Genomic DNA, 288,358 nt, shown 5'->3' with positions numbered 1-288,358 from the left:
GGTATTTTTATATTCTCTTCTTTTCTGATAATTTAGACCTCCCTCTGCCGCCTCCCAACCTTGCTGTATGATAACCTTTGTAAGGATTGGAAATTTGTATAAAAATTTTGACTGAATGGCATGAAATGGATTGTCACAATGTTCAAACATAAAGAAGAATGGCTTCAAAGTGACAGAAAGCAGGTTTAGATCAGATATTAGGAAGGAATTGTTCCCTGGCAGGGTGGGCAGGCCCTGGCACAGGGTGCCCAGAGAAGCTGTGGCTGCCCCTGGATCCCTGGCAGTGTCCAAGGGCAGCTTGGCCATTGGGGCTTGGAGCAGCCTGGGACAGTGCAAGGTGTCCCTGCCAGGGCTGGGGTGGCACTGCATGGGATTTCAGGTCCTTTCCAGCCCAGGACATTCTGTGATTCTCTGAATTAAGATTGTGTTCAGAACCACCACACATATCATACTGATTCTCTTTATTTGAAAAGTTTGGTATTTAAAATTTTCCAAAGTGTGCTTTATTTAAAGTTATGATGAGGGGATGGAGAATTTTATCGAGCAGACTGTGATCTTCACAGTCTTATCCTGCAAAGAAATCCAATAGATCTGAAAGGGTCTGTGCTGGGGTGGTTTAGATGGAAGTAGCTGCAGAATCAGATCCCCAGAGTGGGGAACTCTCAGTCTGTGCACTGCCTGGCAGTTCAGTGTGCATGCTAAGAAAATGAAGAGCAGGCTGGAATGCCTGAAAGGAACAAATATTTTCTGAGGTTTTTGTTAGTGCATTCATCTAAAGCAAAGGAATTTGTCCATGACTGCAAAAACCTCTCTGTTTTCTTGTCTGCTCTCTGAACGTTGGGTTTTGTTCCCATCATCTCCTAAGGCGTCAAGAAAAATCAGGAAATGCTGCTGTATTTGAATGTGCTCTGAAATGCTGGTGTTCAGTGAGTGATACAATCACAACTAAATGAGGTGCCTGTAGGATAAAGAACTCAGATGTCTGTCAGTGCAAGTGACCCGATTTGTATTGAGTTTTAGGAAGATAAAATTGAATTGCTGGCATAATTTAATATGATTTGCTCCAAAAATCAATGTGTAAAATCATTTAAGCCTATTCTTTGGCTAGCAGCAAACAAACAGTATTAAACTGTTGTAGCAGCAAGGTGTGATGTGCAGATTTTCCTACAGGCAGCTCTCCCCTTGGAGCTGAGTGTGAGAGCCAGGGAATTCCTAAAGCTGGGAAATGCAATGGTGGGGAAGCTGAGTGCCTTCAGGGGAGGAGCAGGTCACAGCTCTTGCTTTGACTTCCCAATCAGTGCCACTTGGCTTCTCCCTAGTTTAGGTTGGGTAATTAATTTTGGCTTGATTAGCTGTGAATGCTGTGTAGGCACAGGTGCTGCTCGTGGTACAGGGGTGTCACCTGCCAGTCACCATGTGCCACCCTGACTGGCATCCCATTCCTCCTAGTGCAGAAAGAAATATGGAGAAGCAATGTAATCAAGGATTCTTTCATGGGGAAGCCACCATGTTTCACTCAGCAGCATGATTTCATGCTCAGCTGGCAGTGATTGTAGTGAAACCCGAGGGCAATCACAGGAGCTACAGAACTGTCATTTGAAGGAAAATTTTTTTCCCTTTCCCCAAATACAGATGAGATTGAGCACAAGGGGAGATAACTTCAGCAAAAACAAATGTCAGTTGAAGATAATGAGGCATAAATATGCTTTATAGAGGGAAAAAACTCATAGAGAAATTATTAAATATCTTTTCAAAATATAAATGCTTATAAAACTTCTCCTGGAGTTAAGAAAGCAGTGGCAAAACCCCAGTGACTTTTCCTGCAGTGGGAATGCTGTGCAATAATTGCATCTCAAAAAATTCTAAAGGAGTATTCACATCCAGAACAGAACAACCAGCTGGTTGCAAACACACATTCTGTAAATCCAGTAGCTCACATTTTGGCATTGAGGGAACTGAGGACTTTCTGTTCAATAACACACTGCTGACCACCCTGAGAAAGTTTTGATAACTTGGGTTTTCTGGTTTGCAACTCCCTTTTGTGGAACACAGCACTGAGGACAGTCAAATCCCCTGTTCCAACTATCAAATCACTGAAAAATACAAACAAAATTGAGTACTTTGATCCACTGATGACTAAATATTATTTCCCCCCTACAGAATGGTGGCTGGTGCAATATTCCAACAGCAGCCTGGAAGTAAGGAGTCCTTTATCTGGATGAAAATAAGGAGTGTGTCTTTCCACTCAGAGAACAGCAAATTAATGGTTTGTTGAGAACTTTTAAGAGTAAGAAAACAGGCTGGGGAAGGAAAATCCAATAACCTATTAGGAGCATGAGAAGAAACATTTGCTAACTGGGACAAGAAGCAGAGTAGGATTTTTAACATTTTAACGTTTGTATGTTCATCCTAGAAGACAATCGCAAAACCTTTCATACAAATTTCATACAAATTATATATATATAAAGTATATGAATTTAAAGTGAATGAACTTCAGGGCTGATATCAAGCTGATACCATATGTTGGCTTTTGGGAGCATAAAAATGAGTCTACCTCAAATCAAAATCTCTTTTTGTGTCCTGTTTGTAGTTCTGGCCAATAGCACATCGACTCCATAGGGAAGGTGAAATATGATCTTTGCTTTTGTAAAGGTTTATAATTTCTAAAAGTCTGTGTTTAAAAACCTCTAGAACTGGTTGCACCTTCAGAACCATTGGGCTTCTTACCAGATGCTGAAGAATTCTGATTTTAATTTTGTTCTGCTGTACATTTTTGCTCCTTGAGAATTCAGTGATTACTCCTGCAATCCTTTGTGTTATAATAGATTTTTAAAAATACCCATTTTGTGATAAATACTTATCACAGACCCTTCAGGGGATTTCTGCTCCCATCTGAAGAGGTTTAGTCTCGCTTCTCTATTTAATTTCTTGTATAGATGCTGTCTCGTTGCTCTTATCAGTGGTGTCAGCCTCTTTATACCTTTTTGGGTTCTACTTTATATTTTAAGCTGAAGTGATCAAAATTGTTGGATTGTGACTAATTAATGTAGTGGCATAGTCATGTTTTTTCTCTTCAGTAATTTTTAATGCTCTACTTCCCTCTTTGAACAGTTCTGTTCTCATTTGAACATACCTAAAGAACAATCCAAAGTGAAATGAAGTTCTGTCTCCCAGGTGACAATAGTAGCAAAAATACTTACCTGGATGCTGATTCTTTCCCACTGGCATTTCTTTGCATTTAACATTATTTAATTTTATTTTTTCTTTAATTGCATTTAGTATTGGGAAGTTCTTCACTAGCTTTTCATGTAACTCTTTTATTTCATTATACAGAGTAATTCTGTATCATCAGCAGACTTTTTTTACCTCAGCATTCTTTTGTCCTTCTGGATCCCAGATGTTGGATAACCTATGTCTTAACAAAAATCCTTCTCTAATTCCCTTGCCAACTTTCCATTGTGGCAACAGGTCTTTCTCCTTATCTATTATATCCAATCTTTTAAACTGTCAATAGTCCTTAAGAGAAGCTTCTCCTTTATCTATTGCCATATCTGTTCTCTGCTGAGCCTTTGGAAATGGATCACGTGGAAAAAAAAAATTAAAATAATCCTCTGGATCTGCCTGGCCCTGCAGTTGCTTAACAAAAATCAAATGGATCCTTAAGCTTGGGTTCCCTCTCTACAAATGTATCAGGTTCATCAATCTGCTTAAAAATTTGGTTCTTTATTGAAATTTACTTAGTAAAGAGGTCAGCATTGCTCCTTCATACAAAGAAATCATCCCTGGGCCCCATTTTAGACACAGATGTTGCACTGACCATCCTCTGCTCATTTCTTGAAGATTATCCAGTAGATAACACAGCATCCTTGGAGTCCAGCAATGGCATATTTAATTGCATTTGAACTTTTAGGTGAATAATTTCTTCTACTCTCAACTTTTGATGACTTGATACTAATTTTTTTTTCCTAAAACCTTTTTTATTGACACTTAAAATCGAGGCAGATCCATAACTCACAATTCTTCAAGAATGGCTCTGATGTCATGAATCTCCCAAACCTTCACAGTAAGCACTGCTGGAAAGAGTCTCTTTGGCTTTTTTGTTGTGGTCCTAATTTCCTTGAGTATTTTTTTCATTTCTTGATCATCCCTACCAGTTCTGGCAGAGCTTTAAGGTCCCTTCCAACCCAAACCATTGTATGATTCTGATTCTCTGGTTGCTTATAGGATCTTTTCCAGCTTATGGCTGCTGAGATGCAGTCACTGTTTTTTATTCTGCTTGCAGATGTTCTATGGGGACTTGAAAGCATTCATATGATAATTAAGTAAGTTGAGATTGTTGGAATATGAATAAACAAGTTTGTAAATACCAATTATATGCATTTATTGAGGGTGAGCTGAACAAGTGTTTCTAAATGCTGTATTTGAGAAAGGAAGTTCAGTTACAAATCAAGACTTAAAAACCTCTGCCTTGGGACTTCATGAGTAAAAGAGAAAGAAATCATTCACCCATCACATCCACACAATCTCCTTTTCTCATAGCCTTCTGTATCCCAAAAATCCCATTTGGAGTGCCACTATTGCAGAGATACAGCTCTTTTTGCCTGCAATAAGCTCTCATGCATCAGAGCAGCAGCAAAACTAAAATTTGATTTTTTCCAGATACATTTTTCATGATGTGTCAAGCACTGCTGAAAACTTTGGGGATGCTTCCTGTGACAAGGTGAACTGTAACATCAAAATATTCCGAGCTTTCAAGGCGAACCTCACAGTCCTTTGTACCTAGCTCAGTTCAGAGCTGCACATCTGTGCCTCTTGTCACTCCCAGCAACACAACCTGGAGCTGCTAGGGCTTGGGGAAATGGAAATATCCAGCCTGCTGAGCTGATTGTTACTCTGCAGGGATGGCTCTCCATCACTCATTCAGCACTTCTCCTCTCCCAGTTCTTCATGTGCTTCCAAACCCATTTGTATTCATGCAAGAGGAGGAGTCAGGAAATGTAAGGCACTGTCAGATTTGTGTGCAGTCCCCCTTGGACCTTTTAATGTCCTGGTGTGTTTCTTTGCAGTTCTTAATCATGAAACAAGCAGCTGTTGTCTTCTTCAGATCTTTAGAACTGATCCTTTGGTCTGACGGGTTTGGGAATTTCTTGGAGAAGTTCTGTGAAAGAAAACTTCCAGGCAAAAGTACTTGCATCACACATTTTCTGCATTTAGATTAGGCATCAAGTTTATTTCTGACTAAAAAGTTTATATAAAAGAATTCCTGGCATCTAGAAATAATTAAGGAAATCACACCAAGCACATTCTTACTATAGCAGTTCCAATGTGAGGTATTTTAATTTTGAACTCTTATTACTTCATATGTATAAATTCCAGTTCCTCATATGAAGTCAATCATTCACGGACCATTTTCCTTACAGGGATTCCCATACTGGAATCCCATATTTTGTGAGTATTTCAGAAGTCACTGTGCTTCACTGGCTTTTACTGGAAACTGAGTTGGAAGGGTTTATTAGTACTGAATAAGTAGTTAAGACATCTACACAGTGAAGCTGAACACTTGATCCAGCAGCCAATCTTGTGTTCTAGACCAGATCTTTTTAGTTATGAAAAACAAGCATAAATAACTTTTAAAAACAAACAAAGCCCTTCAAAACCAAACAAACGTAAGCAAAAAAACTCCAACCCCAAGCCTGTGCAGTTGACACTGCAGTTTTCTAATCTGCTGAAAAGAGCAGAGCAAAAAGTATATAAATTTCAGATTGTGCTTCATTTGCTTGGTTTAGGGCCCTAATTGTCAGGTCACAAAGTTTAAGAGAAGCTGAAAAATTATCTTTTTGGATGATTCAGAAGCATATTGGGTTAATCCCCTTTATCTTCCAATTTCTGAAAAAATATGTAGGCGTAGAAGATTATTAACAAAGAAATTTGATTTTTATCAAAAGGGTGATTATTAATGAAGAGAGTAATAGTTTCGCAGTTAATGAAGAGAATAATAGTTTCACATTTTCTGTGAAAAAGAAGAAAATCCACATAACTTCTTTTACTTCAGTCTGGTTATATAGAGATATAACAGCATCTAACATAAGAAAAATGGGGGGGCAATTTCTGTATTTATGAATGCTGCCATTTTTAGGATACTTTTTTTCTCAAAAGTGGCAGAAAAGCTATTTCAAGAACCTGGAAGTGAGAACATAGATCTCTGCTGGGAGAAAAACACAAACAGCATCTTAGAAGATATTGCAAAAGTTTCATTTCTGAGACAGTATATCTAAAACCCCAAATTGTTTGAATTTCACTCAGTTGTCTTTTCTTCCCTCCCTCCCTCTTTCAAAAAGATTTTGGCCGCTTTTGATTAGATCATAAAATAAAGCTTAGATCACAAAGTAGGTTTTTAAACCTAAACCTACTTCAGGCTGTCATTGCAGTGCGGCTGGCATCTTCAAATCTCTTCCGGAAGGCAGGGGACATTCATCCTCCAGTCCTGCTTCCCAAGTTGGGGACTTTTCGGAGGGCCTGAGGCAAACACATGTGCCCAGTCACTGAAGGATTCGCCAACGCTCCTGCAGAGCAGCGAGTCTCTACCCCAGCAGCTGTTGTTTAGTGATAGATCACTGAAGCAAAAAATTATGCCGGTATAAAAAATAGATCTTGAAGCGCAGCTCTCATTCTTATGCCTTTGTTGTGCGTTAGTGGCAAACCTCTGGGATTCATTTAGCTGTAATCATTTGTTACTGAGGGGCAGAGTGTCTTTCAGACGCTGCTGCTGCTGGAGTCACCTTTGAAACAAGTGCAAATGAGTCCAAATCACTCAGCAATCCGTCCTGCCCAGGTCCCATTTTAGACCTGGCACATCCTTCAGAGCCTGTTCAGAATGTAGAACCCAAAGAGAAATACAAAGAAAGACATTTCGCTTTTTTATCCTATATTTCTGAGACAGTTTAATTAGTTTTCCATCTGGATTTGTGCTCCTTTATTGAACAATGACAGATATACAAAGCAAGCACCAGGAAGCAAATTCTGCTCCAGTTTACACTGAGGGTGAAAAAGGCCTGTGAGGTGTCTGATCAGAGCTCAGTGGAGCCAATAATAGTGGTCAGTGGCTTTGGATGACCTGCAGCAGTACTGCCACAGGACACTCAGGACTGCTTGGGGTGGAGTTCTTACTTCAACAGCCTTTTCATGCTCATTCATTTCCAAAATCAAGGGGAAAAATGTAAGTTTTGACTGACTTGACATGGAATTTAGTGTGCAGATCATAGGTGGGGATGAGAAAGCTTGTAAGACAGCTACAAGAGCACTTGAGGCATTACCTGTCCCAAATTTCTGATCAGAGTGGGAAATTCAATGTTTTAGGTTTTGCAGTTTTCATACTGAATAAAAACATTTCAATTTAGGTATAAAAAAAATTACACCCATCCCCAAAAAGTTGTTTGTTTTGGTTTTATGTTCTTGGGTTTTTGTTTTCAGAAAGCTATTTGACCCACTCTGAATGATTCAGACATTGTCTGTGGTTTGGGAATGAGAACTAATAGAAGAATCCTTGCAATTACCAATCTCATACTATAGTTACTGATACAAAAAAAAAAACCCCAAAAAACAAAAACCAAAAAACCAACAAAAAAACCTCAACCAACAAACAAAAAAACCCTAAATTCCAGATTTAAAACAGATTCAAAGAGAGCTTCTGTATCCAAGCAAAAATTGTCAATTGCAATCCTTCCACATCCCAATTTTTTCGCTTTTGGTCCGATTGAGCTGATTCTGGGTGCACATTAAGTGCAATTGGAAAGGAGCTGACTGCTTCAATCACATAGGAATTTCTGGTTCCATTTTTCTCCTTGGATCATTTTTCCCAGTAGCAATTTCAAATCAAATACAGAGTTAGTAGGAAGTGGGAAAGAATCTTTTATATTCTCACTTAACATGTAACTTAACTAAACTGAGCTTAACAATTATAACTCTGTCACTCTCAGATATATATATAATTGTTATATATATAGTATCTTCCTCAAGCTTAAATATATCAGCACTTTGCATAATTATCATAATAGACAACTCACATTTAGTCTATCATTTGACACAAAATAACCTAGCAAAATTTGTGAACACTGAGTTCTATTGATTGTCAGTAATTCCCCCAGAACTGCTGCAGTTGAAAAACCAGAGCTGCTCGTTTGTGTCTAAATAACAAAGTTTGGGTTGGAGGGACCTCAAAGCCCATGCAGTGCCACCCCAGCCCTGGCAGGGACACCTTGCACTGTCCCAGGCTGCTCCAAGCCCCAGTGTCCAAGCTGCCCTTGGACACTGCCAGGGATGGAAGTTTTCCCACTTTTCCATGTCAATTCTATCCTCTGTGTTGGCATGGGGGAGTGAGGCAGTGGTTTTGTGGGGTTTGGTTCCCACCTGGGGTTAAACCATGATACCAAGTCATGGACTTTCAGCCCATTTTTCTCTTTCTGCAACTCTCTTCAATTCAGTCCTGGGCAGTTTATAGCAGTTAGTTATTGTGAAAACTGCAAGCTTGCCAAGGAAGTAGTTTAAATTTATTTTTTTGTTTTCCTTGTAGATGTAGTGTAGCAGATTTTTAATGAGTTGCTAGAGGTTTTAAGTGAAGGGTTTAGCACTGCATTTATGAAGCTGCCTCCTTTCCAAACATGCCTGCTAATGAAGCAGACAAGGTAGGAAACAACAAATAACTGGAACATGTCATGGAATCAAGCTTTGCTGTTTGACTGTATGATTCTTCCTGGAAAGAAACTCGCTTTTCATCTCTTAAAAATATAATTATGGAGAGAGTAAATTTAATTCTACCAAGAACATGAATAGAGACTTGGAATAACATTAATGCTTTATATGAAACTTACTATTACTCATTATGTAGTACTGAAAAGATTGCTAATAATCAAATTATAGACAAATACACCAGCAGCAGTAACTGTTAGTGTGTGAATACAGATAATCTTCTAGCTCCTGGGGTTTCTTTTAGTACCTGGACTAAATTAAATAATGACTTAGATAATTCTAGCTTCTCTTCTTCCTGTAGTATAGCAGTCTGGTGTTTCAGCTTTTCAGAAATATTGTTTCACCAGGAAGCACCAAGCCTTGGAAAAAGTGTCACCTGGCTCCTTTCTCCAACTTAGCTCTTGTATCATGGGACAAAGCACTGTCTTAAAAATTCTCTTTCTAAACTTGGAGAAGTGGGGAAAAATCTCAAATATATTCTAGGAATTTCCCATCTTCTGCTTAAAAGCAGTGAAGGAGGGAGAGAACACAAAGCATTTATGTAATGCCATGTTTTACCTTCAGACGTGGGACACAGTACTTTTTATATAGCATTAAATATTTTATATATAGAACAATAAAACATCACATTTCACTGAACATTTATAATAGTCAACATACTATTTTCTCAGGTGTGTAGTTCAAAATACTCAGCAACATTTTCAAGTGTGCAGAATTTATGGCAGTTTTATTTCCTAAGAGTATCAACTGCTATATATATTTTGTTGTTGAAATAGAAAGAAAATTGTGAATATAATTCCTTGTTTTGCATGGTTATTTGATTTCTTAGTCTAAGTGAGAAAATCCATCCATGTTCTGTTAATCTTGTTGAAGTTTTTTTTTACTCTTTGCATTAATGCTCAATTATAATATTTTGTGTTTCATCTGACTCTTTGCTGTCTAGTACGGAATCAAAAAACCACTATTAATAGTGGGTTCAATCAATTTCTAAGTGCATACATTTCCTCCAGGTACTGATCTAATTGCAATCATAGAAGACATTAAAGAAACACGCTCTAAAAATGGGAAAATTGTCTAAGTAGGAATGCTGTATACAATGAGTAAACATGCAGCTGATTCTTCTAAGTTCTCCTCGAGGGAAACTTCATTAATTCACATCAATAATCAAATGCATATTGATTATTGATTGTCGAGGAGGCTTCCTGGCTCCCTCCCCATCCCTTGGGGAGCAGCTGGCCCTGGCTGCTTCCTGCCATGGCAAATTCTGTCCATCTCACATGATGGAGTTTATCATCCTGGGAAAACCACTGCCTCTCCCCAGAAGCAATCTCAGCTGGGCAATAACAGAAACAAAAGGCAAGTGTGGAGCACACAAATTACAGCTCTTGGAAGTGAAATGGCAGGTGAATACTATTTCATCTCCAGCTAAAACAGACTTGAACTTCTGAGCTGGAAACTCTTGCATTTTTCCCTGTCACACAAGAGCTCTGCATTTCAGTTTTGATTCTAGTGCAGGAGGAAAGTAAACACTGCAAGACATCATTTTCTACTGAAAAAGAAATATAACATGAAATAGTTTAGACTTCTTTTCTGAACAGCCTTGATCTCAGGATTATGAACTGTATCCTAACCAAACAACTTGGTACTGAAGAGATCTAATTTTTTGCAAGTTTAAATCACTATCTGATTCATAAGCCCAGTGCACATTAAAATTGGGAACATGATACTCTTTCCTCACCACCTGTCTGCTCTCCATGTGATACAGGGCTGGGAGAAATATTCCAGTCAAAAAGAGAACAGCAATTTTTGCTAGAGAATAAGTAATATTTAGATGAAATAGTATTCTTCAGCTCTGGCATAATTTTCTAGATCACAGTGTTTATGTATACAGTCCATAGATTGTTACATTATGTAGGATTGCTCAAGTGCTGAAACAAAATATTCCATGTAAAATAAAGAAATGCAGGGGGAGGAGATTTGTTCTCTATGATCCCAGATTTTAGTGCTCTAATTGAAAAGATCCAACTGCATTTCTAGATAAATATAAAATGAAATTATCCTAATGCTTACTTTTAAACTGGTAGAAAAGAGCTTTGGTGTTTGATGGGATCTGACGAATGCAGCTGAAGTAGAAATAGTAAATTTTCATAGAAGATTTTTCTTCCTGTGAGCCATTTTCCATGGTTTTAACCTCAGTCAAAGTACCCTGATGCTCATTTTCAAGGTCTGTGAAGTAGCTGTTGAATGTATTATTCTACCAAATGATACTTGGGTTTTGTACTGGGTTTATCAAATGTATTATTAGACATTTAGGCATGTACTTTTAGTTTTGCTCTTTTAAGCTTGCTCAGGGCAAAATATTTTTCTGTAAGACAGGAGTGAATTGTAGCTTCCAGTCTGGGATGAGCTCCACATGTAGGAAACAGAGGTGTTGATGTGTTTTGTGAAACAAATGCTGTGGAGGCAAAGTGTCAGTGTCAGCTAAAGTCACAGTCCATCCAGACACAGGCCAGAAGGGAAAAAGGTCCATATCCACCGAATCACACCTTTTTTAGGATTGGAAAGATCTGGAGATCCTCCAGTCACCTGGAGCAGTGACCCAGGAGTGTGTCCAGGTGGCTTTGGGATGTCTCCAGAGATGGGAACTCCAGGCCCTCCCTGGGCAGCTGTTCCAGGGCTCTGCCCCCTTCATGGGAAGAACTTCTTCCTCTGGTTGAGGTGGGACTTCTCCTGGTTTGGTGTGTGGCCATTAGTCGCTGTCCTGTCCCTGAGCACTGCTGGAAGGAGTCTGGCACCATCCCCTGACAGCCCTGGAGAGATCTGTGTGGATTGATGGATCTCCTCTCAGGCTGCTCTCCTCCAGACTGCCCAGGCCCAGCTCCTGCAGTCTCTGCTCAGCACAGAGATGTTCAGACTCCTCATCATCTCTGTGGCCTCTGCTGGACTCTCTCCAGCAGCTCCTGGTTTTTCCTGAGCTGAGGAGCCCAGATATGAGCACAGCACTGCTGAGGTGCCTCCTGGGGCTGGGCAGAGGGGCAGGATCCTCTCCCTAACCTGCTGGGAATGCTCTTCCTGATGTCCCCAGGATCCCATTGGCCCTGCTGGCTGCAAGGACCATGAGTGACCCACCAGCATCCCCAGGTCCTGCTCCAGCAGGTTCCCCCAGGCTGAGCTGGTGCTGGGGCAGTTCTGCCCAGCTTCACTGCTGGCTCTGGGCAGCCTCTCCTCCCTCTGCTTCAGCCACAGCACTGTGGGGTTTGCAGCTCTGAGCTGGGATTTCCTTCTCCCAGATCTCCTGCCCAGCAGAATCGATGGCCAAGAGGAGGATAATTCAGTCCTCACACATTTAATCCCATAGCACTCCCATGAAAGCCAAGGGCTCTGGGTTCCAGTTGTGTGGATTTATCAGAGCAGGGAGCCCTTGGGCAAAGCTGGACTGAGCAACTCTTTCCAAAATGGGATATGGCTGATATTGAAACTCCTGTCAGTCCTTATCTACGTGGAACAACTGCTCATTGTGGGAAAAATAGACATGACATATGCCTGGAAATAATTTTAATTCTTAAAATATTATTCCTCAATTCCACACCTTCCTTTTCTTCTATTTTTCTTTTTTCCACAACAAAGCTCTGTAAAGCTTTGTTTTCTTGGATTATTTACCCACTACCAGTTATACCAAAATTATGAGATTTAAACAGACCAGTTCTTCATGGTAGTTGTCAGTATTTTACATACAATCTTAGCAGGATTAGTCAGCAACAGGATAAAACAAGCCTCTGGTGTCAGAACTGTGCTAATGTCCATGGTGATGCTACTGTTGATGGAAAAATATTGGAAATTATTTGGCAGAGAAATAATAACAATTTGGTCTCTTCAGAATAATATTGCAAAACTGAAGAAAATTAAAATGGTTTAACATGGTTTTAAAGGCCACTTTATATAATAATATATAACTTGTGTATGAACAGAATGTATTAATGTAGTTCTGCATTTGTTTTATTTTAAAAAAGATAGTTCTACTACCAAAAATAAAAAAATTGCTTATTATACATTTGAATGCATATGTAACTCTCTACTGGCTAGAAACAAGTTTACAGAAACCCCCACAAAATTCTCTGAAATGACCTTTCTGAATAATTGAAGAGAGCTTTGCATTTTTACCAGCACCTCCATAAACTCAGCATGGCATCAGTGACAGTTCACCACAACCTCAGCCATAGAGGAGCATTTACAAACATATTTAGAGAGCTTTACTGTAAGTAATGGAATTATTAGAGAGCAACCAGGACAAAAATATCTGAATGTTAAAATGTGCTTTATGAGCTCAGTAATTCTCATGGTAAACATATTTTTTTTTCCTGAAACCCTGGTGGCTAAGAGCTTAGACTTTGTGCAATTCTGAAGTGGGTGGGTAACGAAATTGCTGTTTTCCTGGTTTCTTCCTGCATGAGACTATAGCTCACATACAGAAAAACTGATGCTGTATTTCTGGGGGATGTTTTAGTTGTGGATATTTTTATTTTAATAGAATCATAGACACCTTGTCTTCACTCACTGAACTGCTGCATTTTCCTCAACTGTTGTTCCTATCAATACTGAAAAGCATTTTCATTGTCTGAACCTGATCTAGCAGAGGAGGAGCAAACTCTCAGAGCTGGAAATATGTGGCTCAATGGAGAACATCCATTTTTATGAGTTCCTTGGGGGCTGAGGCAGATCCAAGGCAAAACTACTACAAGATTTTCATTTGTGAGTCAACCCTTTGGATTTTTCGTTTAATTTCTTTGTTGTTCTCACACCCATCCTCAAAAAAAACCACAAACCCCACAGAAAACCAAAAACACCAAAAACCAACCAACCAAACAAAAAACCAAACAGAAAAACAAACAAAAAAACCAACTAAAACCCCAGATACAACATTTCTAAATTTAATTTTGCTGCTACCAGAGGAGAAATAACAACAAAATTTGCCCTTTCACCTCCTCAGCTTGAAGTGATGTAGTCACCTTTCCTCTTGGAAGAGAACCTAAGTTCTATGTGTGAAAAAGCATTTGTGATGTTGAAATTTGTTAGTTAATCACAGTCTTTTTTTTTGGGAACAGGACTGAACATAATGAGGATAAGTATCAATAGGGGTCAAGCTAAAAAAGGAATGTCAGCAATCAGTGCCAGCAGCTGAACTGTTACAGGACTAGAGCAATTAGCAGCTAGGTTAGTTGTCTCCAAGTACTCCTAAGTGCTTCATTTGGGAAAACCACCACACTCCTTGTGGTTTAGGCTTTTTATCTTCACATATAATCCCCATTTTTTCAGCATTTAAATTCCCGAGCTCCTGAAATTTGATATTCATCGACGTAGGATGAGCTGCTTGGAAAATCTCCTGTGATCCCTGACTGTAGAGAGGTGTCTGTATGTCACAGCACCTAAAAATGTCCAGGTTGCTCTCATGACTGGGGTTAGATTGGAATGAACTCTGCATTTCTGGCTGTCCAGCACCGCGTGTGAGTGGATATTATATGGATGCTGATTATGGCATTTTCACCATTCTTTATCACAAATGTGGTGCAGATGTTCTCATTCTCGTGGAAGTGTCAGCACCTGCTTAGCTCCTCCATGTGGAGAAATAATTATTGCCTTAGACAATTAACAAAGTGTTTGGGGTGCTTTCCTTGCTGCCAGGGCAGTGGCACAAGACTGGAGAAGAGGAGATATTACACTCAAGGTTCAATTTCAAGTACCTGATTATCCTGCCTCTGTAAAGATACTATCTGTTTAAAGTCAGAATTATATCTTCCCCTCGGTTTTTTTTTCATTCTTCTCCCACATTCCTGAAGAAACATTCTCTCAATTAAAACGTTTAGGGCTTGGAGCACACAAAGAAGCCTTCAAGCGTTGTGTTGGTTTTACAGTAGGAGTGTGTAAAGGAGTAGCAGGATAAGGTTATTTAAAACACCCACTGTCCTTGATTTCTTCAATGGCCAGAATTTAAACAGTCCAAGTGGAACTTCTAAATTGTATCCAAAATCTCAAATTACTTGAATGTTTAGGCAACTGATTTATATTTTTTGATTCTGGTTGTTATGTAACAGCAAAGTTGGACCACAGACCACATGTAGATATGGGAGGCTGTGCTTTACTCAGGGAGAGTAAACTGTTTACAAAATAGAGTAAAATTAATTCTTTCAAGTTTCATCTCTTTTTGTATTCATTGACAAATTGCATCAATTCAAGGTACCAAAAGATTTCTGAATCTTACTGCAGTAGTTTAATTTTTACTTTTATTTTTTCTATCTGTAGAAGAAAAAAAATTACCATTTACAACTATGACGTCAGATGAAACATTTTTAGGCTGCAAACTTTTCTACCTTAAATTTAGTTTGAATTTGAGGGTGAAAAATTCTTTTCACCTATTGTTACAGTGCAAAGCAGGCAATACCTTTCTGATTAAGCCCTTTGAAATGAGCACATGGAGATGAATCCCTGTGGTTTGTCTCAGTAACGTGCTCTTTATTCCATACGTAATGGCTTCCAATAATCATTCCTCTGGAACACAGAAACCTTTTGTTCCCCTTTCAAATGTGCTTATCTTTCTTTCTTAGAAAACTGTGGAACAGAAGTGATGAAGGGAGAGTATTGATTCCAGAGAGAGAGATTTGAACCCAAACTGGGACACCATAAAGGGATAGGAGGATTTTTGTGCTTGTTTCCGTGGGCCATGGGAACGGATTGTGACGTTTATTTCACATTCCCAAAAGGTGGATGAAGAGAACATTGTTCTAGGAATGGAAGTAGTGAGAGCCAACAGAGGGACATTTCCTTTGATGGAATGATGCCTTTGTGGGGCACAGAGTCAGCTCCCAATACCAATAGAGCAGGAACCTGCTGTATATCCCATACTTACATGGGTTCAGCCTATGGAATAGGGAAGTGTGATTCCCTCCTGGGGGATTTGTCCTGTTGCCAAAGGAGGTGACACTGCCTGTCAGTCAGGGGTGTGGCAAGAAAGCTGTAGGGAAAAGAGTCTCTAATTTTCCCCGCTGGTGTGTGGCCATGACTTGTAAATGCATTCTTTATAATTGTGGAACCTTTTGGTGCCTAAAGGAGCTGCAGGAAAGCTGAAGAGAGACAATTGCCAAGGGCTGCAGGGCCAGGAGACAGGGAATGGCTTCCCAGTGCCAGAGGGCAGGGAGAGATGGGATCTTGGGCAGGAATTGTTCCCTGGCAGGGTGGGCAGGCCCTGGCACAGGGTGCCCAGAGAAGCTGTGGCTGCCCCTGGATCCCTGGCAGTGTCCAAGGGCAGCTTGGCCATTGGGGCTTGGAGCAGCCTGGGACAGTGCAAGGTGTCCCTGCCAGGGCTGGGGGGGAACACGATAAGCTTTAAGGTCCTTTCCAACCCAAACCATTCCATGAAGCTGTGACACAGAAAGGCTTGGAAACACAGGAATGTTTTCCCTCCTCTATTTCAAGACCTGGGAATAAGTGTTCTACTGCAAAACTAGGAGTGTGGAGAAAAATAAAAGGCACTAAAATAGTCTGGGCCATTGTTTCATCTCACATGAGCTGACTGCAATCTATGTCCCTAAAACTTTCAAGACTGCAGAATCTAAGGCAAGCCCTGTCTTTCTAAAATGATATCAATACCTCCAAATACTTTAAAAATAATTGCTTTTATAGATCCCCTGCACTGTTTCACCCCCTTTTAAGGCTCTGCATTATTGTGGATGCTGTGAGGACATATTTTCTCGTGCACTCCGTAGCCAGAATGTGTGAAGTCTTGCAGAATTTCCTTGGTGGGCTCTGCCATCTGCTGTGGAGCAAAGGTCAGCAAGTGTCTGAATAGTAAATACCACACAGCAAAATTTCATAGAAAGAAGCTTCAAATTAAATTAGCTTGAAGATTTAATTTAAATACATTAATGAAATAAGCAAAAACATGTCTGTCACAACAGTTCTGAATGCCAGCTCTGCAGCCTACAAAGAGTTCTTTCTTACCAAGCTTCAAAGAAAATGTTATCTCTGAGTTACTCCATTGTTAAAAAGTTAAAAGTTCACACAGCTAGAATCCTCAGGTCAGATTTGTATCATCTTCCTGCCACATTCATGCATTCAGCAGTAATTCGATAAACAGCTTAATTTTTTGCTCATAAGCTGGGATTCCAGTTAGAAGATTTAATTACAAATCCTATTTTGGGCACTTTGTTTCAATACTGTGGTGTGGTGGCAGCACACTAATGTGATGTTTTATGATTCAACACGTGCAAAATAAAGTGTGTCTTTTCTGTAGGAGGAGGATATTAATCACAAGGAATGAGGAAAAAATACATAATTATTTTGTACTTTATGGCAATGAAAAATTGTGCTGCATTGCAAACATATAAAAAGGCAAGGATGCAGACTTGTTTAATGCAGTTTATCCAAGTATACTCTTTTCACCTCTCTAAACAGGAAATTAAAATTTTCAGGAATGTGATTTCTCTGTTTTGAAATGTATTCTTTCTAAAGGAAAGCAGACTGTCAGTGTATGTAGCTGTATATTGGTTTTTAGGCTTTGGTTGAGAAGCCAAAATAAAAGTATAAAAGGCATAACTTTATATTATGATAAAGAAAAATGAATTTTGCATCCTATGCAGAACAGACCAGGAGTGTCTGTCAGTTCTGTGCCTCCTGTGCTGAAATCTCATCACGAAGCAAAGATTTCAATTGGAGAAACATTTTCAAAGTATATTCTGATCAAGCAGAGTTTACTGGAACTGATATTATTGAGCATCCTGGTACTACCTATAAAAACTGGAGACACTTGGTTCCAACTCTTCCCATGATCAGCTGGAAGATGGAAAGATATTTCATGGTCTGATTGAAAAAATAGCTGCAGTTTAATTGGAGAAGTCTGTAAATTTAGCCTCACAGGACTGGTTCCCCTGATGCAGGAGAATATACAGGTGAGATCATTTTGTTTCCTTCTAAAGTGTTTCTGGGTGATAGAATTTCAAAAGAGCCCAGCAACATGTCCATAACTGCAGGTTAACTTCACCTGTGTCAGACCCAGGAGCTGAATTTAATACCTGTGGTAGCAATTAAGCAAATCCCTATTTTTAGCCTCTGTTACATCAGTGTGGTTTGGTGGTTTGCCATTACTAAATCTTTGTCTTGTGTGTGAAAGGATCATTTTTCCTCCTCTGTCAAAATATTATTGTAAGAATTACATGACATTGACTACTGTGATCACAAGAGCTTTCTTCCATATTTTCCTGCTTCAGAAATCAGTAAAATAACAGAATTATGACAATTTTCAGACAAAGACAGCTTTCCTTTCAAAACGATGATGAATCCTATTATAATCATCAAGGCTACCTTATCTTCAGTGCCCTCTGAACACTTCTGACCTTTTCCCTTGGGCTCAGAAGATGTTGTGCAAATGAGTCAAAGAATGTGAAAGATCATCAGAGTAGCTGGAATAATATTGTATTTATTTGTGTGCTTTTTGCTGCCTAGTGAACCTTTCCATCATTTAATGCAGGCAAATGAAAACCTGACAGAGTCAGGATCTGATTTCAGTGTCACCTGCTGGAGCAGGGAGGTGGCACCTGGTGAGCATTGCTGTCCCTTCCTGCCTGACCCATTCTGGGATTCTACAACTCTGTGATTTTTCTGTGATTAATTCAATTTTCCATTCTGCTGTGTTCCATTCATTGTGTTCTGCTGCTGCTCCAGGCAAGCACTATGATTCTTGGCATAATCAAGCTTTTATTGAATTCATTTCAGAAAGTTGTGACCAGTGTGTTCCTCATTGGACAAATTTGGGTCAATAGCTACTGCGATGCAGGAAATACTTAATTAGAGAATGCTGCAAAATGTTCATTTCTGTTAAAAAACAGTACCAGAGATGTTGTATTTCTTTTCACATTAAGATAGGATTATCCTTAATTTAGGTGACTGTGTTTGTCGTCTCATATTTGGTCTCTGCAATAGCTGTACTGATTTCTCTGAGATTTTTATTTTCCACTTTTTGGAACTCTTTCTTTTCCACTAAATGAGCTCTTTTAGTTCATTTTTCCACAGTCTTGCTCTCTTTGAGAATTTATGTCCAGGCACCAAGAAATGTCCAGGTATCAAACTCTTTTTTATCATTTCCTCTGTCTTTCTGCTTTAAAGAAAATGTATCACTCAACTTCATTAATGATTTAAGGAGTTTTTTAAAATTTTTTTTATTAATTTATCAGAGTAAATCTGTGTCATTTTCTTCATGATTCTCCTCTTTGAAGCAATAGTGCCATTTGCAAAATCAATATAATTTGAAAGCTAAAAGAACTCTTTCCAAATGAATGCTTTCAGAAATTTTTCTCCGTGGGATTTCAGAAAATGCATTTTAGGGGTTTTCTATTTCATCCTTTCAGAATTTATCTGTGTTTCATCTCTCCAGCTTTGGGGAGAGATGGACTCCAATCTTAATTATAAGCAGGTAGAGGCAGAGGATATTCTTGCAGTTCCTAACACACTGGGCCTGGTGCCGAAACTTAAAATTAAAATGTTGTTTGTTTCAATATCTGATCTCAGATTTTCAGGAATCCTTGTTAAAAAAACAAAGTAAATCTTTTCACAGCTACAGATCATCAGCTATTCACTGCAAAATGCGCAGAAATTATTTGTGTGAGAAAAGTTTTCATTATTTATGTTCATTTGTTGTGTGAACAAAAGAGTTCACAGAAGAACGCCGAGCTGGCAAAGCTGTTCCTAGAGTCTGTTTCACAGAAATACCATTTTAGTGCTCTTAGTTTATATCATTTAATTCAAACTTTGTGTTCTGCTGTCTGGGGGAGAAAGGAAGTTAAAGAGCCACATTCAAAGTGAATGTTGGGATATTTTCACTTGTTATATTTGAGAGGTGCACCACTGCTGGCTTTTATGATTCTTCTTAAATTACTGTACATGCATTTTAAACACAGATTGCTTTCTCTGCTCGTGAATATCTTTGCTTACCATTAAAATCAGCTCAGCAATGGTTATAAAACTAATGTGGCACCAACAATGCAATGCTGTGTCCTTGATTCTTTTAGTGCTTCATTTGTAGACATTTCACTTTCCCACTGAAATAGTTTTGTTCTGTGCTTCCTGTACATTTTCTTTCCTGCAATTATCAGCTATTATTCCCAACTAACAGAAAATAGTACTTTAAAACAAACTTCTATGGGGAAGAGCAGAGAAAAAGTAAGTGAAGCAGAGCAGCTTGACATGACAGTAGAAGGCAAATAGGAATAGACAGACTGATTAACTCTTCCTTTGAGCAACAGCGGAAGCACTGAGGAGATTAAGAGCCACTTGGAGAAAAGGGATGAGTTTGGATTCAGAGAAGAGAAATGTTAGATAACCCCCACCTCTCTCCTGGATTTGAATCAGTAGAGATTACATGAAATTTCTTGTGGCTGAAACACTATTGCAGAGTGGCTGTGCTCACTTTACCCAGACTGCAGAGGTGAGGGGGAAAAAGTAATATCCAGCTTCATGAGCAGAATTAGGATAAGATAGAAACAGCAGAACTACTAAAAAATACCAGGTGCCATGAACCCGAATTACTTTTCATTTAATTGTTTCTAGAGTTTGTCTCTGTGTGTGTATATATATACATATATATTTAATTGGTTATTTTCAGAAATTAATACAAGATTTAGGCAAAATCCTTGTTTTCTTCTCAGAGCTACCTGAAAGAACTTTTAGCCTCCAAAAACACAAGCATTCTCACAGAAATTATGGCAAACTTACAGGTTCAGTGGTCAGCATGGTAGAAGAGGACAGTTTGATTTTGGTAAGTGATAACTGAAAAAGTGTAAAATAAACCTAGAACCTGGGAACAAGAATCCAAACTAATAAAAGTTTGAAAAGACATGAGGAAAGGAACGGAAATTAATGTGAAAGGAAAGAATGAATAGCTGGGTTTATACTGTCTCTATCTATCTTCTTTCCATTCTCTTAATACTATTAATTTAACTCATTTTAGTACATGTATATTTTCATGGAATTGTAAGTCAAGGTCAATGAGCAGGTCTGAATGGAGAAGTGTCCCTGAATGCTAACTTGGATTTTAAGGCTTTGTTAAGCTTCAGAAAGTGCTGTAAAATTTTTGAAGTTCCCTCCTAGGATATGGTAATTCAGTTCCCCCAGCAATGCTTTCTGAGCCTTCATTACCAGGAAGCTCAGCTGAATTCAGAGGCAAGATAAAGAAACACTTTTTGGATACAACATTCCATGGCTTCTGCAGCCCTTCAGGGATCTCCTCCTGTTTCCCCTATCTACCTTTTCAGGCTTGCCTTTGGAGCAGGGTCAAACCATGGAAATTCCAGCCTCCAATGCCAGCCATTTCACATTTCTGTCATCATAAGAGGCTGTGTAGCATCGTGAGAGAAATCACTGTTTCATGGACAATTGCAGAGGTTAGAACAACTCTGGCACTGCAGGCTGGAAACTGAGGATATGAGAAACTCTCAGGAGCTGTGGTGACCAAAGCAGGACAGGAGGTTATATATATAGGAGCTCTGCAGCCCTGCATTGCTCCTTAAAGAAAACTTGGGACATAACATTCCTGATGGGGTTTGCAGCCACTGGAAAGATGCAGGGAATGACTGGAAAGATGCAGGGAATGACTGGAGGTGAAGAATGATGCATCCAGCAGCTCCAGCTGAGTGCAAAGGACAAAGCAGAGGGAAAGAGGAGACAGTCAAAGCTTAACAAGTGAAGCGCTTCTTAATTAATTAATTTTTTTAAAAAATCAAACAAACAAAAAAAAAAACTATTGGGCATCTCAACTGCTTGTAAAATTGCCAGGAAAAAGTGGCTGTTAATAGCCACAAAATGGATGATATTTTAGCACTTCTGTTTATCTTCAGGATATTACACAGGAGCATCATAAGTTATGGGAATGCAGATTGTTTAGTGCTGCTGACATCTGTTCCAAACCAACAATGAATCTCCCTGTGAGAGAGATGAATGGAAGAAGTGGAGTGGGAACATGAGACAGGGCATTAGTGATCAGGATCAGGTTACTCACATTGATTTTTACCTACAATTTACTTTGTAGTGAGGGGAGGTTTGGAAATTTCTCCTGCATGAAAAATTATTTGATTCATTCACTGTGGAGTGAGTAAAACAAACCATTGATTTCCAGATGACAAAAATTAAAATAATCTCTACCACCGTATTTAGTGTGAAGATATTCCAACCAGTATTGACTTAAGAACTTACTTTAGCAGATGCAAGAGTTGCTTCCTAGAAGAAAAGATATGCTGATATTCCTTTCATTTTCATTATGATAATCACTATTAAAAATCACTGATATTCCAGTGCTTGGTATTTACACAATGCTCTTCCCATATATATTTTTAAAAGCATTAACTAACAGATGTTTTAAATCAGAAGTAAATGCTGTAAAGTTTCAGATTCAGCTGCAGGGATTCCCTTAAATTAGAGATTCCAAAGTACTTGCTGCAATTTGACAATTTTACATCCTTGGCTGATAACTGCTTGGACTGGAACCTCAGTGAGTTAATCAGATCCTCCCTAACTCCTGCACATTTGCTTTAATTACCCTGGTTAGATAATGTACAGATTGTATAGATGTGTATGGCCCAATGAACCATCCCAGAGCAGCCATTTGGGGTGGGAAACGACAGAGAGCAAACCCTGCAGTTAGCAGTCCTGGATTTGGGAGGAAATCAATCTCTGACTGCACTCAGGCACTTGCAGGATTCCCCCTCTTCTCCACCTTCCGTGCTTCCAGCTTTGGGAACACACAGCAGAGCAATAAAAAAAACCACAATACGAACAGTGGGGAGATTTTTCTGACCAAAAAGACCTTCACAGCACTATCCTTTCCCTGCTGGCACAATCCCAGCTGGCACAGATTGCCTGGCCAGACTGCCCCTGATGCACCAGACTGGGAGCCACCGAGAGAAACGTCACCTCTTGCCTTGAAAACCTTCCAGCAATTCCACATATCCTGGTGTATTTATTTCTGTAGGAAAATCCCCCATCCCAGAAGCACTGGGAGTGCTATGGTTTGCAGAGATAGCCACGTGAAATACAGAGTGTGCAGAGAACAAATGAATAAGCAGCTCCTTCCAGCAAGGGATTGTTGTATTTTTGTTGCCACACTTCTGCCTCAGGACTTCTATTTACATATATATTAATACATATATATACACACACACATACTCATATATACATATATATTAATGTCTATACACACATAAAATATATTTTAATAAACATTTAAAACATAAAATATGCATCAATATGTATGCACTTATATGCATGTATATTTATATGCATATTAGCTACTCGGGTAGACCAGCTGTAGAAAATACAAAATAACTACTTTTTTTTCCCCAAAATGCCTTCGTACCTGCAGGTTCCCTCTCTGAAAATCTGAGTTCCCTATTTGAGAACATAAAAGAAGTACTGGCTCCCCTCAATCCTAAAAAGTCATGTTTTAATTTAAATTCTACCTCCTAGTGAGCCTGAGGAGGGTTTACCCAAGTTTGGTAAAATTGTGGGAAGGCTGAGTGTTGGTGGAGAATTACAGCAACTACAGCTGAGGGGGAAAATCAGTGTACAGCATGGTTAACCTGGTGTGCACCTGGGGGAGAGTAATTGGTGCTACAACAAAGAGAATTTGAACCTACTCATGGTGGGGAGATGATGAATATTCCATCTCAACATTCGTGACCACAGTCAGAATTAACAGAACAATAATTAGAGCAACCACAGAAGGAATCCAGACTGCAGGGAAGGTGTATTTCCAGCACCCCAAAGCCTCTGCACTCCTCCTTTTCCAAAGGAATGTGAGTTGGGCTGAGCTGGCTTGGCTGAGCCTTGGATGTTTCTCCCTGGCAGAAACATACCCATTACTGCCACCCTACAGAAGGAGTGCTTCATTCTGCTCCTTCTGCCATTAAGCAGCACTTGAACACCATTTTCTGTCACAATCACACTGCTCAGTCAAGCTCATGCTTGCAAAGTGTCAGTGTTTGCAATAACTCTGGTTTTGCTAATTAATCTTACCCTGGTGAGGAAATTAGGACAAAGATTCGAGTTAAAATTATGTGACACTATTATTTGCAGTTTTGTTATCCCACTTCACTATTTTTCTGGAGTTTAATACAACACTCAGACTGTTGTTGGGTTTTTTTCCCCAAAAACCTCAGAATCCAATTTCCCAACATGACAAGCAGAAGTTTTATTCAGGAAAAGAAATAGTCAGCAGCAAGATACCTTCCTGTTCCTAAAAATACCTCTATGCAAAAGCACCCAATATCAGACAAACCTGTGGGCTTTTAATGTATTTCTGACCATGAATTAAATTTTTGTGCTTTATTTTTTTTCCTATTAGTTTGTTACCTGAATTATAATACAAGATACTATGTTACTGGTTTATATGGTGTGATTGAATAGGTCAATCGCTTTGTCCACCAAATCACGTTTAGAAAGGATTTTAGCTGTGATAAAACTAAAGAAGTGCCATTCTCTCAACCTGTTTAAAACTTGCTGTTTGAGGGAAGGTGGAAACAAATGCAAATGCTACTTGAATTTTGGCTGCTATCGCATCTGATCCCATCTGATCTTCATTTCAGGAAGGTTTCATACAGGAAAGAAAGTGACTGATGGCTGTTTATGCTGTCACTTTGTACTCAGGGCTGCATGATGATGAGCCAAACTGTGAACATTCACACTCAGGTGTAACAGGTGTAATATTACACTGTTCAGTAGAATTCATGACACTTAAGAAAAATACGATACTTAAGGAATTGCTATTTTTCATATTTTTCTTTTTTTTCCTGTTACTCTCACAGAATTAGAACAAAAAGTTTTAAATTGCAGTAGCAGCTTCTAACTAGCTTTCTAATACAAGAATGTTTCACATACCTCCTCCTTGGAAGAAAATATTTAATAATAAGGAAAATTAGAATTAATTTTCACTTCTGGTCTGACCTGTTCTGTACTTACCCAGCACTTTACACTGAAAGAACACATTTATTGAGAAAGAAGCAATTAGAGAGGAGACCTGGGAAAACAAAGAGAAGTGCTGGTTGGAGCATACCAGACTGCAGAGACACAAACCAGATATCTAGTGTCCAACAGTTAAACAGTTTGCTAGTCATACTCTATGTTGAACAAAAAATTATCTCCACCACTTTTGGATCTCATTTGTTCAGAGATAGTAACTTTAAGAACAGGTTTTCTTCTCCATTTCTTCTCTGGGGAATATCTCTGCTTTAGAACACTTTCTGAAGGAATAAGACAAAGTTTATTTGAACATGAGAAGTAAACAGATTCCTGGTTTCCTTGCAATCAGGAGCTCCTGGTGTGTTGTTAAATACCTGATGTAAACCAAAGTGTTTATGACCAAGATGTTCACTGACAAGTTTATAGAAATAGTGTCAGCTGTATTGCAGCTCCCCTGGCTTTAATAAATTAGTCAGGGAGTGGAGATTTATCTGTTGCATCTTTTTCAGTGAAAAAATTAAAGAGTTTTTTCACTTGCTGTTAAACCACCCAAAGCCAGGGGAGGGTGAATAAAACTCACCAATAAAGCAAGTTTGGGGGCATCTGAGGCACCTCACATTTTTGTAAAAGTGTCACACCATGGGGCTTAGGAATTTTCCAATCACCTGGCAACTTACAAACAGATGTAAGAAATTCCACTTAAGTCTTTTGAAGTTCCCTTTCCTCCTGGCAGCATGTCCTCACCATCTGCCAATTCTGCTGTCACAGCCTTTGGGCAAATCGTTCCTGCTCTGTTCTGCTCATTCCATGTCTCCAAGTGACACATTGGCTCCATCACCTGGTGCTTGGGACAACTTCCTTGGAACGGGGATCAAGTGAAAGGGTTTTGCTTCCAATCTGCTCTTTCCCTGATTCAAACCAGAATTTTTAGAAGGATGGTTTATATACATGGGTTAGAGTAAATATTCTATACAGGTGATTGGGGAAGAAAAATATTACTGCAGCATTTTATCTAGGAGATTTTCTTGTACCAAAACAAAGCACACCCTTTCGAATCCGTGTTCATTAGACTTGAAACAAATGTACTGATGGAAAAAACCCAAGATTCATTGGCCTAACTTGGTCCAACTAATTTACTTTTTGTTCCCTTTATTCAGCTCTCAAACTAAAGAGCAGTGTTCATTCAGCTTTGAAAACCATTGTGTTTTGACAAAGTCCAAAAGTTTTCTTTTATGCTTCCGATTGACTACAGTTTCTTCTTTTGCAACAGCTGGAAGTAATTATGTTTTATCATTTAGCTGGATAAATGGTTATTGTTCAAGAAGTCTCTAAAGGAAGTAAAGTTTTAATGGAACAAACTAAAAGACCTAACAACATATGAATATATATAAGGTTTAACTTGTTCCCAGGGTTGGCATAGGCAAGCAAGGAAGTAGGAAAAATTGAGGATATCTCATTTCCATGATACAATAGTGTTTGATGTTTCATTTCCTTTGAGCTTGGAGAGGGCTGATCTTAATTGCTTCAGTTAAAGTCAGTGTTCAAGGATTTAGGAACATACAAAGAAAGGCAGCATAAAGCTCATCCAGTCCAACCCCACACCTTGCACTGTCCCAGGCTGCTCCAAGCCCCAATGGCCAAGCTGCCCTTGGACACTGCCAGGGATCCAGGGGCAGCCACAGCTTCTCTGGGCACCCTGTGCCAGGGCCTGCCCACCCTGCCAGGGAACAATTCCTGCCCAAGATCCCATCCAGCCCTGCCCTCTGCCACTGGGAAGCCATTCCCTGTCTCCTGGCCCTGCAGCTCCTGAGGAATTGTCCCTCTCTGGTTTCCCTGCAGCCCTGGAAGGAGCTGTGAGGTCTCCACACAACCTTCTCTCTCCTCTCCAGGCTGAGCAGCCCCAGCTCTCTCACCAACTCCAGCAGAAGGCCACTATATAAAGTAGCATTAAAAAGTGAGTCATTTACCTTTTTTCTCCTAATGAGATGAATCATGAGGAAAAAGCCAGGGTAATGTTGCAAGGAGCTTAATTAGAATCAGGTGAGAGCCTGAAAAGGCAGCTAAGGTGCTTTCAGCCAGTGCTTCTATGAAAAGCCTTAATTAAGAAGACTGATGGCCTTTTACTTAAGTCTCTTCAAGAGCGTAGAGAGTCTTGTTTAACTCCTCTGGATCCAGCAGCAAACCAGATTTGAAATTCCATCCTTTTTCTCAGTGAGTAAAACCAAACTGCATCCTTCTGCAGCAGCCTCTTTTCTCTGGTACTCACAGGAGTGCAGCATCATGAGGGGCACAGGAGAAAACACAATTAAATAGAAATTCAATAAAAAGTTTACTGGTAATTGAAGCATTCATAAAATTGCAAATATTTCAGTACAACTGCAGTGCAAACAATCGAATGGTAGATTACAAAAGTATTTTATAGCCGAGACTGCTGTGATTTTTTTTTATTTGCTCGCAATACACAAATCTCACACGGAATTCATTTAGCCATCTTAAAACCCACATAAGCTTTAAATTTATCACTTTAGTCAAGGGTTTTTTCCCTTCCTTTTTTTTTTAATTTTTTTTTTTTTTACCCTGTAAGAACAATAAGGTATATGAGGTATTTTAGCTGCAGGGTGCATATTTGGAGAAAGTGCTTCCTGCAGAGTTCCTCTGCCTTTCTTGTAAATTAACTGCAGAAACCCCGGTCATGTTACAGTATGACATTTAGTTTTCTAATCTGTTTAATGCCATGGTTTGCACATGATGTGTTCTGATGTGCTTTTATGTTTTTGATACTAAAAAACCACATTAGAGTTGCAGTAGGGATCCTTTCCACAGACAATATAACTTGAAACAAATTGCATATTTCAGAAGAAATATAACAAAAAGGCCCAACCTTTCATCATGTTCATTATTCTAGAAATACAGCCCATTTTATCTGTCTGTTTCTTGATATAATTTATGAGCACCACGTTGGGCACCTATCAATGCTGCATCCATATCAGTTACATTCATTCATGCATATTTCAGTGACTTCAGGTTGAGAAAAACCCCAACTTAGCATTTGGCTGGGCTCAAGTAGTCACTTGAGATATTTTGTGATCCGTAATTACATTTATTTGTGTATCTGTGAGTATTTGTGTACCTGTTTATATGTAAACACACTGCAACTCTTGTTTTCCAGGGTGGAAGTATTGCCTTGTATTTCAGCTGTATTGAGATACAAGTTAATCATCATCTTTTTTCAGTTATTCATACAAAGACTTCATTAAAGGAAAATAATGACTTGTTTTATTCTCCATATTCTTCTAGCCTTGGCACTGCTCTTACTCCAGTTTGCTTGAAGCTGCACTAGTATTTCAGAACTAGTGCTAAAGGTTTTTTTCCCAAAGGAAACAGGCATTTTTGCTGCAAAGATTGTTACCTTCTTTCCTCTTACTTAGCAGAACTTCAAAATATAAATATATGTAATGGGAAAGAGTCTGGGGTTAAGAGGGGAGCAAGATAGGAGAACTGAAAGATTTTAAATTATTCAGAACAAAAGCTAAAGGCTTTTTTTTTTTTAATATGACCTTCACCTCCTCTCTTTCACCCCCACTTTTGGTTTCAATCTATTTCTGTCATCACAGCCTTGGAAATTCTCATCTCTACAACTTTAGTGAGTCTTGTTGTAAGCAGAAGGAAAAAATAGTAATCCAGATGAATGTGCAGGAGGATTCAATCCCAGCAACATGTAGGGAAAATGAGTTACAACAGTACTGTCATCATTAAATGAATTATTCACTGGAGAATACTCAGTTGGCAGTTCTACTTTTGTGTTCCTATCCAGAACAAAAGATTTCAGTTCATGATTTCAGTTCCCCAAATTTCCATGCACAACAAACCACCATCATCTTGACACCTACTAATTACTCTGCACAACAGTTGCACCTAATTGCATGTTCACCAGTGGATGATGAAGAGCTAAACCTAAATTCCAAGGTTTGTTTGTCTACTTGAGGCTCTGTAAATTAATGTGTTCTGCTTGAGGTGGATGGGATTTGTCAAAAAGCTGCGGGAAGCTACAGATGTGGACTGTTCATTTTTATGTCCTGTGTTGAACAAAATAGGCAGTGAAAGGTTATTTCTACAGATCAGTGTTAGAAACAAAAACAATGTTAGGTTTCCTTAGTACTCTGTCTACTGCACATTCTTTGCTTCCCTATCAGTTGCTTTTCATGTGCCTGGAGTATTCAAGGTAAATTCTCCGGTGTTTTTGCAATCTACTTTCTCAAGATAAAAAAAATATCTCCTCAATATATAGCTTCCACAACTGTAACTTGAGCCAGTGTGGGACAATTCCAGGACAGCAGCCTAAATTCGAAGCAGTGGACTAAACTGAGAGGTGTTAGCCAGCAGAATTGCTAGTTCAGGGGCAAGTCAAGCCCTGGCTGTGTGGCTGAGATGCTGAGCCCTGCAGAGATCCTTGCTCAGGCACTGCTGGGCTGCACAGTGCTCTGGCAGCTCAGCCAGGTGTCAGCAGCCTCTTCCCACCATCTCCTCTGCAAGTCTCACTGCATTCGTTTGTCCTGTGGTGTTTCAAAGAAATGCAGAAAGTATAGTGCTTGGAGAACCTTGTTTTGGGGAAAGGAAGTTTTCATTCTGATGCTTTTCCTCTGCTATGATAGAAAATTGTGGAAGTGGAATAGCAACAGAAATAAAATCTGAGCTGTTGGGGGAAAGCACTATATGTGTGAGCTCTCCCAAAATTCCTGACAGGAAAAACAACTTAAATCCAGCAGTTCCAAGTGGGAAGCACAGACCCCTTCTAATGAGCAGAATTGCAATGTAAAGAGCCCTGACATTAAAAGTGAAAAGCATGTTGAGGCAGCTAACGTTTAACTTAATTATTATTCACTGAGCTAATTTTGACTGACTATATAAGACACTGTGGATTAAAGCACATAATACGTGAAATGGTCCCTTTGCATATATATTTTCTTCTATCCTTAAAGAATTTTCCGTAACTTTTCAGTTCCTAAATCACTACTCAGCAAAACTCTTTCTCCAACAGTCCCCCTAAATCCAGATAAATATTAGTCAGCTCTCACTTAATGTAAAAAGCCTATTCTGTTTGTGCCTTTTCAAGTCTGTCATGGCTGTGTCTTACCTTGGCACTGCCCTTTTCCAAGGGGTTGGCCAAAGTGCTGTTTGTGCCAGAGGCACAGCCTTATCCAGACTAATTTTGGATAACTGAAAGGTCACAGCCACAAAGAAACAGCAGCTGCAATTACTGCCACGATGGAAGGGTGCAGCAAATCCGTCTGAACACCCAGCAGAGTTCACTGCTGTCTCTTGAGCTGCTGAACACAGAGTCCTGATCTTGGGAACAGAATGGAAAGCAATAATTAAGGCCTTTAATTTATCCCTGAAGTGTGAAAAGAAGTCTGACAGAGTAAACATCAGTTGTGACAAAAAGAGCAGGAGTCATGTGTTTATGGAAAAGGTGGAGGTTTGTGGAAAAGAGGGAGGTTTACAGGGAGTTATTCTTCCACTGCTGGGCAGAAGTCCCATTGACTACTCCAAGGGATATTATTATTTCCTCACTTTTTGACTCAGACTTGTGGGAGAAATAAACACACATACTTTGGGTGAGTGATTCTGGTAATTAGCAGAGAACCTGAGCCCGCTAATAAAGCATTAGCAGAATGTGATATTTTTTCCAGCAGTTTCATTATTAATTCTCTATGAAGAAACACAACTGGCTGTACTAATTTAATTCAGAGAGCTTCTTTCTTTTCCTGACCTGCCATGTCACACAGGGTGTAAAAATGTGCCCAAAGAAAATGTAATGCTGGGATGCAGAACAAGGTTTTTCTTCAAACATAAAGTTTCAAAACCTCAGAAGTGGAAAAATTTATGCTTGTACCATTAATGCCTTTTCTTTTTGAAATACATCATCACCATCTTGTTAGAGTGAAAATAACCTCCTCCCTTTAGCAGCAGAGTTCAGAGAGTAATTCAATTTAGCAGAAGCTTTTGAAATTTTGCCATTGTTTCTTTTTCCATGTAATACAAAACCTTTGGATTGTTTTTGCAAAAACAAAATTGCCAAAATGTCAAGTGTTCTGCTTGCAGCCTGATTTTTTTTAGTTGAGAAGGTTTTTCGTATTTGAAAATGGTGACAGTAGGACACAGTGTAAAACTGGGGCTGTTGTGAGTAATTCCCATCTGTGGAAAAGTGAGGAATGGGATCCAGGTTTTTCCATCCATTCCAGTGGGACTTCACTACTTCTTGCACAGAACTTCCTCTGGGATGTTAATTTCGCATTCTGTTGACTCCATTCACCTTACTAAAGGGTAAATCAGATTCCTTAATTTCTTTACACATTAAGCACAATGACATTGAGAAAGTCAATTATCTCTGTTCCGTGTTTCCTTAACAAGGATTTGCTCTTGTCTCCTTGATCAGGACAGGCTGCAGCTTTGTCCTGTGTTTGCAGTGAGTTTGGGCTGCACAGCTCTGCTTGGCACAGATCAGCCCCTGGGCTCTCCCTGCTCAGTGCTTGCAGGGCAGTGGCTCTGCAGGGGTCAGGATGGACTTTGGGACTTTTTCACCTCTGGGAGGACCTTGAGGGGCTGGAGAGTGTCCAGGGAAGGGGACAGAGCTGGGAAAGGCTGGAGAATTCCTGAGGGAGCTGGGAAAGGAGCTGAGCCTGGAGCAAAGGAGGCTCAGGGGAACCTTGTGGCTCTGCAGAGCTGCTGCCAGGAGGGGACAGCCGGGGGGTCAGGCTGTGCTCCAGGGAACAGGGACAGCAGGAGAGGGAACAGCCTCAGGCTGGCCAGGGGAGGCTCAGCTTGGCCAGCAGCAGGAATTTCTCCATGGAAAGGGTGCTCAGCCTTGGCAGGAGCTGCCCAGGGAGGTTTGCAGTCCCCATCCCTGCAGGTGTCCCAGGAAGGCCTGGCTGTGGCACTCAGGGCTCTGGGCTGGGGACAAGGTGGCCATTGGGCACAGCTGGCACTCCATGGGCTGGCAGGGATTTTCCAACCCCAGTGATTCTGGGATTCTGTGATATTAATGCTGTTATACTCAGTGCCTGAGTCATAATAAAGTCTTCCTTAGAAAACAGAACTATGAGTGCTATAAGAAACCACATGAAAATCCAAGGAAAGCTGAACTTGTAAAACAGTAAATTCACTGGTTTTTCCTTGCTTTTCATTCCAAGTGTGCAGGTTTCCTTAATATATAAAAATATGAGGAAAAGCAATCTAAATTTTTAGGGATGTTGATCTATTTTTTTTTCAACTGCATGTTTGGAAAATTACTAACAATTTATGATTTTTTCTTTCCTTTACCTCAGTGTAAGAGGGAAGAAGGAGCTGAAAGGAACCTTTCAAGATTAAGTGTTTGTTGTTTAAAATTTAAAGAGCAAACAAAAAATGATCAGAAGTGCTCCTTGACAAATCCTGTTAAATTAAATGGTCGTTTGGATCTTCTTAATGTTGTTTTTTGTTGTAATTGGCTTACAAAAAACCCCCCAAAAACATAAACAAGAAAACCTTTCTGTAATAAACTTCAGGAAAAGAAAATTTTTTACCTCTCCTTGTCTGTAGCAACTTGGTTGAAATGACAGAATAATTAGAATTAATTCGTTAAGGTTGATGTAACAAACAATATATAATCCCTAATTGTGAGAGAAAAGTGGCTACTTGTGACACTTAATGTTTTCCAGGCACCTAAAGTGGAGCTGTAATGGTTCTTGTTAATGTTGCTGTGTTTTCACTGTGCTGGATATGTCACTTTACAGCTTCCTTGTAGTTTCAGCCAATAAAATCCCAGTGTTGATGCAGCCAGCAGCCTTGCAGCCGAGTTCAGTTCACTGTGCAGTTGTTGGTGTTAATGTGACCTCAGAGAAGGTGCCAGTTGAGAGCTGCCCACCTGCAGGGCCAGCCAAAGGAAAAGGCTGCCATTTACACATTTCGCAGACCTGCACTTCCCAAACTTGCTGCAGTGGCTTTCCTAGGTGAAAAGGAACAAAATACTACAAATGAAAGCATTGTTTAGAAATTAGGTCACAAAAAATGGAATTAAACCATCCAGGAGATTGGTGCTTTCTCCCAGCTCCTGCCCTGTGGGATGGATCTGACTGCCAGCAATGTATTTGTTAATTGCTGCTGCTGTGATCCAAGGAGCTTCTCAGAGCCTGACACTAATATTGAACATCTAAATTAAATTCCCTCTTGATGATGCAAAGGTACCTCAGAACAGCTTTCTGCATTACCTCATGAAAATTTTCCATTCCAAAGGTCTGCAGCAAGTTTTCTCCTCCTGCCATTAATCCTTTTGCAATGTACTGTCTATTCAGCTAGTGATAACATTTTACAAACTATCAAACTGCTTTCCAAATTCATTTCTGTCATTATTAGAATGTGGTGGTTTATAAATTTGTCTGTTAGTATAGAATGAATCAATTTTTATTCACTTAAAAAACATCAAGGTGAATGTTAAGGTATATTTTGGATATCAATAAGTTAACTTCCATCCAGGTTTTTATTTCAGCTGAATGAGATAATATTTTCCTTTAATATTTAATTTTGTAAGCTGTGTGAAAACTCACTAGATCTCTCTGGACATTGCTTAATAAATTACACAAGTCTGAGATTAGTGAACTACAAACATGACCTAGCAGAGGTTGCTTGGAGTCACAGCGCCTGCTTCTTCCCCATTGTGCTAATGTGTGTTTATTACTGTGTTTAAGGCCACGAGGTGAAGGTAAAACATCTAGAGAAGGGTCCAGATTGAATTTCTGCCAGATATATAAGCTTTGCAACAGACAGAAATCTGCCTTTTCTATTGCACATCCATGTCAGGGCATTGGATGGGGTCAGCTTCAGGTGACAGCACTTGAGTACAGTGTCACTCTGTGGTGCCTGGAGAGAAAATGCCTGGAGCTGGTGTCATCTAGACTCTGTAGGAACATCCTAAATTTCAGTTACAGTGCTGTATTCCTCCAGTACAAATGGGGTATGCTTGTAGAGTTGATAAGAAATGTCACTTTCGGGAGCTGCCTGTCCACAGATATCAAGATGACATGGGCATGTGGTAATGGCTCACATTTCCTCACACAAAAGGTACCACAAATCCAGCTTTCCTCCTGGATTTGCCTCAAACCATTCACCAGTGTGGGTTTATCTTTTAGGAAGAAAATCTTTACTTAGGAAGAACACGTTGCCTGTCAGGGTGCTGAGGCCCCAGCATGGAGAAGCTGTGATTGCTCCTCAGCTCAGACACGATGTCCTAGGTTGCAATATAGATGTAGTTAAGTATTCTATTACCACCAGCTGTGGGCCGTTAGCTGCTATCACCTGCTAATGACCCACTCCGGATGACAGGCAATGGGCCATCAGGGACCCACCGTGTGACTCATGGACTTATCTCATCCCATTGTGAGATGCTCTGCCCAGGAGGGAGGAGCCAGGTGTTCCCACCTGGATATAACCTGGCCTTGGAACTGCCTGAGCTAGCCCTGTCTACTGGGTTCCCAGAGGACCAGAGCTACACTGGATCTTCAGCTGGAGACTAGACCTTCACAGGATCACTGCTTCAACTGGACTACTTCAGTTGGACTGCTACTACCACCCTAACAGGGTGTTAGGTTGTATCTGACTTTGTCAGTGCTTTTTTCCTTGTATTATTTCACTTATTTTTAATTTCAATCTTGACTTGTGATCTCCCACTGTTTTGTTTTCAAACCAATACACATGAACATCTGGATTTCACAGCTTTCCTAACACAGCCTCACTTTCTCCAGAGCTCCAGTCCTAGACTGAGCAGCACTGGTTCTGGAGACAGGTAGTGAACATTCTCCTTGGGAGAAGGTGTTGCAGAATCCCCACAGCTCCTTCAAAGCCCTGCCAGCCATGGCTGTGGACACTAATGAGGATCCAGGTGTGCTCAGTGCAATCTAATCACAACGTTTATGTGTCATTGAGACTGTTGGCTGCAGGTGCAGTCATTTTCAAGCTTTTGTGAGAGAGGCTGTCACCTTATCTGGCAGAAGGTAGTTTTAGTTTCTTATTTTTCAGAGGTAAAAAAAAAATCCTTTCCTTCAAAGTGGTTATTTTAACCTCCAATTTCAATCTACTGCTTTTGAAGTAATGAACGCTAGGAAACTTGTGAGGACTCAAAATGAGTGTCTGTTGCTCAATAATAAACGCAATTAGTTTTCTTAAGATTTTCGATTGCTATATAAAATTTTACTATCAAGTTATCATGGAAGTGTGAATTCAAAGTTTTCTAGGGAAATGAAGTTTGCTAAAAGTTTACTGATATAAAAGGCTTTTACAAAAAATAAAAATCTAGTCGGCTGCTATATCTATCAAACTGATGGTGATTCTCCAACAACTTAAGGGGGAGAAAGTACATTTTGTATCCTGTTCTCTCCTTATTTATACACCTTTTTCTCCTCTTTATAACAGGCTTTCCACTCAGATCAGACAAGTGGAAAAGTATTTAATCACATCTTAATTTTTGTTACTCTTCTCAAGTTTTACCATATCAAGTGAATTAGTTATTTATGTAAATTATTTAAATGTGTGACTGGACTTTGTCATCATGGCTCAGATCTGTCATGTGAGAACTGAAATTCTTCGTTTTCACGATCTTTAAAATTGGCTTCCATTTCTGGCATAGTCCCATTTCTGAGCCTTTGTGTGTTTTCTGAACCTGTGTGTGAATGTCTTCAGATAAGTAGGAGTAGTACAGAGAAAAATAATTATCTTATCCATCAAAATTATGCTGGGAAAAGTTTGCTGCTTTCCATTCTTTTCACTGTCACCCGAAATGCCAAATTTTCAGTGAAATTTGGAGATTACTTTCTTGAATGAGTCACAGAGAACTCTAACGTCACAAGTCAAATAAATAGGAAAATCAATTCTTTTAACTGAGGCAAATGCTATGAACAAGTAATCGTAATAGCATTTTTTTCTTGCAACCTCACATCAACATATTGTACACTGACATAAAAATAGATTACAGTATCTCTGAAATTAAAAATGGATCTGTATATCTATATTTCCCAAGACGTTATCATATTGTACAGCATTTGATCAATTCTCACCCTCTTATATAACTATTGATGGAACAACAAATTATTCAGAAATAACTGATCAGTGTTGGAATCTGTTCCCAGACTTCTTATTGTATCCATGAATTATTTTCTAATTTATGATTGTGTTTTCTTATTTATTGTTTCCAAGCACAGGCATGTTTATATCTCAAACTCATCAAGAAGATCTTTAGAAACTATTATTCTCTAACACCCTGCATAACCTCCAATAAATGTGTGCTCTGTTGCAACAAAGGTGCTGCAACCTCTCCATTCTCATCCAGTCATTTAAAGAAATAAGAAATTTCTTATTGGGTGTTTTCAGCAGTATATTTAAAAGATACAATGAAGTAGTCCCAAACATCTGCATTAGAAGGTGGGAAATAATTAGTCTGGCAGAAAATATCTTTTCATTCTCTTAATCAGTGGGTGTGAAGATAAGCATTTACTTCTCTCCCATGTGAGTTATCAGTGGAAGGCTGTAGGGAGAAACAGAAAAGGTGTTTCTAAGCACAATGCCAGTGTTACCCCTCAGTGGAAGAGTGGGCTCTGCTATTTATTTCCATCGTGCAGACACCAGCTCATCTGTACACCATTTTTAAAAATAGGGCAAGTGTGTTTATGGGATATAAAACCACCAGCTGTTTACTGTGAAACCCTGCAACAAGTGCATTAAAGAGATTTTTGGAAATGTGCATCCACAATTGCAGCTCTTTTATTATAATGGCTGTTTCTAAGTAGAATATGGCTTAGCACAGCACTTTCCGTATTAAAGTTTTTAGAACAAGAGTGTGCCATTACAGATATTAATCCATTTGTGCTCAAAGTAGGATTTTCCTAGAATATTATTAATTATTGGCACTAGAGATGCAGGAGTTAATGTTTTCTGTAGTCCACTTCCAGTTTTAGATTTAATACTTTGTGATGTAAAAAAAATCCTGCTTCGATGAAAAGAAGGTATAAAGGCTAGACTGGCTTAGCTTTTCTTCAGCCTTGCCTTCCAAAGGCTAAATTCCCAGGTAAATGGTATTTATTCCTTCTCCCTCATGCCTCACTCCAAGATCCTCATGTCCCAAAGCTTGTGCAGTTCGCACTTGTTCTGATTCTCCTAAATTACTCAATAAACGATTCTTCATTCTGAGCAAATTGTTGGTGTGAGCTGTGCAGGCATCAGTGCAGGAAGAAAGGTGGGATGGTTTACATGCATTGTTTCTCCTGTAGGAAGCACTGCCCTGTCCCACTGGGCTGGAAAGAACAGAAGGTTACAAAGAGAGTTCTAAAGTGCTGGATTTAAACTTACCTGAAATTACATTAATAGAAAGCTGAGTGTTTGGATTAAAAATTTTCACGGAATCACAGAAACATTCAGGTTGGAAAAGACCTCTCCAAGATATGAATATGAGTTGCACAGAGAGCATGATTGTCCAAGAATGCGAGTTGCACAGAGCTGTATGGAGGATTTTGACCCAGGGCTATGATACACCATGTATGTACAGTTATATGTATTTCTAGATAAAATAACACCAATAAATTTATAATACAGAGGTTTCTTTGCAGGGCGCTGTGCATTTCTGATATATTTTCCAAACAGTCACCTTTCCTAGAATTTCCTGATTAGCTTCTGTCTCCCAACAGTACATTAATCCACTGAATCAAAGCTTCCTCCCCAGCAGGTACTTCTGCAGTAGCTTTTCATTGCTGGCTCAGTGGTTTCTCTGCATAAACCAGTAAGAGTTATTCATCTTCTGAAAACAGTTGAAAAAAAAAAGTCTAAAACTGCCAGTTTAACCTAATCTTTTATTTTTTTAATTGAAAAAATCCACAATTGTTCAGCTGTGTTTCAGAATTACAACCTCTCTGTTCTGCTTCTCCCAGTAAAAGCAGATGTGACATCAGGAACCCAAATGTGACATGCATGTGGTTCATGCCTTAAAGCAAATAACTGAGCAGAATTGCACAGAAAATAAAATAGCTCAATTCTAAGGGAATGTTCCAGTTTAACCAATGTTTAAGGAATTTTGTGGAGAGGCAGCTGAACAGGAAACAAATCTATTTCGGTTCCTCTTGTCTGGGAAAGCATTTCAAGAGGTCTTCACCATGCTGGTGACAGACAGGTTACCTCCAATGTCAACACATTCATCCTTACAAACTCAGTGAAATTTACTTGTTGACATTCAACTATAGATATGAGAGTATTTAACAAATTCAGAAAGTGAAAATACCTAATGTACTGAAAAACTCCAACACAAGAACTGCATCTGCAGTTCATCATCTCAGATGTGATGCTGCAGCAGCAATAAAATCTGATTTTAGTATCTGCTTAAGGTTGAGAAGGATCTTTTCTTATTTGAGTCAAGTCAAATACCAGAAACTATTTTTTTAAAATAAATCTTATATACAGTGAGAGAAAAAAAAAACAATTTTGTATATGTTCTTCTTAGTTCTCTTAAACGACAGCTGTTCCCACAACAGCCAAATAAAGTGCACATTATGTTGTCATGTCATGTGTTTTTAAAGTGAATAGTAGCAATCATCTTCAAGGATGTGCTGGTATAATTGTATTTCTATTTTTAATACATTTTTAATACATGATCTAATTTACATTTGTCTATAGATATGCAAATTTACATTCCATACGCAAATATCACTAAGGCTAACTATAGTGCTGTAGGAATTGATCTGTGTAAGTGCTGAAAGAACCATGACCCTGTCTGTAAGAGCCTGAATGTTAGAGCTGAAATATTCCCTATACAATAAGGAACTCAAGCAAATGGAAGAAAAACTTCTGTTTTGATGAGATATTTAAAAGCTAAGAGTCTCTAAAATTCTTGTGTGGAATTCTCACAGATTGTGCATCTGCATGTGCTGTGATTAGAACCCCCAGAAAAGGGCAAACACATTCTCCTTACATTTTGAAGAAAATGGGCAGGGATACAGTCCATAGTCTCTGTAATTCTATGTAATTCTCAGGCAAAACTGCAGTTTGAACATGAAAGCACAATGCAATATCAAAACCAGTTAATGAAGAATACAAACAGTGAATAAACTGAGCAAATGGTGGCAGAGAGATGGAATCTCAGAGTGCTGCACTTTGTTTTTTTACCTTCCACTGAGGGCCTATTGCAGATCATGAAATCAGATCCTCATTTGAAGAACCTCTGCTTTCTGCTGCCTTTGGAATTGTGAATCTCTAATGTGAAAGTCACCTCAAATCAGGGACAGTTTTAGCAGAGCCGTGGATGGGAGCTCAGAGCTGCTCCTTTGGGCACTGAATGGATTCAGCTCTGCCTCAAGGGCTGTGGGAGAAGAATCTCCTTGTTTGCCACTCAGCCAGAGACAGACTTGAGGAAACACACCTCCATCCCAAATTTATTAAAGGTAATTTGATAGGTTATTTTCACTGAAATGCAACTGAATGGTTTGGCATGGGATTTGTAGAGCAAGGCTGTGTTGGAGAAGGTTCTGTGTCCTCTGTAAATGTGTGCCCTGCTGGAGTCTTGTGCTTTTCAAAAGGTTAGTTTATCTCTTTTAAAGTAAATAAAAATTCTGTTTCTCAGTAGACCACAGATGTTTTTTGCAGGCTCAACAAACTTTACCTTCAAATCTCAGTAATTGCTAGATGGACCTAAAGCAGGTAGTCTAAGCTCCTGCAAACTGGTCTGGAGAGCAGAATAGACAAGATATTGCCATTATTCCAATCACTGAGATGTGTTCAGAACTGCAGATGGTTTTTCTGACAAAGAGACACTACCATGAGTTTTTGCAGTATAGAAAATATTTTGCAACTTTGAGTTCTTTGGGCTATGCTGCATCAATACTTCCTCTGAATTCCTAGTTACTACACCAAAGCAGTCTCCAGGCTGATGAATTAACGTGTGTTAGATCTAGGTCAAAATTCTGGCTTGGTATTCATCTTCATATAGATTCACTTGCCTGATTTTTTACACAGTCCTGCAACAGTTTGAATCCAAAATATTTATGAAAGCAACGCTGATTAATTGAACAGAAAAGGTATAGCTATCTTGGGAAGAGTTAAGGTGAGACCAAAATTTACAGTTTATTATGTCAGTTTATGATGCCAGACCAAGGGGCAAGGCCATAATGAAATTGCTCCAAAAGAAATAAAATAGAAGAATAAACAAGGGATGAAAGAACCACAAACCACAGCAGAAAAATTACCAAAAGCATGAAACAATGACTTTGTGATAAGACAATATCAGTACAAGTATTACATTATCAGTCAGAGATTGGGATAGAGTTTATTTAGATATTCAGGACCTCCTGCATTGAAAATGTCAATCAGAGTTACTAACTCTGTGCTTTGCAGTAAATTTCCTGAAAAACTGACAGGGGGGTCTCTGAATAGTACAGCAGAAAGGGTAGGAGCAGATGAAAAACTGGAATACAGATGGCTCTGTTTAGCAAGAGCAGAAAAATCAGAGTAATCCATATTAGAGAGCATCATACATGTGCTACAGAGGGCTGGGAAACACTGGGAAATTTAATTCAACTCGTTTTTGCTTCAGTACAGAAATGGTGATTCATTACATTAATTCCAGTGACATATTAGGTTTAGGAGGTGAGATTCAATGTCTGTAGGTACTGCAGGGAGGGTTGTTGGGGTTCAGGTGTGGGGTGGAGGATCCCAGAGATGCTGCCAGGCACTGATCACACCTCCCACCCTTCCTGTGGGGTGCAGCAGCATTTCTGCTGAGCCAGAGGCTTTGGGGGCTCTTGGAGTGCAGAGAACAAACCATATTTAACTACAGGAACACAGGGAAATCCAGCTTTGCATGGGAATTGCAGGTATTACAGACAGACATGCTAAAATCATTAAGTGATCAAGAAGCAAAGCATGCTAAATTACAATGGCTTATTACCAAATATTTAGAGGCAAATCCATTATTCATATAAATTTTAAACTGGGCAAGACTGTCAGCTTTAAATGACACAATGATTTCAGAAATAGAGTAGTCCATTGTTTATACAAGCACTTTGAAAGACAAGACTGAGCTTTTTAATTACCTTCAGAGACGTTTTCTATTATGCTTATTAAAATTTTAATCTATACCTTGCTAGCTCATCATATTCATTGATTTAATTAATTATGACTACATGGTATTTACTTACAGTCCACAAAAAAGTTACAATTGTACCTATGTTATTTTTATCCATTTTAAAGATCACTTACTTTAAACTTTGAGATCTTTTTACCACACTGTCACCCTCAGCCTCATGAAAGGTTTTCTAGCAAAAAAATGCAGAAGCATCACTGGTGATCTCGAGTCACCATTCACAGTTGAGACTTGTCTTGGGTAGAAACCATCTCTTTGTTCTTTAAAATTAATTCTCAGCAGTGGTTTATGATCCTCTGCTTTTAGTTCTGTGCCAGACAGAAGAGCTTTTCCGTCATAAGGAGGAAAGAGAAGTCTTTCCAAGATTTTTCGCTGTGATCTACATCAACAAAGAGATTCTATCACTTGAGCTGTACTCAGATTGTTTGCCTAATTTCATCAGTAGAGCTCTGGTTTTGCCCACCTTGTGTCGGGATTTTTGGAAATGTAGCAGTGAATGGAGCATCATAAATATTGAAAAATATTTTTCATAAAGATTTATCCATTTTCCAGTGGAATTCTACTTCAAAATGGATTGTTAATATCATTATTCATGTTTTCCTTGGGTTTATACTAAAGAAAATCCATTAATTTGAATATTGACCAAAACAGGCTTTTGCTGTAATTACAGCAGAGTCATGGGAAAAAAATTGCTTTGGGCATCACAAAAATGAATCTGGGGTTAAATTCCTTAAATTATCAAGTCATTTAATAAGTCTCAAGATAAAAGAATGCAGTGTGACTCAGCTGCTCACAAAACTCAGTTTGAATTGTGAACTGTGAATATTCTCTGTGAAGATATTTGAGTCAGCTGGGATGGAAGTTATGTCTACAAAAGATTCCTCACATGATAAACAAAATCCTTCAGTAAAAACCTGGAATATGTCTACAAACAGAACTCTAAAAATCCTCCTCTGCTGAATACACTTTTCCCATCAGTATTTAGTCCATATCTGCCCGTGAGCAGCTTGAGCTCCTAAATTCCAATGCAGTCATTAGGCTCTAGGGGTAGAAGTTATGTTTGAGCAGACAAATTTGGATATTCTGCACTGAAATCAATTTGACCCAGGCTTGTAGGTGCCTCATATTTTGTATTATTTTCTGTTGTCTTAGTTACATGGTGAGAGAGAAGAGCAAAAGGACAGATAAACATGCCAATAAAAGGAGACAAGTAAGCTATTATCCATCCTTTGACTGTTTACACTGGATAAAATGGGAATTAGTATTCCAGGCTTGTGGTTCTACCTCTTGGCTCTTAGACTTTTAAATGCAGTTGCTAATAATCCCCATGCATTCCTGCTGCTGACAGATATGCCACAATACTTTAATCAGCACTGGCTACAAGGCTAATAAAGGTTACTAATAAAATAAAATTCTGTAGGGGCTCCCTCTTTACAGGCAATATCAAGCCCTATGAACTTTTAATGCCTCCTCTCTCCACTTAGATAGTCATGGCTCAAAGCCTGTATTAAAAATAGCAAGGAATGCTTATTCTGAAGTGTTTGAAAATATTGCAAATTACACTGTAGTATTGGCTTACTCCAAACTAATCTTATCCCTTACTGACCTTTGCAGAAACACTTCTCTTTCATTTGGCAGCTTCATTTCCCTCCTTTCCTTCTGTCTTATTCCCCTGTCCTTTTACCTGTGGTTTATTTAGTCATCAGGAATTGGGGAGATGGGGCTGCTGATTTTAACTGTGTAGCTGATAGGTTTGTTGCGCTCACCCAGAAGCAAATACCTATTTCTCATTCCATTTCCATTGCAGCTTCATTTTCATCTCAATATTGTATTCCACAGCAGCTGCACAATACATTTCTTTTGAGGAAAGCAATGAATGTATTTACTCTTTTCTTTGCCTCTGAATGGGGTTCTGTCCTTTATAGTCCTGCTCCTTTTATAAAAAAAAAATTATAAATTCATCAGGAAGCTAAAAATAAATGCAACAGAAATGAACATTTTCAAGAAAGGTCTTTTTTTACTATTGTTTATTAAAAATTAAGTAGAATGCAATACAAAAAGTGCAAAAATTAATAAGCCCAGTGAAAAGCTAGAATCTTCTTACAATGAAAGATGGATATATCTTGTATTTTTTAAGATCACCAAGCTTCTATCAGGTCTAATTCTACCCTGATAGTTGATATAATTTTCCAGACTTCATAGTAGAAATTGGATCTTTTTACAGTCATGAAGGAAAAATTGAAGCTGGAGTGGTCTTGACAGAATGAGTGCATTTAACTACAGAGCCCCTATTTCATTTCCAGCCACATAAAATAAAATCCCCAGACATTGATCTGCACCACGGACTTGTTTCAGCTCACAGTCTCCGCTCACAGGACCAGGAGATATTGGATTTTTGTTTCCAGGCTCCATCCCAATCCAGCAGTCAATGGGCTTCCCAGACTGCCATAAATCTGTGGCCCAAGCAGTCTGGCACAGACATGCCCTGCTGTGGAGGTGTTCATAGACCATCAGGATTGGCATCATGAGCACTGAACATGACATCCCAGCTGGCCAGAGCCACTGACAGCACCCTGAGCTGTCCCCAGTGCTCCTCAGAGGGAATCTCCTGCTCCTGTTTAAAGCAGCATTCCTTGGTGCTCCAGGCAGCTTCTAGGGATGAGATGTCTCTTCTAGGCAGTCTTGGCTCTGTCGAGCCCCAGAGTGTTGGGGAGCTCCTGCTTTGCCTGGACTGGGCTCAGCAGGGTGCTTTAGGGAGCTGGGGCTCACTGATGTTCTCATCCATGCCCACAGCTTGCCTGGGTCATCCTCCGTGCTCAGGGGTGACATTTGGGATGCCTGGGCAGGGAGTGACCCCAGTGGCTCTGCAGCACAGGTGTCACTCAGGGGTCAGAGGAGGGATCTATAGGGAATGGCTGATCTGTTCCTGCCCAGGAGTTGAGCATGGCAAAGGGCCCAGGGTTATCCAGGAGCTCCGTTTCAGGAGTCCTGTTGGCCAGGTCTCAAGTGAGGTTTTATGTCACTGTGAATGTCACTCAGGCCCAGGGAGGATTCTGCACCCACCTGGAAGGTCTGGCAAAGCCTCTTCTCCTCCTGACGAGATCTCTCTTCCCTCACAGGACCCAAAATGCAGTGCAGGGCAGTGCTGATAGTCTGGTTCCTGGATAGGAGCTGCTCCACACATCTTCTCCAGACTTTTCCACCAGACCCTGAGCTTTACCCTTGCCCTTTCAGCTGAGGTTTTCTCAATGTGCCAGCAATGCTCTGGGGGTCAGGGAGCCTGGAGCACTCTGGGCTGAGCATCCTGCAGGGCTGAGCTGAAAAACTAGACATTAAAAAAAAAATATTATAAAACCGAAACAAAACCTGCAGTAAACAATACAAATCAGGTCTTAATTTTGTTGTTTTTTTTTTAAATTTGGGATCTACTTCTTGCTGTTACTGCATGAAGTTCGATTTTCACTGCTTCAGCCACTGTGCTCTCCAGCAGACCAGAGGTAATGGATAATCACATCTAAGCAATATATCTCAAAATCCTAAAGCCAAAACAAGACTAACAAGCCCCAAACTAAATGCTTATGTTAAATAAGCCATCAAGATGCTTTAAAGTTTAAATCTATGTTCTATTCAAGGATTTCTGCGAGAGAATGAAGACCAAAATTCTTGATTACAGTATTTGTTCCAACTTTGTGTAAGTTAAGAAATAATTCTCTTCCTTTCATTTAAGATTAAGAAAAAAAAATTGGATTAAGTGATTTTCTGTGAGGAGGACCAGCAAAGTGACTGTTCTGCTTATGTCCTATTTGCAGGCCTCAAGAAGGAATCAAATGATATTTAAGGTTCTGTAAAATTCGTTAACAAAGGTATGAGATTTTTCAGCACAATAGCACAATTTAAAAGAAAGTTTTTTCCCTATCCATGTATTACAAATGTTTTAAGATGTTTCTAGAAGGACTACTTGCAAAAACAAGGTTATATCCTTTTTCCCCCTTTCTTCTTGTTTTTAAAATGCTTTATTTTTTTCTAATGGCTTTTACACTCTGTTCATAAAAGAAAATCACATACCATCAGTTAGCTGTACAGAGCAAGCCTTATGTTTTGTAATAATATGCCCAATTTGCTGTACTATTTTTGTAATCCTGCCAGTGTTTAAGACTTCCCTATTCATCACAAAGTCAAACCCAATTTTTTCACCGCTTGATTTCTTCACTAGCACTGCAATTAGCATGTCCTCAGTCCTGTTCTTCCTTTTTATCAACAACTGGCAAGCCTACAGCATTTGTGCTACTCCAGAGCTACAAATATTTACAGTGAAGGAATTCAGGCCCATCCAGGTGAAAATTCTGGATGCAGAAATAGAACAATTCCTCCTCACTGCAGCACTGTCCTTTTTTTCTTACTTGACTTCAACATGGTTCTTTCCACTGAGGAATCCTGTTTGGAATTCCTGCTTTCCCATCTGCTGGTGCAGAATTGATGTGCAGTGCAAGAGTTCTGCTTGGGCCTCTTTGGAAGTGATCTGGGAGGTTTTCAGTGTCAATACAAAACTGGACTATATCAATCCTGGAATGCACTATTTGTTCAATAACAAAGCTATCATTTTTCCATGGTTGTATGGATGCATGCTGGTCTTAGAGTTGTGAGGCAGACACAGTTAAAGGGATAAAAGAGTTTTACTTTGGTATTTTAATAAGATTTTAGGTGCACAGCTCCTCAAAGGTGGAACACACCCAGATGCACACACTGTATGATGTGTATACAGTTTTCATAGACTTTGCAAATTAGCATATCTGGCTAGAATCCCCAATAAGAAGTTTAACAAATGATGTAGTGTCTCCCTACTCTAAAGAATGTCTCCCCAAGTGAGGCTAGAGCCCAGTTTACAAAATATACTCCAGAGAGAAGATTTCAACCAAGGTTGAAACCTCAAGTTTTGAGAAAGCAAAGAGCTCTCTGGCCTCCTACTGGGGATGTTTGGTCTTTCTGCCTTGCAGAACCCCAAAACTAAGCTAGAATATCAGACTACAAAAATCACAAGCATGTCGTCTAAGGGTACAGAAATATATAAAAGGGTATATAAAATATATAAAAGGGTATACGAAAAAGAAAAGGCAAAAATCATCAGGCACCACCCTGAACAGCCACAGAGATCCCTAAAGAGTCTGCGAGGTCCATTCCTCCATGGATCCCTTCCTCCTGGCAGGAAGGATCAGTCACCACAGGACAGGCTGTGCCAGGTTGGTGGCACCAGGGCAGAGGCTCCACGCTGTGTCTCGTGCAGATAAACTCGAGAGAGGCCGAAGGAAAGGCAACAGCAATCCTGTCAGCCTGTCAGAGCCCAGCTTGCACATAAAACAATGAGATCCAACATGGTCAAAGCTGAGTGACCCAAAAAACTCTGCCTGAAATTGTTGTGCAGAGCCTGACAGTTATGGACAAGGCCTGCTTTAATGGAATAAAGCCACTGGCAGAGGGGAGAATGAAATGAAGAGAAAATTACCATGTGAAGAATTTCTATCTGATTCTGACACTTTCTTTTTCCATGTAATTATTAACGTGTTTTTTAAAAGTCCATTAAAATTCCATTCAGATTAAGATGAACTGTAAGAACAGGAATAAGGGTAATGCATTGCAAGATCCTGTGTTGACAATCAGTTTTAGGCAGTAACCTTAATCAAGGTTAATGTCATTTCAGTGCCTCATCTCAGGTCCTCATTTTGTGTCTTAGGCAAGCCTGGCATTTTTATTCTTGGTTTGTTTTGGGTTTTTTTTCCCCCAAGTAATCTGTTTTATTCGTGGTATGTGCTGCAGACTAATTATTCAGGCTTATCACATGTTTAAATAACTTCTGTGATGAAACTTCATAAAATATTTATTGATAATGTAAAGTACCCAAGATCTAAAAATATTTCTGCATGGTTTATTTCAAAGCAACTATTCTTTATGTGGGCCTTCAGACCAAATTCTCAGTAATTTAAACGCTTGATTGTTTTACTCTTGCTATAGAAAAGTCATGGGGAAGTTAATTCTATTTCTAGGAATCACAACAAATAGTACTTTTTTTATCTCTGCAAGATGCCATTATGCTGTGCATGTCTGCATTACCCTGTATCAATTCTGCCTCATTAGATGGGGTTTATTACAGCATGGTTTCCACTACAAGCCCCCTGCTTCAGCTCCATAATACATCCTGCTTAGATAATCTATTTGCCTGCACCACTGCTTTGCCCTCCTGACATTTTTTAGCCTCATATCTTTAGTACCTTTAGCTGGCCACTGATACTCCCCAATTGCAGACATAACCCAAATATGCGTGTTTTAATCTTTTGTGTAAGGAGAGGGGGAAGTCCTCAAAGTTTGGAGTCGTTGGAGATCAGGGTGGGAAATTTGCAGACTCCTTTTCTGGCAAAAATTCAAACCCTGCCTTGGAAATGCTGATCTGACAAACCTGGTGAGATGAGTCATCCTAATTTATGCAAGTGACCTCACTGGCTGTGTCACATTGCTCTGCAATTTAAGGAAAGATTAAGAGATTTGGTCATTAGGAGGGGGGATAAAAATGGCTGCAACTTAATTGAAAATGCAGGGAACACCGGAATGACAGAATGGAGTAGTTTTGTGTCTGAAGCTGACTATAGGAAAATTGATATGTTATTCACCAAAATTTCTAGGAGTAAAGCTATGGATTTCATTGACTCGTGTTCACAATGTGTGTGTTTTGGGAACAGCACCATCAAGTGGATGGAAATACAGAGTTAGGTCATTTTTAGCTCCATTTTCAGAGCAAATAAATATAGAATAATAAAAATAAAGACAAAATAAAATAAACATCCATTTTTGCTTTAATGTGTACAAAAATTTATTCTCAGCCAGAACAGAAAACCAATGAATCTTCTGTACCAATGCAATGAATATTATACTCACTTTTCACTCTGAATTGCACAGGTATTTACCATGCTCTGTGTTGGATAGGAAGGTCTGAGGGCTGGCCAGAGCAGAGGCACAGGTGCAATATTGGTAACTGGAGGGAAGTTTCACCTCGTGCAAAAGAGCATTTTCCAAGGTGATGTGCTGTGGGTGAAAGGCACCTTCCACCTCCCTCCAGTAATTCCATTTTTGCCTGGCTATTAATATTGCTCAGCCTCCTTGGAGCTGCGTGGTTTGGGGAATGGAAGTCACCCCAAAGGCTGAAAGGGGATGTGTTCCTAGGCAGATATGTTGGGAATGAGATCTTTGGGGGCCTCAAGCCAGTGTGGCAGTGATGTGTGAGGCAAAAATATACAGATGGTCATAATCTCCTATATCCATCTGATTTATTCTTTTTTTAATCACAGTACATTCTGATTATAGCTTTGACTTTGCTCTGCCTTTGCTACTGTTTTCCACTGCATTTCAAAAAAACTTTTCTCTGTTCTAAAAAATATTAAGCAATGGTCTAAGCTGCTCATCTGCTAAAAGCTACCCATATTTATTCACCTCTGTTGTTTACTGTCATTAATAGCAATTGCATTTCACAATCTGACCTTGAAATGACAGTTTATGTGCATAAATTCTCTCTCCCTCTAACACACATAAACACATAGTATTCATGAACACAAACATTGCATCAAAAATCTCTCATTTAATACTAGAAAAATGCAAGTGTGAAGAAAGAATACTTAACGGTATTGGAAATGTTAATGCATTTTTTTCATTAAATATATATTTTTAATTTTAATTTTTTTAACGTCTGCATCCTTTCATTTCCCCCCAGCATAAAAAAACATCAAAAGCAACTGCACAGTTAGAACAGAGGCGTTGTGTGGTTGTGGTGCTGTTCCAGAAAAGAATAATAGCATAAACACCAGGAATCCTGTTTTCTAATAAAAGCAAATATGCACTTGGTTCCCTATAAAGAATTATTTGATGTACCTATAGGAGGTATCTGGAGACCATTTGATGCAAAACTGTTTTGCCTCCCACTTGGTAGTTAATTTTAGGAATATGTTCTGTGTTCAGCTGAGGACCTGCTTTCTGTTTTCCTTCTCCCCTGTGAGCATGAAGAGAGTTACAGCACTGAAGATGGGGAAAGGATGCCCTGTCCATCCCACAGCTTTTTGGGACGAGTGAATGTTGCCCAGGGACATTATTCACTAAAGCATCTAGGAATCCTTCAAGGGAAAAGGCACCACAGATTAACTTCTGTTCGAATTCCACACCACATCTCAGTGCTCCTTTTCCGAGGAGGATTGATAGTGTTTCTCATTACAGTAATCACATTAGATCTCCTCGCCTTATATTCAGGCACTGATGGAAAGGAAACAGAGCTCAGAAGTGCTTAGAACCTCTTTTGGCAGCTCTCTCTGGGGGGACATGCATTTTCCTTTCCATAATGAGGACCATAAAGAAGAGAAATGATGTGGCCTGGTATAGGTAGGGAGTCACATTACAGTAACTTTTCACCAGAATTAGAGTAGTTAGAGACTACTATATTACAGCAGGGCTTGGCAACTCTTCTACTGTTAAGAGCCAACTGTCAACGTTTCTGTTATAAACCCCATTTTTCAGGAGTTTATAACTCCTCTGGAAATTCCACTCAGGGTGAAGCTTACTTTAGAAAGACTAAGTAAGGGAATGATCCTTTGAAAATGAAATAGAAAGGAAAATAAGAAGAAACCTGAAATCCATGCATTTCCCATTTTGTTTCCTTTCCCTTAGTACAGTTGCTTTGGGTTTAGGATAAGGGACTTACAAATAGAGATTTCAAAAGCAGTTCAGTGCTGATACAGAAGTTATTACTGTATAGTGAGAATCCCCACTCTGCTCCAATGAGCAGCTGCCAAAGAGCCACTAAATGGATTCAGAAGAGGCTGATTCCTCTGGGACAGTCTGGTAACAAGAGAGAAAACCCAACAAAATACAATCAAAGGAGCGCAAAATGACGTGATGGAGGTGATTCCTCCCTGGCAGGGTGGGCAGGCCCTGGCACAGGGTGCCCAGAGAAGCTGTGGCTGCCCCTGGATCCCTGGCAGTGTCCAAGGGCAGCTTGGCCATTGGGGCTTGGAGCAGCCTGGGACAGTGCAAGGTGTCCCTGCCAGGGCTAGGGTGGCACTGGAATAAGAAGATCTTTAAGGTCCATTCCAACCCAAATGATTCTGTGATTCAGTGGTTTTGAAGTCTGAAGAGAGTCTCACCCTGGCAGTGGTGGGCAGTGAAGGTGCTGCTTTTCCAACAGGATGTTAAACTGATAACCTCCTTTAGGCACTGGAGATTTTGTTGAACTCTTCCAAGACCCTGACAGTAGCCTTAGTGCCACAGCCTAATTTCCCACGTGCTTGTTAGTACCAACACTGAGTGAACAGTGCAAAATAAAGCTGTGAGTTTTCATCCAAATTTCCAAGCAAGTTTATGGCTGTTTTTCATGACCTTTTTGAATAAATCTCTAAAATCATCCTTGTATTCAAACTTTATTAGAATGCCTGTTAAATGTCAAACTTTAATGTTTTGCAAGGTTTAATTTCTGTTTGCAGTGTATCTTCTGGCACAATTTGCAGAATCCCAGAATGGTTTGGGTTGGAAAGGATCTTAAAGATCATCTAGTTCCAACCCTCTGCCATGGGCAGTGAAAATGATCTGTTATTGATGATAACTCGATGATCTTAGAGGTCTTTTCCATAATTTTATGGTTCTGTGATTCAAGGGTGTTGTAATGCAATATGACATATTTAAGTAATCAGCAGTGTAATTATGTGACAAATACAGAAATAAAGAAATGTAGAAAAGAATGGCTACATATTTTATTCATGTGCAAAATTCCAATGGTGAGAAAGGGATCTCCAAGCTGTCCAGCTCTCTTGTGCTGTTGAACATTCCTGATCCATTGCTGCTGCATTTTGGCTTTCTGCCTTCCAAGTAGTAACACTTCTTCCTTACCAGCAGTGCTGGTGAATGTTGGGGTTATCTGGGACTCACTGAGTCAAGCAGCTGCTGCCTTTGCACTGAGGCTGAAAAGGCTGATTGGATTTTGTGTTTGCACCTCTGACTCCTGCCCATCAGAGCTTCCACTGAAGGATGATCCACCTCCCTGACAGAAGGTGGTGGCCAGGCAGGGGTCAGGCTCTTTGCCCAAATAACAAGTGATGGGGCAAGAGGAAATGGTCTCAGGTTGGCCAGGAGAGGTTTAGTTTGGATATCTGGAAAAAATTCTTCACCAAAAGTGTGGTCCAGGATTGGCACAGGCTGCCCAGGGAAGTGCTGGAGTCCCTGGAGGGATTCAAAGATGTGTAGATGTGGCACTTAGGGACATGGGGCAGTGGTGGCCTCAGCAGTGGTGGGAGAATGGTTGAACTTGAAGACCTCAGAGGTCTTTTCCAACCTATAGGATTCTACGATTCCTTGATGTAATACCTGTGTATGTATATAAATAAATATATATTAAAAATATATATGTATTTTTTTTAATATATGTACCAAGAATAGTGAGGTCTCATAGAAGATTTCCACTTCTTTTACAATCTTCCCTCTTCTGGAACATGATGATGATGTTCCTGGTTTCCCACAATTTCTGTCCCATTTGCCTGTGGGCCCATTTGTTTCTCTGGGTGTAAAACCCAAACATTCAACACCTTCCTTTTGCTGAACACAATTTTCTCTGCCATTCCTGCAGCTGAACTTCCATCATTCCACTGGATCAAGCAGATAATTTTTCTGCATTTTCTATTTAATTAAATTACAGTGAAAATTAATGCAAGGTAAAAAAAGAACACGCAGCAACAAGATGAACAATAATTCTCATTGTGCAGTTTTACTCATATTTTATATTGTTGCTTGGCATTCATTGATTGTGCCTTGAGTCAAGAAACAGATGAATCCTCATCTCACATTTTCCCTCCCCTTATTTTTTATGATTCTCTGTTCTTTCCAGGCCAGTAAGTGGGAATAATTAATTGCCCAATTTCTTTGCTGGGTATTCAAATAATTACTCACTGTATAAGTGGCAGAACAAATACCTCATCCTTAATACATTTTTTTTGGGGGGGGGATGTGTGCACATTGTCAAGATAGACATAAAAGGTCATAGGGTTTATTTTATTTTATTTTTTACCTCCATCCTGACTTTCACACAAAAAAATTAAGGCTGTGAAATGCAAGGGCAAATTATTTCCTCTGAGAGTTAGGGAGCTAAGGATATTTTACGATTTTCAAAATCAAATTTTCTTGCTTCCATGGTGTTATGACAGCACAAGATAATGGTTACTTGTTATTCAAGGGTCAGAATGTACTTACAATCTCTTCCCTAGATTTTCTCCATAAACTGAAACTTTTCTTCTTCTCTGAAACAGCCACTTAGGAATTTTCATTATTGCTGATACCTTACCAATTGAACCAGAATAAAAATAGAAATTGCCATTAGCAAAGTAATTTCAGCCTCTATTTTGATAAGCATTTTTTAGTGCTCCAGTTCTGACAAATAAAAACAACAGTACAGGTGGGGGAAAAAAAGCTTTTGATAAAACTCTTCTCACAAAGGGAGATGTTTTTGAACACACTTTTAATCAAATCGGAATCAACAATAATTTTTTAAATGACTTTGTGGTTTGAGCGATATATCAGAGTATGTAAAACAGTAGTAATCTCTGTCATGAGTAATAACAATCGCTTTAGGAAGGATAATTTCCATTCTTCTGGGGAGTGTGTAAATCCACGTGGAAAAATCTACAGAAAAATTAACCGAACAGGTTGTTCTAGCATGTCAGATAATCTGTATGAATGAAGTGCCTGCTTTCAAAGATAATTGCATCTATAAAGAAAAAATAATTACCTTTTTTTTTTATTCATAACAGAATTACACTCCTTGTTGAATGCCATGAGCAGACTTATGTCTGTGAGAATATGTTCAAATACATACTACAATTCTAGGCTGAAACCTTATATTTTTGTGTTGGGCGCCTGAGAGAGTGGCAAACAAAAGGAGTGAAATCGGTTTTCTTTTCCTATTTCTGCCACTCCTGAATGGGTTAACGTTATCAGCAGAGATAATAGCACCCTTAAATGACTTGGAATTTATTTGGTTCACCAAATCCCACGGGCAGATTGACAGCACCTCCAAGGGCAGCAGGCAGGGAGGATGTGGCTGCGCTATTGACTGAAGTGATTTCTCAAGTAACGAGGAAGGTTGTGTGATGAAGTTCCCTGAAGCACACCCTGCCTGCCGTGGGCACTTGCTGGATATTGTCACCCTTCCGTGGCACACAAGAGCTTCCCTTTTTCCAGCAGCAGGATCAATAGGATTAGGGGATTTGCGCTCAAAGCTTGCCTGTGGCTCCTTGTTAAGCATGTCGTGTGCTTTAGAGCTGCCTTTGACTGCCTTCCTGCACTGTTACGTGGTATTAATCACCTCAATAATATTCCTCCAGCCTGCTGGCTTGGGCAGGGTTTGGGTTTTGTTTTTTTTTTTCTATTAGTAGTGTAAAAAATCTTGCATTTAAAAAAGAGTCAGAAGTCAGACTCTGAAACTCATGTTTAGAATTTTAAGCAGCCTGCTCCTCAGGATTTCTGAGTTTTCCTCTTCAGCTTTCCTAGAAGCTGGTGATGCTCACAATTATTTATTTTCTTATTAGGAATAAATTGACTGTAGGAATTCTGCAGAGGACCTGGAGCTGGACAAACCAGGACACCCCATCCCTGCAGAAAGCAAAAGTGGGAGAAAAGGGGATTTTCTTCCTTGTGTGGTAAATTTTTCAAAGGTTTCCTATTCAGGAGCTTAGAAAAAAAAAAGATGCAGCTTACCTGCAGCTTTGCAACTGAGTAGTTCATTACAGAGCTAATTAGATGAAGTGCTTGATCAGTGATGGGTAAAATATGTCAGAACTTATCTGAGCACTGGTTTAAGAACAGGCTTATCCTTCTCCTTTGGTGGAACAGAAATACACTCCAAAGCAGAACGAGCTGTTCCTCAGGAGAATTTGGCTTAAGAAGTTCACTGTTAAAGAAAGAAATTTAACTCAGGTTTATTGTTTTGGAGCTGCATTAGTGGTCAGGAGTGAAGCTTTGTCATATTATCCATGGAAAGGAAAAACACATAAAGGAGTCCAGGAGGATAAGGACTGCATAGGACAGTTTTGTTGGAACTCAGTACGTGTAGATTTGAATATTTGGTACTTGAACAGAGACAGGTAATAGTGGCTGAAATTGCAATAGGAATGGACATTGGTGCTAGCTCAGTGAAAATAAATGTACTGGAAAAAGTGGGCATGAGAGAAATCCTGGGTATATATACATCCTCAGCTATTTTATAGAGGACAAAAGGACAGAGGAGCCATTGAGAGGAGTGAGTTATCTGTCTGCTAAAGGATTAAACTTTCCCTGATGTTCCTAGTCTAGCAAACTGGAATGACTTTTGCAATGATACTGCACAACTGCAAAAATGGTCAGCTAAAGAGAGGAAAAAACATTTTTCCTAGAATTGTCATACAGACATGTAACGAGAATTTTTAAGGTTACTTTTTAAAGGACACAATCAACTATTTTGGAAATGCAAGACCATTTGTGAAAAAAATAAAAGAATTATATTCACATTTGAGTACAGATATTCATTGAGGGAATTACACAGAATAGATTACAGACAGCAGATACTTCTCTGATTTATTCTGTGTTAGCTACTTGATGCCCAAGTTGAATGGATTACTTCAGTTGTGCTACAACAGCTGCAGGGATGGTCAAATTAGAGTTTAGCACCATGAGAAAAGTAGAATTGATTGGAAGGTGTAAACAGGCAGTAGCGTTGATAACAATGAGATATTTTTAAAATTATTATAATTTTTCCTGGGGAAAAAAAATTGTTTTAAATATTGGAGAAAAAACAGAACTGATGGAGTATATGTATGGCTCAACCATACATGATTCAAAATGTGTTCCTGGTTTCAGATGTGTATAAGCAGAGATAAAAAAAAAATCACAATAGAAATTAGGAGGAAAAATAAGGAGAATATTAATTTTTGTATATTTAAGAGTACTAGCTAAGAAAGTGTGAATACAAAAGGTTGTAGCCAAGTTTATCAGCTATTATAATAAGAAAACCTATGGAGTTTATTATTTGATTATGGATCATCTAGATGCATTTACAAAGAGAAATCACTGCAAAACATTTTATAAATTCTTCTTTTGAAGAGCATTGTGTAGAAAATCTCTCACTGTAATTTACCAGGGCATTTAAGAAATTATATATACAATGAAAATAGTCAAAAGATTGTCTAATTCAAGCCAAAACCACAAAGGACTGATCAGTGAGATCAGTCAGTTGCAAATGATGAGCAGCTCCAGGATGCAGCACTGGCTCCCAGTGACAGAGGGCAAATAGGGATGGGAAGACTTTGGGAATTAGAGATCTAAATGCAGGTGCACCAAAGATCAGATTCCCTGATTTCCATTACGAACCATTGGGAAGAAGAAATGTGTAGGAAGGCAAAGAAATACGGTGAGGAAACAAATCCCAGGCAGGGTGGTCAATACAAAGGGCAGGAAAGTAACAACAACCTACTAGAGAGGAGTTTTGTCCTACATTGTTAATGGATATTAATGTTGAAAAAGTTGATGCTGTAGTTGAGAGAAGCCTGGAAAAGTTCAGGTGACACTGCAAAAAATAACTTAAATATGAATCTCTGCGAAACTTCACTGGAAATATAAAAAAAACTAACCTTCCTGTGAAGTTAATGGGCATCTTTATTTTCTACCGTAACAGGTTTTTTTAGCTCATAACCAGAAAAGAACTCTTCATTGTGAACTGAGTATCCACCTAAAATAGGAAAATGTTTGAAGGGTGTGAATCAAAACCAGTGATTTTTATTCTTTAAACTTGAAAATCCGTTCTCTGAGTTATGGTTGCTGCACTACAGTATAAGTAACAAAACTAATGCAGTAAAGAAAAATAGATCTCATCTGAGTATAGATTTCTGCCTATCATTAATCTTTATTTAGTTTATTAATATGTTTTACAGAAATAAACACCATTATACTTCTGAGAAATACTATTTATGTTATTCTGGAAAGGGAGTTAAAAGTAATAAATCAATAGAAGATAAACTAAGGTAAAAAATGAAAAATTCTTCTCCAAGTGAAGGCAAAACATAGTAGCACCAACCCTCTTTGTTCTTAGATATTTTCTGTGAGTTGAAGTCAGTAATCATTACACACATAACAAAAGGGAGAGATGGAGTTCAAATGCCCATTTGAAGCCAATAATTTCTAGAAGTATTCAGTGCCACTTCTTGGCAAATCCAAACACAAAGGGCACGATGGAATGTTATTATTGATTTGCCATTCATTGTTCTCAGATTAACTTCCTCGGTCTTTCCTTGGACAGTCCTGTTCCTGATGCAGTTTGCTTTTGGGTTAACTAGAAATTCTTTCCTATAGTGTCCTGACAGATGTGTAATGGAGCAAAAAAGAAATTTAATCTGAGACACTTCTGTCTCCTGTGTTGAGGAACAGAAACACAGCCCTGAATAGGTTCTTCCCCATTGTTGGAGCATTTATTGAAAACTTTCATATATAAACAGAGAGATAATAAAAAGAACAGACCCTGTGATTAATCTTCTTAGAGTAATTACCTTCTGAGTTTCCAGGTCTTTCCTGTTTAACATTTGAGCAGGAACACTCCAAATTGATTTTTGGTACTTCTCTACACTTTGATATTTATTTTCTGTAGCTGTCACCATTTTCCCACCAATTCTGCTACAGTCTAACATTTGTTAATGCTTGCATCCATGTAAATTACTGTAAAATGTTTGCTAAAAGGTGGTTTTCTCCTAACAAAATAGGATCATATTTTTTCTTTAAAGAATATTGTCTCTCTGTCCATTTCATTTACTTATCTTAACGACTCCAGGATGTTCTAAAATCTCAGGCACCATTTCATATTGCAAAAGCAATTTGTGCTCCTAAGAGACCAGCCTGAATGAGCATGAGGAATGGAAAACAACCAACTTAAACATTAATTCAGTGCCTTCAAAATCCAATCTTGAAATTCCGGATATTTCTCTCCATCCCTGCATTAGCAGACAGTTAGTTCACACAGCAGTTGAGTAGGCAGCTTTTGCCTATAGCCATTTTACAGCTTTAAATCTTCATGTTACTAAAAGCTCCTTAAATTAATTAATATAGAAATTAATTAATTTATAGGATGTTCAAGCTGCATTTCAGTACCCAAGTAAATGATGAGCCTTTTCATCCACTTCCACTTAAAATGTTTTAAAATCTAGGACTTGTCAGCTTTGTCCCCAGTCATTTTACTGAAGCTCCTTATCTAATTCTTATCATTACTATTTGCAGGGTTGTTTTCTGTCATCCTAAATGCATTTTCTCTCCCTTTTTTCAGCATTCCTGGGATAGATCTTACGAGCTGAGGACATAGCAATGAAGGTTTTGTTCACATTTTCAGGGGAAGTTGTGCTCAACATCAAACAGGAAAGAAAATATCTATAATTACCAAGGAAGAGTTGTAGGTACTTTGCTTATAAATCATAATTCCATGCTTGTAAGGACTTCTGGTTCTAGGTGAGGATGTGAGCCTTAGAACTTTTAAGATCTTAATTATACTAGAAATTCTGAAAGCAACTTCTGCTTAATAAGACACTTTCATATTGGATTTGAAGTGCTTTTTGTGAAGATTAGTACTAAACATATGCAAACAAACAAGCAATATCTCCTACCCTTTCATTTTATTTTATAATTATTTTTGGAGCAACAACCAAAAACAAGCTTTTTTTTTCCCCTTACACAAAAAACCATTGCATGAATCATGGTGTAGAAATTCCTACAAGGTGTGACACCTGTGAGGAAGGTGGGAAATGCAGCAGCAGCTGTGCACAAACCCCCAAAGCCTGTAGAAATTAAGTCTTCTGTTATAAAACACCTAAATCTGTAAGTACACAAACACCAATTATTCTCAGAAAGAGGCATTTCTGCGATCCTGCACTTGCCATACACCTGAGTTTCAGTGAAAGAGGAGAAATAAATCACCACAATAACCTTTGGCTGAGACAATTAGCAGGCTGGGCATGACTCATTGAACAGTGGGAGATAATTAATTTTTATTAGAGGCAGGGGATTTCATACAAAACAAGAATAACATTGCAGCTGAATGGATGGACTCAGGGTGTTTCTACGATTAGTACAAAAGTTCTAATGTAGGCAATGATTTTTAAATACTTTTTTTTAAGGTATGTGTATAAGGAAAAGGAGCACAGGCAGAGGGAAGAACACAGTAATGGAATTATGGAATGGTGTGGGTCCTTCCAATCCAGGGACAACTTTCGCTGGATCAGGTTGCTCAGAGCTCCATCCAATCTTTCCTTGGACACTTCCAGGAGTCCATGGCACTCCTTCATTTTATACACACGCTCCTGTATATATATTTATTTATATATATTTATACACAGACACACAAACATAAACAGATAGATATGGAATGAAAGATCCCAGGGCTCGTGGTTTCACTGACCCCAGGCAGAAATCCCATAAGCTTTTTGGAGCTATAGGATTTCACTCCACAAACAGAAATCTTCCAATCTGTATTTAATTTTTACTTGCATGTTTTGCCTCATTACTGAAGGGTGGAACACTGCAAGGATGAAACACCAAAAATCACCTTTTGTTCTGACGTCAGAGAGCCAGAGATTTTGTTCAGATGTGTCCCAAAGAGCAACACAAATTCCATGCCCTCCCAGATCTCAGAGACAGTTCTGGAAGAGCACATAAAATGCCTTCCCACACTTTCCAAGCTGAGCTGGCCCTGGTAAAATAAATACACAGCATGAAGAATTTCAGTTTGAAGCAGACTCCATTAATGTTCTCTGCTTGGTGGAAATATATGTTGTTAGTCTTACCGTCAAGTGCTGTACCCAAGTATTTTTGTATTTCTACCAGGGAAAATGTTATTATCATAGTAATTATGGCATAAAACCTTTAAAATTTATGTACTTTTGCAACTTTTATAATCATCTAAAAGGGCATTTTCTTCGAGCGAAAGCAGAGTCAAATCTTACCAATGTTATATTCTGGGATAGACCTTTATGTTCCAGGGCTTTTTTTTTTTTTTTCCCCATAGTTACTTTAATATTAAAAAAAATATTTAAAATAATGCTCTTTGGGATATGTCCACCTCAATCCCACCCACACATCCAGCAGAAGCTCCAAACAAATTACATTCACATTTAAAAAAAAAAAATACTTTAAAAGCCCTACTGGAATCTAACACAGTTATAGAATAATTTATGGAGAAGGCAGTAGTTACCAGGCTCTTATGCATTTAAGTAGCTAATTATTAGTTATCTGTAAAAGTGGGAAACACTTTTTCGATTTGAAATTATTTAACTTCATGAAGTTATGTTCTTAAATAACATCAAAAGTAGAAGTTGTCCATTTTTTCTTGTCAGTATTTAATATCTGCATTTGTGTGCACAGATCAGAGCTCCAGATAAGACTTTCCTGTAGGGAATTAATGCAGTTTCACTAACAGACATTTATCTATACCATATGTTAGACAAATAGTAAAATGCTGCTGTATTTCTATTTCTTTCCCAAGGGTAGCCATTTTAAAGATTTATTATCTACCACCTACTTCTTTTATTGTGTTCATACTGAAAAATACTTCTTACTTCTTCTTCCTAATGAGTTCAACCCGGTGTCAATACACCCAGACCATCAGATCTCAAACACTGTATAGGATGGACAGAATACCTATTGTATCTCAATTAATAGTAAATCTTAAGTAATCAAGCATTAATATCAAGCCTTAATTATTTCGAGGAAGAAGTTTGAAGAAGTAACCTCTTTACTTCCATCCTAATATTCACCCCTGAAGAAAAAAGAAGGGATTCTAAAAGCTTTATAAATAGTAACAAAGAGCTTTTCAGGGAAATTGGATAAATAGGAGTTGTGCATTGTTTCCACATGCTAATTGCTGCAGCTAATTAATGACATTAGTAGGACAGTTGCTTGTTTTCCTCTCAGAGTTGTGGTGAGTGTTCCCCTGGTTCCATAAGTGCATTTGCCATGGCCCACAGCAGCCAGGAGTATTGCACTTGTCCCAGTTCATCCCTCATTAAACTGGGGCTGGCTGACCTGGGGAGGTTGGTTGTCCTGTGCCCTCCCAGCTGCTCTCAATTGCCTCAACGAGACAAACATCCCCCAGAGCTTGCAGGGAAGGCTAGAGACAGATCACTTACAATTCCCTTCACAGGCAAAACAGCCTCCTGGACAATTCATTTGTTATTAATTAAAGCAGATTTGGATGCTGAGAAAAGAGGTAAACTCAAAATTGCCTCCCCTGCACCGCCTTCTCCAGGCTCTATTTCAGTCCTTCAGTCCCAGCTCCTCCAGTGCCCCCAAAGGATGGCCAAGAGGGACTCTGCTCACTCCAGAGTGGCTGCTGCTTCCTCCTCGTGTTTTTCCCTGCTCTAGCACGGATCCTGCTGTGTGCTGCACTCCTTCAGGATGAAGCTGCTCAGATTTGGGCTCTCCAGGACACATCCCTGCTGCAGGTAAGCATTGTGCCACAATCATCTCCTGCCCAGGCTGCAGGGAATGGCCACTCCAGCACAGGGGACATTCCCTCCTGCACCTGATTGCCACCTCAGTGCCATCTAGACTGTTCATTTCCTCATTTTTTAGTGCTTTTTTTGCTTTTCTTAGATGCATTTTCCTAGAGACAGGACTGCTTACTGTCCCAGCTGTGACACCTCCATGGTATCACCATGGATGGTGTTATTTCTCCTGAAAATACATGGGTAGTTTAAATATTTTGGGGAAGTTTAAAATTCTTCTGGTACATCAAATCAAATCATCTGGAGCTTAGAGGTTTTTGAAGGCTATAACTTGTGGTTTAACAAGGAAGAAAAAATGTCTTTCATCCTCGTGTAATCGTAGTGATTTCAGTCTGTGTTGGTGCTGCTCTTTCCTGCTGTAGATTTGATTAATAGGACAAAGTAGGGTTTGTTTTGTAAGTGGTACTTCATGATTTTATGAATGCACATATTTTCAGTTTCAAAAGGACTTGAAAGCAACACTGTATTGTGGTGTTTTATTAAATTCTAGTCCCTTAGCAATGCTTATACATGAATTCTGATTTCACCTGGTATCTCAAGGCAGGACTGGTGACCAGGAATCAGTAGTGAGCAGTTCCAGGTGTGGGAAAGTTTTGTTAGGCAGTTTGTCACCAGAGGAGGGGCCTGGGCTGCCAGAGAACCTTGTGGCTGAAGTATTTGCTTGTTTGCTTTCAGGAGAAAAGATACTTTGTTGGGACCAAAATAATCTTTTTTTTGTTCTTTCCATTGACTGTTTTCAGTAATAATGCTGCTTTCCATGTAACATTTGCCTTGTTATTCTCCTCCCCTCTCACAAAATTTCTCAGCAGTGTCCTTAATTGCCTGCTGACATTACTGGTGTGGCCCTTCACACACTCCTATAGGCAGCATGGCTCATGGAGCTTAATGAGACTAAGTTCATTAAATTAATCCTGGTAATTAACAAACTTGCTGCTTACTTCTCAGTTGTCTAATTTGTGACATTCTTTCACTGGAAGTGGAATTGCATCTGAAAAGCCCATAAAAGTGAAAAATAAATTCATCTTCATTAGAATTACAGTGTTGAATTTAAAACCTCTTGCTGATGCCTATTGATTTGGAAATGTGGGGGGTTTTCCCCCCAAGGAAAAGAAATGAGTAAACAGAGAGTTCACTACAGGAGCTTTTCTTTTTATACACCTGTGTCTGAAATAGGTTTTGGATAAAATACAATTCCCTGAGTACTGATCCATTAGAATACAACTTTGGACTCTATGGGAAGACCAAGTGGAGAGGGTGGGAGGCAATCCTTAACTCCATTAGCAACAGATCACCACTAAAGGTAGCAGCAAATCTCAATCCTATCATGTCTGGATCTTAGACTAAACTTGTACCAGATCTGCAGCTTTCTCCTAAAAGTAAATGCTGGAAAAACACCTGGAAAATAATCACCATTTTCTTTCTCTTCTCATCATACATGTAATATTTCAGTGGTTTTTTCCAAAGTTTAGGTTCTACATGTAAGGTGTTTATCCATATTCCTGGTCCCAAAATAAAATACAGCTTTAACTGCAGAATAAGCAAGGCTAAGGAGATTTGTCTGATTATACAATGCCAGAGAAGTTAGGGTGATATCTACTCTTGCAGATGTGAATTTGTTTATAATTTTCCTGTTGGGTGAGTGATTAACTATTTTGACTGTCCTAGCATTATTATAATTAGTATTTGTCCATGGAATAGATTTCTGGTGCTTTTAGGCAGGTGATGTAAATCACCTGACCTACAATCTTTAGAAGTGGCCATATCTGCCTGGATTTTCAACTCCATGGGTTTGCAAATCAACAGTCTGCATGTGGAAGGGAAGAGTGGTTTTCTTTCTTGAACCTGATTTAATTCAGCTTTCCCAAGGGGATTCTGCTAATGATGACTAATTCAAACGAGGATGCCTGGCTTAAGGCTGTTCTTCTGTTTAAAGACCCACAGGGGGGAAGGCTCTAAGGCAGAGAGAGGCTGAGAGCAACATAGATCAAACTGAAAAGAGAAAAGTTCTGTGAGTGTGGCATTAAACACAGGATCTCTACAATGGTGTGGTGAAGACACTTTATTGCAACAATCCAGGTTCTTAAGCTGTTAGTTTGTTCTGAGTTTCCATACTTGTGAGGCACAACAAATGTGCTAAACCAACACCACAGACCAGATAGGAACAGCATCAGGTGTGACCAACCACAGCCCCACTGTGAACACTGATGGGTTCTGGTAATTGTTTTACAGTTATGGAACTTGTTTGTCATCTCTAGTTTAGCTGAGTCATTCCCAGAATGCTTTTCTAGTTAGCCAAAGGAACAGAAGTGAGCAAGGATTTTACAAGGGCAGCAAGGCCCTCCCTTTGCAAGGCCTTTCTGCTTCACAACATGTGAGGAAACATTTATTCCTAAAACCACTGAAAAAGTATATTTAGTCACAGAATAAATAATGGAATCATCATCTCTTCAACCCAATCACTGGGGTTGGAAAATCCCTACCAGCCCATGGAGTGCCAGCTGTGCCCAATGGCCACCTTGTCCCCAGCCCAGAGCCCTGAGTGCCACAGCCAGGCCTTCCTGGGACACCTGCAGGGATGGGGACTGCAAACCTCCCTGGGCAGCTCCTGCCAAGGCTGAGCACCCTTTCCATGGAGAAATTCCTGCTGAAATGAAAAAAAAAATCCGCCAAAACTGAAACATGTAACCAACTGCCTCTTTTTTCTCAAGCACACTCTGTAAAACTCCACAGCCTGCCTTGCTCGTGCTGCCTGGAACTGTTGGTCTGCAAGAGCCCAAAATATGGTGCAAACTGTTGTATTACGGGATCTTCTGCTTCCATCTGCTTTTTATGGCTTTTGATTTCGCTAGTTGAGAGGCATCACACCTTTCCAATTTCCTTGATTAGCTGCAGTTAGAAGGTTCTGAATGTGTGTCTGTTTGTGATCTTATACGATTGACTTGAGGCAAAATGTTTATTTTTAGTGTTTGAGTAACTGAGATCAAAATTATTCTTCCATTGTTAGCACTCATCCAGGTGCTTTCTTTCATTTAAAATAATGAAGTGGTTCCAAAAAAACCCTCAAACTCTTTGTGTGTGAACATGTTCTGCATTTCTGATTTCCTACTTGGGGGAAAAAAAATCAAATAAACAAGGAAGCAATCCTCACATTTAAAACTTTGAAATCCTTGTGGAAATTTTGTAGCTAGGATTCACCTCAGTGGTTTTGAGTATTCTCCTTGGCAATAAACTTTGCAAATTTGCAATTTCTAAGACTCACAAAATTATTTTTTTTTCTTTTAAAATTTGTAAGTGCTGAAGAAAAATAGAAAGTACAGTGGTAAATTTAAGTGAAGTGAGAAAGCAACGCTAGGAAAGCATTTCAGACCCAACTTTAGTTATTTCAGTAGTAGAAAATTAATAAAATGTATGAGGTTTCCAGGCTACTTCAGAGTGGAGAGATGTAATTTTTACCCTATTTTTGTGACTATTATGTTTTGATAGAACTGATTTGTTAATAACTGATGAATAAACAATGATAACTGTTAAACAGAAGAGTGAAATTAGCATCAGCCTTTATCTGGGTGATTGGTTTAAAACTAAGTCATTAAAATCATAGTTTAGCAAAAGTAATTTATTCTGTAATGACTTCTGTAATCAATAACAATAGGGGATTTTGTGAAGTCATTCTTTTCCTGAGTAAAGTGTGTTTAAATCCACTCTTTTTTTTTAAGATTTATTTATTGCTTTTCATGTTCTATACCCTTGCACAAGGTCCACACTTTGTGCAAGTTCACAAACAAGAATCCAGCTCTCAGTTATGTGGCAGATGTAGTAGTCTGGGGAATAAAACTTGTGTCTCCAGAATCACCTCTCCTGTAATAATCTATTCATAATTCTGAACAATTTATTGAAAAGAAAACAAAACCAAAAACAAAAACAAACATAATACACTGCCTCTTATGTTGTAATTAATTTGCCTGCTATGAAGCAAAAATATATGAATTGTATTTTCAAGATGAAAGGATTATTTACTGAAATAATTGGGCATATTACTCTCAATTTAAAATAAATATGTGTTCAATAAGCTTGAAATGCAGCAGGTTCTTACGTGTTATAGAGAATATGGAACAGAGCCAGGAATTTGCTGAAGGCTGTGCTGAAATATGATTGGGTAGTGATGACCAGTATTGATCTGAAAGCCAAAACCATCTGCATATATTTTTTAATGGGGTTAGGACAATTTTGATACTGAGGACAAGGAAGAATTAAACTGTACAGGTGATATGGTGTTTTCTCATTAAATTAGCAGAAAATTTTGAGTTTTCTCAAGACCCTTTAGCAGAGTTGTACATATCCTGAAAGCTGTTTAAGATGTGAAGAATTCAGCGAAATCTCTTTTCTGTTACTTATTTGTTCCACAAGAACTCTGGCTTCCCCATTTTGGGGTCGTTCTGTGCAATGAGAGCTGCAGGTAACACCCAGAGCTGCATGCTGACCTAAGGTAATTGTCCCTGCCATGCTTGATCCTTGCCTGCCACTGTCAAATCAGCAGGAAAAACTGCTGTAGATGAAGTAGTTCAGACTAAAGTGAGCTGATTTACTGTTTGTTTGGTAAACAGAGCAGAGACACAGAGAGCTGCTGTGGCTAAGGTGGTTGGAGCAGTTCTTCCACGTTCCTGGAGCATTTTTCAGTGCAATATTATGTGATGTCTCTCCATTGCATGTTCCACAGATCTTTGCATTTTCAAGTCGTTGCTCTGATGGCCAAACAAAAAGAAATAATGGAAGAAGTGTGTTGTTTCTTATGGCAAACTTCTGAGAGCAGTTTGTGTGGATGGGGAATAGAGACGCAGAGAGAAACATTGCTGACCCATTCATTTTGTGTGGGTCAAAATGAAGTTCACAGACTCACAGAGTGGTTTGGGTTGGCAGGGACACAAAACCCACCCCATCCCACCCCAGCCCTGGCAGGGACACCTTGCACTGTCCCAGGCTGCTCCAAGCCCCAATGTCCAAGCTGCCCTTGGACACTGCCAGGGATCCAGGGGCAGCCACAGCTTCTCTGGGCACCCTGTGCCAGGGCCTGCCCACCCTGCCAGGGAACAATTCCTGCCCAAGATCCCATCCAGCCCTGCCCTCTGGCACTGGGAAGCCATTCCCTGTCTCCTGGCCCTGCAGCCCTTGTCCCCCAGTCCCTCTCCAGCTCTCTTGGAGCCATTTTAGGCACTGGAAGCAGCTCTAAGGTCTCCCAGGAGCCTTTCCTTGACCAGACTATCTTCTCTGATTGTAAATTTGGAGTAATACATGAAGTTCTCATACACTTTCTTAGTGGTTAAGATGCAGGAACTTATCTCCTATGTCTTACATATTTCACCACCTTTCAAAATACCCCTCTGTACTGTGTGTGTTCTTTCAGTGCCCTGATTCCTAAATCCTGATATTTTCTTGTGCAGTGACCAAGTCACAATATCTACTGGGAGTTCATCTTCTCTCAGGTTAATACTACAAAGCAAAGTCTGCCTTGTGCTTCTAAAAGCAACAGAAGCTGAAAATTGATTCTTTGTGTTTCAAATTTTTCTTGCTCCTTTAAAGAAAGGAAATGTTTATACCAATATTGAAATGTCTTTGTAGCCTTTGTATTTTCTGTTATCTCTTGAAACCTCACATGCTCAGCTCTTCCTAGAAAAATGTAATATTACTGCAGTGTTCTCCAGCTGTCAAACCCAGACATTGATTCATGATTCAGATTGTGTGCATGTGTGGACACTGAAAATGTGATCTATCATTCAACACCTTTTTGTTGGTCCTGTCTTGAAACATATGTTAAGTCTTGTTGGTTTAATGCTGTTTTCCCCTTTCCCAATGGATTTAGATAACACATGAAAGGCAAAATGGTGATGAGGACAAGTGACAAAAAGCCTGAATTTCTGTTGATTTCTACATTTGTGCTTTTTTCTGTGCTGAATTTCAGGTTAAGGCTTGTTGTACCAGGCTTTCATCCCTCTGGGTGTTAGAAGAAGATCAGCATTATGTGCTGTCATAAAAACCTTTTTTAAAAGGCAAATCTTTCAACATACTTGAGATAGGAGAAGAGAACAAAACAGTATAAACTACTCTCCAAGTTGTAAATGAATCTACCTGCCAAAACAAAGTTGATGACAAAATTGAAGCATTCAAAAAGACAGCAAGGAGCACTGGAAACAACACAAAGCTCCCTCAGAAGGTGGAGATATTTTTAGTTTGGGTGGTGGCATAGAGAGCCCTTGGTGGCTGCTAGGATTGTTCTGACAAGTTTCCAATCAGTGGAAAATATTCCACTGAGTTTTGTGCGTATTAAATGGCTGCTTACAGCAAGTGGGCAACATGAGTGTGTGCTTTTCTTTGCTGCTTGTGGATATTTTCAAGCTTTGTTGGGATTTTTGGGCATTATGATCACTTGGGAGTGATTGAGTTCATGGTTTGATTTCCACCCTCTGCCAGCAGACTAGTTTGTACAGGTTTTGAATCTCCAAACAACTTTCTGCAGCTACTCTGTGGGGCTCAGAGTAATTTACCCCGTGGCTCAGCCTTGACATAAGAATGCTCATGTGATTTGCTGACCTTTATCTCCTACCTCACTGCCAGACCCTTTTTTCCCCTTATCTTGCTTCATGTCTCTGTGGAGTGTATATTTTTCAGCAAGGTGAATAAGGCTCTGTAGTGCTAAAACACACTAAGATTGCAGTGAGTTCTCTTTTCCCAATAATAATTTCTCTTTGTATGGATTTGTATTTTTATCAGAGAAAGGCATATAGAGAATCATTCATTTCTTGCATTAAAGGATGAACAAAGTAAACAAGTGGAAAAGGAACTGAGATATAGGCAAGTATGATGTTACTCCTTTCTCTTGTTAACTGAATTGGTGTTTGCTCTGAGAGAAGATGTTTCCCTGTAGAGTCCAATGCCTTTCTCCAAGTTTGGATTGTTTGAGGAAAATGAGTGGGTTTTTTCCTTTTGCTTGTTACACAAAGGTAATGACTAATTCAGTTAATCAGTGTTTGTTATCCTTCAAGAAGGGCTTGGAGATTAAATTTCCAGATGCATCTTTGATGTAAAGACTTCCTTTTTTTTTTTTTTTTTAAATAATAAAAATAGTGTAGCAGAGGTTAAGCAGACTTCATAAGTGCATAGTGAGGCCAGTGCTGTTCATGAAGATCTCAGTTTTTGGAGATATTTTTTTCAAAGTCAGCCTTCCCATCTCTGAAACTTTTGATCTTGAGCATTTAGTAGTGACACCATTATTTCAGAATAAACTGCACAAGGTGCTTGTATATGAACATCAGTTTAAAAAATTAACTGTCAATGGACATAAGCATAGAATATATCAGTTCTGTGCTCTGAAACACAGAAGATCATAGATATTTTAAGTGATTATTGCTTAATGATTGCTGTTGGCTTACAGGAACAATAGAATTACAGTCAGCTGTAGAATTCAATATAAATCTCTGCATCCTGTAATGCTGTAACTTGCACACTAAGGAGTTATTGCCTCTGTAGTTTTTAGCTGCTCATTTGTTTGAATGGTCACTCGCTGGTCTGTAACCAATTTCTTCATCTCCTAATGCAGAATGGAAGCAGTAACAGTAATGTTCATGTGATACTTGGGGATAAATTGAAAGAGTAGTGCCAGCAGGGGCTACTCTCTAATCCACTGGCACTCTTTCAGACCTGGAATGTGACAATTCCTTTGTCTTGATTGCATTTCCAGCAGGAGAGAATACTCCAACTCCGTGACACAGTTTCCTCTCTCCAAAGAATGCTTGTTCTGCCCTGTTTGTGTCTGAGAGGGGATGTGATTTATGCAACCAGCAGTTGGTTTCAGCACCACAGAACAGCTCTTTTAGAGTGAGTCAGATTATTTACGTGTTGTGGTAGCAATGCTTATATCTCTGCCTGGTGACTTCTGCTTCGATTTATGTCACTGCAGAAAGCATCTGGTTGTTCTTTCAGTTCCCTGACAGTTCAGGTTTGGGTTTCACACTCTGCTTGCACTGTTTTCACATTTCTGCCTTCTCTGGCTGACTGTTGTTATAAATCAATGTTTGGTCAATTTGTCTCCCACTCTGTCTTGAGGCTCCCCCAGATTCATGTTGACAGTCCAGAATAGTTTCTTAAGACTGACCCAAATAGTTGCTGGTTGGATGCAAAACAAATTAACTTCTGCCTCTCCAGGATGAGAATGGACTGAATGGAGAAATTAAACCCAGACTGAATTTATCAAATGAGTGCTACAGGAATTTTCTGCATTCCTTGCAGTGCTTTAGTGCTTCCCTGCATTTCACCAAACCCCAAAGTCCCTGGTGGTTCTCACAGGGGAAAGTGTCACCACAACAGTTCTGCCAAAGGAATGGTTGTTTCATATAAAAGTTTTATGTCAGGAAAGGCAGGCAGCTCAGTGCAGAAAAACAAATAATGAACAAATGTTTAGAATGACTGTTTCTTGGAGAAAACCTGGTTATGCAACTGCAGTGCTACATGGGAGAAGCTGAGACATCCCCTGTGGAGCTGAGCTGGGAGAGCTGGGGATGCTCAGCCTGGAGAGGAGAAGAGAAGGTTGTGTGGAGACCTCAGAGCTCCTTCCAGGGGCTGCAGGGAAACCAGAGAGGGACAATTCCTCAGGAGCTGCAGGGACAGGCCAAGGGGCAATGGCTTCAAACTGGAAAAGGGGCAATTTAGGTCAGACATTAGGAAGAAATTCCTCCCTGGCAGGGTGGGCAGGCCCTGGCACAGGGTGCCCAGAGAAGCTGTGGCTGCCCCTGGATCCCTGGCAGTGTCCAAGGGCAGCTTGGCCATTGGGGCTTGGAGCAGCCTGGGACAGTGCAAGGTGTCCCTGCCAGGGCTGGGGTGGCACTGGATGGGATTTAAGGTCCCTTCCAACCTAAACCATTCCGTGATTTTGACACAGCTGGATGCAGTGCAGATCTTTTATAAAGGTGAAATGGTTTGGGGGTGACATTGTTCTTACTTCAAGGAGGAAAGGTGCAGAAACACCTCTGAGCCCCACAACCTCTCATGAAGTGAACGAAACCTGTGAATGCAATTTGCAAACAAGTGAGTTCTCTGCTTGGCCAAAAGATGAGCTCTAGGCAAAGCATTGTTTATTTACTCTCAGCTAAAACCAATGCTTTCATCTGGAATGTTGAGCCTACTTTAGTCGCTCTGGCTGTACAAATTCTGTGAGCTGTTTTTAAGTCTGCATGGGGAAAAGGTAGGAAGAATTCACCACAGTTTTGATGAAATCAAATTAAAAATTCATGGAAGTAAAGCACTGTTCTGCCTGATCCAGTAAGAGACAAGTTTGGGAAATAAAGAAGCATTAGGAGATGCAGAAGCCTCTGGTGCATTATTTTATTTAATTTTAAATGTAACTTGTCTATTTTGTGATGATATTATCACTTGCCTCTTGAATACAGTAATTCTCAGAGGAATAATCTTCCCTCCTACGCTGCTGATGTAGGAATGTGCTGTATTTGATGATCAACAAGAGTATATTCCATAAAGGGCTTTAAGCCAGTAGTGCTTGGAGGAAACAGAGCTTGTAGCAGTAGCAAATCAATACTTCCTTTTTATATTTGAGGAACATACATATTTGTGCTAGATAAATACAACACTGTCTAGCTCTGTTTAGTTTGCTTACCTGCACAAATTCCAGAGATCACATCTGCATTTTTGTCATTATCACAAGTCTATTCACAACAGACAACTGCAATATTAGGCTGGAGGTTTTTAACATTCACTTTTATATGTTGGAAGTAGGCATGGCCTGGAAAAGAATTCAGAATGAATAATAAAACTGTTACATTAGCTATTGCAGTTGGAATTAGCAAGGACAGTGAAATATCCCTTACAGGAAGAATTTAGCTATTTCAGTGGGATACCTCATGGATGTCTGCTTTAAGCAAGAGCAAGGCAGGAGCACTATGAGACTAATTCGCAGCACAGGAACTCAATTAAAATGAGGAAAAACACACCAGTATGAGAATGGAATGGTGTGAAGAACAAGTGCAAATTGTATCTCCAGTTCCATGCATTTTGATAATTACAGTTTCTTGACAAAGTCTGTGTACTTCCAGCAGTGTGTCAGGTAATTTGCAGCAGGAGAGAGAGAGCAGGTCAAGTTCAGTAAAAGTCCAAGCATGGTCTCGCATCATTCCAGCAGGAATAAATCAAGTTCCCAAGAAGTTTGGGGCCACCCAAACACACCCTGAGGTTTGCAAACGAGATCTGCTCATTACATGGGCAGTGTTTTGGGAACTGGGCACCTTGGCGTGAGATTTGCAACAAGCAGATGCCACGAGCAAGGATCTGGAGGGGCAGGAATGTGAGCAGGAGGTCTGCAGAGCATGGAGGAGAGGAGATGTTTTGGTCACTCAGCAGAGGGGTCAGGGTCTGGTTCTTGGTTCTGTCCATGCTCAGCAGTGTCAATATTTTCACAAAATACACCTAGGATCCAGGAGTTCTCTCCTGGAATGGCTTGTGCTGTCTAAGCAGCAGGAAACTTCTGAACTTGTAATAAAAAAAGCAACCACAACAGCAGAGAGCCATCAGAGGGGAGAGGGGATGCATTACTGCTGCCACTGCAGAAGGGCAGGGAAGGAGGGTGCTGTGGCCTTTTACGAGTGCAGATTTTTTCAGTTGCTTAAGTCCTGTGTCCCACTTTAAATATTCATGATCTCCATGCAAACGCTCGATAGGGCTGTAATTCCTAGGATGTAAATGGTAGCCTAAAGGAATAGATTTTATAAAGTACTGGGAAATTGCTCTGCATTATGTTCAGAGGAATATTATGTAATGGAAGCAGCACTTTAAAAAATTGTGCTTTCAGGATGGAGAAATGTTGGGAAGCCTTTATTGTCTAAAGTGTTTAATGTCTGAGAATTCCATAGAAGATCCATTCTGGATCTTGTAATAAATATTGTCCTAATCTGCCACAGGAATGTGGCAACTTCAGCTCTAGTAAATGAAGAGCATTGTCTGAGTGCTGTAAGTGGATTGGATTTAAAATGGTTAGATTGTGGCTTTGTCAGGGAGAGAAAAAGGACAGCTTCTTACTGAGATAGCTGTCGAACTGAATAGTCCTTTGGAGATAAGGCATCAATAACTTTCTCCTAATCTTAGTTGAGCTTAATCAAACACCTCACTTATCAGACTTAGCTGCTCTCAGGTAAAAGCCTCCTTATCTGGCATTCACAGGGTTTTATAGGAAGTTAGTTAACATCAAAAAGCGCAGATTTGGAGCATGACAAAGTCACCTCTACTCCGCAGAATACAAGCAATCACACTGCTCCCAACCAGGAGAAGCAGCTAGATCTGAAATCTTAAAAGGTTCCAGTCACAATTGGGAAATTTTTCTTTATTAATAATGATAATGGCTGGCAGTTTTGTTCTTTGGAGCTGTTGTGCTCTTGAACAGAATAGCACCAGGTTACATGAGCAAAGAGGGTTGAATCCTTCTTGTTTGGGAAAAGTAAAAATTCTACAGGATAGAGAAAAAGACAGAAATTTGCATTGTTGAAGGATTATTTTTACAATAATTCAGTACACCAGTGGGTGATCCTAAAGAGCCTCCATTGCCTACTTAAGTTCTATATCGCAAGGCAACTGTTAATTTTGTTTGTTTGATGCATTTCTGAGTTTTCACTTACTGCATATTCCAGCCCATGAAGCAGAGGAGGGCTGCCTTTGTTCTGATTCTGCTAATTTTGGTTGGAACAATGTCCTTTCTTTGTGAGTAAATACCCTGAGAAGATCCAGAGAAAGGATGTTGTTTGCTAAATGGCAAAGGAGATATGAGAGGAAAGATGTAATCCAGAGAGGGAATTGACTTGCCACTGATGTAAAGTAATAGGGGTGATATGAAAGTCTAAGGGAAATGTTTCATTCCCAAAGATAAAAAGCATTATGAAGATTTCAAAGACCTAGACTGCTACTGAACTGTATCTGGTGAAAGAGGAGTGTGAAATATTAAGCATTTGAAATGTTTTGTTCATATGGGAATTCATTTGAAATTGTTGTTGATTTTATTATGCAGTTCATGTTAATGGATATTTGACTGTAAGGTTGATTATTAATGAAGGACAAATGAAATCTATGCTTAATGTTATGCCATAGTATGTCACCTTGAAACTTTAATTGTAAAAATTCTGTAGGGCCAGACTGGAGCAGTGTTTGAATTGAGAGCCACGAGACAGAAGCAGTGCTGTGACAGGTTCCAGAACAGCTTCATGGCAATTCCTGCCACCTTGAGAGTCAGGAACAGAATGGCTGCAGCTTTTCATGAGAATATATTACTTTGAGATGGAGAAAAAATAGTTTAAAAAAGCAACCCACAGCTCACTTTGGAAGGCTTTGGTTGGACACCAATCAACAAAACCCATGTAACACTTTCTATAATAAACAGGTTTATGGAGTCTTGCAGGCTGTAATATTAATTGTAAACTGTTTTGAGAATGCTGAGGGAATGTTTTGTTTCATTCCATGATCTACAAGTACCAATTTACTTCAGCATTCAAAGCTTCCTGAGGAAATATTTTGCAATGGTACAGAAATACTCATTGGAGCAGGCCAGGACTTTGTGTGTCCATGGGGCTGTTGAGGGCGGAAGTCTTTGATATTTTTGGGGGTTTTATTCTGGTTTATCAGAATGGTTTCACTGAATATAAATTGTTGGCTCTAGGATGGGGTTGTTTTAAGAGCTAAGGAAATGCAGCGTTCTTTATTCCCTTTGCACGATCCCAAAGCGCAGCAGCAGCTGTATGTCACCTAGCACTGGGATTGTCCCCTTGATCCCACAGAATGGGAGCCCAGGAGCCTCTGGAATGGGATCCAGGCTGGTGAGGGATGGGGACTGATGGCAGCAGAGCTGTAGGACAGCAGAGCTGTTTTAGGGGCTCTGTCCCCCAGCACAGGGGGGTGACACAGCTGCTTTCCTGGGGGCTTCATCCGGAGCTGCAGCCTGGCTGCGGGGAAATCAGCAGGTTTGCAGCTGGAATGTCACAGGAATGTCACAGTGCCACGCTGTGGTGGCTTGCCAGATCGATCGTAAGCAGGAAACTCATGGAAGGACCCCTGAAAGCACAGGACAGAGCTCTGCACCTCGCTGGTCTCAGGTGTGACAGGGCTGATACCTGCAGTGGTGTCAGGGTGGCTGTTTGCCTGCTCTGCTTGTCTTCTGCACTTCGCTGGAACCAGCCCTCGTCTTCATTTCCTTGTGAGTGACTTGCTCTGAAGATGTTTCTCAATACGAGAAACAACATAAATTCAGTAGTCTTTTAGCCACAATAGACAAAAGGCTGAGAATAGATCAACTTCAGCACTGCACTTTTCTTGTTTTCATTTTTTTCTACAGAAAAATAAATTTCAGTATCCAGTTCCTTTAGTCAGGCTTCAGACGTAACCTGTATATATTTAACATAATCTACTATTCATTTAACAATTCTTCAGGTTCATTGCTCAAAAACATATCTGCCATTAGGGCCTCTGATGGATTCCCTTAGGTGATCCCTGTGGAACTGTTCATCCTCAGAAATCCCTTTCTGATCTCATCTGTCTCGCCACTCAATGTGCCTGTGAAATTAAAACCCTGCACAAAATCAAAGAAATAAACTGGGAGGGAAAGACACACCACTCCCCTAAAGCTGCTTCTTTCCATGTCTGCAGCCCAAGCCAGGAAAGGATCAGTCTGTGCAGCTGAAACAACACAGGGCTCACCCTGGAAAAAGCAAGAAAACTTACAGTAAGGCAATTATCAATCTGTTTATTCTGTATCTTCAGTTTGATAGCTGCAAGTGGGAAGCAGTGGGAAGCAAGTGCAGCTCCTTGCATTGTTGTGCTGTTTGTCCAACAGGTCCTTGGCATGTTTGGCACACAAATTTCAGATCTTTTGGATTATGGCAGTTTGCAGAGGCCTAAAGGGTAGAGAGTCCAAGAAACATAGTCAGAGGTATGCAGTGGGTATAGCAGATCTATAAAGAGAATTAGGAACTAGGAGAATTCACTCTTCCACTTCTGCACATCAGAGCAGGTTCTTTAATGATGTCAGGCCTTAATATTTTTCTGGGAGTTGAGGAGAACAATTTACATTCATTGAAATTTTAAATAAGATTTTTAATGAACAAATGGATGTTCTTTTGTGACATGGGCTACTACTGCAACCTTTAGAATTGGGATATATGGCCTCAATGCAGGTTAGGCAACCTGCTTATAATGAAGATTACAGAAGTCTTCTCAAGTTATAATTACAGTGCAGAGTTTCAGGCTGTGCTGTCTCTTTGCATTCCCTGCTCCCAGCAGCACATATGTGACTTGGCATTTAACCACATGCATTGTCCACATTACCTGGCATTAATAAGGTCAGTGCACCTGAGGTGGAAGGAGTTCTTGCCCAGCTTTCCCCCTCTCTGCTCCTGCTTGTGTCACAGCAAAGGCTCCACAGGTCATCCTGCTGGTATCTCCGGGCTTTCTCCTGCCAGATGGTTGGGTTGCAAGTGTGAGGTCTCAATCTCATTCCTCTTTCATTTTTTTCCCCTCCTTTGGTATATCTTTAATTCTGGAGAGTTTGTTAAATCTGAGTGCAGCATGTATAATTTTCTCATTAAATCAAAGGACAAGGTCATTATATGTTAAAAGGAGGAAATAACTAGTTCACACATGTTATCTTCACAAAAATATGAGCTGAGCAATTCCGTACTGACCTTTCAATATCATTCAAAATTAAATTCCATATGCACTCTGCTGCTGTCTTCTGTTCTGCTGCTATGATGCTAGAATAGCTTTTAGAAAAAATATAAATGGGAGCTGTTTCTTTATAACTATTCCACTGCAGTCGCTTCGCCCTGATTTTTATTTGTTTGTCTATATTTAACATTTTAATGTAACACACATGTTTTCACTGTATTGATCATGGGAACAACAGGTAGTTTCTAACTGCAATAGAAACCACTATGATCCTTTGCATGCACCACTGTCTCCAGAAATACAGGCCTTGATATGCTTAACATTAACAAGTGGAAGGACTTGCATCGTTAAATACTGTAGAAAAGACATTAATATAGATTTGCAGTCATAAAATGAATTGGTCTGTCTCGGTGGCAGGAAGAAATTTCTGCAGGGTGTAATTCCAAATACAAAAGCACATTGCTACAAAGGTGCTGTGAAGACACAGAGCAGTAACAGATAAGCCCCCAGAGTACACATTTACTAGAGGAATATTAGAGTGATTTGAGAATGAAGAAATGGAATAGTAACACTCAGGGCTGCAGTGTTCACATCTGTGAATGTGCTTAATTGCTTTATTGCAGAACTTTAAATGTGGTGCCTGACAATAGAAACCTGTAAGATGCCTCCTTACCCCGAGGCCTTAGGGTGGAGGTGTTTCTCTTTGCCAGCAGGAGTGTCCTGTGTGAGCCAATAATTGATGGAAATGCTTGGATCCTGTGCTGAGGGAGGCAGGTATTTGTGAGGAAAGCTTTGTCTGGCTCTGCTTTCAGATAATAATTTCTGTGGTCTTGGGAAACAGCAGAACATTGCTAAATATTTGGGGTTTGGGTAGAGATGACGATGACTCTGAACTTCCTGTTAAAGCATTGCTAAAGTTAAAGCATTGAGGCCAGAGAGTGTGTTGGATAATTCAATATTTTATTGAACCCTCTTCACCAAGACCTGCTCTGATGGTGATGAAATTAGAGATGGGTAAGAAACTGTTTCATCTTAATGCAGGTTGGCTTTGGAAACTCCAAACAAAAGGTTTGCATAGGAGGAGAACAAACTTTGCCAAGGCTAAGGACGAAATATCAAACGTAGAGTGCCATGTTCAGATGGTTCTGCTCTGTCCCAGATTAATGTCCTGACCTTTGTATTTTATTAGTCTGGAATATCTCCATATCTTTCTGGGTTTGACCAGAGACCTTTTCCAGTGCAGTGAAGTTGGTCTATTCTCAGCCTTTTGTCTCTTGTGGTTAAAAATAGTTTTGTGGAGCTAGTCAGGAATTTGGCTGTTTCAAATACAGACAGAGAGGGTGACTTGCCAAACTGGAGGGAGCACAATGAAATGGTTTCAGTTTGAAGTGGAGTTCATCCCTTTGCTTTAAGATAAGAAATTCCTGAACTGAGAAGGCAGATACAACTTCCACTTTGAGAAAGGACACAAGGAAAGGTCAAAACAATTTAGAAGAGATTTGCCTCTTCAAATAAGGCAAGTAGTTATGTTGTTTTAAAAAAGGAAATGAAATCTTCATTGTGGAAGACTTATTCATGTAAAACAGATTAAAATATGCATTCATAATATGTAAATATAGAGTCAATTAACATGAAGCTTTTTTACAGTATAAGTGATTGTAACCTGCCAGTGTCCTCTGGGACGACTTTGAAACTGAAATGCTTCTTCTCTATAGTCCCAGTTAACAAAAATCAATAAACAGTAAACACAGAGCAGTCTGTTGCCAAGTGAGCAGTGTCTGAATAGGACAGTTTAATTTTCAACAGATGAGCAGAATCCACCAGGAGCAGATAGGCTCAGGAGCCCTGCATGCATTCCAGGACCAGTTCCAGTAGGCAGCAGAAAGAGTAGAATTCAGAAAGAGGATTAAGATCTGTGGGTTTGGGCTGACTCCTGTCTGCTTTCCCTCAGATTTCATCACTTACACCCCCATGAAGTCAAGTTGAAGCAGGCATGAAAACACTGAAGCATTTATTTCCCACTTCCAGTTTGATCTTTCCTTTGATCCTTGAAAGATTCCGTCAGAGCAGGACAGCTGGAATCTGTCAGGAGGGCTGTTGGTGAAGGAGGTCGTGGTGTGTAAATTTAGCAAGGGTGACATCTCTCCCCTGCAAAAGATGGTTCTGCTCAGAGCCTGGGCAAGGGGTGCTGAGGGAAGAGGCCAAACTCATTGCAGCTCTCCCTGCGGCCACAAATCCCTGCAAGCCAGGTGCTGTCAGCTGGGCTCAAGTTATAATAAAGGGATAGCATTATTTATATTTAAAATTATACACGTTGATGTCTGATTTTTTTTTTTTTCCATTAACAGGTACAGTAGTTACCTGATAATTAAATGTTGCCATGTGACACAGGGTTTTAGGTGGCCTTTTGGCAGTCACAGAATGTCCTGAGTTGGAAAGGACCCACCAGGCTCATGGCTCAGCTGCTGTCCCTGCACAGACACCCAGCAATCCCAGCCTGTGCATCCCTGGCAGTGCTGTCCAAAGGCTCCTGGAGCTCTGGCAGATCTGGGAATGTCACCATTCCTTGGGGAGCCTGGGCAGTGCCAGCACCCTCTGGGGAAGAACCTTTCCTGATCTCCAGCCTAACCTGCCCTGCCCAGCTCAAGCTATCCCTGGTGCTGTTCTCAGTGACAGAACCCAAGGGAACAGCCCAAAGCTGTGTTTCCTATATGAATTCTCCCTGCAGGAACACCTGGAACAAGGTATTTGGCCATTTTTTCCTGGGATCTGCTTGTGTACAACATTCTGCTCATCTCTCTGGTTTTCATTTGGCATGTGATCCTCATAGTGTTCACTGCTGCCTCTTTAATTGCATTAATCCAGCCTGCAAGGAGCTGCACGTTTCTGGTGGTGCAGAGGTTGGCTCAACTCAGTACAAAACTCTTCATTTTAAGTAGATTGCTGAGGGTTTTGCACATTTGGTAGGTTCAGCTTTTGAAAGCAGTTTCTGCTGAAAGTCTGTCTACTTAAAATTCAAGCACTCTGCAACTAAGGAACTCCAAAAAGAGGTAATGAACCATAAATTATTGCCGTTAGATATTTAATACTCAATCAGTATGTGCTCTCTCATGCATATCCCACTGGCATTGCATTTATTCTGACAGTGTGGTACTGGTTCAATTACTTTGCTCATTTACAATAAAAGATTAATGAAAAGAGGTATATTTTAGTTCACAGAGATTAATTGCATCCCTTCCTTTCCCTACTCTAGAAATATTCAACCCATAATCCTGATAGCTTTTTCGTCAACAAGTACATGGAAAATTAATAGACTTCCTTCTGCTGGAATCCTCAGTAGGCTTGCAGATACAAACATCCAGGGAAAAGCTGACTGAAAGTTGGCTTTCTGGTATGGAGGAATTAATTTACCTCCTCTCCCTCACTCTTTCTCTTTCCTTTGCTCTTTAATCCATTCTGATGACACTTTGAATTAGCCAGGGGAAAAAAACAGGTTTGTGCAGTAAATGTTGAAACCAGCACATCCTTTGTCTTCTGTCATCCAACCAAAACTTCTGGTGTAACCAAAGACAGCTGGTCATTGGGAGGGGAAATGGACATTTCAGGTGCTTTCTAGGGTGTTAATGCCTTATAAAATTTCACAGTTTTTATATTTGCAGAGTACCTGCCAGGGTTATTAGTAAAACTGATTTTTAATCTTGCTAGGGACGTAGTTGATACTCATTCAAAATTGCAAAGGTTCATACATAGTCTAAGACTGAATAACCTCTTAAGCATTTGAGTTTGGAGTTTTGCTTCACTACACAAAGATGATGGTGGGTGGGGAAAATGAACAAGAAAAGGTGTGCTGGTGGCATGTAGGGAGAGAAAAACATTTTGCCTTATTTTAGAGGACTTCTATTTACATTAAGGGGAAAACGAATCTAAGAAAAGGCAATAACTACAACATTTCAGGAAAACAAACCAGTGGCAGTCATTTATAACAATACAAAGTGGAGGTTTGCATGCACCTGCAGAACCTTAAGGCAGATCTTCAGCACTACAATTACAGCAGGGCAGATTTCAGACAGGGTTGCTTTGAGTTCAGCTTAAATAAACATCCAGAATTCAGAATTTATCACAAATACCTAAACTATTATCCTGACAAAACTAGAAGGGAAATCTGATTAAAAGAGTGATTCTTGCAGTTGTGGATCTGCCCATTACTGGACACTATTAGTAGGGGGGGAAAGGGATAAAATATTTCAATATTTGGAATGTTAGACATTAATAAAAAAATAGATCTGTACTTTGAATATTTATCTACTACATGCACATGCTGTACCTAACTTGTTTTTCTCTTCATGGTAATATAGAAAAGGCTCTTGGAACTACCTTTGAAAATGCTTCCTGGAAATCCTTCTCTAAAGCTGCAGTAAAATATGTAACAGCCAGCTAAAAGTCTACATCCAGCTCAACCTCCAAATGCAGTTTTATGCATTATGATCCTTTTTAATCTGTACTATTTTCCATCTTATTAAGGCTCAACATTAACTCAGGGTGATCCTCGCAGACTTAGGAGTAGAAAGGAAGCTGAGCTGGTTTTTGGAGGGGAAGCACAATTTATGGGGCAGTTTAGGCTCAGGTGAAGGAAGAAGCACAACTTCATGGAGTCCATGTCCTCTGTGGTCACTGCACAGATTTGCCTCCTCAGAGGGCTGAACAAACACATGGATAAAACATTCAGCTTTGGATTGTTCATATCTTACTAATGAGGACTTCAGAGGTCTGTGGAATCCATCTGGAGCAGCTTTTCTCACTACCACTGCACAGGATAAGGAATTCTGAGGTTTTAGCTTGAAAAGGAGGCTTAAATCACATGTGAGCAAGTTCTAAAGAACTGAGCTGGGACAATATTGCTTAATCCACTGTGCTCTGATGGTATGATGCTCTTGTTCATTTTCCTCCTCTTGCTAGGTGTAGGGGATCTTTCTGGAAATTATTTCACTGGGGTATAAGTGTTCCTTGGCTGCTCTTCAGGATAGGCTGAGTTTATCTCTTAGTTCATTTTAATGAGAGCTGAATAGTTTGCTGGTAGCTACATCTGATTTAGAAAACTGCAGCAAAACATTGATGCTACATATAATTCTTTTCTGTGTGAAAACTGTGTTTTAAATCTGAATATTTTAGCCTATTTCACATCTGTCTATGCCTACTTTTTCTTTGAATGCTGGATGATTCTATATTTAATTTCTGATCTTTCTACTAGTGGATTTTTTAATTTAATAATACAATAATATGCTTTAGAGCTGCCTGTAATTACTTGGAAGATATGACTTCTCTTTGTGTAAGTTATATGTCTGTAATTAAAAGAAGATCTGGCACATATATCTCCAGTTAATAATACTCATGATAATAGAAAACTTGTGTCGATTTTAATAGGAAACAACTTTTTAATTTGCTTTTATTGAATCCTGTGTAAATTGACACAAAACTATTTCCCTCCCATTGCACAGTATGTCTTCAGGAGAAAATTTGATGAAAAGACAGTTTGAAGTTGTGCACAGTTCTGCTTTAAGCACCTTTGCAGAATGTCCCAGGGACAGAGCCCTGCCACTGGGTTTCTCTGCAGGAAGATGATGCAGCATCCAAAATCAGAAGCTGGTTGAGTGTTTTTGCTCAAATCAAAAATTGTAATGCTGAAGAATCACTTGTTGCTTAACCTCGTAGGCACCAGAGCTGCACCCACAGCTCAAATCCTGACCTTCAGCCTTTTGCACAGAGGTGGAGTTTTAGCTGTTTGTTATCTGCACAGCCTGAGAGATGAGCCAGGAGCCTGAGGGCAAAGCCAGGGCTGGGGGATTGAAATCCCCTGTGGCAGAGAGCAGAGCTGAGCTGAGGATGGAGCTGTGAGTGCAGTGTGACAGCACAAGCTGCAGAGGCAAAGGAGATCCTGGAGGCTTTCCTACAGCACCACTCGTTTTCTTCACACATATCAGCAAATCATAGACTGGCTGGGTTGGAAGGGACCTCATAAATCAACTTCCAACCCCCAGCCCTGGCAGGGACACCTTGCACTGTCCCAGGCTGCTCCAAGCCCCAATGGCCAAGCTGCCCTTGGACACTGCCAGGGATCCAGGGGCAGCCACAGCTTCTCTGGGCACCCTGTGCCAGTTGCACCCCAAGTCCCCAACCAGTGAATTCAGTGTGGTATTAAAAGATGAGGGCAAAGCATATTTGAGAGGGCAAGACATATCTTTTAACTGGGTTTGGTGATCTTGTCTCATTTTTTCTCTACTCTGTCTTCTGCCTTTTATCAGAGACCACATCTTAAGCTGTAATATTCTAAATCTCCTTGAAAGTCTTCCAAAAAATCTGCTGCAAAACTTTGTAATTTTCTTCATCTTAACAAACTCTTTATCTAAAATTTTAGACAGATAATTTTCCACAGTCCTCATTGAATTAATCAAAGCATCTGTATCTTTAGCATTTGATTTTCTTTCTGTTGCAGTCAGGGATGGACCAACCAAGGGAGAATAGAAGAGCATTGATCTCTTTCCTTCCACTTGGCTGACTAAGATCTCTGGTGATGTTTGTTTCTAGGACATAATTCAAAAGTTCAGGGAAATCAAAAGTCTTCCCATTTACTTCAGAAAGCTTTGAATGTGGCTTATAGGGAATAATTACACATTTATTTTTTGTGCTTGTATATAAATATTAAAGCCAGGAAAATATCTGTTTAGAACCACCTTGCTTAATTAAAAATTGGCTTATACAGATATTGATTCTTTAGCTCAGCAAAAGCACAAGAAAAAACAAGGCAAACAGTGAAATGATGGCATGTCTTGGGGGAGAAAATATTCTAGCAGAGCACTTTATATCAAGCAAGGAAAAAGTTATATGGAATAAGAAACGTGTTGAATTCTTCTAATGAACTAGAGCGCTGACTCAGACTACAGGATTTAATTATTTTTTTAGAGGGGGAGGAAGATCAGCTGCCTACTAAAAATGTAATCAAATGTAATTCTGCTCTACCTTTAAGTGAGACAAGATAAATTTTAGTCCTTTTACTTTAAATTAAGTTCTATTGAAACTTAGTGTCTTAAGTTTATTTATTAGTGCAATATTTTAAGTCAGAGCAACTCTGTGAATGACTTTGTGAGGCAGAATAAGCAGAAATCAATCAGTGAATTAATAGTTGTATATCAGAGTGGTTCTTGGTGTCTTCTCAGAACAGTTCTCCTTTAACAATGTCTTTTTTTCCCTGGAGTCAAATAGGGAGAGAGTTGCTTAAAAATATATCTACATCAAGTATACTTTCACATTTTCCTGAGTCTGTTGGATCCTCATACTCCTTCCTCCATACCTGACACTGCCCCACTGCATGACAATAAATGAACTTTGTAAGTTTATAGAAGGGTTTTTATGGTGGAGGCAGTTGGATCCTCAGGAAATTCTGTCTGCCTCTACATGCTGGGGCTCGAGAGGGAACAGCAGGCACAGTCTGAGCTGTAAAGCTTAAAATTACTTATGCATTATAAATCATACCGGGGTGAGGAAAAGGTCTAGAGGCTTAAAAGATAATGTAGGTCAGGCTTAGGTACCTTGTTCCCAAATCTGGCTGCAGTGCTTCCAGGATCAGCATTTCCATGGCTGAGATCCTGCAGTTCTCAAAAGTGGTCTTGTTTGGATTTCATCCAATTTCTTATCTTTTTACTATTGGTTTTTATCCTCCAAATGGAATAGCCAAGCATGGTAAAACTGATTACTAAAATTCACAGATGCTTCATTAGGTGGATTCTCTTTTGCACACTTACAAACAATGCATCTGAATGTCCATATCTTCAGAGATGTCCTTGTGTTCAGTTTCATCTCTTTGGGAAGAAAAGATGGAGTTTCGTTGCCTGAATCTTCTGTATAAAGATGTTACTGGAAAAGCAGCATATTCTGATACTGGCTATTCCCCTACACATTGTGTATTGCTTTTTAAGAGCAAAACTGTTGGAAATAATGATTTTTAAAAGCTGACATGAGACAAAAACCCAAAAATATCCCCAAAACAAAAACCCCAGAACCTTTGGTAAACAGCATTTATTGGCAGAAGAGTAGGCATTGTTCAATGAAATAAACATCACCAAGCAAGTTGTTATTGGTCACTATCTTTACAAAAAGATAATCAGGTGACAAAGATGATCAGGGATCAATATTTTTTGCCTTTTATCACAAATGATTTGGTATTTAATTCTATTTGATTATGTGAATGAAGCTGAATGCCTTTTACTAGCTGAACTTTCTGGAAAGAAACCAAACCCAACAATTGATTCTTACTGTTGGGATAACTTGTTCTACATAGCAGCAACCCTTTGTGGCATATATTTAATTATATCTAAAGAGCTGTCATTAACTACAGGGGGAACAGAGTTAATTAGGCCTTCAAGTGAAGAAACAGCATTCTGAAACAACTCAGAAACTCACCTGCTGCTGAAGGAGAGAGAGGCTGTGGCTCCTTTAGGGTAGCAGTACAGGTGGTGATATGCATCTCTCTTGAGCAGACAAAGGAACAAAAGCCTTCAGAGTCCTATTGAGAGTCTAGTGGCTCCAAGATTCATGACTAATTTTATAACTGGTATATATTTGCTACATTTTTTGAGCTTTTCTAACGGCAAGGAGAAAATCAAAGTATGTGAGAAACAAGAGGAATCAAATGTTAGCATCAATTAATGCAACTCTTGCTGACATTTGAGCCATTATTTGTCTAATAAGGTATGATGCACCATACTTGGATCCTTTGGGTTCTGGAAGCTAAATGCTCAAAGAGGGAGGTGTGCATGAATGTGCCTGTGGCTGGGAAGGAACTGAAACACTGCTGAAGTTTGGGATAGACTTGTCCCACACAGAACAGAGAAGCTGACATGATGATTTCAAAGAAAAGTGCAAGGCCATCCTCACGAGGGTAGGTTATATGTTTGTTTCTTGCAGCAATAAGAAACACCAAAATGTATTAACTTAAGCTCTAAAAGCAGTTCTTTGTGGTGTGCTTTACCCTGCCATTGCTCTCAGGCTCTGGCATGTCTGAGAGCCCAAATTCTGGCTTAAATGCTCATTTGGAAGCATTTCCTCCTGAAGATAGCTGTGGATGTGATCAGCAGTTCAGCTGGACTCCCTAGTTTGGTGTTCAAATAAAGATAAGGAAAAAAAAGTGTGTGTTTGAGGGGGACTCTTTTATAAAAAGTGTCTTGTGTGTATCCCACTGAAGCTAAGGCCAGTATTTGCTGCTACAAAGCTGACTTGAATGGAACTTAGTTTGAAAGAAATAAGGACTAAACTAAACAAAGCAGTTTACTGTAAACCCAGGACATTTGGTGAAAGAGCTGGTTCTGGTGGGTGAACAGGACAAAACCAAACATTTTGGAGCTCCAGCTTTTGTTTGGTCTTTGTCAGAATTTCATTTCACTTAATATCTGTTAAATAGCTATTAAATAGACTGTAAAATAGACATCAATTTTTGCACTTAGTCAGCTGCTCAGACTCAGTCTCTGTCCCCACTGACTTTCTTGCTGATCTTGTCAGCACCCAAGTGTGGAAGACAATGCTTTAGAAGGCTAATTGTGTCTTCCTTAAAGGAGTTCTGCACTCTACTTTGTACCATTAGGATTATACTTAAAGGGCAAAAAGCCCCCAAAGTTCCTAAAGTAACACTGACGTTAATTTGTTTTGTGACTGAGGAGGAGTTAACCGAGAAAGAATCAAGAAAATAGTCCTGCTTTGAAGGATGAGAGTAAGAACAGGCAGGAGATGTAGAGGTTTTCTCCTAAAAAAAAAAAAAAAAAAAGAAAAAAAGGGCTGGGGAGTAAACAAGAGAGGGGGAGGGTGTTGAGAGAGGAGAGTCAGGTCATTGTAAATGGGTGATGTACCTCTGGGCAGAGTGGTCAGACTCAGACCTGGAGAAAGGCAAAATAAATACTACGAAAGCTAATGACACTATTGACAAAGTTAGCAAATATATTTCAGGGTAAGACTTGATGTGGATACAGCTGAAATGACCAGTTGGTGCATTTATAATCCCTGAACATTTTGGGTTTATCCTCTTCCAAACTCCAGTGATTTCCCCTCTCTGAATTGTTTTTTCTTTGCAATCTCTATCTCACTCTAGGGTTCTCTATTCAAAGCAGAAAATGAAAGAGTGGAAAAAAGGAAACTGAACCATTTCACAAGAAATTTATTGCAGATAGCAATTTAGTAGACTCATTATCCCAGTGTGAGAAAAATATAGTCGAATCCTAAGAAAACCAACACAATACAAATGCAGTGAATATACCCAGGGATTGAACAGACAATATCATAATTTCTCAGTTCAGGTTAATAAAGATCCTAATTCATTTTGCTGTAATAGAATGTATTAAGTAAATGTTAAGTGCTAATTAGTATCCTGCTATTGAAAAAGCAGAAATATATCACAAGAGATGAGTTCAAACTGGTAGAAATTGTGAAGATTCTGGGTAATTGGGAATGGTATAACGAAAGTATAGGTAGAAGCCTCAGTAGCAAAAAAGGTTAAAAATGCTCATAAGAATTTTCCAGCAAGTCTAGTTACAAAAATTAAATATATCCAGTGCTGAGAGAAAGGTGGAGAAAGGATGGGTTTGTATATTCAATATATATTTTAAGACTGCAGCAAACAAACTAGCAAGGTAGTTTCAGTATTGCCAGTGCTATTAACACTGCTTTCCTGATTGCAGCAGTTTAATGACTGCTGTTTCCTGGTGGATCCCTCCCTGTATCCCCATGAAACACTTGTTTTGAAATGCAAAGCCACTCTTGCAAGTGGAGTCAACAGAGCTGGTCAAAACCAGTGAATAGACAGTTATTTTGCTGAACATATTCTGACTGGCTCCAAAAATCAATAACCCTTCAGACAGTGCATTTAGATATATGCTCATCTCAGTGGTGTACCTTTGGACTCCATGGGAGGTATTTCTGCCGTGGATGTTCAGGTCAAGCAGTAAACTCTGGTGTCCTGAAGTGAATTGTGTTTGTCAGGCAGCTTTAGCAGCCTAAGCTGAAACAAGAAACTTCCCCATTGCAGAAACAGTAATTCTAATTTAGCAGGTGATCAGCAGTGAATCAATTCAGTATTAAAGGACACATTTCATAGAATCACAGAATGGTTTGAGTTGAAATGGATCTTAAAATGACCTTGTTCTACCCCAGCCCTGGCAGGGACACCTTACACTGTCCCAGGCTGCTCCAAGCCCCAATGGCCAAGCTGCCCTTGGACACTGCCAGGGATCCAGGGGCAGCCACAGCTTCTCTGGGCACCCTGTGCCAGGGCCTGCCCACCCTGCCAGGGAACAATTCCTGCCCAAGATCCCATCCAGCCCTGCCCTCTGGCACTGGGAAGCCATTCCCTGTCTCCTGGCCCTGCAGCCCTTGGCAATTGTCTCTCTCCAGCTTTCCTGCAGCTCCTTCAGGCACCAAAAGGCCACACTGAGGTCACCCCAAAGCTTCTCCTCTCCAGGCTGAACAATCCCAGCTCTGCCAGCCTTTCCTCCCAGCAGAGCTGCTCCATCCCTCTCCTCACCATTTGAGGTAGCTCTCCATGCTATAGCAATCATGAGCTGAAATAGGGAACACAGTTTTCCTGACCAATTGCACACACCAGAATTCTGAGTTAAGACAATGAAACTTTGTCTGTTGCCTTGTGAGGAATTAACAGAGCAAATAATCAAAGTGAGTTCAAAAGGTTTGTCACATGCAAACTGAATGTTCAAATGAATTTTGTCAGGTAAGGGATACCTTCCAAATGAAATTCAGAAGAGACCTGGGAGTTGTGCAGTACCTACATGCCATGAAAGCCACCATAGATGACCTTTCCAGCAGATCAGAGTTCACTCTGGCTTGAGCTCTTTTTTGTGGAATTCAGTACTGAACACATAGTGAAAATGAAATGGTGACTCTGTTAGTAAAAGTGAAATATTGACAAAAGTAGTCTTGGCTTGTCCCATCTGTGAAGAATCTGAGTGTTCATAACAGATTTGGGAGCACCAGCACAAAAAGGATATTAGTGTAGTGAGTGGCTCAGTGAGCTGAATGTCAACACAGTAACAAAACATAAACTGTTGTAACCCCCCCCACCCCCCCCCCACCCCCACAACAACCCCCCCCACCCAAAAAACCCCACAAACCAACACCCCACCAAAACCCACCCCCCCCCCCCCCCCCCCCACCCCCACCCCCCCCCCAAAAAAACACCACAACCAAACCAAACACCCCAAACCCAACCCACAAACCCCACCACCCCACACCCCAAAACCACCCCCCCACCCCCCCCCACACCCCCACACCCAATAAACCAGCTCCCACAAAGAGCTTGGGCTGCATTTGAAAGCTGCATGCAAAGGATCTTGCTTCTTGCAGCAGTGTGGAATTTCAGCTGTCATTTGTAACAGGACATATGTTAGTTGTATCAGTGCTTGTAATACCAAGCTACTCTCCTTTGGAAGGAGAGAGGACAACCAACGTGAGGAGGATCTGGTGGAGCTTGGGCAGAGTAGGACTTAATTCGGGGCTGCAGAAGGAACAACTTGGCCTCTTGGTCTCAGCAGCAGCACTTGCTTGGTAGGATGAACTCAACTGTTTGGCTGATCTCTCTGGTCACCCCAACTCAGCACACTTGTCTTCTGTGCAGCTTTGGTCTCTTTGCCTGCTTTTAAATCTGCCTTTTACTTTGGGGCTTTTCTATTCAGCAAAGCAAAATATCTTCATCTCTACTTCCCCAGCTCCTCTGGCACTGTTCCATATTCTTGTGATCACTGTCCTAAACCCCTTCCTGTCACTTATCCTGACTAACAGCCCAAAAATGTGGGCATTTGCTGCTACCTGAGGGGTATCACCTGCAAATCTAATTTCAGGCCTCTGGTGAGCAAGGTACTGCTCCTGTTCCTTCAGGGATTTCACTTCAGAACAGGCTACACCCATGCCATTGTTTGGTTATACTCTGGGTTTGACTGACCTTTTTCAGCCTGTGGAAGGTCTGGAGAGTGTTGAAGAGCTAACTCAGTGACACAGAAAGCAAACTGTAGGGATGCAGTCTGATGGCTCATAAAACTGACACAGTAGGCAAAAAGTGGATGCTCTTCTTCAGTTCATTATTTAAAAAAAAAAAAAAGATGACCTCAATACTTCCTCTGTCCAGAAGAAAAATGTGTTCTTATAATTAGTTATGTTAACTACTTGCCAGAGTCACTTTGTACCATCCAAAGACCTTGTAAACCTTTCCTAAATTGAGCTATTGAAATACACTTTTAGATAGGCTTCCTGTAATGGATCTGTATTTGTACTGCTGATGCATTCAAGAGAAGTTATTGAGTCCTTCTGTGCCTCTCTACCCATTCATTCAAACAGTGCCCACAAAAAGGGTTTTCCAGGGCTAATACTGTATTTTCTGTGAATATATTTTTATAAACTCATTAAAATTACTTTTTATGTGAATGCTCCTCTTTGGGGATGAGATTTTAAAAAGTCTTCTGCTTGAGAACAGCATGGAGACAAAGTCCATTTAGCAGTGCACCAGATTTGGCTCTTTTCTGTACAGTAAAGCCTTACAGAAAAGAGGAAAACTTGTACCAAATCAGGTGTTTCAGCATGTGAGGTGGGGTTCTGTAAGTGACACAAACGTGGGGAAACTTACTGTTGTTGCTGTGCTGTTGCAGAATTAAGGATCTAATTTTAATTGAGTTTCCATGTAATGATGACTTCAACAGTAATTTACTAACTTTAATTAAAATACTTTCCAGCTAATCTTTGGACATTATCCCTTTAATTATAAAAGGCATCTGTTATATTAATAGCCTTGGAGACTGCCTTATTTGCTTTAAAATGTAGGTGCATGTACAATTAAACTTTTGCCATGTTTCACCGTGTTCTGGGCAGGATCAGTGACCATTATGCATTACAAGGTTTACAGAGCTGTGATAATGAAGCAAATTTGTGCTGAAAACCTGTACTTCAAGGGAGTATTAAAGCTCATTAATTTCATTAGCTAAATGTATCTTTTTCAACATAATTTTAAAGAAGTCTTGCAACCCCGTGTGAGAATACTCTGGCACTGCAGAATGGACCAATTTGTTTAATAGCTGTGACTTCATAGCAAATAAACATTTTCACATGATTAGTCTAATAGTGTGCTAAGACAGGATTTTCCTTCAAAGGTTGGCATTTTCTCTTTTGCATATTTCTTAACTGCATTCAGCAGTGACATGTTATATTCCACATCATTAGGAACCAGTAGAAGCTCAAGAAATGATATTGCCTGGTACAGAACAAATGAAGCTCGGAGTTGCACAGAGCAGGCTGGAGCATGAGCAAAGTTGTAATTTAGGATGGGAGGACAAATCAAATTGATGTCTGAGGAGCCTGGAGTTGGCTGCTTTCAGCTCAGCTCTTGTCCTGCTCTTGCAACTCTTTCAAGCTTCAGTTGTTGCCTTTACCATGAATTGGAAAACTCCACTCTTTTGGAACTGCTGTTCTAGTTGTACTTCTTTCTTCTGAGCTCTTGTATTTCCTGAAGTAAGAAGAGACTACAGCTCTTTACACTTTTTTTTTCAGTAGCTAGGAAGGACACACCATGTGGAGAAAGGAGAGAAAAGCTGCTTCTTTTGCAGAGAGAGCTGGCAAAAGCTTGAAAGTGCACAGTTGCAGGACAGGAGACACATTGAAGGTGTCAGAGAAGTTAGTGATCAGAGAAGAGATTTCAGGAGTGAAGTGGACTGAGCTGGGATGGCTTCAAGATGTCTCTGCCTCAATCCACTGTGAGGTGGTGCAAACAGGACCCAGAGTCCTTGGAGGCTGAAGTATCCTCCCTTCCACTGCTGGGGTGAGCAGAGGACATGATCACTCACACCAATTCCTAAACATTCTTTAGGGAGACTCACTCAAAAGACAAATTTCCCATTTTCTAGTGCACCTTTTTCCATATTGGTACAATGGAAATCCTAGAATGCCAGGTTGGAAGGCACCTCAAGGCTCATCTGCTCCAACCTTTCCTGGCAGGAGCTAAAGCTGGTTTGTGGTTTTGAGGGCACTGTGTTCTGTTCTGTTCTGTTCTGCAGGGCTGGCTCTGTCCAGCTGCCACCTTGGGGACACCAGAATTATGGCAGCTGAGTTCTGCTGAAGGCTGTCAGATTCAGGTGGGTGCTTGTTAGACTTTGGGTTATCTTTTCAAGGGTTTCATGTCTACAGCGAAAGATGATCCTCCAAAAGATGAGGCTGCAGCTTCTGCTCTGGGAGGAGGAGCAGCCCAGGCTCCAGCCCTGGGTTCAGCATCCCGCTGAAGGCAGTGTTATCGTCAAGAAACTGGGAAAGGATGTCAGAATTTAACCTGAGTCAGACTCCCGGAGGTTGTACAGCCTCCGCCAGCTAAGCAGTTCTGTTACTTTGCTGTTATTCCAACTTGTTTTACTAAAATAACATTCTGTTGGTGATATTAAGTGCTGCAATTAAGGACTGAAAGTGTCTAAATATCCTTCCTTTGACAATGCACTGTTACATAAATATTTTTCCCTCTTTTTAATGCAAGTGGCATCTAAGTGTTTTGAATTTAAAAAATCTCTATAACCCAGAAGTATAGATAGAAGTCACTATTAGAAATTGTTGCCTTCATGCCTTCCACATCTTAATTATTTTTTATTTACATTTAGAGCTGAAAACAAAGAAACCCCACGTGCTAAAGTCATAACAAATTAATCTGAAAGCAATGAATCTGCAGTGGTTACACAGTTCAAGGAATCAGTGCTTTGCTGTGATTTGAAGAACGCTATCCACTCAGTTACTAAAAATATACCCCCCACAAATAAACACAACTCTTTACTTTTAGAGAAGCCCCATATTTGTTTCTGTATCTAAGGAAGTAATTTAAATAACGACTTGATCATTATAATGATCATAATTCACCCTAAGACTGGTTTAGCTAATATTAACTCTAAACCTCCTTCTGTTGCTCTTGTTCCCCTGGAGTAAAAACCTACTATACTGTCTGAATTTTGGTTTGGTTTCTGACTGGTCATTGTCCCTGCTGGCTCTGAGGTTTGGTACTGTGGATTTCCAGAGGTGTCCTTTTTCTTTCTCTTAATAGGCAGAAGATACAATAAAGGATTCAGGAGAGGCTAAAAGTTTCAACTGTTTCTAAAATAGGATACAAGTTTGGTTTGCAATTACAAAAAATAAATTTAAATCTGATCCTGTATTCAATCCCTTTGAATAATGGCAGTACACTTTCTCATAAAAACCACAGAATTGTTATTTCTTTTATCCCAGGAGGACAACTGAAGGAGTTAAGATAGGAAAGCTGCAGCCCAAAATTATTTTCCTTAATGTTGATTACTTCCAGGCTCTCTGCATTCATTCCTCACACAGCAGAGCAGCAGTTCCAGAAAGGACAAACATCTTGGCACACGTGTAAGAGCAGCCAAAATTGGGATGAGTGAGGAAAGCCTTCATCCAAAGCTACCCTGGCAACTCCTGGTGCTCACCCAGAAGACTGTTCTGAAATTTTGGTTCTGTCCTCAATCAGTATCATGTGTGACCCCAAGATTTTGTGTAAATCCTGTCTCCTGGCTGAGAAGGGTTTGCATTCCAACACCTTTTCCCTGAAGTGCATTGTTTACCAGTTTTTGTTGGAATGTAGGTGTGGTTGGGGTTTTTTCCCTCCTTTTCCAGATTTGTCTGCTGTAAGTTACAACACAGCATTTCCCCTGATTTACACAGCCAGGAGAAATCCTCAACCAGAAAGCAATTGTTGTTAATTAGTATCACACTGCCTTAAAGAAGAGTTGTTGAGTCTTTTAATTTTGCATAGTTGATTTTATTTTAATGTCCCTGCAGACTGCTTTCTCCATGAAGTTTAGTGATGTTAATGATAGTAAAGTCATTTGCAATTACTGTGATACAACTTTGGTTAAGACAAGCTAAAAGGAGAATGGAGCTACAAACTGGTGATCCTCTCCTTATTCAGTAGTTGCTTTTATTGACTCATTTACTTGCAGGGTATCTATGAATGGCTTGGGGTAGTAAGTTCAGATGTTTGCCTAAAATTAAATCAGTCGCCTGAACTTTCTGACACAGAAAATATTTCAGGGTGGTAGAACTGTGGGCCAGGCTCTCTGCTTCACTTAACTTGATTTGACCTCTCTGGAGTCTATTAGTTCTGCTGCTTTGACAGTGACTTCCATTCCCATTATCTTCTGTGGGAATATTCATCCAAATCCTGATGTGCTTTGAATAGGAGCCCACTTGGCAGAAGAGAGACCATGTGCCACCCTCTCCCTCATGTTTTCTTAATTTTGTTTTTGAAGATCATTAAACTGCTTCTATTGCAGTTCCAAAGTTTTTGTTAGGATTTGTCTATACTTTGAGGGGGAGAAAGGTGAAAATACAAGGCAGCATATACTATATTTGCTTTTTTTTTAATGTTCAAACCTTTTTCTCATTACAAAATGAAAATACAGGCTTTCAGCACACTGTAGATATTTGTAGAAGTAATGTTGTCTGCACTTACTGTGATAGAAGACCAAAGAGAAACAACTGCAGAACAAAAATAGAAGTTTCTTTTCAATCTAACTGCAAGGTCTTGCTAATGTCCCTACCCGTGATGATACTGTTTCTTCTGCAATGCTGATATTAAACTTGGAGTTGTGGGGCATCTCACTACCTTCTAATTGCTCTGTCTCTAATGGAGTGTTACTTATCAGCTCTTGATCTTTCAAAGTTATCTGTTTAAACCATCTCAAATGCAGCTCTATTCAAGACTGAAATAGAAGAGGACAGATTTATCCTTTCAGTGCTTAACTACTGCACACTACCTGCAGTGTGTGGCACGGCTGATTAAACATCATGCATTATCCAGAGGGGATGACTCCTCACTCTCTGAACGTCTTGTTCTCTCTGTCACCACCTCCAGCTTGCTGATACTCAGCATTGTGAGGCTACTTTTTTTTTGTTTAAGCCATGGTCTAACCTGAGAGAGCAGATGAAGCAGTGTTATTTGTGTAAAAAGGCTCACACCATTTAAGTAATTTTGACTGGTTCTGATGTATGACTCTGATAGTCATGTTGTCTTTAGGATCACCCACGTAGTAGAGGTTTTTACATCAGATTTAGCTGAATAGCTAAATAGTCATTAGTGGATTTAAAAATCCTAGAATCATGGAATCATAGAAGGATTTGAACTGGAAGGGTCCTTAAAATCATCCAGTGCCACCCCAGCCCTTGCAGGGACACCTTGCACTGTCCCAGGCTGCTCCAAGCCCCAATGGCCAAGCTGCCCTTGGACACTGCCAGGGATCCAGGGGCAGCCACAGAGCACTTCCTGTGAATTTGGTGTAATCTGGCCTGGAGCAAGGGGTTCAACAAAAGGCCTGTTCATTCAGCAGCTGTCCGGAAAAAGTAGGGAATTTATATATATATATATTTTTTTTTTTTTTTTTAATTTTTTTTTTTTTTTTACCCTGCATATATCTTCATTTGAAAATCTTTCTGGTTCTTGCATCCTTGGCAAGGATAAGGGCACTGCCTCCTCTCTCTTTAAAAAACAAAAATGGGGCATTTGCTTTTGACTTCTAGTGTTATAGAGTTTTGAACAAACTGCATTAATATCTTCCTAATTTAGAAATATTTTACAACACGTTTTTGAATTAGCCTGGGTTTTGATAAGCAATCCTGCAGTGACCTTTAATTAAAAAAAATAGCCAAGCTGTAATTTTGTCACTGGGGGCCTCTTTGATAACAGAGAGGATCAGCTGGACCACACAGCATTCTGTGCTGTGTTCTGCTGCTGGGATATGTGGGATGGAGGAGTAAAGCAGAAAAAACAAATGCTGGATACTCAATGAAAGGTGATGGGAAATGGGAAGGGGACACTGGATGCTTAAAATTAGATGGTTCTTCGGAGAAATCAACTCAGAAACTGGAGGCCTGTGATTAAAAACAAGTAGTGTGAAGAGATTTCAAGATTATCCTGAAACCAAATACCTCTTGAACATCCTGGGACAATCCTGTATTATGCTTTTCCTTTGAGATAGCTACCTGATCCAATCACTTTTTCTTTCCAAAGGTCCAGCAAGGCATCTGAAATCCCTTGCACTCAACTATTCCGAGTTGTATAAATATTTGATGACATGAAGTCCTGTGGGCGCTGCAATAATTATACAAATTGTAATGCTAATCCGTGGTATCAATAATGCCTTTGGAGAAAATAGCATTATATACTTCAGTCCCAGAGAATAATAACAATATTAACGCAGCGCTGACACTTGGCAGAACTGCTTCCCCAGCCTGTGTTCACTTGGCAATTGGAATTGCAAAGAGGCAGGGAAAGCAGACATTTCTGGCTGCAGTTCTGCTTCCAGAGTGAGAGAAAGAATTTGGCATTTAATGATATGCAAAGTGTTGTTCCTGTTTGATTGTAGTATACTATACATGCCTTGGAGCATGACTTGGAATAATTTAACAACTGGAATAACAGGCATTTGGGAAGAAACTAATTTCATAGGAAGGCAGATCACAGACATTAGGCTTGTTCATAAAAATGTTGCCTGGTCATGCTTTGTGACGTGTCACCTCAAGCTAGCAAGAGGATGTGGGGGGCAGCATTTGTCAGCTCAGACTGGATGATCCACTTGAGAAAACACCATCAGTAGTGACTGCAAACGTGGTCCCTAACCTGCTTTACAGACCCACAGCAAAGATCAAAACTTTGCCTTTTTCTTCATTATTCTCTGTCAGTTTGGACTCTGGCACAGGTTGCTCAGTGGCTGCTCCATCCTTGGAAGTGTCCAAGGCCAGGCTGGATGGGGCTCTGAGTAAGTCTAGAACTGCAGTGGCCCAATTCAGTTCCACTTTGCCTTTGGCTTTCCAGTTTTCTCCCTCCCTAACCTCTCAACACTCTTTTAATCCCTACAAGGTACTTTAATCCCTTCTCCAGAGATGATACACCCTCTTTTTTTCCCCCTGAATTCTCTATTTAACCAAGCCAGTCTTTTTCCTTGTCAAAATATAGATGATGGAGCTCTAAATGATTATATCAAATACCTTTCTGTGAGATGCTTGTGTATCATTCTTTAATGCATAGGAAAACCATATGAAATAGGGTGAATATAATTTGGAAAAATCTATCACTGGATTTTACAATCTCTTGATATGAATACTTTGCTTTAAAAAAACCCTGCATATTTCCTAAGTCAAGTAAGAATGAAGACTGAAAGTGGTATGTTCTTGCCATTTCTGTGTTACTATGAAGACTTCAGGGTGTCTGATGCTGCAGTCTCAAAATTGCAGTAGGAGATAGGTGTTATATCCTAGCCTGAATTTTGTTGCAGTTGCCATTTTTGGTGAATATTAATTCAGTTCAATGTGACACCTCTCCTGAAACATTAGGATTCAATGACATAATGAAATTCAGAGTAGAACATGCCAATGCTCATTTGCGACCTGTTTCTCATTTTCCGTCAGTTGAGTAAAAAAGATTACTTAGGAAAGGTTTTAGGTGAAATTATAGATTAGTTTTCTATGTGCTCATGCTAAAAATTAGGTTCAATTTCAGCTGTGGTGGACTACCAACTTGATATTTTAGAGGCTTTTTTCCACTTTAGGTCTTAAAGTTCATTGTGTATCATCACACGATCCTTTTTGCTGCATTTTTAGCAACTAATCTCTGATCAAAGGAATATAAAAACCTAAACATCAAAAGTGCTTCTTAAGGGTTCACAAATCTCTGCTTTCTTCTATATCACAGAATGTGGTGGCTATTTGGGAGGATGCTGCATATTATTTTGGGGGAGGAAGCCTTCAATCACTTAAACAGTAAGGGGTCTACTGATAATTTTTATTATTCTATATCAGCTTTTCCATTTCTTCATCAGAGCCATCTGGAAGTTAGATGACAATAAAGACATGGAGTATAATTACAGTAATTCAGACCCAAAAAAGAAAAAAATGACATTGTTAAAAATTATAGTATGATTTCCAGTTCCTGAGAAAGCAAACCAGCAAAACTGCCTGAAAGAATAACTGAACAAGTGGTGCAGAGAACTCACTGCTGAGTTCAGTGCTGAATGCTGGGCATCTCCCCTGGTCCTGGCAGGAACTGAACATGTCTATGCAGCAAAATTTTGCCTGCCCACCCTGCCAGGGAATAATTCCTTCCCAAGATCCCATCCAGCCCTGCCCTCTGGCAGTGAGAACCCATTCCTCCTTGTCCTGTCACTCCATCCCTTGGCAATTGTCTCTCTCCAGCTTTCCTGCAGCTCCTTCAGTTTCACATCTATGTGTCGCCTGTACTGTTGGAATCTCCTGCATATCTCAAAAGTTTTCAGTCAGCTCTGCTTTTTGAGGTTTTTCAGTGAAAATCCCCTAAAATCCCATGTTTGCTGCCAAACTGATTGCATTGTGATGATTTCTCGTGTACTTTGCCACAGCAATGCATCTCTGAGAGCATCTCATCAAAAGGCTACCATCCATGGAAGAAAAAAGAGCAGCTATTTCACAGGCCAGGTGAGATCTCAAGGCCTGTAAGACTCTCTGATCTGGTCTCCCCTTGGACAAAGCTCAGGTGTGGTCTCTGTGCTCATTCTTTTGGCTTTTCTGCTCTTTTTAACTCTTTCCTCACTTCCTTCCCGCTGGACACAATCCAGTATGTCCTGTTGTTAACCACTGCTGGTCCTTTCAGATTGTCAGAGACTCACAGGATATCCTGAGCTGAAGGGACCCACAAGGATCTTCAAGTCCTATTCCTGGCTCTTCACAGGACAGCCCCATTATTCTTCCTCTCTCACCCAATCCATGGGATTCCCATTTTTTCCCCTTTTTCCCCCCTTTCTGCTAGCACATACAAACACACGCATTCCCACACTGCTGCTGTGCTCCTCCACCCCTGCAACTTTGATAAAGGTTCCATTGTTTGTGGATGTTCAGATTTTCTCCTTGGGGTAAAATTTTTGAACAAAGGAGCATTAATGAATAGGAAAGATCTACATGTGAAGTTAAAAAATAAATCCTGCAAAATTTTGCTGCATAGACATGTTCAGCTACTGCCAATTCATCCTCGTGTCATGGTTATTGGGTTTTTAATTTAGTCTGGATTTGACAATCACCCATTTTGGATAGTGTTCTCCTTGCTCTCCTGCCACAGTGACACAAGCATAGGGCAGAGTGAGTTGTACCCCTGGGGCTTTGAAGAGCTTTGGTGTTTCCAGAGTGTAGATTTTGGGACAGTTGTGTTGTCTCCACATAGCTTATTTCATTCAGGAGAAGCCTGGTTAAAACCCAGTTGTGACAGACCCTCATTTCATGGAAGAATGAAGAATAAAGGAGCCAGGACTGATGCCTGGGAAGAGGATCTGCAGGCAAACCCTTCTCAGGAGAGCCCTGTGCCCACCTGCCATCAGCTCCTGGGAAGCACAAGGGTCCCAGGCTGTGTTTCTGAACGAGAACGTGGGGTGGCCCAGATGTACCAGGTACGGATTTTTAGCAGGTCTGTGGTTTCCCCATAGTTATCCAATGTAACAGCACAGAATTCTGCATAAAGTGACAAGATGGCTCTTCCCTCCCTGTTGCTGCTGGCCTGGAAAGTGATGTTAACCTCCCCATTGATCCAAGTGGGAGCTCAGCTGGACTAGCTCCAAAATGCTTCTGAAAGTCCTACTGCTTCTCCCCACACTTTGATTTATCCAGTCTATTCCAAAGGGCAATTTCAATCCCTAATGGAAGCCATCAGTATTTTCAAATGAGGCACCTTTTAAAATGTGGAAATAGCTTGGAGAATAATTCCTGCTAAAGTAAACGTTGAGTGTTAGCTTTTTGTTGTTGCTGTGCAGAAAAATACAGTTTTGCTTGGGGTCGATAAGAGATTGAAAAGTGTGGGTAATAATAAAAGCTGAAGTGGGAGTTACTTTAATAATGGGATGTCATGTGTAAGCCTATAAAATAAACAGTAATTATCACATTTGAGAAACGACTCTGTTAGAATTCACATTGCTCTTGACAGCTTCATCTGTACATCAAGCCTTTCTGGAATATGCACTTTCTTGTTCTTAATGAGCAAACAAATGAAACAGGAGTTCTTACCCTGATAGAAGGTGTTGATTTCAACAAAACCTAAGCAAAAAAACTAGATAAAAGAGAGCCAGAGCAGCAGACTGCAGGATGAGTTCCTGCTAACGCATTTTGCTGTTACAGAGCAAGATAAAAAAAAGCTGTAGTTTTATTATTTATGGGTTTCCTCCATCTTTTATATGGCACATGTTGAAGGAGTGGGCTTTATGTATTGCATCAGAAAATCAGAAGTGTAACGAGCACTAGTGGATTCAGAATAAACTTTGTAGCTTTTGCAAAGGCACAGTAATGTCTCGTGATTGTGAATCATAAACTTGGGTATGTCAGATTTGGAGGAAATAGTAGGCTTTTGTTATGCTTTTACTCTTTTTTTCCCTCTATATCCACACATACTCAACATTAAACAAAAATGCCAATGATATCTGTCCTTTGAGGAAATTTTTGTGGGGTTTTTTTTTTGTAATTTAATATAAACTGAAATCTTTTTCCAAATATAAATATATCCAAGAAAATAATCTACATCTGTTTGCTGTATCTCTTTTACATATTTTATTTAATACTTTTTACTTTTTGTTCAGCATTTACAATGGAATTTAGGTGGGTTTTGCATTCTTGAGAGAGGTTGAAACACTAATTTCAGCCATACAAAAAGCTCTTTGTCTTATCAAAATGAACTTCCTCCATACCCAATTTATAAGAGCAAAGTGTATTTAATTTGACAATCTGTAACATATACTTGGCTATAAAGATAAAATTAAGTTCAATAGATATTTAAAGATATTTAAAGATATGTAACTTACCTTCTACACTTTATTTCTGAATTTAGACTTCTGAAGAAGAGAGTCAGAGTCCAAGTTGAGGTGTGTCAAGAAATAGGAAGAGTAAAATCAAGGGAAGTAAGGAGCAGAAAATAAGTTGCTGGAATCTCCTTACACTGTCCCTTAGAAGGAGTTTAGTCATTATTTTAATTTTCTTCATTTATGTGTAGCAATAAATCTGTGAACTTGAGGTGTTGTGTGAGAAGAGCAGGCAGAGCACACACCACACGGATGGATTCATTACGCCAGGTGTTTGTTCTCAATTTTTTTTTGTTTGTTTATTGAGGAAATACATCTTCAGTAAAAGTGATTTCAGTGGCTGACTTCACTCACAGAGCTGCTAATGGCAAAGCCACTGCTGTGGACATGAGCAGGATAATGTCTGAGCTCAACCTCAGATGCCAACTGCAGTGAGAGGTGTTTTATCTACCAGCAGGGCCAGGTGTCAGCAGCCAGGCTGCAGTCCCCTTGCAGCACCTCAGCCATTCATTTTCCCCAAATCCCAGAGAGGGAAGAGCAGTCAGGTGTTCCCACAGGGGGGAACATGGCACTGAGAGCTGAGGGATCACAGCCAAGCAGGGCAGATGGCACCAGGGGCTGGGAAACACCACAGGACCTTCCTGGGCAGGCCTGGAGCAACAGGGCTCTGGAGGGAAGAGCCACATCCGAAATCTAGCAATCTAGGGAGTTTATCTTTGGCTGTGCTTGGCTATTCAGTGAGTGATCAAGGGATGTGCAGCCGGAGCACTGCAGCAGGTGACTTGTTTGCCTTTCCTGCTGCTCCCAGGCACTGGAACACAGTCTGCAGCTCCCTGCCTGTGTCCCCCCAGTGAAATGTTTTAATCTATTTGATGGTGCCTTTATAGAGCATTGTTTTTGTTATGGAGGTTGCCTTTGTGGCAATGATGCAAAGGAAAAACACCGTAAAGCCAGGGCAGGTTACACACAAAGAGAACGTGGCTGTAGATTGATGTGCTGTGCAAGCCTGGAGGGAGCAACAACACAGGACTAAAAAAATCCTCCTGAAGATATTGAGCTAATGGATTGAGATTTTTTTGTGGTTTGTGTCAACCCCCATCCCTACTCAAAGCTTTTTAATGTTCCGGGGAGCCAAATACAAAAGGAGAAAAGGGAGGAAAATCAAAGGGACAAATTAGCTGTGGTTTTGAAAGGATGAAATGAGGCAACAGAATGAATGCTAAGACACTATTCCTAGTATGATAGACCAGGAATCTTGTGCCCAAGTCTTGTGTCTGACTCTGTTAGCTTCAAAAAACTTCGTAAGTGCAGAAATCTCACCTGCCTGTGGGCTGGCAGGAGCCTGTTAATTTGTGTTCCGTTTGTGTCGGTTCATTGTTGCACTTAAGGATTTGCATTTTAGCTGTGGAATAAAATATCTACAAAAATAGTTGTGATAAATCAGTGGCAGAAGACAGAACAGCGCTAAACCCTAAGGATTAGGAATATCTTGACTACTCCACACCACATCAGGCAGTCAGGCCCGAGCTCTGCTTGTGCGTTATTTTCACAGGATGACTTCTGTTCTCACTCCAGTCTAGAGCCAGCTGGATCACAAAACTGAGAAATTCTGATATTTGCTGTAACAAATATCAAGGCAAACCTACAGGGGGTGTGGAGAAGTGATTGAGAGCAGCCCTGGGGAGCAGAGAACAAGTTTAAGTGGGATTTTGGGCAGGAATTGTTCCCTGGCAGGGTGGGCAGGCCCTGGCACAGGGTGCCCAGAGAAGCTGTGGCTGCCCCTGGATCCCTGGCAGTGTCCAAGGGCAGCTTGGCCATTGGGGCTTGGAGCAGCCTGGGACAGTGCAAGGTGTCCCTGCCAGGGCTGGGGTGGCACTGGATGGGAGTTAAGGTCCTTCCAACCCAAACCATTCTGAGATTCTGTGGTTCTACTTCCATTGGAAGACATCTATTCTCCAAATGTCTCCTCTTCAGCTGTTCACAGATAATGAAAGCAACTCTCTCTGGTGTTTGCATTTCTTTTCAGTCAATCTAATGCCTGTTCTTTGCTTCCTCCTTTCTAAAAGCAAGGATCACCCCATATGTGGTGGTGCTACAGCTCTGCAGTAAATTTTACCTGAATTCACAAACCCATGGGAGTTAGTTTGCATTTGAAGCAGAGGTGCTAGTTTTTCCTTTTAAAAATTAACATTCAGAGATGTAAGTCTTATTTACCAGTGTCCTGCTGTGTTGAGAATAACATTAATATACGACATAGCTTCAACTAAGCTAAGATTTCTATCTGGTAATTATTTTTTTTCCACCTGAATTTTTCTGTCCCTCACTGAGAAAATGCTTTGTGTTATACAATGGTATTTAAAAAGCCACAAACCGATCTGGATTTGTGGTGCATAATTTCTAGTCATTTTTATGTATATGAATGTTAAATCATGTTCTTGATTTCCATAAATGACCCACATAACGTGCCAGATTTCTTCCACGTTTTAAACAGCCCTGGCTTTTGATGAACAAAAATTGATAGGTATGCGATGAACAAAAGAATACTGATGACACATAATATAAGCCTTGATCTAAAGTTGTGAACTTGTCAGATGATCTGCCAAAAATGGATTATTTTCTAAAAGTTTGAAATATGGCTGAGAAGCGTGCTGGCCATTATTCAAAGCCTTTAATTTATTACATTGATGCTGTTAGACAAGTGATAATCATAGGCTTTAATTTCCTGCAGAATTGGGCATAGGTGTAGAATGCTTTCTATCATTTAATATGCAAAAAACCCCTCAGATCAGAGAATGGAATTTCTATCCATGTCACCATAGGTTGTCTAATCTGACACAGATTGATAGTAATACACTACATAAAATTGGAATTTTCCTAGACCTTTGGTATTTCTTTGCATCCTCAATGTTCACACTTTCAAAAAATGTCTCTATGCAGTTTTATGCCCAAATTAGTACTATACAAACTGTAGTCTTTTGCTTGATTAAATTCCCTATAATTTTACTCTGATTTCAAAATACTCTTGCTCTTTCCTCGTGCTGGATTGTTGAGATCTCTGGTGGGTTGTGCATAAATCATAAACTTGTTGATTCCCTTGTCTTTTTCTGCAGTTCATAGTAACCCACAGCACTGTTTCCAATGGGACAGTCATCTAACACAGAGAATGGGTTTTTAGGCTCTGTTTGTGTAGTTTTGTTTTCTTTTGCAGGAGATAGAAAGACTCCTGGTCCCCAGGCCATGGCTCCCCTGGCCCTGCTGAGTGCCTGAGCAGCTGAATGCAACTGATAATCTTTGGCATTCAACAATAGGTTGGTTTTACTCAGCTACATATGGGCTTCCAAAGCCATTAGGTTTCCAAAGATTTTTTTGGTTTTATGGTTGTTGTGAAAAATATTTAATGTGAAATGTTTTAAGCTTAGCATCTTACTTCAAAGCAGCTTTTTCCCTCTGCAAGTTTAGAGAAAACTTGCCATTTCCTTCCTCTGGTTTTTTTGGGTTTTGTTGGTTTTTTTGTTTGTTTGTTTGTTTGTGGGTTTTTTGTTGGTTTTTTGGGGTTTTTTGTTGGTTGGTTGGATGGTTTTGGGTTTGGTGGTTTTTTTTTTGTTTGTTTGTTTGTGGGTTTTTTTGTGTGGGGGTTTTTGTGGGGTTTTTGGGGTTTTTATGAAATATTCTTAATAACATGGAAAACATGCCAAATATATTTAAAGGAAAAGTGTTAGTTCAGCCTGGAGAAGAGGAGGGTTCCTAATTTTGGCCTTCCAGCACCTGAAGGAGCTGCAGGAAAGCTGGAGAGAGACAATTGCCAAGGGCTGCAGGGCCAGGAGACAGGGAATGGCTTCCCAGTGCCAGAGGGCAGGGCTGGATGGGATCTTGGGCAGGAATTGTTCCCTGGCAGGGTGGGCAGTGATTCCATGCTCATAACAGTTTCATGGTCTATTATCTTACTCAAGAATCTAACACAGTATTCTGGCAAGTGAAACATTTTTCTATTTCTTTTTTTTTTTGCTGGACTAAGAGTAAAAAGGATCTGACTTCACATTGTAGAATAGAACAGGCTATGTCTATTTGTAAGTAAAAGGTAATGTTTTGCATTTTAACAGGGAAGGAAATGAACAGTGGCACTAAAACCACATCTGCCAGAGCAGAGCCTGGTGGCAAAACTTACCTCTTGTTACAGTGATGACAGTATCCAGATGTCACCCAGTTAGGGGCATTTGCTAAAATCTTTTTGAAGTAGCAACACCTGTGACCGTCAAAAGTGATAAATATTAGATAATAAAATGCATTCCTGGTAGGTGAACAGTGTAACCAACACAGTCAGGGATAGAGCAATCAAACCTCCAGCTCCCTGCAAAAGATTTGATTGCTTTTTTTATTCCTATTTATATAGTGCTGAATCTTTGAGGGCCTCTTGCTTTGCTTTTTTGCAGCTATTTTATATATAATATATACTATTGCATGGCTTCTCATTGACTTTCCTGGGGTGTTTTTTGGGGGGTTTTCTTGGGGAGTTTTGTGGGTGGTTTGTTGGGGTTTTTTTGGTTTTGTTGCTCTTTGTTTGCTTTTTGGTTGTTTTATTTTGTTTTTTGGTTTTTTGTTTGTATTTTGGGGGTTTTGTGGATTTTTTTTGTTTGGTTTTTGTGTTTTTTGTTTATTTTGTTGCTGTTGTTGTTTTTAGACTGATATTCTGCAGGAGCAAAGTTCAAATGTCTGGAGTTTTAGATTTGGATAACCATTGGGAGCTGAGAGTGCATTTTTCTGTGCAGCTGCACATTTGCTTGGGGCCCTCTAAAAGGAAGGGAAGTGGATGCTGTGAGCACATTGCCATGAGCTACGTTTAAGCACAAACATTTGAAATGTCATTCTGTGAGCTTTGCTCTCCTCACTTTCAGTCGGTCTGAAGTAGAGTTTAGGCTATTGTGGAAGCAGAGCCTACAGCATGCCTGAGTTCTGTATTCATTTGATCTCAGGATATGGCCTCACCTAAAGCAGAAAACCACAAAACAACACAACAAATCCCTTTGTTTTGCAGTGGACCATAAAAGCTTGACCACTTGCAATCCCTCCTTCTGGAGAATTAACTGGAGCCATTCCTAGCTCGGATAAGCTGTGCTTCCTCCATACAGCTTTGAAGGTGCTGGTAGCTCCCTCTGTCCTCCCAAACAGCAAAGAGGGCACTAAAACACCATCCTCTTACTGTGGAGAAGAATCTTCTCTTCTATAATCGCCCTGCTTTCAAACATGCATTTTCAATTCCAAGAGGATATTTAAGGTATCCTCTGAGTATCTGTGTTTAAATGGAAATGGATGCAATTCTGAATTTCAGGGAGAAAAAAATATGATTACACTTTTATTTTTTGAATAAAAATGAAATTACTGAAGTCCTTGCTGTATCAAAATCCACTGCTGCTGTTTGATGCATCGATAGTGACCTCTGGGGTTGCTGTTCTGCTTCTCAAGGGGATTTTGTCTCTGCTCTTTTGGCTGGACTCCAGCTCTGGATGACAATTTCAAGGTTACAGTTTGTTTATTTTTTTTATCCAGAGACAGGGGAGATCAATCCTAATCTATAGAGAGACTGAATCTCAAATGCCAGAGTGCCAGAGGCTTGACCCTCAGAAGTGCTGAGCACTCAGAGCTCTCGGCTGTCGTGTGGCATTTGGCACTTCAGGTGTCACACCCACCCCTGGCCACCCTCTGCTGTGCCCTGGGAACTGAATTAGGCTTCCACTTGGCTTTCAGAGCAGAGGATTTTCTTCCCATTTCAATGGACTCAATTGAATTCTGTCTTTCCAAGTAAAGTGGATAGTGGCATTCACAAAGTTCTCTTCGTTCTCAAAGGTAACGTTTGAGACTTACTGGTTGTTTTCCTTTTATTCTTAGACTGTTTTCCACTAGTCTGTTCTGTTCTTCCACCCTGTGATCCTTTGTTTTCTCTGTTAGGTCTGAAATAGAAGAAAACCAGGCTATTGGTACAGGCAGCAGCTCCTTTTTTTAGGAACTAACCTTTGGTCTTTGGTGGACTTGAGGCAGTGCTGAAGAACAGAAGGCACTGCTGTTCTGGAGTTGTCAGCACCAGCAAAGACAAACACAGGAAAACTGATTCATCTCTGTCTACTCCAAATTAATCCTGAAAACATTCTCCTGTGGCCACCAAAGGGAGGTCTCCCTCCACCTCCCCGGTGCTCTGTGACCTTTAGCAGTCCCAAAAGGAGGCTCGGTGCTGGTGACAGTCAGGAGATGTCAGCAGAACCTGGGTGAAAATATCCCAGCACAGCACTTCTCCAGGATGACTGAAATCCTATTTTGGGAGACGGTAACATCATAACCTTTTAATTTTCCTTTCTATTTTTTCCTGGGTGCCAGATTGACAAGGCTGGAGGATGAGGCTGTCTATTGCAGCCCAGCTTTGGCGTGGGCAGCAGAGTGATTGTTCCCACGCTGCCCTGCTGGTGTCTCACCCTGACCTCGGGAGGCTGCTCTGAGTGCAGCCAGCCCAGTCCTGAGCCTGCTGAGCTTGCTGAGGTGGCTGATGCTCAGTGCCAGGCCAGGAGTGGCTCTGCAGAGCAAACAGCTCTCTCCCAGACATGGCACTGATCCCTCACCAGCCCAGCTGCTCCCAGCTTGCACTTCCAAACAACCGTCTGATTTCCAGATTTCCTGCCCCAGTCAGTCTTTCTCCTTCTGCCTCCAACCTTTGGTGCTCTTAACCACTGCTCACACCTCAGATGACACAATTAAAATCCAGGAGTGGAACGTGGGTCTGCTCTCATGCAAAATTAAGTATTACTAATATAGTCAAACAAGTAGGAAAATACAACTTTACAAGTTGTTGTTTTTTAATATTTCTGTACTATAGACAACAGGTTATAGTGCAGGTTAAGACAAAGCTGTGCCATAAATTAACCTCTTCAGGTTATTTCTTCTCTCTGGTGAGTAGTTCCCTTCTCTAATCCTTGTTTTCAGTGTCGCTGTTAGCACTGTCTCCATTTGTTGTATGTGAAAGATTGCGCTCCCTGATAATGAAGATATTAGTCAGACAATTACCAGAATTACTGCTTCTGAGTGTTTTATCATAGAAGAAGTGTGGGGGGGCTTGCAGCAAGAGACTGCACAAAGAGAGGAATTCTGCTGTCCCTGCTCTTGCTGGTGGGGATTCTATCCACTGCCTCTGAGAATGAACAGCAATAAAGAATATCCAGAACCACGACAGGATAATATCTAATAATTTCCTGAATGGACAAAGAAAGTTTTAGGGCAAATTTAGACAGGTATTACTATCTCAGCTTTAATGATACGATACTTTATATTAATTTAAAATTCCTCAACTTCAAAATAGTCTTGTGGCCTTCCCTCTCAGCCCACACAAAGCTGCTAAGACAAGGCACCTTTCCAGGCTAGAAAGAGCCATCAGTCAGCAGCACACAATAGATATCAAAGACATCCCACTTCTAAAGGTATCATTAATACCAATGCAGAACAAAGTGCACTCCAGCTTTTCATACCTCATCCTAAAGAAAACCACAGTCAATCCCACCTTGCCTGGCTGAGAAGGAGGAAGGGATGCATGCACTCCAAGGTTTCTCAAGGATGAGCACAAATTATGTCTGTTCAGGCACTGTTACTTGGCTCTGTATATGCTTATGGATCACTCCAATTATTCCTTTAGGAAATAAAGCATTATACTGCCAGTCTTCAAAAATATGTAATGTTAACATTAGCTGTGCTTTGCATTAAACATTTAAATGATGTATGAGACGAGTCGGGTAAGGGTGTGCAATGAACTGTGGTGTGGAGACTGAGAGTCTGGGAAGGTCCTGCACCTGCCCAGGCATGGCTGGGCTCAGCCAGAAAGGAAATTATAACCCTGTCTGAGTCCCAGGACAGCAGGACAATTTGTAAACCTTACCCTGAGCCCTCTGTGCACACACAGTGTGGTTTGGGAGGACACAGAGCCCGGGAATGGTGCTGGGAGTCACCCAGTGGCACTGCAGTGCAAAGGAAAGGCAGAATTGCCATGGGAAGCTCCCTGGGCTGGCTGGTTCCAGCATCTCCACCTTCTCCCTGTCACCCAAACACACAGACAGGATAAGGCAGGGACCTTCCAGAGCATGCTGTGGTTGATCCCTGAAACACAGCCAGGTGATCTTGCTGGGGACACAGCTGGGAACTCCTGGTTGCCAGGGGGTTTTCCACATTCCCCTCACCTGCTGGGCTAGAGAAGCTGCTTTACCTTGCATTGCAGTGGTGAGCCATTTGGACCCACAGTATGTATTTTATTCCTCATTTGTTCTGCGGATTAAGCTTTTTATTTGTGAGCACAGTGTCACTTTTCACTATTCGGTACCTTGCCAGGCAGAAACAAATGCCCTATTTGTGGAAACCTTAAAGCCCAGTAAAACATAACACTAGTGGAAGCTCTCATGTTATTTCTAGAGCCTCTTGAGCCTTAGTTAAGTGAAGTGATAGGATATGACACTGCTTTTTGTTTGTTTGTTTGTTTGTTTTGGTAACTTTTCCAAACAAACAATCTCCTGGAAATAAGGTATGACATTATTAGGCAGGTACTGAAGTGAAAGCTCAGTGCTTGTTTGCTTTGTAGCATTGTTTCACTCGTGCACTGGAAAGAAAAGGATACTGTGGCAGTGTGAGTGGCAGCTACACATAATGGAATATGTGTTTATCCCTGTTTATGTTTGCAGCATCAGCAGTGTTAATTAGAAGACTCTATCTCCTGTGCAGTCCTGGCTGCCATATGGAAATAAATGTTACCTAGTTTGAGGTGAGTTATCCCATGTGTAAACAAGCAAACCAGACTTAGTTCAAGCTTTTTGATAATTCACGAGATTATTCTTTCGCTAAGATTTGATTTGTATGGTTCTTTAATATTCTGCAGAGTATCTGGACTGCATAATGGCAGTGCTCCTGCCAGCAGCCCTCTGCATCTGTCTACCAAAAAATAACATTTCTGTAATTACAGGACGGGTGAAGATGGATAGAGGAGTGGGGAATGCTGAGGGACAGTAGGAAGACAATCATAGCAACAAAACACACAATCTACAGAAGTCGGAAGAATATTACAAAAATAAACAAGAACTAGTGGGAATTAGATCAGAATAAGTGTTACTGTGGTAAACAGAAAGAATGGTTCAACTGCAAAAAGCACAATAACTAAACACAGAGGGCCTCAGAATTTGGTGTGCTTGCAAATGAAGAGAATCTCCACTAAAGCATCATTAAATTGTAGCCTGTGATAAATCTGAAACGCTGATGAGTTAGATTTGATTTGTCACTGTTTGCCATTGGATTTTAATCAGTGTTTCTGCAAGTGCATTGTAAAAGCTGGGTTTTCAGGGGAAGGCTGAGGCAGCAGAGCACCTGGCTTGGGGTTTGCACAGCCAAGGCACCAAGGGTGACTGGAGCACACTGAGGAGACTAATGCTGCTTCCAAGTGCCGTAACTAGAGGGGAGCATTGAAAGTTTTGAAGCTGTGCTAGAAAAAGAAACTTCTTTGTGGTAGGAGTGCAACGTTGTGGGCTGAATTTGGGTTGCTTCAGAAGCTTTTTGCTGCAACTCTTCTACTGTTTGTAGAATAATTAGAAAAAATATAAAGAGTACAAACTGAGATGAATTGATGTGGAGAAAAGGATCTGTGACATCTCTAGAGGGATGGTGGGGGAGGTTGTACCCCTTGCAAAGCTTGCACCCCACAATCCTTTTCAATTGAATTGACCTTTTCAATTGAATTGATTCACTCTTGTTTGCAAGGTGTGGATTTCCTGACAAAGTCCTGAGGAATATTCAGCTTCCTGAGGAAGCTGAGATGAATTGATGCTGAGAAAAGGATCTGTGACATCTCTAGAGGGATGGTGGGGAGGTTGTAGTGCTGCCTTTTGGTTGGTCTTAAAATCATGATGTAGACATGGTAAAAGGGTTTTACTCTGCTGTTTTAATAGGATCCTTGGTGCACAACTCCCCAGAGGTGGAACATGCCGAGATGAACACACTTGTATATGTGGATACAAATTTATGGGCTTTGAAAATTAGCATATCTGTCTAGGATCTCCCAATTAGAAACTTAATACATGAAGTAATGTTCTCTTATTCTAAAGAAACCTCCTCCAGATGAGGCTAGAGCCCAGTTTACAAAGCATGTTCTAGAGAGAAGGTTTCAACCAAGATTGAAACCTCAAATTTTGAGATAATACAGAACTCTCTGGCCTCCTACTGGGGGTGTTTGGTCTTTCTGCCTTGCAGAACCCCAAAACTAAACCAGAATATCAGACTATAAAAATCACAAGCATGGAGGCTAAGAGTACAAAGAATGTATAAAGGGCACAAAAATATATAAAAGGGTATATAAAGAAAAGGCAAAAATCATCAGGCATCAATACCCCTTTGCTATCAAAGCCACCCTTTCTGTTGTTTGCAAGGTGCGAATTTCCTGAGGATTTTCTGGAAGTTCCCAAGTGTTGCTTTCACCCATGTCCTGCCAGTCATGGGGTTAGGTGCTCAATGGAATGCTACAAACATGGGGGGAAACTTAACTCAGCTCATCAGCAGGGAAAGAGCCAAGCTAGGCCTAAAAAAAAAGAGAATAATTGAAGTAAAATGCTTAGCAAAGACACAGCCCCTCACCAGCCCATCCAGGCAAGGAGCTGAAGCTTGTGGAAGAACAGATTGTTCTCTCCTGAGAGCTGACCTTGAGTTGAAGAGGTAACATGGTTCCTTTCTCACTTCTCTGTATTTGCATGGCTATAAAAAAAAAAAAAAAACCTTCCATTTTCCTCCCCATATCTTAAAGGCATTTTACTAATGTAATAGATAAAAAAGAAATATGTTAAATAAAAACATTTATTAGAGGACATAATTTTAAATATTTAATGATATAATTAAGTCTTATTAATGTAATGGTCTTTATTCTTCAGTTTAAAAATTCACAAGGTTAATTTCCCTTTCATCTTTATTATGCAATGTTTGCCACAATTATTTGTTATATATTCTTATAAATATTAGATGAATATTAGAGATTTTAATTTAAATAAAAATATAGGTCATCTTTTACCACAGTGTTACTCCAGTGTTAAGCTGGAATTAGTGCACTTAGCAGGGCAGTGAGTCAGGACCTGCTATTCCTTCAGTTGTTCCAGAGTTGGCTGCTCTGACTTGAGTGATCCATGGAAAACACACTTTTTACTACTCTATTTTTAAAGGCCTGCAGAGAAGCTGAGGATCAACAAGCTGTGCTTTAGTCACATCATTTTCATGTTGTGTCCTCTGGGGGACATTATTTGCATCATCTCAGTCTCAGATACTTATTCACTTGATTTTACTGCATTTGATGATAACAACCACCTATCAAAGTTGGTAAATGAATTTAGTATACATTTCAGGAGGTATTTACTTGATTCATTAAATTACTGGCATTAAAACCAGTTGTTTGGAGTGAAATGATCCTCCCTCTATATCTCTATAGAGCTCTGCCTTTTTAGATCCTTAAAGAAAAGTCCTTCAGCATTGTGCATTTAAATGATTGATGTTCTCCTTCATTAGCAATACTTGTTACATATGCACCAGAAATATTTTTAGGGGCAATGGATGCTTTATTTTACCACAGCATTACAATTTTTTTTAATATCAGTCTGCCAAACTACAATGTCAGCAGCTGCTGAAAAAAAATCACTTTATGGGCAATATGTTGACTTACCTTCTTAATTAAATAAAGAAACAAACCAGAGCTGTCTGGAGAGAAGTACTTTGAAATAAGCATATACTCCTAATCAGTCACTGCATTCAGAATGGAAAAACAAATACCATTTGAGCTAGCAGCCAAATTGCAGCCAAATTTCAGCTTGTGCTGCTATTAGGTTTGGGTTATGAGGTGTGCAAAACGACCTTTTGGGGAGTTTCTTCAGGTGCCATGTGCTGAAACCTGGGGTTTGTGCTACTTTTCCTGCTATTAGTCACCACAGCTCCCTGTAGGTCACTTGCCTGCTGGAATTGTCACCTCCCATGCTCCTCAGATCTGCTATTTCTCTTCTAGATAAGGAAGGCACCTCATGAAGAGCTGGGCTGAACTTAAGGGATTTGTTAGGATTTATTACCTTCAGGACAGAGGTGGCACAATGCTGTCAGTTTTTCAGGCATCCATTTCACAGCAAGAAGCTGCCCTTGCCACTGACTGCCTTTTCCCTTTCCCTTTGTTCCCAATACCCAGGGCAGGTGGATTTGCTGCTGCTCTAAGTTTACTCTCATCCCTGCAATCCCTGCCCCAAATCTATGGGCAAGTTTACTCAAATCTGGTGGAAATGAAGGCAGATTATTTGCCCAAATCACTGCTAAGACCTGGTTAACCCTGAGGAACTTTAGCTCTGTACATGCTCTGAAATATGAGAGCATCTATTCCAGCATTGTTTCTGGAATAACTCTCCATGTTGTTACTGCCACCACGGTGCCTGGGTGCAGTGTGGCTGTTAAAATAGGTTAAAATAGTTAAAACAGGGCATTATGTGTTAGAAAACCATGTATTGGCCAAGTGTGGTGCTCAGCTCTGTTCTGTTTGCCTCCCAGGGATGCTGAAGTGCACCAGAACTGTATCCTCTGCAGAATGCACGAGGAACACTCAGTACAAAAATCAACCTTCAGCAAAGCCACGCTGCTAAGCAGGGAAGAGTCCAAGCTGGCAAACAGGAAACAATCTTCTCTCAGCCTTGGAAACCACAGCTCTGCCACCACAGCCCAGCTCAGAGATAGTGATGATGACTTTTTCCACTTATAGGAAGTCCTACTGGTTTTACAACTCATAAAAGATTGAATTCTCTCACCTTGTGCAGCATATATCTATTATAGGCAACCATTTCATCTCTCCTGGGATCCACCCATCCCTCTTACCTCAGCTTTCAGGAGTCCATTAGAAATCTGTTTTATTTAGAGTGTGCTTAAGCTTGCTATTATCTTGGAATTTTATGGTAAATCCTGCCTGAAAGTGAATACTTGGCTTTGAGGTCAGGCCACAGTGAAATGAGGGATGGGAGAAAACTCTTCAATGGCTCCCCCCAAAATTAATTTATTTGTGCAGTGGAGAAAGTCAGGTGGGTAACTCAAGTGTTAAATCTGCTTTTTAAACACAGGGGAACCCTTAGAAATAAGAATAAACTTATTTAAACTTATTTATAAGTTCAGCTCCCTCTTTACTAGTAGTTTTTCATCCTTTGTTCTTGGAGCTGCACCTGGCAGTTTTACCTCTCCAGACTTTTATCCTCCAACATCTTTCAACTTCTCCTCCTCTCACCATTCTTTGGTGTCAGGCAGCTGCTGCACAGAACTTGCAGTGCCTCACTGACAGGACTGGATTTGTCCAGCCAAGTGATGTCAGAATTTTCAGGGAGCACATGAGCATTACAGGACACATGAGAACACACAGAACTTGTCACATGTGTGCCCCAGTCATTATTTTATTTATATTCATGTCGAATTGCCTGTTTTCTAAACAAAAAAAAAAAAACTTTTCAAAGCCTCTAGAAGCATAATTAGGGGGTTGTTGTTGATCTAGGGTCACGTTTTGTTGATGAATATGGCAATTTTATTTGTCAGAGAGAAAACTGTTGTTTTGGTTCTGATAACACTGAAAACTGTCTGTACTTCCAACATTTTCAGTGCCCAAAAGAATTTTTGGGCTTTATTTAACTTATACCTCTGAGCATAAAAATGTGACAGCAATGGGGGTGATTTGATTTTGCATAGAGGAGATAATTCATTTATAGACACACAATTAATGCAGTGAACATTGAATTTCTCTTTCTTCTGGAAGAAAAGCAGTGTTACATATTACTTTGGGATTTAGAAGAGTAGCTGTTAGGGAAAAAAAAAGGGGAAAAAAATTATTTTAACCTGCTTAATTACTGCACACTAGAGGGCACTTGAGGTAGAGCAAACAATATTTGCAGAGCTCCTGCGACCGATGCAGCTCCTGATGCTCACAAGGCAGAGTGAAAACACACAGCAAAAGTTTAACTTTCCAAATTGCATCCTGTACAACTTTTGTATCCTTTTGTATATTAATGTACAAAAAAAAAAACAACTAATGGTTGAATGCCTTGCTGGATATAATTTTCTTTTGTCTTTCTCCTAGTGTTTGATGTACAAAAGGAATAATTGTTTTTCTAATAGCCAACCTGACAGCAACTAGTCAAAATTGCAAACAGTGCCTGAGGAATAATAAAACCTGATAATATATTGTTATTTTTATGTACTCCATAATATCACTGGTTCAAAAGGCACACAAATTAGCAACTGGGGAGTTTCTTTTTTATAATCTCTGGAGAGTGGAGATGGCTCAGAACCAGTTGTGTTTTCTAGTGCTAAATGGAGTGTTTGGGGATGGAAAAGGATGGGCTAAGGGCTCACAAGCCCAGGGCTGCTGCTGGGTTAAACTTTTGTTTCTGTCTGACAGAACAGACTTCTCCTTGGGCTGGGAGAGGAATTTGAATGCTTATAAGAATGTGTTAGTCCAGTCAAAGCAAAAAAAACTTCAAAATCAGTGCATCTGTTTCTTCTCCCATCTCAAGGAACGAGGGAATAGAGTTGGGTTGGATGCCTTTCTCAGAAGGCCAGACCCAAAAGCAAAGATTTTTGGGATTTTGAGTGGCTGAGAATCACTTCTGTCACTTACAGCTGCTGCTGCTGCTCTTTCTTCAGTGGGGCTTCCCAAGCTTTCTGTGCCAGGGTTGGATATTGAATTTTAACCATGCGTGATCTCTGAAGGAATCTGGCATTCCTTTGCACATCCCTCCCTTAGGTCTCTCAGGGTTTCTAGCCTTGCTGGTTAAAATATAAACAGGAACTTCTTTCAGAGGGAAAAAAATTGAAGCCAAACCTAGCCCAACCCTGTACCTGTATCTCACAGGCTGCCTGTATCACTTCCTTTGTTTTAATCCATAGGATCACTTGTAAGCATTATATAATGGATGTTTTTTTCCAGTTACAGATGTCTTCAGTGACTTCCCAAACACAGGAGATCATTATTTTTCCTGATAACCAACCTGTGATAACTGTATACAAGCAGGTTTTAAAGGTTGCAAGACAGTGATAAGAACCTATGTTGTAAAGGTAATTATGTCTCTGTACTGGCACAGGGAGCTGATAAAAGTGCATATTTTATTCAGAAATGCTCTGGACTTAGGATAAATCTTCTAGCTTTTTACTTTATGGAATGTGAATTCTAGCATGCAAAGCAAATTAAATTAAGGAATAATTCCTCACGTAATTTGAGCAAAAGGTGTAGAGTGGGTATTGCCTAGGCAAACAAAAGCACTGAATGGATTTAAAGCTTTCATGGAACAATGGCAGATGACACCACTAGTCCATAAACTTGCTTTAGTAACTTTCAAATCGCTTATTCATTTCTTATTACTTTGAAGTGGCATTTTAGTGGCAATCCCTGTAAGCAAAAGTAGCTTGCAGGAAAGTCATTTATCTTGATCAAGCAATTCACACTGGACTCATTAATTGCATGTAATTTTGGAACAGGCCCTATTTTATGTATCAAAAACTGACATCAGCTGCTGATGGTTTGAGGGGAATATCTCACTGGTAGGTGATCTGATGGGATAAAAGTGAAGATGAGGGATCAGCACAGTGGTATCTTTTCCCCTCTCAAGTCCTGACTTTGGCATTGTTATTTAAATGAGATGACCCTGAACACTGACTGCAGCCCTGGCTGTGGCTGAGGTGCCCCTGAAGAGACCATTTCAAGCCACTTCTACTGAATATATTTTTAAGCAGTAAGGTCTAAACTCTCCGTCTTCAGGGAACAGTTGATTGCACTGCTGAGGAAAAAAGAATGAGATGATAATCAAGTGTTTTTACAGAAACATGGAAGTGAGGAGAAATGGTGGAATTCCACCATGCCATGGATTTAAGGTGATAGATATTTCCTGTCTGTCCATGCATGGGAAATCACATTGGGGTTTTAATCTTTCTTCCTCATAAAAGCAAAGCAATATGGAAGAAAATGTTCCAGTTCTCTTCCAAGCAGAGGTTAATTTTTCCCCATTCTCCATCACAACCAGTCAAGAAAAAAACAACCCCAAAAGACTGAAACCCACCTTAAACAAACAAACAAACCCTCAAAAAGCATGCAAAAAAAAGAACCAAAAATACCACAAAAACAAGATGAAAAATAACCCCAAAATAACAAAACCAACAACCAACCCATACCTCAAGCCAATACATTTTGTAAATATTCTGGTTTTTTTTCCTGATCCCAAAATTTAATATGAAAAATTGCATTCCAATTTGATCCATGATGCATTCAATCATATGCATTTTGCAGATTATTTCTTTCTTTCATAATTAAACTAAAAATCCTTATCCCTTTGCAATGGGAGTCAGTTCTGATTTTTGCTTAAAAAATGAAATGGCCATTTAGAAGATGGAGGAATAATCTTCCTTGTAATATTTATTTAAGAGGAAATAATTTTTAGCCAGCATATTCATCAGTGTTATGCAATAGTGTGTGTATATATATATCTCACTATGATAAATATCATTAAATAATTTCATTCGGATAGGATGCAGAAAGTTGCAAATGCTCCTTTGATATTCCAAGCTTATTTTTACATTAATTTTAATCCATACACTTCCTGTCAAGATTTACTCCCTCACCTGAAAGCTTTCCAGCAGGGGAATCCAAGGATGGCATAATCCATTTTAACAAGACACTTCCCATCCTCTCCTACAACCTGAGGATGAAAGAGCACAGCATTTGCCCTGGTAATTTCCAATTGCAAGAAAGGTCACATAGAACAAATGGCACAAGTCAAAGGTTGAAATCAAAACAAAAAGCTCAACTTTTAAGCTGCACTTGGAGGTACAGCCTCTCCCATTAGCTTTCTTCCCACACACAACTGTGCTGCCTTTAAAGCAGGGACAGGAGGGAACTTATTAGGAAGAACTTTTATTCTTGGTTGCTTCCATCAGATGTTTCTAATAGAAATTGAAACCAGGTGTGCAACCACTCTTACTGAAACCTTAGAAAAGTTTGAAGCTGGCATTAATTGCCAGGAGTAAAGGCAGGCTAAGCATCCTTATGCTTTCCTTAGGACAAGATCTGTATTTTCACTGTGTTGTTCAGCTGCTGGAGGGATGGAGGAAAAAAATACCCTTTGCTTCAGCAGAACCTCAGGTTAAAGGAAGCCACATTTCTGATCTTATCTATTGCAAAGCATTTTGTATTTCCCTCAAGGCTCTCTGCCTGCTTCAAGTTAGTATTGTGTATTTTTATATCCATCCTCCTCCAAGGAATCCTCTCAGGCTCACAGCTTGGCAAGTAAACGCTTGGGCTGAGGGAAGCAAAGAGATAGTTAGATGTTTCTTCATTGACCTTGAAAAATGGCACATTCTGGGTGCATTTTGCTACATTCCCGTAAGTTTGGGACTTTTCAGGAGGATTTGTGCAATAAGAAATGCACCTGTTATCTGCAATAACTTACATTTAGTTAAGATAAAGTCAAGCAGGTAAGAGCTCCACATGAAAGGTCTCATTCACTGTCTCACACATGTGCATGCATTCATAGGATCAGCATGGAAAATAAGATTAACAATCACTGAACTGAATTATATGGCACTCTTACCATATAGAGGAATATTAGGGTCCACTTTCTGCAATCCTAGACAGATCTTCAACAAAGTAGTCATCTTATCTTTTGCCTAGTGGAGAGGTTTGAAGTGCTATGAATGAGGTCCAGATGACCAGCCTTGTGAAAAATAAAGTTGAGCAGTGAACTCGTTTCACTAACACAGAACCACATTCATTTTAACCACAGTATGGGGCTGCTCAAGGAGAGCTGGAAGATGGATTTGAGGGCACTGCAGCTTCCCCACCAGCACTGGTTCAGAGGAGAATCACTCCTCCATTTTTAGAGTCCCTGCTGTACCTGGCCACGTCTACACCTTGTGCTCTCACCCCTTATCTGTCGGCAAACATCAGAACTTGGGAAACATTCAGTGCTGTGATGTATTATTAAAATTAACACATTTAATCTGCTACCAGATAATCCATGCAGCATGAAAAGGAGAAAAACTCCAGGAAGAGGAAGGCGGGCAGGGGATGGCAGTGGCCTCGGACGGGACGAGTCCCCTCCGGTTGGGTAAAGCCAAGGCAGGTGAGGATGCCCAGCGCTCCAGTGCCGGGGCCGTGCGGGATCCGGGGGCTGTGCGGGATCCGGGGGCTGTGCGGGATCTAGGGGCCGTGCGGGATCCGGGGGCCGTGCGGGATCCGGGGGCTGTGCGGGATCTGGGGGCTGTGCGGGATCCGGGGGCTGTGCGGGATCTGGGGGCTGTGCGGGATGATGCCCGGGCCGTGCGGGATCATGCCGGGGCTGTGCGGGATCTGGGGGCTGTGCGGGATGATGCCGGGGCTGTGCGGGATCGGGGCTGTGCGGGATCTAGGGGCTGTGCGGGATGGTACCCGCCCGGGCTGTGCGGGATCGGGGCTGTGCGGGATGGTGCCCGGGCCGTGCGGGATCCGGGGGCTGTGCGGGATCGGGGCTGTGCGGGATCCCTGGGCTGGCAGTCCCAGAGGGATCAGGGGACGGGGCGAGGGTCAAGGACTTACTGCACGCTGCTCCCTCGCTGCGGCTCCCGCTGCGCGGAGCTCGGCTGGCGCTGCCCCGGGGCCGCTCCGCGCAGCGCCCGATGAGAGCCTTGAGCCGCCCGCGGCTCGCCGGGCGCGCTGCGAGAAGCGTCGGTAAAGGATGCCCTCCCCGTCCCCGGGCCGCCCGCAGCGCCGTCACTCGGAGACGAGCGGCTGCCCTCGGCCCTCGGGGTGCTGCCGCACCGCCCCGCACGGCTCCCCCGGCGGGCATCGCCCCAAAGCTCGGGGGGCTCCTTCTCGCCGGCGCTCCAGGCACGTCCAGCCCCGCGGGCACGTCCCCGGTGGCCCCGCTCCGGGCCCGGCCCCCCCGCCCCCGGGTCCGCCCGGTGCCCACCCCCGCCCGCCCCCCGTGCCTTCATCCCTCCACCCCCGGCTCGCTCCCTCCCTCCCTGCCGGCCGCGGGAGATGCCCCGGCGCGGAGCTGGCGGCCCGGGCGCTCGGCACGGCCGCGGGGAGCCAGCGGCGCCGCCGCCCCTGCAAAAGTTGTGTGCTCGCCGGGGGGAAGGCGGGCGGCGGAGGGAGGGGGAAAACCACCACCCCAAAGTGCTTACACGAATTTCCCAGCGCTAGACCTGCCTCCGAGATCAGCCCAATAAGAGCTGTCAGGGGAGGCTCCCGGCTCACTTTTCCACATCGCTTCACAGTTACGTTTGGCAGACAGGCAGGCACGATAGCGCGCTCAGCCCCGGAATTAGCGGATTTATTTGGAATAACCCTGCTTTCCTGGAGACGTGCGGCTGCCGCCGGCTCGTGCGAAGGGAGAAATTGCTAACTGCGCTCCGGCATGCAGGCACAGGGACCCGGGAAGCCCAGCAAGCAGCGGCTCCGCCAGCATCGGCAGCCTCGGGAAGCATGAGAAGAAAATCCGGAGAGCCCTGCCTGCTCCCAGGGACCGGCTGATGTTTTTTTACCTCACCCTTGCCATCCGCGCGTGAAGTGGCTGTGGGCGAGCGGCTCCCTTGCTCCTTCAAAGAGTGAGTATTCATTTGATTCAGCCAATTTGCGGCTGGCTGGCAGAGGGCTCTCGCTCCGTGGGTTTCTGGCTCTGACGGGCTCTGTGCGTGCAAGGTGCGCTGGGCGAGCGCCTTCCCCGTCCTTAGGTGCGGTGTGAGGCTGAACTGGGCTGCCTCATTGAGTCCGGTGCTTTCAAATTCCCCCTAATGAAAATGTCGTGGGACGGGTGTTAATATTTTTTTAATTATCATTATTCTCTCGGGAGAAGAAGTGGTGGTAATTGTATTTTCCTTGCTGCTTGTTGGTGTTTTTTAGGGGAGGTTTATTTTTCCTTCCCTTCTACAACCCTCCTCTAAAGGATCAGGAGGACTTTGGATCACACAGGGTTGCTTCTAAGGCTGGCGAACCCGTTTCTTCTCCTTGTTTTCTTATTTAGTACAATAAGTCTCTGGGCTATTTCACTGTGTTGAATAGATGCAGGGCTGCATTCATGCATTGAAATAGATTGCAGTTTTCGTGCTGAGAATAAAAATCACCACCAGCCAGATATGTAAATGAGGGAGGAGGAGGCTGGAAGAACCTTGAGGGGGGGAAATCCCCCTGATTTATCATCACCTTCCCTCCCCCCACAGCTTTGCACCCCCTAAGTAAGTAAATAAATAGGAATGGCTTCACAGCTCCCTTTCCTACTTCCAGGGAGGAAAGCATCCCAGAAATACTGCTCTTCTTAAAAGCTGCGATGGGTATGAATCTGTAGCCATAACTAGCCAGGAGTCATCCCTGTCCCACAAGTTGTTTTCCTCCCCATCCTTTGGCTGACTAAGCAGAGGATGCACCCAGCTGAAACTTGGGAGAGGCAGAAAGCGAAGCCCCTTAGCCCCAGCCTCGCTCGCTGCTCGCTGCCAAGGCTCCAGAGCACAAATGCAGGAGCCTGTGGCCCCCTGAAGCTGCTGTGGCACTAAACGCTTCATCTTCTCTTTGAGGAAGGCAGAGGAGGAGCTCATCCTTCTATTCTGCTTGGCTCCAGCATCTGCTGGGTAGCAGCAGCCCAGCCGGGAGCCCCGAGCCGCCAGACAGCATCCCTGCTCGGCAGCACCGGCTGGGCGAGCCTGGCAGCCTGCGGAGCCTGGGGCAGCTCCTAGGTGGGGAACAGAAAAGAGATTAATTCCAACCCTCATTTAGTCTCTGCCTACCGCCATGAAGGTGACACTACTTAACACGGGCAGCAATTCCTTGGCGGTTCGTTGCCGTTCAGGCGCGTCTGGAATTTGTCTCAATTCGAGCAGTTTGCGTTTAGGAGCAGACTAAATAGGGTGGAATCAATCCAAGCTGGCAGATCCCGCCGCTCCACAGACCTGCTCGCGTTGCCAACAGGTATCAAACTGTACCCTGCTCTCCCTCCCTCCCTCCCTCCCAGACAGGCACAAACACACACTCTGTTCCATGCGAACGAGTCTGTCTCTTCTCTCTGAAAGGAGAAGAAACACTCATACAACTTTTATAAAGGCTGACACCTCTAAACAGCTCACTTGATCTCATAAACAGCTCGCCCGTAGTGGCGCTGGCTATCGCAGACAGGTGTTTTTTGGGAGGTGCTGATGGCAAGAACTCAAAGAGCCTTAACTGTTTATTGTTTCAAATGGAACCTGTTAGCGCTTAATGGAAGGGAAGTTAACAGCTGCTCACTTCAGTTTCAATTAAAGAATAGAGCTGATAACTACCAAAGCTATAGATAAAGAATCCTCTTAACTTCTCTCATCCTCTTTGGGAAATTCTACAAGAGTTTCTCCGCAACAAGGATAAGGAGAAATATGCAGTGCTCTTGTATGAATGATATTCCTCCTCTGTGTTCCATATCAGACTGCTACGAGCAAGTAGAGACTCCACAATAGGCTTTTCAGTATATATAATAAATAAATTCAGAAGACCGGAAAATTACCCTCGTGTATATTTTTCTTGTCTTTAAAAAAAAAACGGTGAAGCATCTAGAAGAAGTTAGTATTTGACATACCTGTGAAATTACCAAATTCCACACCCATAAAATCTGATAACACCAGCAGCCCAAAGCTCTCTGTGGTGTTACCTGCCAGCCTAGTTGTATGGATGTTTGTGACAGAAGAACCCTAGGAAGGGATTATTACGTGATATTTTCATCCTTTAAGCTTTATTGTTCCACCTCACTGCTTGCAGAATGAGCAGAGCTTTCTGGTAGCTTCCTCCTAAGCTATTTATTAACTCCCTCCTTTTTCCCAAACTTGCATCCTGGCTATGGAGGATGTTGGTTTCCATGCTTAGTTGTAAGCTGAGGGCCTTCAGTGTCCTTGGAGATCGAAGCATTTCATGTAAGTTGGTTCTTAAATTATCCAGGTGAGCAATTTGTTAACTGGGCAGGCTGCTAGCCAAGAAACTAACTTTGGACATTTTCTTCAATATTAAAAAATCAATAACACTCCGTGCGCCTGCTTAATAAATGCAACTGGTTTTAATAGGAGAATCGCTGGATATGACAGCTGCTCCTTTTATACCTTTCATTTAAAATAAGTTTGCATCTCTGCAGGGCGAGGCAGAATCCACCTCAGATGAAGTCACTCAGCGCCTTTTCAATGTTCTTTAGTCATTCCCATCAGCTCCTGCTACTGAGGTCCAAAACAGAGTTGTAAAGGGAAAGTAGTCCCACAATGAGATATAAATTCACTTTTTTTGTGAATTTGTAATCTTTTGAATTTTTGCCAATTTGTGATCTTCAGGATTTTTCTAATAATATTTCACCTTTATCAAATAAATTTATCTGTGGACATTTTATTTGCACATCTGCTAACATATGATGCATTGTCTTCTCTGGAAAAAATATACTTGTAGTCCCTTTTTCAAGATACAGAACCATTTCACCTGAGAACTCACGATCAGCAATGGACATGGGTTTAGGTCTGTTAGCCCTTGAAGCAGTTCTTGAATTTTCTTTTTCCTCTCACACAACTGCAGAGTTCATCTTTTTAAGTAAGACCATTCCCACAGACTTTAGGTGGGACTTTTTCAGACATTTATTGAAAATAGGGGCCTGGAACCCACCCACCTGACTTGTGGTACCTACAGACCATTTCATTGCCAAAACTTGAGAGACTTTCAAGCAAAAGAAGTACTGATCTGAGATGATGAACAAGAAGGAATGTGAACATGTCCTGTAATTTCTCAGAGCTGTGCATTGCTAAGTGATGATTGTGCATGTTCTGTAACAGAAAGCGACTGCTCGTGCAGGTGTTTTTATAAATCCCCCATAACCATCAGATACCCCATCTCTAATCAGCATTCCATTTCCATTTTATTATTATTAAAGCCTGACCTACTATCGATACAATTGTATGCTTACAGTATACACTAAAGTGCTATCATAAGAGTCTTTCAACTATGAATATAAAATAATACAACCCAGATTCTTTCAGTGGGAGGCAAATGCTACGGCAATTTGAGCTTGGAACATTTTAAGCATCATTGCTACCACAAGATCACATCAATAGAATTAAATTAGATCATGGGAACTCAAAATTTTTCTTAGTGTTGTTGCCATAGAAAAAGGTGGCTCACTTCAGAGCTTTCTGAACATAACTATTTGAGCAGTAGACAGAACAAAATAATGTCCAATTTGAGATTTCAAATGAGTGTCTGTATATATATATATATTTATATTTATATATATATACACACACACACATTTATTTTCCACTCCTTCTTTGTTTTAGAATCTGTTCAGCATGTTTCTCATTTTGTCAGCCACGTAAATAACATCAACTCAGTGGCATTTCAAGTACATTAATAACATTTTGTTCCCAAAATACATTGGGTACTGATGGTACCTCGAGTAAGTAGTAAGTGCGAGCTGAAAAGAAAAAAAATTATCTGTGAACCAGTTCAGTTACCAACACATAGTCTTTTACTGGAGACAGATGGTATAAAATCTGATTTCTGCCTGCCTTAGCCATGAGAGCAGCTTTTATCCATGGGTTGGTTGCAGTGATAGCACTCCTAGAATTGATTTTCCAAGGTGTTGATCATGATGTGTCTTGCGGAAATCATTTGAAATTGAGAATGATGAGCGCCTTGGCTTGGATTTGAGATGAGCAATGTCTCCCAGTCCCAGATCTGCGAAGGGAAAACTCCCATGGGAAGTGTCCTCTGTACCCTGAGGTGCCCAAGCCACAGCCAAGCTCACAAAGGCATTTCTCAGTGTCTTCACCAGGTCTTTGGAACAGATGAGCGAGTTCAAAATACCATGAAAACAGTCTTGGCAGTCCCTAGGTCACAGTTTCAGCTTTCTGATTTGGTGTAAGATCACCCAAAGTGGCTTCTTCCAGGGAAGCACTGCTCAGCCTCATTTGAGGTACTCCCAACCATTTACATACAATTCCTTTGCAGTCGCTGATGATCAGAATCTTATCCACGTATTTTATATATTTGTTTTATATAAAATAGAAAAATAAAATATTTTCAATACATATCTATTCTTTCCAAGCCCTAAATCATACTGCAAATGGACTGCATGCACTCAGGAGGGAGCACAATCCTCTAATTGAGTTTTGCAACACTTCAGTTGTGAATCTCTTATGGATTAAATGTAACAGCCATGATTGCCCTTTAAGTAACAGATCATCAAAACTTAATGTCACTGAAGTTTAGGTTGAGTTCTGTGTTCTGGTCTCTGACCTTTATTTTTTGTGTGTTTCCTGAAGTTAGATTAAAACAAATAAATGGGTGAAAAAATCCCACAAAATCTCACTCGGGCAACTGCAAAAGAAATTATTTTAACGTCAGAGAGCTCTAATTCTTTCCAAACAACTCATCTAAAGTGATGGTAAAACTGCCATCAAATTCAGTGATGCAAAATTAGAAACCTTCGCTTCTAATTTCACATATCTCAGCAGAAGAGATTAGGGTAGGTTTACTGCAGTCATACTGAATATAGTTAGAAAGGTCCAGGTATATTCAGATTTTTCCTTTTTAAAGATTTTTTTAATGCACACGCACATATTCATGCATGTATCTGGAGAGTTTATGTAGCTGTCACTAAGTCATGGTGTCCAGTCATAATTTTATCATCTTAGTTTAATCAGAATATATGTCCAGAAGACTTGTAGGTTTTGCCTTAATTATTATGTTTAGTTTAATTCTGTAGAGAATACCCAACATTCATTAAACAAAACCAATAAAAATGTAAGCTCTGTTGTATATATTTATATATTTTTTTTAAAAGACTGAGAAAGAAGCCCAGAAAGCAAGATATTTATGTCCTCCATTAATATTTAAAGATTTTTTTTCAGGAAGTACAGGATAAGCACATCCCAGCTGCTGAAAGTCTCCTGATAAACAATGCCCCAGGCAGAGCACAGTTAACACCTAATTCTCAGTCGCAGGCCAATCTGTTTTTCTTTTTGTGAGCTCCCTTCACGTTGAGCTCACCTTGCCTCTCTCCCCTCTCTCCTTCCAGAGGCACAGAGGTCTCACATTCTGTAATGCACCTTCAGAAGGGGAGCAGCGTGTGACAGCTGAGCTTGTTCAGCCCCTGCAATGCACTTCTATTTTAGTCAGAGGAAAATAGCTTTCATCAGTGGACTGGAGAAAATAAAAATTACTTCAGATCGCTTCTTCCTCTTGCTATAGGATGAAAACAATGCTGATGCAACTGTTTTTGTTCTGTTTAAGTTTCTGGACCACTCTGGAAGTCTTGTCTGTCTTTGCTCTCTGTTTTGAGCCTGCATCGTGAGATGATGTTCTGACACACATCAGTGGAGTGTGACTCCCAGAAACCCAAACATTTCTTTTTTCCTAACTATAAGAAGTTGATGGGGGAGATTGCAAATACCATTTGTTCTTTTCTAGACCTAAAGCAGCTGTGTTGCCATTTTAATACCTATGGCTTTCTTATCAGCTGTGATGGAAAAAAACCCATCCACACCAAAAAACCCCAAACCCAATCAAACAAAGAACCCAGCTAACCAACCAAAACCAAAATGACCTTAAATATCGTAAGGACTTATTTCATTAGGGAGGAAATTTCACCTTCAGCTGCAAACTGTGGAGCACATGCTGCCTCTTTGTCCTGTGCCTGAGCATGTGTAGCACACTGGAAGTCCTGAGCACTGCACAATGCAAGGAATAATAAAGAATAAAAATAGTTTGAAGGTTCTGACGACACCCTTGGTGGGTTTCTTTAAAAGCATTCTGGTTCCATAAAGTAGTGCCTGCTTCTGGAAAGACTGACAGCTTTATATACAAAAAATCTGAGCCTTGGCAGCTTTAAGGTTGGCCCATATTGATTTTATTATCGAAGAGTGACAAAAATATCCCCAATAAGAAATTCTATTGATAGCAGTAGAAGTTGAACAGTAAGCATGATATCACTGGGTCGAGATACTCTTTTGTGGTTTGCTTTTTTTTAAGAAAGGATTTCCTGATAGTAAATATTTATCAAAAATTATAAAATATTTAGGTAGTCACTTACATAAAATAGAGGTTGTAGATGAGATAAAGTATCATGTTAAGCAGTCACAGCATAACAAACAATTTATTACAATATTAAGGGAGATGATTTCAGTGCAGTGTACATTGTCATTTTCCCTTTATCCCAAAGCCTCAGTCCATTGTGCAGTGACTTATATGCTGTAGCAGCCTCACCTCCACTCCGGACCACCAGTTGTGGTGTTTCCCAGTTCAAGAGTACAGCAATGAAGGAAGAGGAATTTATCTTAGAAAAGCTTTTCTAGACCTACCTTCCTTCCTTCCTTCCTTCCTTCCTTCCTTCCTTCCTTCCTTCCTTCCTTCCTTCCTTCCTTCCTTCCTTCCTTCCTTCCTTCCTTCCTTCCTTCCTTCCTTCCTTCCTTCCTTCCTTCCTTCCTTCCTTCCTTCCTTCCTTCCCTTCCTTCCTTCCTTTCCTTCCTTCCTTCCTTCCTTCCTTCCTTCCTTCCTTTCCCTTCCTTCCTCCCTCCCTCCCTCCCTCCCTCCCTCCCCCTCCCTCCCTCCCTCCCTCCCTCCCCTCCCTCCCCCTCCCTCCCTCCCTCCCTCCCTCCCTCCCTCCCTCCCTCCCTCCCTCCCTCCCTCCCTCCCTCCCTCCCTCCCTCCCTGAAACAGATCCCTAAAACTGAACTAACCTGCTTTTGATAATCTTCCAGATAGATTAATAAATCCTTCAGTAAATATTGGAGGTCTAAATGTTGAAGAAACCATTGCATTTCTGTACCTCTCTGTATGCCCACATGTCTGTATTTTCCCAGTGCGTGGATTCCCTCAGCTATATCTGATGCAGAGACTAACACTGTGCCTGAAACAGTCCTTTAGCATTTGACACAAGCTCAGGAACTCACTTAATAACCTAAAGAACTGTGCAGAAGTCTTTAAAGAGTAGCAGAGCATGACTAAGCTTAAAAAAATACAGTGCCATATCTTTGCTCACTGAATTGCTCCATGTGTGGTTAGGGCAGAACACCTAAGACAAAAAGCAAGAGAGAGGTGGTGCCTGTTGCCAGTGCTGCTGAAATAAATAGTGCTTTAGGTGTCTGCTTTTGATTTCCCAGGCAGCCATAAGCAAATTGCCACGAGTAGTACATCAGAATAAACTCGGACAATTGATTTGCAGTTGGATTGGCAGGAGCCTCTGACAGCACAAAGGGTTCCTCGCCGTGCTGCAATAGCAGAGCTCGTGTAACATTTCCCATCTCGTTTCCCTCCCTGTGCGATGTCAGGTGTGTGGCCGAGGGAAGGGATGTGTGGCTAATGCTTTAATGCTTCTGTGTGTTCCAGCTAACTCCAGGTGACGTAACAGTCCCTTAAAATCACTGTTAGTGGCTGAAATCTAGTGCAGCTACACGGGGTAATTAGGATGTGCAGCAGGGCTGGGACATGCCTGGCCTGGAGTGTGGCTGCTGGCTCTGTGCCCTGTCCAGCCCCTCTGCCAGGGTGGGCTGGGTCACAGCAGTTCCCTCCTGGTGAAGCCAGCACATCTCGGAGAGGTTTCCATCCCTAAAACCTGCCCTGCTGGAGCCTGGTGTCAGACTAGCACATCTGGGAGAGGTTTCCATCCCTAAAACCTGCCCTGCTGGAGCCTGGTGTCAGACCAGCGCATCTGGGAGAGGTTTCCATCCCTAGAACCTGCCAGCATCAATGAACAAAACCACATCAGGCTGTATACCAGGAGTCCATCAGAGATTTATTTAAGTAGTTTGCTGTTCTTAATTGCCTGTTTCTCCTCTTCTCCAGAAGTTTTCCTCCGCTCAATTTTGTTGATTCAACTATTTCTCTGCTCTCTGAAGCATATAGTGAAACTTCATATGCTTTTTGTCAGCAAGTTGTTCTCAAAACTTCCTGTTGTTTGCCTGTAGTTGATGGGTTTTTAGTTCTGCAATGATCTGGGTTAGAATCTTGAAGGAAAAGTCTTCTTGAAACAGGGATTTGTTGCAAATTGTTTTTGTTAACCCACATTTCACTGGCCTGTCTGGCAGCGTTGATTGCGAAGAGCACAACTGCAGGGACAGTAAACTGCAGTGAAGGAGGAATGGGAATGGAGACCAATTATTTGAAATGTGCAGCTTGCATGTTGTGGGGGCTGAGGGGGGGTAAGAGCCTCTTAAATGAAAATTGCTCTTGGTGGAATTATAGCATGAGCAACGGCCTAACCCAGCTCTGTCAAAATGATTTGGTTTTAAAAACACCTTACTATTAAAGGCGTTTAAGTTAACAAGATCATTTTGACAGAACTGGGTTAAGGAGTGACTGCACACTCAGTTCTGCTGGCAGAGAAGAGGCAGGGGAGTCTAGCCAGGCCATGCCAGTGGCACTTTGCAGTGGGCACTGGGGGCAGGACTGGAGCCACTGCCATGGCAGCAGGGCTGCTTACAGCCTCACTGCTGTCCATCCTGCTCTTAGGTGGGAATTGCTTCTTAATTTGACTGTTTTGTAAGTGAGTAATCTTTACACAAACAAATAATCCGCTGAGGAGTAAGGGTTATTATTTATGGCAAGAAGTATTCACTCCTTTGCAGTGGAAACATGAGCGCTCTGCCTTATCCAAAGTGATTTAAATCAAGTTCAGGTACAATTTAATGGAAATGTACTGGGAACAGGATGAGTGTGGAGCAGAGTTAAGCAGGTGAGGATGACATGTTTATTTGCTGGATGTGGTGTCTTGATAGTTCTGTTCTGGTGGACTTTGGGATTGTTCTGCTTTAGTGGCAAATTAAAAACTTTTACCACAGTTCTCCTATAAGTGTGAGGGATGGAGTAGCTCTGCTGGGAGGAAAGGCTGGCAGAGCTGGGATTGTTCAGCCTGGAGAGAAGAAGCTTTGGGGTGACCTCAGTGTGGCCTTTTGGTGCCTGAAGGAGCTGCAGGAAAGCTGGAGAGAGACAATTGCCAAGGGCTGCAGGGCCAGGAGACAGGGAATGGCTTCCCAGTGCCAGAGGGCAGGGCTGGATGGGATCTTGGGCAGGAATTGTTCCCTGGCAGGGTGGGCAGGCCCTGGCACAGGGTGCCCAGAGAAGCTGTGGCTGCCCCTGGATCCCTGGCAGTGTCCAAGGGCAGCTTGGCCATTGGGGCTTGGAGCAGCCTGGGACAGTGCAAGGTGTCCCTGCCAGGGCTGGGGTGGAATGAGATGGGTTTTCTGTCCCTCCCAACCCAACCCACTCTGTGATTCTATGAAGAAGAGTAAGAAGAATTCCTTCAAGTGGGACTGGAGCACTAAAGCCTTTTGTTTTTGTTACTGAAAGCTTAAAGCTCTGTTGTGCTGCCAGACAGGGATGAGTGAAGGAAAGATAATTGTTCTTCCCACTGGGGAAAGGCTCTGCAACATTTTGCTGCTTTTGGGGGAAAGGACCTTATCTGAATCCTTGAGAAATGGGACTAAGAAGCAAAAGTTGTAGTGTAGCCAATGCCTGGAGAGGTAAAAAAAAAAACCAAACTTAAAAAGTTTAAGAAAGAAAAACAGTAATAATTGTAATTGTAGCAATAATAAGGAATTTGCTTGGATGATACCAAAGGAAATACTAAATGTACATAATACCTATATCTGTGTACAGGGATCCCAATTTTGCCAACCTATTGACAAGGGAAGAACAAGCCCTGCTCATGAACTGTGGGAAACCTGTGATATGTAATGAGAAACTCACTGTTGCCCAAAGAATTTCAGATAGAGGAAGCTGCAAGATGTAAATTTTTATCAAGGATACCTGTTTAGCTTTCCTATTTTATTCTCCTAACCTCTACTAAAACTTACCCACAGCTCTGTTTTGCAGGAGTAAAAATTCTTATTTCTGGCAGACGTTAAATTAAATGAGTTCTCCTGTGCCCAAAGGCCCACGAGGGTGGCTGGGTGGAATTTTGGGGCTCCAGAGGGAGCTTGCAGAGTGCACAGGTTTTCCACTTGCTGCCACCCAGCACCTCCTGGGACTCCCTAGGTGGTTGCTAAATGAAAACCTCTCATCAATTATTTGAGGCTTGTTGTATTGCAGCATGCATTTGCTTATATTAAATTAGCATCAAAGCTAGAAATTATTTAAAGAACGAAATATAGTTGATTCTGAGAATTCTACCAGGAAAACCCTTCTAGGCAAAAATCATCCATTTTTGTCTGGCATCTCTAGTGTAACTCATTTAAAGAAAGCAGTACCCAAGGGCTTTTCTTACCTTCATAACAGTTGTTTAGGAGCTGATAAAATCCACTGCAATGAAATAGTGAGGGCAAAGGGCTGAGATGCTGCATATCATCACTGCAAATGAAATAATGGAAAAACTTCGTTGCAGTTCCTAAGACAACCTTCCATGTCCCTTGCGTGAAGGAACACGAGTGGCTCTAAAATCTCTGAAACTGAGATCATGGTGTGGATCAATGCATGGGCATTGTAATAAAGTGGTTTATATGACCAGATGAATATTCTCTGCTTTGAAAATGAAAAAAAAATTGATTTTTTTAAAGCTTTTTATGATGTTACTTTTTTTCCTTTTCAATGGGAAGTTTATACCTTCAGCTACTTTTATTAACTTTATTAATATTTTGAACAAATCTTCTGCATTCCAGTGCTCACCTTTTAAAACTACAATATGATTTTAAAATAACTGTAGTGAAATGAGCTCTGTCAGAAGCACTTTCCTCTACTCAAACACAAAAGGAACTTTATATCTCTGTACTGCCTGTTGCTATCCCTGGCTCTAACTCTGTGCAAGGGATGAACTCCTAGCTGGAACCTGCACAGATTGGAGTTCCAGGAGAGGTCCCAAGGTGTGTGCCATTGTTTTCTGAAGCTGTGTGCTGGTTATGTTCTCCTGTAGGTTATAAACCTCTTCATAATCACTTTGTGTTGCACTTGTGCAAGACTTACGCACTGCATAGCTCAGAGTTTTATGAGTAGTGCTCCAAGATGCAAGTTCCTGTGAACAGAATAATATTTTCCTAAAACTCTCTCAGCACACACAGTGGAAAACAAACCACTCAGCTTTATCTGTACTTCTCTATAGGCTGTGCATGGATAACAAAATTTATGAATACAGTCTTTAAGTTGGTGAAAACATAAGGCAGTTGCTTGAATCTCTGCTCCATGACATAGTGGAGAATTTTCTTTCATCTATTTGCTACATTAAAGAAATTCTTTATATTTTAAATATCACTTTCCCCTCTCAGGGACGAATGGAGAACTAAAGCTGTTTTGTAAACAGCTCTGCTGGATTAGAGTTGATCTGTAGTTGTATATATCAGACAGTGTATGGGGAAACCACTCAGAAGATCACTGAAGTTTTAAGACAGCAGCCCAAGGCCATCTGAACATGTGGAGATTAAAAGCAAAAATTACACCTTAATCAACACCAGCAAAAATCTTTATGAAGGTGGAGCACTGCCCCAGCCCTGGGCAGCTCAGCAAGGAGCTGGAGCTGCTGGAGAGAGTGCAGAGGAGGCAGCAGGATGAGCAGAGGGATGGAGCAGCTGTGCTGGGAGGAAAGGCTGGCAGAGCTGGGATTGTTCAGCCTGGAGAGGAGAAGCTTTGGGGTGACCTCAGTGTGGCCTTTTGGTGCCTGAAGGAGCTGCAGGAAAGCTGGAGAGAGACAATTGCCAAGGGCTGCAGGGCCAGGAGACAGGGAATGGCTTCCCAGTGCCAGAGGGCAGGGCTGGATGGGATCTTGGGCAGGAATTGTTCCCTGGCAGGGTGGGCAGGCCCTGGCACAGGGTGCCCAGAGAAGCTGTGGCTACCCCTGGATCCCTGGCAGTGTCCAAGGGCAGCTTGGCCACTGGGGCTTGGAGCAGCCTGGGACAGTGCAAGGTGTCCCTGCCAGGGCTGGGGGGGCAATGAGATGATTGTTAAGATCCCTTTTAACCCAAACCATTGTATGTTTCTGTGATTCTGTGCAATACTCTTGAAGGGCCATGTGCTTGTCTGGTTTTGTTGCTTTAAAAAAGGTGGTTCTGGCTTCACTGGAATGATTTTGCTGCCATTCCATACTCACCTCTTCTTTAGACCGTGGCATAATGTAGGAAGGGAAAATGCTACTGTGTCTCACCTTCTGGTCTTCCCTGATTTCTGACTCTGCCTTTACCTATGGCTTTTAATATGTTCTTATTGCCTGATTCAGTAGCCCTGTCAGTTCCTCCTACACATCTAATCCAGAGGATTACAAATTAACTGCCAGGCACTTCTTGATTTTCCTATTAGCCAATGTGCAAATTGCTGGGCCACATATTTCAAATGCCTTGTGGTGTTCTGCTCCCAGGAATGGAGAAAAGATGTAATTTCCAAATTTGGTGAAGAATTTTTGGGGTCAATCCCACCTCCATGTGTTGCACAAAGTGAATGCCCTGATTCACTGCTAGAGCCTAAATGAGAGTTTTTTCTCAGCTCTTAGAAGAACAGGTTGAGCAGTAGAAAAATTTATCCAGCTCAATTGTTCCACAGTGATCACATTCCTCAGCAAAACTGGTTCATGCCAAAGTCCCATCAGATTTTTTCTCCTTTGCCTTGCAGTGCCCAGCTTTGCTGTCAGCACTCAGAATCTGCCAGCTCTGTGTGCTCTGAGCTTGTGTGGCTGGGCTGGGGTTTAAATGGCTCGGTGTGTGCATTGCTAATAGTTCTGATGTGGTTTGGACTCGTTTGCCTTAAGGTATTGCTGAACACAGAGCTAGCATGAGGACAGTCCAGTCACAGTGAATCTGCTGGATTAGAGTGAGTGGAGAGGACCTAAATTTGATTGGAGTAAATGAAGAGTAACAAGCAGGAAATGTGGGGGAGGAACCGAGGAGGGATGCACTGAAATGAACTTAATGCTTTCCAAGGATTGAGAGTGGCAGTGTGAAAACCAAATATCCTGTTCTTCCTTCAAACCAAATTGTTTCTGGGAGCGTTGTATCGTTTTATCTCGTTTGTTTAATCTCTTTTAGAAGGCAGACTGGGTAGATTAATTAGGAATTGTTTTCAACAAGCTTCTTGAATATGAAAAGCAGTGCTTTATTATTATTATTTGGTCCTGTTGATAAAAAGAGCTGTAGCAGCTTGTGCTGGAAGAGTAAAGAAGTCAGTCATGGCCCACTTGGGTCCTTTTTAGGGCTTGAACAGAGCAAGATGTAATGTTCTATTCTTTTTCTGGTGTGACTATTTCTGGATCAAAAATCCCTTTGTATCTAAACCCAGAAAATCAGTTACTCGGAGAAAAAGACCCTTAAGTTGTGTTTTTAATTTCTGCTCTCCATTTTGAATTTAATCCTGGGTGTTGGTTGAAGATGCTGTCTCTTGCTGTTCTACAGTGGTTCTATTTCTCCTGTGTTTTATTTCTTATGTTTTATTTCTTACTCCATTGAAGAAATCAGAAAAACCTGTGCCCTGGCTTGCAGAGGCACCCACATATCCAATCAGATATAAAAAGGATCCCATAGGAGCAAATTTACCACTTCCACTGAAAGTTTGGCTGTTTCTCTCTTTTGATACCTTCTACCACCACACATGCCCCTGGAAATCTCTTTTTAACATGTGCTGGAAAGCAGCAGCAGCAGTAAATTCCATTGAATTCCCCAGACTGAGGAGGCTTTTCAGAGGGTGGCTGATGCATCCCATCATTAATCTGTTTGCTCCTCTTCCTTTTCTGGGATTGAGAGAACGTCAAGACATTTAAAGCCTCTCTTGCTTCTCTCACATTTTCCCCAAAACTCCCTCACAAGAGCTTGCTGTATGCTCTGATTTCTTTATTTCCACCCCAGTTGGCAATGAGGCCTATAAAGCTCCAGGTTCTCCTGTAATGGATATATTCCCCTCATTGTGGATGCATTGTCAAAGCACTGCACTATTAGCTCACCATTCTTCCATGCTGCTTGAGAGATTGAGTTTCACTTTGCTAGCAGCTCCTCTCCCCTTCTAACAAGACAAGTTTCTCACAGTTTCAGGTTTTCATGCAACACATTTCACAGTTGCTTTGGCAATTACTGAAGTTTAAAAAAAAATACTTTCTACATTGTTTTCTGTAAAAATAACAGCTGGTGTTCTGCATGTTTTATGCCATGAGTGTGTGTGAACCTTCAAAAAGAACAACAAATGAAATATCCCCCCCCAAAAAACCAAAAACCCACCAAACCCAAACCATTAAGCTCGTAGGATTTTCATAGACATACAACACTAGGAGTTCATTTAAAAGTGGAAGAAATCCAGCCTAAGACACAGTGGAAACTTGAGAATAGGCATTCCTACTCTCTTGTATATGGTGATTTCTCCTGAGATTGTTTGGATATGAATCAAAGGAAATGTATCAAGACTCTCTTAGCATAACTCCATAACTCAGTAATGCAGTCCTTCTCCCTGAGCCACATCCCATCTTGCTTTCCATGGATCCATGGCTGCATTTCAGGTTTTGCCCATCCCTGTGGCATCAGCCCTGCTGTGTTAACTTACCTTTCCATTTCAAGGAGTGTTTGCACTGAGATGAAACCTGAGGTGACCTTCTAGTACATCAAAGGGTGGGCAGGAAGAGAAAGACAAAATGCTCCCAAGTGTCCGTCTAGGAAAATGTCTTTGAAATAAAACATGACTGTGTGTTTTCTCTGAAAGCCAAGGAGAGACAGTGAGAGCTGCAGTGCAGATGTGCAGAAATGAGCTTCCTTAGGTCCTGCTAGTGGCTGGTTTGGGGATCTTGGGTTTCCCAGGGGATTTAGCAGTGCTGTTCCTCTTGGGCTGTGAAGGGTTTGCTGGGCAGTGATGCTGCTGCTGTTGCAGATGACTAAACTGACAACTGGAGCTTTGTATATTTAGGAAAAGTTTGGGGTTTTTCTTCTTGTGGAAGAAAGGAGAATAAGAGTGAAACAACCTGACTTAGATTTGCTTATTGGGCAGAGAAATGTGTCTGTAATTAAAAATGCAGGCAGCAAGAAGGGGGCTTCTTCAGACTCTGAGACAAACTTCAAGATCCCAGAATTTGGGATCCCAGAATTGGGTTTGAGTTGGGAGGGACCTTCAAGATCATCCATTTCCACCTCCCTGCCATGGGCAGGGACACCTTCCACCATCCCAGGTTGCTGCAAGCCCCATCCAGCCTGGCCTTGGACACTTCCAGTTCTGGGCCTAAATATTTTCCTCAGTGTGTGTAATCATTCCTCTGGGTCTTCTTTCAGTGTTTCAGGCAATGAAAGAATACACAGAATCAATTTATTTGTAGCCCATTTAATCTGCAATAATATTATGAACTACAAATTTAAAACCTAGCATGGCTTGTTTGTGATGTAAAAGTAAATAAGATGTTTCAGAATGCTTTCCTAAGCTCTTTAGTCACTGATTTGAACTTTTTTCTTTTTTTTTTCCCCCACCAGGAATCTTTAATGACTGGAAAACTCAATGGATCATGTTTTTATCATCTAAGCTATTTTTACATTGACTGTGCTGTAAACACATGGAGGAGCTGTAAGTAAGTGTTCTGTTCTGCATGATGAATTGGATTGCAACAGTCTGGAGGAAAGCAAAATAATAATTTCATTTCTGTGGTGATTTGCGTAGCTTGTGGTACAATGCCAGAAAGACTAACGGAAATGCTTATGGATACATGGACTCCATTAATAATATTATGGATTACTGTCCTTCCTTCCATTTATATGGCTCCAATGAATCAATCTCAAGTACTACCAAGTGGATCCAGTACAGGACTAAAAAGGCTAAATGAAGAACAAAGAGTTTTGCACCGTTCCAAGAGAGGCTGGGTTTGGAATCAAATGTTTGTATTGGAAGAATTTTCTGGACCTGAACCAATCCTAGTTGGCCGGGTAAGACAAGATTTGTCTTTTTTTTTTTTCTTCTCTGAATGTATAAATGTATAGCATGAGGTCTTCAGTCATTGAGATTCTTCTAAGGAATTTAAGACTGAGGTGCTTTGTGATTCCAAAATTCTTCTCTAATATCCATAGATTTGTGCTTTAAATATACCTGGCCGTAAGGACATGGTTTCCTAGTTAGCTAACCTGCTATTTCCAACAAAAATAAGCATATTCCATTTGTCAAAAAAACCCCACAAGCATGTTCACACCCTTTCTTTTCTCTCATTAGTCACCACTCCTCAACTCTGTCAGCTTTTTGCAATATGTTCTCAAGCATTCTAAAAGATTGCTACACCTGTAGGTCATGTTCTGTCTCTAGTCTGATGAATCAAGTTATTTATGCTCTGAAAAATTAAAAAAAAAGAACCCAAAAAGGAAAGTGTGGACTATACAGCAAATTACAAAATCCTAGATTCTGTGGAGGTCCTGGTTTGCACACATATGAAATAACATTATTGCCATGGATTCCGTAATTTACTTTCAAAGTTAGACGATAAAACAGGGCAAATTATCATGTTTTTCTGTGTCCCAGCTTGTCTGCTGCCCTAAAGCTTTGCCTGTTGCCATGCATTAGTTTATGCTGTAGCTGAATGTGTTACCTCCAGTCAGTGAATCAGCCTTGCACTTGTATAAGCCATCTGTATCCACCAGGGATGAACTATCCTTAGAATTATTCTTAGAAAAGAATGATCTGTTCGTAAATGCATGTTTGGCAGTGAGCAGGTATAAATACCTTAATTGTTCATAGCTAAAGTTCAGTTCCCTCTGAGTAACTAAGTGCATTATTGTCGTATTAGCTGCCTGCTGGAGTTGAGTAAAAAAATCTAGACTAACAAAATTATGGGTAGCAGTTAATTTCATGATAATCTTGGAAATTCTGTGGATAAATTAATAGCATGTGGTATAATACAGTGGCTGTCAATAGCTGTATCTATTATTGAAGAGAACACAGATCAAGTGCATTCCCAAATCTTCCCTAGTGTAGCCACTTTCGAGGCGAAACTCAGGGTCAGAAGGTGTAATGAGCTTTCTATCCAGTGACTTTTGGTGCTGTGTCAATTTACATTTATATCAGGTATTATATATCTGTTCTCATTTGTTTCTCTGGGGTTAGTAACATATCTCAGTTTCACAGAGACAGCAAAGTGCATATTTCACATCTAAAAATGTTTTATTCAACCCATTCTTTCTGGAATATTTTAGTCGAGCTTTTAAATTTATTTTGAGTAGCTGGGGAGAATCCTGGGTTTGTACTTTGTAGTATTTTGATTTTCAGGGTATATCCAGGTCTAAATATTTTTACAATATTTTTACAACATTAAGATTTTTTTTTGGTGGTTATAATATCCTGAATAGTTTGAGTCATTGGTGAGTAGAAGTGGGTAGGTTAAACTAAGCCAAACCAAGGAAGACATTATCCCATCTTCTGCTGGCATCTTACACAGAATTAGCTAAAATGCTGTGACAATCTATTTGTTGAGACTGCTGCATAATTAAAACACTGCATGTCATAGACGGAAACGAGCAAAAAGCAGAGTTTGTTCCCACAGGGAGAAATTTTTAGTTTATTCATTAAAATGACTTGGAATATTTTTGGAATTCTTCTATTTTTTTCCCTCTCCAGAAGAACCATCCATATTTCTGAGTTATTTTTCTCTGCTAAGGCTGGCGAGTGCTGAGTGCTTCCAGGCTGGTGTGCAGGCAGTGGGAGCAGAGGTGCTCCACAGCCTTCAGAGCTGCTCTTAATCCTTCCTGAGTGGAAAGCAGAGACTCCCTCAATTATAGTTCTTGGCAATCCTTCCCAAAACTTAAGGGTGTACAGAATGTCACGAGCAAAATGCTTTCCTTCTCCGGGAAGTTGGGCTGTGGTTTGTCCTCTGTCACCCTCATTGGTTTCTTATCCACTGTAATTTAAAAATAACCTCCTTTTCAGAGCTCGCAGGAGATTTGCACTTACCTGGTTCCTCCTCCTGGCTTTTCCACTTACACTCTTCCTCCAGACTTTGGAGTTTTTCCCCTGCTAAGAGATTTGCACACCTGGGGTATCTCCTTCATTCTGTAACTTCCTTTAATTTTTTTTCTGCCCTATGACTTACCTTGATTTTCTTTTGACTTGTTTTGCCAGACTTTGAATGAAGGACACTCAGTAAAACAGGATATAGTGAATTAGTGCAGGGAAACTGAACATTGTGGAGAGAATGATATCAGATGTGTGGTCCCTGTTTGCTGCATTTTCTGGATATGAATGTGCTTTTGTGCCATTACAGAGGCAGTATTGCTTGCGTGCTTTGTACATGTTGAAAGATCTAGTATAATCTTCAAACAAATCCTTTAATTGCTTTGAAGGAAGCAGTCTTGAAGCAAATCTATTAATGTAGATCTTGGTTACAATTTTTGTCTCTATTGTAAAGTGTCCCTGGCACTTTTCATAGTCATGTATGATTTGTACAAACATTTAATTAGGTGCTTTGGAGACTCAATACAAAAATAAATTTTGCACAAACAGAAACAATAGACATGCAAGTGGAATTTGTTCTATGTTGTCAAATGCACCTGTAAAACCTGCTGAAAATTCAGCTCTTAAGTACTGCTCAGAATAGAACTGATATTTAAATAATGGTTTTCATGTTAGTGGGTGGGAAGGCACTGAGCAGAAGCATTTGATTCTAATGGAATTGATGGGATATATCAGCAAAATAAAACTGAGAGACGAGATTAATTTTATAGAATACCAACAGGACACAAATCACTTTGCAAATAAAAGCCTGAATGCGCAGCCTGTGGATTCGTCCTGTTGGTTAAAAAGGTCTTGTTCCAAAGTTTGTGAAGTGCAGAGAAATTTTAGCAAGACAGGATTACAGAGGTTTGTGGCATCTTTTATTAAACTGCTCGATTTTTCCAGGGGAAACAGCTTCCAGACATAAAGACTCTTCTGCAGAGTTTTAAGTGTTGCAGTGCAACTGCACACACTTCAAAGGTACTTATTCATTGCTGTTCTGCATGGATATAGAGTAATAAATGCATTCCCAGTGTATTTGCTCTAATAAATGAAATAATCTGGGGTGAGACTAATAGGAGGAATTAATGTGAACACCTTTTAAAGTGTGGTGTTTTTCTTCAATGACTGGAGTAAAGGACCGGAGCAAATCTTTTGCTTTCATTCTTGAACCTCTTAGAATGAATTTGAGCAATATGCACTTTTAATGCCAATTTTTGTCATTATGTTTGGTAGGATCAAGCTCAAAATAAGCAACTCTACGTGAGCTTACACATCTGAAAATAAGGGCTTTCTGAATTTTTGAGACTTCTCTGTGAAATGCCACAAATATTCTCGGGCTTTTTGTTTTTTGGTTTTTGTTGTTGGTTTGGTTTTTTTGTTTGCTATATTCATATTGCATTTATTTTGCCATGCGGTATTTTCATAGAATCATGGAATAGAATATCCTGAGATGGAAAGGACCCACAGGGCTCACAGATCCAGCTGCTGTCCCTGCACAGACACCCAGCAATCCCAGCCTGAGCATCCCTGGCAGTGCTGTCCAAAGGCTCCTGGAGCTCTGGCAGATTTGGGAATGTCACCATTCCCTGGGGAGCCTGGGCAGTGCCAGCACCCTCTGGGGGAAGAACCTTTCCTGATCTCCAGCCTAACCCTCCCCTGGCACACCTTCATGCTCTGTGTCCCTCCTTTGGACGCTCTATAACAGCTTTATATCATTTTTATTTTAATAAGTCTCACATTATTAAGGTCTGTACATGTAAAAATGTGTATGTGCATTTTGAGAAACCTGCAAAGTAACCTTTTTTGTGTTCATGCAACACACTTCAAATGAGTGGGTTTTATTCCCAGCAGCAGGGTCCGGAGAGACAGATTTGCAAATAGCCTTTTGTACTTCATTTCTTTTTTCCCTTCACCCACAGAAGCAGGTAGGCACTTTACAAAGCTTCTGTGTCTCCTTTAGAAGCCTCCCCGTCCTGCACAGTGCTGTCAGCAGTTTGCAGCCTCCCCGTGGCTGACAACCTCATTCAAGTGTAGAGTGATATGTCTTGTGACACTGCATGTTGTCCCTGAGGACTTGATTAGTTGGATAGAACTTTTACTTGCTATCCACTGCTGCATTTCCTCCCTCTCCTCTGCATGCACTTACAGCACCGCGGCAGATGTGCTGTGAAATCTGGGCTGTAGCAAATGCCACTGTTCCTTCACAGGAGACAGCCTCTGAATGCACAATGACATAGGGAATAAAGTGAAAAAGCCTTAGGAAGCTGTTTTTGGGGTATTGCAGCTCCTGGTTTATGGAAGGTGTGTTGTTCGTGATGCTTTAAATGGGTTAGGACCTGGTTTAATAGATGTTTTTAAGCAGAAATCTGGGATAGTTAATGTGATAGCAGTTGTTTGTAAGTAGAATCACAGAATGTTCTGAGATAGGGAGGACCCACCAGGCTCATGGCTCAGCTGCTGTCCCTGCACAGACACCCAGCAATCCCAGCCTGTGCATCCCTGGCAGTGCTGTCCAAAGGCTCCTGGAGCTCTGGCAGATTTGGGAATGTCACCATTCCCTGGGGAGCCTGGGCAGTGCCAGCACCCTCTGGGAAAGAACATTTACTGATCTCCAGCCTGACCTGTCCTGCCCAGCTCCAGCCCTTCCCTGGTGCTGTCCCTGTCCCAGAGCAGAGCTCAGAGCTGCCCCAGCCCAGAGCAGAGCAGGACAATCCCTGCCTGGCCTGGCCAGTGCTGCTGGGGCTGAGAGCCACGACAGGGATGGCCCTGCTGATCCAGGACAGGGATGGCCTTGCTGATCCCCAGGACAGGGATGGCCCTGCTGATCCAGGACAGGGATGGCCCTGCTGTCTCCAGGGCACTGCTGACTCACATCCAAGTGGCCACTGACCCCAACCCCTGGGTCCCTTCCTGTGGCCACTCCCCAGCCTCTTATTCCCAGTCTGTCGTTCATCCAGGGTGCACCATCCCAGATGCAGAGTCCAGCACTTGTCTTTGGTAAACCTCACAAAGCATGGAGGCAACAAAAGAGGGAATGAAAGGCACAAAAGTTGTTTGTTTGTGTTTATGTTCTCTGGCTTACCAATAAATTGATCCAAATTTAGGTACAGACACAAAAACCCACTACTGGTCAGTCAGGTTGGTGCTGTCTCTTTCACACCACTCCTCTAGCAATAGTCCCTAGGTTCTCACAGAACTTTCCCCAGACTTTTTAAAATTTCCCTGTTTCCAGCCCCAAAATAACTACCTATTTTGCCTGTGTGATGAGAGCTGTGGGCAGTGAGCAGGGCAGGGAAGAGCAGCCCTGGTGGCACATGGTGCCTGGTGCTCAGTGCAGGGCTCTGGGGAAGGTGCTCTGGAAATGCTGGATGGGGAAACCAGTGAGGCTCAGAACCTGCCTGGCCAGGTCAGCTCCTCAGTGTGGGGAGCTCAGGAAGGCGTTTTCCATCTGTGGCTGCTGCTGAATTGAGTGGTTTGTGTCTCTTCACTCCGTTAAATGCAGGTTTTCTTGCATGGCTTGTGGGATGAGGGTGCTGGGCAACTTCTGCTGCTTGGAGCAACAGAGATTTTTATTTTTCCCTTGATGTTTGGGGAGTGGGTTGAGGCTTTTAGAGGAGAAACAATTTTCCTGTAGGAGGAGCAGTGGAGAGGCATCTTGTTTTCAGTCAAGTGCTTCAGGCTGAGCTCCTGTAAAACCAAACCTGGGAATGCAGAGAGCTCTTGCAAATAGCTGGGAGCTGGATGTTCTACATCATCCATGCTTCGTGCAATCCTTGAATTCTTCACCAACATATTTTTTTTACCTTGGCCAGGAATTGGTAAAATGTCACTTGTTTAAAATCACGACTTTGAAGCACAAGTGATGCAAACAGGCGAAGTAAATAAAGTTTTAATTGAACAGGTTCCTTCCACGCGTTTTGCTTTTCATTCCTCCACTGAGCTTGTGACTGTGATGGTTCCCTGAAAATACTGTTGTACTCAAGTGATGCACACCAGAAATACATATAACTAAGGCTGGCATTATTTTGAGGGATGAATTACACACTGTTTGCCTGAGTGGAAAAAATCCTTGTGACATGTAGGTGTAGCAAATTCCTATTGTAAGTTTCATAGGTATGACATAGTCCTACAATAATGCTTCGTTTTCACTTAACACAGAAATCAGAACACCATATTAGATAATTTTACTCTTTTTTTTTTCTAAGACATACTTGTATGTTTTGCTGTGATTTAAATGCATGCCATAAAATATTCAATATCTGAAATGGTGCAAAGTCAACATTGCCTATTGAGCCCTAGATTTTTGTTGCTGTTTTGCAACCATAATTATACACTAATTTTCCTGCTTAAGTTTAATAAACACCCAGAAGCTGAAATGTATCAATTATTTTGTTGCTGTATTCTTTATTCTTTATGGAAAATACTAATTCCCCCTGCCTTTTGTGTGCTTCTGAAGGGGAAGAGGTGACTGTGTACTGCACAGAATGCTCCAGTTTGCATGGTCTCAATCAGCTGAGTAATCAGGAGCATAACTAGCGCTAAGAAAAACCCTCCTTAATTAAATGTTGCTGCAAAGATAATAAATATAGGAGCCGACATTTTATAGAAGTCTGATGAAAGTAGTGGGGTTTTAACAAATATTCCTGAGCCCACACAACTTTCATTTGTTTGTTTTTAACTAAGAGCAAGTTCCAAGAAGAAATTGAAATATAAAGCATAAATTTAAGTAAGAGCAGTTTGACTGAGCCAGCAGTGTCTACGTTCTCTAAGACAGTGTAATAAATACTTCACTGATTTCTCTAAGAGTTAAGAAACAAGGCATATCTTCAGACACTGAAAGTCTCATTTCTACATATTTCTGGGAGTATTACTGAATAGAGTTGAACACTTTCACGCTTCCTCATCTCCAGCCTGGGGCATGATAGAACCACAATTTAAGCAGAGCCACATCTTAAACCCCTGTGCATCAGCTATAGAACAGGGCTGGTAATAACTTCAAAGAGTCATTTTATCAGTTAGTTACAAATGCAGCATCCTAAAGGGTCAACCTGCAAAACACCTGGCACTGCTCAGGTGTCTGTATTTGCTTTCTTGAAGTGGGGAAACATCTGTGATGGGAAGAATAACTTAAAAGTTGGGTAGGGGTTTTTCTGTTTGGTTTTTTTCTGTGGCTTTGTGGGTTTTTTTCCTTGTTTTTTTTTTTTTTCAGGGTGTGTGTTTAGGTTTGTTGGGTTTTTTGGGGATTTTTTGGTTTTTGGGTTTTTTTGCTTTTTGGGGATGTTTGGGTTTGTTGGGCTTTTGTTTTTTTTTTCTTTTTTTAAGTGTTTTGTTGTTTTGTTTGTTTGAGTTTGGTGGGGACATTTTGGTTTTTTGGGTTTTTTTTAGTTTTGCCTTTTTTGTTAATAAAAAAGCATGGTGTATGTTACTTTAGCATTATCCACTTCAATTTCTTTGTCCTGTTTTTCTAGAGCCACAAAGATTTCTGACAAGCTGAAACTAATATAATGATCATTTTATTTGTTTGCAAAGAATTAGAAGCTTGCATAGTTTTCCCTATATTGATCTGAACACTTTATCTTTTTCTCAGAGAACCGAAATGTTGTCTTCTGCATGCAAAATGCTGAAGTGACATTATGAAAAATGGAGTGGAGCTTCCTATGATATTCCGAGATGCCCTGTGATTGTTTAGTCTTTCTGGCATTGCTTCAGTAAATGATTTTCAATTTCTACCTGTAGGGCCCACCCCTCGTGCTGTCAGGATGCTTCCGTTCTGCTTGTCAATTTAACTACCAATTAGTGCCAATTGTGAGGGGAGTTTTTTGCTGAAAGTTTGTCCTTGCTGAACTTGACAAGCGCATTGCCCATCCATGGATGAGCTCTCAGGTAGCTGGGATTTCCCAAAAGTGCCACAATGTGCCTTTCAACCAGTACAGCTGAAGGGAGCTTTCATTGTTCTCAGCTCCTGATAGGACATTCCTCAATTTAGCATGGATTTGTGTAACAAAACCCTAAATTTTGCATTAAAATGAGAAATTATTTGGGACTAATTCCTTTGGTGGCTGTGGGCTTCCAGTAAGAGCTGAAGTGGGTGATACCTCCTGAACTGAGCCACACCTGAGAAAGGCTTTTTAACCCATGGACAACACTGTATTTTCAGGATGTAATAAATACACAACCACGGGAATCACAAGACTAAATCAGTTTGCAAGAGAAAATTATGAGAATTAGTTTGCATAAATTTTGTTTCTTGAAAGTTCTGTTTTAAAAGTTGGGTTTTCTTCCTATTCTGGTAAAGTCAAAGAAGAAGAAGGAAGCCATAGTATGTGTGGTGTAACCAACCAAGGATTTCACAGCTGAGGCTCTATTGTTTGGTGTTTGGCTTTTGGTTTTGGTTGTAGTTTTGGGTTTTTTTTCACAAAGTCCCAAAGGGATGTTGATGTTGGACAATTTAAGGCGTCAGTTTCATTGCAGAAATAATTTGCTGCAATAAATATTTCAGGCAGTGTTTAAAGGTAACTATTATTGGCAAGCAATGTGTGAGGCATGTAGAATTGAAAATACATGCAGATAATTTTTGTAAAGACATTTAGGCAAATACTAATGTGTTTGAATAGCCTCTCGGTGATCCCCGAGGAGCACCTGTAGTGACACAGAGCAATTTATAACTTTCCTTTTTCCTGAGGAATCCCTCTTAGTGTAAAATTTCCCCTGCAAGGATTCCTTTCAAAGCCTTTATTTTACAGCAGTCATGCCAGCAGCTAAGCAAAAGTAAGTGTAGCTCTCCCTGGAGACTGTCGCTGGCGTTCCTGAATTAACCGCAGGAATCATTAGGAGCCACAGAAGACATCCCTTCGCTTGCTCCGGGCTCTGAGCTCACTAACTGCTTCCCACCCAGCCCCTGGTGAGCAGAGGCAGAGCCGAGCCTGTGCTGCAGCCTGGCAATGCGCTGCAATGAAAGCGAGCTGGAATGAAAGGCTGGAATGAAAGGCAGGCTCGCAGAGCATCACTGGAGGCTCGCAGCAGCGCTGCAGGCACAGCCAGCACAGGGCATTGCAGAGCAGCTCAGAGGGCCCTGGTGCTTTGCTGGTTCAAATCCAGGAGCCACGTTAGCTGATTCTGCTCTCCTTGGCTCAGGGAATTGCCTGTCTGCTGCCAGGAGCAAAGGGGATTTTATATGTGCAGAACTCATGGTGGGCATCCAGCTGTGGAGCATGCAGAGGACTTAAACCAAACCTCACCTCTTCCCTGCAGTTATTTTCTGAGGTCATTGTGCTAAAGCATCATCGAGATCTGTGACATGTTATACACCCAACCTGAGAGGTCAGGATTTTCAAGTGGGGTGGGCAAAACCACCTTATTTTTTGATTAGTTTGGGATAATCTGCAGCAGAATTGGTGCAACACGAAGCTGTGTGTCAAAGCACACTGCAAAAGGCCCAGAATCTCCTAGTGCTAACCTCCAAAGCTTAATGAAAATTTGCCATATTTGCACAGAATAAGTTTTCTAAATGGAATGACTGACATTCTTGCTATTCCCTTTGCATTCCTATTTCCTTTTTTTTTTCCTTTTTTTTTTTTTAAAGTTGCCTGTTTTTCAGGCCACCTGTTCTCTAATTATTATGCAGTCGAAAGCATTTCACGTAGATCATTGGCACACTTTGCAATTCCTGGTCTTGTCCTCTCATACTGACAAGAAATACAACATCCAGAGGCAAAGGAAAAATGCTTGTGTTTCTTTCTTCACATAAAATCACCTGAAACAAGACTTAATGCCAACACAATATTTCCAATTTGTTCATTTCTTTCTGCTAATTAATGGGTCTTGATTATGACGCTGGCTATAACACAAGAACTGAGAGCAGGTGCTGATCTAAATATACAAGGACTTTTTAGTGAGTTTTCATATGAACAAACAGAAGTTGCTGTAATCATTTAAATCATATATCAGGATTTTACTTGGCACTAAAAGAGTTACTGACCAAATTGGTATTTAAATCATGGGAGTTTTTTTAAGACATCTCATTTGTTTCTTGTGCAATTTTTTAAATGTTGTACATATCCTCAAAGCACACTCTGCACAGCAAAGGAGGACTCGAGCACCAAGTAACAGTAAATGTGAAAGCTGTTAATACTGCCATTTATATTAAGAAGCCTTGGCTAAAATTTTGATCTGTTTTATTGAGTAGGAGACAATTCCTGCCTCAAAGCTATTGCTGTCTAATTGGGGTATGCAATTTATTCATAACTGAAATGAGATATAATAGGAAATATGTATATACTTCAATATGGTGAACATAGAGCTTACTGACCCAATGGAATTCACATAGCTCAAAAATAAAATGAGAAAGTGGACAACACTAAATTGTCAGGCAACATTAGGCTTCTCTTTCTGTGTAGAAAGCAAGGGCACTGATCATTCCATTAAATAATTATTTTATAATTGATCTAAATTCTGCCCTTCCAGAAGACCACCTGCTCATTACTGCCTGTCACTGATAAGCCAAGGAATGCATGGAAATGAGCAGTCTGTATGGAAAACCAAATATTTGGATTTTTAAGGGAACTTTTTTTCAGTAAATATTTCTATCTAAATCAAATGCATTCTGCACAAATCCCATAGCAGACAATTCTCTATGGGGCACAGACTGATGGATAGTGAAGCAAAATTTTGCTCTGTCAGGATGGAGGGTCCTTCTGAGACAGTAGGTTCACTGCAGTGCCTTGAATAGGGGATGAAATGCATGTGTTCTGCACTCACGGAAAAAAAAAGAGAGAAAAGAAGAGAAAAAAGAGAGAAAAACCATAGCATGGCTGAGGCAGTATTTAATCCACTGACCACATCTATTCAGAATCAGGAGTACATCTGTAAATCCTGCAAATTGCAGGGTAACTGGATAAAAGAAAAGATACTTTCCCAGCTCTAACCCAGGCAGACGTGACTCCCTTGTGCCCAGTTTCCAAGGGCAGGCTCCTTGGGGAAGGGAAGCTCTGATGACACTTTAGGGATGCAGGTTGGCAGCCTGGCAGATCCAAGTGTTGGCTCACCTGATAGCCCACTTTGTATTTAGTTTTGAGAACCTCCGAGCACAGGGAGATTGAGCCTGGTGTAAGACAGAGTAAGTGACCTGGGGAGTCTCTGCTTTGGTGACCTTCCTGCTGTGTTGCTAGTTCGGGGGTCAAAGTAGCACTGCTGTAATAACCATAAAGTCACTAGGCATCCACTCCATCCTAATGTGTTCATGTAAAGCCTAAAATACAGTTTTGTAGGGTCTGGTGGAGCCAAGGAGGTGAAACAAAGAGCATTGACTACACTGAGATGAAAACTGGTGTGTGTTGTGTGTGTGCATAGGTTGGTAGGTGTGAGAGAGAGTGCTAAAAGGATTTCTGTTGAGAGGGACCCTAATAACCAGTAGGGCATGTGTTTCATTGGGGAAAGTGTTGCTCTTTCTGGCAGAGAGTAAAGCAGGAACACAAAAAACCAGCAGTGCTGGGGTGGCTTCTTGCCATGTAGAATGACCACACTGAGGTCACCCCAAAGCTTCTCCTCTCCAGGCTGAACAATCCCAGCTCTGCCAGCCTTTCCTCCCAGCAGAGCTGCTCCATCCCTCTGCTCATCCTGCTGCCTCCTCTGCACTCTCTCCAGCAGCTCCAGCTCCTTGCTGTGCTGCCCAGGGCTGGGGCAGCTCTGCAGGTTGGTCTCACCTGAAGGGCAGAGGGGCAGAATCCTCCCTGCCCTGCTGCCCATGCCGGGCTCAGCCCAGGATGCAATTTCATAGAATGAGTTGGGTTGGAAAGGACCTTAAATCCCATCCAGTGCCACCCCAGCCCTGGCAAGGACACCTTGCACTGTCCCAGGCTGCTCCAAGCCCCAATGGCCAAGCTGCCCTTGGACACTGCCAGGGATCCAGGGGCAGCCACAGCTTCTCTGGGCACCCTGTGCCAGGGCCTGCCCACCCTGCCAGGGAATACATTTTTGTTTAATATCTCATCTAAACCTCAGTCTGTCAGTGGGAAGTCATTCCCCCCTGTCCTGCTACTCCAGCCCTTGTAAAGAGTCTCTCTCCATCTTTCTTGTGGACTCCCTTCAGGCACTGCAAGTCCATGTAGATTGCCCCTTGTAATGTTTGTGACCTTTCTCATTCTTCTAGAAATGCTGTTGAACTTTTCTGTAGTGACTGTGCCTTCATCCTCCATGCAGCAGGATTGGGAGCTGAAAGGGAGAGAGAAAAAAAAAAAAAGAGAAGGCAGTGAAGGTAATTTTGCATGTGGTACCACATTCTGCTTTGCAGAAAAAAACAGTCGCAGCCACTCAGAAGTCCTTTATTTTACAATCTCCCCTATTGATCACACCTGTATTGAAATCCTGAACGTGGGAGCTCAAACATTCTTTGCTAGGGCTTCTCAGAAATAATTGGGTTATCGTTTATTTCATCAGAGAATCAAAAAGGGGTAATGAGACATCCTTTAATCTTTAAAAGTGTTTTGTCATTCTGTGCCTCACCAGCGGAGCACTGGTCTGGATTCTTTTGGAAGCGCAGATTGCTCATTAGGAATGCGTGCAGTGAAATAATTTTGAAGAGGAAACATTCATCCTGTGTATTTCTAAATCTCGATTATTTTCAATCGGCTCTTCATATTTTCTTTCTTCACATTTCTTGTTAGGGCTGCTTGGAGAGGCATGAAGTGTTTTGGGTGCTAAATCAAAGCTGATATGGTTTCACTTGCAGGAATTAATGCTGGGCCATGTAAGTACAAAGGGTGTTCTTGTGTATAACCTGTCACAGCCAAACTGGGGAGAGGTTTGTCCTTGCTACTGTTCTGGCCTTTTATTACAAAGAGCAGGAGGAACAGTCAATAACCACTTATTAATGATTTTCTCTGTCCTTTAGTGTAGCTTTAGGTACATTAGGCTCTCAGTAATTATGTCATTCATAATCCTTCATAACAAGTAATATTTTCTGCATCTTGTGAAGCATAATTGGACAATATTTTCTTTGGATGTACACTATTTCTATTCCCTCCTTAATATAACTTTCCCCGAGAGTATCTTGCCAAGGAAAAATGAGCAAGCATAATTTTATACAGGTAATCAAATCTCTCAAATGTTGGCACATTTTCCTTTATCTCCATGGGACTGAAAGCTAACCTTCAAATAGACCTAGGCATTAAAGGGGAGAATTTCAGCACACAATTAGAACTCAAATAAGCTTGTACAAGGCAACTTGAACAGAAGTGCAGTTGTGAGTTATTAGTACTGTATTTCTACAAGAGAAGATTGCATTTGATTAATATGGAACTGCAAGGAAATATATATATATATATATATATTAGTCTAAGTGCATGTGTTGTGTCTTTGTGTATATATAGATACGTCTAATACATTATTTAAACACTGGCTTATAGCAGGAGTTTACAGCCTTTCTAAATAGTGCTATTTTTGCCCACTTACGACTCCAAACTACATCTTGCTGCAGGTTTTATCTTACGAGGTTGAGCAACATAAATGTGAGGGGGGGGAAATAAAGACAGAAATCAGCATGTCTTTAGATTGCTCTCAGTTGCAATACTCAGCAGAATTGTTAATTTATTCCAAACCTTCTGACATAAATCACACTGAAGGGGCAGACAAGGAAGCCCTACAGGACCACAGACACAAAGCTAAGGTTTCAGGCTGAGCAGACACTTTAATCTGTGCTGGACCTACAGTGAAACCTTTCAGTCTCCATTTCTGTTGTGGACTTGAACGTTCTCGTTTCTCTTTTCACTCATTTCAGTATCAAGGGCTCTGGTGAGTACAGAACCCAGGGAAAGATGATACTGAGAGAGTATTTGAGTCCCCAGCTGTAAATAATTCACATGACTCTGGTAGTGTGTAACCCAGCAAGATAGCTGCCATGTTCAGTGTGCTTAAGCTAAAGGAGACTCTAGATGGCTCAGGGAAGATTTTTTTTTCTTCTATTATCGTTTAAAAGTTTGGCTTGACTTTTGTTGCATATTTACATGCAGCAGTAGTCTTATGTTGGTAATTAAGAATTTTATGGTGTCAATATGCTCATTCTTCAAGACCAGTTTTTGGATTATTTTAAGTTCCATTTTCAGTTGGCTAGATTATTCCATGGCTGTCCTATGTGCAGTCTGATATTGAAGTCAGAATTTGGTTTTTTACGTGCTTGGGTCAAGATTTTTCTGTTTTGCATTACCACAAAAATATCCACAGAGTTCTTCCAATTGTAACACTTGAATTCTTAGATAATATGCTTAGTGAGTTTTTTGTTAATCATTGTCTTAATTCACTCAGAAAACATTGGTAAAAACAGGATATTCAGTAATTGGCTTTTTAAATCTGGTGCAAGTATGCTTAAAAAAAAAACCACGAAAGAGCAAAAACCCTCCATAAAAAAGTTATATTTTTAGCCTCAGCTAAAACAGCAATAGAAATGAGGTAACTTGGGTAATAGTTTTGATAATCTGTAGGGTTTATTTGCTGATGGAACGAGCTCAGATCTCCTGTCTGTGTCTGGAATTCCAGCCCAGGTAGAAAGTGCCTGTTACAAACTGCACTTTGCCCCCCTCCTAGTGTCAGGCTCCTAGCTCAGGACAGTGTTCCTTCTCCAGAGGAGCAAGGACCATCTGCCCTGGCTTCCTGACACTCTGAGGTGGCTCTGTTCTGGAATTTCCTCCCTTTGCACAAAAAAAAATTAAACACCATGAGCAAAATAAAGACAAAGGGATAAAGAGAGATGGTTTAAATAGAGGAAGAGAATTGAGAAGGGTGGGAGCTGCTGTTCAGCTTGGGGTGAGGCTTTTCAAATTCCTGCCTAATTCTATGGGTAAAATACTGGGTGAGGATGTTTTCATGGTGTTTCCTGTTTGCTCTGAAGGTTTTGGCTGTGGGACTGTGTACCTCAGGCCCATTGTGAGGGGCTGTGTCTGAATTTACACCCAGCTGATGTGCAAGGTTCACATCTGTGCAAAGCGACGGCTGGCAGCTCTTGTGCCAAGCTGGAAAAAGGCATTTCTGTTTTTCAGGGCTAGAGAGAGCTCAGGTAGAGCTGCCTGGAGCTGCTGGTGGGTTTCTAAGTGTCTCTGTGGCTCTCAGAAGCCATCAGCCCATGTGCAGATTAGTGCCAGAGAGCTGACCTCACCAGGACCTGCCGCCTCAATGACCTGGGAGTTGTGAGGAAATCAAATTTTGTCATCCTCTGATGGCACTTCTCTGTAGCTGAGATGACCTCTAACACTCCTTACTTCCTCTCAATATTCTCTGAACTGTGTCTCAGACTATTTTATATCTAGCTGGGTGTACCGTTAGGCAGTGTTTGTGGTGAAGCTTCCACACTCTTTGAGCCTGACTGTAAATCAGCCCTTACAGATAAAACAATGGGGATTTGCACAGTTTGTCGAGTGTTAGGGCTGGATAACATCTTCAGTTCTTAAAATACAGTTTTAAAATCCTGAAGAGCCCCCCTCAGAGTGCAGACACCGCAGAGACCACAGCAGGGGAGTCAGAGGAGTGGCACATTCCCTGACAAAAGTCATAAAATTCATGGTGACATCCCTGCAGAGCTGCCAGGTGAGCTTGTACAAGTTCTGCCTTATTTGCTGAACTAGAAACACTACCATGCATCTTTTCCAGCTGCATTGTGCCTCCCTCCTACTGCAATAGGCTTCCACAAACTTCACTTCAGCACATTTGACATTTGTATTGTGGTTTGTATCCTTTTGTCCTGTAAGACAGTGTCCTTTGCACATTCCATTCCTTGTTCACAGGGTCAGCTTCAAAAGGTTCAAGAACTGAGTGGAGCACTTCTGCTGTAAGAGGATGCAACCTTTGCTCCTCATACTTATTTTTCTCCTTCTCTGCATTGCTTTATGCTGATAAGGAAACTGAAGTTTGAGGGAGATAAAATTTTTTTACAAATCCTTTGCCATTTACTTTTAGTTTGTCCAAGTACAGCATATCTGTGCTGACTCCATGTTCAATATTATCATCAGGACAACATAGGGAGTGGGAAGAAAGGGTTTTGAGAATAGCAAAAAGGAAGATTTCAAAGGAATTAATCTTTATTTTTACTAAAATATATTTTTTTTAAATTGCCCAGCTATTCACTGTCATTTAAGATACTAGTCAACCTCATAAACTGATGAGATTTTCTCTGTTGGAAATAGGAACTTCAGAAAATTAGTTTCTTTCTGGACTTAGAATAATATTTGAGATGAATAGAGACTCTCTGCTGTTGTATTTATTTGTTTGAGACATCCATTGTTCTTGGAATTCTCTTGGAGCTCAGAGGAACATTTGCATTACAACAAACACACCTTTTATTACCAAGACTTTGACACAGCCAGGCAGGTCTGGAGCAGGGAACTTGCTGCTTCTCTGTTCCTCTTAATATTCATCTTAATTCATCACACTGGGTTCATGTGGCATAAAAATGGGATGCACTTCACTGAAAAAATATGAATATATCCTCAGAAGTGCGCAGTTGTGTGTACCCTGAGATGAGAGAGTCACTTTTAGTATCTATATTGGCTTTTCAAGCAGCAATAAAGGAAACTCTGCAATAATAACTGAGCACTTGTGACTGGCAAACACACTCCTGCAGTTCAGAACTGGAATATGAATGGGCACCACAGGAGGTTTGCCCATTTCTGATGAAAACAGTTTTTAACAGCATGAATTTATGAATCCGCTCAGTGCAAATGAGAGTTTATTATGCTGAGAGTCCAAAAATGATGCTTCATTTATTAAATTAGTACAAAAATCGTATGCAGATAGTGTTGGAGAGTTTTGTAGACCTTCCTGAATATCAGAGCTGAGCTTGAAACCATTGACTTGGGTTATGGGAGGTAATGGTGAAAACAGGACAAGCTGCCAAAACTTCCTATTCTTTGCTTGATTGAAATGAATGTGTATTTGGAACAGCACCTGTCACAGTTTCCCAATCTGTGCACTAGAGAAAATGACGCTCGCCCATTTTCAAAATTCTGGGTTTGTTTAATGAAAGCTTTTTGTAGTGTTTTTGCTGTTTAAAAAAGCTTTTGCCCTTTTAAGACCATTCCTCCACAACGTGGGTCAGGCTGCCGTTAATGCTGCAAGATTTGAAGCATTGACATCTACTGTAGTACAGTCTGAAGTAGCTTCAAATTTACACAGATATGGCAGAATTCATAACATAAAATTCAGGCAAATTGGATACCTAGTGCCACATAACTGAGGCTTATTGCCAGATTTGGATATCCAGTCTGCCAGCTGCACTGTGCACTGCCCAGCTCATTCAAACCATATGCCTTGAGCAAACAATCAGCAAAGTGTGTTAAAAGCTCTGAGAAGTACCACATTAGCCATACGTCAGCCAGCTGCATGTCCTGCCCTATTAATTTCGTTAAAAGCTTACCCCTTCAAAACTGGGGTTTGGACTTCTTTGTTCTGAAAATGCAGCTTAAACAAAATCCGTGCATCTGCAGTTAGATTTGCACCAACAAATTAATTCTGTCTGCAAAATAATGTTGAGATTCTGGTTCGGCTTTAAAAGTTTCCCCAGAGACAGAAGAATTCATTGCAAGCTTTTCTGTAGCTGGAAAGGAAACAGTCACTCCTGAGCACCCTAAAGCCTTTTGTAGCACATATTCTTCGTACTCTTGAGAGACTCTTGCCCAGAGTAGAGTGCTCAGTCTTGTGCCGTAAGAAACATGAAAAATGTATGCATTGTTTTCCTCCTTTTGTTGGATTTGGCCCATGCTCACCCTGGTGGAGTCACTACCCTGAGGCTGTTTGCAAGAGTGAGTCAAGAATGCCCTGGAAATAATAAACATGTAAACTGTGCACCTGTATGGCTCCCTACATCTGTCAGGCACTGCTTTGTCTCTACACCTCTATGTATTTGTATTATGTGTCCTGGTTAAAATGGGTTCTCTGGTGTTTACATTTATAGAGCCATGGATAGTTATTATCTGCTTGTTAAGGGGTGAATGTGAAAAAAAGGAGATAGCATTGCTGTTGTGACTGGTACAAAACACTTGCTCAAGGTCCAGGGTTGTATTATTTTAGATCCTATTCTGTGGGGTTTCAAAAAACAAGAACAATGCATATTAATAAAAATGTTACAGCATCTCTGAGTGGGAATGAAATATTTTGCTCCAAGCAGTCTTAGCTAAATAAAAAAGGGTAGCAAGTATATTGTGAATGAAACATTTTCATTGCTGATTCTTACCTACATAGTCTTCTGCTTTGATCCTCTGAAATATTTTATCAAGAGAAGCCAATGTTGCCGGTGCTAAGGCAGAATAGCAGAGCAGCCCACTGGGGTTAAGTTGTCTGTTCTCCACAGTGCTCACAGTTAAGCCAAAGTGAGGCATAATTAGGCAGGTAAATTCAATCTACTTTCAGTCAAACTGATTTATACCATTATTAATATCTCCCTGCAATGTTAGGGGGGAAAAATCTTTAAATATTAGGGGTAGTAGAGAATCTGACAGACTTCTATTGTTTCTTGTGACTGGAGCATCTCCCTGCCCAGGTGTTTAATTTCTCTGTTGACTGGTGAAAGTTCTCACAGTAAATACAAATGACAAGGACACAGTTCCGCTCTACAGGGCTTAGACTGTGTGCAACAGATGCAAGACACCATTGTTTATCCTTTGTTGCTGCTCATCTCGTCTCGTCACAGACCTTTAATGACTTTATTGGGTAGTTTATCGACTCAGCTTCCAGTTCCCTTTTTCCTTCCATTCCAGGTCGTTACAGAGAGAATATCTCTTGAATTAGCACAAGATACCTCACTGTTCTGCATAGCTAAAAAGTACTAAAGCTCCTTCTCATTTGTGCAGTAGTTCTGGGTAGTTGCTGTCCTCCAAATTCTGGTCACCAGTATTACCAATGTCAAACATGGTTTAAGACAGTGGCAAATTCTTGGGGCTTTGCTCTACTTGTGGTGGAAGTGGCTGAAAATCAACAGCATTTTACCAGCTCTTGACTGTGGCTGTGAAATCTTAAGACTTAGATCTGCAGAGATGTACTAACTGATATAAATACCTGTTTGTAAAGGTTGCTTCAAGGTTGGGCATGTGGCTCCCTGCAGAAGAATTCCTCCGGTGTTAGACTGATACTGCTCTGGATGAGAGCCAGCAGGTTCTAAACTTGCTCCTAAAAACCTGAAGCTGGAGAGCTTTTCAGAGAATACATCTGTATTGCTAATTTGCACCTTGAAGGAGGAAATTGGCTGGAGAGTTGGTGAGAATGAATAAATTGATTCACAGTGGGTTGACAACTCGCTGTGTCTCAGTTTCTGTGAAACATCTGTGGGTGATGCCACCACAAAATTTGACTGCTGGCTCACAAGCTGGTCCACTATCAATATGTGATTAAAAACCTGTTGCTCAGATGTATGAACTGGATTCGTGGCACTGTTTTCCAGATTACTTTGTGTGACTTTGAATGAGTGGTAAAGGGACTGGAGCAGAGCAAGGAAAAACCTGCTTCTTCAAAAAATGTCATCTCTGCTGACCCTCGTAGATGTGCAAGTGGAATAATGCAGCAGAAAATCAAGCCCAGAACTGAAAGTAATAATTTATCAAGAAAATATTTTTCTTTTTAAAAAGTACTCTTTTTTACAGTTCTAGAGAGAAAAATAATGAAGATGAGTAAGTTTTAACAAGAAATCACAAGATGAAATTTCTAGCATCCAAATCATTAAATGCATTCATTTGTAAACATCAGTGATGGAGATGACAAGTTGTAGAGATCACAATTCCTCTCTTCTTGTCGTGAGGAGTAGTGATTTATTATTTGAGTAATCATGCAGCACAACACAGGATTTAGATTCCCCGAGAAAAAGATTTGCAATGTTTATGAATGTATTAGTATTTCATCATTGGAAAATTATGAACTCAGAAAAAAAAATCATTAATTTCTGAAATGCAAGGCATGTACACTGAATAAAGCTGTAATGTAAACCAGACAGGCAAGCCTGTGAATCAAATAGTCTTGCACATCATACAGTAAAGATTTTCCTGGTTTGTTTCTGCTGCAGACAAAGAATGCTCATGTTTGTGCCACTTAGTCTGTGGTGAAGGCGCAGAATGTAGTCAGAAAAGCGTCCTTATTTTGAGCACACTTAATAATTAGAGCTGCACTCTTTGTCTTCCTTTCAGCCTGAGAATTGTCCAGTTTCATACAAAGATTAAATGAGACAAGAGACTCAGATGTCCTGGCAGTCTACACTTGGTGCTGAAGAATGAATGCATTAAATACATGGAATTCTTATTCAGTATCTTTCTGCAAAGCAAAACATAGCATTATGCTGTTTGTTTGCTGTTACACAATATGGGCATTTAAATTTATTCAGCCCTTGTAGAATCTGCCTGTAGCTTCTTTTTCCCCCCAAACAGCCATTATTGTAGCTTTATTCTGAGGAACAATTTGCTGTATCACAGCTGGTCATCAGTGAGGCATTGTAGGCTGAATTTTGTGTCTGGCCCTAGCGAGGCATTGGCATTCCCTCCGTGCCAGGACACACTCAGCAGCACTTGATGCAGAGTTTGTGTGACCACAAGCTGCAAGTTTGTTTTGTCAGGCTAAAGGGAAGGACTATTAACCACAAACTCCAGAGCCTCTGATTTTGTAATTGGAAATCAATTGGGCAAAGCTGAGTTTTGCATATGCGACCTCTTCCCGCGACTGTATCCCAGAATGGTTTTCTCCTGAAATGATGTGCTTAACAATTTTACATCAACAGCTAAACTATTTACAAAATCAGTTGGAAATACTAAATTACCTGTGTGCTTTTGGCGACCACATAGAAAGAAAGTTTAACCAACATGGAATTGTCTGAATGGTGGTTTTTTTGGTAATTTACATTTTAATCTCGTTGTTTATTTGTTTTAATTAAAAGCCATCACAGAAGTTATTGGCTCTGTGGAGTTGCAGTGACTTTGGTAAGGGCACAGTGGGGCTGATTACATCTGGAGTTTATATTGTTCCCTTGTGTCCAAGGGGGTAAAATGCAGCTCAGTGTGTTAGGCCAGACATTGCTAAAACGCTTTTTCTCAACTCCTTTGGCACCAAGGGGCTGTGTGGTGGTGTGAGCTCATTGCTGTCCTGATTGCCCTGGTGCTGGGAATGCTCACATGCCATGGATCTAGCATTTCCCAGTGTTACATTCCCTATTCTTGTTTCCCTGGTTGTTGTGCACAGACAGCTGTTCAGTCCTCTGAAAGGAAGGTGCCTGGCCAGTGGGTTTGATACCAATGACCATCAGATGCAGGGCTGGGGGAACAGGACCCAAAATCTGTTTTTTTGCTGAAAGATGAACTGTAAAGCAAACTTTTCTCGGTGACAGGCATTGTCCCTCAAGGACCAGAGAGTGGCCAACGTTATTTAATATCTTCATTAAGGAGGGAGATGAATGGATTGAGTGGATGGATTAGGTCAGATATTAGAAGGAATTGTTCCCTGGCAGGGTGGGCAGGCCCTGGCACAGGGTGCCCAGAGAAGCTGTGGCTGCCCCTGGATCCCTGGCAGTGTCCAAGGGCAGCTTGGCCATTGGGGCTTGGAGCAGCCTGGGACAGTGCAAGGTGTCCCTGCCACTTGCTTTTTCCTGTCTATGCAGTGCTTGATTTTACACAACCATAAAACCATGGTAATACATAAAATAAGTTGCTGTTCTGGTTAATTTTATGTTGGAAATGGAAAACTCTTTCCACTTTAAATGGGAAATTTCTAATTAATATATCAGTAAAATTGTTTGGGATTTTTTTAATTTGCAATAATTAATTTATTGTGGTGGTACCAGCTTATATTCTGGGAAGCAGGAATGAAGAAATAATCTACTAGGTTTTTTTTTTTGCTTGATGTCTCATTATCTGTGCAAGCTTATTATTTACTACCCCAGAGTAGTGCTGTTGTAAAATGTGTAAGAATATCTGAGATTTGTGGTATGATAGGGTTGAATTCAATTGAATTGGATCTAAGTAAGTGCAGATGTGGCTGGTTTCATCTTTATCAGCTTATCTAAGCTTTTGCACTTAAAGGCTTCTGTCAGTTCAAAGCACAGGCACTGTTTGGTTGAACAGAGCTAAACTATGGTAGCACTTCTTAGCCTTTCAAAAATAATTCTAATTTAATTCAAACATATGTACTACAGAACTTGGAGGAGTTTAGATATGCATCAAGTAAAAATTCCTTTCCATTTTTGTAATTTAAGGAGGCACCAAAAAAAAAAAAAGAAACATATCAAAGCACTTGAAGTTTAATTTTAGTTTTCTCAAAAAACGCTTTTTCTTTCCATGTGAACAAATATAATTGAGTTCTTTCCCCATTCCCTTACTTTAAAAAAAAATCACTAAAATATAAATCAAGATTTAGCATCAAAGAGCAACTTTGTCAATACAGGCATTTGGGGAGATTCTTAGAATGTTGGAATAATTATAACATTGGATTTCTGTTCAGCACAGGGATAGACAAAAATTTGCTACTCCAGAGCATAATGAGATATCTAAGTGCATTTCTGCATTTGAAATGATGGCAGAGCCTACAAGTGCAGCAGAGATAAAATGGCTTTTTTTTTTTTTTTTTTTTTTGCCTTGGGTTTTGGTTTGTTTGCATCTCCAATTTTGATAGTTTGTACTTCAGCTGGACAGCAGGGCACATTCAGAGGAGAGCTGCATCCCTTCTTTTGATTGCATTTTTTCAAAGGGCAAAAATATGGGCCAGATATGGATCACAAATAGATCACTTCAAAAAGAGCCTCAAATTAATAGCTGGAGATTTGCACAGCGAGAGCAAACTCAGCCTAATTCATTTGCTAGTGAAGTATATTCAAAGCAATCGCAGAAAGGGCTGTGCACAGGGATGGCTGGGTTTGTGCATCAAAACTTGTAATCCAAAATCCTTTGGCCAAGGCAGGATCTGTGAAAGATAAGCAGGAAGAATTTATGAGACTGTTAAAGAACTAAGGAGATATTGGGTCTAATAATTTTTCCTTTCCCAAAACTCAGTCCATCAGCTTGCACCCTCCTATATGGCATTTGCTATTTATGAAAATTTGACTTGCCTGTTAATGATATCCTATATGAGGTGAGGATATGTTTTGAAAATACAACAGTCTGATCCTTGGAGAAAAAATAAGCAGTTGGATCTCCTGTAGTGTTTGTGGACTCAGCCTGGGGTGATGAGAGCCAAGAGACTTAGCCTGGGAAACTGTAGTGCCTTAGACATCAATCATTGGCAGCAATCATTTACAAAATCTTTACAGAAAGAGGCACACTGGGGAAAAACAAAAGGGAGAATGCAAAACTTGGAGATTGGTTTGAATGAAGGTGAGAGGCTTTGACACTGTGGGGTGACCCTGTCACTTCCCAGTCCCTGAGCACAGCAGTCAGTTGTGCCCATCCTTCCCGAGACAGCTCCAGCACTGTGCTCCGTGTTCTTGGGACCTGACAGCCTCATCATTAATTGCCAGAGATGTTTTCTGCGGGAAAATTATTGCCTTCACAGGTGAGATTTCTCTCTGCTTGTCGTGCATTGCTGAGGAACTGGAAGGGACTCGTGTCACTGGGTATGATGGGATTTAGGAGGGAGTAATATGGGGATGTTTGTCATCCTGTGACACAGCTCAAAGATTTGCATTACAAACTACAAAAAAATTAATTATTTAAAGGTCCTCCTAAATCCTACGCAAGAGGGGCTCTCAGTAGGTGCTCTATATGTGGAATTGACTCCAAACTTAACTCCTCGTGCTGGGATGGTTTATTCAAATTGTGCAGGCAGATGCCAAGTCATAGTTGTGACATCCTTTATCACAGACACACAATACAGAATTTTGTTTGTTAAGATATAATAATAAGAGATACCTCAATCGATATAACTCAGGAGCACAATCTAAGATGTAATGTTAGAGATAAATGAGTATATCCTAGATGAATGATTAGGATATGGTTACTTAGCTTCTGTTAACTTGCGATCTGGTGACAGCAGGCTCAGTGCTGGTGAGCAGTGGGTGCTTCAGCAAAGAAAGCCAACAAGATGCTGGGTTACACCACCAAGGGCATCACCAGGAAGACACAAAGTCATGATCACACTCTGCTCTGTGCTTGCCAGGCTGCACCTGCAGTGTTGGGCTCAGTTTTGGTCCCTGCTGTGCAAAAGGGAGGTGGACAGGCTGGAGAGGGAAAGAGAAAGGTAATCCAAGGGCTGGAAAGCTGCCACACAGGGAAAGGCTGGGAGGACTGGGATTTTTCAGCCTTCAGAGAGGAAGGGTTAAGGGGGAAGTTGTCACCGTGTTCCAGTATTTAAAGGGCAGCTGCAAAGAAGGTCACTGAATTATGGATTGGCCTGAGTTGGGAGGGACCTCAAAGATTATCCCATTCCATAGGTAGGGACACCTTGCACTGTCCCAGGCTGCTCCAAGCCCCAATGGCCAAGCTGCCCTTGGACACTGCCAGGGATCCAGGGGCAGCCACAGCTTCTCTGGGCACCCTGTGCCAGGGCCTGCCCACCCTGCCAGGGAACAATTCCTTCTAATATCTAATCCAAAATTCCTCTCTGTCTGTGTGAAGCCATTCCCCCTTCTCATCAGGAGTCACATGGAGAAGATAAGGGGTAATGGGTAAAAGTTCCTTATGGGGAGATTCCAGCTGAACAGGAGAGGAATATTTTTCATAATGCAAACAACCAACCTTTGGAATAATGTCCCCAGGGAAGTGGTGGATTCCCAAATGTTGGACATTTCTCAGGTTCAGCTGCTCAGGGTGTTGGGCCATCTTGTCTAGACCATGGTTTTAGCAAGCTCTGGCCAATAAAGGTTGAACTTGATGATCTTCTATCCTCTTCTTCTATGATTCCATGAAATCTTTAAAGCACTCAGTAAAATGAATGTTTGCTGTCCACCCCTGAGTCAAATGCCAATTCTTGTTTATAACATTATAAAGTTAAAAAGCAAGTCCGATAATTGTCTCCAGCAGACTCATTTGCATTATTTCCTCCTGGTAATTATACAAACAATGGGGATTCTCTACCTAAGAGCAAAATACATGTTGATCTGTATGTGCTGAAATACAATCACAGCAAATGTGTTTTAATTATGTGCAGAAGTAAAGGCACGGCAGAAAGCTGCTCTAATATCTACAAAATGAGTCATCACCTAAAAAGACTAAAACATTAAAATAAAGCTGGTTCTAATAAGGAAAATAATTAAATTATGATAAACAAACGGAATGAAATTGCTTTATTTTTGTTGGAAGGAAAGGTTTAATTGGAGGATTTGTGTAGGCAGTAGGGAGGGCTTTGCTTTTAAAGGAAATAAAAATTTAATTCTCCTAGAACATGAGTGCTGCTTCTGAGATGAATGACAGATTTTCATTTCATGTGCAGTTGAAAAGTTGGGGATAATAGATACTTTTGTGTCACTCAAAATACAAACTCTTGAAACACCAAAAATATTTTAGGGTAGGCATAGCATTTTAATTAGACAGAAATTAAACCCCTTACATGATAACAAATGAAATTAATTTAAATGGAAACATTCTATTTACATTTTAAACATATTAAAAGAGATAAATACTTCAGAAGAATTAAAGTAATGCATACACAGGTATAAAAAGCTTTAGAGTGAAAAATAACATCGAAGCCAACATGTTCAGAAAAAATACTGCTCTGGTCCTTCCCCAAATGATTTTTTTCCCCTAAATCAACTTTTTAGTAATATGAACGGTTGGAGTGAGTCATTATTCTTGTCCAGAAAAAAAAAATACAGGTGAAAAAAATCTATGCAGCTCCAAGGGTACGTCTGGTATTTTGGGGGTGGCTTCTTGGTGGTCTGAGCAGCCATCCTTAGGACCTTTAACTAGTCTGTTCTGAATATTGGGCCTCCATTTCTGTGAGTGTTTTGAGGCCTTGAGTGGCTTACCTGAAACAGAGGCTAGGCAAAGTTAAGAGTATAAAGAGCAGTTAAATTTATTGAAGCTTTCAAGGTGCATTCAGGGCAGACAAAACCTACTGGAGAGGTGACATCCAAAAATGGACAGTGAGTCACAAGGTTTTCATATTTTATAAGTTCTGACCATTAACATATTGAGCTTTAATCCTCCAATTACACCTTCAGCTGATGATGTCAATTACTCCAAGTTTGCTCCCCCAATTCCCTGTTGTTTACATATTTTGGGGCTCTGAGGCAGCCAAGTGTCCTTGGATCTCGAGCTTTAGAAGAATCGTTTTGTCTAAAAATGCTAGGAACAGAAATTTTAGCGCTCCATATGGAGTCCAGAGCCACACACTAAAACTACAGCTACACAAAAATACAGAAGCTAGAATCCCAGGCACCAGTTTCCCCAGCAGCAGAGGGGCAGCTGCTGTGGCTGTTGCTGAGCAGTGGTGTGGAGATGCTCTCCCGGTTACTGTGGTGACACACTCGGCGTGTCCAGCGGTGTACATGACATCCCTGCACTCCGATCTGGGTGATGATAACGTTCCCTTGATTGCAGGAGGACAAATAAAGGGTTTTTCTGGTCTGCGGGAAGCTGGGAGTGGATTGCTGCTGTTGGGATGTGTGATCACTCAGCACTGCACCCCGGGGCTGGGTGACACAGCCACTTTGATGATGACTCTGTTTGCTTGGGCTATCAATATAAAATGTCACTTCCAGAAGAGAAGCAGGCCAGCAGAGAGCTTTAGCCACAGGGAGGGAGAAGAAATTAGCTTGGCAGTAAGATTCAAGGCAGAATAAATAAAGTCTGGGTGTATTCTGAGCAAAAAAAAATACAGTCACTATTGAATAGATATGTTATCCAAGTGTTATACTATGTTATCCAAATCAGGTGTTATTTCTGGGGAAAAAAAGACAACTCAGAGGCTCCATATCCATCCCTTCTGCAGTCAGAGAAGCTACTGAAATCCGTGTTAGCTTTGCAAATTTGTGGCCCACCTTACAGAATGTAATTCTTTGTGTTCTGCTGGATTTTAACTAGCTGATATCCTGATTTCCTCCCAGGCAAATTTCTTGGAAGAGTTTCTTCCCACCAAGCAACTCCCCCATCCCTTTGATGGCGAGGGATTGCTTCTCCACTGTTTCTCCACAGGCCTAAAAATTCAGTAATTGTCAAATCTCTTGTAGAGGAGAGCAGAAAATGGAAGGGAAAAGTACTTATCAAATGTAAAACTCTCCAGGTAACCCTCAAAGTGAATATTATCACAAGCATTCCTGGATATTTGGGGTGTTTTTCCTCTTTGCCTAATACTGTGGTTTGCTAGGTTTTTACTAAAAGGAAAAAAGGGGGGAAAAAATGTTTCAACCATCTTGTAATCAATAAACTGGCATCTAGAAGTTCAATATTCTCAGCTTCATTTTCTGTGGCAAGATTTAAATTGCTTAACATTCCTGTTACTTTTTTCTGCATGTGTTCTAGGAGCCATATGCTTGGTATTTATTTTCTTTTGTTCCTTCCTGCTTTCCCATGTATTTACTCTAGATATTTCTATTTCTTAGTTGTTTTCAGCCTCCAAACTGGCTTTTGAGTTTTGGCTTTTGAGTTTTGCTACCAGTGTCCCTTTGGAACTACATTTCAGCAGACAGAAGAAAGCTGGGACATGAGGATTACTTTTTTCTTGTGACAGTATAGCATAATTTAGCTGGAGGCTTTTTACATTTTTCTCCTATTATGCCTCACCTAATCTGCATAACCTCATTCCTTTTTATTAGTAAGGGACAGATGTCAGAGTTGTAACTATTTAACTCTAATATTAAAGTTATTTTTTGAGGGATGAAGAGTAAGTACACTGCATGGAATACAATTTCAGTGCAGTTTTTCATTCTGCCTTAAAAATATCGATTCTTTTCAGGTCTAGAGAATGGTTAGAATTAATGTCATGTTCATCTAAACTGTTAGAAGTAGACTCAGTAGAGTGGCAAGCCAGGATTAAAGTTCCAGGTCAGCTGTAAGAAATCCAAGGTATTCATGGATCTGGTGGCACTGAATCTTAAAATGGGGATTTCCATCCATCCTGGTGGATACTACAGTCTCCACTAGTGGGATCCATCTGTAAGGGGCTGCTCATGTGGCAAACTAAACCTAAGAATTTTTTGGTCTTTCTTCATTCTTTCACAGACTTGGCCCTGTTTGTTAAACCTGCATATCAATAATATATGAAACCAAAGCAGAATATATCACTTGCCCAGCCACTCTGCTTTTCTTACGGATTTCTGTCCTGTTATTGGGAATGGCAGTGTTGCAGTCCCACAGAACTGCTGTGTGTTTTCTCTTGGGTTTTGTGCTGGTTAGAAGTGTAGGGTTTCATTCAGCCTAATTATTTTTTCTTGAAAACCTTGTTTGAGCTCGTTGTACCAGTGCATCATACTTCCTCATCACTCATTCAGGAAAGAAAAGGAGACTGGAGAACCCAGGGGGTTTCCCTGCTCAGCCCCTTGCCAGCACTGTATAATCAGCAGCAGTTATGCACCAGACTGGAGAAAACGATGGCTCCAAGCATTCCCATCCTTCTGTCTTTTCCTGAGCAGCTCCCAGTTAGTGCAGTTGGCACAGCTGAGAAAGGAACTCTGGGCCAGCTGATAAACACACACCAACTCACAGACCACTGGTGAGATGTTTAAATAGCTTGGCATTTCCAGTGGGGGTGGGAGAAGAATTGGGTTTAATGGTGGTGTGACTGTGATTTCTGACTGGCTATGGTTCCAGTTTGCCTCAAAGCAGAGTTAACATTTGATGAGCCAAGAGATGTTTGATATTTGATGAGCCCAGTCAAACTCGATCTGTTTTTGTGTCAGAATATTCCTAACAGGACTGACCAACAGTGCATTTACATTGCTGATGTTTTGCTGAAGAACTTCATGCAGCAGATTATCTTCTTGGTTAACTTTGCCATCAATGTCCATTTGCATACCCAATAATCCCATCTCCATAGGCAAACAAAACATTCCATCTCCCATATCCTGAGTAAATGTGAAAAGGCAGCTTTACTGACTTGGTAAATAATCTCAGATATTTTACTTTACTTCAGGGTCTTGCTATTTCCAAAACTTTATTATCTCCCAGTCAGATAATTGTTAATCTCATTATTTATCTCATTTGTGTGGAAGTCAATTACATCTGATCTATTAGTTACCAGAAAATGTATTAAAAACAAACTTGTAAGCTACTGGTAAACTCTGAATTTAATTGGACTATAAATTGAGGAGTCATAATAGGAATTGATAACTAGATATTAGTTATGAAGGGTTTTTTTGAGGGGATGTCTTTGCTTCTGTATCCTTCAATGTAAGTCTTTGTGATTCTAATATATTTTTGTCCCTTCAAATTTGAGACAGAGACTCCTACTGAGTTCCTGGGGTTTATACCAGGTTCTAAAACAATTCTCATTAAAATAAATTCATCTCAGGACCAGAAATTTGTGAAGGAATTCAATCCCATTTTTCCTATGAGTTCGAGTCATACTGAATCCATAAAAAGCCATTGTAATTAGCCCAAGTCTTAGAAACTTTTTTCTAAAATTATGTATTCCGGACTCATTCTTCCTTGTCTCTGGTTCAGAAAAAGGGGAGGGAAAAAACTCAATTTGCTCTTTCCCATCAGCAGAGGAGAGTGAAGTAAGCTTGGGAAGGCTGGAGCACACAGTCCAAGAGTCCTTGTGACAACAAGGACCTCTATGTGTTATTGCAATCCAAGTCATTAATATCCATTATTTACAGCTCAGTACTGACTGCAGTTGTCCCCTGCCTGGCTGCCATTTGGAGCTCTCAGTAGAGTTCCCTCAGGAACTCCTGCAGGAATAGCAGGAATGTACATAACATATTTGGATTTTGTTTCATTCTTGTATCCAGGGTATGATTTGGATAATTTAGGGACTTAACTTCGCTTCTCAGTATTGTAGCACTTCCTCATCTTTTTAAAGGTGGGGGTTTTGTGGGATTTTTATCCTGAACACACATTTTATTAGAGAAATGTCAGCAGAGTCCTTGGAGATCTTCACAGTTCTCCCTCATGCAGCTGTTTCCCTCTTCTGCTGTTCCTTTTATTGACTTTATGTTCTCCAGTGGGCAGCCTGATGATCAGTTCTTTGAAGGAGGGGGAAAAACACATCATTTGAAAGGTCCTGAGAAATCATTATTTATCATTATATGCTTTGAGTGCTGCTTCCAGCCCTGGGCAGCACAGCAAGGACAGGGAGCTGCTGGAGAGAGTGCAGAGGAGGCAGCAGGATGAGCAGAGGGATGGAGCAGCTCTGCTGGGAGGAAAGGCTGGCAGAGCTGGGATTGTTCAGCCTGGAGAGGAGAAGCTTTGGGGTGACCTCAGTGTGGCCTTTTGGTGCCTGAAGGAGCTGCAGGAAAGCTGGAGAGAGACAATTGCCAAGGACTGCAGGGCCAGGAGACAGGGAATGGCTTCCCAGTGCCAGAGGGCAGGGCTGGATGGGATCTTGGGCAGGAATTGTTCCCTGGCAGGGTGGGCAGGCCCTGGCACAGGGTGCCCAGAGAAGCTGTGGCTGCCCCTGGATCCCTGGCAGTGTCCAAGGGCAGCTTGGTCATTGGGGCTTGGAGCAGCCTGGGACAGTGCAAGGTGTCCCTGCCAGGGCTGGGGTGGAACAAGGTTATTTTAAGATCCATTTCAACCCAAACCATTCTGTGATTCTTTGCCTCCTAACTTTCCTGCAGTGATCATCCTCTCCTTCCACCCCCAGCAGGGGGAATGCAGGACAGCAGGTCACCGTCCTTCCTGGGAGGAGCCTTAGGGAAAGGCAAGGAACAGCTGAATGGGGACAGAGCCATCTGGGGTTTTGGCTGCTCTGTGCTCACAGTGCTACGAGCTCTCCCCTGCTTGTGTGGGTAGAGGGAAGCGACAGTGATTCAGCCATCATTAAATTAGTACAGATGTCTCCCACAGCCTCCCACAGGAGTCTCTCCATGAGCTCAGACAATTTGGATAAAGGTCTAGTTGCTGAGTCTATAGGATTCTGGCTGGTTTGAGATTGACATATGTTACACACTCCCAGCTCCTGGGATACTGATTTGTATACAAGTTGGCTGTATCCACACTGAGCCAGAGGTTCTTTTTTGATGGGATGTTGGCCCCAAATTTTGGATGCTTGGGATCACAGGTAGGTCAGGTGCTTATAGCAAATGACATAAATACTCCAAACAGTGCCCACACCTATAATCATAGCACTGCTATTTTTGCTTCCTTGGACACAGATCAGGTTGTCTGATGTGCCCAAAAAAGTGATAATTGTCCCTGAGACTTGAGTCTCCAAATGTCCTGGGCAGGAGACTTCAGGGCTCAATAGAAGCTGCTAGAGAATCAGAGCTAATACATCAGTAGGTATTAAACCCTGCTGGAGCAGGCACAGTGGCTTATTTCTGCATATTTAATACTGTTGGTGTGTAATGGTTTATGCATCCTCTCCCCTTTCAATTCTTCCAGAAAAGCATTAACAAAAGCAGAAGCTATGATCTATCTCTAGTGGTTTAAAGAATATTTCAAATTTAATGGTATTGCAAATTGATCGCATTATGAGAGACATAACCTTTGCGAGTGAGTTTGTAAGAAATTCACAGGAATGCATGACTTAGTGGAAATGCATGGGAAATTACATTAGGAAGCTTTGAAAACCACAGAAGTGATGAGGCAAATAACTTCTTGTGAAACTGCGTGAAATGATAATAACTAGTTTCAACCAGGTTCCTCCGAATAACTTACAATTCTGCATGAGTTATCCCTAATAAACATCTAACTGCAAGAAAAGAGGGAAAAATAATCAAATTATCCTCATGTTACATCTATTTATTCTGATGTATGACACTCTGATGTTGCTATGTAATTGCAAACAGAGCAGCTCTGAAGAACTGGTTCTGGTTTGTTTGACATCTCATAAGGAGTTTGTTTTGCAGCATTTCCTAGTTGTGTTTATTTTCTCATTCTAAGTAATTTGAAAGATATTTCAAGGAAGAAAACACTGCTACTGCACCCCTGTGCACAGTTCACAGGTTAGTGTAAGTGCACTAGAAATCAGTTATGTTGTCACCGGTAAGCAGATAGTTTATAAGAGAAGCAATATGTAAGTACCCACAATTTAATTTTTCAGCTCTCTTTATTTCACTGTTACCTTCTCAACAGCTTTCAATTTTAGCTCGAGCTGGCTGCAGAGCTGATGTTTATATTTCTGCACTGTAGCTGTGTTTGACAGCCAATTGCTAGAGAAGAGCTTTCTATTTGCACTGCCAGCTTTACACATTATGTAGTTTTAGACAGTACTTACTTCCTTATGTTCAGACACTGAAGGATGCTAAGCAGTAATCTTAAATTTGAAAAAATTACCTTCCAAAAAAAAGGTATTTTAATGCTTTCAGGCTGATTTCATTAAATACTGTTAGCAGAAGGCGTACTGCATGGATTTTAAATTCTTTTATTAAAAAGGAAGACAGGTTAAATATAGTATCTCTGGGACCCTCCCAGTCATTTTTAACAAAACATGAAAAGAAGCCAGGCTGGTGAAAGCAGCAGACAGCAGAGCCTTGAAGGATTGTGAAATCATGACAACTTAAATATGCTTAAATAAATAGAAATATCCTCTCCCCTTTGACCACTCTGGCCTATTGTACTTTCCTGTGCCTTGGCTGATCAGGGCTATAGCTTGTCTAGTTTGGCAGATTTTGTAAGTAACCCTCAAATTACTGCTGTGGCTGTGTAGTGATTAACTTTTTTTATTCCTCTTCTGCAATCCAAAGACTATGTATTCTGAGCTATGGCTTTGACATTCACTTGAGGAAATCATTTCAGCAGCACAAAGAGGTCTTAGTGCTCAACTGCAGTGAACTCTGGGCCTGAGAGTGAAGCCTGGCAAGTTCTAATAAGCTTTTAAAAAGGAGGAAAGGAAAAATACAGCTCAAGCAACACAGCAGAAAAGCTCAGAACATGGTGAATAAGATGATGATGATTAAATGAACACCAGAGGAGGATTTGGGATATAGGAGCTGCTGAACTTCTGGCTAGCCTGAAGAATGGGCATTCCTGTAGCTTATGGTTTTTTGCAGACATCTCCATTTTTTGTCTATATCGAGGAAGGAGCATCAAGTCAGACTGTGCTGGCAGTAAAACTGACAGCCCAAAGGGAAGAGCCCTCTGAAGTCATTCCTGGAGGCTTCACGAGCCTTACAGGGAGCAAAAACTACAGTGTCGTCTGTGTCCAAGACTGACAAGCTGGAGGAGGCAGAAAATGGCTTTGCTGCTGTTTCACCGAGTGGGGAAGAGAGTGACAAGTGCAGGAGGAGGCACTGTTAATTATAATGCCTGAAGCACTGGAATTGGTAATGTAAGAGCTTGACCCCAAACAGTGGGAGATGACAGATACTTTTTTCCCCCCATAAAGACACAAAAGAGGGAATATGTTTTACAAGACTAAAGCCGCATGCAATTTTTGAGGCTCTCTATGCCCAGCTCTCAGATCTCCTGTGGTGAGCCACTGTGCTCTGTAGATGAAATAATAGAGAAGTAAATGAGATGGGAAAGGATTCCTCTTTGGCAGCGTGACACAACTTCATCACATGCTTCCAAGTGTCAGGAGCAGTTGGGTTAAAAAAATCCAGAGCTGCTTGCAGCAGCCGCGTCTGCTGGAGCAGGGGAAAGGAACAGCAGTCTGGGCTCAGAAATAGTTGCATGAACTCCCAGCTGGGCAGAGAGCCAGCTACAAAGAGGTGCCAGCCATCTGAGGCCACTTGACACGGGACATTTGGGTGTTAAAGAGCTGCCGAGAGCAGGGAGAGCCGTGGGACACAGGTCAGGTGTGGTAGCGGCGCGCTCAGGACAGAAGGGAAGACAGATGGGATTCCCAAATGGAAAGGGCCAAGGCCAGAGCTGGGGAAACAGAAAGCTTCAGCTATCATCTGGCCTAGCATAAGGATTCAGAAGCAGCAAGGTATGTAAGGAATGTGTGCAGGAAAATGGAGCTTGGAGCGTGGTTAGGAATGAAGGCAGGTGGGAGCAGAGCAGCTCCTCTGTTGCCATCTCAACCCTGGGGAGGTGAGTGGGGTGGTGGAGCTGGAGAGGCTTTGCATCTCAGGGACATGTGGTTTTTCTTTGGAAGTTCTGTTGGCAGGGGGAGCACGACAGTGAAACAACACCAGAAATACGTAAAAATCCCAATTACAAATTCATATTGAGATTAGCTGGAGATAAATGCATGAAGCTGTCTAAGAATGGCTTGAGCAGTCCCACGGTCTGCATGTTTTTGCCTAATGTGAATCTTTGTGAGACTGAATGTGGGCTTATCTTTATCTGTGGGTTTATCCTCTCTTCCTCCCATCTGTAAAAACAAGCACAGCTATGTATTTTTTTTCTCCCAAGGCATTAAACAAAAATAGATACTAAAGATCATTAATTCAGCCTGGTGAGGAAGGCAGTACATGATACAGAAAGGACCAATGGCTCTGTGACCAGGAAGGACTTAAATCAAGATTCAGGCAGGTTCCTGAGCTCTTTTCTTACATCAGCTGGTCATGATCAGTGAATTCAAATAACCTGAGTGTGAGAAGCCAGGCTTGTCTGCAGTTTTCAAGCAGCAGTTCACTCCAGTGTGCTGTGGGATGAGACCAAAAGGTAAGCAATGAAAAGCCGTTTGTGCACAGTTGCAGCATGAATATAAACAGAGACAAAATTAGCAAATCAAATAGAATAAAAAAGCAGGAGCAAAGAATAAACAGAAACATAAAAGAAGCCATCTGGAATCAAAGATACTCAAATGACATGGTAGGAAACTGAGGCAGACAAAAGCAGAGATTACACTCTTAAATGAAATTGTTAGGGATATTATTGCTTTAATTCCCTTTGAATCTGGTTATGAAACTGCAGCTGAGAAGTGTGAGCAGTAATGGCTTTTGACAGTTACTCCAGAGGCTTCAACTTACATGATTCTTGGATCTTAAGTGGAACCTTTGTCTTCCACGGACATGTCTGCTTCCCTTCTGAAAGTGTTCCAAGGACTGACATCATGTCAGGAGCATCAACTCTGTGCCCCAATTTGTCATTAGCCTGAATAATAATGCAGAATATTTGATTCTCCTCTTCCCCATTGTGCACTTATAATTCCCATTACTAAAGATGGGATCAGCCTATCCATGGAGAAAATGAAAGATCCTATTAAACTGAAATTAAATTCACTTTATTAATTCTGTGTTGTGTGCAAGTGAATCAAATCTATTTACAATAGTTTAATTAGAAATAACTCTTTAAACCACGGGTCAACAATAAACATGTTCTTTGTCCATGATGTGTCAGAACACATCAACAATACACAAAAAAACCTTCTGTAACTCCTAAAGAGGTTCATGCTTTTAGGGGAAAAAGCCACCCCTGCAAATCCACATACAGAAAGAAACACATGAAGAGTAAGGTGCATTACTGTTTTTGAAAGCATTGATATATATATAAAATGATTGTGAAAGTCACTAAAACCCTTCCATACTTTCACAGAATGAGTGAGAGCTTCTTAGAACCTGGCAGTTTCAGAAAAGAGTCATAAAAAGCTGAAAATTCCATCTCAAAGTCCATTAAATGGGGTCTGCCTCATAAATGAGGAATTTTATTGCAAGGCAAAGGTAAAAAATAGAAGAACTTGAAGCATTAGGACATTGCTGGTGTGTTGTGTGTGTATTTGGGTGACTTCAGGTGAAAATCAGCGAGGCACCCTTAAAAAAAGAGTCCAAAGTTAGGACAGAGAACAGTGATGCAGATTTTAAAATGAAGTTTTAAGGGCAGATGATTCCTTTTCCCTTGAAATGAGTACGGGGTAATTCCCTTATAATTACATGAGGATGAATTAATTACTTTCTAACAAATTCAAATAAAAACTTGACTACATAATGCTGCCTTCTCTTGCCTTTATTAAAAATGTCCAGGAGCATTTTCATAATATGTAAATTCCCCTCCCCCCATGCAAATTATCATTATATTTATGGGGTTTTTACTGAAATAAGGAAATTGGGATTACAAATCCTCCCATTGCTGATGGATCTGTTATGGGCTGGTCTGTACCACGTTGAGCATCAGCACCACACCCCAGAGAGGGCTGGAAGTGCCCAATCCTCCTGCAGAGGAAAACCAGCAGCTTTCTGCTCATCTGGGGCTGGCCAAGCCCCAAGTGCATCCATTCTGCACTTTCCTGATGGTGAACACATGGCTTGAGCGTGGAATTCTTGCTGCTGAGCAACCTGTTGTTGTGCCTGCCTGGCTTTGCCAGGTAGCTGAGTGAGAGCAGGTGAGACAATTCCCATCTGCAGGGGAAACTCGGAAATCTGCTCAGAATTGCAAAGGAGTTTCCCCAACCTCGCTGCCAGCCTTTGTCCATACATTAAATCCCTGGCTGCAAATGTAGTTTGGAGCAAAACACTTGTGAAGAAAACCTTGTTTGAAATATGCTGAACAAAGAGTTAGAGAATAGGGAAATTTAATAACAGTTCCACACTCCTGGAGTTGTGTTTTGCTGCAGAATAGCACTTTTGTATCTGCAGAATATATAAGCTCTTGGAATAAGTTTCATCTCTGCAATTTCTCTGGCATGGATCTAATTATACATGTTTGTAATATGTATATATGAGAGACTATAAATATCTGTTATACAATTGGATAGTGTGTTGGCAATACTGTTACATGTGCATTGGTTATTTGTGAAAATAATTTTGTGGCAGCCCTGTGTGTGCTGTTCTTGTTAATCCTGGCTTCGTTGATTACCATCTGCATTATCAGATAGAATGGCAAAGGAATTAATAAAGACTAGAAATTGCTCTAGTCTGAGGATTCATTTGGAAGGAAGTTAATTTTTTAGGAAAAAAATTTATCTGTGCTGAGGGTACATGGGAGCCATTAGTAAGGTATTAATTCAGGGCATCTGGATCACCATTAAAAGCAGGAGATGGTCCAAAATCACTCCTCTCCCCATAAATCCAGGCATGAATTGGGGGATGGAGTTACATCTGATACTTTAAGGGAGAGAGGTGTTTGGATTTATAGTCCCACGGGCAGGGCAGTGATGGAGGAAGAAGATTTCACTTCCTTTGAAGTCTAATGAACTGAATCTCCTGTAATGGAAGTGATTTTGCCTCTCTCTGAACATAATAAAGTCCCCCAGTAAATGTGCTTGTCTGTTTGGTTTGGGGTGCTCTCTAGCAGTGGGATATTGGAGCAGGTATTACAAACATTTTCTTTTTTAAACAGAAATTCTTGCTGCATCTGGATGTTGCTCAGAAAAGGAGAGGTCAGCTTTCAAGCTTAGGAGTAACAAATAAAGCTACAGATGTGGAAAGCAATTTCATATTTACATTTGGGAGGCTTTTTGAGCAGAAAGCACTATTCATTTCTCATAGTCATTACGCCTCTCTGTCATTCACCTAGTTCCTATATAATTATGTGTTTAATGATCTTTACCCCTCACATGAATGCAGCTTGCTGAAGCTTGACTCTTGCAGTAAATTATCATTCAAGTCTGGTAGAAGAGAGGAAATATTACTTGGGAGAAATGCTGTGCTATCTGACTTGAAACTTCAGTTCTGTGATATAACTTTGTGAGTAGGTGATATGACTTAATCTTGAATCTAAACAATAAAATGAGTTTGAAGAAGCAGCTCTTCCATAGGTCATTTGTTATAATGTTTTGATATAAGAGTGTAAGGACTTGACAACTTATTTTAATTGTTTAAGTCAGTCTGGGTATTCACCATAGATTGTAGTAAATGCCACATTTATGTCTTGGTTTTTTAATTAAAGAAAAAAAGTAGTTTTTCCCACTATAAATCTTTGGGTAAAAAACTGATCTTCCACTCATCAGACTTAGTTTCAGCTTTAATATAAAATGCTCCTGGCTCTTCTACTTTGTTTAATGTTTAGCCTTTCATTTTATAGTGTTTCAAATAGCAATATCTCTTTCTTGCTTTTGATACACTGGAATTTAATTTACTAGAGGAAACGATTAATGGTAATCATAGATATTTTTATCACATTACTGTTGGTATCTCACTAGAGCTGCAAAGCTTTTACACTTCTGCATTAATGTCTACCAGAACTGATCTGTGAACCATAACTGCTGTTGGACATTATGGGTAAAACCTGAGATTATACTGACAGTCTCTCTTAGCAAATAGCAAATTGGAGAATCTGAACCTTCTCAAATACCTGGGTGGGGTAGCTGGTTTATTCAGGCAGTGCCTTGTTAAAACTGCAGGTTATTTTTCAGTGTGTAGCTGGGTGAGCTGAGATGTTCCCAGTTCCTCTGCTGAGCTGTGGGTGTCCAGACAATGCTGTGATACCAGCTCACTGTAACTCAGCTCTGAATATCCTGCCAAAACCTTCATATGCAATGTTAATGCCATATAGATTTTATTCAGGGAGAAAACAGATGCTTAAATTCTAAACAATCTGCTTAAAACACAAACAGATTCTGGATTGATCTTTACAGGCTCTGGGGCCCTGAAAATAAGGGTCTTAGGGTAATAATCTGAAAGGTAAAAAAGAGTTGTGTGAAGTGTGAAGAGTTGAAGTTTCTGAGCAGACAAAAGTATGATAACAACCAAGAGCAGAGAGCAGCAGCTCAGTAAGTGAGGCTGATTGTTCCTGAGCAGGAGCTCATGGCAGGTGCAGAAAGAAAACCAGACTGAACTTTTGGGGAAGGGACTCAGCTGTCACTTGCCATCTCTGGGTGTGTTCCTGTGGGCTGGGGAGGGAGAGTGACCTGCATTGAGTGATGGACATTCACAGTGCAGTGCTTTGGACAGGCTGCTGAAGCAGTGGTGGTGTATTGATCCTGCCCAGCAGAGCCCAGAGGATGAGTTGATCACACCTCGTGCACTTGGTGGCAGTTCTGCTGTTCTGGCAGAGCAGGGAATGCCCTGCTGGCCAGGATTTTGTGTCTGGAGTGAAGCAGATCAGCAGGGAAAGCAGCCCTGCCTGCTGCTGTCTGCTGTGCTCAGTGCAACACTCCGAGCTGTGAGTTCCTGAGGTGTGGAACAGCTGAGTTCCTGACCAGACGAGTTCAGATAGAGCTGTTTGTGACCCATTCTGGACAGAAAACCTGCAGAGCCACTTGTGACATCAGCATCTCCCTGAGCCTTGGCTGGAGCTGCTGGTACAAGGCTTCTTTCCCACCTATTTTAATATCCTAATGCAAGCTCTTCTATTGAAAGATGCTGCTGCCTGGCCCTGGCAACCCCTGCTATCAATTGAAGAGTAAATTGCATAACCAGCAGCAACTTCTGTTGAGCTGTCTGTACTAAATGAGCAAACAGGAAAAAGTCTTCTAGTACTCATTGTAAATCAAGTTGCAACCTAAGCAGGTTGTACATATTTCCTTCAGACTACCTTTTGTGAGGCAGAGGTAAATAATAATAGATGCAAGTTGCGTTTTTAATGATGTCAGTCACTTCTTATTGATCATATTGAGTGTTAGACCTAATAGTAAACAGAATTTAAACCACTCTTACTGTACATTTAAGTTATTATCCTGTGTTTTTGAATGTGTTGACACTAATACATATGGTCCAACCAATTCACACTCTCAACCTCACAACTTAAAAATTATTGGAGGCAATCTGATATTCAGTACTTGGCTCTGAGCCTACAGAAAAATCCATGGAAGTCCTTTGTCCCCAGGATTTTAATTAATAAAAAAATTAATAGTACAGTAACCTCTCTTTTGTATACTGCTTCAGATTATTATATTTTTTTTAAAGCCAAATACAAGTTACATACAATTTTTTTCTAATGGGGCTTTGAGGAAAATGTAAGGTGTGTATAAAGGTTCTTCATTCAGGGCATGTACTTTTAAAATAAAGATCTTAGAACCTTTTAACTTCTATTAACAGGTGAGTTATGATACTGTCCTAAATTTCTGTGACTGCTGTCTCTGACAACATTCCATACATGCCAGTGCTCAACCATTTCCAGTCACCTGGAAATAAGCTAAAAGTAATAACTAAAAATAGGAAATTAGATTAAAACAAATGTTATTGTTAACCCTTCTCTCACCCTTTGATCTAATAGCTTAAGGACATTTTGTACTTGTTCATTTTGGCTGATAATTGTTCTGAAGGCATTTACATTTTAGAATGGGGATTTAAAATATATATAACAGCAGCTTTTTAAATAGAAAGTCTAATTATGCCTATGATTGCATTCATTTTTGATTAGTGTGCATACAAATCCCTGCTCTCCATGTGTATTCAAGCTGAGCTGTGGATCACTGGGATTGAAGTACAAAGGAACAGCTTGACAAAACGTATAGTTAGACCAAAGCAAAAAAACCCCAAAATTCTGTGCGTAAATTTTTCAATCTTTAAAATGCCTTTTCTTTTTTTTTGTTGTTTCACCTCTTAGTTGCACACAGACCTGGACCCTGGCAGCAGCAAAATCAAGTACATCCTGTCGGGAGATGGAGCTGGAACCATCTTTGTGATCAACGACAAGACTGGAGACATCCACGCCATGAAGAGGCTGGACAGGGAGGAGAAGGCTGAGTACACCCTGACAGCCCAGGCAGTGGACAGGGACACCAACCAGCCCCTGGAGCCTCCCTCTGAATTCATCATCAAGGTGCAGGACATCAATGACAACCCCCCTGAGTTTGTGGATGGTCCTTACCACGCCACGGTGCCCGAAATGTCTGTTGTAGGTAGGTATGTCTGCAGTGCCAGCCTCGGAGCGCTCACAGCTTTAGCCATGCCAGGAGGCCCTTGAGTTGGGGATGAATAATAAGGTATTTATTATGTTGTTAGCATTCATTTGCATATTTTCAAATCTTTTCTTGGCCGGAGCTTTCATCTGCAGCACAATAGCAAAGTCCCTCAGTAGTAAGGAAATGACTAACAGCTGTATTAATGTGTCTTTCTTTGTCCAACAACACTTTAATGGGCTAAATTTATATTTCCCTTCTGACACTGTAGTTAGAGTATTGTTATTGAGAAGGATTTATCAAGATTTGCTCCAGCATGACGCTCTAATCCTATTGATATTTTGTTGATGTTTAATTATCTGTTTGTGTGTTTTCCTACACTTGCAGGGCATTGATACATACTTATTTGTTTTCCTCTAAGTGCAACTGTAATCAGGCAAAACCATTGAAATGAAAGATGCTGTGTCTGGGAATTGATGGGTAGGCTCTAGAGTGGACTTAACCAATTAGCCACAGGATTTGCATGGATGATGGAGGGGAAAAGCAGAGAAAGCTGTGGAAAAAGATGGTGAAAAGGGAAATTAACTGTGTGAAAGCAGAAAAGAGAAAGGAAAAGAACATAATCTTCTTAATATATTTTACTTATATTTATTCATTTTGTCGGATTAGTGTGAATCTATTTCCTCGTGGATTAATACATTAGAATCTTTCCTGCACAGGTTGTCCCTTGGTTTGTGTTTGCCAGTGAATGTCCTTGCAGAGGCAGATGGTGGCACTCTCAGGTCCTCATTCCCTGTGACACTCAGCGAGTGCAGGTGATCTGCAGCTCTCACTGAAGCAAAAGGGAAGCAAAAACCCACCAAACCAAGAGAATCCATTTCAGGGCAATACAGGAACTCAGCACAAGCAAAGACATCACAGTCTGGCCCATGAAATGCAGAGGAAATTCTAATGTATTTTAGTGTTGTGTTGAGGATAATGTGCTTTTCAGAGATTTGTCTACATCTGTCAAAGCAAGGTAATTGAAGGAGTGCCAAGGCACTTTGTGAAATAAAGCAGCATCCTATCACAAAGTTTCCAAAACACCATTCTCTCTTACTTAAAAAGAAGAGGAATGTGAGGAGCCAGAACCATCCTCTCACTCAGAGCACAGGGAGATACTCCAAGTCATTGTCAAATCTAAGTGTGGTGTGCTGACTGCATGGTCAGACCTGGGGCTTCATCTTTGAAATCAACTCTTCTCCAACAGATTGTCATTTCTTCACTGCATTGAATTGCTTGTGCCAAAACTGATAGGTGAATTTTCAAGCCTGCATTTCAGTTCTTTTACAAAAACACAGCTTTTATGTGGTGAGTTACTTTTAATTAAACAACAGCACACACATAATATGGACCTGCTTTCAGAAGATATTTCAGCCAAGCTCTAGGTGAGCAAATTATTTAATTAAATAAAATGAGAGGGTAAAAAAAAAAGAAAAAACAGTGTGGAAGAAGGAGGAAGGAAAACTGAATGCTGTTATTCCTTATGTGAATGGGATTTATGTAGCATTCTAGGAAAACAAAGATATATGCAAGAAAAGAAAAGATGGTTTCTGATCACAAAGCTTGCCAAAAAATAATTTATATCTGTGCATATTTATAATCTCTAATAAAGACGTGGCTCCTATCCAAGCAGTGTTCACTGTAAAGAAGAGAAGAAAAAAACCACAAAACCCCCAAAATTTTGACAGGAAACTAGTCAGGAGATCAAATGAATAAAAATAATATGAATTGTTAACATGAGGCTTAAAAGATGGTAAATGCCATGAGAGTAAGAGAATAAAAGAGAATAACAGATGAAACATTTGTGAAGGAATGGGAAAGTGAGACAATGGAGGAAGGGTGAAAGAGGAGGTAAAAATGTGAAGAAAGGTCATGAGAGATGATTATAAGTTAAAACTTCATGTGGGAACACTTTTTGACAGAGGGTTGTAACAGAAATGACCAGCGCCTGGATTTAGTTCAGGGATAGCAAAAGGGGTTGGCTCCTGGAGGGAAATGTTTCACCTTTTCCTCGAGTTTGTTGGGGAAACAGAAACAGTTCCTCACTGAGCTGCCTCCGGAATCACACATTCCACATTCGGATGGATTCTCAGGCTGCAGGGAAGAGTTTTGTCCAAAGCAGTGTGTTCTGACACAAATACAGGTAGAGATTGCAACAGATCATCTGAGAGGTCTGAAGTTCGTTGCTGTAACTCTGGAGTTTTGCACATTTATCCCTTAGGATCCCTGGCCCTGCCATGTGTTTCCCATGACATTCCTAGGGGTGCAGGTTTCAGGCTGTTGTTCTACAGAAGCACAAACGTGCACTCCTGCTCTTTTGGTGAAAAACAGAACCTATTCCTCTGCTGTTGCTTCAAAACTCAAAGAATGTTTCTTGTTGCATCACATGGGATGTGACAGAGTGTAAAATCTCTGAAGTAGAGGCAGTGGAGTCTGTGTCTTAATCTCTGATGAAACCAAATGTCAAGGCTGGAAAGTGGAAGATGAGAGTGTTACCCTTCACTAATGTTGCTGTTACTATTTCCTTCTACTTTTCTCTCTTGACCCACAGGTAGCAACATCAGGAGCTGAAGGAAATTAATCTGTAAATTATTCCAATTTTTTTGAAGTTTTTTTTTAGTCCTCTTAAAATGACATTAAATTCGCTCTGATGTTTATGAGAAGACTCTCTCGGAGTCCAAGGAATTTTTATTATTTTCCCCTCACTAAGAGTATTTCACTTCCATTATCCACTTACTTAATTCCCTTAAAGAGATCTCCACCCACTGCCAATTTCAGCCTTGACATTCGTACAACACAGGCATTATTAGGCAGTGTTCTCACTCAGGATAAAACAAAGTTCTTCTGAACCTTTTCTTTCCTCAACATGCTTATATCAATTCTGCTCTGAAACAGAAGAGGAACTCATATGCTCTCTATATATAGTTCTTATGTAATGAGGATGCAGTACAAGGCATTTTATTTTTGGGCCTCTGGGGAAGGCAATGCATGAAATACAGATGAAGGCTTTAACCTTTCATTGTTCTAAGGTTCTAAGAAGATGCAGTTTTTCCAATAGGTGCATCAGACTGGTCTTATGTTGCTGGCTAGAAGAGATGTGTGATAGCAATGTCAGGGGTTATTTTGCATGACTGTCTAGAATTGGAATGAACTGTCTAGAAATGGAACTGTGAGGATGTGAAAGCTGGGTTCAAACTGGCAGAGGGCAGGGCTGGATGGGATCTTGGGCAGGAATTGTTCCCTGGCAGGGTGGGCAGGCCCTGGCACAGGGTGCCCAGAGAAGCTGTGGCTGCCCCTGGATCCCTGGCAGTGTCCAAGGGCAGCTTGGCCATTGGGGCTTGGAGCAGCCTGGGACAGTGCAAGGTGTCCCTGCCAGGGCTGGGGTGGCACTGGGTGATCTTTAGGGTCCCTTGCAGCCCTGTTTTCTGGTTTGATGTCCCTCAGGGCAGTGTGTGCCAGCACACTGGCTGTGTATGTGAGCTGGTGTACAAGAACCTCACACAGCCACGGCCACAGCATTCCCTGTTTGCTTTCTGTTCCATTTCTCTGGAAAATCCTGCTTCCCCGCTGGAACAAAAGGGTGTGCAGGGCTCTCCTGGCAGTGCCTGGTGCAGGGAGGATCAGCATTAGCCGCAGCTCTCTCTGGGAGCTGCGCTGCTCATTCTCAGCGCTGTGCTGAACACACTCCCACTCGCTGCCACCGCCTCACCCTGCTCACACTTACTGAAATCATCTCCTTCTCTCTTGGAGCAAAGAGACCAGCACATTCCAAAAAAAAAAAAAAAAAAAGTTTTGAGAATGAAATTGAATTTTTTTAAATGTAATTCCTGCATAATCTACTGTAGTAAGCCTTGCTCCCCAACTCCAAAAATGATGAATTTGCTTGTGAAAGTGTATATGGACAATATGTTCTTTGCTGAAACCGAGCACTTTAATCTCTTAATTATGATATTAATTTTCTTAAAGAATTAAAGATCAAAAAGTGAAATCTGTGGAATTACTTCGTTATAGCAAGTTATTACGTCTCACAAATAGGAAATAATTTTTCTGTAGATCTTGTTTAATCACTTTTAAATGTAAAAGGGCACACTGGGGTAGAAACTCAGTTAAAACCTTGAAAAGAAAAAAAAAAGGATTCATCTAAGCTTCTGGGAGGAAGAACCCCAAGACTCTATTTTCTTCCCTTCCCATTTGCCTATGAGCTCTGTATCTGTGCCTGCAATGAAGACAGACTATTATGTAAATGAATGAGCAAGCTTAGTAGATCCATAAGGGTAATTGGAACCAGTTCTGTAGCTTATTTAAAGATAAAACAAAAAAAGAGAAAGAAAAGGGAAAAAAACCAATCCACACCCTCCCTTGAGTTTATTGTTTCTGTGTTACCTTCTCAGCTACACACAGATTCATGGATTCCCCAAAACATGCTGCAGAGGTGGTAATGGGAGCCAAAGTGGATATTGTCTCCCGACAGCATAGTTTTAGGATCCCTTTTTCAGGAGAGGAATGAGGAGTGAAATCTCTTGATTTCGCTCTCAGCAGAGCTGGGAGTGTTTAGACAGCGAGTGTCATGTTGAAAGACAGGAGACGACTGAAGCAGAGTGACAAACGTGTTGGTGAAATAAAAAAGGACACAGATGGAAAAAGAACAAAAGCCATAAGGGGAGAGAATTCTCTCCTAGTTTGCCTGAATTAAGGTAAACAGACAAACTTTAATAATCTCCAAGTATTAAGGCTTCTCCTGACAGTCATAAAAATAATAAATAAAGTACATGCAGTGGAATCCATTCTGACATTGCTCTAGAAATGCTTTTACCTTCGCCACTTGAAAATAGTAACAGTATGAAAAAGCTTAGAATAATGATATTTTTGTCCTTAAATGCTTCCATGAAAGGTCTTTACTGGAAAGGATTTAGGTTTTCTGTTGAGTCAGAATATCAATTTTCAGTTTTGGCACAAGCACATCTACTTAGGAATATTTTCCCTTGAATCAAGGTTTGCCCTTGATTACACCACTGCAGATGAGAAATCCTATCACCTTTGTTTTGTTTTTTTTTAAAGCAGAGCAGAGCTCTTTAGTCCAGCCAGGTGTATTAGGAGCACACTGTCCTTAGTGCAGCTTTGCTTTCCAGCTCTCCCAAAGATATTAATTCTCTTCCACTCACAAATTGTTTTCTGAAAGGACCAAATCTGCTGTATATGAAATCAACACGCACGTCTGACATGAATAGTGATAAAATAACTTGACAAATTAGAAAGTTGTGATAAAAACCTGACCTGAAATGTTATCCAGATCAACCACACTGTCTTGCTGGGGTTTTTATCATTGATTTTTAAGGCACTGAGCATGACTGTTAAATCAATGATAGTTTGTCACAAAATTGTGGAGTAAAGGGACTGCACCACTGGGGTCAAGTACAAATTAGCCCAAAGGGTAAATGTGAAGGCAGTGCAAAAGCTAAGGGAAAAGCCAGCAGATGTTGTAAAATATGGCAACCATGTACCAGCTGTTAAAGAGTATATTTTCAAGTTGTCTTGTTCCTCCACTTGTTCCCCTTGTGCATAATCACATGCAGTAGCTGTGGTACTGAGGAGTGTTTGATGTGAGATTTCTTTGGTAGGTGTGCATGTGTTTAAAATGGTCATTGTAACCTTCAGGAAGTGCTCAGGACATTTAACAGCAGAGCTGTCTGTCTGCTCCTTAACCTGACTGGTTGTTGAGCCTTGAGAAAACAGCATGTGCTGCTGGTTCTCAGCATGTGCTGCTGGTTTTGTGCTTTTCATTTCTCATGAGGTCTGATCAAAAATGTCATTATCTTTCTATATTTTTCTTTACTGATTATTATGAGCTTGAGGACCATGATGAAATTAATATTCTTTAGGGGTTTATAGGCTGACTCTTTAGTTATCCTCCTTTATATTGTCCTATTGTACTAACCCATTTGACTGACAATACAAAGTAGCCAAAATCAGTGGGATTGCTCCAAGTTCTGTGTGCCAATGGCAGGAAGTACTTGAGTGCTGAGGTTCTGAAGGCACTGTCTGGTCCTTGGGAGCCGAGCCTGACCTCCCTGTGCCAGGTGTGGAGCTATGGATGTGTGCTGGTTTCTTAGACAAATGCTGCCTTTCTTCCTCTCCATTCACTGGCAGCAGTTTGTCACAGATTGTCCATTTTCTGCACTCCCTTGGCATGAGGGAAAGTTGTGCAGATGACACATAGTGAAGACAAACTCGTCAGAAGTGAAATCATAGCTCCTTATGGAGTTCTTCCAAATAGAGAAATCCATCTTTCCATGATGTTCCTCTTTCAGGATGAGGACAGACAGACAGAGCTGTCACATATTGATCATGTGATGGCAAAGCAGAGGAAATTTGGACACTCTCAGGTGCATTGCTTCTCTAGTCCTGTGTACCTCCAAGAATCTGTTCCCCTGTGGTTTTTCCTCTTGCCTCATGGTCACAAACATCTTGTTCTTGCTGCAGATACTCTGCTTCTGAAATCCTCCGTGGCCTCTTCCATTTGTACATATCAAATGCGTCATCGTGTTTGTGTTCTGTGACTGTGAAAATAAGTCTCTGACTCAGGTTTCTGATGCATTCTCTTCTGGTTACAAGTTTAAATCTATTCTTAGCATAGATTTCTCACAATTTCTCCACATGTAAAATTTTGAAGGAAAGAAGGTGTTTCAGAGAGTGGTAGGGTTTGGCTTTGCAGGCTGTGAAGCTGTGTTATCTCATTTTTCTAAGCAGCTTGGCTGGTGACATGATCCCATTTGCTGGCCAGGGGTCATGCCTCGGTGGAAAACAGAGGGCTGAGAGGAAGTAGAGCAGCACAGGTTCCTGCCAGCCTGGTGCTCTGTGCAGTGCCACAGAACTGGTCTGGAGCATAGTCTCACCTTTTTCAATCACGGGAAATGCAGACAAAGTCTCACCACAAGGTACAAAGTTCTAGGTCAGAAAATTAGGTTCAGTGTGGCAATATTTTCACAGAAACTGTGACTTCTATTCTGCTGCTATCACAAAGGCTTGTCCTTAGAACACAGGGGACCAATGCTCCTCAAACTCTTCATGCAGTGGCCTGTGTTGGACATCTCTCTGATGGACACATTTGATATTTGGCAAAACGAGACGCAATTTAGAATCCATTTTTTCCCCTGACACTGGTCATTCCCCACCCTGCCCCGAGCTGATAGCTCTGATTTGTTCAGGTGCTGTCTGCAGCACTTGGTGTTTCTCCATGAAAACAGCTCACAGCTGCCTGTGGAGCTGCTGTCAGCACAGCTTCTGGGGAATCAGCCCTGCGAGCTGCTGGGCACCTGATTCCACCATGCCTTTTTCCTGGGGCCCAGAAGGGCTCTGATGCCATGTCTGACCCCTCAGTGGCCTGGGGGACAGTATTTCAGACCCTGCTTTTGCAGCCTGGCTTACAGGTGCTGGCACTCCAAACAGAGCCAGCTGAGCATCAAAGGTGTGAGATGATATCAGCCACTTCCTCTTCTCGCCACACAGTCAGAAATGAAAGAATTTCTGCAGCAAGCAGCCTAGCTGCTTTATTATTTATTTATATATTTTTACAATACACCTGAGCATAACCTGAAACTTCCACTGGAATCAACAAGACTTACAGTAGCTTTTTTTTCTGGTTGGTAATATAGTGTACAGTGATCATCCAATTTTACTGCCTTTGCCTGGAGACCTCGCAGAATGAGTGTTGATGAAATAGTCAATTGATTAGAGACAAGCAGTCTTTCAAAAAGTCCTGAACAGAAGAGGAGCTATTTCCCACTTCTCTCACAAATATCAATTAATATTCTATAGTGAGGGTGATATCTAAAGGGAGAATAAAAAAAAAACCAGCATGAAAGGAAAACATAATTCTTTAAGCCAAACATAAAATATATTTTACCCTTCTGCTGTTGCCTGTGATGTTTCAAACCGTGTACTAATCCTAACAAACAGCCACCCAAGGGAATTTATAAAGGAATACCTGCAGGCTCTCTAATGGCACCATCTCATAAGTTGTAGCAGGAAAGAAATGCCAGCCTTAAAGCTGAAAAGGCAGTGTCCCTTCTTGCTACATCCACACAGGTAAATCCAGGTAACAGCAACGAGGATAATTGCCAGGGAGGAATCCATCTCCCCAAATCTGAATATGTATTTCTGTTGTAAAATACGTCTGATTCCAAAAGGCTGTGTTAAAAAGGCGGCATCAGAGCTCCAAAACAATTAGTTTATGCAGACAAAAAATGGTAAAATATGCAGTTGATTAGATTTCACAGCCATGCTTCCTCCAGCCCTCATTATACAGCTGTGAGGTGCTGGGGCTGCCAGCTCGCTCCGCTCCCTGCATGTTCAGACAGCCTTTTTCTCCAGGCATAGCCAGCTCCTCTCATACTTGTGCACTCACACATTTGCATACAATATGTTTTTCCCATTTCTCTCACATGATAAAAAGTCCTTAAAACAACACATGAGCAATCTGCAAAAACATTGTTGTGTTACGTGTGTTTGTTCAGAGATTTTGACTCAAACATGGACTGCATGATGTAACATTCTTTAAAGGTTTTATTAACTTTCCAAAAGATCTGCTCCAAAAATTGCACTGAGAAATATGTGACATTTGGAAGAAATAGTTTGGATACCTCTTCTGCTAATGGAGCTAAACATCACTCAGTTAATCAAAGGTATGAAAGGATTATTTTTCTGGTAGAACCAAGAAACAGCTTCTTGCACTTTCCTGCATGGTGCTACATAATTTATTTTAGACCAAGCTTCTCCTGTTAGATCCTGTCAGATTCTTTCATTAAGCCAAATTTTCAGGTGCTGAAACTTATGGTTGAGATTACCAGTTCTTTAGGGCAGCATCTATAATTTCCTGTAAGTCTGTAGGGTACAGAAAAATCTCTTTCTCTGTGCATTTCAGTGACATTATTTTCAACAACTTATATAAAACAAACTGGCAAAACAAGCAAGTAATGCTTTGTCACTCATGTTTAATATTAAAAATAGAATATGAATGTCAGTTGCAGTTTATTTCAGAAAGCATATGCAGGTGTCTGCATGATTATATAAGTGCACACAGCTGTTTATAGAGAGATCTATACAGGAGGATATGGCCTCAGGCTGGCCAGGGGAGGCTCAGCTTGGCCAGCAGCAGGAATTTCTCCATGGAAAGGGTGCTCAGCCTTGGCAGGAGCTGCCCAGGGAGGTTTGCAGTCCCCATCCCTGCAGGTGTCCCAGGAAGGCCTGGCTGTGGCACTCAGGGCTCTGGGCTGGGGACAAGGTGGCCATTGGGCACAGCTGGCACTCCATGGGCTGGCAGGGATTTTCCAACCCCAGTGATTGTGGGATTCTAGGATTCTGTAGTACAGAGAGAAATTAATGTAAACAAACCTGAAATTCTTGCAAGGTCTCTCTTTGTCGTGCTTGGTGGAGAGTCAGCTTTCCACGCTCGCAGTTCTGGAGGGCTGGAATTAGAGACTGGGGTGGCCTGTTTGCAGAACATCCACAAAAGAGAGGAGTCAGAGGGTTGAAATGTAGGCATTCACATTAGCTGGCCAATTTAATCTCTGTTCCTATCTGCTCAGCCAAGAAAGGAGGATTCCAGGAGAGGATGATAGTGTCTTCCTCCCTCAGGTAGAGCAGGCAGCTGGTGCAGCTAGGTATCTAATTTAGACAGTTGAGCCTAAAACTGAGTTGTATGAATAACCCTCTTTTCCTTCTTCCTTACCTTAATCATCATAAACAAGATCATGACAGCATCACAGTATTTCACTACTTAGAGTCAAATAAATTACAGCTGGGAAAGACAAATTACCCTATTAGTTAATCTTCCTGTCTTTCTAGGGTTTTCCCTTAGAACACATTATCCAGCATCCTGTGCAAGAGAGTGAACTCTTCAGTGAGGAGGATTCTGTTATTTCCCTTGGGAAGTTATTCCTCCTTGTACAATTTCTCATTGCAGGGAAGCTTTTGTTGTTGTTTTTCTCTGTGCAGAAGATTAAGTGAAGTCTTGTATCTTTGTATTTATGTGGTTCTCATCACCAACACACCAGGATTACATCTGTAACATACACAAATTTACCCTCTCATTTCTGCCTCTAGAAATGATTGCATATTGGATTCTGCCACAGATACACTGGAATGCATGCTGGCCTTCCTGAAGATTAGGACAGAAAGAGTGAGTGAGACCAAAAGAGGCATCAGAAAATAAATAATAATAAAAAAAAAAAAACTAAACCAAAAAACCCCAGAAGTCCCTGGGAAGATGAGAAAACATGGTCCCACCAGGTTTCATTGTGGTCACGTTATTTATTTTTACCAGCCATTACAATCTTTCAACAAAATGGTTGTTCATTGAATATGGATTCATGTAAATTCCTGGCACCAGCTATGCATTACCTCCTCTAGAACATTCAAATTTGATTTTTTGGATTTTTTTCCCCCCATGCTGTCCTTCTTGTTTCTCCAGTGTGGCAAGCATGAATTACCCATTTTTCCCTCAGTGGACTGTTCTGGCCCATATGTCTGCTCTTTACCTTTGCTTAGGGTGTCATCTCTTGCCTCGTTAATTTTTCCTTCATTAAGGGTCTACTGGACATTTTAAAAGCAGATTTGTTTTTTTATTTTTTCACATGTTTTCCTCTAAGTATGGGAAGATCTCCTGAAAAACCCACCCAAGACCTCTGTCATCTGTTTCCAAAGCAGTCCTTGTCATTTTTCTGCAGTTTTGACATCCATTTGGCACTTTCCAGGGGGATTTACATACTCTCATCAAAGAATCGTGAAGTCATGGAATTCCTGTTGGAAAGGACCCACAAAGACCATCGAGTCCAACAACTTCCTTGTGTCTCTTCTGTCTGTATTTCTGTTTTCTGGTTCCTGAGTCTTTGGGGAGAGAACTTTGCTGCACTGTGAGATTTGATCCACACATTGGGCTCCCAGAGCTTTGGCAATGAAGTAGCTGGATAATAAATAATAATAATAACAATAATAATAATAAAAATACATCCAAATACAGCTGCAGAAGGCAGGGCTGAAATAACACACGATCTGCAAAAGAACCCTTAAACACTCGTGCAACATTCCCACAATTTATATGTGTATATATTTATATATCTGCATGAACACCAAGATATGCAATGATATTTTATGGGTGTAATTTGCATATGTTAACAAGTTCTGTAGTGCTTTAAACAGATTCCTTATTTCAAATACATTTTCTTTATTTGGTTAGTGAAACCTCTAATTCATAGGTTTTTGTGTTTAGAAATGGTCTCGTGCAGTAATGCAGGATGATAAGGCTTAAAACTATGTTTTTGCATTTAAAAAAAACGAGCAACAATGAAAAACAAATAAGAATAAGTTCCTTCAGCTTAGAGGCAGTAATAATTTACATGTCAAGAAGTTATGCAGGTTTTTATGAGATTATTGCAGTTTTATTCAATAAAAAATTGTTACCATGACAACAACTGTCATGCTACCTGTGAGATTATAGCAAAGAAGGACTGTGAAGAAAAGGCTTCATTTTGGAAAGAATGCTGATCTGACCTGCTGGGCACAAACAATGCTTTGTGTGACCACCCCTGACTGCAGGGCTTCCATCAGCACAGCGCCAAAGCCTGCTGAAGGTTTTGAAGCACAGGATCCTCTTAGGAAAACAAAAGAGTTGGTAAATAATGGTGAGGCTTTGTCATGCAAATACTCTCCTAATGCCCCATCAGGCAGGTAATCAGATGTTGTGAATGAAATGGAGATTTCAGCCTGTCAGGATCTGGAAGATTAGGGAGATTTAAGAGAGAAAGTGAGGGAGACCAAAAAGGGCATCAGAAAATCAAGAAAAACCCAACCCAGAAGTCCCAGGGAAGATGAGAAAACATGGTCCCACCAGGTTTCATTGTGGTCACGTTATTTATTTTTACCAGCCATTACAATCTTTCAACAAAATGGTTGTTCATTGAATATGGATTCATGTAAATTCCTGGCACCAGCTATGCATTACCTCCTCTAGAACATTCAAATTTGATTTTTTGGATTTTTTTTCCCCAGTACACACATTTCACTGCCACACCAAAAGAATTTGCTTTCCTACTCCCTGTGGCAGCATATGCATTTTTCTTTCTGACTAATGTGCAGAATCTGTACCCTGACTTGCACATAAAACCACAGCCAAAACAACAGAAAAGCACTAGCTGAGCACACACATCTTATTTTTTATGATGGTTTTTAATCTTAGTTTGCAGGAAAACACAGGCTTTCTCACCTAGCCAAATAAAAATACTCCTGTTGTTAATTGTGTCCCTGATTGCTGGCCTGTTGTAAAGACAGAGTAAAACAATCAGCAATGGCTAATGGTTAAAGCACATTAGAAGTGTTCATTAATTAAAATCTGCTGAATCTCTTTGCAGTCTATATTTATGGTGGTTAAGTCTATATTTCAGGGTCATTAGCATTACAAAAGTGTACCTGAGGAAATAAACACAGAAAGTTTCTTAACTTCTTAAAATTTGCCTCATCTCTCGAAAAATAATGGATTTGGTTTACATAAGGCAACATTACGTACATAAAGAAAGAAAGAAACAGTGATTATGTTGTTGGGCCAGATTATATAAAACTGCAATATTCTTGTAATTAGGACAACAGTGACTTGGACTACAATAGTGGCTTTCTTGGAAAAATGGCACCATTTCAAATTTATAGTCTCTGGCTAAATGAGTTTGTTGTAGCATTGACAAAGAAACAAACACAAGCCAAATGCAGTCAAAATTAAACACAAACAGAAACCTTAGCAGTTTATTTGCTGGGCAGAACCCAGAATGTTGTTTTTCCAAGAGCATTTACTTAATAAATGCCCTTCCCTGCTTTCTTGCAGCTTTTTCAACACAAAAGTTTTATCTTTAAAACTTTAAGCGCATTATGCACGTAAAAAATATTAATGTGCATGTAGTTTCTAACTGCAGTGTCTGTAATGGAGTAAAATCCTGCTTAAATATTGATAATCCAAAGCTTGGAGAGTTCTGGTCTGGAGGATGCCTAAATAATAGGCCTTGTTGCTGTGAGTTCCTTTTTTTGGATTATTTTTCACTGCCAGGAACCTCTCAGTTCTCCAAATGTTTGGTGCCCAGGTTCTGTCACCTGTGGGAATGGGATTGGTTGTTCCATGTGAACTCTGAAAAGGAGAACCACATCAGCAACACCTGCAGCTGCAGAGGGGACAGAGTTTGTTCCTAAGTATACTGATTATTGCAGTGTGAACAGGATGATGTGGCGTATTTCACACCTGCAGAAGATTTGACTCAAGGCATAAAGGAAAAAAAAATTCAAATTAAAGGTGATAAAATTTAAACTATGCCAAAGCTTAACTAATTTCGATAGTGGAAGCAATTTCTTTAATTTCTGTCTCATGATCGCTCACATCTTCCATAGACAATTTTCATCAGTGAGATTGTTGGGAGCAAATTACTGGGTTTGACAGACCTCAGGAGTGTGTGTGATGGTCGGAAATGAAGTGCTGAGTGGCAGACACTGGCTGGGGAAGAAATTGATTTCTAGGAGGCAGGAGAGTATTTCACTTTTCCATTCCCTTCATTAGTTTTATTAGGTGAGATTATAATCACACTTCAAGTGACCTGTAAGGGAAAGAAAAAGAAGAATATTCCTTTCCTCCTGCATTTTGTGTACTTCAACTGGAAATATTGACGTACATATTACCTGTGTGTTTTTAATACATGTATAAACTTCAGTTGAACTTGTGGTCTCAATGAGTGATTAAATTATTTTATATCACAAGGAAAAAAAAAGTTGGTAGTAGAGCATCAGGATTGGAAGCAATCTTAGGCACTGATTAACTCTTTTGATTAGGGTATATTCAACTTTAATATCTAATGAACACTTGGGATAAAGAATATGCTTATCAAAGAATCAGCATATCCATTCAAGTTTGGGAATCTTGAAATAAATATCTATAGAAAGTCTTAGGAATTCTCAAGTGAAGTAAGATAAGAATAGAAATTATATATCAAATCTTTCTAAACAAGCAATGTAATTATTTCTGAAGGCCTTTGAAATGAGAGCCAGCTAGGAAAATCAAACACAATCTCCAAGAAGTCAACAGTTTTATTTCTTTATTTCCCTTTGTGCATAAAGTATATAATGGAAACAAAACAAAACAGTCCAGATAAAATACCCTTAGTAAAATTTTCACTTTGTGATGAGCCTTATCTTATTCCAGCCCTGTCCCACTGTATATTGTTCTGTCTCAGAAGATTACAAACCATAAGGTTTATGATAGCAGCCACAGAAAGGAGCACATCCCCTGCTGGTTCAGCCTGGATCCAGCTGCAGGGAGCTCTGACCCTACTTTATGGCTGGTGGGACACGTGGGACAGCAGCCAGGGGCTGCAGGGACTGTGGCGATGGGCTGGGCTGGGATGGGCTGGGATAGGTTAGGATGCACTGGGATGGGCTGGGATGTTGAGGCTGTAGCCTGAATTTCAGAGAGGGGAGGTGCAACTCTGCTGAGGGATGATGTCTGTGGAACAGCAAGACAGAGCCCTTGCAATGAGGGTGGTCAGCAGCATTAAACACAGGATCTCCATGATGGTATGATGAAGACACCTCATTGCAACAATGCAGGTTCTTAAGCTGTTAGTTTGTTCTGAGTTTCTATACTTGTGAGGCACAACAAATGTGCTAAACCAACACCACAGACCAGACAGGAACAGCATCAGGTGTGACCAACCACAGCCCCACTGTGAGCACTGATTGGTTCTGTAATTGTTTTACAATTATGGAACTTGTTTGTCACCTCTAGTTTAGCTGAGCCATTCCCAGAATGCTTTTCTAGTTAGCCAAAGGAACAGAAGTGAGCAAGGATTTTACAAGGGCAGCAAGGCCCTCCCTTTGCAAGGCCTTTCTGCTCCACAACAGGGTGTGACTACAAAAGGGGAGCCAACAGGATTTAAACTTTGTGTGAGACAATCCCGTCAGGCACAGCTTCTCGTGCTTTGTAACTCGTGTGGGTGAGCCACTGAGGAGCCTTTTGTCCCTCTCCTCCTGCAACATCCACACTCAAGCTTCCTCTAAACTTCCTTGTCGTATTTCCCTGTTTAATTTCTCTCCTGCAGCCTGAGCCATGGCCTCTGAGTGTGCCCAGGGCTGCTTCCCTCTTCCTCTTGGGATTCTCCTGGGTGTGAAGGAGCTCACTGAGGATCTCGCCTGTCCCCTTTATCATTTCCACTCAGAGCTGTCAGGGATTGTCTGGTAGTGTCTGCTTGTTGTCATTGCTCAGACAATCACTTCCTTACAAACCAACCAGCAAGTCAAGGGTAAAGTCCATTTCTCATTCCCAATGACAGGTTAAAAACTTTTCTATTAAAAGTTAGGTATGAGATCACCTTTCAGCATCAAATACAGCTGAGCTTCAAAACATGAACAGTTTGCATGTTTATAAAAGAGGCTCAGCAAGCATCTGTCTAAGAGATGTGACATAATACTCGTTTTCCATGGGATATTCAGCAGCTGCAGGACTGCTCTGGGCCCTGCTGAGCTGAGCAGAGATGCTGGGAGGGCATTTTCCCTCAGATGGGCCATGGTGGAGCTCACAGTGCTCTGCCTCCCTTTGCTGATATTCCCCCCTGTAAGAATTGGTAAATTTACCCTAAAAATAAATTACCAATGCCAGCCAAAGCCATTTTTTCCCCTAGTGAGATGTATTTCTGCAGCCCACATTCCCTTCCTGGAAATTTTCCCATTAGTTCCACGCAGCAAACCTGCCACAAGTTGAGTGCCAGCAGATCTTGTGCTCCATGAGAGGTGCTCTCCACCCTCCCAAATCCTGCCCTCCCCAGTCCTAGCCCCACGTCTTGCCCTGCTGTTGGAAGTGGCCACGTGGGAAAGAGTGAAATGGCAGCTCTTGGCTCATTTGAAAATTATATCTAAATAAGCAAACATTCCTCTAAATAACTTGCATGTGCTGTAATCCACAAAAGTGCCCTGGATAGGGAAAGAGGCTGAGGGAACACAGGGCAAGGACCAAGGGATGCCAAAGGGATCTCCTTCCCTTTGCTGCCCCTGTCCTGAAGGGATATGGGGTTAGGATTCAGCAGCATGCCAAGGGTACAGGGAACAGGAGGGTGTTTTATAGGCATATCCAGAAAGGAGGATTTTTGGTGCTTGCTGTAATTATTTTCCTTTCCGAACATAATTCAGCCCTTAACCTTTTTGCCGCTCTTGCTTTCTCTCCCTCTGTAGATATTGTCTTTATTGTTAGCGTAATTAATGCCATCATACTTTTATGTCAGAAAAAAAAAGTCTCTGCAGCAACCTTAATGCAACCAGCTGAATTTCATTCCCTTTTGCTTCTTACAGAAATGGCAAGTGCTATGTTGTCAAAGAAATAAAAAGGGTAATTTCCTTTTTTTTTTCCCTATTTATTTTTGTCAGAGTGTGGAATTTATAACTCTGGCTGAACAATGGCCCCCTGAGTGGCAGAGACTCATTTCAGAGACAATAGTTGTTGTCCCAACTCTGTCACTGTGGCCACATCAAATCATTATCATGGCTGCAAGCCAAGGGAAGAAAAAAGAGCCCTTTTTATTATTGTTTTTCTATCTGGTCTCTGTAACTTGGCAAGGTTCTTTCAAATGTGAATTTGCAAGTTTTAAATGCAACATATTATATTGTATTATTAACCTCGTGTTTTGTATAACTTTGATATGATTCCTTTGCAAATGCTTGAAGTCTGCACAGATCTACCAGGTAGCTTTAAATGCACTCTACAAAGAATCTTTAAATAATACAGATACTAAAAGAGCTTCTATTTTAGTTAGAAATTCAGGCTGCTGGCACATATCAGCTTGAAGGAAAATGTTTTGTTTCTGTTCCACAAGTAATATTTTAACTTGTTACTGATATGTTTTCTAATTTTATTATCATTATACAGCTCACAAGGAAATGAATTTTTGTTTCAAATTAGTTTTTGAATAAGAGATGCAAATTTCCAGTGAGTGTAAAGATCAATTGTGTGTATTCTTTCTCTTTAGGCACCTTTGTTACTAAAGTAACAGCTACAGATGCAGATGATCCAGTGTATGGAAACAGTGCCAAGCTGGTTTATAGCATCCTGGAAGGACAGCCTTACTTTTCTATTGAGCCACACACAGGTGGGTGACTGAATACAATCCCTGCCTTTGGAAATGCCTTCAGGGTACTCCAGGGGAGGCTTGGGTTGGGCATTGGGAAAATTTCTTCATGGCAAGGGTTGTGCAGCTCCCAGAGCAGTGGGGAGGGATTTCAAGCTGTGTGGATGAGGCACTGGGTGGGCTTGGCAGGGCTGGGCAGTGCTTGGGCTCAGCTGTGCTATTCCCAGTTCAAGTACACTTTAGCTTGGGAATTTCAGGGAATATAGCTCATGTTTTCATTAGGAATTCTTTCTCTTTGCTCATTGGTTGGATCAGTTTGGGGAGAGAAAGAGCATCAGTAGTGAGTGTTGGTGTGAAGTTTTATTAGCATGCATTTAGGGTGACAATTTCTCTGTGGTTTTGTAGTCTTGAGAGTCATCTGAAAGCAGTGCCAATAAATCCATTCCCCCTTGGTTTTTGTACATGTGTTGTACTTACAGCAAATTCATTGAGTTATATTTGAAAAGCACGTTCGAAGGTGATTTGATATTATTTTAATGTTATATTATAATTGATATTATCTAACGTTATTCTAATGTTATTTTGTTACTTCACCTGTTATTAGAAGTCCTTTTTAATCACTGTGAGTGAGAGATGTGATCTAAGGAGAAGAAAACTAAAACTCATTCCAAAATGTACAAATACAGACATTTATTTATATGACCATAAAGCAGTAAAACAGGAGTTAAAATTTTTGTCCTGCAGATCTACAAAATTATACAATAAATACTCAGAGAAGTTATCAAAAGATGGTTCTGATGGCTCAAGTGTACTAAGTTTTCTCACCAACATTAAACACAGTACTCTTGTAATCTTTAAAAGCTGGAATTTCTTTAAATCTTTCTGATGAAATTGCATGGAAAAAATATTTCCCATTCCTAGTAATGCCCTAACTTTATGAGATTTTATGTAAATAGTGTGCATCAATAAATATTAATGGATTAATCCATTAAAGTGTTCTTTTCTGGTTGAAGGACAGCTATCCTAAATGTGAAAGGGATCTCTGGAATGTGATTCAGCCTTTTATTTTTACACTGCATGTAAAATAGAGTTTTACAGAGAAAAATTCTAGCAGAGTACAATGGAAAAAGAGCAGCTTGTTCCAAAAATAAGTGTGTTAAGAGAGTGTTATTAGTGAAGGCCCTGAGTTCTGCTGGCTCATTTGTCACAATCATGTGGAAATAGAGCTCTGAACAGACCGTCAGGTATCAAAATATACTGTTTGGTTTCTTTAATATTCCAAATTACTGCATGCAGCATTGGCTTGTGTGAGCTGTCTTAATTAGAGGGGAATTGGCTGTAGGATTTTTCTCAGTTTCTCCCAGGGAATGTTAGTGCCTTTCCATGGGAACACATCAGCTTTCCTATAGGAGCTGAGAAGTGGATTCTCCACCTACACAGAAGATTTTCTTTCACAGAAAAATGGCCTGAAAGAAATATTCCAAATGTTGGAAATTACTTCATTTTACTCAATTTTCTTATGTGTATTGCATTAAACCCTGATGCCTCATCCAAAGAAGTAACTATTCCTCACCTAGGAAAGTGATTCCTGTTATCATGAAAGCCAGGGAGAGCTCCAAAGCTTCTTGGTGAACCTGAAAATCAGGATTTTTCTCCTGTTTCACTGGCATTAATTCCCCCTTCCTCCCTTCATTTCCTGCTGCAAATATTCCTTTGCAGAGCAGCTCAGTTACCATGAAAATGCCATGTTAGTGTCTAAGGGGAATTTATCCACAAAGAATCCAACTGTGGCCACAGTCCCTGAGTGGCTTCATGTTATGGAGCCGCTTGTGGTTAAATCAATGGTTTCAGATTCTCCATTTTTCTGGATCTGTGGAGGACATCAATTATGTTTCCCTCTAATTTATTACAAGTGGATGAGTTCTGTACTGAGGCTGTTCCCTGTTTCTTTGCCATCTCTATGTAGTGCTCTTCATCTGTCGTGGAATCACCATCCTGCTCTCACCAAACAGCACACATTTCTTCGTTTAGAGGATGTAAAATATAAATATACATCACAGCTGAATCATTAATCAAACCAGATGCAGGTAGTTATGTAGAAACTGCCACGACAATATACAGGGTGAAAGATTGTTCCAAACCAAAATGTCCAAAGCAAATACAAAGTGTGAAGTTGTTTGGTTGGTTCTTTATATTTATCCAACCTTAGGGATGTGAACCATCACAACTCTCAGTAACTAAGCCAAGAAAATAAATTATCTTGTACTCCTCAGGACCCTCGGGGGAAGTTTTCATGTGGGAAGGTGTTTGGATACTGTGGTGACAGTGTACAAATGAAAGCAGAGCTGGTGTAGTAGTGTTTTATCCCAAACAAATCAAATCCTCCAAGCGTGGTACATATTTTAGAGTTTGAGGGTTGTTTGGGGTATTTTTGGGGGTGTGAGAGGCAACGTGGGTGTGTGTATAGTTACATTTTCTCTGTGGTTACATTTCATTAGTGCCCTGATGAGTTGAAAGCCTTTTCAATTGATGTGAAACAGAATTGTTTCTGAACACAGGTATCCTGTTTTCCCCAAAATGGAATCAGCATTTTAAGAAATGGGCTGTGTGAGAGTGATCCTCTTCAGAATGTAAATATTTTCTGTCATTCACATGAGCATATCAAGTGTTCTCACAAGTACAGCTATTTAGAGCTGATCTACTTACTATTTTTCTAGATCACTGGCCTATTGTCTTTATTAGAAACTAAGAATAAATGTAGCTCTGTGCAGCTACCAACACCAGGGCAGTATTGTCTACAACTTTTTAAATTTCCTGGCTTGGAGTAAGGATTGTCTGCCCTTGCTGCTTTGTTTGAATGGCACGTGGAGAGCTGAACCATGAGGAGTTATCCCAACCATGCCTCCTGATTCCTCTGCCTTCCTTAGCCTTCAGCACAAAGAGAGAGAGCAGAGGATTAGGATGTGGCTCCATGCCTGTGCTGGGAAGGGCTGTCACACCTGAGGGTAAATGTGAGGCAAGCATTTGCTTTCTCTGCTGCTTTTTGGTTCCTCCTGGCTTGGCAGGAGCTGGCTGTGGCCCTTACCTGAATCACTCCCAGCTGGAACTCTGACATTACTCTCAACCTCCTCACTGAAACAATTCTGTAATGCTGGGCACAAAGAAACAAGTGCTGGTGAGTGACCCATAAAACAATAATTTTCCATTACCTGAGATGAAAAATGCATATCCTGCTGTAGTTCAGGTTTGCAAGTTCTTCTGTAAGAGTTATAGACACATGAAAGGAGGTAATTCGGAAGTTATTTTACACTCAGTGCTCTGAATGTGGCTTAGGGTAAATGCTTTTTTGATGGCTTGTTCTGAATATTTTTCACTTTTTATAGGTGAATTTTATTATGACCATTGGTTTGTTGGAGAGAGGGTGGATATAAATAATACATGACAAAGATACAGATTTAGATTTTTCTGTGAGAGACAAAACTTACAATGTGATGGCATCAGATTAGTAACAAAACTCATGGTGGGCTGAAATATATTCCTTATATCATTATGGTTCCATCTCAGTAACTGATGCCAGGCTCCCTGCCTGGTGTGTTTTATTTATAAAGGTACACAAGTTGCATGGATTCTCTCATAATCCAAGTGATGACAATCCAAATGCTGGGAAGGGGGGTTCCTTAAGACTGCTAAAAGTAGCTGGAGCACACTTCTCACTTTTAAGCTTTTTCAAGGATATTAAATCATGACTGTCAGCTTTAAAATAAGATTATCATAATGGAAAGTAATATGAAGTGACACTGTGTTCTACAATATAGGGATGGCAGAGGAAATACATTTTCAGCTGTGTCTGCCTTATTTACATTTCACATGAACTTAAATAATGTCACTCCTACACACACCTGAAATATAGCTACATGAACAAGGCAAATTACAGCAAAGCCCTGCTGCACTGGAAAACACATGGGATTAGTGGAGCACAAGCCCTGAGTTTGGGTGGAAAAGTACAGCTTTTAAGCACTGCCATCTTGGATGTGGGCATTTGGTACAAAGCCAAGGCTCAGGGTGGTACAGCTGAGATGAGTGGAAGAATCAGGAGACCCAGAAAGCTGAGGACTCTCCTCATAGGATGTCGGTATTTCTTTGGAGAGTGAATATTGTGGGGTTTTTCCCTGTACCTGGTTTAACTTTCAGTTGGAAATGCATGTCCTTTAAGCAGCAGAGTTTTTAATTTAGTGTGTGGCCCTCTCTGGTCCACAGCGTTGAATCCCTGAAATCAAAACATAAATGAATAGGCCTGGAAATGAAAACTTCACTCAACAGGAGCCAGGTTTGAATCTTTTATTTTAATTTCCAGTCTTGCCTCCATTTAGAGCTTATAATACAGTCCAGCAGAATGAAAACAGTAAGGGAGCAAGGGGATATGAACCAGAAACTTTTCAGTTTCAGTTACATTTGTGAAGTTCAGGCTGTTTCTGCTATCTGGTTGTTAATGTCCAGATCATTCCCAACAGTACAAGGTGCCCTCAGAATATTGTGTGTAGGACTGATAAGAGCTGTCATCACAAAAAAAACCACTGCTGAGATACTGAGGAAAGGTCAAAGCAGGGTAGCTAAGGTCAGGAGAATATTACTTATAATGAAAGATTGATTGAACTTAATTTGTATAAAGTGGATCAGGGGTGATTAAAGAAGGATATGAAATCACTGCACAAATATTTGAGAGGTGTTAATAAAAGAGAGGCACGGGGACTGTTTCTGTAATTACTCATGATACAATGACAAGGAAGCATTTCAGGCTGGAGAGAAATGGGGAAACAGTTTTGATACAGCAAGGAATCTAGTACTGTAAGGGGAAAGTAATGAGCTGCTAGGAACAGAACTCACTCGTGTTCAACAGAGCCTTCCTAAATAGTTCAGCTTCTAAATACTTCAGATCTAAACCCTCATGGGGTTAGTGAGAGAAAGTACTTGTTCGACATGAGTCAGAGCGTGGATTGAACTGCTGCTTTCCAGCTCATTTTATTGACTACTGCTGCTGCCACAGCCTTGCCTCTTGCTGCAGATTGAAAGTTTAGTAAACTCCTAACTGAAATAATAAAAAGAGGAATGAACTGGGATGGGTAGGTGTTGTTCTGCTTTAGCAAGAGGGGTGGAGAAACTCCTTTTTGTAGAATCATAGAATCACAGAGCAGTTTGGGGTGGAAGGGACCTTAAAGCTCATGTTATTCCCACCCTGCCATGGCAGGGACACCTTCCCTGGAAGAAGGCAGGTGTGTGCAGCAGTATTCAGGTGCATGCAGCCCAGAGAGCAGCATTCCCAGGACAACATTCCCAGGGCAGCATTCCCAGAGCAGCATTCCCAGGGCAACATTCCCAGGGCAGCATTCCCAGAGCAGCATTCCCAGGACAGCATTCCCAGGGCAGCATTCCCAGGGCAGCATTCCCAGCACACACAGGGATGTCTGGAGCTCCTCCCTGCTCGCTGCCTGCACAGCTCGGACACAACACTGCCAACAGCCTGTTTCCACACTGTGGGAGTCTCCTCTTGTCTGTGTGTACTAAATGGACAGTGCAGGCCGAGGAGATGCGTCAAGGTGTTTCGCTGAGGCTCTTTGGTGGCCCTGTGAGTTGTCTTGGTGACAGCCCATTAGGAGAGGGCTGGGCTGACACGGAGCCAGGCAGGAGCTGAGTCAGTCCTGCAGCTCTGCTTGTTAGCTCCGAGAATAAAGTGCAGCTATTATGGATCAGGTATTTAGGATTGGGCCCTTCAGTGACACCGAGAGCTGGCCTTGCTGATTAATAAAAGAAGTATAAAACCACTGCAGAGACGTTTGAGAACAGTTCTGATGGTCTGCAGTTGGTAAAGCTGAGTGGCTTAAGATCAAGGCAGATTGGCATTTGGAGAGAAGTGATTTCTGCTTCCTGAGTTTATCACATAATGGCAGTAACAAAAAAAGCTGATACCACATATATTTGTCGCATTTCAGAGCAATAGCTCTATCATTTTAGAAAGCTAGTGAGGTGGTTTGAACTTGACTGTTCCTCATGCTGAGCAGGAAAACGGGCAACATATCTAAATAATGTTGTGCTTCAAGGGCCTGAATTAGAGAGGGGAATTTGAACTACACAGCTGGAGTTGGAAAGCACCTGAAAAAGAATCCAGGGCTACTTTCTGTAAAGTGTCTGGTGTAATCACAGCTATTAGGTCGCTACAAATAAAATCCCAAGGAAACAAGGTCATAAATGCAGTGCCAAATGTTTATTTACTGCATTTGTTCTCAGCTGGTGGGAGGGTGATCCTTTCACCATGCCAGTGAATTGGTCCCAGGGAAAAGGGGTAATTGGAGCTTAAAGATTTGTATCCATTCTCTAAAACCCAGAGACAAGCTCACCTGAATTAAAAAGGCAGCATTATAACAGGTGTTACCAGTCATGTCCTACAGGCTGTACTTTTAGAGAAAGGCAGGTAATTCTACATGCAATAACAAGTTGCAAGGGCTACTTCAGAATGAAAACATGAGCAGAAACCACAAAATTTGTAGTAATATGGGCTGAAAAAAAATACAGTACATTGTAGTTTAAGAAACACAAATTAATAAAACTATATTCAACCTTGATCTCACAGTTTAACAGAAAGTGCCATCTTCCCCACATACTTTTTAAAAATAAGCATTAAAATAAAACATGTACACTATTGGCTTTCCTATTAAAACTACAAAAATGGCACAGAAATATAAAATGGTATAATATAGCATTCAATTCTATACCTAGTCATTATTTTTACTGTGTCTAATGTCTTTGATTTGAAATACATCTACATCTGAATGTAGTTCAGACAACTTCTGTAATTAATAACTTTTATAGAAAGTTAGGCAGCTTTGCTAGAGATTGAAGATGTGTTTCTTGTCTTGCTAAAATAAAATCCTAAGGCATTAGAACTAAACAAGAAATTAGAATATTTGATGATAATTCTTATTAAAGATATTATGATAAAGGGAAAGAGAATTTAAAATAGTGGATCAGTATTCCTGTGTCACATCATCAAACCACTACATCTTTTTAAACTTCGAATAAAGCTAGTTGTGATCTACTAATTTTTTAAGTTCTTTGGCACAGATTTTCTACAGATCTCCAAGTAAATCTTTCTTACAGACTGCTGAAACCTCACTGAGGTCTCTGTCCTTCATGGGAATACAAAGAATGCCTCTCACGGCTCTCTGAAGAAATTGCAAGATTGATTTTCAGGTGTTTGGGTCCCAGATGACTGTTCTATTTAATAAGAACCTCCACCAAGATTTTAGCAGGGAAGGAAGATCAAAGCAATTACTTAGCTCTTGCAAAATGAAGTAGGGAAAGTTCCAAAGTATCAAAGTATGCAAGTTGAAATAGCAGGAAGTCTTCAACAAAGCGTGTGTGAGATGAATGGGATGCTTAAGAAAGGCTTTTCAGGGCCAGGTTCCAATTTTGCATAGTGCTTGCTTGGTTTTGTTCCATGTGCTCAATTATTATTATGTATAGTTTTATAGCATTCTCATAAAGAGATCCTTCAAAAAATGGAGAGAAAAGTGAAAGCCAGGTCCTTATTTCAATGGCTTCTTTTGCTTCTCTTCTTTCTTTTCACGAGCTGCAGCCTCTGACACTTTGCTTCTTTTCCCCTGGTGTTTTTCAGAGTGAGACAGTGTATATTCTTCCAAATAGGTTTTGGAAAAGAGCCCCCAGGGGTGCATTTGAGCTGATTCAAGTTGTGAGGCAGATTGTGCAAATGGCTCAGTGTGTGCAGTCAGGACCACTGCAGAAGTAAATGCCCTTCTGCAGCTGCTTTATTTGCCATTGAGCAGTGGGACACCAATGGCTGTTTAGGAAAAGCAACTCAGCCAAAAAAAGTAGGTACTTCAATATTGAGGGGTTTCATCCTTGGAAGGAATAGTTTGCTTCTTGACTTCTTCACCTTCTGAGCTGCTTTCTGATCCTTCCAGCCTGAGGGAGAGGATCTGCAGGGAAATCCTGGTGGGTGTCTGCTCAGTGGTTGTACCTCATGGCCAGGAATGCTCTCATAGCACTAACGTTTGGGAATTATTTCAGGCTACAAGGAGACAAAGCCTTACCTTAAACATTATGGAGGGAAGGAGCCTTGAGTGAGAAAGCAGTGAGTGCCCTTAGCCCCAAAAAGGATCAGGTTTTCCCCTTCCTATTCTTGGCAGACTATTGATTGATAGTTTCTTAAAAACTTGTGGGAATGGGAATGCTGCAAATTCTACAGGCAGCCTTCTGTTAGTTCTTACCTTCTGCTTCAGAAACTTCCCCTAATGTTCAACTGAAATCTCTCTTGGTGCAGCTGAAACCCATTTTGGGGTTATGTTTTAGACACATTATTTCTTCTCCCCAGTGTAAAAGGAGAGCAGTTTCCAGTAGTTTGTACATATTTGTCTGTAAATACTTTTCTTATACTTCCCTGACTGTATAAATCAGTATTTTTTAAAACTGGACACACTATTCCAGCTGCAACCTTACCTGTGTGAGTGAACTGGAAGGATTATTCCCCAATTATTCCACATAACAGACTAAGTAATACACCAGGAAATGCTTGAGCATTTTTATCAGCAAAATGCTGTTGTCTCACATTCAGCTCATTTTGACTCCACATTCTCTTCTGTCTTGTGAGTCATCTGCTCTATTGTAATTGGGAAGTTAATTGTTTCCCTCACACAAAATGCTTTTTACTTGCCAAATTGAGTTGCATCCTGCTATTTCAGACTCTCCAAATTGTGAAAATTGTTTTGAACTCTAATCCTGTTCTTCCTGTACTTGCAATGGCTCCCAACTTGGTGTCATCTGGAAGGCTTGCTGAGTTCTCCCTGCCTTCTGTCATTCAGGAAATACTGACTGATTCTAGAAGCAGAACAAAGCCCATGAACCACATCATCCATCTCTCCCCTCTGACAGTAAGCCATTGATAACTGTTCTGAATACAATCTCCCAACAAGCATCTACCTGCCTTACATTAGTTTATGGTAATTCTCTCCCTTTTAAACTGCTCCTGTTTGGCACATACCCTTTCATCCATCACTGCCTGCTGAAAGTGATTATGATTTTATTCTCGATTTGTTTCTGGGCTGAATGCTCAGTGAGTTAATGTTCTCTGGGTTGGTATTTGGTGAGCCTGGATTGTGTTCTAAAAATAAACAGATGGTTTCAGTACTTTTTGCAAGCCTAGCCTGAGAGCTGGTGAATAAAGCAAAAGAACAAATAAATATCCTTGAGATTCTCCATGCAGAGCTCTCTTAGCCTGTAGTTGTCTTGATCACAATAGGTGAGGATGGAGCTTTTTTAATTTGCTTCTTGAAAGGTATCAACACTTCTCTGTTGCTGACCTCAATTCTGTAGATTTTGAATGAGGTGGTAAGAATCAGCCATGTAATTTGGATAGATTTGGTGCTTAAAAACCTTCAGTTCCTCTTACAGTAATTTAAACAGTAAACTGCTTTTTAGCCTTTTATTGTGTTTGAAATTGGGACTTTGACTCAGCTTCTGGCAAACGGTTTATGGTCTGAGACAGCAGATATGTATAAAACTGTTGAAATAAAAGCTTATGTTAGTGCCTTGATACAGAAAAAGAAACCTAAAAATTTTCACATCTTAAAAGCCAAAATTGTAATTTTTATTTTGGCACTTTTAAAGATATTTAATCTTCCTAATATATTTCAAACCACAGGCAAGGGCTAGACTGTTCAATACATCAAGAGACAAATTAAAATACCTGTCTGGGAAAAACCATCACTTTTGTGAAGTAATTGACTTGTCTCAGTGGAAAATGCAGAATACAAAGTATGGCATCTTATACAATTCCTCTGTAGGTTAGAGTTAACTATGTAAATTAGGTTAAAAAACCCAGACAGACATAGAAACTGCCTAAAAAATTAATAATGGAGGAAAAGTATAGTATGCTTAATACAAACTCCACAGAGATAAGGTTTCATTGGTGAAAAAAATGAATGTGGGCCAAATTCTGATAGCCTAGGTTTGCATTAGAAAGCTTTTAATGAGTCATTTCATTTATAACAATAGACTTATTTGCAGAATACATCATTATTATTCGTAAATAGTAACCCAGTCAGTCCAAACCAGCCACAACTGTCAAATGCTTTTAGAATTAAGCATCATTTACTCTCCTTACCTGGGCTGCCATAGAGGAAATGACCTTACTCTTTCCCTGACTGTGTTTTGTGCCTATCAAATCTGATAAATGGGGTTTATTGTTCCCCTCTTGGCACTCAGAAAATTGAACACAGGCATTTGCTGCAGTGTGCTTCCCTGCTGAGGCACCTTGACCTGCTGTGCTGTTAGCCTTGACGCTCCAAACCCCACTCACCCACCCTGTGATGGAATGAAACTCCCTGATGAGAGTTCTCCTGTCCCTCTGGACATGTCCCTGTGTCCCCTGCTCCAGGTGACCCTTCCTTGGCACAGGGCTGGACCAGATGATCTCCAGAGGGACTTTCCAACCCCAACCCTTCTGTGGCTCTGATGGATTAAAAGAAAAAAAAAACAAAAAAAACCCAAAAAAACCACCACCATATTTCAATTTAACATTTTGAATTGTGTTCCCTAGTTTTAGTGGACCTTCTTTAGTCTGTTAGGTCTTCTTATTATGGTGGACTTTACTAAACTGCAACAAGCACTATTTAAATTTACCATTAAACATTTAGTATGGCACTTTCCATTCATCCTGTGAATATAATAGAACATTACAGGTGGAAAAGTTTTGGCAAGAAAAAATGGTTTTATTATTTCGTTTGCTACACCTCTATGAAATCAACAGCAGTTTGCAGTGGATTAATTGGACTGTCCATTTTTGATATTTCCTTCAGCCCACTGGCATTTTCTATTTTGATATACAGCAGATAATTTTATTTCTGTAGGTTTGTAAGCTTCTAGCCTGATAAAGTATGTGATGGGAGCTTCCTGAGGTCATTGTTCACTGGTGACCCCCTGGGCAGGGACACTGGAGTGGAGTCTGTCCTTCTGTTCAAGTTTAGGCACTCAGAACTGCAGCCTGCAAAACACACTGCAGCAGATTAAATAATGGGTTTGGGTTTAAAATGTTTTAAACAATCAACAGATGTGGTTAACAGTGTTCGCGAAGTCAGCTTGCTTTGTGGTTGTCTTTTGTTTGGCAATTCTGAGGAGAAATGGTAACTTTCTGTGGGAGGTAGGGCAGAAACCAAGAAGTTTGTCAGGAGTAAAATGTAAAACAAATATGTGTCATAGCTATGATTAATTCTTGGGTTTTGAACCACAGTTTCAGTGCACTTCTAATTAAATCAAGGTAGGTGACCTCTAATATAATTTTTTCAAAATCTCAAATTCTTCTTCGTCCTTTGTATAAAGAGATAACCTAACTGGACCTTTGACATTTTTTGTATACCAATATTTGCATATATCCATAAAAACAGCTGCAAACTGAAGTTGTGTGTGTACCTGACTGTTTCCCCTTCATTGTTGTAGCTATAATTAAAACAGCTCTTCCCAACATGGACAGAGAAGCCAAAGAAGAATATTTTGTGGTCATCCAAGCAAAGGACATGGGAGGACATATGGGTGGACTCTCTGGAACTACAACAGTGACAATTACACTCACTGATGTGAATGACAATCCTCCTAAGTTTGCACAGAGTAAGTGTCTTTATATATATGTGTGCTCCTATATAAGAAGGTATTACAGTGTTGGTTTTTAGGTTTTGGGTATTTTAATCAAGTGGGTTTTTGTTTGTTTGGGTTTTTTTATTATTTTAATTCTTCACATTGCCTGGGTTTTTAATGTCATTTAAAAATGGTAGTTGTTACTAGAGAAAGATTAATAGTCCTCTGCCTGCCTAAGACCTTCAGAAAGAGGAAATTATGTCCACAACAGTGTACACACCCCTCTTACATTCACCCCAAAGGGCCTGGAGACTTTTGAAAATACATTTATTTCCTCTCAGTGCAGTTGTTTCTATGTGCTTTGTTGCTTCCATCTCGTGCAGACAAGTGACACCACCACTAAAAGACACATATAACAGATAAAAGAAATAAAGCCTTTGCTAATTAGGCAATACTGAAGAAAACAAAGAAGAGTCTGAATCTAGATAATTGTTGATCCTTAATTCAAAATCCATATTTTCTACTCTGGTTCCAATGGGTATCTTGCTGAGCTAGGTTAAAATGATTTGGCATCCTGCTGGGATTCTCTGTAAGCTTTGTAGTCTATTTCCAAGATGAAGACGAAAAGAAAAAAGAAGAAGAATGAGCATGATGACAGGATTGATTTTATTTGGAGCAGGTGCAATCTAATTCACTATTAGAAACTTACCATTTTATCCAGCTTGTTCTGGAAAATTAATGTTAAAAGGTTTTTGAGCCTGGATCTAGATTTGTATCATTTTTGCTTTCTTAGAAGTATGTTTTTCTACCAAGTGCTCATGGACCCAATGTAGAATTAATTATTTTCCATGTATGTATGACTTGAAGTCCACTTTTGCCCTTTTATGAGGACACAGTGAAATGGGTTTGTCCTAGTGCTCAGCATATGATAAATATTCTTCTGTAGCCTAGAAAATGTGCATAGAGATGGAGAGAAAGAGAGAGAAATCTAATATAAATAAGCAGAGGCAAAAGCTTATTTTCAAAATATATATTTTATTACCTCATCGTAGTGGTTTTTAACAGATAAGCACTCTGCACAATAAAAGGTTTTCTCTCATAAAGCAGGAAATGCATAAATTTTTTACTTCGTGTCCCATTGCATTGCCTTCCCCTCTGTGTTAGTGTTTTCCAGCAATTTCCCTAATAATGTAAATGTCCCCAGATGAAGTGTATCACCAGAGTGCAGAGGGATGTTTCTCTTACACCTGCAATGTCCTGTGGCTCCTACTCAGGGACCACAGAGCTACCTTTGCCAGCTTACCTGGCTTTTACATTGTACCAGCACTGTCCCAAAAGGTGCTTTTTTGGCTGCCAATAAGGCAAAAATCTGACCTGAAAATCAGCACAGAGCTGGTCCAGACTGGGGGAAGCCCTGGAGCACAGCAGGTGCAGGTGACACTGCCCTTCCCAGTGCTGCTGGGGCACAGTGACACTGCCTGGGAGCATCAGCAGGATTCCAGCATCTTTATCCCTGGAATGCATTCACTCCTGGGTGAGTTTTCCTGCAAAAACAAGGAAGGTGTCACAGGCAGTGCAGGATTCAAGCTTCCCTCCGGGAATAACCACGGAGCCTTATGCAAATTCATTAGGGAAACAGCCCTGCATGTGCCATAACTGGGCATTATGGATTTATTACTTTTAATGATGAGCCACAGTAATATTATAGCTGGGTGTTATTACAAAGTCTGCCTTGTAAAAAGGCAGCATTCCAAGCTGGCTGCCCAGCACTGCAGATTAGCACAGCTCTGCCCTTGGACAAGAGCTGAGCAAGTCTAACATTTTTTTTTTTTTTACACTGTTGAAGCACAGTTTGCATTTGCCTGGAAAGGAAAATAAGAAAGGATCAAACTTACAATAAGCCTAGCCAGAATGAAATCGAAATTCATAAGATGTAATACATGCTGCTTGCACAATAAATGGTAATGAGCTCGGGAAACAGGGTGTTTTATCGGGTTATTGTTTCCAGGCAGGACAGAAATGTATATTTATGGTTTGATTTCAGAGTGCTAGCCTCCTGGGTTTTAGAAATGAAAAAGATGAACTTTCACTACTTCTGTGATCTCTCTGAAATAATTTTAGAGGCGTTTTATAAGTCACCAAAGTTTTTAACCTGGCAGTTTACCGCAGAATTGTAATGAGAAGAACTGTGCACTGCTGTGGAGACCCAGGGCTTTCAAAGATGCCCAATGTGGATATTTTGGTCAGCTTAGCACTACAACACAATTCATACTTCTGGAGAGGGATTTGTGTAAAAGAGTCAGCTGCATCGTAATTTTAATATTTTTTTTTTAATAATTTGTAAAGTATTTTAATAAATCTGAGAGCAAAATTTCAACTTAACAATGCAATCGGCTGTGCCTGGAGATTCAAACCACAAAGTGTGGACAGCAGAATAAATGATGAACGCATAATTTAGTCTCCCAAGGCACTTCATTGCTTTGTCTGCTCATTGTTTGTGAGCCATTATGGATATTCTGAGGAATCTTGATGATCTCCAAATTATCTTCAATAATTTAGCCTGGAAGCATTAAAAACAAATCACTTTGGGACTGTGTTGTATATCTAATACATGTATTTGTAAATTCCTCACAGTTTCCTTCCTATTTTAAACTGTTGCTGCTGCAATAAGCTACAACAGGTAAAGCAACAACTCCAGAATATTTTTTTTGAAAATTCATATCTGCACTTAACATTAATAACCACAGGTTGTCTTACAACAACAGGGAGGAGAGGGAAGAACAAGGCCTGAATCCTTTGACAAAAACTGTTTTGATAATCTAATATCCTTGAATTCCTTTTGCCCATTTTAACTCCTAAGCAGCATTTCTTTTGGTTATTAACCTCAGCTTCAATAAATGTAATTATAAAGAGGTAGAAATACAGGGACTCCAGAAGGAATTTTGGGTTTAAACTATGTTCTGGTTTTCAGAGTGCTGTTAGGAACAGGGAGATGCAAGAGAAAATGGGTATTTTGCATTTGGCCTTAATAAAATTCCTACCTAAAATAATATATCTAAATAGATTTTTGATGCTTTTTAGCTTAAAAGGTTTGAAGCAGGTGTAAAAAAAATTAAAATGCTGACAATTTGAATAGCAATTTCTAGTGGATTTTAGTCTAACTCTACAACAATAGTAAACACAGTAATGATTGCTATGAAAAGTTAATGCTTCCCATAAACATACATTTTGTGAATTTCCTTAAATGTTTCTGGATTAGTTTCTTACCACAAAAGAGAGGTGGAAGGGCTTGAACAAACAAAATCAAATCAAGTTTTAAAAAGTAGTAAATATTTGAAGTTACATAAGTATTTACACAATACTTTTTTAACTGTTAGAGCAGTTTTCTATGGAGTAAAAGTCAAAGTTTCTTGATTGAAAGGTAACTCCTTGTCAATAAAATATCTGTGAAAAAAGGTAAGTTCTGCAGTGTTGAAGGGAGCTTAATATTTGTGTTTGCCAACACAAAACATCCCTGCAAGGAAGAAGCAGGAGACTGCTGGAATGAAAAGGATTCTCACCTGGAGTAAACTGAATATTCTCGTGTAAGGACCACGTTTTGCTGCTTTCAGTCAATGACTTGTGTAAAGGGGGGTTGGATCAGTTGCACATCTCAAGAGTTGGCATTGGGGAAGTGTGAACATTGAAGAGCACCCAGGGGATGATGGACCAGGTGTAATGTTTAGTCTTTTCCTCTTATTTGGAAGGTCTGTATCACTTCTCAGTAATGGAAGATGTTGCTCTTGGTGAACCAATAGGAAGGGTGAAAGCAAATGACCTGGATATTGGAGAAAATGCTAAATCATCCTATGATATTATTGAAGGAGATGGAATGGATATATTTGAGATTACTACAGATGCCCAAACTCAGGACGGCATTATTAGAGTGAGAAAGGTAAATCATATCTCTGTTAACAACCATAAATGTTTATTGTACATACAGCTGCCCAGCCAGACTTTACTCTGTGAGAAGATGCTGGAATTGCAGGGATTCTTTTATCTATGGATGAGGTGTCAAGCCAGTGAAGGGATGACAAGGGGTGTGTTGGCCATGTCCCTCCGAATTTTCACTGAGGTGTCAACTGGGGAGACCTCCATGGGTGCTGGACATGTGTTCATCTTATCCAGGTCCCCTGTGGTCACATCATGCAGGTTTTGCTCCCTCAGATCCAAAGGAGAGGAGTAGATCTGATTCCACTTTGTTTAAACTTCCATGAAATCTTGGCTGAGTATTCATCAAATAACTTTTCTCAATTATTTGATTTCCTGTATAGCTGTTCAGAGAAAAATAGATCACAGCGTGTTAATTAAATTACCTGATGTGTGAGAGCTTAGTCGTCTGCCTTTTCTCACGTTGAACTGTTTTCACTCAAGGAACAGGGATTTCAGTGCATTTTATTAAGATCAGTAGTTTCACAGGAGAAGTGCCAAATTTGGGCCCTAAAGAAAACCATGTAACCTTTTCTATGCTTGTACAGTCTTGATGTGTGCCAGGTGAGGTGTTTGCATGTACACAACAAAAGCACCTCCCAATTATGTGCAGAAATACGGGGAGAGGCAGCACAGAACAAAACTCCTCTAGTAGTCAGGGAAACATTAATTGCAGATTTAGTTGTCATTATTTTCTGAGGAAGGAGAAAAAGCTGTTTCTCATGCTGTGTTCTGAAAAAGGATATGAATGTAATTTATGGCAGTGGCAGAGAGGGTTTTAACTGCATAGCGTAGATCACCCTAAATGATTCTTCGTTTATAAAAAACAAAAATAAACAAATACCAAACCATGATATTCCAGTGAAAAAAGGTGAATCCATTGATTCAGGTACAGGTAATTAATATTCCACTTGTACCTGTCATTAACAAGGTTAGGCAGATTGCCTGTCAAAACTTTGTATTTTCTCTTTCTCGGTGAGTAGGTCAGCTCTGTAGATTTATAATAAACTGATGTATATTTATCCAAATTTAGATTTGTTTTTCTAAAGAGAAAATTATAATATACATCCCAGTTCTTCCTTACAGTTATTTATTGTATGCTGTGGCCTCTCCTGTAAGCTGAGGCAATTAGCCTTTTGCCCCAGTTCCCTTGGCTTTATTTCATAACTGAGCCTTAACCATAATGTTGTTTCATATTTTCATTTTGACAGCAATAATAATTTTGGTTCTACTCCAGTAGATGATGTATGGAGGGTACTGCTCACCAACAGATTTTCTTCAGCATAAAATCACGGGCTTTAGACAATGCTGAGTAAATTTTCAAAATGATCTTCTGATTAAGCATGACTAAATGTATTGGGGTGCTGTCATTCCTGTAAAGCATATGAAAAGCAGTTGAAAAAGTCCTACAGGAGCCATGATTGGCAAATTGTGAATATGCTGATTTATAAATCCCCATTCATAATTTCAAAAGCTTACTAATTTAAGAGCCACTAAAGAAGTAAGGTTTTCTTGTGTTTACTAGAATTTGTGAGAAAGAGCAAATCCCATTAGAGCTTGATTCATACCTGGAAAAAATCAACACAATTTGAAAACACACATATTGAAGGCTTTGACAGACTTCCTGAAGATTCCTGTTTGTGCTCTTGCTGGTATTTGCATTGCAGATTCAGAGTGTCTGTGTCCTCTTCTTTTTATCCCTGAGACATTATAATGCAAATCTTAATATCTTTCCAATGCTTGGCAATTTTCATCTTTGAAATTTGAATCGTTGTGAGACACAAGAGAATTATATAGTGAATATACTGATGTACTTCAAGACACAAACTTGAGTCTCCTATAATGAAAAAGTCTAACACTCAAAAGTGTCACAGATTTCGGGTTTATTTGGTATTTCAGTCCCTTAAATCCACTGAGTTTTCATCTTTTATGAGTTAATATGGAACTGTAAAATAGTAAAAACAGTGATGACATGGCAGGTATATTGATAGAATAAAGTAATTTGTTTTGTGATTCTGTCTGTGGGGAAAAAAAAGAGAAAAGATGCAGAAGTAGAAATTGCTACAGTTTTAAGAAATTCCTGAGAGATGTGTACCTCATTTATTCCTATAAACTGAAATACAGAGGTACTCGAAGTGCAATAATATTGAAGCACTTTCTTATATGATTAGCTCTACATTTTGCCTCTCATGTCCAACAAATAATAATTGCCAGTTCTTTGCATTTCTCACATTGTTCTGAAAGCAATAAAATATTTATTCTTTGTGGAACCAAATAATTCTTTTCCTTATCTCCAACCAGTAAAGCAGTGATGAAGTGCATTATTGGTATGCAACTCATGTCACCAGCAAGAAATTTGTAGTATTTATCTGATATGTAATTGTAATGGTATAATTCATGAGAGAGACTATTTCAGTAAATTTCTTGTGAAAAGCAAGGAAACAGGCCAGTTTTCTCTGAGGCTGGTAAATAAACAGATATCAATATGTGCCTAGAAAATCTGGAGGTTGGGTTTCTGGGAGAGGGAAATGACTGCATTAAAACTCACTCCGTGTGCTTAAAAATGCACATCACATCCATCCATCAGCATTGCCTTCCCTTGTTCTCCGTGGCCACGAGTAAAACACATTGATCTTTGTCTTTCCCAACAGCCCCTGGACTTTGAGACCAAGAAGTCCTACACTCTGAAGGTGGAGGCAGCCAACATCCACATCGACCCTCGCTTCCTCAGCGGGGGTCCCTTCAAGGACACAGCCACCGTCAAGATTGTGGTGGAGGATGCTGACGAGCCACCAGTCTTCTCCTCGCCCACCTACCTGCTGGAGGTCCATGAGAACGCTGCTCTCAACTCCGTGCTGGGGCAGGTGACAGCCCATGACCCCGATGTGTCTTCCAGCCCTATAAGGTAGGGCTGCTTTGAAGTGCTCTTTGGGAAAACGGCTGGCAGATCCTGAGTGTATTTCCCTGCTCCTTGTGTGACTGTTCTCATGCTGTTCTGTCTCTCTGAAGGTGCTTGGAGATGATTTGGTTTATGATGTTAGATCTATCAGTTCAGATCATTTTCAAAGTCCCCGAAATGCTCCTTGCCATAGGAGTAGTCTTATGAAACAGAGGAATGCAATGAAAGTAAGAAATGTGAGTGTTTCTTACGAGAAATGAGGTTGGATGGGGTTGAATCATCACTGTGTATCTCTGCAGTGAATTTAAATAATCCAGTAGTGTCTGCTCTAACAATACTGAGTTTGTGCCATGCACTTGTAAGGTTGTCAAAACAGATTTTGTATTCCTTTGTCTAAAGCCATTCCTGGTTTAAAGATACAGAGACGATTATGCCCATATGACTTTTGCATCTTCAGATTATGCTATTTTCCCTTTGTGATCTAATTTGAACAAAATCTTTCATTCCAGTTTGATCAGATCAGTGGGTTTTATCTCATTTGATGAGCACAGATCTTCCCCTCCCCCTTGGTAGTGCTTGCATGGTGTGATGAGAGTGTTCCAAAGCACATTCTGCTCTGTGTAGTACTGCCTGCTAAAAGCATTAGGAAAACCAACACCAAAATGTGAAACCCATAGCAAAAGTATATGTGGAGAGAGTCTCTTTAATAGTAATCATTGCTGTGCATTGCTGCCTCAGGGAATTTAAACCAGGCAAGTAGTTGCAGCATCAGGAGAATGATGTTAGTTGTTATAATCCATCATTTTCTATCCCTATCCTTTTCTAATCATTGTCACTTCCATCAGGTTTGTTGCAGAGCAGGACTTTAAACCTTTAAGCAGAGGCCCTACATGTTGCATATGATAGTACATTGTATTCAGAATTAGGAATTCAGTATTGCCAGCATGTTTGGATGCATTAGAACTTGTGTGTGAAGGTTCTGGAGAGTATTTTTGGGTTTTATACAACTTCCTCCTGAGGGGCCAAAAAATGGATCTGAGTAAGAGGTTTACTTAATTCTCACTTTTTCATAAATCAAGAGACCTTCAAACTTTGAAAAGCAAAAATATTTTGTGTGTGTGCAAACTGTATTAGAATATTATTGCACATCAGGTCATATAGGAACTCTTGGCATCCATGAAACAGAACTGGCCAAAATTCATTACATTTAAACTAAGAGGTAATTTATTAGTATGATTATTACTATTCAATTTATTAGTATGTTTTCTGTCTTTTTAAAAAACAATGGGTGCATTACTTTATAAGATTTATTTTTTTCTACAATACTGGCTTAATAGCTAATTAAGGAATATACAGAGCCTAATTTTCTATGCTACTTCTTTTCTCGTGTTTGCTTACTTGATTAATTTGGCTTTATCTGGGAGAGCTCTAGAAAGCCCAAATTATTTTCAGGGTTTTTTTAAAATTTGTTGCATAAAAAATATTTTAAGGCCAAAAAAAAAAAGTATTTCAAGTTAGTAATTCTGCTATTAAAGGAGAAAAAATATAAGTAGGGAGCAGAAATACAATTACTTACTTTCTAATTTGGAACAAAATAGGAGCCTGGCAGGTTCTAACAGAAATATGTGGAAACATGGTTTTCGGTGATTGCAATGTGCATTTCAAGTGTTTATTCTGTTATTGCATCACATATATGATGAAAATTTTATGCGTATGTTCTGTGATACCATTTCAAAAATATAAACTTCAGTTAAAAAATTGAAAAATTACAACAAGCTCTTCTAAAACTGATGCACATTTTTAATGTTCGGTGTTGCCTGGCCTTTTTTGATGTATTTTTTTCCTTTAAAACAGAATTTTAGAAGGCAACAACGAATTGTATTTCAAGGAAATTACTTTTTTTTCAGTAGATATCTGTTCTATCAATATTTTGCTTAGACAGAGCTACTGTGTACATTTGTAATAAAAAGCCAGGCAGCACAAACAAAATATGAATCACCTTCCGTGCTCCCAATACCATGTCTGCTTTGCATTGGTCTGACACACAAAGGCTGCACACATTCAGGGTAAATGAACTAAAACTTGGATATCTCTGAACACAGGAAGAGTCTGATAATTGAGTCAAAGGATAAAGTGTTAAAGGATTTAGAAAAATTATTGTAAAATACAGTCTGGAAAGAAACTAGTCCTGTGGTCTCATGGAAGGTGTCCTGCCCAAGGCAGGGATTGGAATTGAATGATTTTTAGGGTCCCTTCCAACCCAGGCCAGTCTATGATTCTATGATTTTTCTCTTTTTTTTTTTTTTAAGGAAAAAAAAAGTTCCTCCTCATTTTTAACCAGCACCCCAGCAGTTTGTTTCTTATTCTTGCTTAGAAGAGATGAATCATGGTCTGATCTTTCTCTCACTTGATCTAAAGGCTTGAAGCCTCTCATAGGTTGACAGGCAGGTGTACAGATGGATTTTTGGGGCTGTCCAGTGCAGAGCCAGGAGTTGGAATTTGATTATCTTTGTGGGACAGGGTATTTTATGATTCTGTGATTTTTTTTTTCTAATCCATCAGCTTTAAGATAAGCAGCACAAGCCCTTTTTGATCCTTAGCTGCCATTCTGCAGTACATGCCACTTAAAGCCCTCCTCATTTTTGGTGAAAAGGCTTTAAAATTTGGGTAATAACTGTAAGAACGGTCCGTAGTTTGTCTTACTCTAGCCCAGTAATTCCAGAATCATGTGCCAGTGCCTTGTCTGGATGCCTCTCCCCTGGGAAAGGGGCCCAGTGAGTTCAGCTGTGCTGCAGAGCTCTGCTGTGGCTGCTGTGGGAAGGGTGGAACATCCTGGGCTCAGCTTTAGCCTGGGAAGATCATTCATTCTCTGTTAGAACCCAGCTGTTGGTTCCAGGAGTACTCACTGCACGCTCCTGCTGTTATTTTGTAACCATGGTCTATTTCTCTGCAGTGCATTATCTTGGATAAAGCACGATCCAAGCACACAGTAGAAAGCAAAAGTCATAATCTTTCTTCCTATACTGCAACTGCCCTGCTGTAAATCACTGCCCTTCAGTGGCTTTCTCTGTGGAGAGATAACATTCACTGGAGCAGGTTTTCCCCATTCCTGTCGGCAGAGATTTCATCTTTGGCAGCAGTTGATCATTTTCTTAATTCACAGCAGGTCTTAAAACCCCAGATCCAATCTGCTGTGCCTCCCCAGTGGTGCAGTTGTTTATCAGTCACTAAGTACCTTGTCCAGTCCACCTGGCATTAATAAACAGTGGAGATTTACCACTCCTGGGGGTCACTGCTGGGATTCACTTCTCAGCAGGAGCAGCAAAAAAGGGTTTCTGCTCCTATTTACATTGCTGCAAATCAGGACTAGATCAAATGAAGCCATAAGAGCAGGACTGAGAATCATTCCAAGGCTTCTGTTAAACCACTGTGGGGTTGTTCCTGTAATTGCTATAGCAGACTCATAAACTAACCCAAACTTCCCAATAACCTGCTCTGGCTTTATGGCAATTTCAAAAGATATTATTTCCCAAGATATTCTTTTCTCATTTTTGGAGAAATATATGTTTTATGTATGTTTTATGGATCTGACAATGCATTCCCATTAAGAAGAGTTACAACACCATTATCATGAAAAGGAAACTGCAAGTGTACTATTAGTTTTCCCAGGTTTATGACACTGCAGATTTTATTTTTTGGTTTTGTAACAAATATTTATCAGATTAAAATCAGGAGAGGGTTTTACCTCTGTGTTGCCTTGCAAAGAAAATGCAACTTATGTTAAAAATGTTTCCTCTTAAATTGGTGGGTTTGTGTTGTGAATAAATACTGCTGGGATGAGATGAAATGTGGTATAATAAACTCACAAACGTGTCACTCCCTCTTTTATAACTTCAAAACCTGCATGGCAGGAAGGTCGTGCATGGAAGTTTAAGCAAGGATTGATCCTTAGAGAAAAACTGTGTTTTCCCTCAGTGGAATTTATGTCAAGCCCAGGTCAACTAAACATTGAATAGCATACAAGCATTTCACATTTTATTTTGTTTGTGGACTGTAGAAATTTCATAAATGTTTGATATCAGTAGAGTTCTTTCAGCATCATTACATAAAAATCAGGAATGAAAAGACAGTTTTAAGTATGACTTCTTAAAAAGAGCTGATTGCTGCCTTTTCTTGTATTTTCTTGAGTGAAATCTTAAACCTGTGAAAGGCTGTAAGGTGTTTTATACTAACTTCACTAGTACCAGAATTTTACTTCTAATACTTTAATTGGAACTAGGGAGACATCAAAATACGGTCAAGATCCATTTTCAAAAATGATTGCCTGAGGTTAAGTACCTACAGCTTTATTCTTCCACACAAGTGACCTGATTTTCAGAAATGCTGAGTTTAGTGCAATTCCCATTAAACCACTGAGAACTAAGTATGTGGAGCTCACGAGAAAATCAGTTTACTTAAATGTCCAAATATAGATGCATGTGCCCAGCTTTAGGCACAGATATTTGGAATCTTACTTCATGTTTTTCTGCTGCTCTTCTTACCAAAATAGTAATTTTTAAGTGAGTAAAACTAGTACTTCTTGGAGTTTGAAAACAGAACAAGCAAATGTCCAACAAATCCCATTTCCTAGTTAAACTGGAAATTAGTTGCCTCTTAAGTGCATTATTTGTCAAGTAACCTTACCAGTCTGATCAGGTTAGTTTTGGTCTTTGGTAATGCAGTCTTTAAACACTTAAAGTTGGAGATTTTGATAAACTTTTATCACTTAGAACTCTTTTTGAAAGTGAGAATACATTGCACAAATAATTTAATTGCAATGTAACTTCCATTCTAAAGATGAAAATATCTGATGCTGAAATAATAAAGTAAAAAAAAGATGAACACAGTAATCCTAAGCTTTGAAATCAGATCCTAATGCTGTGTCTATTAAAATTGATTGTGTTAGGCTGGAATGAGTTTGAGTTCACTGGAATATATTTATTGTAGCATATAAAGGGACCTCCAAATCAGAATTTTTCTTTGGAAATTGCTTTTGATAAAGCACAAACCAGACTGGAATAGCTGATTTTCCGATAACTGTGCCATTCTCGCTGTAGCAAAATATATTCTTTCTCTTGTATTGGGGGATTTTAACAGCATGCTTGCAAAAGGTGGAAAAGTGATGAGAAAGCGACAGTCTTGAGTCACTTGTCTGGCCACTCCACAATGTAATTGAGTCTGATACCATATCATAACTCACCCTATTGTGCCTTGGTATAATGCAGAACAGATGTAAAAACTGCCAGTGCGTGCTGCTGGGTTCTGTAAAGCACAGACACAAAGGCTTAAAAGGCTTTCATAGAAATCCACAATTAGGATTTGGTAAAACCCCTTGAAGTCAATTTCTGTTGAACCATATCAATAGTTTATCACTCAACTCTCTAATTCCCTGCCTCTCTTGTGAAGAAACTGAAGGCTCAGTTTTGTGATTGAGTTTCTTTTCGCAAGTAATTCATTAATAAAATAACTCTGTGAAAATGGACAACAGAAGAGCTTTCCTGGAGATCTGGACCTGAGCTTTAAATCATCATCCTGCTGAATGCACCACTGCAGCTCTGTCTCCTTGTCAGGCTGCAGAATTTACCTGGACATTCACATTTGCAAACTCTGACTACCTGTCAGATGAAACTTGTTTTGTCAAAAACCAATGATGTCAACCCATAAAAGCATCAGGCCTCCAGCGTTTGCAGTGTTTTATAGGAAGAAATGGTGATTCACTGTGCTCTGCCCGTGGAGCTGCTTGAGCCATAAGCAAATAATGTGCTTGGTGAATCGTTCATGCTTCGTTAATCTGAAATTTATTGGTAAAATAACATTATTCAGCCCATTTTTAAAATAACCAGGAAGCCCACCAATTTGGGGTGCTTAATACATTACTGCTGAAATGATCATCAGTTCCTGTGAAATACCATAGAAACTGTCTAATAAATGTGATGGATTGTGTAATTAACTCTTGATCAGCACCGTTTCTCAGAGATGTTACCCAGTGAACCTGAGGGCACTTTACGACCTTCACACTGGGTATACAGCTAATTACTCCTTGGGCAATAATTATTAAGTTTTTTTAGCCTCAGTTTGTCATTTTGTCTTCTAAATTATTATGCTATTGAGCCTCTCCATCCATTTGGCTATAAAACTGCAGCTCTCCGAGGGCTCCCTAAATTGTCTGTGACTGTATGGATTACACCAACTTCATTAAGTAGATTACAGGGATGTCTGTTTTGCAGGTTTTCCATTGATCGGCACACTGACCTTGAGAGACAGTTCAACATCAACGCAGAGGATGGGAAAATAACTCTGGCAACACCCCTGGACAGAGAAACCAGCACATGGCACAACATCACCATCGTAGCCACTGAAACCAGTAAGTGTTGTGTGCTCTGGCTCTTCTGTTGGGTTTGTAATTAATGGTCACAGGCTGTGCAGTGGAAGCTGTCTATAATTCAGTAAAATGAAATGTATTGGGTGTTTATATCAGAGAATTTCTGAAAGAAAGCTTAATTTCTGTGCAAGTTCCATTTGTTTTTGTTTTCACAACTGCATGTTTTTTTCCAGTGAATATAGTAATAGAGATTTTGAAGAGATAGATGAGTACATATGTACAGGGTATGCATGGTAAATATTAAAAAACAGTTTAAAAAGCCCAAACCAAAGCCTTATAATTAGCCATATTAAGACAGAAAAAATTAAAGCTTCGCTATTGTGGAAGTAAATTGAAGGCTCAACCCAGACGTTCTTAATGCTGAGCGCTATTATGTTTCAGTGCCATAAATGATTAAGCGCAGGGGTAATGTTGCATGAAAGTAGTGCTGTTGGATACGTATGGATGAGTTTACTCACACCCAGCTCTCGACAGGAACCTGCATTGTTCAGCTCCACAGAGCCTTGGTGCCTGCTCTGCACACCTGAGTCAGGAGAGCTGCCCTGCCTGCCAACACGGGTCATAGATTTTAATCAAGGAGAATTCTTAATTAATTTGGAGCTGCGAGCGCTGCTGACAGGATCACACACGGCAGTGTAATTTATTATTCATATTAGCACTGGGTTTGAGGCTCTGTGTTTGCCACAAGCGTGCTGCAGCAGAGGAGCAGGTGGGGACGTGGGGCTGGCACCCCGTGCTGTGTCCTGAGCTGGAACACAGACCCTGCAGCCCTTGCTGCTGCTGGCTCTGCTGTGCTCTCGGTGGGCAGGCAGGACCCCGTTTGGGCACACACTTGACACAGCATTGCAGGAGTATCTGTCTTTGAGCCTGGTGATTGGTGCTGCATGGAGACAGCAGGGGGATATGATCTTTGCTTTTTCCCCAAATATCTTTTTAGAAGGATACAGCATCATGGCACAGAGAATTTGAAGCTAAGTAGCTGTGTAGCTATGAACATAATAAATTAGGGGATGAAATATGCTTATTTGGCCCACTTTTGCTGTCTAATATTTTTTCTGTGGTACTTGTTTTCAAAACCCAACATGTTAGGAATTCATGACACACGTAAGTCAGAAAGGTAGGTCTGGTTTTAACCAAGCTCCCAACTTACCCTCTGTGTAACCTGTGTTCCTCTGACCCAGCTCAGGAATTTGGGAATTTCCTTGCCAGCAGTGGCCTGTTACTGTTCCATCTTGCAGCCAAACACTGCTTTAATAAATTAGCAGAAATACTTTCTGCTTGCAGAAAATCCAAGCCTCAGGAAAGCACACGGGGAAAGAAAGGAAGGAAGGTTTCATCAGGCATGTTTCCTCTGGGTAGTATCTGATCAGTTAATAATTCAAATGTTTTTAAAGGAAAAATATGTAAAATTTCCACACTAATTTTCTCAGATCATTAGATTTACCAAGGGCATGGAAAGCAAAATTATTAGTTTATGATCCAGAATTTTCAGATGTTGGAATAGTGAGATGTAGAGTGAAGTCATTTTGTATTTGGTTTCCTCCAACAAGTCAAAAAGAAACAAGATAAAGGATTTTGCAAGACACTCCTCCAGTTCATTTTTAAATCTCCCTTACGTGTGTGTGTCAGAGCAAAGTTGCCAGAAGTGCACTGTACTAAGCTACACAAGAATGAAGTCTCCCCATTGCATTTTCAGTTTTTTAAACGTAATTATACTCAAGAATTTTGTAAGAAATCAGCCTTGTCATTAGACTTCATGGGAGCCTCAGCCTCTATTGCTATTGTGAAATTGCCTCTTATCAGACTGGCTATGAAAATAATAACGCCAATCTTGTTCTAAGCATTTGTGTTCCTGCTGATGGCTTATTTTTGCATTCCTAATATAATTATTTGACATTTACATAAAACAAGGGCTTAATTTCACAGACTACTGTCTTTGCTTATTTAAGTGAAATTATTTTTAAGCTCTTCAAGCAGAAATTAGATTTGCTTATAGAACTGTCAAACAGGGGAAAATGGGCATTTTTAGATTTTTTTTTTTCCAAGACAGCAATAGGCAAAATCTCTGTTGTAAAATAACAGAAATCTGTTGGAGACAGACACAAGCAGCAAATGCAAATACAAAGTGTGTCATTAGGATGCCTTCACTGACAGTCTTATTAATGGACTGCTGATCTCTCCCAGGAAAATAAATACGTCGGAATTGTTCGTGCAGGAACATTTCCTCTTCCTGGGCTGGCTGCTTCCCAGGGCCTGTTCAAGGCTCTCCCCTCTCTCTGCAGGGCAATGACCAGAACATTTAATTGCCATTAAATTTGCTTACTACTCATAAGGCTTCATACTGGGGTTTTTTCTTGATTCCCAGCATGGTAGATCCTAAATATACTCTGATTTAGCAACACTGTCATAGATAAACACCAACTTTGACCAATCTTTAATTCACTATTTCAGACCTTCATGCTGGTAAGGTACATGCAGCTAACTTTGTGCTCTAAACACAGGTAATTTTTGGCAGTTTCCTGCTGTCCTCATGACAAAGTTATTTATTTGAGTCATCCCCCAGCCACTGTCTTAGGAAGGAATCTTCCAAGACAGGATCGGTCTGGCTGGATGGAGCATTGCTGCTTCTGCATTTTCACTCAAGCTGGGCATGAAGATCCTCAGGCTCAGACTGGCTGATCTTTTTTTAAGAGTGATCAGATTTAAAATGTGTGTGGATAATTTTAAATGTTTTTAGTCTGAGTGCTCCAAAATATGAACTTAACCCTTTCATGTCTAACAGAAGTAGGAGGAGAAACTGAAAAACATTAGCCACTGGGGACTCTTTTCTACGTGTACTTGACGTAGACAAAAGACCAGTTTGGGGGAGGTTTTTTGGTGGGTTTTTGGTTGGATTTTTCATTTGTTTGGGTTTTTATTTAGAAGAAAGACATTTTCTGTCTGTTTTTGTTCATAGATGAGTGTCTGGCCAGTGCTTGTTCAGAGCAAATTCATGCTATTGGTGACAAACAGTATTGTATTCAGAGACCTGTGGAAAGTGAGATGTTTTGTGTGATGCTGTTTCCCTCCTTTACTTTCCCATTGCTGACAGTCCTTCTGAAGGAGTTCCTAGTTTCCTGCAGCCTTAATTTTCAGGGAGTTAAACTGGCCAGACAGACAAAAGAACAGCTGCCTTGAGTGGCTCTCCCTCAGACATTTGTCTAAACTTTTGCACTGCCTTTATTTTTTGGTTCCCAAAACACTTGGACAATGCCCAGAGGTTTTGTTTAAACCCTGTTTAAACCCCAATAACCACGCTGTGTTCTGGTTGTGGTGAGGAACACACCTGGTGCAGGTAGCTCAGGTGGGAGCCCAGAGAGCCAGCAGGGTGTGACCTGTGACCCTTGGCATGACAAGGGCTCAGGGGACCTCTGCACCTTTGGTCTTCTCATCTGCTACCCTTAAATCTGTCTACATTTAAACATTCCATATTTCTGCACACTTTTCCTGTTGTGTGATTTCTTCCATCTCTGTCTTATGTGATCAAATTAAATTTTGCTTCTTTGTTGTTCAACTTTTTTCCTTGCTGGTCTCCTCTGTACTGATGAATTCTGCCATGTGGATTTTTAAGAGAAGATAATATTAGAAAGAACTTTGATGTCTTTGAGAGATCCCTCTGAAACACCAGGCTTAGGGTGTGCAGAAGAAATACACTCATGGCAAGGGCAAGACTCAAAGCTATTGAACCTGTGAATTGATTCTTAAATTTTCTTTCTACGCTGCCATCCATCCAAGTTTACCCTGCAGAATGGAAAGGAGCAGGGATATTCAGGTGCCAACAGGCTGGAGGAAGCAGGTCCACTGGCAAAATGATTCCCTGAGAATGAACCTTTGTAGTCTGTGGATGTAAAAGGTGAATGTTGTCACTGACTCTGGACTTTAAACACTGAACTAATGAGATTTCTCATTAGTTTGTGGTGTAGCTGAGACTTACACGAGCCTAAAGTTGTAGCCAAGGTTGGGAGGTTTGTTTTAAATTTAAATGCTTGAGAGAACAGGGGTGAATGTAGTCTTGCTTTGCAAGTCAGGGTTGATGGTACTGCTCATGTGTTTAGCTCTCTGGAGCTATATCCTGAACAGGAAAGGAATCTGGGGGCATGTGCAAGTATTTTTTGACAGCCTGAATTGCAGTGCAGTAAGAATGAATGATTAAATTACAGACGTCTCTTTTGGTGCATCTTTTTTGTGTGTACAAAGGCTCATCACATCTTTGGTTCTTTGCTACTTGCCTGAAATGAATTTCCTACCATTCAGTAAAATCTAGTGAAGTCAGGATCCTAACAGTCAGATGTGAGCCCATTCTCCTGAACCCCCAAATGCATTTCTTGGTTGTGCAGATTACAATTACAGCTGTAACTCTGCTCCCATTGACGTGCTCGTGTTGCTGGTGTTAACTGGTTGGCAGTTTTGCTGGGCAGTGGAGCAGGGCAGGGCTCAGGCTGGGCTTAACCTCCTCAGCATTCTGCCAGTTCCTTGCACGGGTTTTGCAGCACTTACCACGTTCTGTGTTGTCAATGCAAGTCAGAGGAAAAGAAAATCAAATAGCCATGACTTATTTATTAGAACATTTTTGCTACAGATTCTGAATGGAGCTCAGAATCGCTGATCATTCAAGCGATCAGATTGCCAGACATGGATAAAGCATGTAATAATTAAACTCTCTCCTCTTTCTGCCTCCAGCTCCATGGATTTCCATTTCCATTTTCTAATGGCTGGAACAACCACCTTGCAGACACTTTCTTAGCACACTCACTGTGTCAGCCATTAATACTAAGGAAATGCCCTGTACTTCCAGCATTGCTGGTTAATTGATGTAACAGCAGCACTAATAAATGGAGAACTGGTGTAGTTTGAAACCAAAGCAAAGGCTTATCTCAGGGAAGCTGGTTTAATGTAGCCTAGAAAGAAATTTATTAGCAACATAATTTGACTGCACAACATTCCTCTGATTTAAATATGAATATCCTGATATTAGCATACTCATCCCTCCTAAACTGAAGCTGAGATGTGCTTGAGATACAGGATTCTAGTGAATTCTTTGGAAACAAAATATACTGCAATGCCTTCATTATTAGCAATGCTTATCTGAAATTCTCTTTTTAAAAAGTGAGGTCATCTTTTTCCCCAGAATATGTGTATTACATAGTAGAGCTTCCTTGACTGATACCACAGATTTCTAGAAGTGAAGACTTCTAAATATATTCCACTTGGCAGGCTCAGATTTGTGACAAACACATCAATAAATAACAGAAAGTGTGGCTCATTATCTTTAAAGACAGTGAAATTATGATCCCTTTAAAGTCCCTGAGCTGTCTTTCACCTGATGTTTCTCAGTGGATGTTGCTGAGTGGACTACTCAAGGTTTATATTTTCCTTGAAGTTGTTATGATCATTTGCAGCACTGGATTCTTCTCCCTCCTGGGCTGGATCTTGGGCAGGAATTGTTCCCTGGCAGGGTGGGCAGGCCCTGGCACAGGGTGCCCAGAGAAGCTGTGGCTGCCCCTGGATCCCTGGCAGTGTCCAAGGCCAGCTTGGCCATTGGGGCTTGGAGCAGCCTGGGACACTGCAAGGTGTCCCTGCCAGGGCAGGGGTGGAGCAAGGTTGTTTTTAAGGTCCTTCCAACCCAAAGCTCTCTGGGATCCTGTGATCCTCACCCTCTGCATGTCACTCCCAGTTGGCTGGGGAATACAAATCCAGCGCCTGGGAGAGGATATTTCTCGTAGCCTGGAGCCATGCTTTTAGCCAAGTTTTAAACCTCTGAATGAAGGGGTTTAATGGGCTTTCTGTTGTCCTTATTCTGCAGTCACAGAGCTCTTATTTCCATTGGGATGGAGTGCTTGATGCAATGGCTCTTGGCACTGTGCCCCACGTGCCAAGCAGGCAGCACTGCCCTGGCAGCCTCAGCCCCCTGCCCAAGGGCTGGGCACAGCACCAGAGCTGCCACAGCCAGCAGGAATTCTCCTGGATAATTATTCAAAGCAAGAGGTGAAAACCTAGACAAGATCTTGAAATGGAAATGGCGATTTGACCACAATAAATATTTTCCAGGCCCAGAGCAGAGGAGGCTCAAGGACAAAGCTGAGGGCTCTGTCTGACACAGGTAATTACCCACACCAACAGCATTCTTCGGAAATGAAGAACTATGAGGCAATTTTGTCACCTAATGGGAAAGGGCATAAAGCCAGAAAGGCTCTGTATGGTTTACCGAGAGTATAAATACAGTAATTGAATCATCACCCAGCACACGCACTGCTAAAGTTACCTGTGTTGTGTATTCCTTTTAAAAATGCAAGGACACTAATTAAAAAGGAAGAGAAACATATTTCTTCAGAACAAGCCTTCAGCTACAATGTGCTTTTTAATGCCATGGATACCTTTGCTTTTATTATACTTTCATTTATTTACTTTTATTTAGCCTTTTATGGTAAAAATAACTATAGGCGTTATTAGCAATAATTCCAACATTTTAGGGAGTTACTTTGGTACATCATATAATCATCTCTACCTTAGGGCTGAGTAAATTTCAGTAAGTTTGAGAAAGAGATGGAAATAAGCCTTTACGGAGGTTTAAACAAGAGAAGCTCAGGAATATTAAACCTTTTCTGCTTGACCCTTTTTGCTCTGGTTTAGTGGAACTCAAACTATATAATCCATCATTTTAACAGTGAAACACAGAATTTACTAAGGTAGTTTTTATCCATTTGCACATCACCCCAGGGTTACAGAGCTGCTCAGATCCTCGTGGGTCGCTGAGGCTTTGCCATTGGGCATGGAGGGCTGGTGCCTCATGTCAAACCAGCTGGCAGTTCTCAGCTCTGAAAGGGATTCAAACACAGCACACATTTTCCCATCAGTGTTTCACACACTTGTGAATAAAGCATCTGAGTAGTTCAGTGAAAATAAAAAAAAAAACACTCACAAAAAAAAAGGTCAAAGAAGGTAGTAAGCATCATTATGGCAAGGAAAAGGAGAGAGATTTGCACGAACAGTCTAAATTACATTTCTGTTTTCCAGGCATTGTAAATCCAGGCTAGACATCCAAGTTCTAGATTGGCAAATACTCATTTCACAAAGACATACTGGAGTTGGAACAGTGTTCAAAGCTTAAAACACAAAATGTTGGGGTATTAGGTGGTGTTTTAGAAGGAAATAAGGTTTTCTGGGGCACAAAACAGGGAAGGATTCAAGTAAGGAATACAAGCAGAACTATACATTTAATTTAATTAATTAATGCAAAAAATATTTTTTAGTTACTTTGAGGAAATCTGGAGGCTGGTTAAACTGCCCAAATAGATATATAGAAACTATGTAGACAGATATATCAGCAAGCAAGTGCATCTTTACTCTGACTAACTACCAACTGGCCATCTGCACTTTGAACATTTGAATTAGGAGTTCTAAGGAAAATAAGATTCATCTTAAGAAATCCTGTGTGGAATTCACCCATTTGAGAAGCTGAGTTCATCAGTTCTGAGCAGAATGCAACAATCTGAAATCTCCACTGTTTTTTCTGCACAAGAGCAGGTCAGAGTTGAGGTTTGTAAATAAGTATAATTTTAGACAATCTTTAAGCACAATTCTGTCTAGAACAAAGATTCTAGCATTTGCATTCTAGCAAAGGTGCTGGGTAACAAAGAATGGAACTATTTTCTGGCTGAAAAACAAAGGAGGTGATTTTTTAAATGTGCTGGGGAGGTATTTTTTGCACATTGCTGAAGGTATGCAAGTAAGAAGGTTTGATGCTGAACTCCTAGAACCTGATTCATATCCAGCAGTATTTTATCTGTGAAGGAAACATAGGAGTAATTAAACTGCACTGTTAAGAAAATCAGTCTCAGAAAGGAATATGAGCTCTAAAAGTAATGACATTTAAATGCTTCTATAATAAATTCTGCTTTAATAACAATTTTTATTAAAGCATTTTGATGTTTTGTCTATGAGTAAGGGAGGGATTTCATTTGAGCTATAAATTATTTTACTTCAATCATGAAATGATTTCACATAAAAACTCCCAAATATTCCAGACAACTTGTCCTCAATCAGTCTGCTTATTGTTGTTATTATTGCTGCTAGTCATTAGAAAATTTCATAGCTAATTATAATTGACAATAAGACCTTGCATATCTAAGTCAATATTTTTATAAGATTTTAATATGCATGAGGTATTAGCATATTAATAATATAATTGCTCTAAAGTGTGGGCCAGATTCCTGACTGTTTTATGGCTGCACAACTCCCTTGGTTAAGCTGGAATTGAGAAACACAGCAGCAAATCATGTCCTGATGCATTTGCTGTGTCTTAAAAGTTTTTCTTCAATCAATTTCTTTTCCTGCCTGTTCACTGCCTTATTTTTAAAGCAAATTCTTTTCTGTCATTCAAGGACACCATGTTATTTTCTGTTGGGTTTTTTTTTTTTCTTTCTCGTTATATTTAGGAATTAAAACCTGTTACTTCCTCACAACCATTTAAGACATTAAACTGCCTCAGCAAATCTGGAATCCTAATTAGGCTTGTGGTGCTGTGATCCCCAAGAAGTACAGATCCAGTGGCATTTCATCACTCTGCTATTGTTCTAGAGTGTATAATGAAAGTGTCAGAAAGATTATTTGGAGGTTCTTTGTTTTACCAACTGGTTTTGTCCTTCCTAATGGTGCTTGCCATGAGGAAACGGAAAACCTTTGTTGAAAATCTTTTAGTAGGCTCTGACTTCTGAAATGATGCGTCTGTAGAGCAATGCTTCCTACTTGTAGATGCTTCCAGAGATCACAAATTTTACTTTGCTGTTGATTAGTCTTGAAGTTAGGTATTATTTTTCCATTTGTTTTTTGGTTTATGGCTGTTTATTTATTTGATTTGCATTGACTTTTTGCAAAAAAAGTTAACTCTAAAACTTGAAACATTTCTTGCTTGCCATTTTTTTAGTAGTTACTAAGTGCACTGCTAGTAAGTGCTAAACCTTTAGCTGTATTTTTATTTTTTTGTGGTTGTAATGATTCCCCACTTCAATACCTAACACAGGTAATTTACTGAGTGTAACATCACTGCACACTTCCTCCTGACTTGTATCCTCGTCAGAGACAAGTGAGGCTCAATATCACAGTGCTTTATCACAAATACAAGTTTGCTTCTGCCAGAAGTTGTTTCAGTTTGGTCTCTGGATAGATGTGTGGGTGGAAGGATGTTGGCAGTATTGTGGGTTTTTTATTGTTTTCTCTTAAGGATTTACTTAGGATCAGTGAATAAACTGGAATTGCTTCATTGTCATAAACCTGATGTGACTTTAGCAGCTTCCAATACAACCCGCTCAAGCAGCTCTACTAATACATTACTTTGAATTATGTATTTGTTTACTCATATTGATGTGTCACATATATCTTGATTATGTGTCACCGTGAATATAAAACTCACTGTGGTCACAATTAGAGATGCAGAGCAGCCTCTAAGAACACGCTGTTTGCATCCAGAGCTTCTGTCAAGAGACAAGGACCCATAATTTTTACTCAAATATTGCAAAGATGCTCCAATTTCTGATCAGGATGCCCATTCCAGCTCTTTCAAGCATCGTCCCATCCATTTGCTCCCCCTGCTTGCATATCCCCGTTTCTCTCTCTTGGTGTATATCCCATGCATTCACAGAATCCCAGAATTATTGAGGTGGGAAAATCCCTGCCAGCCCATGGAGTGCCAGCTGTGCCCAATGGCCACCTTGTCCCCAGCCCAGAGCCCTGAGTGCCACAGCCAGGCCTTCCTGGGACACCTGCAGGGATGGGGACTGCAAACCTCCCTGGGCAGCTCCTGCCAAGGCTGAGCACCCTTTCCATGGAGAAATTCCTGCTGCTGTGCAAGCTGAGCCTGCCTTGACAGTGCCTTCAATCCCATCATCCGTGAGCCCATGACACAGACAGGTCCCAGCACTGAGCCTGGGGACACCAGCAGTGCCTGTCCCCAGCTGGATGTGGCACCCTTCCCCATTCCTGGGTCAGACCATCAGTCAGTTCTAATCCAGGGAACAGTGAACCTCCCCAAGCTGTGGGCTGCAGCTTCTCCAGGAGAATGCCAGGGGAGAGAGACAGTGTCACAGGCTTTGCCAGCTGACAATGTGCAGGGAATCACCCACAGCCTCCAAATCCCTCTGGGATGCAATCTGCATGTTCCTTGTAAGGAGCACTCATGTCATCCAGCACATGGAGCATCTCCTAGCTCTTCTAGCGTTTGCTCCTTGCATTCCATGCAGGGGAATAGGAAGTGGTGACAACAAGGTGCAGTTTTCAAAACATGCACATTGTGATTAAAGACAAACTGCCATTCAGAGGGATTTGGAATAACCAGAAAGCCTTGAGTTTCCGGGTTGTTTGTTTTTTGGAAGTGGCATGAGGGGTGGGGGTTGTCTTTGTTTCCCATTTCCCTCCAGCCCTAAGGTGGATATGAATTAGTTCCAGCATCCTCTGCTCTCTCCAGGGCAAACTCAGAGCTCTCTGCCTGTGGCCCATGCTCTCACTGTAGCAGAGGATAACTTCTCTTATCATGCACAGCTAAATCTAAAGAGAACAGTCTTTCCATTTTCCCTTACAAACATGTTGCGGTAGAAGAGGCCCTTTTCACACTTGCGAGCTACATTTGAAGGAATGTTTTGCTTTTCTGATCTAGTCTCTCCTTTCCAAGCCCTTCTGATCTGTCTGTGCACTCAGACAAGACAATATCATGCAAATACACCAAGCAAAATGAGATACTTCTGCCGAAAATTACAAACCTTGCCCGGTTTTGCAAATGGATCTTACAATTCAGAGAGTATCAGAGGTAATTACAGAGTAACTATTTGTGAGGCTGCTGAATAACTGCACAGCTTCATGGCATGAAAAATAGCTGAGAGGTCACATTTGAATGTCAAATTACAGCCTGACCTCGGATAAGCAAAATGAGGGCTAACTGATTCTATCAGTATGTATTGTACCTGTATGAAAGGAATAGACTCTCTTTTTTAAATTTGGTTTTATTATCAGGTTGTTCAAATCAGTGTTGATCCTTTGAAACTAACGAAGTACCCAGTTGAAATCCCTGGTTTAATTTAGAGTGTATTTATATTTGCTATCTTAAATGATTTCAAATGTAAGAAATAATGCAGTAGTGCTTACAGTGGCAAGCAAAGAACTGTGTGCAGGGCTAGGTGGAATATCACTGATAAAAAACAAGATGCATTTGGTCTTTTTGCAGGCATGTCCCCTCTGTGCAAATTTTAGGTGATTGATTCAGAATCTGATTGGTTCTGGGTTATGTGAAACAATTTTAATGTCTTACATGCACTAATGTGCAAGTCAAAGAAAACCCCACCGAAAGAGAGTGGAAACAGGACCTGAAGAATATGGTTTATTTAGTTAGCATTTTCTGTCATGGTGCGTGTATGTAACAAAGAAATTTTATTATTTATTTTTTGTTTTGCTATTGTCAGCGGCCTGAAAGTAGAATCACTCCTTTAGTCCAAGTGATAAAGTGATAAAATGTATGACCTCATATATTGATTAAAGGTAGGTGAGTGTGGCCCTCTTGAGTCACCTCCTCACAGATGGAGTTGCTGAACTTTGGCAACCTCTTAACTCCAAATTCAGCTTTGAAGAGGTGGATGATCCTGAGCCACTCCTTGGTTCAACTTGTGACAGTCTCTCCGTGAGGAAATAGAAACCGAGTGTGACAAAGCTTTGCTCTTGCCTCATTCACCCTTCTGGAGCTCACAACAAAATAAACCCAGCGAGCTGCTGAAAGGAGCTGAAACTTCTCAACTCTGTTATTATTTTTCTCCCAAAGAATGACTTAGGGAACAAACCTGAGAAATATGTTCCACATCTTTTCCTTCCGGCGCCCCTCCCACACACACGAACACACAGCGACTCGCCACAATCTGTGCTCCATGTGCTGAAAGAAATACTAATGGAATAATAATTAGGAGGCACTGCTTGTTTCTTGCCTTAGCAACTTGTACAGGAGCTTTCCTGCTATGCACTGGTATGTTTATGTTGCTGTTTAGACAATCCACAACTTCTCAGCCTTTAAAAATTCAATGATTTCAATGGGAATCCAAATCTTCCTGGTGAACAATTCTGTCTGGGTTTTCAGTTTGGTTGTTTGAATTTTGTCCTAGCTCAGAAATAGCTTGTGTTCTGGTATTTTTAACAGAAATGCTGGCAATTACTGCTGCCTTCCTGACAATTTTGGAGTGGGTTTCAGGCACTCAGCCTCTCTTGAATCAGATCATTACCCAACGCTGCAGACAAGCGAGCTCAGTATTTGCTGCACTGATTTCTAGAGTTAAGCTGCAACATAAATAAAACCTCCGTTTCACAATAGCATCTGTGTACCTAAGGATTCTGGAAGTCAGATTTGTCAGTTTTATATGACAGAAAGATTGTTATAAGCTGTGGCACTCTAGAGGTAAAGGATTGCCTAAAGAACGCAACAACATAAACTCTAACAGGAGAAATAAACTTGTCCTGTGTGTGGATTATCTTAATAAAGTCATCAAATAAAACTTTGATAAAGTCATGGGGACTGGATCTGTTAAAAATACAACTTAATAAGGTTGAAATATAAGGGATGTAAACCAAGCACTCTTGTTTTTATTAAGGCAGTGATTCAGATTGTGTTTTGATTTCTTTGTTAGAACTGGAACTTCTTCTACTTCTAATTTAAAATACTATTATCGTTGAAATTTCACTGAATCAGAGAAGCATGAAATAGCCATTTCCAAACCATGTGGTGATTAATAATAATAATAATAATAATAATAATAAAAGATGGGTTATTTTCTCGGAATCTACTTTCTGTTCAGGTACTTAATTGTAGTTAAAATGCAAGACAGCTAATAACTTTTAAACGAGAGCAGTGAAGTGATTTTGGATTATTCAATTACCTAAAGGAAAACTGGACTAAACTGCATTTCTTTGGGTTAAATAAATTTTAAACTTCATTTTGGGCCCCAAAAGTTCTCTTTATCTCCAAGACCATTGTATTAATCAAGGGAAGACAGGGGAAAGTGTTTTAAGCATGTTTATGAAGTTTTAAGTGTTTATGGGAGTTAAAAAGCTTCGTTATGTTTTGTTAGTTATGGAGCAAGACAAGAATTTATATTTATAAGCTCTAGTTACTCATAGTAGGACTTACTGTGTGCAGTAGCAATGTTAATAACACTCAGTGCTTTGTAATACAAATTTCCTGCAATGCAGATACATCTCCTTCCTTTCCAGGAAGGAAGAAGAGTGTTGATCACAATAAAAAGTGCTAAAACATGGGGCTGTAGCCTCCAGAAATTCTGGTTTGGAGACTCTAAGTGGCTTGATAATGTTTATTTGTTTGTTTGTTTTAATTTGACTTTGGTTATCTGATCTGCATCGTCATTTTCGTATCAAACTCTGCAGCCTTTTTAAACCCTGAGTAGGTTTCAATAGGTTACTCAGAGGAGTACCAGCAAGTTGAGTGTTTTAAGCATTTAATGTTCCAGCAGAATATTGAGAACTGGGGAGAAAAGCAGAAGAGCTTTTTAGGTGCTTATCGTGCTTGTAAACCTTTCAATATGCATTTTTAAATTCAGGTGGATCTTCCGTGATTTTTGGAAGTTTATTTATCAACCCAAACTAAGTTCCATTCATTTATTTTTTTTACATTGAATTTTATAAAAAAATTATACATTTTTAAACTTTTTTTTTTTTTACATTTACATTTTGCATCCTTTCCTTGGATCTGTCCAGATGTTCCTTCCTGTGTGTGTTTCCTGTGCTCGTCTGGATCTCACTGCTGGAGTTCAGAGTTGTTCTGTGCTTGTGTAGACACAGAGAGGTGTCCCCAGATGACCAAGTCCTTCTGTGCAGCCCCACCTTGAAAAGACTGTTGTTTAACTAGACTAGTGGAAATGTTCTCAATAGTTTTCAGTCTTACACCTTGGAGTGTTAAATTTTCCAGCACAGCTGATGCTCCTCAAGTGATACCCCTAATGATACTTTTGTATGGCAAGGGTCAAGGTGGGTCTTTTTAAACTGTGCATCACAGTAAATAGAGGTGATAAAGCTTTTTAAAATCCAGTTAGTTCCTTAGAGAGTCTCTAAATTTGCACTTTTTGATTATTTTGTATAAAATTACTGATTGATACTTAAACAATCAGTCTTGCTGTCTACCTAGTAGATGCAAGAAAGGTCAGTCTCCCTTTATTCTGCTGACTGAGGGGTTTATTGGGAAAAAACCCAAACCAAACAAAAAAACCACGGAGTAATTAAAACTCAGTTTTGTCTCTGGTTTAGAAAGAACTGACTGTCCATTCATACAAATGAGGGAAATTCTGAATGTTGAATACTAATCAGTGAGACACCCAAAGGCCTGAAGGGCAGTGACCATGCAGTTGTGGCAGTTTGTGATCAGACTGGATCCACTTCAGTCCCTTCCTACTCCCAGTTCAAGGATTTGGGGCATTGCCAACAGAGCTAGGTTAAACTTGGACATCCTCTGTGCATGTTTTACCATTCAGAAGAATGTTTCAGACCACCCCAGCAACACAAAACCTTTTATAGCACTGGTATATTTGAGTTTGTGTCTTTTGAAATGGTTATTTTTATACCGTTGCAATGTCAGTAGAGCAATTGAAATTTGCACATTTAGAATTATGGGTGGAGCCTCACAAATTCAGAATTATTTAGAATTATGGGTGGAGCCTCCTTTTACTGGGAGTAGGAAGGTACCCACTTCAGTCCCTTCCTACTCCCAGTTGAGGGATTTGGGGCATTGCCAACAGAGCTGGATTTCAACCTGGACATCCTAGTGGGTGTTTTACCACCGAGAAGTGTGCAGACATGAAACGTATGGAAACGAACAGATGGAACTATTTGATCCTGACAGCGTTTTCAACCTGGCTTTGCTTGGTGAGGATTCATTAATGTGTTTGAATAGGTGTGCTCAGGGTGAAGGAGAACACTCAGCAAAACGTGAAATTCCACTGGAAAGTTTGGAATGACAAAACAACACAGTGTATTCAGGGTGATGGGCAGTATAGGCTGTAGATACATTTCCCTCTCCATCTCTCTCTCTTTCTCAACAACAAATTTTACCACAGTCACAGGAACCCTAAAAGGCAGTGGATATCCCCTTGTTTGGAGATTTTCAAACCAGCTGAGTCTCTCTTGTGTTTAGTAAATTAATTTTTTAAATGAATTCTCATCAAGTTTCTAATTATAATATCTTTAAATTTAATGTTTGTATTTCTGATGAAAGACAAACATTTTGGGGGCAGTCACAAGGGACATGAATAATTTCTTTAGAAGCTTATCTAATTAATTACATTTCTCTGTAATGTCTTTAAAATTTGAACTGCCATCATTTCATTAATTTAGATAAAAGTAAATCTTTAGTGTTTAAATATGACACTAGTGCTGAGAATTCTGATAAGCTTGAGATTCATTGTCTGTGTTTTTACCAAATGGTGATTTAAAAAATGTCTGTAAAATGTTTGGGATGGATGATTTGCATATTACATTTTATTTGGTTTCAAATAAAATTAATTCATGGCATAAGTGCCTCACCTATTAGTCAGTAAGGTCATAAGATGCAAAATGGACATAAATATTGCTCGTACAATATTTTGGTGGGTGCTTCTTCTCTAATATGTTTCTTTCCATATTAAAACTTTTGGCTCCGTAAGATGGAAAATATTTAAATTCTGATGTGTGGTGACCTTCCATATCCTATAGAGGAGGAATTTTAATGTTTCAGAAAACCCCAGGAATATAAAGCCTTTTATGGCACTGATATATTTGGGTTTGTGTCTTTCGAAATTGTTATTTCAACATCAGTAGAGCAATTGAAATTTGCACATTAAGAATTATGGTAGAGCCTCACAAATGATGGATGTCTTTAGCACACCAGGAGAAAACAGGGCTGGAAGATGGAGGGTTGGATTTGGTCACAACACGATTGACCTTGATGGGAACCACAAAAGCCACAGTGGAGATGGTGATTCTGCTGTTAGCATCTCTGTCACTTGTAGGGCTGCAATCAGCTGCTCCCTGAGCACTGCTGGGCACTGAACTTCTTGTACTTTGTAGTCATTTGTACTGAGCAGTGCGCTGAGTGTTGAGATTTGTCGTTGCTGATGATACAAACAAGGCAGAATACCATGACTGGGAAATAATATTCATGGAGAGGTGGACTTTGAAGCTAGGGTTGAGTTACCTGTGGAGGTGTGCATGTGCTATGGGACAGTTTATCAAACTCTCCACATCAGCTGGTGACCTCAGTTTAAACTGAATTCACGGGTTTGCTCTGTGAGGAAAAATAATCTAAAATATTTATAAGTAGTCTCTAAGCAAATTAACTGTGTTGGACTGAGGGAGAGACACAGGCAGCTGACTCTGAAAGCTATTCAAAGTAGACACAAACTGTTGGTTTAGCTTTTTTTGCCTCACAGCTCATTCTACTCTTCACAGTGATAAGCAATTTTATGCAAAACAGCTCTATATTATAAATAATGAGTTGTTACTTCCGTGAAGAAAGAAGTGCACAAGTCATGGTTTTGGTCAGTGGTAGATGATCAAAGTGCTTTAATAGTCCAAATTCTTGGCTGGTTTTGCCCCTGTCAGTCTCCCATCCATCTTTCTCCCAATGTGGGTCAGCACATTAACTGTGTATGCAATGAAGAAACAATAGATGTGCAGTCAGAACAATTAATGGAGTAAAATGTGCTGTTCTCTGCCAAAGATAAACAAAGAAATAAATCTCTGCCGTTTGCAGCCTTCCCTTTTCCATGTATAATGGACTTTATCAATAAAACAATACAAACTTCATCAAAGAAAAATCTTACCAATTTAGCCCAGGAAAGGTCTTCATTGAGCTAATCTCCAACAAATGCTGTTTGCAGTAGGGATCTATTTATTCTTCTCAGCCACAGAGCCCTGGCCATCCTTCTTTATCTCACGCTCCAACTCCACGATCCATTACTGATGAGGCAGCCCAATTAAGCCAGGCCAGGAGACAGGATGGGCACGGTCACTGTGCAAGCACTGCTGTGTTTAATTCCCAGTTAAATCTGCTTCCCTTTGCTACTCTGATTTCTCTCCTCAGGGAACCACAGCCAGGTGTCCCGGGTGCCTGTTGCCATCAAAGTTCTCGACGTGAACGACAACGCTCCCGAGTTTGCGTCAGAGCACGAGGCCTTTCTCTGTGAGAATGGGAAGCCTGGACAAGTGAGTATCCCAGGGTTTGATGTGGTGTGTGAGACTGGGCTGGAGTTTTTCCCTGTCACCTTATGGCGTTTTTATTCCCAAAATATGTAGCCATGTGTTCTTGCTGACAGCTCTTAGCATTAACTTTAGATAAACCCATTATCACTTTCTGGGGGATGTCTCTCCATATATAAACAAACTTTTCCTCCTTAAAAGTGTAGTTTTAAATTAAAGGTGGGTATTTTGGGACAATATCCTGAAAGAATCCTGAGTGTCTTTAGGCTTCCAAGATCACACTCTGTGTGGTGGAGCTCAGCATTTCATAAATTCATGTGTGTTAATAGGTGAGAGTATAATCCAACCTGAATTCCAGTTCAGTTATTGAGCTGCATTGCAGCTGCTCCCAGGTATAATTTAGAGGAAAGAGTTAAAACAATAAACCCCTTTCCCCTTGTCCTTATCTCAGTTATAATCTCTATTCAGTTCTTACTTTCCCTATGACAGTTGGGAAAAAAATAAGACAGCAAACCAGAACTTGATGGAAAGTGAAAGTAAATTGTAATTGTGTTTAAAGCAGCTAAAGAGGGTATTGGAGAATGGAAGTTCAAGTTTTCATTATATTTTTTTTAAAATAAAAAGTTATTTCCTGCTTGATTTAATGAAAAAAAGGTTGGCAAAGGAATTTACCCAACACTTCCCAAGGTGAGGTAAACAGCGACATGGCAGAAGCAGGATTTAAACTGTTTACTCTCTTTCAAAGAAAATGAAGCAGATTTGTTGAAAGGTATTCACTTTGAAGGACAAATGTGCAGAAATAGGGAAGAATATCTCATATGCCACATAAATGACAAGGTGAAGATTCAAGAATATGCACAGACACTTAGAAAGTAATGCAGTGTAAATGAGATGTAACTTTTGTCCAGCAAAGAGAAACACTGGGCGTTACAACAATTCAGTGTTTTTAAACTTTGCAATTTATTTCTAGATTGTGACATTTCATTTGAATAAACAGCAGCTGACAGCATGACATGGCTTGTTAATCCAACTATTCCTGTGTCTCATGTGGGTGTTAGGCATTAAATTCACTGTTCTCCAAAGAAGGTTACCTGACAATAGAGTTAGAAGTTATTTTCTTTTTAGTCGTATTAAATGACAACCTATAGAGCAGTGTATGACAACCCAGCTCTGCCAGGATTGTATTGTTACAGAGGATGATTTGACTTCTTGCACCCCTTTTTGTTTAGTAAAACGGTGTCAGAAATGTGTCATTTAAGGAATGAGAATTCTCTCTATCCACGGCAGAGGAGATGTGCCCTTCTGGGCAGACAGTCGTGTTACTGTTGGCATTTCAGTTCTTCTAGCTCAGAGTGGATTTCTGCATAGCTCATGGTGCATTTCAAAGCTGAGTAGTTACATTTTCCAGGACAGATTAAATCCTAGTGACTATGCCTTTATCCAGGACCCAGTGAGCCTCCCTAAAATCAGAAAGTTCTGTTGTACAGTGCTTTCTGACTGTACTTATCTAGTTATTCCCATCAAATTTCAGGTGGTTTAAGAGATGGTGGGAAATGTTCGCATTTCATTTTGGAATAAAACAATAAATGAGATGATTAAGAGTCAGCAGGTAAAAGGGGCTTTGTTTAAGCACTTAGAGAAAACTTTCATTAAAGCATGATATTCTTTATCTTACCATTACCTCTTGCACCCTTTATCTGATGGCAGATGTCACTCTTGAGCATGAATGCTCATGTGAACTTTACAGATGGTTATTAAATATTTGGCTGCCAGCATGGATGAGGTGGCACTGATCCTGCAATTTATTCTGTGTTTAAACAAATAACATTGCTGGAACAGTAACCAGTCCAGCATAATCGCTGAGGTTAGCTTCTGAATTGAAGTTGTCATTCAAAAATTATCAGCTCCTGTAAAGATTTTAGTAACTCCAATACCTTACTGTATTTTATTGTATTTATTTCTATATTCAAATTTTGGAAGAAATCAAATTAATCAGTCAAGATGTAGAATTCAAGCTGATATGAGAAAGATACTACTCCTTACACAAAGGAGCAAAAGCCTAATTTGGATGGTTCTTCAAAGCTTAAACTCAAATGTTACACGTGCAGGAAAAGTGCAATTGTCTTAAGGTATTCCAGTCTATTGACATTTGCAGTTCAATTTCAATCTAAGTTTAAATCAAATTTGATTTACCATAAGGGAGATTACATTTGAACTGTTGGTAAAACCTTATGTGCAGCCACTAAATACATTGCACCATCTATTCCAGTTCACTTTCTAAGTGTTCTATTTTGGGTTCTGATGGAATTGCAGTAGCAAGTGCAGCTGCTGGTGATGTGACACAATGGATTAAAAGCTGTTGATGTACAGCACTGCCAGATGCATTTTCCTTGCCTTCACCCACCTCTAAGAGTAGAGGTACCACAGCTGATGGGAGAGGAGAGGGAGGCAGAAGGAAATATGTTTTTCTATGCACTTATTTGTGTACTCCTTGCATATTTTTGCACACAACAGAAAGTTGCCAGAAATGTTTTTTGTCAGTTTTAGGAAACAAACAAACAAAAAATTTGAATGTACTGTTAGAATACCTCTAGGTTAGCCACAAAGCAGCTCTTGCCTCTTCCTATTATTCTTTTTCTTCTGCATAATTCCAATTACTAGAGCCAGAACATTCATGGTTTGCTGGTTATAGCTGTGCTCTTGGTTGTTCTCCAGCACAGTAAAATTATTTTCCTGTACTCCTAGAGCAGAACTTCTGTAATGTTGAGTAAGAAAAGTGCCTCACTCCCTATTCCCCTGTCCATACTCAGACTTTTCCGGTGAAGTGCTGTTTGTTGGAAACAAAGCTACAAAATTTTCACTTGAGTAGTGCAGACAGCAATATATGAGAGCTGAAGCCAGCTTTAAACAGGAGCAATATAAAACTGAGTGCAGTGTTCCTCCAGCCTCCCGCAATTTGTCTCTATTTTATTCACTTCTCCTACTAGAATTGTTTTTCTTTCTAATGGGAGAAACCTTCAGGTAGATCTTTGTCTGTCTGAAGAGTCAAATGCAGGTTCTGGCAGTAAAGGGATGGCTCTAGCTGAAAAGGCAAAGTTAAAATTGCTCTGTGGTGAGTCTACTCTGATAGTGTTGTGAGTCTGCAAAATAATAAGGAAATAACCACGAACACACAATGGGGCTGCAAAAGCTTCTTCAGAGTTGGAAGATCAGTTTTATTACAATTACCAAAGTGTTAACTAGTGATAACGAATCATTCTAAGTGAGGTTAACAAGTTGCATCACAGGAAGACTTCTAATCAGTACCATGTACTAAAATTACATGTGGACAGTTATGATACATCAATAATAACTTTGTCTTTCTGTTTATCCTTGTACATATTATTTCAGGCAGATGTAGCTTTGTAGAAATGCAATACAAACCTACAAATTAGAATGCCAAGTTGTCCTAGGGGACCATTTAACTAGTCATTACAATCCAGAGCTGCCTGCTAAACAAAATATGCTGATTTACTAAGTTTCTGCTAAATGTATGTACAGAATCAAATGCATGCATGAAGTATTAATACAACATCAAAGTTGAAATTTTACATGTAAGAATTTCAGAAAATTCAAGACTGAACAGCTGGAGGGTTACTAACTTCCACTGGATACATAGTGAAAAAAAAAAATCAGTTCTTGTTTTCTTTATGAGGAGTATTGACCAATTTTACTATAATGGAACACCTTTGGGGTGCATATTGTCCCCAGGAAAGAAAAGATATCTGTAGTGGGCAGAGGATATCTGTAGTGTCCCAGCGCTGGGGTGGGGCAAGGCCAGGGCAGTGATTGTCCCCTGTGCTGGGACACCTCCAGGGGTGTGTCCATTCTGGTTCCTCATGGCCAGGGGGTCACTGAGGGGCTGCAGAGTGTCCAGGGCAGGGAAAGGAGCTGGGAAGGGCTGGAGAATTCCTGAGGGAGCTGGAAAGGAGCTGAGCCTGGAGCAAAGGAGGCTCAGGGGAACCTTGTGGCTCTGCACAGCTGCTGCCAGGAGGGGACAGCCGGGGGGTCAGGCTGTGCTCCAGGGAACAGGGACAGCAGGAGAGGGAACAGCCTCAGGCTGGCCAGGGGAGGCTCAGCTTGGCCAGCAGCAGGAATTTCTCCATGGAAAGGGTGCTCAGCCTTGGCAGGAGCTGCCCAGGGAGGTTTGCAGTCCCCATCCCTGCAGGTGTCCCAGGAAGGCCTGGCTGTGGCACTCAGGGCTCTGGGCTGGGGACAAGGTGGCCATTGGGCACAGCTGGCACTCCATGGGCTGCCAGGGATTTTCCAGCCCCAGTGATTCTGTGATTTTGTGATTCTCAGCCATGTTGTGAACCACAAATGAAGAGCTGGAGAGCAGTAGTGTTCCATGGCATGACCACACAACACGGAGTTGTAAAATATGCCTATCAGCACACTAATAAAAACTTGGAAATGAGAATTACTGGACTTCTCTCACCCCTACAGAGTAAAAGATACCACAGTTTTATATCACTGCATATATATTATGGTTTTTGTTGGTTTTTTATTTTTTTATTTTTTAAGAGCTTATTTTAATGCAAACGCACAAAAAGAAGTAAGGTTGCTATGGGAACTCTAACTCTTAATTCTGTGATGTGTGCGTGTAACACAACAAATGTAGTTCTGCACTAAGCCTGTCTTTTGCTTATAATTTTTGGTGCATTTTCAGAGGAGGAAGGATTTTGTAAATAACGGGGGGAATGGATGGACAGAACTGAAATACAAGAACCATATAGGACAAAGAAGATCTCTAGTTTTTACTTCTTGAAAATTTCCAATCTGGATGATACTCTAAACGTAGTTTGTAGAATTTCTGTGAGATGAAAATCCTTGTTACTGCTATTCTTGGCTATTGACTTTCAGCTTTATTAATTGAAAACCTGGAGACAGTGAAGTGAATTTTTACATTCGACTCCCTTACATAACACAGGAAAGATTTAACATTTATGGACCAACACAGATAAAATATTGTAACAACCTGATAAACTGCACCTGTTATGTGCACTTGCCCTTCCAGATTTCACTGTGCCATTATCCTTTCTCCCTATTGCTTTCCCATTCTATCAGTGTTTGAAAAATTGAGCAGCCATAAAGTATATCTGTCTAAATATATCTGTCTTGTTCAGGATTCCAGGCCAAATTGCACTTGCCTGTGATGATGAATTATTGGGACCTCCAGCCCTGGAGGTGCTTTAGTGCCTTACACCTCTAAGAGAAAGCTGAAAATACTTCCATCTGCAAATGTCTCCATCTCTGCACTAGGACAGACAGAAGCTGCTCAGATATTTTCCCACTATGTGTATTTTTCCCACTTTAGGCTCCATTATTCAGATACTAAATTTGAGACCTACTTCTTAGAGTGAAAACTGAGTTAGGCCTTTTTTTTTGTCCATCTCTTCTATTACATTAGTTTGTAATTCTATCAAGGTTTCCAACTTGGTAGATGCAGTTCTCAAAAAAAAAAATAAAATCTATTTATGTGGTATTTAAACAATCTATTTTTTTAGTAGATTTTTTATCATAATAGTAATGATAAATCTGACCTAGTCAGAATATGATTTGGCAAGGAATTCATTGTCTCAAATTCCTTCCTAAGTCGGGTTGTCCTACTGCTCAAACATTTTTTTACATCTATAATTGCATCAGTAACTGCTCAAGCATTTTTTCACATCCATAACTTCAAATATTTATGTTTTGGTGTTGATCCTTGTGGTTATCTAGCAAGATTTTCTTCTTTCTTTGACTCTTGAAGAACAAAAATATGATTTTGACTATTGTCATATAGGTAACACCTACAGATTGATTGATAGTCCATGTAGATAAACCAAAATAAAGTATTAGTTATTGACATTTTGTTAGGGAAACATGGAAATTTTTAAGTGTAAGTCTATGAATTTGTACAGCTTCCTGCTTCCATTCTTCACTCTACGCTTTAAAACAAAATTTGTAGCGATTCCTAATTTGAATTTAATTGTCCAAGAAATTATTGGTGCATTGCTTTAGGCACTGTGAATAAATACATAAGACAAATGTTATTGAATTCAATGGACATGGGAGAGGTCAATAATTCTAATTAAATTTCTTATAAACCTCGTCTAGAATGAGCTAACTAGCACTGAATGTCAGGTCTGAGGGTGGGATCTGAATCCATGGCTGGGTTTGTTTCTGTTTCTCTGGAAAATACTGTGGATCAAAAATAAGTGCACCAAATATTTAAAAAATCCCAACAAAACAAACAAAAAAAGAATCACAGAGAAACCCAAACATTTAAAGAAAAAAATCCAAAAAGACCCCCAAACCTCCTGGTTATTTTAAAATAATGTTTTTCCTTTCATAGTCCTGAGCAACTTTCTTTGATTTGGATTTGATCAGCTGCAGTACCTGAGTAATGTAGAAGGTAAAAATTGTAGATGGAGTTAAATCCACTTCAGACACTACAGTTGGTCATATAAATCATATGAGGTGCTTCATACAAAGTTATTGGATTTTTCAAAGTTATCCAAACTATCCAAAACACTCTCCTCACCTTGTTATCCTGCTTTATTCTAGGAATCATTTGTTTATAATGATGTTTTAAAACAAACAAGCACATGTTCCTAGGACAGGAATAACTGAGGTTTTATTAGAATTAAGGGGGAAAAATACAGACTTAGATATTTTCTCCTTTTTTTCCCCTTTAATTTAGTTAATTTCTCATCTAAAATTTCACATCGAAATTAATTTTAAAAAAATTCAATGAAGTGAAATGTGTTGAGGGGTGGGGGAAGGAGAGAGGATTAAAGATATATGATATATCCAAGTGCAGTGAGAAGGATGACTGCATAACTGAAAGACTGCCATAGGCAACAGGAGTGTTTCTGAAGCCAAATTTTCCTTCTTTTTTTGTTGAATAATAATTTATTACTTCAGTGTCTGCTGGCCTCTCTTACCTGTCTCTCCTTATTCTCTGTCTCCTCATTCTGGAAGCTCTTTGCAAGGGGCGAATACAGTTCCTCTTCCCAACATTTTCACTCTAAAGTCTGCAAAACCTTGCAGAGTTATGAATTAGACTTTTTTAATCTGGCATGGAGAGAAATTAAATACACTGTCCAATAAATGCAATGTTCTTTCCAGTACTATGTATCAGAAGTGTGAAAACTTAACGAGCCCATTTTTGTTGCAGGTAATTCAGATTGTCAGTGCTGTTGACAAAGATGATCCTAAAAATGGGCATTATTTCCTGTACAGCCTTCTTCCTGAAATGGTCAACAATCCCAATTTCACCATCAAGAAAAATGAAGGTAAATATAAAATATATAAAATGTGTTTCTCAACAACTTAGCTTCCAGTTGTTTTGTTGACTTCCAATTACTTTACCAGTGTGTCCTTTGGGCAATTAAAATGTAAATAATCTGCTCACTGGTACCTTCATTATATCTCTTAAGCTATTTCCAATAACTTTAAAGTAGATAAGAAGAAAGTAAAAATGAATATGGAATTTAGATCCAGAAGACAGCTCAGTGGCTTAAATAAAATGAAAAGATGGATTTACTGCCTGTATTATTTCTATTAATTTGAAATTCCAGAGATGTGCTGTTAGATGAAAATCTGAAACTCTGTTGATAAATAAATGTTGATTCCTACATTGACTGTTTATAGATGGGAACATAAAATTAAGCATCTACTAAACCTCCCAAAGCAGACAGATGTTCAGCCTGTTTGTTTTGTGTACAAAGGTTCCAAAGCACTTTGGTGAGGAACTTTTGCTAGAAAGAGAAATCCCTTAGGTCAGCAAAGCCCAGAAGGGCACTTTGAGTCACTGTGATTCTGGAAGGGCAAAATGTCATTTTGGAGGGCTGTAATAGGGGACATCCATGTGTGATGGAAAAAAAGGCCCATTTAATATTGTTGAGCAATAAATTTCTACTGATCCTTTTCTTTGGCACACAGATCTGTTTGAAGGTCAGGTGAGAGAAGGAGCTAGGACTGCTCCCAAGAATGCTATAAATAGTGCTCCATGTATTTGTACTTACTTGAATATTCAGCAAAGTTGTTCTAGCTTGGCTTTTTTTAATACAGCACACCCTGCCAGGAATTCCAGTCAAACTCAACACCTTATTTGAGATTGTAGGAAAGAAAATCCCTATTTAGTCCATTGCTAATAGGAAGATATATGTGTGAGCTGTATTTGCAGGAGTGTAAAGGCAATACATGAAATGTCAATTAAAGAGAAAATGCTGTTTGCATTTTTTATTCTACCTGTACCAGCCTAGAAGCATGATGGCACTGTTTTGCTAAGTGGCACTGCACCTAAATTCTGAAATCTGATTAAATATAGCCTGTATTTTTTCCTTTCTTTAGATATGCTTTTCTCTTCTAGCATTCACAAAGTGTGTCTCCGCTTATATCTCTATTTTCTTGTAGTAAATGAGTCTCTGTGTGTTTTCTGGAGAAGATAAAACAAACCTCTTCAAAACGCATTTCATAATCATCAGCAGTGTAACACAAATTGAATTAAGCATCCTAAATGTGAGGTGGTTTGCTTGGCACAGCATGACAAAGTAAAAAAGATCTTAGGATTTCTCTTCATGTTTAAATGCTGAGCTCACGTCGCTAATTACCCTTGTCCTTCCAATCTGTTACCTATTTAAGCCCCACTCCTGCTTCTACTCACAGACAATGGCAAAATGAGTCCTGAGCTGAGTGGGAGTGAGGAAACTTTCTATGCAACAAGGTTTAGAAAAATAACTCTCATTTTTTTTTGCCACTCGGTTTTATGCAGTTTTTAATGGGTTTGAATCAGTTAAATGTGAAAATCCTCTTAAAACAACCCCCTGAAATCTCTTGAAATTAAAAATCTGCTTGAGGAGACTTTTCTGATTTAATCCTTCAGTATCCAATAATAAAATTCCAACTATGCATGCCGTCCTTGTCTATCAAGTTTGCTCAGCCAGGGGTGCAGTGCATGGTTGATGTTAGAACATGATCTCCCACAGGAAGCAAATATTCCTGTCAGAGCCAAAATCAGAGTCTAATTTGGGTTTTTATGTCCTTTAAGCATCACATATCTCCACTAAGTCTTTATTTGGTTATGCCACTTAAACAATGAACTTGACCGTGACTTTGCCTTGCATATATCTGCCAGATAAGCATGAGTGATTATTCCTGTTGAAAACACCAGTATGCCTGAAAAACCTGAATTCATATGTCAAATTTCTCCTCTTTTTTTGTATTGCTGGGTGTCTGGGCTGTCCATAACCAAGCTGGGGTGGTGTGGGACTGTAAGGAAATCTGTAACAAACCCTGCTCTCCTTTCTGGAGATCAGCTCAATGCTCAACACCGTGAAGCTTGGAACAGAAAAACATTCCCTCACACTGCTGGCCAAATCCTTGACATCTTCCTGACTGTGTCCTCAGCCCCAGCTTCCTCCCAGAGTCTTGGCCCTGCCAAGTTAATTCTTCAAGGCAGCACCACCGTGATGGCTGCTGAAGAAATGCTGTCCTCTTGCAGATACCGTGCAGGGACTGCATTTTCTCAGGAAGCCTGCTGCAGAAACCCAATTTTTACTTGCTAGAATTAGCACATTTCTTTATTGAAATAATTTTTCATACCTTGCCTTTCTTCAAAGTTCTCTCTCGAGGGTGGAGGTGAACAAAAGCACCCTGAGAACATTTGTGAAATGATATTGCCCTTTTGGGATCTCCTGTGCTCCAGGTAACTTTGTGTCATTGAATCTGGTGGCTTTGGAGTGCAGAGAGTGCAATTGGGCATTTGCCAGGAGAAAAAGCTGCAATCTTCTCTTTCTGTCCCTCATGCTAAAAAAACACATAAGATGCCTGTGATTTGGAATGTTCTCTTTCTGCGTGGAACATATGCACAACCATTAATCAGTTTAGTCTGTTGCACACAGGCTGATTCTGTTGTTCAAACCTTCCAGATCACCCTAAGGCAAGTTCCCATGATAGTCAGTAATTAACTGTGCTGCTGACATACACTGCAAATATTATGATTGGCCATGTTGCTATTGACAAATATGTTTGACTAAGGGACACAACAGGTATCTTTCATCAAGAACCACACAAGAAAACCCCAAAACGCTTCTCAGAAGATTTTATTTTGTATTATAGAAGTTATGCTCTGCTCACTGCAGAGTCTGTGCCCTGAAATGGTACACTGGTATTCTTTATTTGCTTGGTTTGTTAAATTTCCATATTTACATTCTCTTCTGTGGACAAGATACCCAAAACTGCAGAGGCTGCGGTGCCTTTTTGATGTAAAAAATGTAAATTCAAATGCCATCATGCATCTCACTGAATGTGTGTAGATCATCTCTTAGTGATCTTTATTTTCTGTATCTCCTGATGCTGTTTTAGAGTCCTTTCCTGAGCTCAGATGTCAGTTACTGGGTGAGTTTTTAGGGTTTATGCTTTGGGTTCCTGGGCAGTGACTGATAATATGAAGTGAAGCAATCCTGCTCTCTCAAGCTGTAATCAAGGCACACTGCTCACCTGCATTGCCAGGTGCAAAAGCCTTTATCCCCTCTCAAGAGAAATAATGGAGTTATGTAACAGAAATGTAAGAAGTTAATGCTACATGAAAATCATGTCATGTTTTCTGCGTTAGTCCTGTGACTAAACCTGTGACTGTGTGACATAACAAGTCCCTGACTGCACAAACTCCTGACTGAATCTCTGGGCATTTTTCACGTGCCTTTCTGCTGGGTTTCTGCACAAAAGGAGCAGAAACTGGGGAGAAAAGTGAAAATCCACGTTTTGTGTGGTGTCTCTGAGAAACTTCGAACCAGAAAAACCTCCCAACTTCAGATGAAAATATCTGCTGTTTAGACAAGTGTTGATAAACTCTAGCAAAGTGTTGTAGACTGACTAGAATTAACCCTTCCAAAAAAACTGTAGGCTCAGAATAAATGACAAAAAGCTGACAGGAATTTAGACAACTGATGAGAATTTTGGACTGTCATGGCATCAGAAAACTGAAATGAGACTGGAGATGGAATTAGCATTTGTTCAGGGCCTTTTTTCAGGTGACTGTCTTCACAGAGCATTACCTAAAACCCAGTGCCAGTGGATCTTCTCCTGCATCCCAAACACCACCCTCCCAGAAGTACCTGTTTTCAGCATTGAATTCTGAATTCTAAGGTTTCCTTAGATTGTTCAAGTGAGAACAGAATTCTGTGGAAGGAGCGTTTTCACACATGCAAACATTTTGATATGCTGCCAATGCAATTTTTACTGTCAAAAACCACCAAACACGTCTTTGCCATAAAGAGACCTAAAGTTTTTTCCCCACCAGAAGTTTCCATTGCTATTCCATTTTTCTGATGCCAGATTCTCTTTCCTAAATGGAATAAACCCTGAATCAGACATGCCACACTGCCTTTGGAAGCAGTAATTCTTCCGACAGGACAAATGGTGAATCTTCCCTGGGTCAGTGGGATATTCCATACCTCTTTTAGGGCTTATGGACCAGAACCCAGTCCCAGGCTTGCCTGGGCCACAGGCAGGGCTTAGCTTTGGGTTAGGAACCTCAGTGGCATGAGGTCTTATTCCTGCTGAAATCCAATAGCCTGATTTGGCTTGTAATAGGCTGATGATCAGTAATCAGCCTCCTCTCTCCCCCAAATATTCAATGTCCATCTGGCAAGCTGAGCTCTGAATTTGGTCCTGATTCTAGTGAGTGCATAGTAAAGAGGTTTTGGGGTTTTTTAATGGAAGCATTATATATACACTTAAGTGATGAACTGCTCTGTTGGTTTTCTCTAACAAACTTAATATTTATTCTCAGCCACACTTAGTCTGTTTTACCTGTGATACATATAACAGCTCCAAGAGTGATCTAGTTTAAATGTCCATTTCTTTTGTTCTTTCCATCAAGTTTAAATCTTGCTTATGTCCTCCTTGTGCTGCCTTGAAAGTGCAGGCACTGTGTTGTGTATTTTAAAGGAAATGGCCTGGTAGAATCACTTCAATCACTGGCTTGCATTCCTTTGTATACTGTTGCTTATTTTATATTCCATCACCTCTTTACCATTAAAAACCAAATATTTCTGAACTATTTCACAATAGCTAGGGAAAACAATTACATGTCAGCTCTCTTTTAGAAATTCCAAATAATGAAAGCAAATTATTAGCTTTTTTTTTTTTTTTTTGAAAGTACTTCTGCGTCACTGTGGTTTTAATACAATAAAACCTGGATTTTTCCCCATCTTTTTTCATGGAAGTATTTTTAGCAGCATCTGTCAAATACATACCTGGAGGGTGAGTCTTTTGTTCCCACCAGAGTAACTCTCATGTGTTAAAATAAGTCTTTCCCTGAAACAGTTTCTTTTGGCATTTCTGGATAAGTCTCTCTGCCATTGTCTCAGCTGCCAGCTCGAGCTCCTTCTGTGTTTTTGATTGACTTTTCTCTCCAAATACATCCCTCAGAGAGCTCTGCTGTTTCATTGCCCTCCTTCCACTTTGCCCAGTTTCAAAGTTAACCCCCTGACCCCAGGTACAAATTGCCGGCGCAAGGACATCATTAAACCCATCATTTCTGGGTGGATGTGCAGTGAAAATCCACAATAACAGCACCCAAATGGTCCCTGGGCTGTGAGCTGCTCATCCTCACACATTGCTGCACTTTGAGGCAATTTTGGGAAACTTTGTGGCCCAGCTGCCACGTGCCAGAGGGTGTTCCACAAAGGCATTTCTCGAGGGAAAGCACATGCTTAAGTATTTCTGCTGTGCTTAATTGTCATCCTCATTCCTTTTTTATATCAGTAATTAGACTTTCAGACTCCAAAACGCACCAAATCACATCCTTGTTAGTGGTTTTCATGTGATGTGCTCAGTCTTGCATCTGATAAGTTATTATTTTCCTGCCATCTGTCAATATTAGGGATATGGAATAACAGCCAGAAAATGTAAAGGAATATGATGTATAATGTAAGAAAAAGCATTGATCAACATCTCTTTTAATAGACATCGTTTTGTCACCAGAAATCACAAGGAATACTTGCCTAACAAGGTGCAATCAGTGTGAATGGAGCAGAGTTAAAAATAAAGCATTCCAGTGTATTAAAAACTAACAAACACAAAGTACTCTATTATCTGGCACTTCTGTGTCAGGATCTGCCATCCACAGGCACACATCATGTTTCTCCAGGAGTGTTCATAGTGTGAAAAATGTATTATAAATATCATACTATCAATCTTTTTCTCAGCATGGCATTTAAAGTGGAGTTGTTTAAATAGCAAAGTTCAACATTTTTATAACCTGTGCGTGCCAGAAGAACCTCGGTTTATTGATTTTTTTGTGAATAGAGTTAATAATGAAATTGCTAATACAAAATTATTGAAATATTTCCTTTTTAGCGTGGTTGAAAGATTTTTTCAGTAAGTTCTTTTGTGCATGTATTAGAAATTGTAAATTACAGAAATTAAGGCATAAAGATGTTGATATTTTGCTGAGTAGGGAGGTCTAAATATTATCACAAATCTGATAGTTAAGGTAACTAAGCTCTGCGAAACATTGTTATTCTGTGGATTAAGAATAGTTTGGTGTTTTGTTTTTTTTTCTTCAGAAAATTCTTCATTGTATTTTGGATGCATACTTACCATAACAAAATGTGATTTACAGGCCTAAACTGCTGAGCCCCTTTGTAAGAATAATATATTTTATGTACTTGGGTTCAGTGCTGGAGAGTGTGTAAAGCTAATATTGGGGCTGGGTGGGGATCAAGGGACACCGTGCTGCCACATCTCCCTGTCTGTGGCAGCAGGCATGGAAAGGAAAGCACTGACTCCAGCTCCCACTGCATTAATATGCAAAAAGTGATGTTCAGCCAGTGCAAACAGCTTTGCTGGAGCCAGTGGTTGTGTATTGAGTGGCAAGTCCCTGAAATAATTCATTTTTATACCAGAGGAGATGCACTTCCCTATTTATTGTACTCAGGTTCCTTTATCCTTGGTCCTCAGACAATTCACCTGACTGAAACTGCTCTGGATCAGAAGCTATGTTAGATCATCCTTTGTGAGAAAAGCAATCAATTTTCTTATTTACATATCTGACAAATCCAAGATGTAATGTGATTCTGTGGAGTAATAGACTGCCTGAGAACTCAGAGAGAGGAGTTTCTCAGTAAGAAAGTGATGAGCTATGTGAGGAGGAAATTGGTGCTGCAGATCTTTAGATTATTCTCAAGTTTTAGAAGACTGGTAGAATGTCAAGTTAATGATAATATTCCCAAGGGACCCCCAGTGCATTCCAGTAGTGCTCAGAGGTTCTGTCTTGCCAGGCTCTGGATGCATTTCCATTCTCACTGTAAGATTTCACGTTGCAGAGAAGTGAGATATCTGACTCCTTTCTACTGCTCCTGGCAAAGCTACACTTTTCCATGGCACAGCAGTGCTAGTCCCATCTAGCTGAGAGTGCTGATGGCAATATTCTCAGGACGTACCTTTCTGCTGATAACTTTCTGCTTCCTTTCCCCCTCCTTCCTTTACTATCTTCACTATCAGCTGTGTTCCGTTGTTCCTTGAAGTTCTGTTTTTCCTTGATGTTGAATATCAATCGAGTGAGATTCGAAACAACTTCCCTGGCAGAGATGGCTGTGGTGTTGTTTTCTGAAGTGATTGCATTAATGTGGATGGGAAACCAGCATTTTTCCACTCCAATCCTTTGTGTGCCACTTCCTTCACTGACACCTGCTTCTGCTGTCTTTCCCAGCTTTCTTCTTGCATGCAGATCACTGCTCTTTCCAGACTCCTTTCTGATTAGAACCACAAACCAGGTGGAGGCTCAGTGCAGTTCTTCTGCAAACACTTTTTAGCCCTGTCTGGATGATTTCAGCTTCTTGCAATGGTTATGTGCTTTTCACCACTTCGATAGGCTAAAGAGGTGACTTACTCCTTCTTGGTGCACCCAGAAACCTGAGATCAACTCCTGAGAGCCTAACAGAGCTGCCAGCTCCTCCAGCCTGTGAGCCTGCTATGTATTGTGTCCATCTGAATCCCTGTTCACTCCTCTCCTGTATTCAGGATGCAGGACTCCAGACAGATTCCCTCTCTCCTCCGCCCTAAGCCAGAGGTGATCCATCAAGTCTTCACTGGACTGGACAGGCCAAGCTGATGGATGAACCAGCAAGGAGAGGGCCATCTGGTAAGCTGATTGTCCTCTTCCAGGCATCTCCAGCTCTTCTTCAGCTCTGCCCTGCTCCCTAGCACATCTGTACTTTTATAGTTCTGCCCTGGCAAAATGTTTCCTGGAGCTTCTGCTCCAAATGCTGTTTAACCTTTCCGTCCTGTTCCGCTTTAGCTCTGTGGTGACAACTTCTTTCCAAGCCTCCCAAAAGCAAACTTTCAGACAGCTACAGTTGCCTGTGCGCAGTGGAAAATCAGACCAATTCCCACAGCATCCCATCCTTTCAGAAAGTGCCTTTTTTTGGCCATTTGAATCAAGCACAATTACCCAGTTACTGCAGAGCGTTAGTGTAAACATGACCAGCCCAAACAGGCATCCAGTGGGAGTGATGACACCCAGGATAATCCCAAACACACACAGCCTGCCATTATGCACACATGACTAAAGAGACTTTTACTTCACTCGTTCTTAATTTATTATTTGTGCTGCTAGCAACAGAGTGTTGCCAAGGCGTCAATTATGTTTCATTTTATAAATCAAACTAATTGAGAACCAGATGCGATCTGAGTGAGAAAGATCCGAGGTCAGTGTTGTGCACCATATGCACGACAGTGCTTACTCATGATGAGGGAATGGATTGGACAGCTGTGAATTTGCCTGCTGTAGGAGTTGCATCAAGCTCAGTAGTGTAACATTCAGCTCTCTTTTCCCAGTTTATTGCATTAATTTCATTATAAAACTAAAGAAGAGTGAGCAACACTGCTGTGACTTAAAGCAAGGGGTGAAAAGTTGTGAAAACAAAACTGGAGAGGAAAAGAATTTGGTCAGTAAATTAGCACGCAGATCTGTCTGGTTTAGTAATAATATGGAACATGGATGAAAGAAATAGCAGAGAAGAACAAATTGAATCTCCAATATGACTTAATTTCAGACATATAATGGGAAAATAGACATTAAATCAGGGTCTCAAAACTGAAGAGTTTAACAGGAAGGAAGGTGGGCTTCTTAACTGAGGGTAATAAAGCTGCTCCATTCACAGTAGCAAGAGCTGCAGTAAGAGCTCCTTGGAATTTATCAACAGGCAGGAACAATGCAGAACAATGTTCTGTAAAACTTTGCTCCACCAGCCTTCAATCAAAGGTTCCCTAAGTGCTCTAAAAACATAACTCCTTAAAAACTCACAGCACCTATGATTATATTCTAGGCCTCTAGAAGTATTTCATAGTAGTATTTATAGCTAAGTGAATATATAATATTTGGAGATAAATTTCTAAATTTTTAATCAGCTACCTTCTGAAAGAAAGATTTCACAGTACCACTCCTGGCTTGATGGGTGCATCTCCAGGTTTTCTGCAAAAAGCAAATTGTGTGGTGGAAATGTTCATGGACAATGCACTGACTATGTTTGATTTCTTGGAAATGGGTTTAATTCACTGAGTAGCAGGAATGATGTCTTGGGGCCAAAGGTTGTTGTAGAGCCTCTGCCCCATCACCACCTCAATATATTACCCAGCAGAGCCATATTGCATCTAAGAAATTCCTCTGGTTTCACCTCATGCTTAGCTTTTGTTTGGTTTTGAATATTTGGGTTTTCTCCCTAAGTATCTGGTTGATAAAAATGGCACAAGATTGTTTTTCTTTTTTTTTTTATGTGTAAATTTATTGGTTGCTCTCATTATGGAATATCTCTTTGTTTCATCATATCCTAAATACAGACTGTTGAGGAGAAATTAATTTATTAGTTGCTCTAATTGCACTTTTGTCAATTAATAAGAAACTAGGTAGGAGTCTCATTTTAAACTTTCAGTTGCAGTAAAGATTAAAAGAACACTGACACCAGAGGAAGACTTAAATAGGCTAAGACTGAAAACAATTTAAGCAGGAATCATCACACATTAACTGTTAACTTTTCCTTTGATTATGAAAAATCTCTTTTTGCCATTATATCATACTATTTGCACGTGGATCCTCCATTAAAAATAGAAGGTATTAATTTTTCACACTTAGCCTTAAGGCTTATCTGATTAACTATTACACAACTGACATTATAATGTAAGTTTAAAAGGCTAAGGTCGTGTTCCAATTTGCATCTTGTTTTGAATCAATTCCACAAATGTTTTACACAAGGAAGGAGTTACTGCTGGAATCAGTCATTCCTCCTGCAGGGTGACCATGACATTGATTTTTGTGTGAACTCTGCATCTCCTGAACCTGCCTGGTGTGCTCACACTTATTCCATACTTTATATGGAATAAGTTTGTATTTTACACACCCTTTTATTTCCTCCTTGCTCGTTTTGAGGAGGTGACTGTTTAGGAAGAGGTTGTATTTCTGTGTCACAGCAAATACAGCAGTGATGCACCAAAAGAAACACAAAATTTTTAATAATTTTTTACCACAGCTTCTGACATCAAGCTTTAGACAATAAGGGGGTCAAAGCTTTTCTTTTAGTTGGTTGAGGTTTTTTGTACCACTTAGGTTATTTTCCCATCAGCTCCTGATTTTTTAATTTTTATGGGTGATCTTGTTGTAAAATATGTCACTTTGTTGGTCTTCATTTAATTCTGTCTAATTAGGACATATTTTATTTGGCAAGCAGCCAGTAATTAGCGATATATTTATGTAATTATTAGCATGTAATATTTATATAATAAATCTGCCTGGAAGGCAATCCATTCAGAGGGCAGGGAAGAGGTAGAATACATGATTTGACTGAACTCAGAGATCTTACCCACTGAGCCAAATGCAGCAAAGAAATGAAATGCATCAGTTGACCTGTCTAGTCTGGGGAGAGAGTTTGCATATCCTAAAATGATAGGATGTGCACACTTGGTAATCAGCACTGATTAGAGAGGGAGTGAAGATGGGCCCCTGTTTGAAGTGAGATAATAAGGCAGCTTGTTAGGGAGAGATAAATAGAACTTGAAGAAAAGGACCAGCTGTCTGCTTGATGGTGCTAAGAGGAGGAGCTGGTGGGGTCCTGCGAAGGTAACTGCGGGGTGGGGAGGATTGCAGGGAGCAGGGAGGCTGTGGGAGCTGCCTGGCTGGGTTCAGAGCAGGGCAGAGCCCAGCCTGGCCTGACTCACTGAGGGTCAAACCAGCAAACCACTCTGGCTGCAGCCTCAGCACTGTGGACATTGTTAAACTAATTCTGTAGTTGTGGAGTTTTTCGTATCTCTGACTGTATAACAAGAGCTGGGTCAGGAATAAAGTCCTCTTGGTGGAGTTTTGAGTAGAGTGTGGTGTTGAAATCACAAGCCTTAAAAGGAGCACCACCAGCAATCTCCAGTTATGACCAAAGTTCTCTGCTCTGTTCTAACAATGTTGGGCTGTTTTGAACATTTCTTCTCTTTAATGCCATAACAATTTCACATCGCTTTCTCAAACAAACATGAAACCTTTTGGTTTTGTTTGTGCAGTGTTATCAAACTTTCAGTCTACTCTAAAACTGAAGCTAAACTTTAGGTTATTTGAAATAATAAAAAAAATAAAATAAAACTAATTCATGTAGCCTTTTTTCAACTTGTCACTCCCTAGGCTTGCTTAGCTCTGTCCTGTCACTTTCTCTAACATTTTCATCCATTATATGTGACCCTCCTGTAAACTATGCAGTGTTCCCCCAATCAAGATTAGGACCTTCTGATCTCAGAGCACTCCAGAGGAGTGATGGATTTGTGATTGTGGAATTGTGCTGGAGTTTGGAACACTTTTGTTCAGCTTGGCTCTGGGCTTCCTGGATGGATTTGGACACATTATTTAATCAGTGTGCTGCTGTCTTGGCATGCAAACACTGCTGTGAGCAGTTCCCCAGGGGCTGGTAAAGACTGAGGTTTTTAGGAGTGCTGAAAGGGTTTTTGTGGGTTCTTTTGAAAATTCCAGATAGGAAACACGCAGAAGTTCCTTGTCAGCTCAGGGAGGAGATGGTGGAGCCCAGCCTGATGGCAGCTGCAGCAGAGGCACTGGTATATTTTGATAAAAGCTGCAGTACTGAACACAGAGCAAGGCAGACTCAGTTCTGCACCAGACATCTCCTTCTGTATCATCTTTATCTATTCCACATTGTTACAGCTTCTTTGTACTAATATTTTCTATTTTTAACTGAGAAAAAAAATTTACAACAAATCAACTTTCTCTTGTTTTGTGCCTTTCTTTTGCTAACAGGCAAGATCAAAAGATGTAGTTGCTAAAAACTTTATAGAGTTCTAATGCAGCCTATCTAGCAGAACCAGTTGCTTCAAAAATTTATATATAGAACTTAGCTTTTTCTAAACTGAAATTATTTTTATTAAATCCTTTTTCTTTTCTTTTTTTTTTTCCCCAGTAAAGAAACATAACTTTCTCAAAGATTCTGCTGGTTTTTTCTGCTCACCTTTTTGACTTTATATGTTTTTTCTTCATGATCACAGAGTTCTTTTTGGCATATTGAGATGTATTTTCCTTTGCCAGTAGAATCCCCATCTCTTCTAATATTTTTATGTGATCATGCTTTGTATTTTATTGCAACTTCTGCCTAAACACTTCACTTGTACTTTATCAGAGTCTCCATCACAAATTAGAAGACAACAAGGAACCATTTGCAAGGTGTTATTTTAGCCTACAGATTCTTTATATACTTTATATCTCTGCTTGGGATGAAGAGAAAGAATGAATAAGATGGTTTTGTTTTGTCACAGTTGCATTTCAATTGTGAATACAAATGTTTTGCTATTTTTAGAACTCCCATCCTTGGAGATACTCAAAAGCCATGTGGGCAAGGTCAGGGCTCTGGGTAGCTGTGCTGAGCAGGGGTTGGACCAGGTGAGCTCTGGAGGTCACCCTTCCAACCTCACTCATCCTGTGATTCCAGGTGCTGCAGTTTCATCTATTCACCAATATTAACAAACATTGACTTGGAGGCAGAATCCAAGTGCTGCCATCTTTCCCTGGCTCCTTCTTTCCAAGGTCTGTGTTGTGTCACACAACATGCAGACCGAAGTTGGGTCTCGCAGTACATCCTAACTACAGGTGGCTTGGACTCTAAATCCAGATGCATGTGTGTTCCTGCTTTGATCCTTCCTAATCCAGCTGTGGTATCCCAGTCTGGAACCTGTGGCTATTCCAGATTTTCTCCATGTAATGTTTACAGAAGCATTCCAAAGAGTATCTGGGTTGTTTCATTTGAAAACATTTTTAAACTATTCCACTCCACAGATGGGTAATTGTTTCTTTTCGCTCACTGGAATTCCTGCTCTGGATGCCTTTTGCTCTTCCCTGCATTTCAAAAGGGCATCAGTTTTCCCCATGGGAATCACATCCTCAATGAGAGGTGTGCATGTAATGAGGCATGGTGTGAATCCTTTGGGTGTGAGCCAGAGGTATAAATGAATGCCATTAATGGCCTGATGATAACAAATTGTTATTGTTATACGAAATCTGCATATCAGAATGTCTTCCCAAAGTCATTACCATGCTGCCTGCATGCCCAGGGGCAATGTTACACCATAGCGTTTCAGTCTTTCAAATTACAAAAAGCTAATATAACTCTTGATGACATTTACAAAAATGTATAATGGCACTCCTTTCAGGGCTCTCACAGAAATTATTCTCAGGGAACTTCAAGGGATTTCTGCGTGTATGAGAGCTGCAGGATCTGGCACTTTTTACAATCAAAGCCACATTTTTTTTTCTTCAGTGGCACCAGCTCAAGAAAATGTTAAGTCAGAATTGTTTTTAATTTATTTTCTGACTTAAAATGCCCCAGCCAACGTAAGCTGTATTTAACTTTCAATGCTCTTTGGCAGAGAGTACACATTCTAAATTTCCTTTTCATAGGAAGTTGTTATGTCAGAGTTATAAACCTCTGAAAATTGGCATTTTGTAATGGAAGTGCTGACAAGACCTTTATTACACCAGTACAAATAGGCAGCACTCCAATAAATGCTGGTTGCTGTTTTTATAGGCTGGTGGTTGCTTTCTGCTACTGTATTTCAAAGTGAACATTATGTAAAGAGTAAGTGGCATAATAAAAATACACTGGGAGGGCTGGAATTTGGCTCTTACTGTTACAACAAAACTTCAGTATGGTTGATAGGTCTGATTACAGCTGTAGTTTTTAAGGGCTGGTTTAGGATTTACTGGTAAATTGTTTTAAATTCTTACCAAGTGTCTGTATACATTCAACAAAGGAAAGGTGATTACCATGACATGGAGAAGGAGATGTTAAGTTGCTTAAATGCCAAGAGCACATCTCATTTAAAACCCAAAAAGGTTCCTACTTAAGTTTTCTGTTTCTTCCTGTGATAGTCACAATTGTCATTGTAGAAGGAAAGATTCCCTTCAAACAGCTGTGATTGTCTTCATATTCACAAAATCTGTGAACTTTTCCAGCCCTGGAATCACTGATATAAAAATTGGAGGGTGTGTGTGAAGTGAGGAAGGTGAAGGACATGGGAGGGAATTCTTGCAACTTTTCCATCACCTACCAAAAGCACTGTGAATTTCACTGAACCTGATGGAGATTTATCTTTGCACTGAAGAGAACACACAGTCAGTGTAATATTTAAAGCTGTACCTGTCACTGTGGCCTGAGGGGCTCAGGTACCTGTCTGCCACCAGCTTCTCCTCCCACACTGCTTTTGGAAATAGGTATTCATAGAAAGACTGAGAATCCATTATCCCTCCAGAGAAAAACAGATGGCACAGCCTTGGGATATCTTGGCTTTTTTTATTTATCCTTGCAGCATTTTTGTTGGAATCTGGTAATACAGTGCTGGAAAGTTCTTGGTTGAAATGCAAAATATAGGCATTATTTTATCAAAGCACTGTAAAACACAGTATCACTTTCTGAAAGTTTTTGGTTAAAATAACAAGAGAATAGAATTAACTAGAATATGTAGATTTCAAAAATGATCCATCAGTCTATGCAAATTGCTGTGTTAATAATGTATTTTTAATGCTGAGCACATTTGACAGCCATTTCATCTCTCTTTCTAAACCAGAGCTTGGCAAGCTGCATTAATTCTTACACTTTACAGATGTACCATTCAATGCACATGCCATGTAGTGATGTGATCCGAATAAAGCAAAGCATGTCAAAGCTGTGGCATTTATTAGTAAACAACTTTGTGACTGGCTGCTTGGATCCAGAGGAGAAAAAGGAGAGGCAAAAGCCAGTGCTGTTCTAGCATCTCTCACAGCTTCACTGGCCTGGATTTGCTTCCCATTTTGGGAGTGTCAATCCTAAGTGGCACCAGGGGTTTGGAAGAGATAAATGGACAAAGCAGGGTTGAGTGAGGTTCAGTCAGGTGTGTTGGGTGCAGTTCAGACAAGGTGGAGCTTAAACAGACCCAGAACCCCAAATTTCCTGCTTTGACTTGCTCTGTGCGTCTGTAAATTAACAAGAGAGAAGTACTATGTCCTAATTATTTCTCTATCCCGTTAACAATAAAACTGGCATTATTTCAGTCTCAAGGCGTGCTTGTACATCATTATTTCTTCAGCAGGGATTTTCTGTCCTTTCTTCAACGAGTTAAAAAACCAAGGTACAGAATACAAGAGTTGCTGCTAGACTGCAAGGGACCATATAGTTATGTTTGATTATAGCTCTGCTGGCCTAAAGGTCAAAGGAAAGTTTTAGAATACTTAAGAGACAATTATCTAAAGTTCAGACTTTTCCAAAGGAACAGAACTAGAAATTATACAGACTATTATCTAAAGTTCACATTTTTCAAAGGAAAAAGGTAGGAGGAAATGCTTATTCATCATCACTTTGCTGTTAATTTGTCTGGCTTTTTTTTTTCCCTTCTGTGGAGAATTTATTTACTACAAGTTCTGTATTACACAGCAGTACTAACATAATTATTCCTCTTTCCAAGAAATTTTAACATATGAGAATGATGTATACATGATTAAATGTTACTTTGCTCGTGATTCAAAATTCCCAGCAGTACTTTTCATTTCTGCAAAGGACTACATGGAAATGTGTTTAGGTTTTTTTATTCATTAGTTGACTTAGCTGTTCAATTCTGGCATAAACTATTATTATTTAAGCCAACTGGTAAAAAGAAAAAAATAATCAAAGATACAAAATATGTGACATTTTCCAGTTATTCTTCTACCAATACATTTTCTCACATGAAATATATTTTTTTCCCCCTGTGTTCTTATTGGCATTTTAAGGAATTGCAGAAACTCTAGGTCTGGAAAAAAACAAAGTCATTCAAGTGTCTGTAAATTTGTCCTAGGAATGTTTTGTGAATTGCCATTAAATATGCCAGCATGGAATGCAGTTTGCTCTGGGGCAGGAGAGACAGTGATCAGTCAGCTGAATTTTTAGAGCAGAAAGTTTTTTTCTTTTGAACCTGGTGTCAGCTATCAAATTTGATAGCAGTCATCAATCTGCTTTTTTTGAAGACATCACACATTTTTGACATTTATGAAAAGCAGCAGGTCAGTTTGGAATACCTGTGGATGCATGGTTTGGCCATCATAAATCAGAAAAAATATACTGTAAAAATGGCCTCTTCATTTTCAGGTGATTTTTGTAAGCCTTCTGTTTGAATAGAACATTTATGCCTTTACTACACAGATTAGGCAAAGAGTCTTTTTTCTTCTAAACTGCTACTCAAGTGAATTTTGTTTAAAACAGTCATCAAAGAAAGCCTGGTACATGTGTAAAATTACACATGGCACAGTTGTGTTTATATATATGTATATATATATATATATGTATATATGTGTGTGTGTGTATATATATGTTATCATAAAAATGTATTTGGTGTGCATAAATACAGCCATGTTGAAAACACTGAGTTTAATCATGAAACAAAATCATTACAGCAATTCTACTGAATGATCATTTTTTCAGCTACTAGCTATTGCTAAACTTGTAACATAGAAATTCACAACTGTGCCCTTTTAATCAAGTATTCCTTTAAAATGTGTTTCAGCCTAAGGCAGAAACAAAACCCACTGTCTTAAGTGGGTGTTTCTCATAAAGCATTTTAATGGCATTCTTTTGGGAGCAGGAAACTGATGCTTCCAGCTTGTACTAAAGTGGAATCTGAAACAAATAAATCAGTTTTTCAGCTCAGGGCCCATTTGTGAGTTTTTTTACAAGGTGGACGTGGATGAGGGTGTGCTTGGAGTTGCCACTTCTGGTTGTTGTGGTGGATCAGAAAGGAGAACAGGACTATTCTTTCCCAGGTATTTTGTAATGGCAAAAATGAAAAAGAGAGATTTCAAAACATCTGAGTCAGAGAGTAACCAAATGGGGGACTGAGGGCAGTGCCTTGTTGGGGCTGCATTCACTGGGTTTGTTCCTGCACTGCAATCCTACCAGCTAAAGAGGGATTTGTAAATCTTCTTGTTTGTAAATCTTCTCATAGAAAGAAAATATTATTGAGAAAATATTCAAAAGAATAATGATTGAGGTATGGCTTGGAGCTCATGGAGTGTGTACAAAGAAAGACTTTCTGAGAGAACTCTGTGTCTCATGGCAACTTTATTTGTTCTCAGGCTCTAAAAAGGGGATTGGAATCTTCCCTATATTCCAGCATTTCTCTGTCATTGGGTTTGACTTCTGAAGAGAAACAAAACCACCAGTGTTAGTAATGATCTTCTGAAAATCTGTGTTTGACATTGTAAGGTCTCCACTACTGAATATTCACTATTACAGGAGGCACATGCATATTAATTGTGGTTATTAATGGTTATTCAAAGCTGAAATGGCATCAGCAGTCTCTTGAATGTTCCCAGCCAGTGCCTTTGCAGCTGGTTGCTAAATGTTCTAGAGCTCACATTTCTTCAGATGTCATGTGCTCTGCCTTTCTGCCTGCATTTTGCTAGTTTCCACTGAAACCTTGATGATAATAACTGAATTGCTCAGTTATTTCAAGTTTGGAGTTTTTGTTTAAGAATAGATGCTACTTATGAACTGAGATTGGAAATGAATGAGCTGTCTCTGTCTTTTCCTTATTAAAAAAAGCAGGGAGTGTCACAGTAAGGATATTCTTGCTGCTTTTCTACTTGTGCCAAAGAACTCTGTTTTACAGAGAATCTGGTTGAGATTTACAAATGTACACAGAAAGAGAGCCTAATAAACAGGAAGGAACATATATTTCTGTCATTCTGGTGTTTCCAGCTGTAGTTTCCAATTAAAATTCTTTCTTCACATGAGTAATATCTCCAGCATAGATAATGACTTCTAACACAAAGTCCTTAATACCATTAATGATTTGATCTTTCTGAGGACGTTATAAAAGGGATAGAAAAAAAAGGCAGAGTTCTGTAGGTGTAAGGTTGCACAGCAGGGAACTCCACTGATCTCAACATATTAGAGACTGCAAGGGAATTAAAGAATTGCAATAACCTGTGCTCAGAAAATGACATTTAGAAGCAAACTCGCTGCTCCTGATTTTTACTTTCGTTCTGTTATTTTATTGTCTGGCTTAAAATTGCAACTTGCATTCTTGCCCAAAGTGGGATATGAAGGAGTTGACTCCTGCCTGGTAATTTCACATCCTGATTGCTGTTGATGGCATTAAAGTCACTCATATCCAGCAAATCCAGAAGTGGCTCTGTATTAAAAGGATTGCATTTACATTTTCTCAGAATTTTTCATTGAAGAGTCTCAAAAGAGATCTGGGAGATTTGGGAACATTTGGGGAATCTGCAGAAAACACTTGGTGCTGTGCTAATTGCTGTGGTTATGCAAACTACCTTTGTCTAGAAATCTCACTGGACATCTTTTAAAGACCTTCTCCATTGTCACTCTCTGTTCCAGGTGTGAGGGAGATATTCCCAAAGCAGTCTCTTTCATGGTTGTTTCAAAAATCTGCTTGTAAACTTCAGAAACTGAGGGCCAGCCAGTGAGCTGAGCCACTGGTTTATGTTTGGGAAAGGGAAAAGTGAGCTCCAGCTCTGAGCTGTAGTTGTGCATTCCCAGAGCTGTGTTTCTCTGGCCTGACATGGATCCTGAGACAATTCCAAAGATCTTACACCAATCCCAACACCTGCAGGACAACTGCAGCTCCTGATCCCTGCTGGGGAGCTGAGCATCACCAGACTCAGGCATTGCCATGAGCCTCTCCAGCCCCTTCCCCATAGAGCTCCCACAGAATTCTGAGACTGATGGATCTGGATCTGCCTCACTGGCTGGTGGCAAACACTCTGTGCCTCTCTCTGCCTGTGGCAGGTAGCTCAGAGCTGTATGGAGAGACAGGTTTGGGGCTGTCCTGCATGGGATTTTCCTTGTTTTGCCCAAAGTAAGATGAATAAACAGATAAAGAACCCAACCAGCTCTATAGTGAAGGATCAGGGGGTTCATTGGGAAGGTGAGTGCAAGGTGAGTGTCCCTCCTGCTGAGCAGCTGCTGCCAAGTTCATTCATGCAGCAGTGCTGGAGGCTGTTCCTGCAGGAGATTCCTGCTGTTTGTCAACTACAGGAGAGGGGAATGTCCACAGCAAGGAGAAAGCAGATCAGATAAATGGAGTTTATTGCTGATCAGCTGCTAGGATTGTTTTCAAGTTCTAGGAGCCAACTGAAATGTCAGCTCGGGAGTCATTGTTCTTCAGTCAAGAGCCACGTCTCCAGCAACACCAAGGTATATTTATTTTAAGACATAGCAATGAAAGGGAAAGAATTTATCGCTAAACAAAATTCCTAAGTCAAATGGAGGACTTGTCGCCCACTGGCAAAACAATTTGGTCATTTCATTTTGCTTCTATTTTTTCTGTTTGCCAGTTTCTTTTCTTTCCAGGCATAACATGTTCACTTTTAGTCAAACACAGCAGATTCTAACAAAACTAAACAAACAAACAAAAAACCCCAACCAACAACAAAAACCCCAAGCCATCTGTAAGAAAAGAAAGTTATTCTTTTCTCTTTGTTTGGCATCTTTTCTGGATAGTTCTGACTGTCCAGCCATTGCAACTCATTTTGCACTTAGTTAACTAACAGCAAAATATCCCAAATATCTTGCATGTCTTTTGCTTTCTCTCATTTCTTCTGAACTTGAATTGATAATCATTACTGGTACCAGGTAGTTTCTTACATTCATCAAAGCTTCACTGATGGGCACTTTATTTTCTCTTTCTCTCCTTCCTCTCACTTTTTCTGCCCCCTTCTATTTGTCTCTTTAGACTGCAACCTTCCTTTTTCACTCAGTTGCACTCTGATTTTGGTTTATAGGAATTTTCTGTGCCAGCCAGGATGGCAGTGTCTCAGGAGGATGGAAGGGATCTGAAACTGTTCCCAATGAGTGCAGCTTCTCTTTTTTTTGTTTCTCCCTGCAGCAGGTGTCTCCCCTCTCTTGCACCTCTGCAAAGTGCAAGGCTGTTGGGCTCAGCACATCAGTGCTGTGCGCCAGCTGGGACAGGGAGGGACTGCAGCAGGTTCACAGCAAGGAGCAGGCTCTGTTGGGACAGACTGTAGAGCACTGTGTCACAGAACTGAAAAAGTCTCTGGGGCTCGGAATAAATGAAATAAATGTCTACAGATGTGACACTTCTGACTGGGATTTGTCTCAAAGACAGAGCTGGAAAGTTAGCACCATGTAGTTCTTTTCTCTTTTAAAGGGTTAAAGTGAAAGGATTAAAGATGCAACTTATGCTGGGTTGTTTTTAATTTTGTGGGAGAATGTCAATGGACAGATGAATTTATTTTCCAGTATTTGAAAATAGGGAGGGGAGCCGAGGGGGAAAAGAAGGCTGTCAGATAAAAAAAGTACCTTTTGCACATCACAATAACCACTCTTACTTTGGTAAAGCTATACACACCCACACTCTGAGAAGCTGAGCTGCAGGATTATTTTCCCAATATAACTTCTCCCTTTTCTCCCTGCAGAGGACAAGGATGGCACAGGGAGTGGTTTGCCTTGCACAGTGTGTGTTCACACCTCTGACACACCCAGCCCAGGACGAGGAGTGCAGGATTTGCTCTCTCTAGATGTGTGTTGATGACTGACCTCAAACACACGTGGCTTTGCCACTGCAGCAGGTGGCACACGTGACACTGGGTGTCATCAGGGACTGTGGGCCTGTTTGAGTTGTCAGAATTCTTAAGAGCTTATACCTGAAATTTGTCTTCAGTAAACACATATGCTTCCTTTCATTTTAAAAAGGGCACAAGGAAGAACTAGACTATTTATTTAGCTCCAGGGTGCCATCAGTTTTGATGTGACTGTTTCCAACTGGAATAGATCAAAACTCAGGATTCCTGGGGGGGAAAAAAACCCCTCAGGAATACTTTCAGTTCTGCAAAGTGACCATATTTATTCTGCTTTATGAAGGAATTAATTTTTAGGTTGACCTTCATGTATTGCATACTCTAAATGTATGAAAAATACTGAAATGGTTGCATCACCTGAAATATAAATTATAGTGAGAACCTGTCTAGGCCAAGTGAGTGTGATTGGTAGGTGATTCTTCTGTAGAAGGGGCAGAAAATTAGAGAATGACAGAATGTTTGGGTGGGAAGGCACCTGATCTTCAGAAGAAGCCTATTGTCATATGAGCACTCCCAGTATTTTCTTTCCTTCCACAGAATGACATTCAGCATTGCACATGCCCACTTTAGAGCTTAAAATATCAGGAGGCTTTCTTTGTTCATGATGCATCAGGAAATGAACCTTATCTCATTCTTCCAAACTAGATGTGCAGCTTTGTTTTTAAATTGTCATTGGATCCAGCAACACACACACACACACACACACACACATTCCTGTTCTGTGTGCCTCAGAATCTTGTTATTAAACAAAACACAAATGGCAAACTAATGCAAGTCAACATGTACTTTGTTAGTATAATTCCTCGAATTGAATTACTATTTTATTCCACGGAATAAAGCAGTTAAAAGTTAGAGAATATTCAAGTATGTAAATAAGTCGGAATTTCTGCATATTTGACATGCCACTAATCATGGTTTATACCTGAGCATTCTGTCACATAAAAGATAATTGATATATGACGGTAGTGTGTTCATAACTGGCTAGAATCTGTAATTCTTATAACTGTGCAGAATAAAATCTGTATGAATACCAAAAGTAAAATCAACTTATATTCATGTGATGGTGAACTGAAAACTGAGTGACTCTGAGAGATCTAACTGTGTAACTCTGTGACTGGGTAGGATGCTATGCAGTCAGATGCCTTGAAATTTCTAAAGTTAACTTTCTGCATGTGTGTGCAGAGGTAAGAATGTCCTAGACTCATTTCCTGACTTCTTCCATGGGAGATGCAGCCTGGTTTGCTTTGTTTTCATCATTGAGGCCCAATAAATGTTTACATAATTGAAAATTAGGTCTACAACTTTTAATGCATTTAGCTTTTCTTTTGTCTTTGTATAAAAAAGAAGAACCTTTTATAGCAGTGGAAAATGTGCAATTTGTGGTTGTAAGGCAAGGAGCATTTGTGTTAATTGATGAATGTTCTTTAAGTTTGGGTTACTTTAACATCTCATTTCTCTCTGGCTGGATTTTTATGGTGGTGTGACTTGAAAAAAAGTGGTGAATCATGATGGGAAGATTTCTCTAGGTATGGATGCAGAGGAGAAATAAGGGATTGCCATCATCATCACCATCATCATTTTACCATGTGACACTGATGCCTGAACAGGCTTACCTAAAACAGAGGCTAGGCAAAGTTAGGAGAATAAAAAACAGATAAATGTATTGAAGGCCTTCAAGGTGCATTCAGAGCAGACAAAGCCTTTACACCCAAAATGGACAGTGAGTCACAAGGTTTTCATACTTTGTAATTTCTGTCCATTAACATATTGAGCTTTAATCCTCCAATTACACCTTCAGGTGATGATGTCAATTACTCCAAGTTTGCTCCCCCAATTCACTGTTGTTTACATATCTTGGGGCTCTGAGGCAGCCAAGTGTCCTTAGATTTCCAACTTATAGGAATTGTTTTGTCTAAAGATGCTGGGAACAGAAGTTGTAGCACTCTATATGGAGTCCAGAACCACACGCTAAAATTACAGACACACGAAAAATATAGACGCTAAAATCCTAGGCATCAACACAAGAAAATGCAGATATTGCACTTCTTCAGGCAGCTGGACAGAAGGAGAAGGGATTTCTGTTCCACGTGCTGCTGGCACAAGGAGATCACGGAGCGTTTGCGTTGAGGTTTCCTGAAGGCACTGAGGATCCACTGTGGGTTTATCAGTTAATGTGCTGAGCCACTGCCACTGTTGCCTTTTGCAGATAACACACTGAGCATCCTGGCCAAGCACAGCGGGTTCAGCCGGCAGAAGCAGGAGGTGTACCTGCTGCCCATCGTCATCAGCGACAGCGGCACGCCGCCCATGAGCAGCACCAGCACGCTGACCATCCGCGTGTGCGGCTGCAGCAGCGAGGGCATCGTGCAGTCCTGCAACGTGGAGGCCTACGTGCTGCCCATCGGCCTCAGCATGGGAGCCCTCATCGCCATCCTGGCCTGCATCATCCTGCTGCTCGGTGCGTGCTCTGCCGCGGCCTGGGCACAGCTCCCCTCACTCCCGGGGCCCTGAGGGCTGCAGGGCTCCCACAGGAGCAGGGACAGTCCTGTCAGGGAGTTCTGTCAGGATTGAATCTGTCGTTTCCCAAGAGCTGGACAGAAGCAGGGAAAGTAAAGTCCTGTCCTGAGGTAGTTCTACCCACGAATGACAGAATAATCAGGTGTGAAATGGGAAACTGAAAATCAGATCAGGGGTGTTGAGTAGCAAGGTGAACGCAGTGTGTGCTACTCATGATGGGAAATGGATCTGTTGTGTCTTCTAAGACTCACTTAGTTGAGTCTTAGAAGATACAACAAGATCTGTTGTATCTTCTAAGACTCACTTCTAAGATTCACTTGTATGAATCATGGAATCATGGAGTATCCTAAGCTGGATATCCTAAGAATCCCCAAGGCTCATGGATCAGCTGCTGTCCCTGCACAGACACCCAGCAATCCCAGCCTGTGCATCCCTGGCAGTGCTGTCCAAAGGCTCCTGGAGCTCTGGCAGATTTGGGAATGTCACCATTGCCTGGGGAGCCTGGGCAGTGCCAGCACCCTCTGGGGGAAGAACCTTTCCTGATCTCCAGCCTGCCCTGCCCTGCCCAGCTCCAGCCCTTCCCTGGTGCTGTCCCTGTCCAAGAGCAGAGATCAGAGCTGCAGCCCCTGCTGAGCTCTGCCCTTGGCTCCTGTTCTCCAGCTGAACCAGCCCAGTGCCCTCCTCGGGTGTCCCCTCTAAGTCTTCCCCAGCCCTGGCTCCCTCCTTTGGATGCTTTCTTAGAGCTTTATATCTTTCCATTATATATAAATTTATATTTGTATATTTGTATTACGAGTTTATTTTGGATTGTAATGGCACAAGAGACACTAAAACGTTACAAGATAAACAGTGTGGTATATTCTAATAAAACATAAAACATTTGTAAACAACATCAAGCAAGTGAGGGAGAGAACAGTGAGAGTCCTATTTCTGCACTTCGCAGCTTCACTTTGTAACTGAGATTTACATCAGTGACTGAGATTTCAGCATTAAGCTGCAAAAAGAAGTGTAACCCATTTAGAGTTTTTTATGCATCTCTCCATGATTCTGAAATTGAGCTAAGCTCTTTCTTTCTTATTGTCTCACGGTCTTTTTAGTTATATAATAGGAGTCTCTTGCAACAGGTAGAAAAAACACTGGTTTTCTTCTCCCATTAGGGCTATGTTTTCAGAAAAACGCCCTCTAATTTTGGAAAACGCCATCCATAGTGTAGATCATTATAGACTACGTGAATAATGGTAGTTTGACTTCACTTCCAAAGGGAAAAGTTGAGCTCAGAATTAGAACTATGGGAGATCTTAATGCTGATATAAAATAGAGCTTCAGATGTAAATGCAAGCGGAGAATCAAAGACTATAGGACTAATCAGAGCTTCTGATCAAATTTCCATCACCTGAACGGGGTTGGGGTTATAGGTCTTTCAGCTTTTCACCCTTATTACTCCCAAAAGCAACCTCTCCCCTTCCCCAGCTGCACTCACCATGTGGTGTTTGGATTGGAAATGGTTTGCCTAATCAGCTTGTGGTGCTCTCTTTGCAGTCATTGTGGTGCTGTTTGTAACACTGAGAAGACACAAGAATGAGCCTCTGATCATCAAAGATGACGAAGATGTGAGGGAAAACATCATTCGCTATGACGATGAAGGAGGTGGAGAGGAAGACACAGAAGCATTTGACATTGCAACTTTGCAAAATCCGGATGGAATTAATGGATTTTTGCCTCGTAAGGATATTAAGCCTGATCTTCAATTTATGCCCAGGCAGGGTCTTGCACCTGTTCCTAACGGTGTTGATGTTGATGAATTTATTAATGTGAGGCTTCATGAAGCTGATAATGACCCCACAGCTCCACCCTATGACTCTATCCAGATTTATGGCTATGAAGGAAAGGGGTCAGCGGCTGGTTCCCTTAGCTCATTGGAGTCCTCCACATCAGACTCAGATCAGAATTTTGACTACCTCAGTGAATGGGGTCCTCGCTTTAAAAGACTTGGAGAACTTTACTCAGTTGGAGAAAGTGACAAAGAAACTTGACAGTGGATTACAAACTTTTTCCCTGTTGACTTAATGATCATGTAATATTCTAGGGCCACTGCTGTTAGTTAAAACTATTGTGGCTTTTTGTTTTAGAGGCAAGTTTAGCGCCAGTCATCTATAAAATCAACTACATTGTAATGTTGAACCAAAAAAAAAAAGTATATGTTAGGAGGTTAAGTCTTGTGGAGTGTGAAGTAAAGTATGTGGAGTGTCTAGAAGTCTTTGGATATTTGATATTCACTTGACCACTCTGAAGATGGAGATTTGGATCTTTGATTATCTTCAGTGAATTGAAAAGAACAAAACAGAAATTGGTGCTCTCTTAGGAAATGGACTTGCAGGGATTTGCTGTTGAACAGTAGCTCCTGCCAGTATGTGTAAAGCTAAAGGTTTGTTTCTGCATTGCCAACAAAGATCCCGCCACAGAAATGTTAAAAGCAATATCTTGGTCTTCTTAGCAATGCTGAGCAGAAATAGCATTGCCAACCCCTACTGGCTCCTACTGTGCAGTGACCATCCGTTGTACATACAGTAATTGTTGGCCACGTAACCACAGACTGAATATCATCTCTAAATATTGTGTCAAGCCTTAAAATATTCACATGTTCTTAATCCATTCCAGTGATGGGTAATAAATACTACTAATGTGTAGAGATTCAGAGGCAGGGCTGCAGAACCTTGCTTCACAAAAGAATCTTTTTTTCTAGAAGAAGGATCAATCCTGTGCTTCGTCTTCTGAAAGAAAAAAACTGTGAAATGGGATGGACTTACATAAAATGAAAGAATTGCTGATTTTATTGCTAAAGATCGAATTTATTTGTTTAATCTTTGAAATAAATATTTTATTGATGTCCATTACTGCTTTTATTTATTAAGACTGATAATCTATAGAGTAAGATTATGAAGAAAACTAAATTATATCAGTTAGATTTTTTTTTTTCTATATATAATGAATGTTTCATACATGTACATTTTGAAAAGAAAAATGACAAATTGTTGCAGGTTAAAGCAGTTCCCTGTCCATTTGCAGTAGCTGAATTTTAAGAGAACGCTGGCAGGAATTAAACTTTCCCAGAGAAAACTTTTGACAGTTTTATATCTTCTTCATAAATCTAGTACCTGGTGTTTTTAATACAAGCACAAACAGCTGGAAGTAAACTGGTTCATGTGAATATTTAAACTATAGACTTTTAGAAATCCACACATAACACAGTACAGTACAAAAAAACATGCTTATAGTTCTCCACTGTATTAGAGCAGGAACCAGTGTGTACATAATTTTACTGCTTCTGTTATTAGCATTTTTTTCTATAATATTCATAGTGATGCACCAGGGCTCTTGCACACAGAGAAAGAACACTAGAAGCTGCAAGCGTACTCAATTTGTAATGCAAACTTGCCATTTAGAAGTAGCAATTGTATAAGAAAGCTACGTATTACATGCAAATCATTTTAATTTTCTACTTTGTTTTGAAGCTATATTATTGTTTGTTTATTTACTCCATGTATTGTATTCAGAGAAACTCCTGTATTGTTTCCTACTTTGTGAAATATATTTTTATAAATACTTTTCTTGTTATTGCTTTTCTTTCAGGTTTACCTGGGCACTGCAGAAAAGAATCTGCCTGAATAACTTCATAGTTCTTTGAGGAATGTAATTTCTTCAAAATCCTTTATTTATTAGTTGAGTACAGACAAAATAAAAAACAAGAAGGAGAATATTTGAAACATTATTTGACAGTGATTGCAGAATTTTGACAGTGATTGGAGCACAGGAGTTATGAGAGTCTGATTCACTGCACCATGCTGAAAAATAACCTGACACGATTTTTTAAAGAATTGCTAGTTAAAACAACCCACTGATTTTAATTCCTCAATAACACTTGTTCTGCAAATGAAGAATTCTTCATGCAACACCCCCAATTTTGCCTGTATTTCAGATGGAAACATTGACTGCTTTAGCTGCAGCACAACTGCGTTGAATGACTGTAGTCTGTGCGCAACTAATACATTAATACACTTTGATATGTATTATAAAGATCTTATTGATATTCATTAAGTATCCAATACATTTAAGTTTTTTATTAAAAAAAACCCCAAACCTGCTTTGTAATAACTGTAATCTAAAAATTTTGGCAAAACACGAAACGAAAGAGTGATGTCCTCTGAGGGTAGGAAAGAAGCAGTCCTGGAGATTTCAATGAAATCAAACATATTTCTGTAACACACTGCAAAAAAAGCCAAACACACTCTTACTCAACACTTCCTCCTAGTGCCAGAGTGTTCTGAGCTGCCATGCCAGATCCAATTGCAGTGTAAATGGGAAAGTGATTCAAACCTGAGCCAATTTCTGTGTCCATCCCACCCCTGGGAGCCAGGGAGGAGCTGTGAGTGTGGCTCGTGGCATTGTCTGGGGCCACAGCAGTATTCAGGGCAAGGCTCTGCCCTGACTGGGACTTAGAGGCCACACTGGAGAGTTTAGCAAAGCTCTTTTGTAGGAAAACTCACAAATGGAAAACCTTCTGATTGCCTTTCTGATTGAAAGTTCCATCTGAGACCACGACAGCGCATTCAGTAATAAGATTTCCAGGAAAAAAATCCCATCACTGGCACTGTAGGAGAGGCAAAGCATGACAGAAATCTCATCATTGTCAGTCAAAAAGAGATGGGAGTTGCTACTGCTGGGCACAGCTCTAAATTGGGCATTTCTGCAGCTTTTAAACAGGAATAGCTACAATGCAAAGGGGAGAAAAAGAATTAATGAGTTTCTGACCTGGCAGTAGAGCTGTGCTATTTCTTGTGTCATTGCATCCCCACCAAAAGGAAATGATTAATTCTGCAAGCTAATTCCATGGAATTTGATATAAATTTTTTACCAATATATGTTAGAGAGTTAAGTGTCAATCGTTCCGTTTTCCAGTACTTCTCCTTTTTTGACAATAAAATTAACTCAGCATAAGATTATTTTGGATAACAACAGTATTTAGGGTATTAGATCATACTGTTCCACATTTTCTAGATTTAGACATATTAACGACACTTTTTAAGCATGTAAAAATGTAATTCATCTTTTTCAACAACATTTAATTAGCGATTGACTCATTGCAAGTGACAAGGCAAATGCATTCAATTAGAATTATTAATACTGATAAATTTGAGAAGTAAATTCTCAAAATCCTTCACGAGTGCCAAGTGCCTTAGAGCCCCATTGATCCTGGCCTGCCTTCCCTGGCTGTGCCTCACGTCGTTTGTCTCAACTGCTGAGGTAAATCATCCCACCCAGGAGAGCTGGAATTCGGAGGTGTTGGCCTTTAAGGACACAAAATGCAGCTCAGGCATTTCAGTACAAGAGCACTGTGAAGGGAATGTGTGTGTTCATGTTTATTAAATATAACTTGGATGGCTAAAGCTCTTCAGCATGTCCTGTCCTCTGCAGCAACTGAAAGCAGAGGCTGTTGTGTGCTCTGACCTTGAAATCAGATCATGGCAAGCTCATTTAAATACATTTTTAACCTGGTATCATTACACCTTTTTGTCTATGGTGACTTTGAAATGACTCTGAAATACAGAGGAGAGAAAATGGCTCAAGACTTTCATTTAAATCAGCAGTTGCTGATCACAGGAGAAACATTTAACACTATGGCAACTCCAAATCCCATCAGCTCCGTGGCAGCGCAGCAGTGACAATTCTCAGTCTGGAGAACAGACAGAATGTCTGCGAAATAGTCTGCTTGGAATAACTCTATTTGTACAGCTCTGCTAGAGATGGAGCTGCTGATTTTAATAGAAAAAGGAAAATAAATCAGCTCTGCTACATCCATGCAGTTGCATCTACCTACAAATGTGTGTGGCAATTTGTTTGAACTGCCTGCATGGCTATGGAATTCTGGAAATGGATAAATGGGCTTAGAAAGCTTCTCCAAGGTCTGTCCAGCCAGAGGAAACCTTGGCAGGTAGCCTGTTTCTGTATCTGACTTCCTTGGGATATAATTTCAGTCTGAATGGAGCTGTTTGGCTGTTTCTCTTCTTTTGCCTGCTCCTCTCTCCACCACTTCATCTATCCTGAGCAGTTATACTGGGAACAGAATGTTAGGAAGTTCATTAAGACCTCTTTTTGAGCTGGTCAGTGTTCAGGGACTGAAAAATGCAGCTTACCCAGGACAGTGAGGTTCACCAAGCTCCCTTCCTCCTCTAGGGAAGACTGAACATGGAGTTACTTGTACTAAACGACTTTTTCTGTATTTAAATTATGCTGAAAAATCTGAAGCTAATGATGGTGCTTTTTAATTAATAGCAAAATATAAATAATAGAAAAAATTTTTCATTAGCAGCAGATATTCGCAAGTGTTTCTGATCAAGAGAAGTGAAAAGTTCATCAAAAGTTCATTGGACCTGCAGGGCCAGGAGACAGGGAATGGCTTCCCAGGGCCAGAGGGCAGGGCTGGATGGGATCTTGGGCAGGAATTGTTCCCTGGCAGGGTGGGCAGGCCCTGGCACAGGGTGCCCAGAGAAGCTGTGGCTGCCCCTGGATCCCTGGCAGTGTCCAAGGGCAGCTTGGCCATTGGGGCTTGGAGCAGCCTGGGACAGTGCAAGGTGTCCCTGCCAGGGCTGGGGTGGCACTGCATGGGATTTAAGGTCCTTCCAACCCAAACCATTCTTGGATTCTATGTAAAGAAGCTCCTCAAAACATTATTTTTCAGCTTTGGAAAGTTTTCTAGCAGTGGCAGGATACCCGTAAATGAAAGCTTAGTAAAAATAAAAATGTAAAAAGTAAAAAGTGAGACCATTCACTGTTGTTAGTTTGCTTTCAGACCACAGCACGTGTCATTAGCAGAAAATAGAAAGTACTGATGGAGTGAGCAATGAAAGCTTTCTGTGCTCTATCATTCAGATAAGTTGGACTTGTATTATTTCTACATTTGTACACTATTTGTGCAAGATAATATTCTGGCTTTGCAGAAGGTGGAAACCAATTTAACTTGCTGTATAATTCACAGTGATGGGTTTTGTAATCACACTGCAAAATGAGTCTAGCTGCTGTATTATACAATACTGATACTGGCTGATGTGCTGCAGAACCAGACCCTCTCCAAATAATGTCATGGTATTCTAAATGAGAAAATAGAAAAGTCCTGACAATGCTTTTTGTGCAACTGCAACTAAGACATCTTCCAAAATGGCTAATAAAAGCGAGCTGAAGCACAGAGTTTTCTGGCAGAGCCTTGTAAATGTGCTCATTAGCATTGCAACACAACCATCTCTTCTTTTTTTGTTCCTCCTACCCCCCCCACTGCAAACACTAAACCAGCAAAATCAACAACATGGAAATCTCAGCCTTCTCTTCAGAGGGGATATGGAATAACTTGCAAAATTCCCTTTCTTCTCATTCCACTGGTGCTGGTGCCTGTTTGAAGGAGATCTGTGAGACCACAGGCAGATTGAAGGGAGGAGTGGAGGTTGCCTGTTTTGTTCCATGAATGGAGAAAGCATGTCTGCTGTGGGAGCAGTAGTAGCCTCTCCTGATATTTATCTGTGCACTCCCAAAATACTAATTAAGTTTCATACTGACAGCTCAAATTCCTGTTCATCAGAATGTCACAGGCCCATTACCTGGTGGTAGATACCTACAGAATCATGAGATGGGTGGGGCTGGAAGAGACCTTAAAAATCATCATTTTCCACCTCCTGCCATGGCAGAGACACCTTCCACTGTCTCAGGCTGCTCCAAACCCCAGTGTCCAGCCTGGCCTTGGACACTGCCAGGGATGTTCATACAGTTTAAATACAGACTCATTCCATGGGGCTGATGAACTCAGAGATTTCTTCCCTTAATCCTGTGGAAATGCTCTGGTTTATGAAGTCTGGAAGAAAGAGCCAGGAAGGCAGCAGGCACTGAGAACTGGTGGTGGCAAAAGGATGGGAGATTCTGGAGTCCTCATCTTGGATCTCACTTGGGTCTTTGGGTTGGCTAAGCCTAGCCTTGATTTTTTACTTTCAAAATATTTAACAGCAAAAAATGTCAATTCCTTGCCTTTCATAACAGCTTGTTTTTGAATTATAAATCAGGTCTTGTGGCTGGGGGGGTCTTTTTGTCATTTCTTTCTTTGTTAGTGGAATGTTCCCTGATGGCAACACTGACACAGTTCATTCTGCCAAATTTCACAAGCTGGCAGTTTTACCAATGAATGTGAAAACAAAAGATGTGCATTTTTTAACTGAAATATTATTTATATAATCGGGAGCAACAAAACCAGTTGAATCACCTTTAAAATAAACTCCAACAGTTCCACATTTCCTGCCACAGATGGGATTGCTTTTGGAATGGGATTATCATTTTCAGATACTGATGTACCAGTGCTGGTAGTTTCGTATGCAAGGGAACATCCCTTTAGACAGCTGAGGGATAAGTTTCCTATATTTTATAAAAGAAGAATATCATGACTTTAACCTAGGGATGCAGAAATAGGGGTGTCTTACTTAAAATCACACGAACAAGTAGAATTCAGAGCAGAATTCCCAGTGCTGTTGCAGTGTCTCAGGTGTGAGATCAGCTGGTTAGAGCACCAGATAATTTAGGCAATAGGTGTGACCTCCTCCCTCACCCCCCCAGGGCTCTTGTGCAGCTCTCCAGCACAGATTATCCTGCAGGGATCCATCCCAGTCTCTGCCATGGCAGCATGGGGAAGGTGGCCAAGAGCCTGTCACCCCCAGGGGGACAGAGCTACCTCCCTGCTCTTTGTCTCCAGGCAGCTTTCCCAGCCCTCAGTCAGCTCTGGATTCCTTCCAGTTGCTGCAGGTCCAGCTGTGAGCTGTTCCAGCTGTGGCCACCCAGAGCCACCAAAGAAAAGCAGGGCATTGTTGGTAAAATGTCATTGCAACACGGCGCAGGAGATACAATTAATCCTCGCAAAAAAAGGTCAAGTGTGAATCACCAAATGCTGGAGGGATTGAATGGATATTTTCCAACCCTCTTATATCACATCAAACAGCAGCCGTTTAGTTTATTCTGTATAATGCTTCCTCCATAAATAAGAGTAACAGTGGATGACAAAGGGGCTTTATTTAGACTGTCATAAATGTCTGCTGCTTCTGTTTTCATAATTTACAAGAATAAAAAATCGGGAAATTTTCAGCCAATAATTATATAGAATCAGTCTAGTATTTGACCAAAACAGAAGACTGCATTACTCCTTTCTTTCTGTCCCATCCACCTGCATGTTTTTGGCTTAATTAATTAATTAAATTTAGCATTGTGTCTGCTCTTGTTCGTGTGACAGCTCGTTTGAGAGTTTTAATTCAGACTTGAGTAAGAACACTTTCAGGCAGCCTGCTAATATCAGAGAGGGAGGAAAAGTGTTGTCTTACAAAGCTGTGATTGCCTTAATGACTATTTTTCAAGTTTGCCCACAGCTTCTGTTTCTGAAAATATTTTATCACTTAAAAATGTATTAAAAAATTAGGTGAGTGGGGTTTTGTGCAACCCTAATGTGACACAAACAGAATCTAGTAATTTTTGAGAATTAACTTCCCCTTATGCTTTGTGATGAGCAAATGAGCACATATTGATGTGAAGAATTTTATTGCCAAAAAACAACTACTAGTTGAGAATGGAAACAAAAAAGAAAGACATTAAAAAACCAAAATCCTAAATTTTCAGAATTATTCTGTCCAGTTTTAATTTTCATTTCCAGTCATATTTTCAGTGTGTTTTGGGGAATATTTTGTGGCAACAAATGAATATACTGTCAGTCACAGGAAAATAATGTGTATGAAGAGAATACACATTATTGCTTCAAGTGATCCTTCCATCGTGGAACTTCACAGCCTGATAGCAATTTAATTTCTGCAAGGAATTTTGGGAACTGTAGTCCTCAGGGAGAGTTTGGATGCATTCATTTTTTACAAGCTGGGTAAGGTTTGATGGGCTTGGTGCCACCCTGTGTCAGCTGCTCCAGGTGGGAGGGATGATTTCCCTATTGCTGGGTTTTGTTTCTGATTTTAGGTGATAGGTGAAACAGAAAACTCAGCAAGGCACTGAGTCAGATGTGATACAATACATCCTGATCTAACCTAATTCTTGCTCAGGTAAGTGAATACCAACAGTTTTTGTATTTACTGAAAGAATTTCCCTTAAAAGCTGAAATTCAAAGTTTAGAAGTGTTTCTAAAATATTGTCTATATTCACAGCATTTGGTGTTAAAACATTCAAACAAGTTTCTAGGTGAAAAGCTAATGAGGAAAAAGGGGTACAGCTAAAAAAAATGAAAAAAGTAGAATTATTGCTGTGAGTAGTTCACCTGCCTCAAAGGGTAGAAACTTCCCCTGTGCAGGGAAGCGGAGTGAGAGCTATTCACCACTTAATTAACACTTAAACACACAAAATACAGCCCTGTGCTCTGCAGTGCTTTTCTCTGAGGACACAGCACAGAGAATAAGTTCCAAACTCGCAGCTCTTGCCTTTCCTCTGGCAGCCTCATACATCACTGTGACTTTCCTGCCTGCACCCAGTGCCTTCACAGTTCTGCTGGGCAGAGTGAGCTGGGAATGCTCCGAGTTGTACCAGGCAGCTGGTGAGAGCTCAAATAATGGCCAGGAGCTGAAAAGGAGGGAGCAGCTAAAAAACAAAGTGTCACTTGTGATTCAGTCTCTGTGCTGCAATCTGGGGCTGTAATTGGTTTTAGTGTCTATGCAGTAAGAGCCAAATCAGGTGGGGAATGTAGGGATTTGTGGGGTGAGGAGTAGAGCAGAAAGCAGCATAAACAAGAATCAAAACCCAGAATTTTTTTCTCAAAAATACACCATAAATAGGAGACAGGGTGTGTGTGTGTATAGGATGAGAGAGAATGACAAAGAAATTATCAAAATTTTGAAAAAGAGTCTACACACATGGACATTTAAATCCCTGACATTCAGCCTTTATAAAAAGGATTGCTAGGTCAGTTTATACAGTTCTCAAGGATTTTTAGTCTTGGGGGATAACTCTTAGAAAACTTGTACATCTACTCAAGTTCTTTTCTTCGCTGCTCCTATGTGCAACACAAATAACTTTATTTTTTCTTGCTATAAAGGAATCATCACAGTCACATGATCTGAGCAATAATGTATGTCTGACAATCTGGCTGTGCCTTAAATAGAATTTCATGTTTCAGATTGCCTTTCACCTGGGGGTGAAAGACAATCAAACATCTCACAGGAGCTCTTCTGATGTTGCAGTGTTTTATCCCTCTGATTTGATGATATTTATACAGATCTTTTGCCTTTTGCAAACTGAGGGAATGAAAGATGAGGTGGACTTTTTCTGAAAAAGAAACCACTCTGACAGGTCCATTTCAGAAAAACAGCATGGAGTAAGGAAATCGCTTTCATCCAATTTGGTAGAATTTCACAACAATAAAAGAACATAATAGTTTTTTTTTTCTTACTGACTGTTTTCTAGACCAAATGGATTTCTGCATCAGCACTGATTTGCATGTGTATTAGGGAGAGAGCTACAATGATCCTGATGATTTTATTAGTGATGCTAAGAGAGAGCTGGATAACTCCGTTTTCCCTGAATTCACAAGTTGAAGGCTGAATGTGATTGCAGATGAATCCTTGGCTGTGACTCACAGAGTGTGGACAGCACTGACTGAGCTGGGAATTGCATCCACTGCAGGCTCTGAACATCCCAAGTCCTGGTGCTGGAGAACACTCTCAGATTTTCCTTAGAATAATAGATAAAATGCATTTGGAGGAAAGCTCCTGAGACCTGCTTCCCTGCTGGTACAAGTTCTAAGCAAGTCCAGAATTTGCTTCCTTCCCTCGGTGAGGCTGGAACGTCTTTGTGGGAAAAGCAGTGTCGAGGTCTGTGTGTGGACATAAGGTGTATTCCTGGAAATCTCTCTTTAGAGGGAGCCTAAATGAGCTCAGCTCTATCAGAAAGAGTTGTTCTGTATCCTCAGGGGACCAGAGCAGGACTATTTTCCTTTCTCACAGGAACACAGAGCACATTCCTAAGTGTAAATAAAGAAGTGCATTAGAACCAGAGCTACAGCAGGTGAAGATTAGAAGTAAAAATTCTAGTCCCTTGCAAAATTAATTCTTCTTGACAGTTAAGGAAAAAGGACTTTCAGATCTTGTTTTGTAAAAAATATGCATTAAGCTTAAAGCAGATCTATGGGACTATAAATAACCTGAATTTTTGAGTAGGAATTGTCATTGTAATACATGGATCAATAAAGAGGATTTATATAGTCCCCAAGCAGATACTTCAGAACAATGGTCAATTCCTCATTACCCTTTACTCTGAGCCTGTCTCATTTTATGTGCTATCCTCTCAAAAAATATTCCTGACTGATGCCTCTGTGCTTTGCTGATGATGTTCCTGTGGAATGTGTTGCATGCCAAACTTTTACGTGGCCAGAAACAAAAAATTCACCTTCCTGGCAATTCTCTTCTAACATCTCTCCTCTGTTTTCTGACAAGAAGGCAGATGTACTTCCCTAAGTTAATACCATTTAGTCAGTTATCTTTTTACTTATCACCCCCTTTGGTATGGTATAGGAGAATGAATTGTATGTTCATTACATGTTTTGTGTTGTGTTTGAGTCCTGGGTGATAAATGATTTTTAAACATATACCAATCACTTAAATGAGAACGTTATGTGCCAAAATAATGTCCCTTTCAGGAACTGGTACTGTGTTAAGGGATACCTGTGCAAGGAGAACAGAAGATAAACTTGGTTTAAATGATAAAGTCTATGAAAAAAAAAAGTGATATTCAAGCCAGATAAATTCTCAACTGTAAAGAAAGAATAAAAGGACAATTTGCCCTTCTATTGCCTGGGATTAGTGAATGGTATAAAGGAAGGGAAAAAGGAACAAATCATACTGGATTGGCAAGAGACAAAATGATGGAGGTTAAAAAGTCACTGCTATTCACAGGAGGTTCCTCCAGCATTAACCTGGTTATTTACCTCCCTATTGGAGCAGAGAAAGAGCACATGAATAGTTTAATTAATAGCCAGGCTTTAGAGGCTCCAGCACTGCAAAGCACTGTCACAAGGTTTTCTTGAGAGATTGGTTCCATCAAGAGTCCACGTGAGTTGAAGGGGAGCAATACAATCCTGTCTCTTTAATGTCCATTATTCTAAGTCCCCACTGCTGTAGGATCTGGATGCCTCATTTTCTCACAGTTACCTGCACAGCACCTCAGAACTGTCACAAGGTGTTCTTTGACACCTTGCAGAAATTAAACACCTGAAACTGAGGCACTGAAAGAGCTGGGCAGGGCTGCTCAGAAGGTGGGGTAAAGCAGGAACTTTCACCAAAAACCTGTGCAAGTCCTGTAAGACCAGGAGATCCTTTTTCCCTATTTGTATGGAAGCAGACAAGAGGTGGAACAAGTTAACAGAATGTACTATAGCTGGAGAAAGGGCAACAGAAAACAGCAGGTGAAGATAGAAGTAAAATTTAGTAAAATTAAGCAGATTTTATGTTTATCTTGTTTACCTACTATTTCTTGTGTTAACATAGTTGTGATGCTCAGCTGAACAAGAACTTTCCATTGAGCCTAATCAGTGTGACCAAGCAATAATTAATGATTTCTCAAGACTCAATTCAGTATTTTCTCAATATTCAGATAAGTGAGCTGCCTCATTCCTTAGGAACATTTTAAACAAACCAATCTGGAATTTCTTAGTCAGTTCAAAATCTGGATACCTTTTGGTCTGCCAATTAATTTGCATGTCCCTGCACTCCTGTGAGATACCTGTGTGTGCAAAGGAAGTACTGAGCAGGAAAGGTATTTCTGAATAGTCCAAATGGGGATGGTAGTCTCAAGAGATGAAAAAATTACTCTGGCTTGCTTTTTGTACTAAAGGGATGCTCTGGGTAATCAGTTAAAAAGCCTTTGAAATGAACCTTCAAAAATTTTAGAATCATCCCTCCCTCATAAAAAGCCTTTTTTCCATCACATCAGTGAGATGAAATGAAGATAAAGGTTGCTCTGTTTAAAATTATTCTTTCTGACATTAGTTTGAATTTGGCTTTTTTTCCCTCTCCAGCAATCTCAGTGGAGATCATGTGGCATGGGGCTGCCGTTCCTGTGCTAGGAAATTTTACATTTCAATGGTATGTTTGTATTCCTAGATCTAAGCAGATAAGTAGTGATTTGAGCATGCCCTGAATCTGGAATGTGCTGTCCTCGAGTTAGGGAATAAATGTACGTCTTGTGGGTTGGTTATTGGTGTTGGGCTGTGAGGAGAAAATGCAGGGGGACTCATCCTGGGAAGAAATGGAGGTGTGTCTTGTGGAAGGGAATAACACATGCTGGGTAATACTATAAGGAAGTTTGCAGGATTCTCACTCAAATTGTTGACGAGGCTGTTATTCCTCCTTTATATTACAGCACAAGGTGTGTGACAGTGAGGAGAATCATCTGCTGTGTCCCCTCTGTCCCCTCCACCACACCCTTTCCCTTGGGATTGTTATGATGGAAAGTGTGAGATGTCCTAAGATAAGAACATCATGTGGGAACTGCAGGAGGAGCTCTCCAGGTGCTCAAATCATGAATATATTGCAGAGATGGGCAGCTGTGGTGATTGACTTTGGGGAACAAAAGGATGTGAAATAACACTGGAGACTGGGCCAGCTGGGCAAACTGGTGTCCCAGGGTCTGTCCCTGGCAGGGATGCCTGCAGGACACACCAGGGGACACTCCCATTGGGATGGATGATGAAAGCACTCAGACTGTCACACAGGGAGATGAAACCCCAAAGCAGCCCCACAGGGGCTCTGTCTGTGCATTCTGCAAGGCCAAAGGCTGCAGACCTGTGCATTCCCACCCAAACCTGCTCCTGTTCTCACCCTCTAGACCTGTCACAGCCCTCTGCTATCACACACTGCATGGGCAATATTTCTTCACTGTATTGGCAATAAATCTGATCATAATCACCCACGCAAGCAGTGCTGCATTTCTCATACCTGAGCGAGAGCCTTGTCTCTTCTGCTCTGCTCTAGCAGGTCAGCTGTGACCCAAAAGAACAGGGGGCTTGTTTTGCAGCAGTCATGATCCAGAAGGCTTTAGGTAACAACATTCCATAAGTTATCCCTCCAGATTCCTGACCATTTCCTCCACAGGTATGAATCTGCAGTAATTTCAGTGAAGTGAAGTCATCCTGAGCCAGCTGAAGGCAGTGAAAAGAACTGTCCCTGCTGCAGGGTTAAACACAGGATCTCCATGACGGTATGGCAAAGACACTTTATTGCAACAATCCAGGTTCTTAAGCTGTTAGTTTGTTCTGAGTTTCCATACTTGTGAGGCACAACAAATGTGCTAAACCAACACCACAGACCAGATAGGAACAGCATCAGGTGTGACCAACCACAGCCCCACTGTGAGCACTGATTGGTTCTGGTCATTGTTTTACAGTTATGGAACTTGTTTGTCACCTCTAGTTTAGCTGAGCCATTCCCAGAATGCTTTTCTAGTTAGCCAAAGGAGCAGAAGTGAGCAAGGATTTCACAAGGGCAGCAAGGCATCACTTTGCAAGGCCTTTCTGCTCCACAACCCCCTGGCTTTGCTAATATCCTGCTTCTCAATTTCCACTGGAGTAACCATGCCACAGATGGACACTGATCCCTGGTAACCATCCCATTAGCAATTCTGCTTTCATCTTGTTTGCTGTTTTTTGTCCTCTATGATAAAAGGTCCTAGATATTTTTTTCTCTCAGTTTTAGGGAAAAGCAGTAGGCCTGAGGAGAATGCAAATGGCTTTTGGTTTGCTTTTTGTGCTGATTATGGATAAAAGGATGAGATAATAGTTGTTCCATAAAAGATCAACATTCTTTAAAGGTATGACAGATTATGCATTCTCTGTTATCTAAATATTTCCTTCTGTCCATTCTCTGTGTTTTGAAAATAACAAAAGTTATCAATCACCTGGAACTGTGCTGATGTTTCCATGGCAGTTTAACAATTAGGTCTGTTCACCAGGAGCCCTGATTAGTCCAATAAAATCCTTTGTGCAATTCTTTCAGACAGAATATTACCCTGTGTTGCCAGCCTAAGAATAAAATTATTCTGGCCACAGGCACTTATTTTCTCATTGATACACAATATTCAAGCTTTAAATGCCTTTATTGTGTTCCTTTAGGTTTCTCAGAGCAAGAGCCTGTGACCAGAGCAGCCCTGTGAGCAGTTTGCTGCATTTGCCCAGCTAAGCTGTACAACATCTAAAATTGCCCCTTCTCCTGAGCTCTTGTAAGCCAAATTTAGGAGTGGAGTGCCTAAATTAATCTCAATTTATTAGCCAGGTTCTTGTAGCCACTGTCCATGTGCTCCCAAAGCTGCCCTGTGAGCCCTGTATTCACCTGACCTTGGCTTGCAGGAAGAAATTCCATTCCCACAGCTGTGAAGTTTCTGTCACACTTCTGTTTATGTGCTCCTGGCCATCCATGTGACATTGCTGAGGTGCAATGTTTGCCAGGGAGGGGCTGGGATGACTGACAGGTGAAAAATTTCAGATACACATTGGACAGAGTAATAAATATGTAAATAAATTAAAAATATTGCAAGTAATATAATTTTTGTGGGGCTGGGTGTTTGACATTTTACAGTTAATTTCGTCTTTGGGGATATTTTAAATCAAAAAACTGATGTTTACTTTGATTTCTTTGGAAAACTCTTCATTCAATTAAACTGAAAAATAAAAGTGTCTACAGTGGATTAATTACATTTGCCTCATTATTCCTTGACAGCTGCCCTACACTAGAAATTCACATGGTTTAATTCTGTGTTAACTAAGATGGTACAAGATTATGCTGCAGACTACAAGAACACAGATCTTCTGGCAGGGTACAGCCAGGTGAAGCTGGAGTGTAAATGCCCTGATATGTTCTGCAAACTACATCCTGGAACATTAGGTTAATGTTTGCAGAGTGGCAGAGCTGGCTTTTATTGAAAAACAGGAAAAAGGAGATAGAGTGCCTTAAGAATGGGACATTAAGCAAATGACTCATTCTTGCTGATAATGCTTGTCTGTCAGTGCAGGATTCCAAAGTAAAAACTTAAAGGTATTTGAATATTTCATTATTTTTTCAGTCAAGGGTATAACCATATCATGTCTGCAAAGTCTTGTCATCCTCACTTTTTTTGTGTTCAAGCAGGCAACTTTTGGTTTTTCTTCCTGTCAATTAATATGACCTCTCTACTTCTCCAAGAATAGAGGGAAACCTGGTGGAGTGTGAACATCTCATAAACAACTAGGCTGTGACTATACCCAAATATAATCAATGCCAAGTAGAATCAAAATATGGTCATCGCTTTTTATTCGGAGGGAACAGATGCTCAACCCACATCATTGCCATGGAGACCTTGGAATTCCTGCATACCCTTTGGTGAACCCTCAGAGATGTAAATGGGACATGCAGAGCACATAGCTCTAGTTAAGGCTTGCATATGCATAAATACAAAAATGAGGTATCATCTACCTACATGCAGCCTATAATTTCCTTCAGATTGATTTGTATTAGTGCTAATTTTAGTTTTTCTGAGAGTCTGTGTAACATTTTCTATGAACTAAACAGTAGAGGCTGCCCTTTGAAAGTACCTTGAATTTTCGAAAGTGTTCCCAGGAGCTGGAACAATGCCCAAAGTTATCTATCTGGTGTAAAATCAGTAGACTTTGCCAAGTGGACTATTATTTTGAGCTTTTTATGTAACCAATATTTTGATAAGAACAATCTATAGCTACTAATATTATTTCCTGTGGAAATGCTTTCCCTGGTATCGCTCAGGAGTTTACAAAGGTGCTGAGATATCTGTCAATATGTTTGATGTATCTGAATTATTATTGCAGATCTGTTCATGTATGTCTTGATCAGATATCTGGTTATGTAATCATTGTGATTATCCCAAATTAATATGTAGAAAATGATAATGTGTTGCACGCTTCATTTACATTATTTAGCCTTACTGGATTAACTCAGCTCAGTAATGCATGTTCTCTCCTGTATTGGTTAAATATTTCTCTTTTGGGTATACTGTTCAGCATCAGCCAAGTGCTACATGATTCAGGATGGACATTGGCACAAAAGCCCCAAATAATCCCTACACAAGCAGCAATGTTGGACTAATTTGGAGGCTTTTTTGCATGAGTGCAGAAGAAAGAGTGAAATATGAGGACATGTGCTGTGGTAGATACTGAGAAAGTATAAGGTGGCAGAAAGCATAATGTGACACAGCAGCCTCATACTTAATCTTGTGCTTTTTTCAGACCACTGGGCACATAGATTTTTAAATCTAACTATTTTTATTGCCTTAACCATTTTTTAGTCAGGAGTGTAGTCCATACAGTTTTGTCCTCTAGTGTACCAAGCTGCTTGAGATTCTTCCTCAATATTAAATATTAAAACTCAATATTAAAACTGTGGGCAGCAGCAAAAAAATTCCAAAAAATTCCTAATATAACACAAGCGAAACCTCTGTTAAACCTCCTTACGCCACTCGCCTCACCTTGAGATGAGTTTTGGAATTGAACTTGATTTTAATGAAATACAAAATTGAATGTTCACATTCAGACCATGCTCACTTTTGATATTGTACTAGCTCACCAGATATTTTTCAATGTATTCATCTCTTCCCACAGTCCTTTGGAGAATCCCATATTCAACAGCTGACAGCCCTGGTAGCAGCTCAGCCCAAGCTAAAATTGTTTATTCTCAAAGATAAAACAATAGCAGAGTTCTTCCAGTAATGCAGTATTTTTTTGTTGTTGTTTAATTTCTTGCCGTGTTATGCTGGGATGTCAGTTTTCAGTTAGATGAGATGAAAATTATATCCTTAAGCAAACAATGGGGGATTCTGCCAGTGTGACCTTTAGGGTCAATCATCTCATTAGCAGTCAGCTTTTACAACTGCATTTTATTTCTAGGAGAGGGATTTACAAGCTGTTACTAAACAACAAATTAAATTGTCCATGAGCCATCGTCATCTGATAGAGAAATGCCCCGTGGGTAACAGGCTGCTGTTTTCTCAATGGGAAGTTTTGGAAAAATTTAATATAATTTACTTTTTGCCAGCATAACCTTTATAGGCAACAGTCCCTTTTTTATGATGACGGAAAACTGTGCCATCAGTGCAAACAGCTCCAGATGCACAGTGAAATTCAACAGTCACAAACCACAAGCCTCATTTTAATGAATGCTCACAGGCATCTCTCTCATCTGCTAATTGTTTTCAATCAAACTTAAAATACCACAAATAGAGAGTAGCTCAGTAGTGCATTTACAGTCTCCATTAACTAACATTTTTTTTATTAAATATGTTTTAAAAGCAATAATCTGAGAAGATAGCTTTAGGGAAGGTTTCCATCTCTGCATTTTGAAAATGGTGGTACTGTTTCAAATAAGCTGTCAGCCTGAGCATGATGTGATACAATAAAGAAAAATGTTGTGACATCATAAATCCAATGTACTTGGAGATTAGGAAGGGCAGATTTCTTGTGTGTTTAATGCTGTTTTTTCACACTGATAAATTTTTCTGTACAAGCACTTTAGTTACTCTCACAGGGACACTTCATTTTGCATGTTTTGCTGTTTCTACCTTAATCTTTCAGGTATTTTAGTCTTAAATATTAGTCTTCTCATACAATATCTGTGAATTGTTCTATTTGCAATCAAATTGCTTATCACTTCTAGAAGTCTGAAGTCATTGTGCCATTGTGTGTTTGAACTTAACTCACTTTTGCATGTTTATTTTTAACACTGTCCTGTAAAAAAAAAAAAGCCAAAACCAAAAACATAGTCTGGTCCTAATTTATAATTTTCTCTTGTTTCAGGATCCATTTTTGGCTGAGAAGCACTGGTATCAAGACAAGTCCAAAGACAAGCTTCTCCTGTGAGTAGCTGTGCTTGTTCTGACCTCTCTTCAGACTGCACATGGATAGGCAGAGAGGTGAAGAGCTGCTTCCAGGGCTTCTGAGCTCCTTATGGATGGTTTTGGAAAAGAAACAGAAAGAAACAGAATCCAGAGTCAGGTACTTTAAAACAAAACAAAATCCTAAAAACTCCCCCAAACTTTCCTACACTTTGATATTTAGTGTGTTATTAGACTGTGGCAGGCGGGAGGGTAGGGGACACTCAACCCTGATGCTGTGAGTTCAAACAAAACAATGCTCACTTTTCATAAAAAATAAATGCAGTTTGGGAAATCTGCCTTGATCTGTGCCATGGTCCAGTCAAGTCAGCCAGTGCTTGATAAGTTACTTTCTCTGTGACCTGAATCAATGCCGGACTTACTTCTCAAATACAATCAAAGCCAATGATTTTTGAGAAGTCTGGTGACTCTGAAACTGATAACACCACCCACAGCAGGCCTGCATGCTGGTTCTGTGCTTAAATTCATGGTGCACGTACAAAAAATGCCCTGCAGGACATACAACACAATCTAAAACTTTTCTAATTGCTCACACTAGCAGAGAGAGTGAACTTTTGTCAGGGTAGTGGCTCTACAAAGGTTATGACTGTTTTCCAGGTTTCCATGAAAAGATGAATCTAAGCTTAGAGTGGCAAGAAGCCTAAGAGAATATGGAATTTTCACCTCAAGAAGGGCATGGCCTCTGCCTACCTTCTGATACATTTAGCATGGACTAGGCAATTGCACAAATTGTCATGTTCTAAGCTGTGGCTGCCCCTGGATCCGTGGCAGTGTCCAAGGGCAGCTTGGACATTGGGGCTTGGAGCAGCCTGGGACAGTGCAAGGTGTCCCTGCCAGGGCTGGGGTGGCACTGGATGGGATTTGAGGTCCCTTCCAAACTGGGCCATTCTATGATTCAATGAGTCTGTGTTCAGCTCTGGATAGCTCTCAAACAGATTCCATTAAACAAACTGTTCCTCAGTCAAAACTCACAGTTAGATTTACATTGGGTTTTTTCCTCTCACATCAAAAGAACATTGTCTAAATGCCACACCTGGAGTTCACATTAAAGAAGGAACTACATTTAAGGACAGTTGAGAGCTTTTGGAAAACAACTGAGGAGAAAAGAGCAAAATTGCAATTGTCACTTTAAACATGTGAAAATGTTTCAAGAGTTAGGCATTCCACATTCTCCAGTGATGGTATGTTGTACTCCATGCTCCGCTCCAGAAACTGGAGAAAGACTTTAGGGAAAGACTTCTGCCAGACCCTGGGTATCAGCTACTGCCATCACTCTGTCCCACGTGCTTCATTCCAGTCACTCGCAATCACTCGAGTGGGGTTTTTTTTCCTGTTTTTATTTCTGTATTTTTATTTCACCAGCCAATGGCACAGCAAGCTGGGGTGTTTTGTTCCGTGCGTCAGCAGCAGAATTGCAGCTGGGTCTCACTTGAGAACTTTTATTAGAAAGATGATGTATGAAGCAGAAGGAACGCAGCTTGGCTTTCAGAGCCCAGACTGAGGCTGTTGCTCGAGCAGTTGGAGGAGTGGGGGAAAGGCTTTTGACATGCAAATTTGGGTACAAAGGCGAATGATGGATGATAAACACTGTGTCCCGTCATACACACTTTCCACCGTGCAGACAGAGCCACACTTTGATTTGTGCACCCAGGGGAAGGAGCCAAACAGGGACTGGGAGAGGGACAGAAATGCCTGCAAACAGCTGAGCTGCAGGAATCACTGCTGTGGTATTGACAGGGGCTGAAAGTGGCGTAATAAGGAGCAATAGTGTGAAATGACCGCATAAAAGAGGACACTTCAATAAAATATTAGGGAAAAGAGTCCCGAACAACGACGAAAATTACACAACGGAAGTAGCTATTTTTAGAGATATTTAAAGCATCACTCTGTGCTGTTCCAAAGTGTGATCTCACTTGACAAGGAGCTATAAAAATTGCAGTTTCTTTACCCATTGTGTCTGGTTAGTCACATTCGCTGATTTTTAGTGACAACAACTTGGTTTTATACCATGCAGTTCTTGTCATGGGCACTGACAAGCAACAGAGGGAGGGAATAAGGTGAAGTTTACTGGGCTTTAGTTAGAATCAAGAAAACTAGTGCTCTTTTGGGTAACTTGACAGCATCTTTTGGATTCCTGAAAGAAAATCTTTATTTAGGACTAATTTTGTAGTAATAAGAGTAAACATGTCACGTGAAGCACAGTGCAAAATTCAGCCAGATGGCTGCTCTAAGCAGAAGCAAAACTTTAAAACTGTGTAGTACAGAGTTACTGAGAGCTGGTTTAAGAATGTGAAAGATTAAAGGGGCCTTTTTTGAGAAATAAAATCTTTAATTGAAATTTTGATATTTCAGCTTCTTTTCAGCTCCAGCCTCTTTCTGCAATCCAGCATGGTAAGTAGCCTTTAGGTTTCAGTCTCATTTTGCTGGTCACAATGGAAAATGGAATGAATTCCAAAGTTTGGAGTAACATTAACATGCTGAAATGCACAAGAAGTGGTGAAAGTTGGCACCAAATCCTTTCTACTAGAAACAATGAAGTTTGTATTCAGAGTTCCTTTTGTGTGATGAACTGTGATAGAGCATTATTTTGAGTAGTCAATTCTCGACACACTCATGAACCACAAAAATTCCTTTATATAAATATATATATATATATGTTTTGCTATAGCATTTGAAGTTGTAGTATACTGTATTTAGCTTAGTTTATTTTAAGATAGATCAATACCACCTGCTGAATTTTAATTTCTTCGTTTCCAAGGTGTTTACTAGCACTG

At 40.4% G+C, this 288,358-nt stretch overlaps 1 protein-coding gene and 1 long non-coding RNA gene across 3 annotated transcripts; one reads left to right on the top strand and one right to left on the bottom strand.

Moving 5' to 3' along the window:
* Positions 1-115,554: 115,554 nt before the first annotated feature.
* LOC146432393 (uncharacterized) lies at positions 115,555-117,983 on the bottom strand. The gene is made up of 3 exons (XR_014854429.1): positions 117,664-117,983; positions 116,681-116,803; positions 115,555-115,789 (listed from the first exon to the last, which is right to left on the bottom strand). It is a non-coding gene; the product is annotated as an uncharacterized LOC146432393 (long non-coding RNA).
* A 127-nt stretch (positions 117,984-118,110) lies between these two features.
* Positions 118,111-272,884, top strand: CDH8 (cadherin 8). 2 transcript variants are annotated; one of them, XM_085072000.1, is made up of 13 exons: positions 118,111-118,676; positions 134,466-134,556; positions 134,650-134,912; positions 175,320-175,614; positions 192,696-192,815; positions 204,300-204,467; positions 208,181-208,368; positions 211,055-211,308; positions 217,569-217,705; positions 234,855-234,976; positions 242,172-242,289; positions 265,321-265,572; positions 267,171-272,884. In XM_085072000.1, exons 2-13 carry the CDS (start codon positions 134,475-134,477, stop codon positions 267,662-267,664), a joined length of 2,493 nt encoding a protein of 830 aa, XP_084928126.1. In that variant the 5' UTR covers positions 118,111-118,676; positions 134,466-134,474; the 3' UTR covers positions 267,665-272,884. The 2 variants fall into 2 exon arrangements, with proteins under 2 accessions (XP_084928126.1, XP_084928127.1); XM_085072001.1 differs by lacking the exons at positions 118,111-118,676; positions 134,466-134,556; positions 134,650-134,912 and adding an exon at positions 168,744-168,876.
* Positions 272,885-288,358: the final 15,474 nt, after the last annotated feature.

Source organism: Lichenostomus cassidix, chromosome 11 (genome assembly GCF_008360975.1).
Source record: "Lichenostomus cassidix isolate B80296 chromosome 11, HeHo_3.0, whole genome shotgun sequence".
Taxonomy (NCBI): domain Eukaryota; kingdom Metazoa; phylum Chordata; class Aves; order Passeriformes; family Meliphagidae; genus Lichenostomus; species Lichenostomus cassidix.
The sequence above is the reverse complement of the archived record's forward strand: the minus strand, read 5'-3'. Positions and strand labels throughout refer to the sequence as shown.

Bases quoted from the DNA above. Each gene is read 5' to 3' on its own strand.
- CDH8 (XM_085072000.1), top strand. From the start codon at position 134,475: ATGACTGGAAAACTCAATGGATCATGTTTTTATCATCTAAGCTATTTT. The intron at 134,557-134,649 runs GTAAGTAAGTGT...TGATTTGCGTAG, and splicing joins TGTAAACACATGGAGGAGCT to CTTGTGGTACAATGCCAGAA. The intron at 217,706-234,854 runs GTAAGTGTTGTG...TTCTCTCCTCAG, and splicing joins CATCGTAGCCACTGAAACCA to GGAACCACAGCCAGGTGTCC.